Genomic DNA, 281,102 nt, shown 5'->3' on the forward strand with positions numbered 1-281,102 from the left:
CAGGGAGTCGGGAGGCATCCCCAGGGGCATCCCCAGGCATGTGTCTGGTGGCACAAGGGATGCCACGGGCTGCGCCAACACGCTGGGCTCTTGCATGCCCACCACGTTGGCAGGGTGCCAATGCCTCCACAGATCCAGCTGACTTTCCAGGCCAAATCAGACCCCATTTTGACAGAGCCTGCTTCTGAGAGGCCTGCCGAGAAATGGCCTGCCCTGGCCCGAGCTCTGCTCTGAGCAGTATTTCTGACCATTGGCATGGCTGCATCTACCAGCACACCTGCAGTTAACTACAAAGCCTCACCTTTCGGAAGATCTCCTGTAAGTCGCTGTTACAGGCATGGTTTCGAAACTGCTCTATCAGGCGCTGGATGAAAATGGAACCCGTTACTGGGCTTCTCCAGGAGACAGTATCTGGGGAGACAGAAGATGCCAACTGTGATTTCACTGGTGTCCCTCACTGCAACAGTGATTAACACTGGGTGCTGGAGCAGGAGACTGGGGCACCTTCTCTGAGATCATTCTATTTGGCCCATCCAACCCACAGCATGGGGAAAGGACATGGCATCCCAGGGAAGACAGAAGTGACATGAATATTTTCTTCAAGCCTCCCTGCTCTCCCATGCTCCCAGCCATGCCAGCTCCCAGGCTGGCACAGCCTGGAGCCATCTGTGACCCAGCAGGAGAAGACAGTTTCCCCCAGCCAGCCACTGTGGTGAGATAAATCGGCTGGGGAAGGAGTGCAGGCAGAGCCGGTGGGGAGGGCTGGAGCCGGGGCAAGGGAAGGCAGCCAGGCAGGGGCACAAAGCTCTGGCCCTGGTGCCGCTAAGAGGGATCTGTGGGTGTTCTGGAGCAGCCTTGTACCCTGGCACTGGGGGACACTGCCTTCTCCAGAGGCTGTTGGAGCAATGCCCAAGCGGTCACCGGATGGAGGGGACCCCCGGTGACCCACCCCGAGGAGGAGACCCATGGCATCAGGAATGGGAGTCCTGTCTCCCTCACCTGCCCTCAGGCAGGGCAACTGTCTCCAGGAACTGCTTACCAGGCGTAGAGGAATGTAAAGTGCCAAAATCACTCTCCAGGTGGACTTCACAGATTGCGTCATCTTCCAGCCCTGCAGGGATCGTGTGAGCGGAGCTGGGCGTGGGCACGGCAGGGTCTGTGGAGTCACTCACCATCACGGACCCTATCTTGCCTAGGAAGGCAAGGCCAGCCATCAGCGATGATGGGGTGTCCCGTCCCCACCTCGTGCTCTGGGCTCATGTGCCCTGGGAGAGCCTGGCCGGCTCGCTCGCCCCATAGGCACCTTGTAGCGGGGACTTACCTCCACGGCAGGACTGGATAATGACTACTTTGGGTTTGCGCAGCAGTGCGTGGCAGCGCTTGTTGTTGAATTTCTCGTAGATGGTGTCGAGGGAAAGGATGTCTGTGATCTCGCCTCTGCTCTTGGTCCCACAGAGCCCAGCCCTGACCCCATGGGACATGAAGACCAGGAAGGTGCTGTCAGAGGTCCAGTGCTCTTTGCGATCTGCAAAATTCTTCATGACCGTAGCCATCCCCTACGAACCAGCACAAGGAAGGAACATCAGCCACCTGTGACCAGCTGTGTGGAGACCCAGCCACAAGCTGTGGGCAGGACCCACTGCCATTGGGGACAAAGGTGTCCCTCTGGTGCCCGAGCCCCCCATCACCAACGCACACAAGGAGGGTCTCCACGCCACTCCCGGGGCCAGTGGCAGCTGCTTTGTGCAGTCCTTTACCTCAGAAGTTAAGTTGCAATGGATGTCCACCATGTAGCCCAGCCCTTCCAGCAGCTTCGTCATCCCCTCCACATCCACTTCAGCCCCATCCCGCCGGCTCAAGTGCTCAAACTCAATGTTGCAGATGAGCAGGGCCCTGCGGGTCCGTGTCTCCCGTGGTAGATGGATGGGATAGATCTGTGAGGACGGAGGGGGGCAGCACTCAGTGGTGGGTGGGTGCAGGGGGCTTTTCTTGGGAGGCAGCTAATAGCAGAGAAGGCCCACGGGTGCAGCAACCACATCTCCCTGTGGGCATCTTCCCACATCTCCTGCCCTGCTCGTGGGTCAGCAAAGCCCCTGCCTACTCCAGCAGGGCGGCCGGGCCACGCTGCAGCCCTCCTCTCATCTCCTCTGCCCGCAGCACCTGGTCTCCCTCTGTGTCCCTGATGCGCTGGTACTCGCTCAGGGAGCACTGCCGGATCCACTGGTGGCCCTGGATGCCGACGGGGGAGCCAGGCGGGGCCTCAGTCCTGGGGGAGGCCAGCTGCACACCAGGGGACCCTGCAAGCAGAAAGCTCCACAGTTACACTGGGAAGCACCTGAAGCAAGAGGGGACTGTTGCAGGGCATGGATGGATGAGCAGAGCTGGGCTCTGCCCCTTTGGGGGGTCCCTGTTCAGCCCCACGGGGAACGGCCACCCCTGAGAGCCCTGTCGTTGCTGCATGGCAAGGGGGACTCAGTGCCACAGAGCAGTGACACCGGGGATGCCCACTGCCTCTTGTCTTCACGCCTTGGACACTCGCCAGGGCCAGGCCCCGCTCCAGCATCCCACCAGAGGCGCCGGGAACCCCAGCATGGGCAGGGGCAGACCACAGCCCCGCATCTCTCACCCGACTCAGTGGCCAGACCCAGCTGCTCCGCCAAGGTGCCATCGCGCTTCCTGAGGCTGCTGATGAAGATCTGGCTGGCCCTGGGGCCCTTCAGGCGCACGCTGTCGATGAGGCAGCGGGCCTTGTCGGCACGCACCGTGTATCTATCGTGCACCTCGTCCACCTCCTCAAGGCTCAGCACCCCTTGGGCCAGCAGCTCGTCCAGCAGTCCAGAGATCACCGGCTTGTTCACACGCTCCACAAAGGCTGTCCGCACATTCAGGAGCAGCTTGTCTGCAGGGCGGCCCCGTCAGCACCCAGAGCCCCAACACCATGGCTCCTGATGCTCTGGGTGCTTCCTCTTCCCCATTGCCTTCCCTGGGTGCTGATCACTTCCCCATCACCCCTCTAGCTGCTCCCCCTTCCCCATCGCCTCCCCTGGGTGCTGCCCCCTTCCCTATTGCCACCCCCAGCTGCTGATCCCTCCCCCACCACCCACCCTAGGTGCTCCCCCTCCCCCATTCCCCACTCAGGGTGCTGTTCCCTCCTTCATTGCCCACCCCGGGGGCTTCCCCTGCCATCACCCACCTTCTCCTTTTCCCACACACCCACAGAAAGTGCCCCAGGGGACACATTTGCAAGGAGCAGGGCCCCAGCTACTCAGGGATGTAGTGTCCCGGGCCCCAGCCTGCATGCTGCGCTGTGTCCCTGTGCGTCGGGCCGGCCACGGCGAGCAGGGCCCAAGCAGGCCCCGGGCAGGACCCCGTCCCACCACTGAGCCCTAGCACCGCTAGTCGTACTCACCTGCCATCGCCCCTCAGTCCCCGGCCTGCCAAAGGAGGCACAAAGTCTATTTCTGCTGCGGGGGGGAAACGAAAGTAAATGTTCACAAAAAAAAAGTCATCACAGCTTCACTTCCTGTCTCCCTGCTCGGGCCCTACGCCTGCGCTGTTGCCGTGCCCCACTCAAGCTCCCACGGTCACCTACAGCCCCGCACACACCTGCGAGCCCACCAGGTGTAGGACCAGAGCCCCTGCGCCCTTTGCAGCCACGCTCGGATTTCCTCCTGGGGGTGCTCAGCACATCCCCGTGACACTGGGGCATCATGAACGCATGTAACCGGCCCCAGCGCTGCAACACCCAGCACCCGTGGGGCGAGGAGGAGGCTCCCAGCCCTCCTGCACCTCGCAGAGCCAGGCATGGGGCAGCTCTGCAGAGGTGGCTGTGCTCTACCAAGGACCAACCTCCCCTTTGTCCCCACACCCCCAAACCCTCCAAACCTGTCTGGGGCTGAGATTGGCTCATCCCTTCCTCGCGCTGCCCTGTCCAGGTGCTGGCAGGGAGACACCACCTTGGGCAGCAGCATCCTCATCCACCCAAGGGTTCACCAGCCCCGTCTCCATCCCGCCAGCGCTGGGGGAAAGGGGAGCCTGCCTGAAATGTAAAATCTGGACTGTAAGAAAGCCTGAGGTTGCCCCATAAGTGTATTAGCAGGGCTGTTTGAGTGTAGGGTGAGACCTGTGTGGGAACGGCAGAAGTAACGCCAGCAGTGGGGAAACCCAGGGATGAGCCGTGGGGAAGAGGGACATCCAGCCCTTTGGGAGACAGAGGCAAGCAGCGGCTGGCTGTGGGGCGCAGCTGACTTGCGGAAAACAGACTTCACAATCTGTGAGATTGTAAAGTAGGTATGTTTATTCAGCGCTGGGCAGCACGGGGGGTAACCCCACCAAAGTCGTGCGCGCCTCAACACGGTACTTGCCAGAAATATATACAGCGAAATGTTGCATATACATAATACACCTATATATATGCATGACCTATCCCCGCTTTGTATTAAAATAAGCTTCAAGACGTTATTTCCATGAGCCCCTCCTATCTACGCTTGCGCATTGCCTCCTGGTGGTGGTCGTCGGGGGTCGTGGGGATGAAGGTTAGTGGTTCCTCTTCGTCACCGCTAATAACCCTCGTCTTTGCGCAGACTCAGTTGTTCTTTGGCCTTTACCTAAATCACAGGGTTGGTTTCAACTGGCTTCGAACAAACTCCTGGTTCTTATCAGGAACTGTTGTTGCGATTCCTCCGCTGAGCTTTACAAAAATGTTGCAACTAATGTACTAAGTCATTTCGCCCATAGTTTCAATTCTTTAATCACTCATCCCTTCTCATTCACCCTTTCATTCCCCCCTTTTCTGAAGAGTTAGTAAATTCTTTTACTCTGTTCGGTTTAACATAATGTTTCTTTATCTAGTGTCTTTTCGAAATATTTATTGGACTCAAGTCTACGTCGTAGTTGATTTTTTTTCCATTCACTGTAAGAGTCTCCTGTGTTTTTGAAACACCATAGACTACATCGAACTGTAATACAGAGAGCTATAAACATAACAATAATAATTATTATTATAATAAACAGTTGTCTAAGCCATGTTAAATTCGGTAACCAAGAGGTAAGTTTCTCCCATAGTTCCTGAAGGCCCCAAGATGTATCATCTCTAGTTACTTCATGGAAAAGTTTAGTTTGCTTCCAAATTTGAGATAGGTCCTTTTCCACTTGTTGCTCATGATTGATATATGTACAACATCGCTTTTCTATAACCGTACACAACCTTCTTTGCTGAGCGAACAACATATCCAAACCCAACCTATTTTGGAGAGTTACCTTACTCAGGGAGGAAACCTCTTTTTGGAGGGCTTTGATAGTTTCAGCAGTGCTATTACTTAAAATTTCTAGAGCGGCCGATATATTTACTAAAGCCTTCTCTAATTCACTTACTCCTAACTAGGGGAGAAACCACCTAGCAAAACTATGGAATCCAGTATTTCTTTCTATTAATGGATTAGCATTCCGTTTTCCTCTAAATTGTTTCATATAGGTTCGTAACAGTCCATTTGATCCCACCCAATCTGTAAGGTTTCGTTTAGTTTCAATATCTGGTATTATAGTTCCCATAGCACATTTACCTGCCCATCCCAGAGGCAATACTTTATATCCCTTGGATCCACAAATCCAGTACCACCCTCGTTCAACTGGGGTGGGCCAGCCTTTGGGAGTAGTATTACTTTTTCGTCTAGTTTGTTTGCTAGCCCACATATTTGCACTTCCATAACTAATATACGAGGTGCAATTGGGATAATCTCCTACAAATTTCAAATTTTCACACCCTTTACTCGTGCGATTTCCCCCTATATTGCTCTCCATTCCTGTAATATTCTTTATTCGGCACCTCTGAACACAAGGCACTCCTTGGGTATCGTTCCACAATGAGCTTAAATCAATCATCCAATTTAGATTCTTTTGTCCAACGTCTATGTATTCTTTAAGGGACATGTTCTGAAATGCCTTGGTTATTCTAGAATCATTTGAGAAAATTGTGGCGATTACTGGATGACCACTACCTAGACTCTTTGGCAGGTGTGAACACATCCAGCAATTAGTCCAATTCATAACTCCAGCGATTTTATTATGGAGCTGTAAAAAGGTATTACTTTTCTACGTATAAACTGTTCTTGCCCATAGTCCTATTATATCTACGATGAATACCCATGAATACCCATTTTTCGTTGAAAGCGTAATTTTAGGGGCCCAGCTGGTGTTGATTTCCATAGTGACCGAGGGGCCTTTTTCACTCTGGTATGATGGATCCAGGCGCTCTGTTCTTCAATCTTGATTGCCGTGAAGGAGGTAAGGAGTACCTGGAATGGTCCTTCCCACTGTGGCTCCAAAGTCTTTTCTGTAAGAGACTTTATATACACATAGTCCCCAGGTTGTATGTTATGTACAGGCTCATCCAAACCCCTACTTCGAGTTCCAACCACATGCTTCTCAATTTTACTGAGTTGTTTGCCTAATGCCACCATATAGGAGGTCATGATTTCATCCCTAACTTGTGTAGACATCCCTTTCTGTATTCTATAGGGTCGTCCATACAAGATTTCAAAAGGGCTCAGTCTTTCTCTTGCTCTTGGCCTAGTTCGTATGCGCAAAAGAGCCAAAGGAAGAGACTGAGGCCAGGCCAAGTTAGTTTCCTGTCCCAATTTTACGATCTGCTGTTTGATTAAGTGGTTCATTTTTTCTACTTGGCCACTTGACTGAGGGCAATATGGGGTATGAAGATGCCAATCTATGCCCAAATGGCGGCTAATTTGTTGTACTACTTTTGAGATGAAATGTGGTCCTCTGTCAGAAGATATGGTTGCTGGAACCCCAAAACGTGGTATTATTTCTTGTATTAATGTTTTAGTTACCTCCCGAGCCTTGGCTGTTCTGGTAGGGAATGCCTCTGACCAACCTGAAAAGGTATCAGTCAACACCAATAAATATCGATACCCCCCTTTTCTTGGGAGTTCTGAAAAGTCGATCTGCCATTGTTGTCCAGGCCCGTTGCCTTTCCCAATTTGGCCCATTTCTGGTTTGGGGGTATTCTTGGGATTAATCTGGAGGCAAAGATCGCACTGTTGAGTTACTTGTCTCACAGTGGTGTATAGATTTTTGGCTACGATCTCTCTAATTAGATGTTTATATAAGGCTTCTGCTTTCCAATGTTTCTTCTTATGTTCCTCCCTTATCAGAGACCATGTTAGATAGGAGGGAATGATTAGTTTCTCTTGTGGGGTGAGAGCTCACCCCTCTTTATTATATGTCCTTTCTAAATCTGTAATAAGCTTTTGATCTTCTTTTGTATATTCTGGCTTACCTTCTAGGGAGATTCGCTCGTCAGGGACTAAAGATCCTTCTGTTTTTACCTTTGCTTTGGCTGCCTGTTTTGCCTCTCTGTCCGCCAGCTCATTCCAACTCTGAATTCACTTTCTGGTGCGCTTTAATGTGCATGATCGCCACTTTCTCAGGGAGTTGGACTGCTTCCAACAGTTTCAGGATCTCCTCTGCATGTTTGATGTTTTTACCCTGTGTGTTCAGTAATCCTCTCTCCTTCCAGATTGCTCCATGCGCATGTACAACTCCAAAGGCATACTTCGAGTCTGTATAGATATTCACAGCTTTGCCTCGGGCCAATTCCAAGGCGCGAGTTAGAGCAATTATTTCTGCCTTCTGTGCAGAGGTATTCATGGGCAAAGGCCTTGACTCTATTACTTCCTGACTGGTGGTAATGGCATATCCGGCATGCCTTTTACCACTTAGGACATAGCTGCTTCCATCCGTGAACCAATTTTCCGTGTTTTCCATAGGACTGTCTCTCAGGTCCGAACGGCTCGAATATGTTGCTTCTATGGTTTCCAGACAGTCATGATGCACTGGTTCTCCTGTGTTTTTACTGAGGAAAGAGGCTGGATTGACAATGTTAGTGACTACAATCTCCACATCATCTTGTTCTACCATTATAGCCTGGTATTTCAAGAATCTTTGTGGGGAAAGCCAGTGTCCACCTTTCGCTTCTAGTACTGCAGATACTGTATGGGACACCAACACAGTCATTTTCTGGCCCAGGGTGAATTTTCGGCCTTCCTGGATGTTTAGTACTACGGCCGCGATCGCTCGCAAGCATCCTGGTCAACCCTTTGCAGTTGCATCCAATTGTTTGGAAAGGTAGGCAACTGCTTGTCGATACGGGCCCAGATTTTGAGCTAATATGCCTAGGGCAATCCCCTACTTCTCATGGGAAAAAAGGAAAAACGGCTTACTTGCATCTGGGAGTCCCAAGGCTGGGGCTGACATCAGGGCCTTTTTTAGCAGCTCAAAGGCCCGTATGGTCTCTTTGTTCCATTTAAGGGGTTTCTGCTCAGTGGTCGTTAGTGCATACAGGGGTTTAACAAGCAGTCCATAGTTGTAGATCTACAGTCGGCACCACCCAGTCATCCTCAGGAAAGTTCGTAACTCCTTCACCGTTTGCGGTCTCGGAGTTTGGCATATTATTTCTTTTCGGGCCTGTCTCAAAGTCCTTTGTCCAGCACTGATTTCATAGCCAAAATAAACCACCTTGCGCTGTATTACTTGGGCTTTCTTCTTAGACACCCGGTACCCTTGGAGCCCCAAGAAATTTAATAGACTCACCGTCCAGGTGATGCAATCATTCTCTGTTTCGGTGGCAATCAGGATATCATCCACGTATTGTAGCAGTTTTCCCTTTTCAGACGGGATTTCCCATGATTCCAAGTCTTTTGCAAGCTGATTGCCAAAAATGGTAGGGCTATTTTTGAATCCTTGTGGCAACACCGTCCAGGTGAGTTGAGTCTTGTGACCGGTTTTGGGGTTTTCCCATTCGAATGCAAATATTTTCTGGCTGGCTTTATGGAGAGGGAGGCAAAAGAAGGCATCCTTCAGGTCTAAAACAGTAAACCAAGTTAGCTCAGGCGTTAATACAGTTAACAGAGTATATGGATTAGCCACTACCGGGTAGAGATCCTCAGTTATCTTATTTATAGCCCGTAGGTCCTGGACCACCCGATATGACCCGTCGGGTTTACGGACAGGTAGTATGGGAGTGTTAAAGTCAGATTCGCATTCTTTTAATAATCCCAGTTGCAAAAATTTTTCTATTATTGGCTGAATTCCCTCCCTGTCCTCCTTCCTTAGGGGATATTGTTTGATTCTTACCGGCTGTCGTCCGTCTTTGAGCTTAACCTCAACAGGTGAAGCATTCTTTGCTTTCCCGGGCACATCGGTGGCCCATACCCCGGGATATACCTGGTTCATGATTTCTTCGCTGATTTTTCCTTCTGTAGGAACACTAGTTAGGGATAAACTTATTATTTGGATATACTGCTGGTCATTTACCTCCAGAGTAATTTTTCCCTTTTCAAATTTAATTATTGCACCCAATTGTTCCAATAAATCCCTCCCCAAAAGTGCTTTTGGGGAGTTAGGCATGTACAGAAATTTGTGGATGCCCCATTGTTTTCCCAGTTTGTAACTCAGAGGTTCACAAAAATATGCCTTTTCACTTTGGCCAGTTGCCCCTTTTACCATGATATAGTCACTTCCCAGGGGCATCAAGGCTTGATTCAAAACCGAATACGTTGTCCCTGTGTCAACCGGAAATTCTACTTTCTTTTGCTCCTTCCCTAGCTGCATTATAACCAGTGGATCCGCTAGGGTAGATTCTCCCGGTTCCCATCAGTCCTTTTTCACATGAGCTACTATCTTTCTCTTCTGATTATTCCACTCCTTTTCCTTCCTTTTCCATTTCTCCGGACATTCATTCTTCCAATGACCAATTCTTTTGCAAAATGCACACTGATCTTTGCCTAGCCGCCTAGGTATCCTTTCTTCCTTTTCCCTAACAGCCGCTATTATTCTCTTCTGCCCTTGCCTATAATCTTCCTCTCTATTGCTAAACACTCTCCACGCTTCATCCAACAATACTTCCAAACTCCTGCTTTCTGTAGTGCGTAACTTCTGGAGCTTACGTCTAATGTCCCCGGTGGACTGACCTAGAAACAAAGAAACTAGCTGTTGTATCCCTACTTCAGACCCAGGGTCCAGTGGCGTATAACGGCGCATTGCATCTCTCAATCGATCCAGGAATTCGGATGGGGACTCAGAGGGACCCTGTTTCACTGCATACAAAACTGACCAATTTATAGTTTTGGGGATGGCCCTTTCCATTCCTCTTGAGATCCACTCTTGATAGCCTTGTAGTTTTCCTATATCTGCTGATCTATTTGGGTCTCATTTTGGATCCTGGAGAGGGAAAAATTTCTTTACATCCTCTCTTGTGATTTTGTAGTGATCCTCAGTCAAATCTCCTGCTGTTTTTAAAATCAACTGCTTTTCTGTTTCTGTCATATATTCTAATAGCAGTTGTATGTCCCTCTAATCAGGGTTGTGCTGTTTTATTATAAACTGAAAATGCTTGGTTACCCCTATCGGATCACTCCTATAATCCTTTGCAACTTTTTTCCATTCCCCTAAGTCAGTAGTGGAAAAAGGTACCTTGATTAGCATTGTCCCACCCTCGGGTCCTACTGCTTCTCGCAGGGGTGCCTGCAAGGCTGTCGGGACAGATTTCTTTCTGGTGCGGGAAGATACTGGGCTATATGGGGGAGTGGAAGTTTCGTCCGAGTCCGCACCCCGTTCCTGTGGTCGAGGGGGAGGCTTAAACAGGTCAGTTAAGTCTGGCTCCGGTGCCTGATGGATTTTATTTACTTTAATACACCGATGCCCAATACTGCACGCCGAACAGCATCGTCTCAATTTACTTTCAGATTTTTTGTAATTTTCTCGCTCAAGTGCAAGTACCATAGGGTCCTGCGGCAGCACCATCCCGCAGTCCCTTTGCCACTCCGGATGATTTCGGAGGGTGAAAAACATATCTGCGTATGAAACTTCATCCCACTTTCCTTCCCTTCTTAAAAACAGCATCAATTGTAAGAGAGTATTGTAATCTATAGATCTATTGAATGGCCATTTAGCCTCACTTTCCAATTTATACAACGGCCACCATTGGTTACAATACTTAATGAGAGTCTTTTTACTTTCTGTCCCTCCAGTTCCAACAATATCCTTCCAATGGGCAAGCACACAGCCTAAGGGGCTTTTCTTCAAGATTTCCCTTTGAGTGTTACCCATTTCGTAACTTCCTCTTTATCCAATTCCCTCCTTCGTTTAAATATTCCCAGGGTTTGAGTCCAAACCACCGAAGAAGCGATCCCCTCTGCCTTGCTCCTTCATTAACATATAGAGACATTTACAATTTTTCAATCTTTCCATACATTACGCACACATAAAGACAAAGACATAATTGCCAGCCGCTCTCCTCGTGAAGGTCACAAAACAAAACTCTGCACTCACTCCGCAGCTGCGCTGCGTCCCAAACACACAAATGGTTCTAACATAAAATACCCGGGCGTTTCATAGATAAAGTATACAATTCATATTCTGGCTGTTATCCCTCCAGCAGCTGCAAATATAAAAATAGCCCAACCGCAATTGCGGGGAGGTTCGCTTACCCTTCTCCTGCTTCTTTTATACCAGTCATTAGCAGGTCCGTCCTGGTTCCCAACACTGGGATGCAGCGAAAACCTCGGATCCACTCGATCTACTCCCAAGATCGCTAGCGGCCGCTCTATCGGTCAGCGGATCCCCCTATTACCGTGCAGGGTACCCTCCTACCATACGGGGACTATGCTGCACGCCAGACATCTCTGCGCGATTTACCAGCAGCCCCGGCCACGCGTACGACTTACAGGCCCCTCTCCTAAAACATACCTTTTCCTTTCCGCGGGCTCAGGAGGTTCTTGTCTACTCCCAGGGTGAGCGGCTGGTAGTGGAGTCCCCTCTGAGGAAATGCTCGGGGCACGCCCAGGGGCGTCCGCTTCTCAGCCGATCCCGCAGTGAAGCAAAGAAATCTCCTGCCTGGCTTGCCAAAACTGACTTGCGGAAAACAGACTCCACAATCTGTGAGATTATAAAGTAGGTATGTTTATTCAGCGCTGGGCAGCACGGGGGGTAACCCCACCAAAGTCGTGCGCGCCTCAACACGGTACTTGCCAGAAATATATACAGCGAAATGTTGCATATACATAATACGCCTATACATATGCATGACCTATCCCCGCTTTGTATTAAAATAAGCTTCAAGACGTTATTTCCATGAGCCCCTCCTATCTACGCTTGCGCATTGCCTCCTGGTGGTGGTCGTCGGGGGTCGTGGGGATGAAGGTTAGTGGTTCCTCTTCGTCACCGCTAATAACCCTCGTCTTTGCGCAGACTCAGTTGTTCTTTGGCCTTTACCTAAATCACAGGGTTGGTTTCAACTGGCTTCGAACAAACTCCTGGTTCTTATCAGGAACTGTTGTTGCGATTCCTCCGCTGAGCTTTACAAAAATGTTGCAACTAATGTACTAAGTCATTTCGCCCATAGTTTCAATTCTTTAATCACTCATCCCTTCTCGTTCACCCTTTCACAGCGGCTGCTGAAGGCTGAGCAGGGCGATACAACAGGGAGGCCTTAAGATCTTTTTACCGTCCCAAAGGCTTCCGCAGGCCCGTTGGGGAGGCCTGCCACACCGCAGCTCCGAGGTGCCCCAACCCTGTGACAAGACCCCAGCGCCATCCTGCCCTGGCCCGGGGACCGCTCGTGGGAAGCGGCGCTGCCTGTGGAGGGCCCGGGCTCCCCTGGTGCCTGCCCCACCGCGGCCCTCGGCGGGTGGCTGCTGCCTGCCGCGGAGGGCGGTGCGCGGCACGTCCCCCGGGGGGCTGTTGGGAGGGCGGGGGGAGTGCCTCTGCCCCCCGGCCGCCCCCTCGGGCCGCCTCGCTCCCACGGGCCCCAGCGCGGCCGGTTCCCTGCTGCCGGCGGGCGCAGGAGCGGCGGGCGGGGGGGTGAGGGAGGCCCGGTTACCGGGCGGTCACGTGAGGGAGGACGCCCCCCCGCGTTTTTGCCCCCCCGGTTATTTTCGCCCCCCCCCGCGACGCCCCGGTGACCGCCCGCCCTTTTCTGAGGGGAAGGGTTGACTGGCCGCAGATTGGCTGCAATGGGACGCGCTGTGATTTCTCATTGGGCGCCAGGTGCCGAGTCCCGCCCAGCGCCGTGCGCCGCGCCGGGTCACGGGATAGGCTTGCGGGCGAGGAGAAGGGCGTGCTCTGGCGGCCGGTGGCGCTGGGCGGGGACGCGTTCACTCTGTTCATTGGTCGGCGGTGCCGGCGGCGCCGGGCGCTGATTGGCTGCGCCGCACGGGTCGGTGGGGGGCGCAGGGCGGGGAGCTGCACGCGGCAGAGGCGGGAGCGGCGCGGACGGAGCCAGGTGAGACCCCGCCGGTTCCCCCCTCCCCTCCCGCCGCCGCCGCCGCCCCCCGGACCCCGAGCGCGGCCCCTGCCCCCGGCCTGGCCCTGCCCGGGCCTCCGCGGCGCTCCTCAGGCTTCTTCCCGACGCCCGGCCGGGCCCCGCTCCTCCTCCTCGCCGCCCGGTGAACGTGGCCTCCCCGGGGCCTTCTGTGAGGGGCGGCTGCCGGCCCGGTGGCGGCAGCGCTGAGACGGCCGTGGCTGGCCCGCGGGCCGCTCCCAGTGGAGCGGGCGGCCGTGACGGCGGGCCCGGGCCGGCCTGCGCTGCTGCCCGCTGGGGCGCGGGGTGGCTGGTGGCCGCGGGGGCGGCCCCGAGGTGCTGCCGGGGGGTAAAGGCTGGTTCACGTTAAGAAGAAGGAAGGAGACGCGGGGCTTCCGCGGGTCAGACCCGGGGCGGAGGCAGCCTGCCCGCTGCCGGCCCTGCCGCTCGGTCCGGCGGCTCTGCGGGGCCTCCGCCCCGCCGTACCGGGAGCGGTAGCCCTTCCCCAGCCCCGCAGCGGCAGCGGGCGGCCCCCGGGCTCGGTGAGCCGTGCCCGCCGGCGGGGACCTCGGCTGCGGAGCGGAAGCTGCGGCCCCGGCTGGACCCCCCCGGCCCTGGGAGGGGAGCGCATTCGCTGCCCTCCTGCCAAGGGCCGTCCCTGCCTTCCACGCGGGCAGGGGCTGTGGAGATCCCACCTGGAAGCACCTCGCGGATGGGAGATCCTTGTGCCACACCGACCATGGTCACGGCACGGAGTGGGTTATTCTGCCAGAGACTCCTCTCGCCTGTATCCCGCCTGGTGGGGTTTGCCCGGTGCCCCCCGTGTGAGGTCTCACATTGCTGGTTTTTGGAGAAGGTGCATCCCCTCCTTGTTGGGTAGAAGCCGGTGAAGCTTTCTGTGCTGGTTTGAAACTGCTGGTGGCTGAAGTTTGGTGGTTTGGTGTGGAGACACTGTTGTTGCAGGTTTGACATTTATTTAAAAAAAAAACCTCAAACAACTATGTGTTGTAAACATAGGTTTCCTTAAAGCATTTGATATGATGTCTTTGGGTTTTCCTGCTGAATTAACTGAAGGGGGATGAACTCAAAATAACCCATGTTAAATTGGTGGCTCCCAGAATGTTACTGGGGACATTATGTTAACGGTCTCGTGAGGATCCTATTGCAGGTTTTGTTTGCAGCTAAAAGCTGATGGAGCGCATAAGCAACTTGGGAGTGCTGAGCGGAAAATAAGAGATTAGGATCCGATACAGTGGTCTGGTTAGTTTGGCACTGTACTTTTGGCGAGGCCACGCATCTATTACCAGAGAAAGCAAACTGCTCCGGAGTAGTCTGTTACACCAACAGAGAAGCAAGGGAGGAAGGAGCGAGGCCTGTCCTAGGGAGCAGGAGTTTTGCACGGGTTCGTGACTGTGTTGAACACGGAGTGGGGCTGGAGCCAGGCAGGCGGAGGTGGTCTTTGACACCTCGCTGCAGCTGTGGAGAAGGAGGAGAGGGTGCGTTAGCTCAGCTCTTACCAGTGCAAACGCTTCTGCGCTGCTGTGCCCAGGTTTGGTGCCCGTGTGTGATACGAGGGCTGGTGGAAAGCTGGGCAGAGTTCAGAGATGATGTATGAGGGTGGGATTAAAGGTGAAAAAAGCTGCCATGCAGTGATGAGAACTCAGTCTGCTTCATTCAACGAGAAGATTTGGTCAGTCTGTGTGTACTTGCGGAGGACGTTGGGCTGTGGGAATTCAGCATGGGCGGGATATGAGTGTGTGCATAGAAACCAAAGCATATATTTTCAAGTGATAGAGAATCAAGCATGAGAACAAACTTCCGAAAGTCAGTGATGACTTCGTATTGCTGGCAACTTTTACATCAAGCCTCAATACTTTTCTTTTTTTAGTAAAAGCAATGGCAAGTATTGCAGCTCGGCTAACAGCCTGGGAAGTTCTGTGGTCTGCTCTGCTCAGGAGTTTGTAAGGCGGCTGTAATGTCTTTCAGGGTATTCGCTGGAAGATGAATATCTAAGTAAACAAACTGAGATGAAGACTGGGAAATAAATGTAAAAGTTTAACTTATTAATTTCTAGGAACATCTGGTTTCCCCTTTCCTTTGCTGTGTTCGCAGAAATCTGTTTACGCTGGCAGTGACAGTTATTTGATTTTTCTGAGAGAGCCTGACAGGGAAATTTCCTCACATGTATCATTGCTGTTAGCTTTGTGGCAATGTCCTTCCAGCCCTTCTGTCTTGCTGACAGTGTCACTTAGCTGTCAGATTTGTCTGTAGCAAGCTAAAAGGAAAAAAAAAAAAATCAAAATCAAGGGAAGCTTTAGGGCTAGATCCTGCCATGATACGGAGGCTTTGGAGAATGCCGCTGTGCCAGCTTTTGTTGTTATCTCGATCTGCCAAAATACGCACTGGCATGCTTTTGTTTTTTGTTCACGTGGGGCTTTTCAAAAGTTGCCCTTGTCCCAGCTCTAGTGGGAGCGAAGGGGATGATGCGTGCAGCGATTCCCTCTCCTGGTGCCAGCGTCTCACTGAGGTTTGCTCACCTGAAGGCAGGCACCAGACCTGGATGGCTCTTGTCTGCCGCGTTTGTGAGGATGGCTCTGGGAGCTGGGCCTTCTCCCCCAAGAGATACTGCTTTAATCTGTGCTTTTTGAGACAGAGCTATTTCCACTCCTATTCTGTATCGTCAGCTTGTCTTTAGAGGCTGCTGTCATCTGAGGGAGAGAGTTGTTCTCAGTAATAATCTGGGAAGTGAAAAAAATAAAGAGTTTAGAGAGAAAATGAGATTGTTTCTCAGGTGCGTGTGTGGTTGCATTGAAAGAGTGCATGCAGTTGCGTTGGAAATGACTGAGCATTGTTTTACAAGAAAATCAAGCAGTATAATCTAACACAGATTATTTTTATCAGGGAAAAAGGTGAACAGGAGAAAAAAAAAATCAGTGCTGTATACTTGCACATCACGCTCAACTTCCCAGGACAGGAATGTTCCCCCAGGAATTAATAACTAGCAAGTAATTATGAAAGTTCATACCTTTCTCTTCCATCCTTGCTTGCCCGCCCTCCAAGGTAGCTCGGTTCAGCCACAGTTTTCTGCTTATGGGCGTTTCTAGATTTCGGTGCAGGCTCTTATCATGAGACTCCCCTATCGCTGCTTGCAGGAAGATGTCAACATTTGCAGAGCTAGATCAGAGCCCTTTTTAGATAACGATGAATGGAGAAGAGAGCCATTTAAAAAATTACTTTGCTCTTAGCAAATTAGCGTAACAGATTAATCCCTGCTCGTAATCCCTGGCTTGCTCTCCAGGAGGATGCCTGCGCTGTTACGGAGCAGGGAGGAATTTTGTCCGGGCACTTTGAGTGCGCTCCTCGCTGATATAATTGCTTCCCTTCTGTTCCTCCCTAGCAGTCCTGCAGAGACTGTGCAGTTACGCGCGCTCTCAACAGCCCAAAAGGATAGGATTTCCCTTAGGAGGGATCAGATGATTAGCTTATAAATAGTAAATGCCTGTCCAGGCCTACTTTTGAGCGCGTGTTGTTTGGTTGCTGTCTAGCTCTCTGCCTTTGCGACAAGTACAACCGCATCTGCGCCTTGCGGCATCAGAACCAAATCCAAGGAAACCAGGCATGCTTTCCGTCGGAGATGATGAATTTTTGCGAGGAAGGAAACTGCCTTGGTGCGGCGTGCTTCAGCTTTGCAGCCAGAGCTTTAGACGTTGTGATTGATTTGAAAGGCTCGGGCAGCAGTAATGCACTGTGCCGCTGTGTACGCCGGGGTGGTGACTGGTTCCTTGCCTGCATAGGAAAATCAGCTCTTTTAACTGGGAACCTGAGCTGAAATGAAACTAAAACATATTCAGTTGTTGAATCCCAGTTGAAATGACCCTGTTTTCCTGCCAGAGAGCATGTGGGGGTACCGGGGAGCCCTTCTCTCTAAGCCTGAGCTCTTAGAGTCCTTTTTGGGACACAAAGCACCCTTACCTGCCATCTATTTCCCTCCAGTCTTGCTTCATTTATCTCTGGTATGGTCAGTCTTACGGCTGCTGAGAGAGTTTGATGCACGTGGAGGTTTAGGGTCTGTAGAGACTCCTTCCGACACAGCTCCCCGACAGCTCTCCTGCTGTGTTTATGCTCAGCCTTCCTCGCGCCGAGGTTTTGGCGTGGAGCCTCCATTCACTCTGATGTGTCTGGGTTTGCCTCTGAGCTGGAGGAGCTCCTTCCCCTTCTCCAGGGCGCTGCGCTTTGCAGGGATGGGCATCGAATTGTGGGAATAGTTTTGCGTGGAATTTGTTTTGCAGCATCTTTCTGCAGACCTGAGCAATCTGTGTACGGTAGATTTGAAAGCAGTGTCCTGCCTTTCCTAGGGGAGGTAATGTTAACGGGACATAGCAACAACAAAAGTAAACAGGTGGTTCCCGCTCTTAGCAGTGGTAATGACTTTGTTGTTACTTATTATTTTGACTTTGTTGTTCTTTCTCAGTTGAGAGATGCCTACAAATTTCTTCTTCAAGAGGGAGAAGCCTGCCCAGGGCCTGTCCCAAGAGAGCAGAGTTACGTGTCTGTATATTCTGTTTCAACACGTATCAAGTTACTGGCCTCAGAGGCTTGCTTTTATGTTGTGTGCATTTGTAGGTGCCTTATTCCTTTTAGTCTCTGATTTAGAGCAATACCAGTCTTCCTTCCCTCGTGGATCGTATCGCTTATCTTCTAGGTGGAGTGTTTACTCAACAGCGTGTTTGATACAGCTGATCTCATGCACTATAAACCCTGTGAAGGTCAGCTGTCCTGGGCATGCACAATAGAATTTTGCTTTTGCCAATATTTATTTTCCGGGGGGAAAGAAATATCAGGCTGTCTCTTGCAAGGGTGCGGATCTGATCGCACTGTGGAGGACAGGCATGGCATTCGCGGGAGGGATAGCAGTAAGGACTGAGATTTAGCTAAGCCTTGGGAATGGGGTTAGCTAGCAATAATGTGGATGGGACTGTTCTGATAGCGAAGTAGAGGCTATATATTGGGCACCTCTGTCTGAGACCTAGCAAGAAGCCAAATCTGGTGACTTTTGCTGAGGCTGCTAACAGCCGTCAGCTCCACCCCTCTTTGGAGGAGTCTTTCCTGGCAGCAGAGACATAGGTAGATACGGCTCACAACTTATCTGCTTGGGGGCAAAGTCTTGTATCTGAACTTAAGCCCACATTCACGGCAGGGTATTCTCTAGAGCTTAGCTTTCTTCCATTTCATGGCTCAGACAGCACTGACTGGAAAGCAGAGTCGTTGTTCCTTTTCCAACCTGACCAGTTCTTCATTGCAAAACGAAATTGTGGAATTGTTTGCTCTGGCAGAACGTGCTTGGACATGGTACTGCTTGTGAGTGACAGCTTTATGGTAAGGACCCTCAAAGCATTTCTACTTTTCAGTCAGTTCAATTGCTTAGACTCTGCCAGTCTTTCTCTGATGGCCTCTGTTGAAACTGAGGACTGCTCCGAGCGAGGGGTACAGTTTGCATTGTTCCTTCTGGAAGCTTCAGAGGGTTTTGTTGTTTTATTTTATTCTAGAAACTTGTTGAAGTAGCCAGCTTCCTCCGAGTGGATGAGTGCCTTGTGGCAATCCAGCATAAATCTATTCAGTTGCCTCTCTTATTTCAACTGTACTGCCTGGATTCACAATAATTTTTTTTAAAATCTTCCAAAGTAATCGGCGGAAGTGCACTTTATTGCTGCAGCATGACTGGCACGAAGCACTCAGTGCCACCAGTGCACAGAGCTGGCATGACAGAGGAATTCTGTTTCACTATTTTAATGTGAACGAGAGAAGCCGTTGTCCTGCTCAGTATCTCGTTTATGAGGCACCTACACCCAGTTTTGAGAACATCTCACCGGGGGTACTCAGGGAGAGCGTGGCTGCTGCCAGCCCAGGGCTCGGGTCGGTGCCTGTGCTTCCTGCAGCACGGCTTGTCTGCCGGTACCATCTGGCAGCGTCGTCACCCGATGGGCTCCTTGTCACCTGGGGTGTTCGAGTGTAGGTTTAGGAGGACGGAAGCAGCCCTGGAGTCATTGCTTCTCACCCCACTCAGCATCATTTGGGCTTGCACTTGCTTCTGCTTTCTGGCCAGACTGCAGAGCCTCCCACCAGGTCAGGGCTGCAGCTGCCCCAGTGCCAAAAGCACTTCTGCCTTCCCTAATGGTAAACTCAGTTTCCTAAAGGCTAAAATGCTCTAATCTTGCTGAAATCTTTGGAGCAAGCCCATGGTATCTGGGTGCAAACTAAAAAACCTGTGCTGCCCTGAAGGTCAGACTTGGGTAGGTGGTAGTCAGTCTGTTCAGGCACGAGGCTCGCGGAAGCTGAAGTCAGCCTGTGTGTGGTGGGGCAGAAGGCTGCGTTTGGATGGGGGAGGTACAGCTGTAACATATTTGGGGGGGGTTGGTGGGAAGATGCACAGCAAAGTATTTGGTGAGCTCCTCTGGAAGCATCAGAGGTTTTATTTTTTTTTTTTAAGATGCTTTACGTATCACTGAGGATGCTGTGTCTGCTCTATGTTGCCAGTGACCTGGGGTGTTAAATTTTCCCTCTGGCTGTCCTGAAGTACAGTTCTTGTTTTGGAGTCCTGATGTCAACTGTCCTGCGCCCTTGGGTGGGTCTGGGCCCTAGTCAGCCCCTCATTCCCTCTCCAATGCTCCTCCAGTGTGATGAGTGGTGTGACTCCAGGGTTTGTCACAGCCTGATACTTTTATGTCCTCTGTATGTGGGAGTTATTTCCTTTGATGCTATAGTTCAATGGTGCTTTTTTTTTTTTTTTAAAGCTGAGATCCTCGTGACTTGGGGAACTGCTGCTGAGTCCTGGTCTGATGAGTATCTGCCTGCCTGTGTGTCTGCCGCGCTGCTGGGCAGCCATTTCCCTACAGTCCCAATGGGTTAGACAGCGTAATGGCTGGGATCCCTGCAGGGCGATTAACTTTGTCTCCTCTTTCTGGGGTATCAGCTTTTCTTTCTGTGTATTTGAATCCTTTGTGCTTCTAGACAATGTGCCTGGTTCTTCTCAGTCCTCTGCAAACATCTCTCTCACCTGCACAAGGCTGTTCATCACCTGCCTGGCATGGAGAGGAGATCTTCTGCTTCTAGAAAGTGTCAGCGCTTAATATTTCTCTGTCAGTGGAGGTACTGGCCTGCATTTTTCATATCCTCGCTCTTTACAAGCAGCTGACAAGAGGTGTCTGCTCTAGGAAACGAAAGCTTCCAGTGCTCCCTGTTTCTGTGCACCTTTTCCAGCAACCTGGTGATGTCTGGAGGCCATGGAAATGTGTGCAAACCCAGCAAGTAGCTGTGGATATAGAGAGGGAGTCTGGGCAAAGAGAAATCTCATCTTGCTTGCAGCAAGGCCACTCCTCCGTCTGTGGACCTGGTTTCCACAAGGTGCCAGGGACTCTGCGTGCTGCCTCTTTCCTTTTGGCAGGAAGAGGGAATAACACCAAGTCCGGGGAGAGGGACAGAGCTGAGGTCAGCGGTGGCTCTTCGCATAAAAATTGTAGCCTAGCTGAGCTGATAGTCTGTTAACCAAGTGATCGTGAATTTTGATACTGATGACAGCTCTCACACTACTAGGCTCGGATTGGTACAAGAGCTTGTGCGGTAAAGTGCCTTTATAAAGTAATTTTATTACTAGATTTAGGGAGTTTTATCATCCCTAGGATAACCCAGTGCTGTGTATCCTTTCCCTTCCTGCTCCAGCTTCCACACTGTCACCCTGCTCAGGGCCTTGTTGCCTCTAACTCAGGCAGGTGAAAAGTATATTGGGCTCTGAATGTTTGTTATTGATGTACGCTGGACTTTCATGTTTGGATTTCACTGCCTATGGGAAGAGAAAGTACCTTGAGTTCAAAGAGGAAGTGCTTGTTTAAGCTGTGAAGTCCCTATTTTCTGGGGGGTTTTGAACCTGCAGTGCGTCATCCTAGCGGCAGTTGTAACTAAAGGGCACATAACAGCAAGAATACACAATCTTTTCATTAGAAGTCCTGTGGTAAGGGAAGGGGCCTTGGTGGGAGACTCCCAGGTATTAGAGATATGTGCAGAAATCCCCAAGGAGACCTAAGAGCAAGTCCCAGACTTTCCCTGTAGCTTTGCCAGATTGCACCATCTTACAGGGCAGTGTCAAGTGCTCTTCTGCCTGGAGTGCAAATGGTACCTTAAGCAAAGTTGTTGCTGGAGCAGCTTTGCTCTGATCCTTCTGCTGGTGTTGGCCCGACGGCTCTGACAGCTTCATTTCTGTTCCTCAGCCTGGCAGTTGTGATCCTTCATGTGGGCGTCTGCAGTGCCTGGTGAGAGTACTGAGTGGGAGCTTTGGGGGGGCAGTGTCTTTCAGAGAGGTGACCTGGGCAAAGTTAATCTTTGCCTTAAACATTAAGCGATGATGTTGACTCTGTGTCCCTGTATAATGTTGTGATACTGTGAGTTATCAGGGTGCCAACCCTAGAAGAGCAGATGCTTTCTTTTTGTAGCACAGCAGGTTGGTAGCATGAAGAACCGTGTTGGAGAGGAGCTTTTCTACTTGCTGAAGGTGAGGGATGAGACTTGGCGCAGGAAGCGATAATTAATGGGGTTGCCTCAGGCTGAGATTTGATGGACTTGGAGAGGAGCAGGGCCTGTGGGGAAGCCCCTGCAGTACTTTCAGACTAATAAATGATCAGAAGAAATGAATGAACGGGCGTGCTTTTGTCTGAAGAATTGGTAATGTCCTTTCTTGTGCCTGTGGCTGACTCGCACCACTGACCGTTCCCATTAGGAGAGCTGGTAGCTTCTAGCATCCAAGGTACTGTGCTCGTTGTAGGGCAGCCTGGAGACATATTGCGGGCAGCTGCCGGAGGGAAGGCCACGTTACCGGCAGGCAGCCAGCACGAACTGGATGCAGATCCACAGGGGGAGTGGATGCCAGGGCTGGTATGTGCCAGCAAGCAAATGACTCATACCCCTCCCTCCTGTCCTTTGCGATTCCTTGGACTGGCACGAGATAATTTCTTACCTACTCTCTTCTTTGCTCTTTCCCCTTTCTGTAATTTTAAAAGTTAATATATTCAGTCTGCTAGCACTGCTCTCTGGGGAGCGTCACCCCTCCTGGCATGCCAGCGGGCAGACGGATACCTTTCTACTGCCTGCTCTCTGTGTTTCCGTCGGAAGGAGGGTAGCCAAGCACCTTTGCATGCTGGATAAGATGATCCTCAACAGAGCCTGTTTTGTTCAGCAAGGAGAGTAAATGGAGATTATTTTTTAATATAAAACTGTTGAATGCAGAGGTTCTGTGCAGATCTTATAACTGCCTCATTAGGAAACAGTGTGCAGAGCTTTCATTGCCATTGCTAAATGAGGCAAAAGAGGAAGCAAAGTGTTTTCATCCTTTAAAGTGGGCTAACAGTTTTGTTTTATAATCAAACACAGACTTGATGAAAAGTGAAACCCCCTCTCTACCTCCTTCCCTTTCTCTCTCTTCTACTGCATCTTTCCTTCTTCAATAGGTGTTTCTACTAGAGGAATTTCCAGAAGTATGAGAGGAACTGTTCTGCCTGTGGGCTTGCCTTCTTTTATTGAAATATGAGAGGAAGTTACTTAGACTTCTGAGAAAAGGTTCAATAGGTCTTGTAGCAGAGGAAGTCACATTTTCAGCATGTTTTACTAATGACGAAGCAGTCAAAATCGAAGCTCGAATGAGCAGCCGGTTCATCTGTTGGTGTTCCCTGGGGAGCAGGGAGCCCAGCGGGTGGGATCCCACTGCACTTGTGCTGCAGATAGCTGTGCTGCTGCTCCTGCTTCCTCCTACCCCCCAAAAATCGCAGAGCAAAGGGTTGTTACTGGAGCGACAGAAGATGGGAAGCAGGATGCCTCTTTGAGTGCTGCGACTCCCGACTTCTTTCAAAGACACAGCTTTCTGCTCTTTCTGTTCTCTGTTACTGCCAGCACCCAGAGCTGTTGTCCTGCAGCCCTGGGTGCTGGCTTGCATTGCAGAGCGTGTGCTGAAATGAATACGCAGCGTTGGGGAAAATCTGGCTTCGGCTGAAATTGCTGATAGATCTGCTGCTGGTTTCAGCAGCCATGGGATTTCATCTGTGCGTGTCAGTGATGCGCTGATGGGAGGAAGGCGACTATCTCATATTTGAGCAAAGACCATAAAAATCCCCTGGCGTCCTGAGATTTGTCTTTGTGTTTTGATAGAGTAAGTCTGCTGCATTTCATTTTTGTCCTAAACCTTTTAGAGGCAGGAATTTGATCCTTAATGAGTTTTAATACAGTCAGTTATTAAAGGTAAGAAATCCCAGGCTCTGTTCCTAGCACTAAAAAATTTGTGTGAATTGCAGCAGATGAGTATGAATCCTCAGGCTCCTTTCAGTACTGAGCTTCTCATGTGGCCATCTTCATACCCTGTCCTGGTGGAAGCTGGCAGCGGGGAAGGGACAGTGCGTGTGAATTTGTGCAGCTCTTACTGCTAGATAAGCAGGGGACTTGATATATATATCAAATTGCCTTCTCTTTCCTTTTATTGATTGCCTGGGGATTTCCCTTTCCAAGAGTGCCTTTTGAGAGGACGTCATGGACAGCACTGTTTTTAGAAACAGTTAAGCTCATGGTAGAGGGCAGAGATGGTAGCAATTAAGCTCACCTGAACTTGCTGTCCTGCCCATGTCGTTTGAGGTGAGTTTATCAATGAAAGCCGGTCAGTGTGCAAGGCAGTCGCTTCACATGATTTTCCACTGCTAAAGTGCAAAACATTTTTGAAGGCTCCAGATACCTAGAAATTAAAGACCAGAGGCTCCAGTTTAACCTTCGTAAACCAGAGATTTTGGGGGCTGGGCATGGGAAAGGGGAATTGTTAAAAGCTAGGTTAGGTATTGCTTGGTATTGGGAGGGAGCAGTGTGATACCACCCCCAAAAAAAGCCTCATGAGGTGCAGGTTTCTGAGTTCATTGCTGTACGTGCCTGGTTGGGAAGAGCAGCGGTGACAACACGAAGCCCTGAGAGGGCTTCTCTCCACAGTGGCACAGGGAAGGAGGGTGTCCAGGCTGTCATCATAACGTACCATCCGGAGAAGCTGCCCGCAAACCCGGCGTTTCCACAGGAGCTGACAGCTTTGACTGTTGGATGACCGTGCTCAGCAAAAACCGAGAGATTTCGAGCTAAACATGTAATCGAAAGTGAGCTCTTAACTTATTAATAACAACTCTCAAGGGTTTTCCTCTCATCTTGTGGTCATCTGTCTTCCTGTAGCTTGATGGTAGAAACCTGAGCAGATGTTCGTCACTCTGTTTTAGAGCGTTCTTCCTGCAGAAGGTGGAGTTGCGTACTTAATTTGATAATGGTGTGATTATTGCAAGTTTTAGAGGGAACTGGGTTTCCACCAGGAGCAGGGAGGAGCATACAGCAGAGACGTGTGCTCCCAGCCACATTTCAAGCAGTTGGATGTCGCTGTCAGCGCTGCAGACCCTGGGACAGGATCCTCCTCTTCTCGTCAGTGCAGCTGGTTGTGGGGAGGCTCTCGGGGAAACTGGGCTTGGTTTGGGTGAGTCAAGAGAAGAAATCTCGATGCTTTGTTGTCCTCTCAGACCTGCTCTAGTTTTGGTTGTAGCTTTTTCACGTACATATTTATGCGGGTAACTAAAAAATAGTTCATTTTTCTTTCTGTGGAGGAAAATTACCCTTGGAGAAAACAGACTGTCCTGGAAATTTTGTGTGTGAATGATGGTGCATGGGTTCTGGCCTGGGCTCTGCCTCTGGACAGCAGCACGTGCAGAACAAGCCAGGCGGTTTCAGCGCTGAGGAGACACAGCTGGAGGTGGAAGTGTGGCCATCTCAGGACTGTCAAACCCAGTAGTGTTGCGGGACCATTATAGGGCATATGATCACCTGGAATAACAGCAGTATTTTTTTCTTTCAGACACTGTTTCTGTTGAATCCCAGGGGGGATTCAGGTGCTTGCAGGCAGGTACCAGTTTAGTCTAATACCAGTTTGGATGCCAAAGGTATCCTGCCTGGCCTCCAGCTGCCTTTACCAAGGAGTATGGTTCCCTTGTCAGTCCTGTCCTCTGGCTGTAGGCAGATGCCTTAGAAACCTTAGGATTTCTAAAATAATACCAGATGAGTATGTTTATGCACCTGTATAAAAGAATAATAGAGGTTATATTTGTAATAGCAACTGGGCTGAAGTTGTGTTGCTGCTGTTTAGTTGAAATTATTTTAAAGTACCCAGATGGTGAGTACGAGCATATTGCAGCTGGGTGCTCTGAAGAGCTGTGAGTGTGGCTGGGGAAAGGTGGGGTGGCGTGGAGAGGGAGAGTGGCCCACTTCAGGACTTTTATCTTTTGATTCCTGAGCCTTCTGGTGCATTTGGGTCACATATTTTAGGCTTTTTTCTGCAGTCACAAAGATTGCCTTTCAAAGAAAACTGTGTCTGTCAAAGACTCCACAAGTTGACAGGATTAAAAGGCGAATTCTCCTGATGCATAAGAAGAAATCAGTGTTTGCACAGAGACCAGTGCTTTAGACAGCGCTTCTCCAGCCTGGAGACTTGGGATGTGACCTCAGTAGTGCAGGCACCGTTTCCTTGAAGTTGTTGCTGCTTCCTTCCTGGGATTGAGTTAAACTCTGAGCACGGCGCGGTGTGGAGAGAGGTAGCGGGGCTGCCAGCGGCAGAGCGAGAGGGAGCCCAGCGCCCATGTGTCTCTCCGGGGCTACAGGCGGAGGACCGGGAGCAGGCAGAAGCCTGGATTGCAGCTGGGATGGGTCCATCTGCACTGCTTTGGGTAGGGACCAGGCAATTGTTTGTACTTGAATAAAGACTTAATTGTGACTCGAAATGTCCCAACTGCTTTTTTAAAGAAAAGCAAACAAAACTGGAGAACAACGGGCTGGAGTTACAGGGGGCTTTGGAAATGCTTGCCAAAGCTGTGCTTCCTGTCTCCGTTAGGCCAGTGGTTATTAAGTTCAGCATGGAGCCTTGGCTTCAAATCCCTTCTCTGCCAGCTTGGGATGAAAGGCCTGGAGGGTGGGGATGGCACAGGGGGCGGTGGGGGCTCTTTAGGTCTGTGGATCCTCCATATGCCACCGAAATGAATGAGGGGCCTGTCTCGCTCTCTGCTGGTGTCTCAGCTTCTCGCTGGCTGTGATGGGAAATGAATCAGCACGGCGATGGCAGTGCGTGTGGCGTTGCGCACTGCCTTTGCCAGTCCCTGTTCTCTGCCAGTTCGTTAGGAAGATGAAGGAGGAGGCAGAGGCTGACCTGGCAGGGGAGCATCCCTGGCGTGCTGCTGCCACCTGGTGCCACCGGCTGCCCCCAGCCCCTTGGCTGCTTCGCCTGCAGAGCGAGGTATTTCGCTGCCACAGCCTTGGTAAGAGAAAGGAGATGATCTTGAGTAACGCACGCTAACGGTCCTCGCTCTGCAGTATGTGGGGCTTCCTTCGCAGTTACTGGTTTCCCCTTGAAACTCTGATTTCACTGTCATTAATATAAAGAGTGGAGTCAGCAGGCAGGCAGGCTGCTGAAATTAATTATGCCTAAAATCATTGCAGCAATGGATAGCAGTGCTTGTTAGGGGTCTGGCAAAGCACTGGGCTCTTTTCTTTTCCCTCATAGTCCTGCACACCTTGATGACACCTGGGTGGCACTGCTGGACCCTTCTTGCTGGAGACGTCCTCCGAGCTGGAGCCCATCAGAGTCTGTCTGCCCGTGCACCGCCATCTTGCACATGGTGTAAACTGTTTTCTGGCTCCTCTCTCCTGACTCCTGGCTGAGCGAGACGTGGCAGAGGAAAGAATGGGACAGGCAAAATGGTGCTGAAGAAGTGGCCCTGCAGCTTAGATGCACCATAAGGATCTCCTCCTCCCCTGTTTCTTCACTCTTCCACAAAATAAGTTGTCATTAGACCACTTTGGTAGTGTCCCCAGGCTAAGCTATTCCCTGGGCCTGGTGGTATTTTCCTCCCCCGAGCTCTAGTCTTGTTTGCCCGTTTTCCCCTCCAGGTCTCTCCGCACCCTTTTCTATGTTCCTGCATCCTTCCTTCTATGGCTGCTGCTTTCACTGTCCCTTCCACCCTCAGCAGTCCTCACTGCTACACCATTCACCAGCATGAACCCCAAAACTGCCTGTGCCCCAGTGCCACTCCCGTCCCAGGGTCCTCACCCCAGCTCAGCTCGAGCAGAGACCCCTGTTGCCACCAGCGTCTCTGTCCTCGGGGTCTGTGTTGCTCTTCCCAAGCTCTGCGATCTCCAGCCCATCTCTCCTCATGTATTTACTTTTCCAAAACTTCTCACATTCATTCTCACTTTTGGCCAGCGGTGCATCCATCGCAGCACTCTGGGGCCAGGCCTGCCTGCAGCGTTGTGGGCTCGAGGCTCGTGTTGGATCTGCTCTGGTCTGTGCTAAACAAGAGCTTTGCTTTTGTCAGGCATTAAGCCCGTGGCTGCTCCGGGCACACTGCTGACTTCTCCAGTCTTCTTTCCCCTTCCTTTTCACTGCAGAGGACCTTGTTTCTTCAGAGGGAAAAAGACAAGATACTGTGTCAACATCCCCTCCTGCCTCTCTGCATTTCTCATGGCACTCTCTTCTTTCCCTGCACCAGGCACAAGTTCTCTGGTTTGTCCTCTTGCCTCTGACCCCGTGCTGTCTATTCCTGCCCGTTGCACCATTCCCCTTCCCCCTTATTCTCAGTTTCTCACCTGATTCTGAATCCTTCCCCATGCTGTGTAGTTTCTCCCTTGTTAAAGGCAAAGCTCACCTCAGCTCCTATGACTGATTTTTTTTCCCCCACTTTCGTGGTAAGTCCCTTGTACGTAGCCCGTTCAGACTGAAGTCCCTCACCTCCTCAACCTGCCTTACCTGCCTTACAAATGCTGGTGCAAAAACTTTGAGCTCGGCAAAATTATTCTTGCCCCCTTCACTGTTCGGGAGGTTTGACTCCATGGCAGTTTCGCTCCTGAAATCCCTTCCCTGAACTTGCTCTGCTCGTTTTCTCCCTCACTCTGCCGCTCCTTCAGCACTTCCTTAGGGATTTGCTCTCCCAACGTGGCTCTGGTTTCCGCCCTCCTGTTGCTCTGCGCTCTCTGTAATCTTATCCACGCGCACACGTTCAGCTACCCTCCTTTGCAGCTGGCACATGCATATACGGTTTCTCTCCTCCTCAGTGCCTCGCTGTCAGTCAAGCAGGGCTGGATGATCTGTCCCGATGTTGCCCGTGTGACGCCATGACTGATAACGGCGCTGGCTCGGGGGATGGCCTCTGACATCTTCACTGTACAGCTGTATAAACCTGGACTGAGAATGTGCACGAGGACTAGCAAAACACTAGCCAAATCTGGGTATGTTTTTGAGGGCCAAAAGGTGAATTTCTCCTTTAGGATGGTGCAGTGTAGTCAGGAGCGATTCTGGCTACAGCAGCTTTCCCCGGTCTCTCTGCAGTGCTGCAAAGAGCTGCTTTACGTGTCCTGATCTGATCTCTTGGGTGCAATTGCTGTGTTTGAAACCAGGGTGTTCCTGAGTCGAATGCAAGAGGAGCCTAATCACTTTTCAAAGAGGTCTCAATGTTTTGGGTTTTTTCAGTATGAAGGGGAGCACTTTGAGGACATTTTAATCATGAATTGACTATTAGACTGGGGAGGCTGGAAAGGTTTGCAAGCCATTACCCTTTCTCAGCTGCCGCAGTGGCTGTGGCTAAGCCGGGGTGATTCAGCTCTCGGTCAGTACATGGTTCTGTGCTGCGGGCTGAGCGAGATGATGTCTGTGTCTTGCTCCCTGTGGGTCTGAGACCGTCTCCTGGTACACGGGATGAGTAATGCGTGTGCAGTGCCGCAGTGCCATGGCAAGTACCCCCCTCCTGTGGGAGAACATCTTACCCTCCCCACATCTCGGAGGTAGGTTGAGTTTGAACGTGACATTCGGTCTGTAATCCCGAGTCGCCGATCTCCTCAGGAAGAGCAACCGGAGGTGGGGTGTGCTGAGGGCATTGCGGGCAGCTCAGCTTACTCAGAGGCCTGTGGGGATTCACGTATTCAAACCTGGACAACAAAAAGTATCTGATCTGTTTTAAGTACTCTAAGCAGTGAAAAGGCCAGCTTTTTTCATAAGCTTGATGGAATTTATCCAATTCTGAAACTTCATCTACCAGTAATTGGATTGAGTTATATCCTTGTCAGCGGAGTTGCCCAGAGCTGACTATACTTTGCATAAATACTTAAACATATTGAACAAGTCTTCTGTTTATTTTTTTTTTTTTCCCAGGCTGCGTATGCGAGCTTGTTTTGCTTTGGCTCACTAGATGGGTTTTGTCTTTCTGCTTCACACTTGCTGTCTGAGCTCTGGCCACCTGGAGGCAGTTGTAGCCATGGCCCCAGCACCGCTGGGGACAGAAATGCCATCAATTCACCTCTGCTTCTACTACTTTTATATATTATTGCAGCAGACTTTTTGCCTGCTCCTTGTCCAGCAGCTTACGCAGAGATGCTCTGAGGTTCTCTGAGGTACACGACCTGGAAAACCACAGCCCTTCATCTTGTGGGTAATTCTGGATCTTTGAATTCATACCTTGCCTCTGGTTATACCCGTATGCTGTTAAATTATGATCATTTAGCATTGCAGAGCAATCTGAATACTTTGGCAACTTGTCATCGTCATCTGGTATTACTGTGACATTCCTGAGCTCTGGTAGCCCAATCTTTTCTTTTAATAGTTATTCATTAGTAAAAGTTTTTTGTTGTTGAAGACCAGCTGGTAGCTGCCTTCATTAGAAACAGCCCTCGGACCTGTAATTTCGCTTAAAATAACAAAGACCGTCCCATACAATCTGCTTTGTATGAAACTATGTGGTCTGACAATTATATTTTTAGCCTCTAATTAGTTGAGAACCTTGAGATGGCTGTTCTATTTCATTTGGGATCAAAATAAGGCTAATAGGGCTCCTGGTTGTTTCTTCTAACATCCCGTTTAATATTGGGACTTGTTTTTCTCCATTAAGTACATCAGGACTAACTCCATCATTTTAGCTGAAATTAAAACAAAATCTCTGCCTGGGGCAGGCGCTGAGCGCAGAGAGCTTCGCTCCAACTGCAGACAATTGGCGAAGTTTTATAAGCAATTAAAAAAGAGTCTCATAGCGGGAAGCGTGGAGCTGCAGAGGGGCCACCCACCTCGCCTGGGGTGCGTACCAAAAACTGCGTCGCAGCAGCGCTAACGAGGCTGGAAGCTGTAATTGGCTCTTGCTGCCTTTTCCACCTTTCCAAAGCTCCACGTGCGTGTCTGAAATACCCCTGTGTGCCCCGACGGGCATCCTCCCTCCCTCCCAAAGGACCTCTGCTCCCCGCAGCGTGCCAACGGCAGGTGATCGCAGGGAGCGGCCATGCGGTTCCTTATTGTTCAGTGTTTCCTAAGCCTGGCTCACTGTTGTTAATCAAGCTGTGCTGGAGGCAGGGCTGTTAAGCTTTTCACAACCTTTTCTGTGAGGCTCCTGTAAATACACACTGGTGAAGCAGCGATATGCTTTCATGGCACCTCCGTGAAATGTGGAGAGGCAGAGAGAGAGTAAATGTTTCTTCTGATTTTTTGACAGCCTAATTATTTGCTTGGAGAATCGGGTTCTCCTATACACTACAGTTCATACTGCACCTTGATTTGGCTTGCAGCTGGGTAGCAACCTGGGTGTTTGAGTCCAGAGCTGCAATCCAGAAAATGGAGAATAGTCACTGATCGTCTGTGAAATGTCTGGCTCGGGTGGTGGCTGAGCATCCCAGAGGAGCACAACAGGTCCAGCTCTGCAGGCAGAGCTCGGTCCTTCTGTCCAGGCTCTTTTCTCACAGCTCCGCATCTCTTCTGGCATCTGCAGCAAACGGGGGCAGAGGTTTCAAGACGGCCGCTGCTTCGATCCCTGCTGCTCGGTTTCGCACTGGGAGAAGCAAAGTTCCCTGGAGGAAATAACGCGGTTGCATAACGAAGCGTACAATAGCACACGTGAGTCACATGGGCAAGAGGGCTATGGGGAGAGCAAATTAAGATTTTTACGAGTGTTCTCAGCTCTGATACTTCCTTATTATCTGAGGGTTTGGCTCAGAGATTTATAGTTCCAGGGTAGGATACAGGCTATAAAAATGTTCAAGTGAAGTGAGTTATTTTCTCTACTTCCCCCAGCCCAGGTGTGTCAGGCAGCATCACCCCGCCGGCCTCGCCAGCAGGACCTGCACTGCTAGCGCCGTCCTGCGCCTCCCTCCAGCCGAGCAATGGGGAGGGCAGCGGACTGCCGGCTTTGCCGGCGCCCGGCCGTGGGGTGCGAGCCCTGTGCTCTGCCCGTGATTGCACAGCAGCAGAACAGCGTGAGGCTCTGGGCTGTGGTTTTCATTCGTGCGTGAAAGGGCATCGTGCTCTTTTGTCTTCTCTCCAGCTTCATCCTATGTCTTTCTCCCTTGTTTCTGGTCCCCTTTTCATTTAATTCAGCAGTGTCAGCCTCTGCCTTGGCTAGGCATAGCAGGCAGCCGGGTCCAGCCCGTCCCCTGTGACCGAGATTTTAGGGGAGCTTCTGACCTGGATTTTGGGGGAATCCAACCCCCTGCATGGGAAACAGCTGCTTGTGTGGCTGCAAAACCGCATGCGTGACTTCCAAAGGAGAGGTGATAGGTGCCAGCCCAGAGGGGTGTTGAGCACGTTGGGCAGCTGCCATCCTCCCTCCCGAGGGCTGGAGGCCGCTTGGCGGGAAGCCACAACGGCAGAGCCAGGAACCAGTCAAGCATGGCAGCCTTTCAAAGACGGAGGACCACAGCCAGCCCTGAAACAGGGGAATGCGTCTGGGATGCCAGCAGAGGGGCACGTGGAGCTGCGCAAGTGCACGAGCAGAGTCGTCTGCAGATAGGTGGACTGGGCTAGGTGTAATTCAGGTAGTGCTGGAGGCCCAAGGCTTTCCTTGGTGGTACAAGCAGCACTTGGGTTTTTGTGGTATCTCCTGGCTTCCACCACTCCATAAATCCTCAGGAGCCCCTTCAGCTTCATCCATGCTCCGGCCAGGACGAGGAAGGCCTCGGGGGCGGAGGAGCAGCGGCATTCCTGCGGGCTGAGCTCATGCGGCTGCGGGAGTCCCGGCTGCAGTGAACTGCCTTCCTCTTGGGCAACTGGCTTTCAAGAACAGCTTGGGGGATGGGAGCAAGGAGGAACATCCTCAAACATGACGTAGCCAAAGAGAATCGCAGTTTCTAGCGATTACCGACTTCTCCTACAAGGGAGGAAGTGAGAAACTGAAGTAGCTGTTAGCAATGATTTAATAAATTGGTACAAAGCGCACTGCAGGAAAAGTACTCGTGTGTCATTCGGTGTTATCAATAATTCAGATGTCTTCAGACTAGTGAACAAAGCATACTTAACATTTTACTTCCCTTGCTAATCGTACTTTTCACCTCATTTGTAAGTCACTAGTTGGCAGCAACTCTTCCTGGTGGCATGGTAAGCTACTACTAGATTTTTTTTCTCTATATGAAGTTTGATATGTGTGGTCATTTTGCTAAATGAAAAGCAAAAAAGGGGAAAGGGAAAAAGGCTTTTGTAGTTGAAAAGAGACAGGCTGGATCCGGGTTTGAAGGGACATATTGCAATATTTGGCTTTTTCTGTTTTCCTAGGAGAAAAGTTGATTCCCATTGTGGGTTTTTTCATATTTTCCTGAAACTTGGTGATCTGCTTTTAAATGTAAGGTAATATAGTGCACAAGTTTTGAATCCTTTCTGAACTCCCATTCCTTTCTCCTGTCCTTTCTCGTCAAGCGCATGGCAGGACATGAGAAATTAACTGAGAGTACAAGGGTAATTATTCCTAGCTGACAGCACTGCTGGAGCAGGGCGGGAGCTCCCTCCCGCATCACGCAGCAGTGCTGAAGACTTGCGTGCTGCTTGCTCACGATGAAGATTACATTTCAAAAATGACTCCTTGGTGCTGGCATTCAGCTTGGCCTTCTGACGTGTGAGTGTCAAACGCCACTTAATTCTGGGCTGGGAAAGAAAACCCTGAGTGGAAGGAAAGCCTTGAGTACATATTCAGAAACTCTTCTGGAGCCGACTCGATTCCTCGATGGCGGAAGAGGGAGTAATTCTCAGCCAGGGTTGTGCGAGATGTCTAGACACTCTCCAATTCCACATTTGTTGATGTCTGTATTTCATCTAAGGAGGAAAAAACTTTACAGCAAATGGCAGTAAAACCAAAGACGTTGAGGATTCCTGGAGCTTTGGTGTGCTACGGGGTGCTGGTAACTGGCAGAAATCGGGTTTGGTTGATGAGCTCTAAGCCATCTTCAGGCTAGGCTTAAATACTAAACATTCCCACTTAAAACACTGTTATTTTAAAAAAACTGTTGGGACACATGCTTGCAGATTTCTATGCTACTTGTGTGCATAGTGAAGGGGCTGCGCAGCCGGGTGAGTGGCACCCGGGGGTCTCAACCCATTTCCCACTGCGATGTTGAATTGTGTGTAATTCAGTCCTCTGTGTGGGGCTGAAAGAACAGAACGGAGGACAGGATTTGGACAGATGAGAGAGATGGTGGTGATCAAGTGATCCCATATCCAGGTCTTTTCCTCTGTGGAAATCCCAGGATCACCTGTGGGACCATCTGGTGCCATTGGAAAGGATCTTCTCAGAGCAGGACCTTGTTCAGTTTTGCTTCTTGGCTTTTGCCCTGTGACCAGTCCTGCTGCTCACGAGGAAGCTGGCAGAAGGGCTGCTAGTTTTTGTGAGGCATTTTGAGCTCTTGCATCTTGCCCTACCTCCTAGGTAGCCAAGACTTGATTCTAGAGGCAATTTTCCCCCAAGAAAACAGCAATCTTGTCCAAGCACCCAAGTTTTGTATGAAGAAGACTCCTCCCCAGGTCCTTGAACCATAATGACCAAGTCTGTCTTCCTTCAGCTCCCTCCTGTGCTACCCTAAGATGTGTTTTTTGTACCTCTGGGGTACTGGTCAGTGGGTGCTGATCGGTAATGAGTCCTGCGTGCCGTGGCTGACCAAAAGGATTTGGTGTCTCCCCTGTGATGCTGAATCTGATTTCCAGCAGCTCTTGAAAAGGGCACTAAATAGAGGTTGGCAACGATAGGTACAGGGTGCTGGGCTCTTGGGCTTTTGTTTTTTTCCCCTCTGTGTTCATACTAAAGTATCATTACTGTTGATCTAAACTTCTGCTCTGGGCTGTCTCTTCTTTACTGCAGGTGAGACTAGTGGAAGAACAGGAAGAGACTGAGCTTGGTTGAACCAGGAGATTTTGGACGGTGTCTGAGGATGGTGAGTATATATTCTAGTCTGCCTCTGTCCTGTGTGGGTGGTTTTGTTTGTTCTTCGTGTGTCCAAATCTTGTACTGCTGATAAATAGATGAGAATAAATACAAGAATGGGAAAGAAGAGTGCTATAGTATTGAGTATTATATACACTAATATAATACAGAGAGCTTTGAAGTATTACTGTGGCCAAGATGCTGTTGGTAGGATAAGTTTACCCCTAAACTTGTTATTGGAATATACTGGAAATCAAAGTAAATAAGACCGGAATGCCCTTCTGCCTCCTTGAACTACTGACATAGTCATCCAGTTTTTGTGGCTTACTGATTTATTTTTACTTTAAAACTTAATGCTGGGGTTTCTCATTCTGTTCCTCTGTCACCTCTCAATGAAGATTTAACACCATGTTAATAACGTGCTCTGGTGCCACCGAAGTAGCAGAAATTTCACAATAATTAGTCACAGAAAAATATGGTCTAAAAGAATCTGGAGAGACTGAAACACAGCCAAACCAGCCAGATTGCTGATAAACTCGGATAAAGTGCCTCTAATGCCTCCAGCAAGAAATAACCCAAAATACGTTCAATCTGATGAGAGGAAGAAGGCTTGAGACCAGGAATGTTGAAAGATGCTGGAAGTGTCATTAGGGCGGTAGTTTGAATAGGGCTTTGAAGGCGACATGGTGATCTGCATATTCAGCTGTGGGTGGGCAGTGAGCCTGAGCGTTGCTGCAGTAACACGGTATTATCATCAGCTTTGTGCTCGCCGCTGCCAGAAGCATATTATTATGTTGGAAGGAGTGCAGAGAAGAACGGCAGAAACAGTCGAAGGGCTGGAAATTCAAATTGAGGACATGAAAATTTAGGTTAAACATGTTAAAAAAAAAAAAAAAAATCTGGCAGACTGCTCCAGGAAATAGTGATGTCTCCTATGAGATTGTCCCTCATGTGATCTGTTAACAACTGGAATAGAAAAGGAAGTGTGTTCTCTGCATTAATTGAACTGTCAGCTCTAGTAGGCATGCGCACAGCATTTTTGGTGTAGTCCCTATCCTCATGCTCCCTCGTTTAGCTTCAAGATCTCTTCTGCTTTCTGTTGGAAGAGCTTCTTGCCACACTTCAGGTTGAGGAGCTTGCTCTGGGGTGGAGAGATGAAAGTACGCCCTTGTTGTAACCTGATTAAGTGTCTTATGCTTCAAGTTGGAATTACCCTGGTGTCAGATTGGAAGTGTAAAAGACCCAACAACTTCTCTGTATGGGATTGAGATGAGACTGATAAAATGTATCCAGATGAATGAGGGGAAAAAAAAGCGAATAAACACATGAAAAATGCATCAAAAATCCCTCCAGGTAACATGGAAAAGGCCAGGCTGGGTCCATCGAAGGCCTGGCTAGTCAGATACCCCACTGATAGGGGCCACCGGTGAATGCTGCAGGGGGAGCTGGGGGGAGCATCTCTGGTGTATGCCCTCGCCTGTCAGGACCTGCAGCTCAGGGACTTGGTAATCCAGAAACAATTTATTGATGTTCTGTGAGCCCCTTGGTAGATTTTTCTTCCATGAATTAATCTAGCTGCTTTTCAAAACCAAGTAAAGATTTGCAGTTGCAACACGTTGTGGCAAAGAGCTGTGCTGCCGCGTTGTGCGGAGTAGCTCCTCTTGCTTTGTTTTTGAACCTGCCCCATGCCATTTCGGTTGATGGTCCCCAGTTCTTGTACTGGGAGTAACTGTGAAATGCAGTGCTGCCTGTGAGCATCTCCATGCCCTTTGGGGTTTTGTAGATCTCTCTTACATTCCCTGTAGACATCTAAAGAGCTCTAGTCTTTTAAATCCTTCTCGTAGAGAAGCCGTCTTTAATCCTTGTCACCCATCTCTGGACCTGTATTCTTTTTGGGGTGCGTAGACTGGAACTTTGGACTTATTAAAACATGGAAGCTTTTGCTTTCCACTGTGCTCCTTTCCTGTGTCTTGACAGATAGTTATCCTGGCCCTGGCCCACCCTTAGTTGTAACCATGGATGGTTTGGCTTTTCTAGACAGGAGGGTCTTATGTTCCTTATGAGTACCTGAAGATGACTTTACAGTTTCAAAGGACCTTCTGAAAAGGATTTATGGGATATTTTATTAAAATATCGCTTTGATTTTTTTTTTAAATTATTTTTTCCTTTTGGAAAAAACAAACAAACAAAAAAACAACCAACAAAAAAACCACACCCCCCTCACCCACTGTTTTGGGAAGAGAGTATAGGCTTTTTGTCTCCCATGTCAAGGGAGAGAAAGCAATGTATAATTGCGAGTTGTAGAAATAAGCACTTCCCTCCACCTACTTACCTAAGCTTCTGTCAGCAGTTGAAGTCGAGAGGTGATACAAACTCTTGACGACCTCCTTTGAGTCCTTTTGTGACCTCTCTGGAGGGTTGTGACTTCTGGGTTGACACAGGTCTGCAGGGAGGGATGGAGGTCAGTTGCTGGTTAATGGATGCTCCGCAGGGTTGTCTGCTAACCTGCGGGCGCTTTGGGGCTGGACTTCTTCAGCCAGCTGCTGGGAGGGTCGGTTGGAAACGCTGTTCGCTGCGGGCATGCCGAGCACTTGGTTAATTACCCGTGATCTCTGCAGTCAGAGGGCACAGCACCTGGTTAGCAAGGGCATGCCCAAAATCTTCTACCTTACTCGGCAGCACCCAAATGTGGATCACTAGCTGCTCTCCCCTTTCTGCTGCTAGGAATCCTTGGTCTAGCATCGGTTAAGAGCTTTGTTTTGATTGTAAGACTCTCCTCATTTCTGCCCCAAAGACTAGCTGCTGATGAAAATGACCTTGAAGACAGCACTTGTGGTGGTTTAATCCTTAACTCTGGCTAATGGAAGTCCTAACGAGCACCCAGTACCTTAATACATTACTTAAAACTAACCTGGCGGGTAAGTTAGTGGAAGCTGCTGTGCTGCTCTGCCGGCAGCTCAGGGCTCAGCTCTGACCACACGCCGTACAACTCCCACGGCAGCATTCTCTCTTACTGCTGGGGATACTGGGACTGTAGACATCTGGATTTCCACGATGGTTCATACCCTTTGGAGGGGACCATGACTGTTTGTCTAGGTGGGGTTTTGTAGGTTAGCCATCCCTTGTCCCCTCTTGCTGGCGTATGGAGTTGGTAGCCCTTGACTTCTGTCTTTTCCTCCCTCTTGTTAAAGGCTTCTTGCTTCATGTTTGTGTTACATGCTCACCTCTGGGCAGCTTTCTGAACAAATATTAAATGCAGTATTACAGATCTATAACCTCTTTTGTCATCCTGTAAAGACGAAAAGATGGCAGTCACCACCCCAGTCCTGATTTATGCAGTATGAAATAGTTTATGCAGTATGAAACTTCTCTTCGCACAAGTTTCAGGGTTTATTTCTGGGAGGCCACCTCAGTGGTTCAGCAGCTTTTCAGTTCACCCAAGGACCTCCTTAGGCTTTGAGGAAATGAACTATTTTTGTAGAGGGACCTGAAACAAAGATGGCCTTTGTGCAACAAAAGTAGAGAAGGCAGAACAAGAAGTCCCTTTGGCCACAGCTAGTCAGCTCTCTGCATCAGCTTATGTAGATCCCCTGCCTAGGCAGTGGAAAGAAATAGAAATATGTGTCTGAGTGCAGTTCATATCACCCTGATGTAGATATCTGCTAAGCAGAAAGAGGATAAATTTTAACTTTTAGGATGAGATAAATTATACAAGTCTCTCCCTTCCCCTCCTTACCTGTAAAAAGGTCTAGATAACCTGTTTCTATCTTGATCTTCATCGAAAATGTTCAGACCTGGACAGATATAAACTAGAGTACCCTGATAACAGATATAAACTAGAGTACCCTGATAACACCTCTGCTGCTGGGAGCATCTCAGCCCGCAGCAGCCGGTGAAGGCTCGGTGACTGCCGGAGCCCCAGGCTGTCAGGCAGAGCTGCCCCGGCTCCCGCTGATTTGCTTCTGATGTCCTGGGAGTACCTGCCCAGGACAGTCACCTCCTCCTGCCAATTTTCCTATGGTTTTTCTCCACCTGGAGGCAGATTAGGGCAGTCTGTGCCATAGATGCGCTACCAGGGACAGGGCTGCGGATTCTGATCTCTGCCGTCCACGGCCATAGCCCCTTTCCCTCCTCTCCGTCTGCGGGGTGATGCGCCATGCTGTGGTGATGAAAAGCCCACCCTCAATATGTAGAAGGGATGGAAGCGGTGCCCTCTGCCTAATGAAAGAGTATTTACAGTAATTTTATTTGTGGTGCCAGAAAGAAATGGAGAATAAAGATATGTCAGGGTTGGGAAGGGTATACCTGTACTCAGAAGTCGTGAGTCCAGTGTGCTGGCGGTGGCACCTCCCTGCAGTGGACGGGACCAGTTTCCCTCTTCTCGCCCTTTGGCTGCTTGCTTCCACCTTTCTGCGAGTGATAGACTTTGTCGGCACCTGTATTTCACAAGGGGTTTGGGCTCCTCCAGTACATCTATATGTCATTCAAGCTCTTTGAGGCACTAGCGCATCTTTGCTTGGGTGGATTGTCATTTTTGAAGGGGAGAGATTGAGCTGCAGACCCACGAAGAGGAATTGGAGGTGACCCAGCAGGGTGGGTATCAGCTGCTCTTTGAACCACCCTTTCCCTGTCTTGCAGAAAGCTGGGCTAGCCGTTGGCAAAAAGATGCAGTTCAGGGTGTTGACTGGCTCCAGGCCACGAGAGAGATTTCAGCATCTCGGTGGCTGTCCCGTGCTCCCAGTACGGATTCCCTGGGCATGTGGGACCAGATGGCAGCTCTCCCCCGTGAGCCCACGCGCTGCAGGCTGGGCTCCTGGTGCATGCAGGCATGTCTCTGTAGGGAATATCGTCTCCCTCGGAGGCTGCAGGATGGCTCCGTGAGCGCCATTCCTGTCTCTGCCAAGCACTGTGCTGTCTCAGAGCCTCCAAATCCCTTTTGAGGACCTTAAAGAGAGGTTGCAAGCTGTTTACCTGCATCGTGCAAGCAGAGGTGTATGGAGGGGTGGGAGGAGCAGCACAGGAGAGAGCCACTCGCAGCATGAACAGAGTGCATTGCTAGTGTGAGGAAAAAGGGTTAATTACTGCCAACTGGCCTTAAGAACATGCTGCCTGTGTCATATTCAGCTTCTCTCTTCCTCAGAGTATATGAAACCTTCAGGATTGTTGTGGTTGGGAGAAAATGAGGGAGGTTTCTCTCTCCCCCTGCATGAATGTGCATATGCACGACACTCGGAGGAGCCCAGTTATATGAAAATAACCTTGCCTTCCGTGTTCGGTCTGGTGGTGGTTAGTGATAAAGGAGCGAATACCAGCTGTTCAGCCAGGGAGGCATCTGAGGTGGCATTTAGGAAATCCCTCTAGCTAAGCCAGCTAAACAAGGCTGCGAGCGCTCGGTGTTCCTGCGCCTGGCCACCCAGGCTGCCTGGCACCAGGCGGTCTCACTGCCACCGCTCCTGTCCTCGTCTGGTTGATTGCATGGAAATGAGAGCAGGTATTTTGTGAACTGTTGGAGGAAGAGGGGAAAGCAGTGGAGTCTGAATCCAGTTCCTTCTGAAACTCTCTGAGCCTCTGAGGCACTGCTGAACTTCAGGGCAAGGTCTACTTCTGCTGTGCACCAGGCTTAGCTCTTGGGCAGAAGTTTCTAAGCCATGTGTGAGTCTCTTTCTAATGCTAAAAGCAGGAGAAGATCTATTTGTGGATGTTCAGGTCAGCTTAGGTTGGAAATTCAAAGTAATGATCTGATAAGCAACTTTTTAACTCTGCGCAGCTGCAGCTTAGGGTTACAAAGGTCCTTCTGCAACTTGAGCTGGAAACAGTCCCTGTGCCAGGCCCTGAACTGAGCGCTGGTCCTAAAAATCTCGCCGTGGGTCGGAGCAGACCTCTCACCTGCCTTGTCCTTGGTTTTGTGCGTTATAAACACTGGTCATGTGTTGTATGCACTTAATACATTAAATAGCGATGTATGCTCTGACTCTCCTAAGAGACCTCTGTGCTTCAGCTGTTATCAACAGACGTGCTTTGTTGCTTTTCTCCTGATACATATCAGGAAAAAAAAATATTGGTTTCACAGTTTTTATAGCTACACTTTCTTTCCAGTATAAAAGGTTCCTTCTACCTTTTGCTGCTCCGGTTTCTCAGCAGACCTCTGGCATTCACCCCAGAGGAGAACCTGTGAGGAGCGGGGCACCTCACCTGCCGCTCAGATTTGGGCAAGACAAATTCGCAGCCTTGTCCATAACCCTCTCTCTCGTTATGCATTGATTTTGTGTGTAACGCAAATGCGTTTTGGTTTGTGGGTGCCAGCTGGAGTCGGGTGCCCCCGAGGCTCAGCAATGCCTGACGCTCACCCACCACGCACCACGTAAATGGTGGAGCCGGACGGAGCCGAGGTGGTAATGGGATTTCATGGCTTATCTCCAGGCGTGGTCGCATTTTCTTCTAGGGCTTTTATCCTGAATAGTGAAGTCCGTGTGACCGTGGCCTGTGGGGTAGTCTGTGTGTTTGGTTTCTCAGCCAGGGAGTTTCATGGAACGGCTTTTTGCCTGCGCACTGCTGCCCTGCAGTGACAAAGGGCAACAGTTCTGGGCGTTGCAAAGCTGTCCCTTGGTCGAAGGAGCTCAGAATAATCTAACTCTTAGCGATTTTGCAGAGAAATTCCCAAATCTTTTATCTGACCTGAGAAAAACCTTTTGAGATGCTGTTGGTATTGCTAGGTAGAGCTGTCTGTGGTGGCTTTGGGGCAACCATATCTAAGAGGAGCTTAATGGCTGCAGGCTGTGCTCTGTTTTGATGGTCCAGGAACAAAAAAGCTCCTGGATGATTTGAGCAAAATAGTTGAGCCTGGGCCTTGGAGGATTAATGAAGGGCCGGGTTTTAATTTTGCATTTTAAGAAAGAGATTCTTACTTTGGCTCAGTGGTGGGAGGTGGAGGGGCCGAGTGGCAAGTGGTGATAGAAATGGAGATGGCGTTGCCCAGGCGGCTGCTGTCCTGTGGCTTCTGGGATGGGCTGTGACCTGGGCAGCTTGCTGTTTGCTCGTGGACTTGGTAGAAAAGGTAGTAAAAGTGAGCTGCGGGGCAGGGAGCTGGGTGTTCAACCCACAGCGTTCCCTGCACCCAAGGCATTTCCCCGATGTCTGCAACCATTGCTAAACCAGAGCTGGTGAAACTTCCCGTGGAGCTAACTGTCCAGGCGGTCAGCGAGGGGACCAGTGGCCCGGGAGAGCCTTGTCCACACCAGGGACCAAGCTCCGGCACACGGGTGCTGGTGGGAGCCACAGGGACATCCAGCTACTCCCTGCACGCACAGGAGCTCCTGGGGAGGAGGTCTTAAAGGGAGTATTCAGCAGTAAGGAAGCAGCAGGGCAGCCCCTTTGTCCTCCCCTTCCTGACCAGGCAGAGAGGACCGCGGGCAGCTGCCGGGCCGGCGGGACGATCGCAGGCAAAGGTTTGCAGCAGGAGGCTCCTGGACAAGCATCCGAAAGCATCAGCCGGGACGGAGGGCTCGGTGCCGGGGCGCAAAGCCTCCTCGCCGCTATTGTTCCCGGCGCTCCCGCACGCGCCATCAGTGCGGCACGAGGCAGGTGCCAGCGGGAGGAGTGCCGCGGGCCGGGGCTGCATCTCCCGGCCAGCCGCTCCACTGGGCCGGCGGCTCGGCGAGGAAGGGGATGCGTCGCCGGCATCTGCCTGTCGGCAGGGTGCCGGCTCTGCGTATGGGGACGGGAGGGGGAGAGGAGGGGTGATCCCTCCGTCGGTCTCTCCATTTTCTGTCTCGCCTGTCAGGGAGACACTTAGATGGCAGAGCCGTGCTCAGCGGCCTTTGGAGGTAGGTGGAGTCTGGCCGTCCTCCGCCCTCCCTCCCTCCATTGTCAGCGGCAGCGAGCAGCGGCGGCGGCGGGCACCTGCTCCGGCCGCCGGCGGCAGGGATGCTCCTGCCCTTCGCGGCGGAGCAGGGAGGCTGCGGCAATCCCGGCGGCGCGACAGTTTCGGAGCCGCTGCCGGCAGCAGCAGAGGGCCGGAGGAAGGAGATGCTGCTTGCGCGTGCCCGGCCCAGCTGCCGCCTCGGGAAATGAACATGAGTCTGCCAGGCCGCGTCTCCTGCTCCATGCTCAACTGCTTTGTAAGTGCTGCTTTTTTTCCCCCCTCCTCTCCTCCATGCAAGCGGGGCTGTAAGCCAGCTTCTCTCTCCAGCTCCCATGCTGAGTCGGCTGCCCTAGATCAGGCCTGTCCTTGAGGCCGGGTTGCGCGCGGAGCCTCCTGCCCTGGATCTGCCCAGCCTGGCATGCCACCCCCCTGCAAAGGGGGATCCCCTTCTCCTCCCTCCCACGTGCCGCTGGAGGACGCCGTGGCCCCTGTCGCTGCTGTGCTGCTGCCCTGCCCGGGCCCAAGGGCACAGCAGTGCCCGGCACCACGGGTTGAGCCGGCCGGAAGGCCCCGGCGAGCGTGCCGTGCCACGCAGGCTCCGGCCGGTCCTTGCCTGGAGCTGGAAAATTACCATGTGAGAGCAGCCGACCCCAGGGGAGCTCTGCGCTCCCGCCATGGCTGCGGCATGCAAGGCAGGGGTGTGCGAGACCCCCTCCTGTGCTGATGCTGCCAGGATGGTGGTGTAGTGGGAGGGGGTCCTGAGCTCTGCATCTTTTATACCTTCGGGGAAAGGAGTTTTCTTGGTCAGAGGAGATCTGAAAGCCCCCGCCAGAAGGACTTGTGGCCAAATGGGCTCTGAGGGCTTCAGGAGATGGCTGGCTTGTGAAGAGAGCGGGGTCCTGAGCCCCCCGCCCTGCTGATACCCCGGGATGGGGCTGTGGCAGGAAGAGATGCTCAGCCTCCCGCCCGTCCTGTGCTGCAGGCGAGGAGGGATTCAAGGACACCCAGGCTGGTGGTGAGCTCGGGCTGCCCTGTTCCAGTTCCTGCTGCTCACTGGGATTTCTTTGCGAGCTGCAAAGTGGTGATGGGAGAGGATCTGTGCTCCCCGGCTGCCGCACCGGCACGCAGGCATGCACCTTTCCTTTGTGCTCTCCTGGGCTAGCGCCTCAGCATCAGAGCGAGCCGCTGGCAGGAGAGGCCCCCGAGCCCCCCGTGGTCTCCAGTAACCGGCAGCTGCTGGAGCAGGAGGGGCAGCACCTTTGCCTCCAGCTGGGGTTGATGCCGAGTTTTATGCCAGCTACGAGCAGCGTGTGTGCAGGTACCTCTGGACCCGGGGCGGAGGCGGGTCTGTGGGGTCTGGCTGTCCCAGTCTGACGTCCAGGGAGCGCTTCAGGCCGGGCTGTACTGGTGGGTGCTGAGGCTTGAGCGGCTGTCAGCAACATAAGGGGATTCAGCATCGTTTTAAATATAACTGAGCCAAAAGGGTTGGGTTCTCATTTCTTCAGATTGAAATTTGGGGTTCTGGCTTGGGTGACTTACCCAAAAAGATATTTCATTTTAAAACATTATTTAATGCTTACAGATCAGAGTATTTCCTAATAAATGCTGGAGCCTAGAGGAGCTATAGTTAGAGAGCAGGAGGCATTCTGAAGAAAACATTCCCACACCAAACATATGTGGAATTAACAACGTCCTGGGCTCCCAGCAGCGAGTATCCTCAGCTGAGTGTCTGAGTGCTGCTCATTCAGCAAGCCGGTGGTTTGACAGAGTGCGGGCTGAGGGTTGGTGAAAATTGGGACCGAGATTTCATGATTGACTGAAGATTCACAGGTCCTGAACTGAGACACTCTCTCCACTTTCCCAAGGATGGCATGTCCAGGCTCCGTGTGTCCTCTCAGACCACTTCTCTGAGGCCTCCGTGGGCTTCCCAGGGTGTCTGAGCAGGTTACACGTTCAGCTGCCCTGAGGATGAATGCCCCACTGGGTGCTGTCACCAGTCAGTAAGGTGTGTTGTCAATTGGGTGCACTTAGATGCAGGTGTTACAGGGTTACGTTTCATACTGCGTATTCTCCTCACAGCTTCAGGCTCTTCCCAGATTTCTTTGGGCTAAGGGTGAAAATGAAAACTCCCAGAAGAAATCAGTCCTTAGGAACGTAAGAGGAGGAAGAGTAGGTCGAAGCTGGACTGTAGATGGAAACCCTCTGTGTTACGGTGTTTCTGCTGTGGTGCCATAGTGAAGGTAATGGGGTAACATTTGATGTGACAAATTATTATCACATCAGTTCAAGATCCTGTGCGTGGTCAAGGTGTATCTGTTTGGCTTTCCAAATACCACACGGTTGGAAGAGATGGGACTTGGAGACCTGCTTCAGTTTTTCACTGTGCTGTGGGTATTCTGCAACAGCCAGAGGAACTGCTGGGGTCCTGCAATGCAGAGAGTATGGTCCGGAGGCAGAACAGGCGCTTCCATGCACAGGTCCAGGAGATCCCCAAGGTATTGGGGTGCCAAGAGTATCCAGCAGCTTTGATTTTTGGCTTTTCATAACGTGAGCTGGGGCCTGTCTCAATATGTGTTTTGTTTGCAATGCAGGGTGAGGAAGGCCCTCCCAGTTTGGAGTATATCCAGGCCAAGGACTTGTTCCCCCCGAAAGAGCTTGTAAAGGAGGAAGAGTCATTGCAGGTAAGGAAGTAAGAAAAGCGAAACAGCTTTGGGATGCGGCAGGCTCGACTCTGGTAGTGTGAAACCTGAGAGCAGTTCCCCAGCCCAGGACGTGTTCCGGAGGCCGCGGGCTGGCTGGTGCTGTAGGTCACATTCGGACCGGCGGGTCCTTCCGCGTGCGTGGAGGCTGCTGACGGCAGTTCTGTACACCCTGGCCCTGCCTTCCCAGCCCTGCCAAGACGTTGTGATCTGTACAGCATCGCATCTGCTGCTTGGAAATACGGCTGGAGCATGATGCAATACAGAGCCGTCCTGGGTATTCCCTGTCCTCCGTCTGTGCTGACAGTGAGAAATTGTGACACTGCCTGCGTAGCTCTCTGCAGCAGGTAGACACTTTCTGGGACAGGTCGAATATCAGGGCTAGGCTGTGCTCTGCGTAGCCATAGCGTGCACTTGCAATGGCAGATCTGGCCCTAATACACGTTGCTCCTGGCATTTTCCTGCTGCAGAGCTGTTGGAAAGAGAAACCTCCGTATGGTGCCAGCCTCCTGCTGCAAAAGGCCCTTGAAAGAGACCCGGGTACTGCTGCTGCTGTGCAGCAAGGGCGGTATTCTGAACGGTGGGAGCCAAAGCCTCCTGGTGTTTGTTGCTTCCTTTAACATAGTCCGCTGCCACCTTGTCCCGGTGCTCATCATCTTCCTCCTATGGCTGGAGCCAGGCTCACATTGTATGTTCTCACTGCTGCTGCGGTATTTGAGTTTGCTCTGTGATTGGCATCATCTTGGTAAACGGTGCCGATAAAAGCAAGGGCTGAAATGTGGCAGCGGGAGGATTGACTGGAAGGAGCAAAGGTGGGCTAGGAGGTGCACGGGGTCAAGGCTGCAGGTCTGCGGCCTTTGGGAGGTGAAGCCACGGGACAACTCTAAGCTGAGACTACCTGGAGAAGAGCAGAATCTGCTTTGGTCTTCTGCATGGAGGACTGTAAAGTTCACCCCTCCCAAAGGGTAATTTGGGAGTAAATTGTTATTCTTTTAATGTAAAGTGAAGTCTGAAAGGACGCCATCAGCTTGATAACAGGCTGTATTCAGGCACCTGTCGGTTTATTCCAGGATTTCCCTCTGTCAGTTCTTGCAGTTTTACCATCCCGTTTTCTGTCTCCCTTCTGTTGCTGTGTGAAAGAGCCACGTAAGCAGAAGAAACACATGCCAACTAAAAACAGCTCTGGCAAGTGTGCCTAAATAAACTGCAGAAATAAAGAGAGTATATTCTCTTAATGTCAAATAATTAACATTTTTAAAGAGTTTTCAGACAGGTGCCAGTCTAAGGTTGTTATTTTTGTACAAGTAACTTAAGAAGGAAGAAGTTGTTAGTACAATTGTCACTTGCACATGAGGTCTGAAATCCAGGAAATTCAATTTTTAGGCAGCATATACCCAAGCCATAGGAACAGCTTAGAAATAAAGACAAGGTGGTCTGACTTGTACTAATTACAGTGTAATGAATTGTTTCATCAGATGCCCTGTCTGGCAAGTAAAGGGCTCTGCCTGAAATGATAAATCTTCATGACATTTTTGCATAATTAGTTACCAACATGACCTGGTGTAGGTGCCATTCAGGGAACAATGAGGAGGCTACTTGAATTTTACACTGGCCTACCTTTTTTTTTTTTTTTTAAATGCAAGAAAAGAAAAGTCAAACTTGGCCATCTGCCAGGATTCCCTGTTTTAAAAATAGCTATGGCATGTCCAGGCTGATAGGCAAAACCAGAAAAACTCTTGATCGTCTGGATTTTTTAAAAAAAATTTCTAATACTGGTAACTTCATCAGTTTCCTCAGTTGTACAAATAACTGTACATAGAGATTCCCTCGCAGCCTTGTCAGCAGAAATTGGGCAGAACTTTGATTCATCTACTTACCTGGATTGGTACCAGTGAGTCTGCTCTGCTGCTAAGAGCCCCCTTCATTTAAATGATGCAGCAGGATCACGTATGTGACACTGTGCCTTGGGGCAGAGGACTCCGATTGTATCGGGCTCTGCCTGGAGCCGTGCAGAGCACTCCCCAACTCATGTCTCAGCTGTGCCTGAGGTTGTGTCCTTTGTCATGCCACTTGCGCCAGGGCTGCATTTACCCTCTCCGAAAAGCAAGGACCGTAAAGCCTTCTGCCCCCGTGCAACATCCTCGCTGCCAGATGCCCACAGTTGGTTTACGTAGCGATTGTGGCCCCACCTCTCCTCTGCAAGTAATTATCCATCAGGAGGCACTCAGCGGCTCCTGAGGCATCCTCAGAAGAAGATCCATCACGTGGGGCTGGGTGGGTACCAGTGCTGTTTCGTGCTGTTGCCTGCTCTCCGTGCATGAAGAGCGCGTTGCTGTGAATGATTTCCCGCAGGAGATGCACTGCGGAGGCAGTAGGAAGAGTGGCTCTTGGCATTTATGTGCGCAAAGTACTCTGCATGTGTCTTGAATTAGTGATGTCTCCCTTCCAGGTCCCATTCACTGTGTTGCAGGGCGAGGGAGTGGAGTATCTTGGCCATGCCAACGATGCTGTGATTGCCATCTCCAACTACCGGCTTCATATCAAATTCAAGGATTCTGTGATCAATGTAAGTCTGGATCTCCCTGTTCCTGCTGCCTGAACCACAATCTCTCGCAGTATTTCGGGGGGCATAAGCCGTTTTTGTGGTCTGTGGCACGGGAGCTGTGCCTCTTGAAGTGTGCCAAGCCTGATGCTGTCTCTTGTTAATACTGGTCGCGCAGTTGCTCTTTTGCTGATGCATTTTGGTGTGTAGATGGATAATAATTAGGTCTTTCCCTCACTGTTCTTTTTAAATTCAAGCATTAAATTTGACGGTTTTAAGACTGTTAAGGTCTCTTGCAGGCCAGTTTTAATGAGACTTCTCCTACCTGGAGACCAGCAACCGAGAGTCAGACAGCGGGAGCCTGAGGCTTTCTCTCGCTGTCTTGACTTGCCACCTTTTATTGCAGCTTTTGTTTGGCTCAGTTACCTGTGCTTGTCTGGATGCGATTTAGTCAGTAACTGGCCCCAGGTGGGAGACTGCCCAGGGACAGAATAGAAACTGGAATAGTAATTGTTGAAGGAGGCTCTACGCTGGGTCATGAAGCTTCATAAACCTCGGAGTGGGTTTGTAGTTTGAACTAGAAGCTCATGATTTTTGATAGAGCCATGATGTGATGGGCCTACAGGCAAGGCTGCTATGTCTGCTATGTTACATGATGTGTCTTGTCATGCCCTACATCTGTCCCTCGCAGGTGCCTTTGAGGATGATGGAAAGTGTGGAGTGTCGGGATATGTTCCAGCTTCACATCGTCTGCAAGGACTCCAAAGTGATCAGGTAACCGTTTTATTGCTGTATTGTAGGTGGCACTGCAGGCCAGTTGCTGTGATCAGCTCTGGTGTGAACGTGAATTGGAATCGAACTGCTGATGGCCAAGGTTACTTGGTTTTTCTAAGACTTGGGGCTTTATTCCTTTTCCTGGTTAAGTGGAGCAGAGCTCTCTGTCTGTGCGTCTCAGCTGGATGAACATACCCACTGAGGATGATTTGCATTTGGGTTCGCAGGTGCCATTTTTCCACCTTTAAGCAGTGCCAGGAGTGGCTAAAGAGGCTAACTCGAGCCATTGCCCGCCCTGCTAAGCCTGAGGATCTCTTTGCGTTTGCCTACCATGCGTGGTGCTTAGGAGTCTGTGTTGATGAGGAGGATCAACATGCACATCTCTGCCGTCCAGGTAAGCTCCTGGCCTGTCCCCTTCCTGCTCTTCTGTCCAGAAGCACAGCAATGCAATTTGAACATTCATGGTTCATAAACTGATGTCTGGCTGTGTCTTATGTTCTGCTGTAGCCACAGCCCAAGTTCATCTTGCTTCCCATACCTGGCCTATAGATCCAGCTGATGTCCAGATGCAGCTGGATAACAAGCACAGTAAAAGGAATAACAGTAATAAGCACAAAAAGGAGCATTCAGAGCCAGCAACACATAAGCTGCCTCTCCCTTTCTCCTTGTGAATGAAGAAAACATCCCAAACTTCAGTACTCTCATCATGATGATAGAGAGCTCAAGCAATCTTGTCCCTGGATGGTAAACATCATCAGCTTTGAGGCAGCATAATTAACATGAGTCCATCTGCATCTCTTCTCCAACACCTAGAAATGCCACGACATTCCGGTGATCAGGTCTGTGGAGATGTCTGGCTCATTCTTACACAGGCACAGATAAAATGTTTGAATCCGTAAAGAGAAAAGCAGAGCTGTGATGGTGCCCTCGTGTGGATCCAGAGTTTCCCTTCTGTGGGAACACAAAGTTCACTTGCAGTTGCTTTGTCTTTAAACAGCTTCAGTATGAGTAAAAGGGGATTAAAATGAGTGACAAACCTGGCTTTAGACTTAAAAATGTGCTGGTATTAGAGGAGAGAAGCAGTAGCCTGAATGAAATGTCCATACACAGGGATGGAGGGATGGGGTTGAATAGTATAGCTGAAAGAGATACCAAAAAGAAGCCGGTAGAGAAAAGGTAAACTACGTGTTCTTACCCTGTCCCGAACACCAGCAATTAGGAGATATTTGCTGTCTCTCCTTTGGAGAGACTATCCTCTAGTATAAATAAACTTACCTGTGGAGGTTGTTGCTGCAGGATATGAATGAAGTGAAGAGCTTTGCAGTATTTATTTATTAACAACATTTGCCACTCGAGCAACAAAGACATCCAGGATTTGTAAGGCGAGGCTAAAACATAAGAGAGCAAACCTTGAGTCAGCCTCTGAGAGAGCAGTCTGGAAGAAGGAACTGCCACGGGTGGGTGCTCAGTACTCCTCTGCCATGGGGTTCCTGACATCCACTTTGGAAGACATCTCTGTCAGAAGGGCAAAAGTGGATTAAATTAACCCCCCACGCTCCACGTTGATGTGGGAAGGCTATTTCCATGCCGCTCTGTGCCCTGAGACTGAGAGGTGATCTGACTTGACAAAATAAGCAGAGGAACCCTAGTGAGGGACAAAGCTTTTTGGCTTCTGAAGCAAGATCCCTGCCATCCAGTTGTCCAAGAGTTTCTCTCCAGCCTATGATAGCTGCTATGGAGCTGCCACTGACATGTTTAGATTTCATCAGTTCTGCTTAGCTGTCAGTAAATACCCTGTGTGCTGCTTTTCCAGGAGACCATGTGAGATACCGATTTGAGATGGAGCTGGTAAGGATGGGCTTTGACTTGCAGAACGTCTGGCGCGTCTCTGACATCAACAACAATTACAAGTGAGTGTTTCACCACCAGGCTCTCCCCACTCTCCTCTTTCCTTACCTTCTTCCCTTTGCAATCCCCGTGCAGAGCAGTGGATGAGTCAGACTCCACCTAATCCTCCTTCCTGGCCTTGATAACCCTCAGGCAGATCATCATATGAGCCAGATCCCCTTTCTTTCTGCCTTTCACATCGTGGAATTGAAGAAGGAATACAGCCCAAACATAAGAGCTAGCAGTAATTGTAGATGCTAACTCAGGTAGTTTATAATGTGGTGGCAATAATTTATCCTTGAAGATATTCTGGAGTCTTGGAGGAACTTGGAGTCAAGTCGAAGGGTTGCCTTTCTGGTCAGTCGTTCTCTCTAAAATGCTCACACTGTCTGAAATGAAAAATACAAAGTTTTCATAAAGTCGGGCAGCTGTTCAGCTCTGTTGAGAAACTGGGGGCAAGCCAGTGGAGGGCTTTCAGGATGCTCGGAAGTCTGGGGAATGAGCGAGGCTTGCTCAGTCTGGTGCAGAAGAGGCTAAAGGGTGATCTGCTGGCAGCCTACAGCTGCTGGAAGTGCAGTTACAAAGGTGATGGAGTGAAATTCTTCTGACAGTGGCAGATAACTGAACAAGAGGCAACGGCCACAAGGTGCAGCTTGGGAGGTTCAGACTGGACATGGGAGGAAAAAAAATCATTCGCCAGGAATGTGGTGCTGTGCTGGGGCAGATCCCCAGGGAGGTGGGGGTTCTCCATCATTAGAGCGTTTCAAGTCTCAGATGATCTAGTGTTGGAGGTGGTCCCCTGTGAGTGGGCGGTTGGAGTGGAGATCTCTAGGAGATCTTTCCCACCTGCACGTCAGTGATTCCAGCCCATCTTCTTCTGGAGAAGAGCACAGGAGCTCTTGGAGAAGCGCTTCTGCATTCTTTGCAGCAGGTGGCATTAAGCCAACAGGATTTTATTAAGTTTTGATAGATGTATTCATTTCTGCATTCCTTATAATCCTTTTCTTGAAAAAACTGGTATCCTTCAGTCTCTTCTCTGTCTCAGCCAGTAAAGGCCTCTCCATCACCTGTATATCGGACAGTCCAGGTCACCGGTTTCTTGTGGAGACCATGAGAAGCGACAGGCACGCTGGCCTGGGGAAATCCCGGTGGAGTTTTGCAGTTTGCTGCCTGTTCTCTCTTCCTCAGGAATCCAGGCAGCAAGCACTAGTTTTGGGGTTTGATTTACAGTTTCTACTTGGCCATACTGACCGCATCGTTGCTTTTGGACTGTTAACATTACTTTGATGGCATTTACACAGTTTCTCCAAGGATGTAAAATAAAAAATATTTTGCCTGAACTGCTCAGTTTTGGAGTGCGCAATCTGTAGGTCCCTGCCCTAGGTAGAGTCTCTGTGTGTCTGTGGGAGCAGTCAGGCTTTCTCCTGCTGCTAGATTTTGGGATGTGGTTCCCTCTGACTATTTCAGGAAGTTCAACTTACATTGACCATCTGTGCTTCACTTCCTGGCCAGTAATACAAAGCAATTAGCCAACTTCTCTGAAGACAGATGTTTTATTTTCAACCAAACCAGCGAAGAAAAAACTTGAAACAAACCTCAGCAAGCTGGATGCAGGCCTGGTTTTGCCTTCCTCCATCTGCTGAGTTCTTACCTGGGGATCCTGGCAGGTCGCAGCTTCCTGCAGACATCCTGAGATCTTAAAGGTGGTGTAATTTGCTTGTGCAACTCAGAAACCAGTTCTCTCTTGCTGCTTCGGGGAGTGTGTCTTTAAATCCTGCCTTGGCTTTTGATCATTACCACCTGCCTCTATTCACAGGAATCGGGTTACTTTTTAACCGTTTATAGTCCTTTTATCTTTTATTTCCCAGCATTGGCAAAACAGTGTTGTTAGAGACAGGATACTCCAAGGTAATGGCTTTGTTCGTTGTCTTTCAAGTCTTTCTGAGATGTCCTTATCTGGAAACTATTATCTTCTTCCTGGCGACAGCCATCATAAAATTAGAGCAATACAAGCATATAATAACCACTCCTTCAGTCCTGATAAAAGTATACTATTTCAGCGTGCAATGATGATAAAATTATTACATGATCTCTCTGTGGCTCTCACATCTTCAGTGATCTGTATACCCAGAGAAATGGACACATTCTGGCATTCCCCATCTGGTGCACCCATGCTGTCCGAGATAGGAGTTGTTTCATATCAGCCTTAATGCTGCTGGGTTCGGTTCTTTCAAAAAGGAAAAAAACATTCACCTTTCCTTCAGTGCTGATGCTTGTTTCCAGCTTTGATCCTTCCACAATTGTGCTTTTATTTATTTTTGACTTTATGAGGAAAAAGCCGTCTGGAGTTCTGTGTTACTGGTTCAGACAGCTGATGTTTCCTACTTGTTTCTGTGAGTGCTCTTAATTCATATTTTGTCTTATTTTGTTACAGTTCTCTACAAATTCTAATACTATCCTTCGCTTTTATTAGAAAAGTGATAATTAGTGTTCTTGCTTGTATTTGTCATATGAACGTATAGACAATAAGTCTACAAGGACCGTTAGCAATAAAGCGTATGTTCTTGCATTCTGCGAAGGAAGATCCCTCTCACTGGACTGGCTGTTACCTTTGTGGCAAGAAGATGCTTCGTTGGTCCTTATCTCTAGGTGTGGCTTGTGCCGATTTATGCATTTGTGGTGTTACAGCCACCTTTTTCTGGGATCAAACCTCACGGTTTCAAAAATGTCTCATCCTGTGTTCTGGCTCAGCGTGGTCCCGGGGATGTTTCGGGCCACTCCTCCGTGACCCACGCTGCTTTGCTGTTGGTCTCTCTTCCACGTGAGACGTGAGCATATTGCACAACGCAGGGACAAGCACGGTTCCCCTTAGGACTCCCTTTGCTGTGAAAAATGACCATTGAAGTTCTGTACTACTTCATATCTTTTCAAGAGTTACTGTTTCATAAGAGGAGCTCCCTTCAAGTCTTTGGTGAGTCACCTGTTGAAAAAAACCACATGCAAATTTAAAAAAAAAATTCTGAAAATGCAAATCAACCATCAGCCACAGGAGCTGTATCTGCTTGTTCAGTGATGTTTCCAGCAAGCTCTACATACGACCTCCCTCCACAAAAGCCGTGTTGACTCTTCCCAAGTGCACCGTATTTACCCTTGCACCAACTGTGACAGTCAGTTGCTTTGTACAGAAGTCAGACTCCAGCGGTTTCCCACGTTCGCCCCAGAGACCTTTTTACAAAATTGATATCGTGTTTGCCACCTTTCATTCCTCTGGCACCCAAGCCAATGTAAGCAATAGCTTACACATCTTGGTTAATCATTCACCTGGCGCGCATCTGGGTTGCTGGAGAAATGTTGAGCATTATCTGGTCCTGGTGATTAGTTACTCCTCGTTCCTAGCAGATCGTTCTAAAACTTCCCCTGCAGAAGTTTCTGCATTAATCTCTTCTTGTGCGTTGTCCCTTGTAAAGCAGGGTTAGGTCTGGCAACATCTCTGTGGGCTCTTCTGCTGAACACCAACGCAAATAGTTTTGATTTTCTGGTGTGATCTTGCTGATCTATCAGACCTTCAACTTCGGTAGCAGGCTGATACCTCCGAGATGTTTGAAAAAGGTCTTCAGAGTTTTAATCTTAACAGGTCATTTCTCAAAAACTGCATGACGAGTCTCATTGTTACTGTTTTTTAATTCAGGTGCACACTTTCCTCCTCTCACGTCCTTTGGAAACATCTCCCCTCTTTGAAAAATGTCCTTTTATTTCTAAAATCCTTCTTTTGTTCTCTTTAACTCTGCCAGCTCTTTCTGATCTTTTTGATGCACTTTATATTACCATTGAATAGCATGTTTAAATAACCATCACATCATCTGCAAAGCTCCCATCCGCCCCTTTCTGAAACTGGTTGTTACTGTTGTGGGAGGTTTGTCCCCTCTAAAGTATTGTTGAATTCTACTGCATGATGAATATTGTAACAAAGTGATTTTTTTAGTTATTCTATTTTGGAGCAGCTTAGGACCAAAGGAAGAGTTACATACTTTTGTATTATTTGGCTGGTAGCACCAAGAAGCAGGTGATCCCAACTAAAAATGTCGCCTTTGTCTCATGCATTATCGTGATGCTTATGCATTTTATGTGGAAGCAACACAAGTCTCCCATGGCAATTTCTGCCCTCGCAGCCTTTATGAATCTCTTCCAGCCTCTTGTGGATGTCGTTACTGTCGGTCCAGTCATTGGTAGTGTAGCCTCAACGCTATCCTGTTTCTCTTTAGGCTTGGGATTTGAGTCCATGCACATTCTGCATTGCTTGTTGATGCTGGTAACTGTTAGCCTCACACTTCTACCCTCACATTTTCCTGGAACATACCACGCTTTGTTCACTAGCTCTGGTCTTCCTACAAAGCTTGTACTCTGAAATTTAGGGTACCACTAATAATCTTCCTTGTATCAAGTTTATAAGATACTGTTAAGCCAACATACTCATTTATCCTGGATTTTCAGTTCCTCTACTGTATTTTTTGGAATTCTAGCCTAGAAGCACAGGTCTGTTTGTCTTGACCTCATAACCTGTTTTTATGCACCTGCTTAAATTTGGCTTAACTTCTTGAGGCTGTCCTGTTTCCTACCTGAATTTTATTGAATTCTGTTTTATTGTTTTCCTAAGGCTATAGAGTTTTAGTGACTTAACTGTTAGAAGATATGCTCCTGAACCTCTCCTGTAGTGACTCTCCCCAATTTTTAGTTTAAGACATCTCCTGTAACGTTTCATCTTGAAGTGCCAGGGAACCAATTCTGTTTTCATTTCGATGAAGCCCATTCTTGTACAGACTCAGCTATTCCAAAAGTTCCTCCAGATCTTAATAGGTGCTAACCCTCTTCCGCATACCTTTATTCTCAGTCACACTTCAATGCTTCTCTGATTTCCTGACCAACGTTATACGTAGAATCTGAGGCATTTCAGAGATGTCCAAGCCTAGACATCCTACCACAGACATCCTGGTCTTCAGCTTCGTACCTGTCAGCTTTAATTTTGCTTCCTGGATTCCTCTTCCTCACCCTGTTGTTTTATCCCATAGACCAACCTTGCTTTCTGCCTGGGGCTTTCTGAGAAGCTGTCTAGACACCGTGTGAAGTGCCATCTTCTAACGTGACAGGCAGTTCCTCGCTAGCATCACAAACTAAATAACACTATATTGTGCCTGTATTGTGCCCTTTGCCATCAGCTGGGGTAGCCTGGACTCAAGGGAACACCAGGCCACCCTCTGGGGCTTACCAGCTGTATAGTTTCACCCCCCTCAGTTTGCTTCCCATCTGCCCTGAAACATTCCTCCTAAATGATGTGGGTTATAGCCTAGAGCTAGAGCTGCTCTTTGATGTTCCTTGCCATGTACGGCTTTGTCTGCCTGGGCTGCTGGAGCTCAGCTGGTCCAGCATCCAGGCAGTGCTTTGTCTCTGAAGCCTGCGACCTGACCTGCCTGCCCTGTGTGCAGCCGTATGCTGGGAGCGGCAGGGGCAGGACAGTAGCTGCAGTAACCAGGAAGCCCCGCACTCCTGGATTTTCACGTGTGCTTCATTCTACTTGTATTGCTCTCTCCCCTTCTGCCCAGCACTCTGTTTGGCTGTCCCCCTCTTTCCCTTGACTGCCCTCTTGCCCTGCTGATAATGTACTCGCAGTTGGGTTTTTAACATTTTTCTTGGGACTTTAGCATTTGCAGTCCTGTTGCCTCTTCTCATCTCCTCCACCCTTCCCAACTGAATTTCCATTTCAGCCGAACTGCTTCGCACTTGAGGCTCGTTCAGACGTGGGGCTCCTCTGGTACTGCAGCTCTGCTCGCTGAAGAGTTGGGTGCCCCCTGCTATTAGCTGTGCACGCTGTGAGTTTCTTCCCCAGGGGACCAGATTGGTAGGGGCTTGCCCATCACATTCCTCTCACTGCTGGCATGTGTTCAGATGTGTGTGAGGAATCTGATTTCTGGCACCCCACCAAACAAGATATTCTTGTAGATCTCCTTCATGTCATTTTATTATAGCATACACCAAATCACCATTGCCATCTTTCTGGGCAGAGTTACGTCTTCCTTGCAGAGAAATGCGTAAAACTTACCAGCGGTGACCTGTCTTCTGCAAGGCAGAAAGTGGCAGATCATCATTTACCAGAAGCTGTGTGTGTTTCTGGGTTTGCAAGTACTGCAAGAAAACCAAAACCCCATATAAATTAGTGACTGTTCCCCTAAACCCTCATGAATTCTTAAATCCAGAGGATGTTCCAAAGGCATCCTTGGGAATACTGGGGTACTTAGTATGGGCCTGGAGGTGAGGCCTGAGGTGAAAGGAGGTTGTCTTCTCTCAGCTCATTCCTAACAGCATTTTTTGGGTCACTTTTCCCACGTTGAGACTGTACCAAGACAGATATGAAGAGGAAGAGCCAAAGTCCTGCATGCTGAATGTGGGGAGATGTGAGCTGCTCCTGACCTCTCTCTGCACAGCTTCTCTGGTGCAGATTTTTGATTGCTGAGTCCTCATCTTGCCTTCGTGCTTTCTTTTTCCAGGCTTTGTTCCAGTTATCCCCAGAAGCTGCTGGTCCCTGTCTGGATCACTGATAAGGAGCTAGAGAACGTGGCTTCGTTTAGGTCATGGAAAAGGATTCCTGTGGTGGTGTACAGGTAAACACAAAACCAAAGCAGTGCCCTCCCCCAACCCACGACAGCTGCCCTTTTCCTCGTAGCCTTGTGCAGGGTGCTGTGAAGCCGGGCTAGCAGAGCATGCGTACGGGGCTGTGGAGCAAGGCATGGCAGCAATAGCTGCATCTTGGTCCTCACGCTGCGTATTCCTTTTGCGTCCCACCTGAAAACATGCCGCTCTCAGGACTCCTCCTCCTCCCAGCGCGCACACCAGCTTCTCTGGGCACTCAGTCTGCGAGGGTAACGCTTGGTGTTCTTCAGAAGGGAGAAACAACCTTCAGTAACTGTTGCTGCTTCCCTGCTTTCGGTTAGATCTGAAGATGTGGGTGACTTTCCTCCTATGGGAGATGCAGCAAGAACGCTGTGTTGAATTAAGGTTCTCCTTCTTTGAGTTTCAAAACTTTTTCACAGATTGGTACTTGCCTGACTGCTACTTTGAAAAGAAGTCTTGGCCAGAATAAGCCTGCTGTATGGCCCTGCTCTCAGCTAGGTGTTCAGGCCTGGATGTACCTTTTAATAGCCAAGTGCAAATCACTTCTGTTTTGACTGAGTTCTGAGAGTTTGACAATATTTAGATAACAGAATGAAATCTTTGCATGTGGCTGAGGTTTGTTGATTCAATAGCTGGTAAACATACAAAGTACCTGTATTCCCTGGTCAGCCTTCCAAAGATAATCTATACAGGGGGATGCAGGAGGCTAGGCAGCAAATAAAGCAGAGCTGTTCAGGGCAGGGGGGTGGTTTCTCATCAAAAATGTCTGCTAAGAGACTGACATGTTTGAAACTAACAGGAGACTGGTTGAATAGGTGCACCCAGTCTGTGTGCATGTTTTAACGTACATTATGGTTTCTAGCCTTAGACTCTGTGTTAGCAATTACTAAATCCAAATATAAAAAGCTTTGAAAATATCAGAGCTGCACAACAAAGGACAACCCTGGGAAGTACAAAAGCCAGGAAACAAAACCAGTGAATTTACGCGTCCCTTAATTCTACATCTTCATGTTACAGGGTTTTGCTGTTAGATGGTGACAAAACACAGTGTATTACTTCTAGAAGAACTAAATTCTACAGCAGAGTGATAATGAGTGCTCCTTATCATATGGAGCCTTTCCCCCTTTGTAGCCAACTCAGCTAAGAAGTTAATTGTATTTGTGATTACTTTTGCTAAAAATGGCCTGGCGCGGGAGACTGTCCCAGTGTGCCTCCCCACCCGAGGGCAAAGCCGTGTCTTTTTGCTACTCTAACAATTATTTTGTTCCTTGCTTTGTAATATTGCTGTAATGGTACCCAGTAATTTACAAGCTGAGCTGCAACCCTTTGCAGCTTGGGATCAGATTAGAAGATGCTGACAAGTGATGTTACAAGATGGGACAAGTGCTTGCCCATATGTATTTCATTTTCATGCACTCTTTCGCCTTTGCCCTCAAGATTGAAGTCCTTTGGCCAGGGGGGTCCGTGAGGGCCACGGCTGTTTCTGGAGTGCCTTGTGCTGTATGGAAGGGGAAGGGAAGAAATGAAAAGCCTCACACTTGGCTCCTCCTCATCGCTCGTAGTTCAGGAGAGAGTGGGCTCAGGTGTGTGCATCCCAGGGGCTTGGTAACCATAGGACTGTTTGGTAGGCTTCAGAGCTTTTGGAGAACAAGGCTGAATTCATTGGGTCACAGTCAGATCTGTAAAACATAACACCGAAGGTACCACATTATCAGTTTTCTTTAAAAAAGTGTAATTTAGCTGTTAAGCTAAGCAGAAATTCAGGTCTCCATCTCCGAGTTCTCAGTGGAGATACACAGTAGAGATGCAGGAGCCTCCAGGCACAATTCACTTCTAAAACAACGCAAAGGATGCAATTAATTATTTAGCTGACTACAGAGGTAGACGGGCATTGTATGCCAGCCGCTCCTTGTTATTACGCTCTGTCTACAGAGCCACCTTCAGAAGACCTTGGGACTACGTTAGCAAGAGAGCTCCTCACAGACGCCCAGCATCACCCTTGCCCATGTTCATGCTGCAGTCAGGGAAGCTGTGGGCAAACAGTGGACATTGCTCCAGCCCCATGGCTGAGCACCTAGCCTCAGGCTTTCAGACCACGCTGGAGTGAGCCAGGAGTTTAACCCACCCAGAGACTCAGGAAATAAAAGCGCTCGCATGCATGCATCTCAGTTGGGAACCTTTAGGTGACAGCTTTGTAAACCCTCTCTCAGCTCTTCCTTGTGTTTTAAGCTAAGCTGCTTGACTTTGCATGGTGGATGAGCGCTCTTATGGCCAGAAAATAACAGAGAGGGGACTTGAGAGATATTACTTGATGCTTTCTGGATGATTGTATGGGTTAAATGGCATATACTAACAGTATCAGACATGCTCTAGCCTCAACTGATAAACTATGAAGGCACCTCATACTCCAGCTTTGGATTCTGAAAGGGTCTCGAGTCATTAAAACTAAACTGAGGATCCCTAAAGAATAATTTTGTCCACATAAGTCAAAACACTATGACACCTTCTGCCATTCCAGTTTCAGGAAAGGAGCTTTTTTCTTTGAGGAAAACCTCCATAAAAATCCCCAGTAAGAAAAGACCTGAAATGCTACATACGCTCGTGCTGAGGAGACTTGCAGGAGGACGCAGAGTCAAGCTACGGGTGCTCCCCTGACCTGGGAAGCTCATTGCAAGCTCAGTTGTGGTTTTTGTTCGTCTGCTGGCACCTACTGCACTTTCTGCTTGCTGATGACTTCATACTCACCGATGCTGGCCATATTTCCTTGTGTTTATTGGCGTGTCACTATGTCTCTTGAAACTGGCTACCTCAGGGCCAACCTCTGCCCAGCATTTGTTGCAGTGCTGAGTTTTCTAAATTTAATATGACTCTTTGGCAATGTTTGTAGTATTGCATTAAGCAGGCTATCTCTGTCTTCAAGTGGCCTACACAGCTAAACTTTTTTTCTACCCTCTGCATCCCAAAACAGTGCCATCGCATCCAAACAGCCTCTTGGGAGCAGTCCCTGGCACAGCACCTGCATTTCCCAAAAACGTGCTCAGGCGCTGTCTGGGAAAGTGCTGATTGGCACAGGCCAAAAACTGTGGGTGTGCTAACAAACAAGCTTGGATGATCACAGGCTGGCGCTGAAGTCCACACCTTGGCTCTGTTTCATTTACTAGTATAAACAAAGCCTTTGCTGCTGTCTGTATTAACCATCCTTGAGTGATCCTGAAGACAGGAATAGACCTCCTGGGAGTGACTGCTCTGTAAGTCACCTTGCAAAACAGAACAGCAGCAAGGAGGGCACTGAAAGAAAAAGGACCTTGCAGTATTTTGACTTAGCTGAACTCGTGGAAGTCTTCGGTTTAAATCTTCATCAGTATTATTTGAGATGTCATTAACGATAATACATTTTCTGCATTTATTGGTAAGTTGCCTCAGGAGAATAAGGGGACTTGTCTTTGAGAAGAAAAACCATTCCTGCAAACTGCAGTAGCTACTGGTGAGATACTGTGCACCACTGTCAGAGGGAGTTCAAAGCCTCGACACGTTTTCTTGGTGTGCTGCCTTACAGCAAATAACATTGAACAGGCACTGTCATCCTCTGTGGAACAGCAGAGCCCCTCACAGGGAGCACGAGAAAAAGAGATACCTTCAAGAGTGCTTCTAATAGCCCTCACTGGCAGCTAAACAGCCTTTGGGTGATGGGTTGAGGCTCGTGCTAGCGCGCTTTAGGATCTAGAGCGTTATGTCCCCTACTTTGCCACCAATGCAACTTTTTCAGAGGTGTTGACCTACAAAAAAAAAATACTTGGATGTGGGTTGTCAAGTGCTTTATCTACATCTTTGTTCTTACTCCAGCTCATCTTCAGAGAGGTGCTGCATGAGGGGTGGTGGGATAGGGAGGGGCAAGCACTGTTGTTGTGGAGAACTGAGGTGTGGGGCTGTCCGGTTTATTATCCTGTCTCCAGGAAGGGCCAGGCACCGGGAGCAGCGTCTCAGGGAAGTGTAACAAGTGGGACAGGTATGCAGGTGTTCTGCCCTGGTGCATCTGTGGAGCAGCCAGTTAGATTTCCTACAATGGATATTCAGGAGAATATGTGACTTTGCTTCTCGGTCACTTGGTAGGCCCACCTTCCATGAATTTAATGTATTTTGGAACCAATTTATACTTCCACATTGCACTGTGCCAGTGAGTCCACCGTCTGTTATGTTTGCTGTCCAAAAAATACTTGTTTTTCTTAAACTTATGGTATGACCATTCCAGTGCTCATTTGTATTTGTATTGGGGGAAATAAGACTAATCTTCCAAACTCACTTTTTTATATCATTCGTGAGCTTTTATGCTCTCATCCATTCTTGTTGTTCTGCCATGGTAGGGAGTTATTTCCTACTTAAGTTGTCCCTATAGCAAAGCTCTTCTATACCACTGATTGTCCTTGCCACCCTTCTCTGGAAGTCTGAGTACTACATTAGTGAGAAATTTGTGTCATTTTGAAGATGTGTAAGATGTGACGCCATAATATTTTCTGTCTTACTCTTTTCCGAATAACTGCTAGCACATTCTTAACCTTGTTGCTTCTCTTGAGCGTTGAGCTGAGGCTTTTTGAGAGCTCCACAGTGACTTCAAACTCTTTGAGATTTGGCTGCTGATTTGTACCAAACTGCTCCATGTCAATAGCTGGAGTTATGTTTTGATCATCTGTAAATACTTTTCATTTATTAATACTAAATTTCATACTCTATTTTTATCACCCAGTATCACGAGAACCTTTGTAAACTTTTCCAGACAGCCATAGACTCTCCTGCATAATTCTGTATCACCAGCAACTCGGTCACCTAATGGTCCATTCCCTTTCTAGGCCATTTGTGAATGACTTGACTACTTCTTCCTACTTCAGGCCTTCTGCTAGGCATCAATAAGCAACAGCCAGGGTAGGGTTCACATTTTAGGGGTTGTTAATAAACATCAGCTCAGGCCTCCACCCAGAAACTAACCAGTCTGATGCTGAGTGAGCTAATCTTTCTAACTTACAAGTGGTAAATGAAATGGTTTAACAATCGGTATGTACTTTAAGGGAGGAAAAAAAAGAAAGAGAATGGGAGAACAGAACAGTATTAAAATAAATAACTATTACTTTCCCAAAGTACAACCATAATTATTTAAAGTTCTCCTCTCTGGTTTAATATATAAATATTTACATATCTATATACAATAATTTATATATTATGTATTTATAGATAATAATATAGATATTATTGTAAATAAAAATATAAAGATAGTTTAGTAGAGGAACGGCTAGAACAACTGGCAGTTTCCCCCTTGCTGCAGAAACCTCCATTCGTTTCTGTGGTAGTCGAGTCCCAGGGCACAGACCTCGATCCTCGAGGTGAGGCCCTGTGAGCTGCAGCTGACCCCGGAGCTGCCACCGTCCACTGGCACCGGCTGCTCCCGGTCACTGCAAGCACTGCAGCAACCTGCTCGTCTGCAATCTTGTTTTGCCAGCTGTTCCAGCTCCAACAGCCGCTCCTGTGCTCCTCACAGCCATCTTCTGTTCCTCACCGCTGCGATGCGAGTGACAGCCTCCGTGTCACTGATTTTGTTATGAATAATGGTTATTTGAAATGCCCTGCCCTGTTTCACTGCTTGAATGCAAGAGTAAATGCCGTAGATAAAGCAGCGAGGAGGGTTGCACAGGTGCAGTTTGCTGGGGTTGTTCCTCACCTTTCCAGGGGGCTTCATTAGGCTCTCGCTTCCTTTGCAGACATGTGCGCAATGGGGCGGTGATTGCACGCTGCAGCCAGCCTGAAATCAGCTGGTGGGGCTGGCGAAATGCTGACGACGAGTATCTTGTGACATCTATTGCCAAAGCCTGTGCCTTGAACCCTGGAGTAAAGGTATCTGGTGGCATGCCGCACAACGGGAGCAGCGACGGCAGCGAAGCCTGCGATGCCGACTTCGGTGAGACAGCTCGCTCCCTTTTGCTCTCTCCTAGACGCGTGAATTATTTAGTTCTTCCTACACTTAAACATTGCTGTTGCTACTAACGGGGCTGTTACAATGCACAGTTTAAACCTGATGTCCAGGTGGATAATCTGGGCCCTGTCATGCCTTGACTGCGGTGTGTGGGACGGGTCTCTGGGCTCGTTCACGGCCAGTGTTGGGTGGCACTGGAGGCCTGTCGTAGGAGAGAGGGAGGTGCCGGGAACTCAGTCCATGCTGTCTCTGCAGACTCGTCCCTGACCGCGTGTTCAGGCGTGGAGAACGCAGGAACTCCTCAGAAGCTCCTGATTCTTGATGCCAGGTCCTACACTGCGGCTGTAGCCAACAGAGCGAAGGGAGGTGGCTGCGAATGTGAAGGTACAGAGGGCGAAGCACATCCCAGAACTTGGGCCTTCCTCTTGGACCTGCTTTGTTGAGTGGGTCCTAGAGCGCAGTTGCGGGTCGGGTCAGCATTTTGGTACTCAGCCTGTGGGAGCACGTTCCCCTTCTCGCTCGTGCAGAGTCCATTATTCCAGATACCTCGCTGCTGTCCCGCAGGGCTTTTGTAGAAAAACTGCCTACCTGGAGACCAGAAAAGGTGCTGTGAGGGGACAGCTAAACTGAATGTACGGAGGCAGTTGCTGCAGTGGCAGCAGCTCTCTCTGAATGTTTCTGTCTCTGTTGCGTTCAGAGTATTACCCAAACTGTGAAGTCGTGTTCATGGGCATGGCCAACATCCACTCCATCCGGAACAGCTTCCAGTATCTGCGTGCTGTCTGCAGTCAGGTGCCAGACCCCAGCAAGTAAGTGACTGCTCTGTAGCTGCGTTTGACGCCATATCTGTCAATGTCGTGGGGTTTTTTCCTTCTCTTTTCCTTTTTCCTATCCCAGGTTTCTACCTCAGAAAATGGAGGGATAGGAGAGTGCTCACAGTGCTTGAATGCTGCTTATTTTGATCCCTGGTAATCCAGAAGGGATTGCAGCACTGCCTCAGTGTCACTTGATTGTCTGTGTCCCCTGAGGGTTTCTAAAACGTAGCTCTATCTGGGAAACATTGAAATTAAGGGTTGGATTCTTTGCACTTATTCCCAGGCTGGCTGGCTCCACTCCTCCTGAACATGTTTTAGAAAAGGCTGATTTTCATTGAGGACTCCAAAAAGACTTAGCTTAAAATATATCTTCTTTTTTTTTTTTTTTCCCCCTTCCCTTCACTGGAGAGCTAAGCAACCCTTTTCTTGCTTTTTGCACACTTTCTAGCTGGCTTTCAGCCCTGGAGAGTACCAAGTGGCTGCAGCACCTTTCCGTCATGCTGAAGGCAGCAGTGCTGGTCTCCAGTGCGGTTGACAGAGAAGGGCGTCCAGTGCTGGTTCATTGCTCAGACGGCTGGGACAGGACTCCGCAGATTGTAGCACTGGCAAAAATTCTTCTGGACCCTTACTACAGGACGATGGAGGTACGAGTTGTGCTATGCTGCTGTTTCATGTCTGTTAAAAGGCAGCAGTCTCTAGTCTCCGGAGAGAGGACCAGGATCAAATTTGGCAATAAGCTTAATGGCATTTCAGAGCTACTATTGTGGGTGTTGGGTTTTTCCATGTTCTCTGCCTGCCTGTTTTTGGTGAACTGTACCTCGCTCCTCTGCCCAGCTCGGTGAAGTACTGTGGTAAATAACCTCTTGTGTTCAAGGTTCAGCTGCTTCCCTACTCTTAGTTGTGCATATTCTCCAAGCTGTTTATTGTATAGAAGTAACAGCTATTAGTTTGTGTTTGGAAACCTTGCTTTGCTCCCAAACCAAGCACTGGTGCAGCCTCCTTTCCAGCCCTTCAGAAGTCCTGAGTTTGCCTGGCACTGCTGGCAGATGGGGCTTGCCTTGTCCTGCTACGTGCCTACCGCAAAGTGTCTGCAGTTAGTTTGTTTTTTCCTTTTATTCGCAGGGCTTCCAGGTGCTTGTTGAATCAGATTGGCTAGATTTTGGTCACAAGTTTGGTGATCGCTGTGGTCACCAGGAGAAGGTGGAAGATCAGAACGAGCAGTGCCCAGTTTTTCTCCAGTGGCTGGATGCTGTTCATCAGCTTCTGAAGCAATTTCCTTGCCTCTTTGAATTTAACGAAGCTTTTTTGGTAAGAAGTATGCATGCAAACATCTCTATATCCCTTGCCAGATGTGAGCAGAGGCAGAGGGAAGACCATGATATTTTACAGTGTTGTAGTTGAAAGAAAACAAACACTGAATTCTTTAAAAATGGCAAAGTGTCTGGGTAGTGCTTGGGCTCTCTGCTGGCATTCCTGACATACCTTTGCTGTGTGGGTCCAGCCCTGCCCTTCAGTTTCGGTATTTTGACCTGGTTCTGTGTGTGTGGTGCTTCTGCCGGCCTCTTTTTAGCTGCTTGCAATTTCCTTCTCCTCCCAGTGGGTACTGCAGGCTCGGAGTACCTAGCAGATTGCACAGTGATGAAGGGTTTATATTCTCTGGTTTCTTTGAATCACTTCTTCTCCAGGTCCCTTTCTAGCCCGGTGAATTCAGATACCATCAGCAGCACTGGTTTGATTAAAAGTCTGATTTCCATATCTCAGAGCAATATGAGCCTGAAACATTTAAAAAAAAAAAATCAGGGAAATGATAGCTATTAATCTCTATCTTATCAAATAATACAGGTTAGGGTTATAGAGGGATGGGTATGGTATCAGTTGACTGTTGCTCTCCCCTCTCTGTCCTGCCCTGTGTGGCAGACAGGACAGCAGTAGGGTCACCGGCTGGAGGAAGTGCGTGAGCCATCCCAGAGGAGTGGAAGGTGTTTCCCCTGTAGACAGGAGACACCGTTTCCCAAAGGCCCTGACAATGGTTCCCCTTCTGACGCTGCAGGTGAAGCTGGTGCAGCACACGTATTCCTGCCTCTATGGGACCTTCCTTGGGAATAGCCCCTGCGAGCGAGAGATGCACAACATCTACAAGCGTACCTGCTCCGTGTGGTCCCTCCTGCGGGCTGGCAATAAGAACTTCCACAATCTTCTCTATATGCCAGGGTCCGAGCAGGTCAGTAGAGCTCCTGGCCCAGCTTTCCAGGCTCTCCGCCTGCCGGGCACTAGGGACTGTGTGGGGAGAGGTTGGAGGGGTTTCCTCTTGCATTCATCTCTGATCGTAAGTGGTTGTTGCAGGTGCTGCATCCAGTGTGCCACGTGCGAGCGCTGCACGTCTGGACAGCAGTGTATCTCCCAGCTTCCTCACCGCATCCTCTGGGACAGGATGATATGGACATTTACCTGCCCCCTGGATCTCAGAGCCAGGAGTTCAGTGGCAGATGTTTGGACAGGTAAGAGCCTAGATCCTCAGTTCCAGGTTGCCTCCTGCCCACCAGGCCTTCTTTCTCTCCTTGCTCATTGTAGTTCCTCTGTTTTACCTGCTCTTCTCATCTTTCCTGTGGAGAGCAAGAGCTCTGTAGCATTGTCCCAGCCACTTGGAGAAAAATGCGTACAGCTCCCTGCTGCACCTGAAAAGGCAGACTGCAGAGGCCACGCTATAGTGTTGTTCATTTCAGCTCATGCTGCTGCACCGCCCCTCCCCACCCACGCCAGGATCTGTAATTAGGAACATTTCCCTTCCCTCATCTCAGTTTTGACTGAAATAAGCGAAGTTTCAGGAGTTTTGTTGTGAAATTTGCTTTGCTTTTGGGTTCTAGATTACCAAAGACAAGATCTATGGATGATCTGCTCTCAGCCTGCGACTCCAGCAGCCCGCTGACCCGCACGTCTAGTGATCCAAACCTGAATAACCACTGTCAGGAAGTCCGGGTGGGCCTGGAAGCCCGGCATGCCGCCGCCGAGGGAGCCGAGCTGCACTTGGGCGAAGACAGCGTGGTGGCTGCAGGAGAGACACGGCAGGTGGAGGAGCAAGAGGAGACTGCTCCGCTGCAAGCCAACAGTGCTTGTAGCAGCCATGCTGAGCACGAAGGGCATGGCAAGCAACTGGGCAGCTGTGCTTCTGTGCCAGCAAGCAGTGTCTCTCTGAAGGAAGAAAAGGAAAACAGAACACACACGGAGGAACTGGATGGCACGTGTCCAGCTCCAAATCCTTCCGGACAGGAAAATGTTGACCGGGTTTCCACCAGTTCCGGAAAGCAGTTAGAAACCGGTCCCCAGGAACCTTTGAAGGCTACTGGCATGGTGTCCAATGGAGGAGGCTGCCCCAAGAGAAACACCACCTGCCAAGACATTCCCAGCCAGGAGTCCCTGGCACCGAGCACCCCTTGTCAGGACATCCCAGGCCCTGCCCCGGGTATGCCCTGCCCAGCTGAAGACAATGGCAAAGGCGATGCTGGAAGGAGTGTGCCCTGCGAGGAGCCTGGCCGGCTGGGGAGAGTCCCGCTAGAGCAATGGCGCAAGCCCATTTCCCAGAGCCAAAGCAGCGAGTTCTCCTTCCTGGGCTCCAACTGGGACAGTTTTCAAGGAATGGTGACATCGCTCCCCAATGGGGAGCCTGCACCCAGACACCTCCTCCCCTATGGCTGCTGCAGCAAGAGGTTGAGCAGCAAACCTCTGCGGGCACCAGGCCTGTGCCTCAGTGGCCAGTGGTCTGCCAGAGAAGGTGCAAAACCCTCAGTCTGCTCTGGCCACACACATTTTGTAGGCGCTGCAGGGAAGCCCAGCCGTTCGTGGCTACCCTGCCATCTGAAACAAGCGTCTGGTCCCAAGCACGTGCCGCCAAAATGTCCTTCTCCTGTGCCTCCTCTCTACCTGGACGACGACGGGCTCCCCTTCCCCACGGATGTGATTCAGCACAGGCTACGGCAGATCGAGGCCAGCTACAAGCAGGAGGTGGAGCAGCTGCGCAGGCAGGTGCGAGAGCTGCAGCTGCGCCTGGACATCCGCCACTTCTGCGCCCCTCCGGCCGAGCCTCCGATGGACTACGAGGATGACTTTGTAAGTAACTGCCTCTGACACCCCAACTCCGGCAGTGCGGCTCCTGGCCAGCGGTGGTCCCTGCACCCCCTGTCACACTGCCCTCTCCAACCCACAGTTCTCACTCTCCTACTTTTGGAGTGGATGGTTAAGATTGTTCCTATGTTTCCTCAGCCCTTTTCCCCTCCTGTCCACGTGCTGTGTCCTCATGCCACCCAGAGGTCTCTCTGCTTCCTGAGGGTCAAGCAATGGCTCCTACACAGTCTTGAATGCTTTACCCCCTCGTATGGGGAGCTGTGGAGCCACCCACGTGCCCTTCACAAGCACTGAGTGCGGCCGAGCAGGGAATGCCCTTGAGTCTGCGACTGAGGCAGCTGAGGGGATTTGTGACTTCGTCTCTTTTTGCAGACATGTCTGAAGGAATCGGACGGCAGCGACACTGAGGATTTCTGTTCCGATCATAGTGAAGACTGTTTGTCAGAAGCGAGCTGGGAGCCTGTGGATAAGAAGGAGACTGAGGTATGTGTCCTGTTACAGCAGCAGGAGAGAATGTTTCTTTCCTGGCAGCTAACTTTGGTGGTTACGGCAGCAGAGAGCGGGCTGGAAGCAAGGCAGAGAGCAGCCACCCTTGTCCTCTGACGCATCCTCTGCATCCTGTGCTGCTGCAGTGCCGGGTGGAAGGGGACCTGTAGGATGGGCTCACTCTGGGCTAGCCTGTTGTGGCCCAAAGCCTGCGCTGGGGTCCTGAGGCCTGGTCTGTGTGGTGTTACAAACTGAAAGCTGATGAGGACTGGTATTTGCCCTAGGTCACACGGTGGGTTCCAGACCACATGGCCTCGCATTGTTTTAACTGCGATTGTGAATTCTGGCTGGCCAAACGGAGGCATCACTGCAGGTAAACAATATTATTGCTGTAGTTCCACTCTTCTTCTCAGCCTGTTTCTCATGAACCTCACAAAATGCTTGTCTGCAATGTTCGTTTGTTCCCTCCAGCTCCCAGGAGAAAGTTTTAGGTCCTTCTTTTATTTGCCAGGCCTCATAAATTCCTTGCAGATTTCCATTCTACATTGTTCTTGTTTCTATTTTTCCAAGGCCTTTGATCCTTCTCCTGGGTAGTAATGCCCACTAGTCCCTTTTTAGTGCTAGCCAGTTAGCTTGCCCTGGAGACCACAGTATCCACTTTAAGAAACACGTTGACAAGTCATAAGTGAGGCTGGTACTTCGCCCCTGAACTGGATCCTTTGCGCTTGCCAAAGTTTTTCTGCGGTGTTCCCAGCTCTCTTTTCACTGGTTTTCTTGCTCCTTGACAGGAACTGCGGGAACGTGTTTTGTGCTGGTTGCTGCCATCTGAAGTTGCCCATCCCTGATCAGCAATTGTACGATCCTGTCCTCGTTTGTAACTCCTGTTATGACCACATCCAAGTGTCTCGTGCCAGGGAGCTCATGAGCCAACATCTGAAGAAACCCATCGCCACAGCTTCCAGCTGAATGCCAGACAAGGGACCTGTCTAAGCCCAGCCTTTTCTCTCACGGGTTTGAAGGGTGACTCTGCCTCCACTGTAATTGTGAAGGCCGTTGGTGCAACACTTGAACACCAAGCTTGAATGCACTGTCTTCAGCAGTCTTACTATCAGTCTGGAGCAGAGGAGCTCAGATTAGAGAGTATGGTGTGTGTCCCCACTCTGGTACCAGTGGGCCCGTACATTGTAGTCTGACGACCTAGGGCTAAAGAGGGGATTGCAACCTTTTTCTTTTGTGGGCTGGAAAGCAATGTTTTCACAGATATTGCCTGTGCAAAGTACCCCCAAAGCAATAGAAAGGCATGTTTAGAACCAACCCCCCCTACAAAGGCAGGCTGCTGTACAAGAAGGAGGAGGGCAGGCTCCAGGTGGTACCGTGTGCTTTGGAAGGGCCTCAGCCTGGAGCAGTTCCGTAGATTCTCTTTCCATGAGTGTGATTTGCGATCAGCTTGGTGGACAAGACTCATTAGCCATCACTAATTGATTTTCTCTTGTGTGTTGAAGAGAAATTCATTCTGGCTGAAAATGGGCCGAGCAGATTTTGCCCATTTTCACGCTCCGCTGGGATTGGTGAACGCAATTGACTTTGCCCCTGCCCCCCAACACTGCGGGGAGATGGGAGATTGGCTTTTTCACTTCTGCTCTGCCCGTCTGCTTTGTCTGCGGTCGTGTCACAGCCTGGTGCTAACACAGGAATGGCACCCTGATCCTCTCCTGGCATGGAAACAGAACTCGTGTTCCTGTGTTGCTCCTCCTCCCCTTTCCTGCCCTCAGCTCTCCACTTCCTACTGCTCTTTATCCTGAAAACTTGATACCTTGAGGGTATAGGCCATAACGTGTTGTTTTACCTCCTGGAATGTGCTGTCTGGTGTATGTGAGGGTTTCAGTCCAAATGCTGCTATATATTTCTGTGCACTTAATGTAACCCGAAGGAGGGAGAATGAAGCATCGATACCAAAACGGGGGCGGGGAAGGACACTGGCTGACATAGACACTACGGTCTGTGCTTTTCACTTTAGGATGTACAGCCAAGCTACAGTGATAAACATGACGTGTGGCATCTGTTCAGTGGTGGAAACAATCTCTCTGACTTGCCCCAGCGCTACCTAAAATGCCTCTTGAATTTGACTTCTTTTTTTGTCTCCTGTACAGTGGTCAAAGTTCAGAGTTGCCAACTTGTAATTGCCTCTCCACTTCTTCTTTAAACTAGAGAGCAGGTATCCCAACTCATTCTAAGGAAAAGGAACTGGGTTTGGAAGGAAAGAAAGGTATAGAAAGAAAGTGGGCTTCAGGTGGGCTTTTAATCCCTAGATCCCTCGGGGAGTATCCATCTTGCCTCCTTTCTAAGAAATCTGAGGATATTAATGAGGAAGAAGAGCTTGAAAGCGGGGCATTTCTTCGCAGAAATGCAGGTTTTCTTTCCAGCTAAATGAAAATGTCTGATATATTCTGCACCTCATGAGCTGAGACTTCATGTGGGGGTGGGGGGGCGGACCTGTGAGGACATTTGGTCTGCTGACAAGGCAAAGTACTTGACACTGTTGTGATCTCCCGGATTTTTTGCTAATAGTTTGTCATCTCCGTTGGAGGGAATGGAATAACGACCCTTTCCTGCACTTTGATATGTCAGCCTCTGGTTTTGTAAATCCCAATAGTGCAAGCAAAGCTAGCATCATCTGAAGACCCTGTACTTACTTGGACTCTGCTTCTTTTCCATACTGGGAACAACCAATATGGCTTTGGGAAAGAGAAGGCACCTTGCTTCAAATTCTCCCCTGCCTTGTACCTTGCAGTCATGGCCAGACATGGAAGAGTGACCGTTGGGCTGGCAGAAGAAACTGGATTTGCTCCTGTTCTGCACATGTTGGAATGACTGCAAGCAATAAGGAAGCCAGAAACTAGGTACTCCTGGCCCTTCTGTTCAGGCCATTAGTCCAAACTGCTTTTAGCTCTTGTGAGTTTCACTGTCACAATGTGCTGGCCAAAAACTCTAAAATCAGTTCGATAGCATTGTGACAAACAAAATGTGCTGTACAACTCAATACAGTCGAAATAAAATCTCTATATTAGTGCTGCTGTGTTTCGACCCATTCTTTAGTTTGTGGTGAATTCTTCTTGTACAGTGTTTCCCAGGCTGCTGTTACTTGCTACCTTTTCCCTTGATTTAAGGTACGTTAGGAATTTAATATCCCTTCTCACAAATAAGAATCAAGGGTAGGACACAGAGCACCCTACTCTGAGGCCCTCTGCTCTCTTCCAAACAAACCTGCAGCTGCCCAGGATACCAGCCTCTTCCAGCCTCTCCCATAATGACTTGGTGAGGAGTTTTCTTCTTTCCTGAGGAAGAGCTGTGGGGCAGGATTCGCTAGCTTTTCACCAACATGTTTATACCACTTCTTGCCTGCTAGGCTGTATGGATGTGTTCCTCTGTGCAGGATGATGGTGGGGACTGGCGTGCCAAGGGTGATGCAGGTAAGTTACAGTTTGTGGTGGAGCTGGAGAGAATCTTTCAGAAAGCCTGTCCTCAATTTAAAGCATCCAGGGATCTTAAAATTGAGCAGATCCCTGGTAAACTGCTCCCATAGTTCAGGTCAGTGTTCATGTCAGACAGGTAGTACCTACATGCTTTGTTGTATTAAAATGTTAGGAGCAAGATAGCTTGTCGCATTTAAAAATTAACCATTGCTCCTGAAACAGTCACACAAAAGGGGGTCATCTTTGGAGGAAATGTTGCTGAATATTCATCACGAACGATGTTTTTACCAGAAAGGACGCTCTACTGATTAACTTCCAGGCTCTGGTCTTAACAGTTCCAGTGTCATCTCGATAGGCAGGTGGAAGGCTGCCTGCTGGGACTCTTGTATGACCCTTTGGCTTCTCATCACCAGCTGGGACAATGCTTCAGAACTTCCCCCTGCGCATTCAGAGCTGAATATAGGCGTTTTGCTGGAGACGCTCATGACTTGCAATGCCAGGCTGGCCACACCAGCAAAGGGCACTTAATGCTCATGATTATTGAGCACAGAACAAAGCATTATCACTTAAAGAATATAAAGCCATAGTTTGCCAACACGTTCACCCTGAGGTAATCTGTATGTGAGCTGAAATGTGTCTAAACCTAGCACGAACAGTAAGATCAAAGCCTTCTCCTATCTGTGCACTAACTGCCATGAATTCTTAGCAAATTAACAACCGGAACTGCTTATGATGTACTACACTATCTCATCAGCCACTGAACAAAATAAACACAGATTTAGGCGTAGTGAGAAGCCAGGTCAAGCTTGCGATGGTTGGTATTACTCAGCTGCTAAGCCATTAATAGATAATGCTAAAACTGCAGGGGATGTGAAGAGACATGATAAGCCTTGGTTATGAAAGACGAAAAGAGGAATGTGATGCGTGGCCTTCTTGTGAACCCTGCGAGTGCCGAGCAGGGAGCAGGTTAAGGGGAGAGACACAGACAAGAAGGATGCAGGCTTTCTGAGTGTGCGTTTGGTGTGTTTCATCCATTCAGTTTTCAGTGTAAGAGATAAATAGTAGTACTCCCAAAATGTTAGGCTTCTGTGAAAGTGAACTTTGGGCACTGACATTTATTTATGGTACCTTGAGTATCTCTATATCTCATAAGTCAAAACTAATATGCCAAATTGTCCTTAGATAAAAGATGCTGCACGCAGTCTCCACTATGTTTAAAATAATAATTAAAAAAACCAAAAGCAGTTGCCCAAAGCAGCACACAATTTCAGTCTCAAAAAATTTAGGCCAGTCATGCAATTTTACTCTCCCACGCAAGCATAGTTTTTACTGACACGTTTCTTACTGAAGGCCCAGTGTCTCAGTTCCGAGTCCCTGTGTCAACCTCTGCGTGGAAAAGCCAGGTGCTGCGTGACCCTGCTGGCCTGGCCCAGGCTAAGGGGAGTGCTCGGGCGAGATGACAGTGGCCTAAGGGTGAGCTTTGGCGGGGGGTATTTACAAGCTTTGTATGTCCTGGGACAAAGCATCCATCGCTGCAACTGCCACTGTGCTTTTGTGACTGTAGACTGTAACGTGCTTTCTGCCAGCTTCTAATGAAGTAGTCATATTGTTCAGAAACAAGCTAGAAAATTTGATAGAGTGGCAAAGAACAATGTATCTTCACCTGTGGTCAGAGAAAAATGCAGATTTCATTTAGATTTGCAGAAAGACAAAATTTTTGGTGTGGGGGTGTTTGCTTTGGTTTTTTTTAATGGCTGCAAAGGCACTTGCCAAAGGAAAGCATTCGGCACAGCTGTGTCAGAAATACTGACTGTCATGTGGCTTAACAGATTCAGGATATACGCTGTGCAGAGCATCTTCCTTTTGAAAGCACGGTGTGGTATTGAAAGAAGAGAGGTATGCAGCATCACAAACTTGTAACAGGTGAGCATTTAAAGAGGAACAGATTTAATAGCATCTACAAAGCCAGAATTCCTGTGTAGAACTGCAGTTCCCAATTACTGATTGAATTGTGGAGGCAGCAGTAATGCTAGCAGACCCACAGCTGTGCATGAAGGAAACTCGCGCCACGGGGAGGAGAGAACCGTGCTGCTGGGTGGATTGTGCTCCTTACCTCTCTTCAGAGCCAGAGCATTGTAGTTTGGGGAAGAAAGAGTGAATATTGTAGGTCAGTGTGGGGCTGGAAGGGTGACAAGGCAGGTGTTGAGTGACGGCTGGAGGGGGAGATAAAAGCGTGCATGAAAAGAGCTGTAGAGCAGCAGTAAGGCTGGCTGAAAAGGCCCGGGCACTGTTGTCAGCTGACAATGTCACCTGTAAACCCTGTGCAGTCCAACAGCTTTTGACAGAGCTACACCATTTCTTGCTAAAAAGCATTCCATTATTGATCCATTCCAAGCAAGAGGAAACTTCCAGTGTTCCCCAGAATAAGTGGTTCTGGGGAGCCCCTGCATTCAGTCTAAGGCAGGGGCAGTGCAGAGGCCAATCTACCAAGAGACCTAAGGGGACCACTGCCTCTCTTCTCATCATCAGGCTGGCTTGGCAAGTCAAGCGCGCTCGCTGCCAGAGCGCCATGAAGCTGTTCCCTTCACGCTGTACCGCCTGCCGCACCTGCTGTAAGATCGCATCTGGTGTCACCCGGCATGAGTAGCGAGGCGCTGAAAGGGGCAAGCCGTGGCTTTGCCGGGAGTATGCAGCGCTCTGGATGCTGATGAAAAACATCACTCTGTCTTTAAAAAGTCATCTGTTTTGCAGCTATGGGCTCAGCTTCAAAATACTGAAGGAAACACTTAGCAGGGACCTACGTTTCTGGGTTTCAGTTTTAGAGACTTCTTGGTTTTAGGGACTCATTCAGTTATGGACTACATATTGCTGGCTCTGACCTGAGTTATGGATGATACAATAACAAACTCACCTATCCCACCGTCATGTAGTCGTAGTCTTCTTGCACTCCTGCTGCACAGGGAGAGAGGAAAAGCCTTAAATTAGTTCATTGAAGTAATGCAAAAGTCTCAGGAATGCTGAGAAAATGTTTCTGTGAAGTGGACTTTTTTCCTTGATTTTTCAGGTTTGTGTTCAGTATGCTTTACTTAAGTTTTGGCTGTTTACACTGAGCAACCATTACATAATTCTTAAGAGAATAAATTATTACTAAGGAAATAAAAATGCAAAGCCTCTTGGGAAGACAGCGGCAGGAGTTCACTAGAATTGCAGGCCATTAATTCCTTGGGTAAAGCACCATCCTTCCATAATGCAGGATTTTAGCTTTGATGACAACACTGACAAAATTTCTGCTCCTTCCTGCTCTTGCTACTGACTCTGAATAATGATAAATGTGCTAAATCTGCCAAAGACAGGCAGAGACTGAGAGAAATAATCAGCCAGTCTGCTGAAAAAGAGGCAAAAATAATATCTTCTAATCTCTCCTTATCATCATTTTTCCTTGTCCTATTTCCTGTTTTACCTGTCTGCTTTAATTTGAAGTGGGGAACTCTGTTAGCAACCCCACCCAAAATATTTAAGCTAGTTAGTCTAACATCTTTTTCCTCACTTCAGCTATGTGGAAGAGCAGAGTGATTTTGCTTTCAGTTTACAAATAGGAACAGTTTCCCATCAGTTTATTCAATTTTGTCCCTTTTCCGAAACTTACTGCACTTTCACTTGCCTTGGTGGTTTGAGGCTGTGCTGTAAACCAAAGCAGTAAGGATGATTTTGGTTAAAGAAGGGTTTGGTTTTGTACCTTCTTGCTAAGAAATCTTATGACAACTCTAAGATAATGTATTTAAGGCCATGAAATACGCAGGTGCTCAATCTTCTCACTGCTTTCTTGCTCTGAGGGCAGCCAAAACAGAGGAATATAATTTTCTTCTTCTGTCACGGCTGGTCACCCAGGGATAGGATGCAAGCAGAGAGAGATTACTACTCTCTTCCTTTCCCAGCTCCTTGCTGCTCTTCCCCTTTTGGTTCATAGCAGATTCTTGTTCTAAGGAATGGTTATGCTAGGCTAGGGAAAAAAAGTCCCCATAGGCTGCCTCCAGCCATAGCTAACACCAGAACCCTGAGAAGAGTTTAAGAGGGCAGGCGTGTACTGGTACATCTCAGGTATGAACTCGGAGCTTCCACCAGTGCACAGTTCGAGCAGCGACAAAGGTGCCACCTTTAAGAGCTACATTCTTTGTGAATATAGCTAATCTTTTTTTTTTTTCTCTAGCCAAGTAACATTTTGGTACCCAAAACATCCCGTGGCAATTAGTTCCCCATTTCCCTGTGATTAAGTACCTGATTTGATTTCTTCTATTTGACATCCTCCATTAGTCACGCTCACCTCCTTTATACTACCTACCTCTTTATATAATAAAACCCCCGCTGAAGATTTCTTCTTCAGTATTTCCTTCTGTTGAAGCTAGTTCATATCCTTGATGATGATTTTCTCTATCCCATTTTAACTCTACCCAATCTGTTCTGGAGCAGGGGAGATCAGAACTGCACACGTTTGGGTTTTTTTAGGGCAAATGTGACACTTACAATTCCTGGTTTGTTCTGTCTTCCTCTTCCAATCCCTTCTAAACTCGTTTTCTTTTCCCTTTTGTGAACTGCCAGTAAACTTCAAGCTGACACTCTCAAACATCTGCTTTAACTTCATCGTTTCTTTCATGAGTGGTAATCATTGGTTCAAAGATCATCACCGTGTACATCCAGTTAGGATTATGTATCATACGTTTATCAGCACTGCGTTTCCCCATGTCCGGTGTTTTCCCCGATCAGTAAGCACCAGGAGGTAGACCTGCCGTCCTTCACGGTGCCGTTCTCCTGAAGAAATTAGGATGATCAGCAGAAACCATCACCTCATTTACCACCCTCTTCTCAAGATTATTACTTTGTGGGATTTAATTTAATTCCTTCTGTGAAACCCGGCCCTGCAGCCCCGCTCTTCATTTCCTATCACTCGGCCCCCGACCCAGGACCGGCCCCGGCCGCAGCCCTCCTCCAGCCGCCGCTGTGTGAGCCGGGGTCCTCGTGAGGACGCACTTTCCCCACCCTACCGCGTTTTTAACCTCTTTCTGCGGGTCCGGGCTGGTGACAGGGCGTCCACCCACCTTTGGTTCGGGGACCTCCAGCCTCCCCGGGGACGCCTCCGGGCTGGCGGCGGGGCCGTTCCGAGCAGCAGGTTTCACCCCCGGGCCTCAGCCGCCGGCTCCCTCACGGGACCGATGTGAGCTGCCGGTGGCACCGGCTGAGGGGGCCGGCGGGGCTGAAGGGACCGGGGAGCCGCTGCAAGGACGGCGGGGCTGAGGGGGACTGGCGGCCGCTGAGGGGACGGCGGGGCTGAGGGGACCGGCAGGCCTGAAGGGACGGCGGCGCTGAGGCGATGGCGGCGCTGAGGGAGCGGTGGGGAGGAGGGGGGCTGAGAGCAGACGGCGGCGCTGAAGGGATGGGGAGGCTGAGGGGGATGGCGGGGCTGAAGGGACAGTGCGGGCTGAGGAGGGATGGCGGGGCTGAGGCGATGGCGGCGCTGAGGGGACGTCGGGGCTGAGGAGGCGGCGGGGCTGTGGCGGCTGAGAGGAGGCGGCGGGGCTGAGGGGACTTGGGGGGCTGAGGAGGATGGCGCGGGCTGAAGGGACAGTGGGGGGCTGAGGAGGGACGGCGGGGTTGAGGGGACAGCGGGGCTGTGGGGGCTGAGAGGAGGCGGCGGGGCTGGGGGGACTGGGGGAGCTGAGGGAGATAGCGGGGGCTGAGGGGACTGGGGGGGCTGAGGGGGATGGCGGGACTGAGGGGACTGGGGGAGCTGAGGGGACTGGCAAGGCTGAGGGGGATGGCGGGACTGAGGGGACTGGGGGAGCTGAGGGGACTGGCAAGGCTGAGGGGGATGGCGGGGCTGAGGGGACTGGGGGAGCTGAGGGGACTGGCAAGGCTGAGGGGGATGGCGGGGCTGAGGGGGATGGCGGGGCTGAGGTGGATGGCGGGGCTGAGGGGACTGGGGGAGCTGAGGGGACTGGCAAGGCTGAGGGGGATGGCGGGGCTGAGGGGACTGGGGGAGCTGAGGGGACCGGCAAGGCTGAGGGGGATGGCGGGGCTGAGGGGGATGGCGGGGCTGAGGGGACTGGGGGGGGTGAGGGGACTGGGGGGGGGGGTGAGGGGACTGCGGGAGCTGGGGGGGCTGAGGGGGATGCCGGGGCTTGGGGGACACCGGCGCCGAGGGGACGATGAGGCTGAGGGGATGGGGGAGCCGGCGCCGGCGCGGCGGGGCCGAGCGGGGCGGCGGCGGGCAGCGCGTCGTGAGCGGGGCACGTGCCGCGCAGCGCGCGAGCCGGCCCCGGCGCTGGGGGGAGGGGAGGCGGGCCTCGCGCGGCGGCCGTTGGAGCGCGAGCGGCCGCCGCGTCCGTGCCCCCCCTGCCGCCATGGAGGAGCCGCGGCTGCCCGCCCCCATCAACCCCAACAACTTTCCGGCCAAGCTGTGGCTGCTGGTGAACAGCCCGCGCTTCCGCTCCATCCGCTGGGACGCCCGCGGCGAGGGGCTGCTCGTCGACCAGCCGCTCTTCGAGTGCGAGCTGCTGGGCGCAGGGCCGGGCCGCGCCGCGGGGCCGGCCGGCGATGGAGCGGCGGGAGCCGCCGACCTCTTCAAGACCAAGAACTTCACCAGCTTCATCCGACAGCTCAACCTCTACGGCTTCCGCAAGGTGGTGATGGAGCCGCCGGGCAGCGTGGCGGGCCCCGGGCCTGGGCTGGGCCCAGGGGGTGGCGATGGGGATGGCAGCAGCTCCGCCAGGCCTCTGCACCACTTCCACAGCCCCCACTTTCGCCGCGACCGCCCTGACCTCCTCGTCCACCTGAAGCGCCTGACGAGCGCCAACAAGGCAAAGCTGGCAGCTGGCCTGGAGGTGACCAGCCGCCCACCCAACCGCTTCCAGCGGCTGCTCGGCGCGTCGCTGCACGGGGACCCACTGCTGCCGCCCTCAACGCTCGGCGAGGCCAACAGGCCCGGTGAGGCAGGGTGGGCCATGCGGGTCCGCAGTGGGTTTGAGAAGCACTGGGTGGCGAGGGGTTTGAAAATCGGCACTCCCTTGAGGGAGGAGGGTTACCTGTCCTTGCTGGTGGCAGCTGCATTCACCTGGTGTAGGAAAACGGTTGTTCTTCATGCGGGTAGATCTGCTCCAAGTAAGTGTGGATAGCGTGGTTCACATGTGTTTCAGTATGCCTGTCCTGGTGGACTACGCTAAGAACACCCTTGCCTGATCTCTGTGGAGCTAGCACAGCTCTACCAGATGAACGTTAGTCCTCCTTGCCTGTCAGTAGGGATGCTTAATAAGCTCTTATTAAATCTGTGTGAAATGTTGGGTCATGGGAAGTGACAACTAGAGCATCCTGTCAGTTTTGTGCAAAGGAAAAGAGACTTGATAGTAAGATTGCTGTCAGTTGTCTCCTGAAAAAGAATTACAAGCTAGATAGTTTTTAAAGAGGATTGAATGAGTAGGTGAGAGCTAAATAGAAAATAATACTGTTGAAAAGCCCTGGAACGTGTTTTCTTTCATTCTAACCCTCCTTGAGAGGATCTGAGTTTTCCAAGACAAGTCTGAGCTCTCAGAAGATTATTCCACAAATTCCATATAAGCTTGAGAGCATTGTAGTTGATGCTGCGCAAGGAAGATGTGAATATCTTGTTTTGCAATGCTTTTAGTCTGGTCGAACGGTGGGCTGCTACCAGAAGAGCAGCCCTACTTCCCATTCCCTTGGTCGTGTGTTAACCATCATCTTCCTTGCAACCGATACAGCAGCTGTGTTGGTTCAGCACAATGATCCCAGGAAGAGACTTGAGCAGCCTTTCTGCATCTGGCTCTCGGGCCAGAGTGCTGCACCACGCGAGTGCAGAGCTGTCAGGCTCAGTGCGGGAGAAGCGGCAGGACTGTGCGACCAGGAGAAGGGCAGGAGCAGTTGGTGGTACTGCTTCCTGCAGCACCAGCCTGCATTTAGAACAGAGTAGGATATCGTGATAGTTACTGTTGGTTGCTGTTTCAGAGTAGGAATTGTTGTCTAATTCATGTGGTGTTTTCTGTGATGTGTGTGGAACTACACCTGTAACACCAGGAAAATAAAATGTAGCGTTTGAAAAGGGAAAGAACTTATTTCAATACTGAGGCTAGGAAGCATTTAAATTAAAGATTTGGTGTTAACATTGTTAAGACTAAGATGAGTTATTACAGACTTCTTCAATGAACTCTGGTCTGACTGATGTAATGCAAGCCATTAGTAGAGTAAATGCTAAGAAACATACAGCCTTTTAATTTTTTGGCCTCTGTTTTTATGGGTGCAGCTTTTGCTCTAGGAGTCTCAGTTTCTAGAAAGACAGAAAGAACAAGGAAAACATCAGCTTTTTATGCAGTCGAGTTCTGACAGGCTGACAATTTACTGTGCGCTCTGTACTGACTATTTAGGGGCATGTCTGCTGTAAATGTGAGGTAATTTGATAGATAAAAGATATTTTTGTTTGCAAAGCATCAGTCTGTTCCAAATATCTTGCAACATGTAACTCTGTGTTGAACATCCAGGAACGATTCCTGTAAAGCAACTGGTGCTTCATAACTTGGCATCCCGTGGTGTCCTGTTTATGTGTTAAAACTAGATAATCTTAATTTCCCTATCCAAGATAAAATATAAACAAAGGAATTCTTATACCTCTCTTCATTCTCTGTTTATATATGGTAAAAATACTCAACAGGAAAGAAACAGTCCTATACATTAAGTCTTAATAAATTTTCAGGGCTAAGTCGTATTTATTTAGTGATTCTTAATGATTTAATACGAAGTTGCAGAATGATGACTCTATGTTACCCATTTCTTGAATTAGTTCCCATCAGAGGAGTGAAAGAGGTAAATGTGGGGCTATTTTTTGAAAAAGTCCTTTAGAGTGAGAATTAGGAATAAAGGTCTGAGAAAGCCTGGCTTCTAGATAAACTCTATTGACATAAACTATCCTGAAACTTTTAATTAGCTATATACAACACTGCAGAAAAGTCACAAATGCAAGTAGTTCTTTCAGGAATTCGATGAGCACAGGCTTTCTCAGTGTTTCAACAAAGTCACCAAAACCTCTAATAGAAATCGAGCTGTTACAGTATAAGAGCAAATACCATTTCATGAAATAACAACTGACTAAGAGAGGAAACTAAGAGAAGAATAAAAGGAATATCCAGGAAATAACCAAGTGGCAAAGTTTGGGATATTTTAGTCTAAACTGAACTAGTTGAGCTGACCGGAAAAAAGTTGGCTTTGAATTTTTTTTCTTGACAAATTAAATGACTTGTCATAAAGTACTTTCAAAGTCACTTGGGGGATTTTGACCTTTGCCCTTCCCTTAGCTGTCTGTGAGCTGTCAGCATTGGAGTTTGGTAAAGTCTTGCTTTATGATTTCCCCCTTTTTTTTTTTCCTAATGTATTATCTGTTTTAACACATAGTACTTTCAAAATTACTTTTGTTTGGTTTAGTAAGTTACTACACATTTTGATTTATAGCACATTTCTAAATACTGATAACTTGTTACTGCAAGTTTGAGGAAGTTGAATGCTACATAGACAGCTGTGTGTTGGCACTGCACTAATATGCCACTGCAGCAGTTACTGTATGTTCAGGTGTAAGAATACAGTCTGTTTCTGGATTAAGTATATTGGAGCAAAGGTAGCCTTCCCAAATAATGTTGTAGAGCCTTGGCTCCTCATATTGCCTTTCATTGCCTGTGAAAACTCCTTTCCTTAACACTTTTTCCACTTTATTTTGTACCCATTGCAGGACTGCTGACTGTAGGACAGTTTCACCAACCTTATAATCGAGACAGTTTCTTTCCTTACTCCTACATATCGACCTCATCCCAGAACCATGGCACTTTACCAACAAAAAGTTTAGATCGGACTCCAGTTCCTTCCAGAACGTGGCAGGGTTCTCCTGGGTTGCTTCCAGGGCATGAGGCTTCCTCAACTTTTCCAGATAAAGGGGTTGCCTTTCCAGTACTCCAAAGGTTTCCAACAGAGGTCACGTACACACTCCAGCCTGTTGCCTCTCCTCTGCCGCTTCAGCAAGGGTCTCAAACCATTGCCACTTCCCTTCCAAAATACAGCAGCTACGCATCTTCAATGCAGTACTCACAAGCCTACTATCCAACAGGTATGAAAAAAATTTCTGCACTTGCTTTTCAAAAAGACACTTAAAAGTGATACAGTGCTCTGTCATGTGTATATCTCAAGTGAGAATTAGATAGAAAGTGTAAAGTCTAAAAGGAAGAGAGACCTTTAAAGCAAAAAGATTTTCTGTTTGGTATTCCTGTCCTTCCTCCAGATTTTGAGCGTCCCTTGGTGATTTTCCAGATAGCCTCTCTGTTGAGGTTAAAGGGTGAGGAGAAAAACATTTGTCCACAACTAGTCAGTGTTAGGCTGACTTTCATATTTTTTTTTAATTAAGCAAAACTAGGATGATGATACTAAAGCACTGAGAACTTGTTGAAAAGTACTATACTAGTCCTTGGTCTCATGTTTTCCCAGATTAAGTTTCTGAAGTCAAAGATCAGTCAAAAGTATTGTGTAGAATATTTCATTCTGATCATACTGTTTTCATATCTTAATTTTTTTTCTTGCTTAGCTTCTTTATGTTGTATTTTTTTTTGCACTGAAGACTAGAAAGTACGTGAGTTTTGACTCCTTTCTTTTGTCTAAGATGTTTCTGCTAAAATTTTCAGTCTCACTTAAGTGTTTTTATTCTTCAGAAGAGAAGTTGAAGCAAATTATTGTTCTTTTCCTTGCCCTTACCTTGAATTGGAAAAATCACGTGATAGGTTATTTTTGGGGGGGAGTGGTGTGTTTGTTTTTTTTTTAAATTTCCCTAAAACTTCTGAAACTCAGAACATAGTGACTCTTTCCTTGAACAAACTAAAGCTCAGTTGTTATTCTTTCCTTCTGCCTGTTCCTCCCCTGGCAGCAGCACCTTCACTAAGATAGAAATCCTGTTTAGAAATCCTACTTGTGGTGGCTGCTGTCTTTCTCCAAGTACACAGTGAAATCTTCATGTCTTTTGTGCATGTCTTCTGGGACCTCTGCTGAGAACGTTTCAGACAATAATCACTAGTTTCCATAACATCGTTTTTGTCAAGGAAGGATTCTGAGGAGCTAGGCATTTCTTCTGGACACTCTTAAATGTTGAAGAGACAGGCAACTTTTGCCATAAGCTTCTTGCCCTGTGCTACTTACAAAGGCTAGCACCTGCATTACCAGCTTCAAACTATTAAGTCTCCTCCCAGGAGCAGGGTGTCCTGGGAATCATAGAATGGTTTGGGTTGGAAGGGACCTTAAAGATCATCTTGTTCCAACCCCCCTGCCATGGGCAGGGACACCTTCCGCTAGATCAGATTGCTCAAAGCCTCATCCAGAATACCTGCCTGAGGTGGGAGATGGTCCCCACTTCATGTTTCTATCAGTTACAGAGAATAGGCTGAAATTCATCATACTGAATTTTAGATGTCTCTATCCCAACTACTCCCCCAGATCACTTCTATAGTCAAGGGAAGGAAACGGGCATCTCTAGGATGTGATTCCTTGGTTTAGAGTTTGTCTTGGGGTGAGCTTACTCGTGTCCTGGAAGTGCCTGTTTTGCTGTACTGACTGTAGAGGAGTTGAGGGAGACTAGCGTAGATTTAGGCATGAATATGTAGCTCTCTATAACTGGATGGTGCTAGTCTCTCTTGCTGGAGTTATAAAAATTTAAAGAATAAATTGGCTATGTTGTACAGGTAAAATCTTCCAGGGCGGGAGGTAGGGGGGAGAGCATTATGAAAGCATGCCAAATTTTGCAAGGTACAATTCAAACTAAAATGGAGAAACTTGTGGAATCTGAGGCTTTTGAAACTCCAATGAGATGGTAAGTTTGACATTTCACTAGAGAGTATTATAAATCTTTTAAATTTCACTGTCACTTAGGACTGTCTCAGTGTTTTTACTTCTGTTCCTGTGTATCTCTTAATCTCTCCACTGTCCTTTCTTCTGTATATTATAACATACGGAATGCTGAAAGCTTATTTCTTCATATGTCTGCATGAAAAAGTCTGCTTTCCTTCATCTTGAGACCACAGCACCAAGATTAGCTTATTTGGAAAATGATAGTTAATCTTAAAATATGTATTTCATAAGTGAGGGCACTAAAGAATATATGTTCAATCTTATTCTTGACTCTTTTCATTTCACTTTTGAAGTTCCATTAAATTAAATCAAAGTAGAACTTTGTCAAAAGATTTCTTTTTATGTATATTCAAACTTGTTTGTTAACTTCAGTGACAAAAATATTTCCCTGCTTTTTCATTATGATTCTTACTGAAAGGGCAGTAAAATAAAAGATGCTCATCTGGATCTTTTTTCCCCGCTAGCATTAGACCATAATTATTTTAAGGATTTAGTTCTGTTTGGTTTCAACTATCTGCAAAACCTTTGATAGTAGTAGGATTGCATCAAAGACATGCAGGGAAGCTTTAGTATCAGAGAGTATCCTAATAACAAAAAATCAGTCAAGGAGACTATGTGAGAAATGTTACTTATTGGTGCCACCTGACATTGCAAGTCCAGTCATGCCTTTTAAATACATCTGTGGCTGTAGGGTTCACTTACATATGATAACCTTTCCGGTGAGTGGTAGCTTAGGAGTAGTCACGTTATTCTGAATGATACACCCTCTGTTAAGATAAATAATTTTCTTTATGTAAGGCTTAAAATTCACATGGTCAAAAAGGGATTCTTGAAATAAATAAGCAGCTGAAAACATCTGTTTTAACATAGTGTGAATAGCGCCTTATTTTCCCTTGAGAAAAGCAGACTAGATGCATTAGTAATGCACTTGTAAAACTAGTTGTAGGATTCATCTTGCCTAAGATTCATCTGAATGTATAATAGTTAGTTGTATATGCCTGGGCTTGTCATCTAGATTACATATATAGTCAGTAGAAAGAAACAGGCACCTCCCAGAGGTTGAGTCATTCCGACTTTCTTAGACATATGCCTCTGGAAGACAATTCATTTCTTTCTGATGAGCCTATTTTTTCATTGACCGTGCAGGGAGTCGACAACTGCTAGACATCTGAGTCTATGTAGCAGTAAGGCAGGTAATCCCACCTGAATGTCTAAGTTCAAACAACTTTGTCTTTCCAATTTTCCCTTATTGGAGAGACCTTGGGTATCATCTTCGTTTTCATCAGTCTTTTGGTTGGTAAAGGATCGGAGCTTGCATAGTTTTGTATTCAGTCCCGTTCCAATGTGTTCATTGATCTGGCAGGAACAGACCCAGCTATATTCCGTAATTTCCTGCACAGCTTTGAGTACTGTTGACCCAGTTGTCTGATGGGTAACTAGCTTCTCTTAGGCATAACGTTTGGGCCTGACATGGTAAGTTCACACTGAAAGGATGGTCTTAAGGTTCTTCCTCGGTATTTCCTATGTGGTGCGTGCTCAAGTGGAATGGAAGATGCTGGAGAGTGTCAGTCTCACGCCCTTTGGCCCAACTGAGCTGATAATAACGCTTATTAACATCTGTTGCTGTCTTGAATGCATAGAGGTGATACATGCGTTCCTTCAGTTTCCAACAGATCTTTGTAGAAATGATGGTGGTTGTTCAAGCTTGGAAAACATCTGCTGCTGATCGTACTGGGTTTGCATTTATTTTTGGGCTTTCAGCTTTCCTGAGCTTGCATGTAGTATTGGAACCTGTAAAAAGCATGCAGTACAAATGTGTACACATCAAACTGTAAGCATGGAGCTTTTTTGATGTTCTTGGATTTTATTTACATTTAAGTTCTAACTTCCAGATACATTTGGCAAAATACATCTTTGTTAAAACCATGGCTGAGCTCAAGCATAGTTCTTCATGTCTTCAGCAAAGATTATGATTGATTCATTCTTCTCTATTGAAACATTGAGAGCCCACAAAATAATATTGTCTCAAGAGGAGGAAGATGTATATAAGAATGTGATGTTAATATTGTCATCCCTCCAGCTAAATTTCACGTGCTTATTTTTGTACAATTCATCCAATTTTTCCAGTGTTGAGAAAACAGGATTTCGTGAATGCCTCAATAATTCTCTAATGAATAGTTCTCTGCTTTGGAGATGAGAATACAAGCCTTGATCAGACCGAATGTCCAGATGGCTCATCATTGCCTCTGACAGTAATGCCCAAGGAGGAGTGCAGGAGTAGAGCAAGCATGGACTGATGCTTTTTCAAAATGCTCCAGCAGTTTGGGCTCAGGGAATTAATAAACCATAACACGAGTTGTATTTAATAGCCCTTGGTGGATTTCACTTCCATGAACTTGTCTGTTTCTCCCAACCAATGTAGACTTGTGGCCCATACAACATCTGTGACAAGGACTTCATTTCACAGCTTACCTGCATTTTGTGCAAAGAGCCACCTTTTCTTGTCTCTTTTGACCCTACTGCATATTCATTAAATCTCCATTTGGGTTTTATGTGTCTATATCCATATCCCTCTCACTGCACCGTTCATGATTTTAAATACTTCTCTCTTAGTTCCTTCAGTTGCATTTTCTCTAGAATGGAGTCCTGCCCCACTTAGCTGTTCCTTCAGGAAAGCATTCTGTACATCATCCATGTTGCCTTCCATGTAACCTGTTCTGTTATTTTCTTACTGAGACGTAGAGTCCAAAAATATACCCGGTGGTCAAGGTACGAATCATGAATTTATACAGTGGAGTAATAATGTTCCTATTTATTTCATTCTCTGTTCTCTTTTGTATTATTTCCTAACAATCTGATTGTTTCATTTGTGACTTTGGAGGTCTTTTTGACAGCTACTCAGTGTCAAGCTGATGTCGTCCTGAAACTATCTACTTGAATACCAAGATCTAGTTCCTGATTATTGATTGACAACTAAGAACCCATCACTTTCTGTGTGCAGAGTTGTATCTGATGGGTGGTGGCTTTGGGAAACTCGTAAGTTTTTTTTTCACATCTTCATAGCTGACTGCTCTTTTCAGACATGAATAACCTGGTGTTATCAGCAACCATCATCTCACTGCTCACTCACTCAATGTTTAAAGTACTTTATTAAAACGATGAGCAGCATGAGTTCCAGCGCAGGTCCTTGGGGACCTCCACTGGTGACCTCACTTACCTGTAAAAAGTGACTATTTATTCCTATCTTCTGTGTTGTATCTTTAAAACAGATTATTTTTTAAATGTACAGCCTTCCCTCTCGTGCTGTTGTTGCTCAGTTTTTGTAAAAGTTTCTGATGATGACTTTGTTAAAAGCTTTTTGGAAGTCTAAATATCATATCAGCAAGATCACAGTTATCCATATTTGTTTACCTGCTGGGGGTCTTTCAAGAGGGCAATGAAGGGTGACTTCTCTTAAACAAAAAGAAGTCTTGTTGACTCCTCCCCATTATATATTATCCAATGTCAACTAATTCTCTATTCCATTGTATTTTCTTCTATTTTTTCTTATTCAACTGTCAGATTTATAACTTGTATTTGCTTTATAATTTTTTTGTTAACATACTTCTAAATAACTTCCTTTAAAAGTATTGATTTCTTTGCCTTATTTCTTTGCAACCTCTTTGGATATCCAAAGATATTTTCGGTATGTTTGAAATATGATCATTCGACTTCTGTGCAAGAATATTTGTGATGCGGAGTGTCCAGTCCTTTCCTTGTTCTGTAAACTGTGCTCTTCGTTGATCTCCGCTTGTTCTCAGGGGTCCGTTGCTGGGTTGGTTATAGCCCCGCTGACAGCCATTCCATTTTCATACATCAGTGTTCATATTCCGCATACTGTGTCCTAAAGAGTGTGTGAAATTTCCCATCCATAGCTTGTATGGGCAGAAGCGCGTCTCTTTTTCGGCAGAAACCAAATCTATTTTGAGGCTGATCCATTTTGTTTGATAGAAGCGGCTGTATCTTTTTCTTAATTTATTCAGTAAATATTCATTTATTCCGCAAGATGCCATCCATCCCTGTCTCCTTAGTATTCAAATGACATCCGTGTTCACTGCCAGTTATTTCGTAACAGCCAGTGACAGAATGTGCTTTAGCTGGTAATTTCTTCTGGATATGACTAGATTAACTATATCTTAGACAAAAGAGCTTAGAAATTTCTTCTCTCCAATTAACAGGGTAGGATAAAAGCATGTGAGTGAAGCAGGTAGGTTTGTTGAATCTTGATTCAATTCGAAGACTTGAAGTATTATAAATGAATCGACACCTTTGCCTTTGATAACACTGCCTGTCAGTAAATGCTTTCTTCAGCGTTATTTAAAAAGTTGTTTGGATATATGGTGACTCTCCTTTTGTGGCTATGGGTGATAAGTGGTACTTATCTAAAACTGACCTCCATCTTACGGTGGATTTGCTTCTTAACTGACTACCATTAAGACTACATTCGTGTCTCCCATGATATTTCCACAGATGCAGTTATTCTTGCTATTAGATCAGTCATTGCCATAGCCTATAAACTGGCAAAAAAAAAGTTCTTGTGAGTGCAAACCATTCTTTTTATGCAACATTGTGCATTTCAGAACCTTTCAGAATTGGTCATCAGTCTAGTCTTCTACACAGTTGTTTTTGTTCTCCTCACTTTGATTTACAAACATAACAATTTGATTAATGAGTTGCTTTTGCTATAAGCTCTACTAACTGTAAGAATACTGTCATTTATATTTTACTTGTGGCTTTTTATAGCATATGATCTGGACTTAATGCTTTACACTTACCTACTATTTCACAGGCACTTTTTCCCTTCAGGTGCTTCCTTTTCTTTTCTTAGAAAATAGGTTTTTTGTAATATGTGTTTGTTTTTCCTTGGAATCACTCTAGCAGGTTACAAGAAATTTGTCCTTTGTCATTGCTCTCTTGCGTTGTTTCTACAATAGCCCTTCAAAAGTTTTTTTCGGTGGTTTTCTCGGGTTTGTAAACATACTTTGGAGTTTCCAGTGAGCGAAACCCAGGTATCATTTAGGTTTTTGGCAATATCCAGAATTGTAATATGTTTACAGGTCACGGAATGCTCTTCTGAAAGATGTCCAGATTTCATCATAAAGTTGCTCAAAATTAGCTTTTGAAGTAACATGAGTCATACACATATCTCATGCTTCTTTTAAAGGATGTCCACTAGCTCTTTCTGTGTTGTTTAGCTCCTGTGTTTGTTGCTCAAAACTGCGCAAAAATTCAGCAACATCATATTAGAAAGGGCAATAGGTATAGATGTTAAACAAACATACTTGTTATCGTAGCAACTGTCTCATGTGAAATCCCATGTAAGTGTCAAGCATTGCAAATAAATTGATCTGATCTGTTTGCCACCTCAAGTTATACTTATTACATTTACTTATTATGAACATTGGACTAAATTTGATTTCATCAAGGATTTCTCTCTCCCTCGGAATGATTGCAGATTTTAAAGATTATCTGTCCAAATAATGCCTTTACTTTTAAGTTATCTTTGTGTGTTACCAAAAAATAATACCTGCAGAATACTGCCTCATCTACAAAGTCGCTTTTTAGAATAAAATTACTCTTTAGTTTCTGTGTGTGTGTATGTGTATGAACATCTAGGCTCTTCCTATGTGAATCCACTTTCTGCGGTATGTTGTGATAAGAAAGTCAAGCAGCCAAATCAAAAAGGTGATATTAAGATACAAAAGACTGTGATTATGAAGTTTCTATGTGTGTGTATATCAATTTTACAATATATATTCTTAATATATGTACACAAATATTAGAATAAATATTTTTTAAGATGAAGAAATCAGTCTTAAAGTCAGTTGGGAGGTAATTATACATCTCTGGAATTTAGTTTACTGTGTGATTATTGAAGTGTTTAATCAAAGTAAGCAATAGAACTCTGCATACCAAACACAAACTCTGGAAGTCTGATAACTGTGTTTGAATTCTTGCAGCTGCACTGCAGTGTTGTTCACCACCTGCCCACATAGATCCTCTGACTGGCTGTGCTAGTCCTACAGCTTCGACGTACACCCACTGCAGCTTTTTCCAGGTGAGTGTAGCATACTGAAATCAGGTGAAAGCGGAGGAGACTGTATGATGAAGTGTAGGTTTATAGACTTCTGAAGTGAAGGATATAAATTTGAAAATTGATCTGCTTGAGAAAATTAAAGTAATGTGGTTTACAAGTATCTATTTCAAAGAACCACTGGACCAAAGAACCACTACAAAACGGGTAGTTTTGTAATTCAAGTTAGTTTCAGGGTAGCAGCATAGTGGGTGTCCTCATCAGTGGAGTGTTTTTTTCTGATAAGTTTTTTGCTTGACTTCACCAGAACTCGTTTTAGTTGACAAGTCTACGTTTATCATTGAAGAATGTCCTTGCCTGGACAAAAAGAGATTCTTTAGTATTATGAAAATACTGGGAAACAGCTCCACTTTTTTGTCCCAGACAGCTTTCTGCAGTCCTGAGTTTCATTTGATGAATGAGAAAAACTAAGGTGACTTTTGGAATTGGCCCCACCTCGGAGATGTCTTATTAAAGATAACTACAGTACTTACTGTAAATGCTTTATATAATTCTGGTGGAAACTGCACCTTCTTTGGAGGGCCTGGCTTATCAAATATCAAAAGGTCTGAAGTAAAAATGCAAGGGCTTCCTTTTCTATTACACCATAATGCATATACTTTTTTTTCCTCACAGAAGACAAGCAAAGCAAGTTATGCTTATGTATGTTGAAAAAGGGTTGACGTACCCAAGCTTGATCATCCAGTTTCCTGTCTTGCAAATATCAACCTTTGTCTTTTATTCATGATTTTTTTTTTATATAAGCTTATCCAAGATGGCCAGGTTATGGCCAGGATAACATGTTGGTGTAAGGATATAAATAGCCAGTGGCCAGTCATGCCACAGATACTCTAGTATTTATTTTTCACACAGTACATCTTTGCCCTCTCACTTTCATTATGAGCTTCTTTTTCATCCAGGACATGAGGATCAGTCTGAGTGATGGGAAGTCACAATCAAATAATGTCTTATCTCATAAGGCTGATATCAATGTTTGGGATAGCAAATCATTCCAAAGGAATCGTCAAGGGTGGTGGTGTGGCTAGATTGAAAGATAATATAAATACACTATCCAAAGGTCTAGTAAAAATCAGTTGTTTGGAGAAGCAAGTCCATGGGCAGTGTGTGGAGTCAAAAGAGATGTAGGCCACTTACTAGTGGATGCTTTGATAATGCAGCTCTAACCAGGGAACTCCCAGTCAAAAGCTGCTGGTGCATCTGGGCAGAGATTGCTGGAAGGTAATCCTCTGTGTGAGCAGCCCAAAGGCAAGCAGTGCCGTAAATCAGTTCTGCCGGGTCAACTACTGGCTGTGTCTGAGCAGGATAACACAAACATCATACAGAATGGATCAACAGGACTTCATGAGATTTCTGAGTCTTGGTGTAGCATAGATCACTTCTCCTGGAACATGGTGACAGGGGCTGTGCAGATGGTACAGCAGACAGCGGTTTGCCTGTGGTTCTCACTGAGCTGTGGGGAATAATCAGTTTACCTTTTGCGTGCTCTGGGGTAGATACTTCCCCAAACTTCTGCTGAGGGATGCAGCCAGCTACAGTATTGATCATCCTGCCCTACCTGTGTATTGATCATCAGTAACTACTTGCACAAGCCCTCAAAAGCAGCAAAATTAACCAACCCTAGCTGACTAAGCATTTTTATCGTTCTTCACAAAAACCAGAACTATTGCATTGTATCGTTCCACTCAATATTTTCCACCAGTTGCAGGATTTCAGTGAAATGCTGTTGAAGGGTGGTTTGCAGGGCATTTTAGGCTGTTTGATCACACTAGATACTGCTGGCGAAGTCTATACAAAACTGCTGGACCAGTCCAGAAGACAGTGAGCCATACCAGCACACTGGCAGTCAGCAAGCTGATTATCAGCCCTGTTTCTCTTGGATCCAGACAGTGCTTTGTGGTCTCAGAATGAAAAACAGGCATTGTTGGACAAGAAAGCCTAAACCTTGTGCTAGTCCTTACTAGGAGGATCACTTTAAGTTTAGGAGAGTTTAAGACAGGTACAGTTTCTTGGGGCTTGGAGGCCAGCTGCTGCGCTTGTACAGTACACACATGACCTGCTGAAACTGTTAGGTGACCCTGTCTGGAACATGGGCAGACAAGACCAGTGAGGTGAGTTAATGTCTGTCTGTGGGTTTGCTCTCCAGAAAAAGCTACAGAGAATTACCACATGGAACAGCAAGGGGATATATATGCTTATACCCAGACATGGTGGCTGATTAGGGTGTATCTCTTGTCAGGTTTCTGAAATCAAAGTTTCAGAGATTTGTATTACACACTCATCGCAATTGGTTACAAAACTGGGAGCTCAGGTACAGCTTCATACGCTTTTTCATCTGCATTCTTCTGAAGTGGGGTGTGGATCAGTGTGATGAATCGGTATCCTTGTGTAGGAATGAGTCTTGTGAGAGAAAACTCCTGCTGTCTTCTGCAACAGCAGTTCTGGCAACTCACAACCATTAGTGCAGTATTTCCCTGCTGCTTTATCATCAGTGTGAACCGAGGCTACATAATGGATCTTAGTGATTTTTTTTGTTTGTTTTTTCCTTTTTTTTTTTTTTTTTTAAACTAGCAGCCCTGATATTTGATTGTTGCCATTAGCATTGTTATTAAGCTGTCAGTATTTCTGTGTGGAACTGAAGCAAGAGGTAACTGGAAATGGAAGAAATAAATGTGGGAGGAAAAAGAGGAAGAAAAACTTTCCTGATCTTAAAAGCAGTCTTAAGCAGTTTGCTTTTATTTGTGGTAAGAATGATAATCAGCCATGTTATTTCAAAATGAAATTGAATCTGAACTACTTCTGAATGATTGCCCAAGCACGCAAGCCAGATTGTTTTAGTCCTAGCAGTCCTTGAAAAGGTGTGGTTGTGCTTTACTTCTGTGTGCACTATGCTAATCTTACAAGTGAAATGCCCATCTTTCCTTTCACCGCTTTTGCTAAATTAGACCATTTTCCTCTTGAGCTCCAATGACCAGCAAACTATTAGTCGTTTGAGTCCTGACTTCTCAATCTTTTATCACTTTTCATTGTTTTCGTTGCTGCCTCCCTCCCATGCTTGTCTGTCGTATCTTCCCCAGATAAACTAAAAGGATTTAAATTGTATCTTTGTGCGGGCACTTTCTCCTATTGGAAATGCGTACAAGATCCTACAGTGCATCCAAGAAGATGGTAGGTATTACAACAGCTTCAGGCTGAGGTCCCCTAAGAAGCAGCAGAAGAAATTGCAGTGTGGGTTTGTTTGTTGATTGATTTGTTTGTTTGTTTGTTTTTGGCAGGGATGATTTCATCCCTGGACAGTTGACTTGGTAACCCAGATCTTACTTAAAACCCTAGCTACTTAAGACAATAAACAAGCAATGCAACAGAAGTGAAACACCTTGTTAATATTTTAAAAAATACAACTGAAAAAAATATTAGATGAAAGGAACTATGTTTAAACCTGTATCATAAAAATATAAAGGTGGCTTGCCTTTAATGAAAATACTTTGCTTAACTTAACCTAAATTTCTCAAATTCCAGGTTTTATCTTCCCCTCCTCCCCCCCCCCCACCTCCAGAGTTCATGGCTATCTGCAGAGTGGCACATCTACATGAATCCACAACAGGACTTGACTTCATACACCCAGAGGAAGGGATCTCATCTCTTGGTGGTATTTCCTTCAGGGACTTCACTGGCATTTGATCTAATATGGCTTTCCTAGTAGGTGATCCTGTGGCTTCCTGTTCTCTAATTTGCTCATCTATGGAAGTAGCTTTTTATTAACCAAGGACTAATCCTTCATACTAGATCTCTTCCAAAATAAGATTGTATTTTAAATATACCTGAGTTTCTGTTCAACATGTTCTGTTCAAATATGACTCATATTTGTCAGAAGAAATTACCCTTCCAGTGTCCTTTAACTCTGCGTCATCTCCAGAAGAAACAGCAGTACAGACACTGGCTGTTAAAATATGATTTATCATTTCACTTAGGTAGGACTTGCTGCTTTTGAAAAACTCTTCATTGTCTTCTGCTTTAAACATTCTTTGATTTATATGAATTCTTCTGAAAAAAAAATCATTGGATTGCTGACTGTGTCCTGTCATCTTGTGATGTCATTACAGTGAAATATTTTATTTCAAAGCAGCGCTGAGACCTGCTTTGTCATGGCAAAGGCAGCCTCTACAGGTTCTCCAAGAGGTGTTTCTGACCTGAAGATCTATAGGGGTTTTATACAGCTTTATGTAGACTTCGAGTCATGCATTTGTGGGACACTGTGTCATGACAGGAGCATCCAGATGTGAGGCTGTGACAGACAGGGCAGTTCTACAGTATTTGTTTTCATAGGTATCTGAACTCCCGTTCATTTTGGGACTGGAGCATCCCTGGGAATCACCCTTTGTGTGGATGCGTATATGGACAATCACTTGAAGAGGAAAAGATGTTATTGGTAAGTAACTGTGAGTTCCTCAAGTTGTGTTGTCCATATGCACATTTACAGCATACATACCTTTTTCTCTTGCTTAAAAATCTTGTGGTTTGTGCTGGTTTTATACACAACAGGAATGCTCAAGTTTAGAAGAACTGAAGGCAGGTAGATTTGCTCTATCGTTTTCTATCACATATGTGGCATGTGAAGGGGGTGGTTCTAATGTACCCCCACAGGTCCTACTAAGACTAGAAGTCTGTGGTTTGAATGCTTGGGTGTACTTATACCTGCAATGCAAAGGGTATGCAGACAATGCATCTGAAGGTGTTCAGAGCTGCTGGTAAGTAACCTTCCTTCTCTCCAGGATAGACAGTGAATAGAAGAAAGCAAGCGTGCCAAGAGTAAGGTGGTTAATGAAAAACAAGACAAAGTAGTAGCCTTTCTTTTTTTTAATTAAACCTGCTGTTTTAACTGAAAATAACAGACAATCTTTCAAGCTTTTGGATAAACGAACACTTCAGTTGATTGCTCAGGTTCATTTACTGAACCGATACACATCCTGTCACTGTAATTTTTTTATATAAAAGTTCACTGATTTTGTTTCTTCCAGAGTCCTCCAATGCAGTCACCTTATGCAGCTGAATTTCTGCCCTCTGACTGGCCTTGTAATACATCTGATGAAAACAAGAAGACAGAAGTAAATCTTGAAGCTGTGTTTCAGATTGTTGATGAGATGCGTTCATCACCCAAAGCTGAAATGGTGAAAGTGGAACCTGTGGAGAGCCAGTGTTCAACTCTTCAGTCGAACAGAGGTCAACCACTGCTGGTTAACAGTGACAATAGTGATACACCTTCTTCAACCGAGGAAAGCCAACTGGAATGTCTTACTCCTGTAGCTTCACACACATCATTTGTGATGGGAGCAGATCAAGCAGTGACTTGTTCTCCATCACAGCCTTCTGAATTTCTTTGTGCTACCCATACCACTGTGTCTGCAGAAAGTGCTGCTGCTGAAATAGTGCAAGAATCTGTGACCGCACAGGGAGCACGTGAACAACTGAGAGAACAACCAGATCACTGCCCAACTCAATCCTCCATAATGTTTGTTCAGGAAGGACCATTCAGCCCAGAGCAGGTGAGGGGTAAAGGGAGATAAAAAACCATATTTTTTGAGAGAACTATATTTGATGATAATGCTGGGTCTGTTAGCATATTCTTGCCTGCTTAAGAACTGAAGGCTTCTTTAATTAAGCTTTTAATGGACAGTGAAGGGTTTGCTTGATAAAGCAAGATTTAAAAAAGAAGAGGGAATGAAAAAGTATCACACGCTAATGAGCATGAGATGTGTTAGCCTGCGTTGGCCAAGTTAGGGTGCTCATTTGCATGGAAAAATATGTTGTGCAGGTGTATTCATGATGATGAAGTGGAAGTTTTTTTAGGTTATAACATACTATCTTTAATCTTAAATAAAAAAGAGTATTTTGAGAATTGCTACTGAAAGCAGAGATTTTTGTTTAAAATTTGATAAGTAGTTAGGTTGTTTCTGATAAACAGTTATTAAGTTTCTGTTTTCTGTGAAAAGTATAATTTATTGACATTTGAATGATACAAAGCATCTTCATTTGTTTATACTTTGTGGTGTCCCACAAGTTGTAATTGTACTTTGGTTTGCCTGTGCCTGGTCTTCCCTGTATACAAAATTGTAAGTCTCATGTGCAGTGAGGGGCATTCTACATGTTACTCTGTTAAGGCAGCAAATGCATGCTCTACTTTTTTTGTTTTGAAAACAAAGTAAAAGCAAGAGATTGACTGCATCTGTTTCTGCTGCGTGAGACCTGCCTTGCATGTAGGCACTCAAAATTTCATTTTTGTGTGTGTGTTGAAGCTACTGTTCTATTGTGCTATCAGTATCTTGATGCCTTCAGTAAAGTTTATAGCTTGGAAATCCTCAGCTGGTACACACTTAATTGTTCTTAGGTATTGTTCTTGGGTATTTTTATAGAAAGAGATGTATATTCTGATCAAGTCTCTGCAGAGCTCAAGCCTAGACTAGACTGTTCTGCTCAGTACTGTGTAGAGAAGAGCATGTCCTTGTGTGAATTGGCAGTACTCCTCAATGAGTGTCCACTCATTATCTTAAGTGTTGACCGCACTTTAAACATTGCCAGTTTTGACAACTTCTGAAGTGCGTTTTTAGCAGTATATTTTTCCATTGTTGAAGGCCTTTGGAGTTTGAGGTGCAAACTCCCTTGTTAAGAACTGAGGGACTAAGTGTGTGAACCATGGAGTTGTTTGGGGGGAAGGTGTTTTGGTTTTGAGGCCCCATTACTTCTGTAATTGGTGAGAATCCCAATGTTGGTCCTGGTCTGTTTATCTGGATGTTAACTGGTTAAATAACTGGGGCTTATTCTGTGTTGAAGAGGAATTCAGGGACTATTAGGCCTTTTTTTTGACAGATTCCCTCTTTTTGTTAGAAATATTTTCTCTTCCTAGTCTCCTCTTTCCAAACTCAAGAGAGGCAAGGTTAAGTTAACCCCCCAGCTGCCTCTTGTCTAGTGGTGTTTCCAGAGCCTGGGATCATGGCAGGTGCAGAACTCTCCAGAGAAGGCTTCTGTGCCCGTACTCCTGTCAGGCTCCTACATAGTTTGCTATCTTCCTTATCCCTGAATCTGGAAGCCGCCTGAGGCTTTCAGTAGCTGTCAGTGCCATGTAATTCAGAGCAAGCTCGCAAGAATAGTGGCCGTGCACAGAAGGCAGTTTTATTACTCAGTGTAGCAGCCCAGGAGGAGCAAATTCCTCCAGTGTTAATACAAGAACATCAAAACAGCTCTGCTGGGTCAGATCAAAGGTCCGTCTTGCCCAGGGTCAAGTCTCAGGACAATAGCTGTAATCTGATACATAGGGAAGAGCAAGAACGAGGCATGCAAATAGAACAAGGCATTCCTCCTCATACTTTCTAACTACTCTCAGCTTGAGGACTTGGAATGATACCGTATACTTAATCTTAGGTTTCTCTTCTGTGGACTGAAGTCAGCCCTTGAAACTGTGTCAGTTTTAGCATAGAGTACCCTTCGACCAAACACATACTTTGCTCACGATCTGTTGCACAAAGAGCTTCCTTTTGTTCCTTTTGAGCGTGGCTGTTACTAGCTTCATGTGATGCTTCCTGGTTTCTGTCTCGGAAGAGACATCCAGCTGTCATCCCTGGCCACTTACTGCATGTCAGTTGTGATTTTACAGATCTCTTATCACAGTAGTCTTTCCCCGACTGTACAGTCCTGCTGTAGTTTCCTCTGCGTGGCAGCTGCTCCTCGCGTCTGGTTAGCTTTGGGTTTGTTCTCAACTTTTTCCATTTCTACTACATCCTTTTTTGAAATGAAGAGAGCATTGAAGTTGTGGGAAAACTATCCATTTTCACAGTGGCACAAGATGGTTGCTGTTTTCTTCTCTATTTCTTTCACAGTATTTCCTAGCATTTACTTGCTCTTGTGACAGCTATTGAGCCTTGAACTGTCCTCCTCATAGAACTAACAGCTTAGTAGAAACCTGCTTGATTCTGCTTTCCTGATTTCCTAAATGATAGCAAATTAAAGAGCAATTCTTTACATGAAAAGAGTTAGGACATTCAATAGTTCAGATCCAGCATTGCCCTCTTAGCCTCAGTGAATTCCTGTCCTAGACTTACAGGGTTTGGCCTTTAATGGGCATATTTTTTTTCCACTCCTACTCATAAGAAATATTTTATTTTCTTCTTAAAGTGGAAATAAAACATTTCTGTAATGCTTGATCAAGAGGAATTTGCCTCCTATTTTGTTCAGTCTCCTTGGCAGTATACCTATCTGAAGGTTGAAACTCTTTCTTTCTTTGGTGAACGTTAATCCAGCAAACCCCATTCATGTGAGTTGTTAATTTTAGTACCTTAGCTTCTCATCATGGTTCCAGCTGGCTATAGGTATAGTCCAGTCGCTGTCTCATAAGTCACGTAACCAGTGAGATGCAGCAGATTTGGCATTTTTTAATAATTGAAGTGAAAAGGCAAAACCTTCACATCCATCAGCTTTGGTAGCTTTGTTTGATTCTCCACCAAACAACATTTGGGACTCTGAAATTGCAGAAGTAGTAGGCCTGAGTGAAGAGTCTGTCCACAGGTGTGGTAAATCCGTGGTCAGAAGCGTGTTCACTTAAAAAACAAACAATAAAAAAAAGAGATAACTTGGGAACCAGATTTATGTGGGCTAGGCTGGTGCTATTAGGATGGAAATCTTACTATTGCTTTTTTTATATTAGATTACTAAAGAGTTGGTGTGTAAGATCCTATAAACACAGTGATAAAAAGGAATCTGAAAGGGGTATTGGGCAGTATCATCGCTCTTCAGTTTCCACACACACAACTGTAAGGCTTAAAATTGGACACAGCAGCGTTGCAACTACAGGCTCACCAGTGAGGGGGAAATGAAATTCCCTCAGTTTGCTGGCCACGCTCGTCCCCGTGCAGCCGGAGGTGTCGTTAGCCTTACTGGGCAGTGCAGCATCCCCAGGTCATTTGTAGGAGAACTGCTCGTCGGAGTTTCTAGACTGCTTTCGGCATGTAGGCCCGTAATAATTTCTTAATAATGGTTATCCCAATATGCGTTTGGTTTTTGTTTATCCAACAATGCAGTTTGATTTCTACATCCTTGTCTGAAATTGCTCTTCAGTTCATAGTGTATCTATTTTTCTCCTTTTTTTTAAATAATGACATTTGTTGAATTGTTTCTACAACAATTTTCCTGTGGAGTATCCAAATTAGGATGCTTACGTGAGAAATCTTTCCTTCTCTCACTGGTTGGTTAAGGCTGCTAACTCATTTTTCTAGAAATTATTATTATGTAAGTGTCACCAGGAATGGAGAGTTTTAGATCATCACTCATGAGTTTTGGATTCTAGCTGCGAAGGTAGTGAACTACATTCCTCCTTCCTTCTCTTTGTTTTTATGTCTAGGGAGGGGTTGTGGTTCAGATGTTAGACAAAAGGCATTGCTGCCAAACGGTTTTCACATGGCCTTGTTAATAGTACTGATGCAATACATACAGACAACACATTTCAAAGAACAAATACTACAGTAAAGTGGGTATCTAGCAAGTGCAGGAGGCGTGTTGGGGGGAACTAGCTCTCCCTGGAGTATTCAGTTACTGTATTTGCACAGGCCTTTTTGAATATTATTATACAACTTTGTCAAAGAATGTATATGTGTTTCTTTTAATATGCATACACATTGCCTTTTATATATTTAACATTGAGTAATGGCAGACTCAAGGTGGAGGGTGTGATTTTTGGAATTACTAGTATCTTATTACCGAGTGTGATGACCTCTGTCTTCTGTAAACTCACACAGTTTTCAAAAGCTTTTTTTTCCTTAATAGAAGGAAACGTTGCAGGTTCTGAACAATCATTCATCTTTAGGATATTGATTGATAGGATATTTGCAGAAGAGGTGAATATTCTAGAACAGGTGATAGTGAGAACATCTTTCTGTCTAAAGGTAAACTCCAAGTGCTTAACTTTGGGCCGGTACTTCCTCAGTGGAATAGAAACATAACTTGGTTGTTTGGCTTTTTTTTTTTTTTAAACCTAGAGATTTTTGCCACATGAGCATGGAAATATACCAGTTCAGTAAATGGTTGCCTACAAAATACATATGGAGCAGCAGCAGAGGGCTCCAAAAAGCAAGCAACACATTATAATTTAATGTCTTAACAATTGGTTGGGGTGGGGTGAGATTTCCAACCAGAAATGTGTGGCTCGCATGTGTAGTTTTGCATCACACAGCTCTGTCAAGTTGTTTGAGCTAGATCTGTCATTACTAATACATGTGTTGGTAACAATGAGTGCACCTGGATTTCTCTAGCTTATTTCTTACAGCTCGTTTGATAACCGAGGGCAAAGCTCAGACTGTGCAGACATGTACCCTAACTTTGTATATTCTAGTTTTCTGATTTCATGTTTTGCTTAATACGACATTTTGTAAGAGCTTGAGTTTCAATTTGGCCACCTTAATTCTGAGTTAAAAACACTTATTATGTAAACCATCTGGGCAATGTTCGACACTTGTTAGATGTCCTTCTGGAGTGGAGAAGAATAGTTATTATTTTGTCCCTAAACTGACTACAAGAAAATACTGAGTGATCTTTGGGTTTATTTCTTTTTTTGTTTGTTTTTTTTTAAGGAGAATACTAGCGTTAAATGTGAATCCAGTATGTCAGAGACAGAAGAGAGACAACTCACTTCAGGAACTGAGCCTGTAGACAAATCTGTAGAAGAGACAGACTCATCTGTAAAACCTAGGTGCAGGAAAAGAAGACACAGTTCACACAAGGGCAAGTCTCCTGGTAAGAAGAGATTCTACATTTTTTTAGAGATTACCGAGACAGCTACTCTAGAACTAGCTATTATAGAAAGGGGAGATCAGAATAGTTTAGTTATTGTCTGCAGTGTAAGTACTTCACTGTGCCTTCAGTTAAAATATTATACTTGTACAACCTCTTAGTGTACTTACCAAGATGCTTCTACAGATACATGCTTACGCTAATTACTCATATGTGGAAAAGGGTACAAATTATATCAGTAAATAAAACCTGAAGTTCTGGGAGTTGTGTCAGAAACCTGGATGTCATAATATTGAGATGAAGTCCATAGATATGTTTGCTGGAGGGTGACAGTGCTACGAAGGAAACACCGAGTAATGAGGTGATTATTGAAGTAACAGGGGAAAAAACCACCAAACTGATGAAGTTAGTGTAGAAGTCCAAACCTTTTGTCTTAATCACTAATTAAATTTTGTACCAGTCTGCTGAAATACATGAGAAAAACAAGCAGCAGGACATTTGAGGCCAAACAATTCATAAATCTAGTAACTAAAGGAAAAACGTAAATGCCCACAGACTAGAGAGACATAAGAGGACAGAAAGAGTGCTTTGGATCCATTCTAGAGGAAAAGTTGGTACAACCTGCAAGTCTTGCAAGAAGCTATTTCCCTCACAGATGTTCATCAAAGAGCTGATTGTAGAGTTTGAAGACCTGTTGCTCACTTCAAAGGGTAGATTCTAGATTCCAGATAATGATGCCAGTTAATAATTCAGCTCATAACGCCCATCAGTTTCAAACATTTAAGTAAGGAATAAAGTCTTTTTGTCAGGAAGCTGAGAAAAAAGGTTGGATGCCATCTTGAAAGAAGACAGGCTTTTGTTTAAAACACAGAATTGAGAGTTCTTGTTCAATTACTTCCTGGTATCATGGATAATTAGCAAACTTCTCAGCTTTCGTATCTAAAGCAAAACATTTGCTTAATATGCCAGTTGTAAAGTTATGTACAAGAATGTTTTGGAAAGCATTTCCATGGAATTGTTCCACAGAGATGAAACACTGTTACGTTAATGCTAATTAGCAACAATTAGCATAGTGTCTACTCTCTGGGAAATGTGATAGTCATCCAGGTGTACGTTTCCACTGTTGCACCTTTTAGGCTTGGTGTACATGTAAAGAGTAGAGACAGACAGCACACCTGAGCCAAACATGGTCAAGCTCAAGATGGCCCAAAATAAATTGGGCACAGGATACAAGCCTTGAAGCTGGCATAGCCCATCTCCTCCATTTCAACTGTAAGCCTGACGCAGACAGGTTTAAATATAAGCAGACTTCCATTGCTCTGACTACATGTTTTTCTGTCAGCGCCTCCTTTTGTCTGTGAGTCTGTGGAAACAACTTTTTCCTCAATCTTTCTGTGCTGAAATCATAGAATCATAGAATCATACGGGTTGGAAAAGACCTCTAAGATCATCGAGTCCAACCGTCAACCCAACACACCATGCCCACTAAACCGTGTCCCTAAGGGCCTCATCTACATGTCTTTTAAATACCTCCAGGGATGGTGACTCCACCACTTCCCTGGGCAGCCTGTTCCAAGGCCTGACCACTCTTTCAGTGAAGAAATTTCTCCTAATGTCCAATCTAAACCTCCCTTGGTGCAACTTGAGGCCATTTCCTCTCGTCCTATCGCTGTTACTTGGGAGAAGAGACCAACCCCCACCTCGCTACAACCTCCTTTCAGGTAGTTGTAGAGCGCGATGAGGTCTCCCCTCAGCCTCCTCTTCTCCAGACTAAACACCCCCAGTTCCCTCAGCCGCTCCCCATCAGACTTGTGCTCCAGGCCCTTCACCAGCTTCGTTGCCCTTCTCTGGACACGCTCCAGCACCTCCATGTCCTTCTTGTGGTGAGGGGCCCAAAACTGAACACAGTATTCGAGGTGCGGCCTCAATATCGCATCATGAAAATTTCCAGGTATTTCTTCACAACTTATCCTCTGAAAGTGGTTGAGTCCTGTCCATCTTCCTCTTGTCCTTTGGGTGCTCATTTGCAAGTTTTCTGAGCCCGCACTTTGATACATATCCTGCTATAGAGAAGGCTTTTGTTCCATCTATTTCAGTATGCTGCTGACATGATTCACTTTTCATTGTTATGTAGTGACACCAAATTCTAGGTATCACACAGTGAGAGCCAACATAATGTGGTACCAAAGGCCACTGCAATGAAGATGGAAGAAAAAGTCACTTCTGTGACCGGGAGTGGCTCTGGGCCAAAACCAAGGTGACAATCTGTACAAATGAGCCAAGAATCAAACCCTCTCCTGTGGAGAAGGCGTTACATTCCTTTGAAGAATTAGACCAGATTTCTTTGCCTTTTTGCAGCTATCCTGTAGCAAGAGAGACAGCTGTTGTCTTACTAAAATGCAGTCCCCAAGATTTCCCTTCATAGCTGCCAGCCCATCTCTGCAGCACCATAAATCACTGAAATAGGTTATCTGTTTTCTGGAAATGAAAAACAATATAATTATCCAACTTTCTCAGCTAATTTCTAGTTTACCAGTTTTAAGAACATCCTGCCAACCAGGGTCAAGATGAAAGGTCTCTCTAGTCCGTTGTGCTGTCTCCAACAGTATCTTTAGCATTTTTGTACTACTAGGTAGAAAAGGCCTCAGTAAACTTTTCTTCAGTTAATTTTTCTAGTCACTTTTTTGAAGCCATGCAAACATTTAGCATCCACTGTGTTTTTTGTAAGTTAATGTCATTAACATAGGTTAATTACACAGTGGGTGGAGAACCCTCCTCTTTCTTTGTTTTGAATGCAAGTGTTTGCTTTAACCGTATCTTTACTCCTCATGCACTAATTGTCTTTGTACCTGACAATTTGGCAAAGGGACCCCATTTTCTTTGGTAGCAACAGGAGAAGAAGAACTATTTGCGAGTCCTCCTGGGAGTCAGATGCTGGAACAGAGGGTGCAGAACTTAATTCAGCACTAAGATCCATCATTGCAAATGAGTATAGGCTGTGTCATCTGTTCCCTTCCCACTCTTTTTCTTGAGAGACAGTGGGTATGGCTCTCTGGTTCCTGGCGTGTTTATCACATTGAGGTGTGAGGGATAGTTCACCTTTCAGGAACTGCTTTTTTCAGCCCCAGGCTCTTAGGACATAGATTTGAAGGTGCTGATGATACATCTTCTTTCTCCGCTACTTTCTAGTGGAGCTTATCTATAAAATGGGATTTTTGGAATAAATCTGTCTGCTTATGTTGGCAGCATCCACACTTGCAACAGGAGTCCTTTTGGACTTCACGAATGATTGATAGGAACTCTGTAAATTCTTCACGTATCCTTCCCCATCTTCACTGCATTATACTCCACAGGTACACTCAGCTAGTGAATATAGCTGTACTGGACCTAATGTCTGTGGTTTGTGCTTCCTCTTCTGAAAGAGCACATAAGAAGGACCAGATTCTGATTGGAGAAATTTGTGTTTGCAGCCCTTATTTCTGAAAATAGGGATCTCGAAGTGGAGCAGGTGGAATTTGTTACTTCTGGATTTAAGCATTTAAGCTGATACTGATACATTAAAGAAAAAGCTTTCTTTCTCAATGGCTAGCCATATGTTTTTTGTGAGTCGCCTAGTCCTTCAAATAATCTGGCAACTTCCTCTAATCTTTTTTGCTACAAGAACACAGACACAATACTGAGATGCTACTGACTCATATGAATCCATCATTATCACGCTGCAAGGCGCCCTAGACGTTTACCACACACTCCCATGCCACTACAGTTGTGTCACTATGCATTCCCTCTCATTCACTGCAAGGTAAATAAGTTTATAGGTGCGATTGCTAAGGGCAAATCCTCATTCAGGCAGGGCCTCCCATGCTATCATATGTTCACTTGAACTATTTCCTACATCTTCCAGACAAAAATAATTTCATTTAGTTCATTAGCGTTCCTAATAGGTCACAGTGAGATCTCCTACAAAGGTGTTAAGAGTTAATGTGGGGACAGGCCTGGCCCTGAACTCTTCAACATCTCCTGTCTGAAGCCCAAAGTGAGGTTGCTCTCAGGAGTTTGAACTGCAGCTTCTTGCTCCAGCTCAGTTGCCATTACCTTTACTTCATTATACATTCAGTGAACAACTGTCAAATTACTTGTCCTCTGCTGTTTTGGATGGGTGGATGCTAGATGCTGTCTCCTAACTTTATATAATTCAGAGTTGCGTTGTTACTAGCCCCCTCATTTCTCTATCCCTGTGCATTCCCAAGATTTGTTCCCAACAGAGTCTGCTTTGGCAGGAGGCAAATGTCAGAAAGTGCAGAACTGGTGCCTATTGGGCAGGAACTTTATAGTATAGAAAAAGAACAAGGGCTGGAGTACTTTTCCTAAGATGTGAATGTGTCTGTTTAGAGATTAAAGTTCACACAGGTGACATTTGCAGTGGTACCGCTGTTGTGACTTTATCAGGGTACTTGTTCACTTTCTCGACCTGCAAGATCTGGCCATACATTGGAAGTATCTCCATCTTGCTGTGGATCAAGGCAATTTTCAAAAAAGGAGTCTCTTGTTTGTCCTGTCTGTGACACCACGAGTTTTCTCTAGGATCTTGGCACCCGCTATGGCATACTTTGAGGCAATAGTGCCTTTTATGGATAAAAGGTGTATGTCACAAGCAGAATGGGCATTTTTGTAGATCCTGCCAGGGTTGTAGTAATTAATGTTTGGCAGTTGGTATCCAGTAGTCAGTGCACACATAAAAAATATATCTTGAAGAATGGGAGCACTTTTCCTATAATTTGCTTTGTTGTTGTTTTATATTTAAAGTTTTGCAAAGTTAGAATAATTCCTGTTCTGTAAACAGTAGGCCTCAAATTCTCAAGTTACAGTCTGCCTGTCAGGCCATATTTCATAGTACCTGATAGAAGTACAATTGCTATGTGTGCTGCCAAGTGAAACCTATACAAGGACTGATATTTACTCAGTATTCCCTTTTCTTCCTAGATCTCCATCTGCTGGTAGATGTAGCTTGCAAGCAGGGGTACTTTCCGCAGGAAGAAACAAGAGAGTGAGAAGTGGGTGACAAGTATGTGAAAATGTGCAGCAGCTGCCAGCTGGGTTCCCTTGTCAGACTCCAGCGGCAGTGCTTTGCAGACAACAGCACTTTGGATCATTTCAACTGTGTTTTAAAAAAACCCAAACTCTATTTTTTTGCTTTCATTTTAACTTCGTAGGGTATTAGTCGCTCCATTTTTTACACCTCTTCCATTACATTTTCTACCTGTCAAGTTATAAAGCATCTAGTGGTCAGAGTATTTAATATGAAGTAATTACTTAGCTGCTTGTACTCTTTAGATATGGAAAGTCTGAACTTTTTGTAAACAGGAAGCCTTAAAAACTTTCTCAAATCTTTCGTATTGGGAAACAAATTGTTTTTAGTGCTGTATTTGCAATCTTTTTATTTAACATTGTTGGAAGCTGCAGTATACTCGGCGTAGATGGTGTTTGGTGCTCTCACTGTCTGTGCTTGAAGTCATACTGTGGCCCTTTACTGGGAATTGTGTATGAAACAAAAGCGTAGGAAAGTCACAAGATTCTAGGCCAGAATGGGTCAGGGATTTCAGGAGAGCAGCTATAGGAAAGATGAGCTAATTTTCTGAGTGATTAACCAGGAAATGCTCTTCCTTCCTAAACCAATGCTCTGTTTCAGCAGCAAGTGTATCCTTTCTGGTGGGTATCCATTACATATGACAGCTGCTGATCTTTTACATTAATGGGGATTTCTTCTCTTTTAATAATTTTCTTTTGATTCTAATGGTATCTGTAACGATAAGTTATTTATTGTTTTAGTACTTTGTTTTAAATAGGTCTTCAAAATAAATGTTCAACTTTTAAAATATGATTGTATTTACATTGATAGTAGGTCTTAAGTTTTTAATAGCTATGCATTGGATTTATGTTAAAATACTGTTTGAAGAATAAAGGGGGCACATTCTATATTTGTGGTGTTAGGGAAATACATGTGGAAGAGCACTTAAACGTAAGTTTAATTGCTTCATGCATGTTCGTACTTCTTTTATAATTAATTAGAGCCAGCCCTGAGCAAAATGCACAAGAAAGGAGCAGAGAGAATTTGTCAGGACCACTTCAGTTATGCCCTCCAGAGCTTTGTGTAGCTTCCAGCTACAGTCAGGATGTCCTAAGCGAACACTGAGCGGTAGGATGAACTGAGGCGAAACCTATAATTATTCATCAACAGTCCAAACTAGACAAATGCAATCTGAGGATGCTTTTAGGTAGGCCGAGTGAGAGCGTTACCATATACTGATTGTCCTCAGATTTGTTATTCTTTATCGTATATTACATATGTGCAGTGCAATTCCAGTTGACGTGAGTAGTGAAAGGCTGGGTGCTACGTTCAAATCCTCCTCCTCAAATGAAATGGTGTGGAAAGCATTTCTAAATGAATGAGAGTATTCAGGTAGTTAAAAGGAAAAGATGCTTGATAACATTGCTGCTGCTTTGTCACCTGAGTTTGGTTTTGCGCTCCCCAGCTGACGTGGCTGGGGACCGTTGGATAATGTGGAAACAGCAGACGGTCTGTACGTCCTGTGGTAGTTTGTGCCATGAACAGTAACAGGGTTTGAGAGCATCGGTCTAGCCTTCCTGGCTTCAAGGTGTAAGGAGATGGAGGAATTCAGCCTTATCAAACTGGAGTTGCTACCTCTTTAATTCAAACAAAATACAAAGGGAACTTCTTAGCTTACCTTTCTTGCTCCTGTGTACCACCAAAAGATTTGATACTTTCGGAGATTTAAGTTAGGGGAGCCTCAGTGTCTTAATGCACTATGATTCTAAAGACAAATGATGAAATCTTAGTATTAGAATTTTTTAATATGCTAATTTTAAAAGGTTATGGAGCTGGATCTCCTGCAGTACTGCACTTTCAGAATACACATGCATGTAAACTCTATTTATCCGTAACCAACTCACCGACGTGCTGTGAGAGAGCACAGGAGAAGGGGCACTCGCTGCTTTAGGAAATCAGTATAATATTGCACAAGGCCTCACAAGTCTCAGGTAATTCTAGATTGAATGTCTAGCATTTCAGCACCTTAACGTGGATGTAGTTCAGTCAGTAAACAGTAAGAAGTAACTTCTGTAACAAGACTTTTTAACTATATTCTTCTTAATGGGAGCAGAGTGGGATTTGGTTTACCTCGAGGATGTTCTTTTATACCCCTGCTTAGGCAGCATGGTTGCAGCAATCTGCAATAAATTAAACTTTTAAACTGAAATGGGTGTTGCATTTGTATTTTCTCTGTGTTTTAAATCACAAATGATAGAGTATCATAGTGGAAGAAAATGCTTCATGTTTCAGTAGTTCTTGCTGACACTTTTATCAACAAATAACCATTACCACATGGACAAGTTTAAGAAGAAGCGGACCAATTCTTCGTTTGCGTAATTTATTAATTTATGTGGAGTGACTCCAGGGATTAGTTGGTTGCATGTGTAACAAAAAAACGCTCATTAATCTGTTCGCTTTCCCGCATGCGCTTTTCCAGGAGCAGCGGGAGCGACAGCGAGCGACTCCCAGAACAGCTGGATGGATCCTCCGCTTTCTGTGCGCGGCGCGTTGTTTTTGCGTTAAGTTCTGAGTGCCCTGGCGAAGCACCGCTCCATCACATGCCGACGTACAGATTTCCAGTTGCAACCTTTCTTTGAGGTTATAGGTCTGACCTATAGTATTCTTCACCTCTCAGTGATGTCAGAGGAGAATAACAGTTGAATTCCAGACCTCTGACATCAGCCTGACCTGAAACCTCCTCGCAGTAGCGACTCGAAAAGGGCGACTGAATCTAAATTAGCGAGAGCCGAAGAAAGGCGGCGCGGGAGACGGCCGGAGCCCTTCCCGGGCCGGCGGCACCCGGCTGCCATGAACCGGGCGGCTGCGGCGCGGGGAGCGGCCGCCCGCCCGCCGCGGGCCGGCGCTGGGCCGTTGCCGCTCGGCGCTCGCCGCCGTGCCCCTCCGCCCTCGCCAGGCCCGGGCACCCGCTGCAGGCGGGCGGCGGGGCGGGAGGGGGAGCCCGCGGTCCCGGCCCCGCGGGGGGGCGGCGGCTCCGGCTGCTCCACCCTCACTTTGTGTCAGCAGGTAGGAGAGCGCCGGCCGTCCCGGGGGAGGACACGGCCAGCCGCAGCCTGCCTTCTCCGGGGGTCCGGCTGAAGTATTTATTGCGAGTTTCAGCTTCTCTTCGGGAGGAAAGGCTTTTCCGCAGGAGCTCTCGGGGCTGTCCGGCGGCTGGCAGCCCCTGCGCCGGCTGGAGTGATTCGCCTGCCCGATAATGGTCAGGCAGCCTGCCGGGCTTCGCTGCCGGGTCGCTGCTGATGTTCCAGGTTTTATTTTCCTTCGTGCTCCCCGCGCTTAGAGCCGACAGTTGCCTTTGCTGCGGCGAGAGGAGAGACTTTGGTGTTTTAAAGGAGTTTTTCCGAAGTGTTTTCGGGTTCTTTCTCAGGTCTGTCGATTACATGCGGACACTTCACTTTCAGCCATGCCTGCCCCAGGAGCTTTCTGTCTGCAGTAATTTTCTCCCTTTGATCTTGCTGGATTCTCTTTCGGGCTGTGGAGCTCCGCTCGCACCTACCTGCCTGCTGCATGTGTGGGAGAAAGATTTCTTTTCTTTTTTAATATTTTTTTTAATTATCAATACCAAATTTTTAATTTTTTTTTTTAAAAAGACCAAAACCAAACATCACCAGACCCACACATTTTTCTTAAGCTACTGGAAATAACTTTTGCCTAGGATTTACAGCAACATTTCCATCCATCCCGGCCCTGCAGACTCCAGCAGGCAGACTGCCTAACAGGTTTGCAGATCTTTTTTTCTTTTTTTTTAAAAAACACTTTTTCTCTTCATAGCTGTGTGATCACTCTAACTTTGGTTTTAATTGAAAATATCCTCTGCCTAAATTCTCCCAGTTATGAAGACTCTTCGATACGTTTCATGTGACCTTTGGGCAGACCATGGAACTTTATATTTTATTTTGTGGGGCCTTTAGTTGGGGTTTTCTTAATGTGTGCTTGGAAGTGGTCATACCGGAACTCAGGCGTGCACAGAAATAGTGCGAGAGAAACCAGATATGCTGTAACTTTTTGCTTGATACCTGTTTGGCTTGGTGTCTAAACTTCTAAAGTGTTTTGGGGCCTTTTTATTTCCTGGGAACTTGAAACTATGAAGACAAGCTCCGTGCTTTATTAATTACCCTCGAGAACTGCACCCACAGCTCTGAACATGGATTGCTAGGAGAAAAGTAAAGTTGATCTCCAAACTTGAATGAAGCACTTCTGGCACGAGAAGGATGGAAGGGATCAACTCAATTTGGAAGAGAACAGTACAGAAGCAAACTTTCTTTTCACCATAGATTCAAGAAATACCTCCTGCATAATTTCTCAGAAGGATACCGATAATTGCAGATAACATTCAAGGTGAAGAACTTGAGCTTATGTTGTGGGAAATGCTGGCAAGAAGGTGAGGGGTCTCTGAAGGGTGTTTGAGATGGATGTTCTGAACCTGTGGATCTTCCTGACTCTTGGGCAGGAGACACGAGGACACCACGTCCGTGGGGAGATCTCCCCGTGCCTCGTCTCTGTGGGACTGACGAGTTCCTCATGCTCCCTGGTGTTCCTGTATATCTGAACTGATTTCTTGCTTGCAACCTGTTTCGCTGATCTTTCCGGATTTATCTGCTGGAGGAAGGACTCATAACTTAGGATTTTTTTTTTTTAGTTTGTTTGTTTAAAATATGCCTTTGAGCTCCCAGCGGCCTTTGAGCACGTGGCACCGAGGAAGAGAGGCGGTGATGGCAAGAACCGGAGAAGTTGTCCGGTAAGCAGCGCTGGCGGTGACTGAGCCCCTCTCTCCTCTTCCTCCCGCCTCCCCGTCGCTGGGACCGCGCGCTCGGAAACCCGACGAGCTTTGCCGACGGCTGGAGCCCGCCGCAGGGTGAGGACGCGTTCCTGAGCGGTATGTGTGGCCGGAGCCCGCTGCTGCAGCTGGTAGCATGAGTGCTGGCCCCCAGCTGCAGCTGGCTGTCCTCTGGCCTTGGCTGCTCATGGCGACCCTGCAGGCAGGACTGGGCCACACAGGGCTGGCGCTGGCGGCGGCGGTCGAGTCGGAGAGGTCGGCGGCGCAGAAAGCCATCATTCGGGTGATCCCCCTGAAAGTGGAGCCAATCATACTGGAAGGGGAGTTTGCAAACGTTGCTGAGGTGACTCCAGCCGAAGGAAAACTGCTCCAGGTAAGAGCAGCTTTATTTTATCCAACTCCATCTGCCGTACCTTCCCACTCCCATGCTTCCCCCCTGTTTCTCCCCTTGCTGCTTCAGCTCCCAGCGCAATGCATTTGGTCTTATTTCCCGACTGCAGATTTATAACCGAAGCAACGAGGCATTTTTTATGTGAGCTGTCCACCTGTGTGTTTTGTTCCTTTGTGTTCTGCTCCCCAGCCCTGCACGCTGTTTTGAGGCAGCAGGGATTGTGCAAATGGTTGATCCTTCATTCGGTCACAATCTGTAGCTGAGCTTGTATTAATGTTGAATTTTGGATGTGGTCGGCTGATCCCATGAAGATTACTACGTATCTGAATTGATGTTACAAAGCTGAGTGTGTCGGGTCACATGTTGGGACACTAAACATCTGACAGAAAACATGATTTTTTTGTGTGTGTGTGAAATCCGTAAGGTTTTCTACACACCTCTGCTGATAGCTGGGGTTCTGTTACAGGTAAAATACACATCCAGACTTTGCCCACCAGAATTACTGACCCTGCTCGTTGTTGTCTTGTGTATTGCCTGTACCCGAAAGTTGAATTTTACCCATACAGTGGTTCCTGTGGTGTCACCACCATGTATTTTTATAAATGAAATTAAGGCTGGTTTCTGACCTTTACTAAGGAGAGAGCATCTGAACATCTCGCCGTGAGGTGCAGATGCTGCTAAGAGGCAGAGCTGAGCTATTCGGTGAACAGACCGATCTCCTGCATATGCAAAGTTTTGAGCTCAGTTTCTTCAGACCTGGTGTGTACTCACTCATTTCTGTTGGTAATTTGCTTGGCAGTCATGTGCTTTATTCCTGAAAACAAAAAATGACAAAATAGCCTGCCTTAATATTAAATCTTAATTTTTGCATGCCTTTTTCCAGTCTTGACTTTCCAAATGTGGTATGTTGTAATCTTAATTAAATTTGTAGCTTGGAAATTTAAATTAAAGCAATAAATTTTCTATAGTCTTATAAGAAAAGAAATACAGCTGAGCCAGCTTTAGAACACGGTCACCTGTCTGAAAATGAAAGTGGGCAATTTGTGACATTTATAAAGCCTGGTTTTCCATACCTTTTGGACTACTCAGAATGAAAGCTATAAAATTATATTACCAGGCTAAAAAAAAAATCTTAGACAAATGTACTCAAGGTCCTGTTCTGTCATGAGGCAATGTCCAGAAAAGTCAATATTTATTCCTTACAAAAACTACAGTGGTGTTGCAACTGAGCACAAAGTATAGAGCGTGGACCTTTTCAAAATGAGACGATGATAACCTCTATTGTGTGATGTGTGGACGTTTTTAACCAAATGCAGTGATGCAAAGTGGGATTTCTGTAATGCCTGCCGTCACAGCAGCACAAACGAGATGTTTTGAACACTAAGCTGTGAATAGTGTCAGGTTTACAAATGGACTTCATCCTTTAAAAATCATCCTCAAAGTGGAGAGGGTTGGGGAAACACTAATCTAATCTGCTGAGTTTGTGTACACAGATACTGACCTGCGCTGTAGATGTTTTTAGGCCTTGATTCCGCCACATGTGTGCGCAGGTTATCGTTCCTATTCCGCATCCCACTGAACCCACTGCGGAAAATCATCCGGGTCTGGTTTCAGACGGCAGCGTCGGGATGGGGGGGTCAGGCTGTGCCTTCTGCAGCAGGATGTTTGCCCGGTGCCAGGCACTGTGCTCTGGGAAAGCTTAGTCAAGTGTACCTATGACCTCTCTCGTGTATATCTTACGGTGCAGTTTCTAATTCTGCCACTACATATCGAAACTTGGAATATAAAATGCCATTTAAAATTGTTTGGGTCCTGATCCTGCAGTGGTTTCCTGCCTCTGGAAAGAGAAGGGAATCAGAGCCGTAACTGTTAAGATGCAAAATAAGGAAGAAATTAATGTGAGGAACTATTTTTAGCTCGCATTTAGATAGTCGGATATTAAGTACACCTGAATTAGGCTTTATTGGGACATCTCATTTTACATGTAGTTGTCAACATCCCAGTCTTGCAAAAATGTTAGGTCACATGCTTAACTTTGATGTCATTGGAACTCTTATTTAAATAAACTTAAGCCTGTTCACACATACCTGCACAATTGGTTCTTTATGTGTAATTTAGGTACATAACAGTTTTGTTTACAGTTGGTGAGTTGAGAACTCTAGTTTTTACACCATTTTTGGATAGGTCGTCTTGGTTATGTCAGACGCTGTAAGACGCAGTCAGCCCTCATGCCTGTCGCAGGAGAACACAAACTGCAGAGCTTAGCTTGGAAAAGAGTGGATGGCCCAGTCCTGTTTTCAAAGCAAAGCTCTCTTAGTTCAGTGGTAGAATAAGATTGCTTAAGGATAAGTGGTACAGAGTTAGCCCTATATTCAAGTAAAGGTCTCTTTAACTTATAATTATCTTCACAGTGTTCTGGCCAATATATTTTTAGAAATACATTCTTAATTTAATATAGAAAATCCTGCACGTAAGTGATGGAGCCTCACCAAATGTAATTCTACCAGAACATTTTCTTGGTTTCATTTCTCCCTGCCGTATTCTCTAGGTTCATCTACAGAAACGGACTTTGATCACAGTGTGTTAAGTTCTTAGAAGCTAACTTTAAAAATATCTTCTTTACCTATAATAAAATAACCCGACTGTCGAATTCTTCCTCACACCCCTTGCCCCTGTGACCGGTTCTTCTGGGATTTTCAGTTTTGCAGGTCACTGAGCAGCGGTGGGCGAGCAGGTGGGTGCCGGGCAGCTGCCCGGGATGTGCCTGCCATCCACCCCTTTCAGTTTAACCCAGGCAGCGTTACCTCCGGCACTCCGCACGACCCAGTATGATGCAAAGGGAGAGGAATTTCTCAAGTAGGCAGAGCCACTTAAGACTTTATAGGTCAAAAAACCAACACCTTAGACTTCTTACAGAAATCGTCTTCAAGCTTGTTCAGAGCTCAAGCTTGTTCCAATAGCACATGCTCTAAGCATTAACTATTGCTTAACGCAGGAGAGGTAGTGTTGTGAACTAGTCTGCAGTTTCCAAATGGCTGGAAGTTTACATCTCTGTTGAGCTTACTGCAGTAGCCTGGACTTCTGAAAAGTCCCAAACCATGGTATTTAAAAAGAGATAGATAAACTCAAACTACTGTATTTACTATAGAGAAGGCAAAGCAATCATCAATCACTAATCACCTTATATGCCTACACGTAGAAACAACATGTAGATATGTAGAACAGTGGAACAGTCTTCTTATTTAGCAGGCAAAAGTATATAATCAGTTTTCCAAATATGCATTATTTTTTCGCAAGTCTCACAATACTTTGTTTCATTTCCGTATAATCTTAGCAGTTACATAGTTAGGTGATTGTAGGAGAAAGTCAATTTTCATTTGTCCACTGAGCACATTGTTTTAACTTACGACTGCAGGAAAAAACCTTGAGAACAAGCTCCCTAAAGGCTCTGAACCCCAAAAGCAAGGATTATCCTCTTTCATCTCCCCCCAAAGAAATAAATTCTTCAAAAAGCATTATTTTTAAAGTCAATCTTCAATTTAGGGTGGAATGAGTGAGAATTAGAGGAGGTTCCTGAATCATCATTTTTTAGGTGTTGTGTACAATTCAGAAGCTGAAAATCAAACACAGGTATATTCAGAAAAGAAGCGTGGTGCGTGTTCATAACAGCAATGATAATTAACCCTTGAAATTGCTACAATGAACCCAACATGATCATCCTAGAAATGGAGAGTGTTTCCAATGTTGTAATGCATAGTGCTATTGGAGAATTATAATCGCCTACTTAACTGCTTATAGAGGGTTACGCTCCCAACCCATAAGTAAGTAAATATATTAGTAGTCTTCTATACTACTAGCTCCTGGATCAACAAGAGGATGTTGAGTGCATAATGTTGACAGAGATCAAAGAAGTGGGAAAGTCTAACCAAATGATAATGGGGACTTAAATTACCGTGAATAAACTGGTCAGATAGCACAATAAGAGTAAGTTCAAAGAAGCAATTTCTGCCTCTTGGAACAGCTAGTACTAGAGTACACAGAAAGATATTCTTGACTTAGTGTTAAGTAATGCGCAAGAACTGGCTCAAAAGCTAGCAATAATTGAGCCACTTGTATTGACTGCAGCATAATAAAATTCATTGCCTAAGTACCAAAAAGTGGAACTCTGACACTAACCTTTAGAATGGGAAATGGCACTAAAGTGAAACAGTGAGACAAATGGCTCTTACAGCTTAAAAAAAAAATCTTTAGATGTGACACAGATACTACTCAGGAAAGTAAAAGCAGTCTTGGGAAACATACAAAGCATTGAATCAAAAAGGCAGTAGTAACCCAATACAAATACATTGGTAGTGTTCAAGAAACCTTTTGGGCCAAACAGATCTTTTAAAAATTGCACGTATAGTATTAGTATAGGATTGGCATAGTATGTAGTACAACCTGCAGTGCAGATTAGTATGGTATTAGTATAGGATTTAAGTGTATCTGAAAGGTGAGCCATTAAAATCCAGATGCAGAGTAGGGAGTCTCAGCTAGACTTAGCTGCTAGAAAAAGCTGAGCTTAGAGGCTGTTTCTGAACTTCCATCCCTCTCTTGAGCATATGCAGAGGCTGAGCTGGAGCTTTGCATGGTGTGTCTTCTCCTTTCCTGATCCAGAAAACGTGGTGGGAAACTGTTCTCTGCTTAAGAAGGAGTTTGAAGGACTTTAAACCTAAATATTCCATCTCCCCAGTCCACCATCTGGTGCTGGTCGTTGTCCCAGTAGAATTATTTATGACACATCCTGAACTGAAGATTTTCAGTACTAAAAAGGTCACGGATGTGGAGGCCCAAGAAATTACATGGGGCAGGCATAAATAGGAGAAACAAACCCAACTGCAGCAGGGCAAAGATACATAGTCAGAAGGCTAAATCAACAGGGTTGGAGTGAGTGACAGTCAACAGAGGACTTCTGGCCATGCACACCCGTCCTGGAATATATCCAAGGAGCAAGTGGACATTTCCCAAAGATAAGCTGGCAGAGGAGTGAGATTACAGGAGAAGGGAAATGGGCCTCAGTCATTGCTCTTGGCTGTAGCCAGGCTGAATTTTTGGGCTGAACGGTTCTGAACCATTAGAGAAATTACTTCTTGTTCTGTGCCTCCATAAAAGTAAAGGTTTGGTAGGCATTTTGTGCAGATTATGGAAGGCTGTTTTGAATTGCATACGAATTCATTATTTTTAAATGAAAACTTCCAGAATTATCAAAATAATACAAATGTCACAAACTTTGTATGATTGTTTTATTAGACTTTATCTTGAACAAAAATTGGCATGCATTTTTACGTATTATATCTCTGTATTTTTCCATGCATAGAGCTCTCAAACATGCCTAAAAGCTTTCTGTGGACTTCCCCCAAAAGTCTTAGTCTGAAAACAAGCAAGTTTTGACCTAAAAGGAAAAAAAGTAACAAATAAGTGCAATGGAAAATGTGTAGTGTAGTTTGATCTTCAGGTCTGTCTGTCTTCAGTATCATAAAAATCTGTGTTACAGGGGTTGCCAAGAGTCAAATATATGAAATTTTCGTTTGCAAACAAAGCAGAGTTGTAAGCCGAACCTCAGTGCAGGGGTATATATCACACTTGAGCAATGCACATTCATATTTTATCACCCTTTTGGGCTTCCCTCCATTCTAGGTCTTGAGATTAGATATAGACAGGAGGAGAGGGTATAAAGTAGGCATAAGTGGCATGGATGGTCATGGTGGTCTCTTCTGTCTTTGAGTTCTGTGATTTATTTTTTTAAATATTTGTTTCTTTTTCCCTTATTTCAGTGGCTGTAAAGAACAGGAAGCGTTGTACTGCCTTTCATTTGCCCATAACATTTTCAGTCTGCGTTAAGGAATCGTAATCACATCTCATGCTTCGGAGCTTTGGGCTTGCTGCCAGCACGGGTCAGGCGGGAGTTGGCCAAGAGTCATCTTGGGACCTTTTCACCTTTTTTTTAGGCGCATCAGGGATTGGCCTTACCTCGAAACAAGGTGCTAAAACATATGGGTCAGTGTTCAAGGGTAGTAGAGAGAATATTGTTTCACAAGTGCTTAGGTTGTATGGGTTACTCCCGTGCACAAGATGGAACAGATCGCCAGATTTAAGTGGAAGACTCTCTTCCCCCCTGCAGCCACCCTGTTCAAATTATCAGACATTTTGGGTGTGTATCCTCTTCCTCTGCAGCTTGAGACATGAATCATCTGCCTAGATCAACGGATGTATTCTCACCTCATCACTTCCCTAACCCTAAAGGGGTTAGTTAAGGGCATTAGTGGCCCTTTGATCTCTCTTTTGTTCTCCATCTCAGTAATTTGGTCTCCAGTGATCAAATGGGTTAATCTAATGCGTATTACTGTGCTCACTATCAGGATAGTGGCAGAAATGTAATGGTTTGTCATACACAGAAATTGTGACGTCATTGAGTTAATTCCTCTGGCCATAAACTCTATGAAACAGATTAAAAGTTTTTGTACCAAACTCATTTATGATATGTGTTCATTTCAAATGTAAGTAAAGCAGTTTGGGGATTAAATTTGCTATTGTTTTGGCAAATGGTATGTGAATTCCAGTTGAAAATTACATGAAAGAATAGAATGTCAACTCCTACTTCTAAAGCACTTCATGGGGTCTTTGTTCAGCTAGGTGGATTTGCTCAAGACTGCTGGTGCGTCGCTGTAGAAGGGATACATCCACTGCAGAAACTCTGAGAGAAAGACATCGGCATTGAATTGGATCCAGATATGAAAAATGAATAGCACTGCAGTCTATTACAGACGTGAAGAGGTTTTTCTTACAAAGGCCAAAAAGCCCAATATTAGGGCACAGCAGGTGTAGTGAAGACAGTAGCTGAAAAAGGATTTGGGGAGGTTGCCACATGGTAGATCAGAAGAGACAACTTGAGATATTCTGGGTAGTGAATGGGGAATGTTGGTTCTTTCATTAGTTGAATTTTGTGCAGGATCTTGGGTGAAATGTTAATATTGCTTTTGGATTGTTTAAATATAGGAAACATCTTTAAGGATATGAAAGTCAAATAACAGAGTGCATGGTGGCAATTCCTGGGACTTTGAATTAGAAGTTAATGCTTAGCGAGTTAGTCTCTTTAGACCACCATCCAGCGTAGAAATAGAGCTTCACAAACCCTATGTTGACTATGTTTTAAAGCAGTAAGAGAGCTGACATATGTGTATGTGTTGCTTCAGTCTTGAATCATGTTACCTGCAAAATTATCTTAATAATTTTTATTTACTAAGACAGTTTTATTCCAAAATAAGCGGAACCTCACAAAGATCCTGAAGAGATAAGAGTTCCCCCTCTGTCCACTTGTCGTGCTGTACTTCAGTTACTCTTTCGTTCCATAGATGTCTTATTTGAACGGTAGTCCTCATTTGCAGCCATGCTGTGGGTGCACATATGTCCCTGAATGTCCATGCCGGAGACTTTTGTCTAAACATTTCCCTAGGGCCACAAAACTCCTGTCTCTGTCCTCCCCATTACCCTCTATTTCGTCTGGTCTCATTCATATAAGCATAAAGACATCCCAGGTCATATAGTACCCCTCAGCTATTTTTTTCTACTCATCTACTCTCTGAAGTTTCTTTCTTTTATCTTTGCCCCTTACATTTTCGTCTTACTTTTTCTCACAACAATGTTTATTCTCGTTATTTTTCTGTATGTGGTCTTCTTGGTCACTGATGCACAAAATGGTTTAAGCTGTTGCCTGGCATCATTTGCCTCTAACACTTTGCCCTCCTCCACTCTTCTCTGTGATCATCTGGTCTTTCTGTTACCTCCTTCAGAGTACCTCTGACATCTGTTTCGTCTCTAAAGAGGAAGGCGGCTGTTGTTTGTAAACTTTGTAGAAGTACATACCGCCATGAGAGATGCAGATATCTGATTTGTTTGGGTGATGGACGAATCCCATGTACTTGTACAACGTGCAGGTCCTGTAAGCCCCATGTTTGAAAAGTTCATCAAAACAATTTGTGTAGGTTCTTGGTTGAGAAATCACCGTCTGCCATTTCTGACAGGAGCACCTGGTTGTGGCCTGAGTTGGTGCCAGCCCGTGTCTTCGTGCTCCATCGCTGTCTGCCTCTTTCACGGTTGCTTTCTCCATAAAACAGAGACTTTTCTTCCCTGAGAAAACCAGCCATCACTTTCTCTTGCTGAAGACACCTGAGTGGAACACCTTGGGTCTACATGACATTGCAGAGCCTTCAACGGGCCGGTAACTTCTGTGGGAGATCAAGGGGCAGGAAACGCAGCGGTTGTGGGAAGCTTCGGCTGCATCCATGACACTTCAGGGAGCTGCTGGACAGGGCACCAAGAAGGGGAGAAGCAATGCTGGCCTCGGCCTGTTCCAGGACCTCATTCAAAACCTTACTTTTGAAAAGCTGCTCTGTAACAGTGACAATAATGTACTTTGTTCCTGTAAAGATGTTGAGAGAGAGGCCAAAAAGTCGTCCACAGTTGTGTTTTAATTCAGAAAGGGGAGTTACATGAAATCAAATACGCTTGTTAAAAAGAAGTTGAGAGGGCAACTAAGGGTTACATCCTTGCAGTTGGCGTGAAGGTATTTAAGGACACTACAGTAGGAATTAAGATCAAATGTACCTCTCAAGAAATACTTGAAAATGATAAAAGGATATCAGCATACCTAAACATAAGGGTAAGAAAGTAGGTGAAAGCACCCTGAAAAAGCAAAAATTTTGGTAAAATGAGAAAAAGAGGAACAAGCTAAAACACAGTGAGAAGAGGAAACCAGAAATAGCTTGCAAATGATAAAATAACTAATAATAGATTCTTTTCAGTCACATCAGAAGCAGAAAGCTTGCCTGACAATTTGTAGGACCTGTACAAAATTTAAATATAAAAGATGCACTTAGAGCAGCTAAACCAATAGCAGAAAAATGAATGTGATTCTTTTTGTGCTTTCATCTGTCTCAAGCTGAAATGTCTGTAGGTGAGATGGTGATGTAGATGATAGACAGAATTAACATTATCAGTCGCTGGGATCAGGTGGTATTCACCCAAGAGTTGTGGAGGATGAAATCGCTGAACTATTAACTATGCATGTGAACTCTTGTTTAAAATCACTGGAAGGTGGCTGATGTGATACCAGTTTTTCTATGGGCTCCAAGTCACCCGCGAAAGCCCAGACCAGCATGCTGTAAGTTGGTAGAAACTATGATGCAGAGTGTAATAAGTGGATTGAAGGAGTCAACAAATCTATCAGTTGGGTAGGTCCAGCTGAATTTCCAAAATGCCAGAAGTCCCTCAGCAAAGGCTTTTAAGGAAGCTAAGACATGGAATAAGAAGGAGGCTCCTGGATAAATAATTATTAGAAGATAAGAAGCAGATGGTAGGAATAACTGGCAGATTTTCACAGTGGGAGAAGCTGATGACTGTAGCTCTGCAGGCACGTGTGCTGGTAGCCATGCTGTCCTGTACGTCTAAGAAGCACATGGAAACTGAGTGCTTGGTAACATTTCAGAGCTTCCAATACGTTAACTAATTTGAATTAATGAAGACAAGGATCAGCTAAGAAGCATTGCAGGAGAACCTTATGAGATTAAATACTGTAAGGAGATGCACGTGAAAAATCAGTCATTTCTTTACATGAAGGTGCTGGGCTCTGATCTGTCCATTACCACTTAGAAACTGTATCTTGTGATTATAATAGATTGTTCCATGCAAGCGTCAGCTTAGTACTTGGTGGTTGTCATGAAGACAAAGAGAACATTAGGAATGAAAAAAAGAGAGAATAAAACAGAGAATATCTTTAAGCTCCTGTAGAAATCCGGGATACATCCACATGTTGAATACTGTGTGAAGTTCCATTCCCCATACCTCTAAAAAAGATGTAGCAGTATTGGAAGAGGCTTGGAGAAGAACATGGGGATAAGAAAAAGTATAAGATGTGTTTCATACGAGGAACAACCAACTGGACTAATACTCCTCTGGCTGGAAAAGAGGCAGCCAAAGGGCGAAATGAAAAAGATCTAGAGAGTCGTGAATAGGGATTGACTGATAGTCTCTTTCAATATGAAAACAACGGGACATCGCATGAAGCAACTAGTAGCAGCCAGGTTCAAAAGGACCAAAAGAAGTGCTCTTCATACACTGTACAATTAACCTGAACAGTTCCTTGCTGCAGGAACTGCTCTGGATGCTAAAAGTTTACAGAGGTTCAAAAAACAGCTGGAACTAATGAATGGGAGAAGACTCCATCAATAGCTATTAAATAACAAATTAGTACCACTTTGCTTCAGGAAGTTGCAGTGAAATGCAGCTTGTTGGAGGCTTGGAGAGTGTCCTGGGGAGAAGCCCTACATGCTTGTCCTGTTCTTACTTCTTCGAAAATCCATTGTTGGCAACTGTCAAAGCAAAGATCATGGGATAGATGGACCTTTGGTCCGAATCCACACTGCTGTTCTTGTGTTCTCATCTTCTACAGAACACCTTTTCAGCTGTTAGGCCCACCACCTTCAGCACCAGCCCTTCCAGTCCACCTCTGCTCTGTTTGGGCAAGTCTCTGAGGAAAACCTGCGGTAAGTACATCCTTCACCATCCGTTACTGACTTGGAGCTCAGCTATTCACTCACTTAGAAGGCACCATGCAGTTCCTTGGGATCCATTGTCGCAAATCTCCTCAACATGTAGCTCTCAACGGGTGCTGTTAACCAGCGTTCGATGCCCTTGACCCTTCGGCCTTCATATCTTCTTGGGTGTACCATTTTTATCCCTCGTCACCCTCAATCTGCGTGTGCTCTGTTGATGGGATAGTAACCATTGTAATTTAGTCATGTATGCCCCTGCCTTCGTCTGTTCTTTAATGCAGTATTACTCACCTAATGAAATATCAACCCAAATGTTGCTATAGGTTCTTATTTTTCAGAGCAATGCCTGCTTCTCAGAATGGCTCGAGTGACTCTGTTTGTTCTGACTCTTACTTGTCCATCTTTGTATCCAGCCATGCCCTGCTCACTTACAGCCTGAAACGCATAAGTGATGGAGAGGAAAATCCTGTATTCCTTGAGAAATAGCATAGTAACTTCAACCCCAATGGCAACAAGGCAGACAGTCCCATATGTGATAGGGGCAGGCTGGCCGTATCTCGTGAACATAGGACGAGATGTGGAAGTTCTTGGTTGTAAGCCTTCACTACTAATTCTCATCTTTAATAGCCTCATAGCTACATTTGGACTCTTCATGATGGTCATCCCCCATAAATTTGTTGTGCCCCTTTGGAATAAAGCCTATCTTCCTGTCTGGCAAGTGTACCAAAATGACTTTAGGATTTCTCAAGATCTTGTTAAAAACCAAACAAATAAAGAAACAAACAGAAAACCTCTCAATTTTTGTGAGCATTTTGCCCTTTTCATTGCAGAATGGACAACCTTCCTTGGAATGGACAATTTCTTCTGAATTATGCTACCCCAGCTTGGATATCCTGTTTTGGCAAAGTTCAGAGTTTGGGCAACCAAATTCTAGCAGGGTGGTTAAGTAATATTTATAGAATTATTTTACTGAATTTTATTTGTTTGCTGCATGCTCTCCATCTGTGATTAGATTAGGTGCTCAGTTGAGTATATTTCTCTTACTATTGCGATGACATCGTCCCCAACTCTAAATCGTTTTCAGGAATAGCAAGAATGGTCCCGTAGGCAACACTAGGTGTGTCTCTTGTGACTCCTGACTTGGTACATCCAGCGTGCCTTTAGAAGTCTAGTCTTCCTAAAGAGGTAAATGTCTTTATGGAAGACGTTCTTCAAGGGTGAGGACCTCAAGGGTGTAGACTCGTAGGATGCACCATGTCTTTAACTCACAGAAGAATTCACGTGCTGCTTATATTCTTTAGGAATCCTGTCTTTGGTACTGGCAGAAAGACCCCGATAGCGGGTGCATTCATCAGGAATATCATTCCTCTCCAACAGCATTAGCCAACGCTGAATTCTAGAACCTGTGACAAAACTATTAGCAATTCTGTACATCTAAACCTTCGAGTGCACCTTGCAACATCCTGCTCCTGTGCACCAGATCTCAGGATATAACCAAGAGATCTTACTCCTTCCACCTGTTTCTGCCATTTCTGTCCTCCCTCTTCCCCCATTTTGGGCACAGACTAGGCGCCCACCTGGGGCCAACGCCCCAGCACCCAGTCAGTGCTAGGGAGCAAGAATCAGATGTATGCTGTTCAATTTTGGAGCTTGGTGACCTTTTCAAGGACCTCTGTCACAAGATAGACTGCTTACTAGCACTGAATGTATTCATCCCTCCTCACGTTCCCAATGTGTATTGTACATTGTAGGCGACAGAGCCTGCATCTTTGACACCTACCAGAGTGTTTGGGTAGAGCACATGCTCTTGGGATTTAGCTTCTCTTTATAATAACCCTATCTCAATAACAGTCAGATATTCCTGTGGTTGAAGTAAGAGCCTCTCTACACATTAGAGAATATATTTTTTTTACAGGTCTGTTGGCATATATACCTCTCTTCTTGCCTAGGGAGTGAATCACAGTAACCTTAGGACATCAGGTATTTGGTCACCAAGAAGACCAGTTGGTGTGTTAAGTTAGAAATAGTTTCAAGCCGTTGCCAACCATACCTTTTGCATCTTAACAGCTTCATGTTCAGGTAATATCAAAGAAGATATTGTGACGTCCCGTCCTTTCTGTCGGAAGCCATGCAGCCAGGGAATCTAGTGTGCCTGGTGGGAACCCAGCAACGGGAATGCTGAATATATCAGTGGTAAAAAGCTGTTTTAGCTGACAGCTAAACAAATAGCTGACAGACTACAAAGGAGAAATGTGGGATAACGTCTGAGGGGACAGTCTGCAGAAGATAGGGCTTGTGCAAAACTGACTTCTTTTCCTCAGGTGCCAACAAGTACTGGCTCCATTGCCTATAGCCCAGCCTGTTTCTTGGGTTCCTGGTAAACACATTCTTGGTTCTGTAGTCGGAAGGATTAATTGATATCTGTCTAATCCTTCTTCCCCTGAAAGCCTACTGCAAGATAAGGCAAGATGCATTAGTGGCAATCCTGCAGACTTCTGGCTGGCTGGGACAGGATGAGGAAACACTGAAGCCAGGGTTATCAGAGGAGCTTGCCTGTCCTCCTAGACTGACTCGCACAGAAGTCAAGACATTTGCTCCAGTCCGTCCTCTGAACTCCTACCTCTAGATTTTGATGCTAGATAATGGTTATTAGAAGACGTCTGTCTGATCTTAGACCTCTTGTCCCTACATAGACCTGTGTTTCACTGATTGTGGATTGTTCTCTGGGACTAATGAGCAGTAATGTATAGATTACATCAGTGCAGATATCCGAGCAAGTATTTCTGTCCATCTGAGGGATTTACCATTTTCTTTGACCCCATGGTCCTAGAATTCTGTATGGAGCTTTGGTAAAAGAGCGTTGACCTCTATCCCAGCATGGGATGTTAAAGCAGGGTCTCACCATCCAGACAGCGCAACAACATGAGCCTGTGGCAGCTTGTTTATTATTTTAACCATGTTCTTAAATGTGACTTCCCTGGTAGCAAGAAGTTCTGCCAGAGGGTGAGAAAGACCCACTGCTACATATCTAACATCCAGTGTCTTTATTCCCCCTTCCCAGATAAGGTTTCTCATATGCTTTCCTGAGGTCATATCTAAGTTTCACTGGAGCCAGAAAATAGCCCTTCTTTTCCCCGCAGCGAACCCCAGACCTTCATGGACAAAGTGGTATGTCTCCTCAGACATTTGATGTCAAGCAGACCATCTCCTTCCTGTCTGCACAGAACCAAACCCGTCAGGTGGCCTCTGTTCATTTGTATCATGAACTGGGAGATAAAGAGGTGCAGTGATACTGGTAATTGCATAACATATTGTATCAGGAGATGTTATGATACCGCCTAAGTGTTTGGTGCCTCTGGCCATCAGTGAATTCCATCAAAGGTCAAGTTGTACAGTAGCCTCTCCAGAGGATGTCTCCATTCGTGACACCTGCAGAGCTGGCATGTGGAGTTCCATTAAACTCTATACCATCGCAGATGCTTCCAGGAATGATGCCAAATTAGGCAGATTGTGGTTTGCAGACAACTCTCAAATGCTTGAGACGCCCCTCCCCACTCACCTGTGGGGAGAGACAGAGAGGGAGTTATTGCTTGGAGTTACTCACCTTCTGAATATGTATGTGGATTGTCATTTGAAGAAGAAAAGAAGATAACGTGATAGTAATTGGGCTGTTTTGAGGTGTATAGTACAAATCCACATTAACTGCTCTCTCCACTTCCACCGAAGTCTTGTGGTTGGGATGAGCTGCAGGCCCACACAGAAGAGTGTATCCATGCTTACTGTACTGAATACATACATATTGACAACGTGCATCTCAAAGCAGATTGCTTAATGATGGGAAACTTTTTTTCGTCGTCCACAGCAGTAATCTGACCCTTGTGCCATGATTTATGAAGTGAGGGAAAAAAAGGTGAAATGAAACCAGTGATGTTTATGGGTGGACGTACTGCTTTGAGTAAACAAGATGAATGCCGGTATTGAGAAGCCTGATGTTTCCATGAAGGCAAACTTCCTTATGTTTATTTAATTCTGTTGACCATGTTAAGAACTTTGGGAGATTTTTAATAGCTTATAAACTCTGGTTAAGCCTCTGTATGTACATGGATTTAAGTAGGTGGGCTGAAGAACTGTAGATGTTTTGTGAATATTCCTGTGCTTCTCTAAAGTTTATGTAGGACTTGAGAAGTCCTGTAGAACCTCGGTGAAAGCTGCTAACTGACACTTAAGACCTTTTGGGATTTTTTCGGGATGTGTTTGTGTTAGCACAGGTTTGAAGGAGATTTAGGAGGATTTTATGTTGAATTGTAGGTTGTCTGTGTCCTGGTGGAGAGATCACGTTGTCTGGACAACAGTCTGGCTGCCTCTTGGCCGTGCAAACCAGTCCGTAGTTTGGGCGTATGTTAAGGATTTCCTTTGATCCAGTATGGCGATCGCTGTGATCTTCCGTCTCCTCAGTCTGAATTGTACTCGGAGGATCACATTTGACCTTTTGACCGTGATATCACACTGGCAGCGTATTTAGTTTGTTATTTTGTCATGATACTGTCCTTTCATCGACCCTTGGTTGTTTTCAGAGTTGGTGCTTTCAAGGGTACAAGTCCCTCATCCTTTGAGTATTTCCTGAGCTCTTCGTTCCTGTATTATATTAGTGTCTGTGACGATATCTGGACGTACTAAAATGTCCATTGTTCCCATGTGGCCAAGACATCAGAGCCGGTGGCAAGCCTGTGTTTTGATGTTATTTATGATGGTGCAGGACTTGTGTTGTCTACAGCAAGATTGCCAGAAAGAAGTAATCTAAGTTTCACCATTTGATTGACTTTTCCAGTTAAATAGGGAGTTCTTAAATTACGTCATTTCGGTACAATTTAGATGATTAAACTTAAGTGATTAGAGCAGAGTGAAGAAACCAGAACGATGTATGTGCATCCTGAATGCCATTCTGATTTATGCCTCACCTGTGGATACTCAAGTGTGTAGAGTCTTGTCCATCTAAGTGTTTGAAGGCTGGCTGTTACGCGTACCTGAATTGTCCATTAAGAAAGTGCATCGCTACCAAATTTCCTTTTCTCTCTTCAGTTGAGAAACGGGAAATACTAGTGTACAGAACTAACTGAAATATTGTGTTTATTAAATGTTTTTGTAGAAGTTATTCTTTTTGTTATGCTCAGTTGAAACAAAGCCCAGCTGAGTGATGTGTTCACCCAGCTTTGAAGGACTCTGTGTCATTGTGTCTGTAACTTCTACAATGATGAAGACTTGCAATATAGAAATCATACAGTTTTTAAAACAAAAATGTCATCTAATAGGAAAAAAGATAGCTTGTTTGAATTGGTCAAGTCCAGTGCTGATTTCTGCACAGAAGACTCCCGTGAGCACTGGCAGAGTTTGACTTTCAAAGTAATTTCTCTTTCATCTTTAAATTTTGATATTCAGTTGTGTTTTGCCAGAGCTCAGAGTAAATTCAGGAATTCAACTGTCTTTCAGATATATTTACAGGGAAAATATATCTGTCATTTCCACTCAGGCTGCACCTGTAAGCTGATATCCTTGGGTTTCTCTTCGTTTCACTGTTTTGTTTTGCTTTGTTTTCCACCATGTTTTAACAAGATAAGCATCTCTTAGTGTATTTCCCCTTCATTTCAGTAATTGCCTTCTCTAGTGACCGATTTCCTGTGCTCTTCTGTTCATTTATTACAAGATCTCGGTGTACAGCCCACATACACCAGTGCATAGAGCCCTCACTTAATCATATTATCATCTCAGGTGATTCATTAAAAGCTCCTCAGAGCATCAAATGGAAAAAAAAGCACTAATTTCTCTGAACTCACTCCCCGAAGACACAACCTGTGTAAACAGAGATGCTTAGCAGATGCCTGGAAATTTGACATCATCAAACACTGAAGTGGGAATTGAATTTCTTTCAGGTTTTCAAAGTTCTTTCACTGAAAACATTTAGCCCCCCGAAAATTTAATCCAGGTGTTATAAACTCAGTGTTTGCCACTGTTCTGACTTGCTGCAGAGCAACATAGAAAAAGAAATAGGTTTCAGTGTATATAAGATTCAAACCATCAAGGAATTTATGACTAAAATGCAATAATTAAAGTTCTACATTAAATAAACTGGGAAAAAATTTTGTCTCTTGAAGCCAGATGTGATACGCTTTTTTAAATGAGCTAAGCAAGTATTCAGCTTTATTCTGCATCCTCAGAGTTCACTGTAGTGATCTTGCCTGATAAGAAAATACCTAGATCGCTGCGATGCAATCTCATCAAGGAGCGAGGAGATGGCTACCTTGTAGCAGCGTAAGAATGCAATGTACTTTTGCCCGTTATTGACTGGAAGTTCAGGATCAAATGAGAAGCCAAGGTTGTAAATTCGGATAACTGAACAAAAGTCAAGTTGATAATGCCTTTTCTCTTTCTTCTTACTGCCTGGTAATACCATTTCAGCCTGACTTGGACAGTGTTCAGTCAACGTTTATATAGGCGTAATTCTGTCTGGAGCCAACCAAATACAGATTATTGTATTGCATCTTCACTCTTCCAAGGTGTCCAGTGACCTTGCAAGCGTGCTGAAAAGGGAGGTTAACGAGAATGAGCCAAACCAGTCTGAGGGCAGCAGGAGAGCGACTGCTGCACCTCTGCTGGGGCCTCCCGCAGGGATACCAGTGATAACCCCAGCCTTGCTGAACTGCGCGATCGGTTTAATTATTTGACATCAAAGCCTGGAGCCAGATTTAAAGGAAGTATGAAAGCCTGAGTCAAGAGTTTAATTCTGTGTAGGCTCTTCTACGTTGTTTATTAGTGTGTGAGATAGTGTTGAACCTCTCCCATCAGCACACTGAGCAGCACGGGTACCTACCTTCATAAATTGCTTGTTTTGTCATCATCTCCTTAGGGTAAAAAATTTTGTGTAGAAGAGGGACTTGCTTTGCTGGTTTTAAACGAATAGTTTTCTTACATTTATTGGAGAACATGAAGTCAAATGAAAAATAAGATCTGCGATGATGCTTATTTCTGCAGGGAATCCAGTCCATACTGTTGGACTTGGTCCCTCCAAAAGGTTGTCTTGTGTGCAGACGAGTTTTACCCCTTTTGTGGAAAGTCACTGGAAAGGACTGGGACTTCTTGGGGTCAACTGATCTAATACAGGGTAGGTGCCTATCACAGGGCAAACAAACCATGTATTATGGTGTTTTTTGGATTTGTCTCCAAAGCGGGTGAGGCAACTAGCTCAGCGGTACCTGGCTACATATGTAGGTATACGTGGTAGATGCCTGAAGTTAGGAGGAAAAGCCCAGTAGGAGAAAAAGATCAAGGTGGCTATGTCCTCCCAAATCCCAGCAGTCAGTGGCTTTGGGGGCACCCGGGCTGGCAATGACAGACAGGACACTTGGGTTGTTAGCCGGGATGGATCTTGCCCACATGGCTTTCTGGATCTTTTACACCTCCACATCATCTTTCATCAAGGAGTGTAACTCTGGGCCTGTGGAAAGAATTATTTTTGTTTACTTTAAACCTTTTACTTGGCAGTGGTTTGAGATGCCCTCTTCATCCTTGCATTATAAAGAATAGTGAGTAATTATTCTATATTTGTATTATGTACAATATTCACAGTCTTACAAGACTCTGTCCTCTTCTGGGGGGAGCATCCTAGGCTCTTCTTACACACGAGCCATTCCACACCTTGTTGCTACCTGTCTACTTTTGCTACCTGTGTACTTTTTTGTATTTTTCCATTTTGAGATAGGGTGACCATTACTGAATGGGCAGTTTGGCTGTAAGCGTACCACAGACGGTATTTCCCGGTCCTCTTTTCCCATACATTCCTATTGGATCGTGCAGAAATATATATAGGAAAAAAAATATACACAGTGTCCACAAATAGTCTGATGTTTTCAGAAAATGTTCCAGAATGATTCCAGGATCTTCTCCGAGTTTAATTAGCTATTTTAAAGCCTATCATTTTGTCCTTACAATTAGAATGACTGTTTCCCAGGCACATCCCTTTGCACTCACTGATCCTGAATTTCACCTGTCATTTTATCGCATAGCCATTCAAGCTGCAGTTACATGTACAGCTGATCCCAGCTGATGGCTCCTTGCTGCTGAAAGGAAGACGACTTGCTCTTCTCTCTTTTTTCCCTAATTACTGCTTTCCCCCACCTCTACTTTCCATGTCATAACTCACCCCTCACTTGCTGTGGCCCCAGTCCTTGTGAGAGCCTTTCCCAAACCTGTCCAACTCATTAAAACTGCAGAAAATGCTCCACTTTGTTTGCTAGGTTCATTTTCTGATGATTTCATAAGCTAAATGAGCTCATGGAGAAGTCAAGGATGGGGTAAGCAGCGGGGAACGTGTGGCCAGGAGCATGGGAGGAGGTGGGAGCTATTAGCATCCTGTCGCTCATTAAACCATACGCCGAGTAGCCTGAGATCCTTCATGCAAGTCTTCACAATCAGCCTGAGATTGGATAATTCAAAAAAATATTATTTCATCTGCAAATGTTGTCACCTCGTTAATTTACCCTTTCCCAAGTAATTCATGAACATGCTGAAACACTCTGCATGGGAACTTCCTGACTTCCTCTGTAGTGACCCATGATGCAAACAATTCATTTAGCTTTTTTTGCAAATATTTTTTGAGTGCATCTTTCAGTCCCTGTGTTATTTGTTAGCCACAGAAACTCACTAATAGGCTTCCTGCTTCTGATGTGTTGAAAAATGCTTTATTGTTTGTATGTAAGCCCCTAGCATGTTGTTCTCTTTTGACCACTCTCCTTAACTTGCCAGGATTACAGTCTTTTCGGCTCTCATCATTCGGATGCAAGTTCCACTTTTCAAAGGTTGCCTTTTCCTTCTGGTATTCTCCTTTCCTTTATTGTTCACTGTTGGGCTTTTGGGGTCCAGCTAGGGTCCTTTGCTCGATGGCGTAGGTTTACTCTGAGCCTCTAAACAATTCCTGTATCACCCAGAAACATTTTACCTTCTAATTTGTTTTCTAAAATGTTTTTCTAACTACTTTCCTTATTCTTAGAATTTTTTATGGTTTGAGGGTTTTGTTTTAGTTATTTATTTATTTTTATTTTCCTTTCCTACGAGTAGGAGAATTTGAATATATAATGGTCACTACTACAGAAATAATCTGTCTTCAACTAAAAACCCTGTGTACTATGCAGGATTGCATCTACCTTAGAGGTTTGTCCAAATTGCTCCATAAAGAAGTCGATAAAGATACCTAAAGCTGTCTTTTGGTCAGACCTCAATACAACATTTGCCCTGCCTGTACGGCAATGATTGAAGTCACCCATTAACACTTTTGTAACCTTCCTAACTTCCCTTCGCCTCTCCTGGTCTCTGGCATCACCACGGATAGGTGGTCAGTTGGTAGCTTTAATGCTTTTTTTTTCCCTACAGGCATGGAATTTCAACCTACAGATCTCTGGAACTGTTTCATACAGTTAAATATATATTAGTACAGTCTACTGCATTATTCCTGTATCTCTATTATTACAGCATCCTCTGGATTATCTTCCTTACCTTGAATTTCCCAGATGCATATGAAATTAATATTCTAATTTAAAAGTAGGCATTTTGTTTTACCCATCGTAACTTCAGGCTTGGATTTTGTGTTTGCAAGATAGATAGATATTTATATATATATACACACAGATGTATATATCTGTATATGTATCTATATAGAGATGCACACACACACACACATACATATATATACACACACATGTAAGATATACATTTATTGATACACATAGCATTCTTGCGTGGTGAATATTAGTGCAATATCCCATTCTTTAGGTGCAGGAATTAGGAGACAAGTTTTATATACAGATTCCAGCTACAAATGCATAAAGCCTGACACACAAAATTACTTTTGGAATCCAAAAGAGCGGTGTGGTGTGGTGGGTGCTGCTCGGGAGGGGAGCGCCGAGTGCTCTGCATTGCCTTCAGAAAGTGCAGTGAATTGGAAAACGCTCGCCGAAGTCGCTAGCCCAGAGCGAGGCAGAGGCAGAGCTTGAATCGGGTACAGACGAAGGCACCGATCGAACGTCTGCAGTACTTAATCTCTGCAAATGTTAATAAAAGTATTAGGCAGGCAACATGTTTCCTCTTGTTTTGTTATGGTTGAATTTCGTATGCAGACAGCATGCCATGAACCTCATTTTCCCTTGCCATCCCTTCACACCAGCAGCAGCTTTCCCGAGCCTCAGGCACCACAAGCTCTGACTCATTTACTTAATATTCCTCTAATGAAACTGCCCAGAGCTCTGGACCTATTCTCCTCCAAAACACTCTTTCTCCTCCCTATTTTTCCACACCCTACGCTTTCTTCTTGGCTCCCGTCACATTCCTGATCAGACTTTAGCTGAGCTTCCTGGAGCAGACCTTCCCCTGCTGCCCGTCCATTCCCTGCCCCGTCCCCGCCGCCTGCCGTCCCACCTGCGGCAGACGGGCCGTGAGGAGCAGCCCGCGAGCCAAGGCTGGTGGTGTGAGGTGGCAGTGGAGGTACAGGCGGCCTTTGTAGTGAAGCCAGGAGGGTGAGAGACAAGCAGGAGCGTTTCTTCAGCCATGGTGCAACGGGGAGAGGGGGACGGCCATCGCGGCCCCCTCCCCACCTTGGCTTTCTAGCAGGACCCAGGGTAGCTTGAAGCTGCGCTGATTTATAGGGCATCCTTGGCCAGAGGACCGCAAAGGGGGGCTGTGGCAGGGGAGCTGGAACGAGCACAGAGTGTTCCTTGCAGAAAGGATGGGAATGGCAGAAAAGGCTGTAACTGGCCAGTGGGGAAGTCCAGGGCTGTCTGCAGTGCCTTGGTGGGCTGGAGGGTACTGGGACGAGCAGAGCCCCAGCCCAGGGGCTGCCACCAGAAATACCCAGAGAGCAGCTGTGGTAACTCTTGCCCACGTTGCCACCTGAAATCCACCGGTGACGAGGGGGTAAAGGGAACTGCAGACGTTCAGCACACGTTCGGTTGCAATGCAGGGGTCCAGAAATGGGGAGTTTCAGCACCTTCCCCCTGCCCCAGGTCCGTTGGCTTTGCTTTCGCCCTGCTCAGAGGCTGGAATTGAACATTGTGAGCAGCAGAACAGCTGGGATGCAGCTATTAGTTCATATATTTTTTATATATATTATTATTATATTAGCTAGTAGCACTGCATGAGACACTGCGAAACCCGATAGTGAAGCTGTGTGGTGGGAGTAGAGGGAGAAAGGAAACACATTTAGGGGCAACCAGCACACCCGTGGGTTTTCGTGGATGTGGGACACAAATGGTGCTGGAATGGGTCTGACCCTAACTGGACTGCTCGGGACGGCGTGCCTGCGTCAAGAGATGCTGGTGGGCCGGTGGCGTTACCATTACTCACGACGTAGAGATCTTCAGGGGAAATTACAAACCCATTCTTAAAGATTTCTGCATTGTTGATGTTTTTTTGTCTGTATTTGTTATTTTACTGAAATGTATAGCCCCACTTTGAAGGACTTTGGTCCTCACGGGATGAGGATGGGGCTGGTCCAGAGCAGGGCTGGCTGCCCAAGTCTGCGAATCGCAGCAGCCTTTACGAAAAGTACAGGAACGATGCTTCTTCATAGGGCTGAAAAACACGAAACCTGTGAAGCTTGGCTTCTCAAGCTCAGTGCTGATTAACAAATTACTTGCTCCTAAGGAACATGTTCTGCCCAACTGGCAAAACAGTGGTGCTTTATGATCCTCAGGATTTCTTTTTATAAGCGTTGGTTTAGACAGCCACGGATTATTCGGGGGCATCTGCAGGATCACTGCATCCAGTGCTTGCTGCAAGCGGCAGCGTGATTTGGTGGGGTATTGATATTTAATAGGCGGGTGGCCGTCCCTGAGAAGGTTTTGTGGTCAGCGGATGGCGGATTTCTCCCTCCTGAGCAGCTCCGGGAGGGTGCACGGGTAGGTTTTGAGCAGCGAGAGAGAAGGATTTATTTTTGGGTGGATGATCCGGCTGGCGAAGGGCGCGTGGGGGCGGGGAGGGAGGCGGGGGGGCTGCGCGGGGCAGGTGGGTTGGGAGGTGCTGGGGAGGAGGTTTGCCTCTGCGGAAGGGGATTAACAGGGTGAGGAGGACGAGGTCTGTCCAGGGGTGCAAACGGGAGGAACGAAGCCATTTTACGTGCACGGTGCAGAAACTGCAGGCTGTTAATGAACCTCGCGCGTTGCGCTGGCAAGGAGAGGGCTGGCGTGTGTTATTGTCGGCGTTGCACACACAAAGCTCTCCTGGGCCGGCTGCTCCTGCAGCCTGTACAGACAGGCCTGCGCTCCTCAAAGACGAGGGATCGGATTCTTGCCCTCCGGGGGTTTCCAGCCAGCTCGCAGTTCAGAGGAGTCCTTTCTTTCTTCTGCTGTTCACGCCCTGCAAAGAATTTTCTATCAACAAAAGAAATTGTTTTATAATCAACTTGATGTTCATCCCCAGTCCTGGGGTATGAAAGGGGTTTTGAAGGACCAGGGAAGTGGAGCCTGGATGTCGTGGAAGCAGGGGACGGCCCAGGACTGCCGGGAGAGGGCGGATGAACTTTGGGGCACTCCAGAGTCAGTGAAGCTCTCGGGTGCAGCTCTAGGAGTGGGAGTAATCGGACAAAATGCCAAAAGAGGAACAGTCCCTAGAAAGAAAGGGTTGGGGGATCCCTGGTACGTGCTCTGGTGGGCTGAGAAGACTGTTACTCCTGCAGCTTCTGTGACCGGACTCTAATGTCTGCTGGGTGCTCCATCACATGAAGGTCCTTGAAATGTTGATTGTAGCTCAGGCTGTACCTCAGAGTCAATAGGACTGTGTCAAACTCAGGATTTTCTTTGAACATTGTTGGTCATCATTCCAGGGAAAAGCCAGTCTAGTTGAACCCTACTTAATGGCAGCCCTGTCATGAATCTTCTCTTCTGTGCAGAGGTGCAGAAGTGGGATGTCATGAGAGCCTGGGGAGGTCTCATCAACGTCAAGTTCAAGAGCTGCGGGACAATCTAGGGAAAGAAGGAAGTTTTCTCCTTGAAGCAAACACATACTGTGGGTTTTGCAGTGCACGGTTTTCAGAACTGCAGCACATAGACGTGGGTGACCAACAGATTTGTCCCTGCCACTGGCGGGACTGGAGAGTGCTCATGGCACACAGCTGGGAAGGACAGACGTCATTCCTGTCCTCAGGAGCGTGAAACACGCGTGGTCAGCGTGCAGGCTCTACCAGCTCTGAAACACAGCTGCCACCAGCACCTCCTGGAGCAGTTACCCATTTGCCATCACAGTTACAAATGGTTTATAGTGGGAGATAGAGAACTTGCCATTTGTAACACAGAGAGATGTCCTGCAGTCTCCTCCTAAGTGATGGAAATATTTAAATGCTTTCAAATCCTGTTTCCACTATTTCTGTGCATATTACAGCCTCATTTGTAGCCCAGGTCTTTTGTAGTCCTACCATGAAGCCAGTAACTGTTGTTCATTTCTTTGCCCTTTCAGGCTGCGATTACACGTATGTTTTCAGCCTCTTAAAGCAAAAATTTCTCAAAGCTCAGAAGAAGCTGGGGCGTGGACAGCCCAACTGTGGTTTCAGGATGAAGACGGGGCAGGGTGGTGGGCAGGTTGCTGAGGAACGTCATCAGAAGGAAGGGCCTCCAGGTGGGGGCACAGCCTCCACTCTCAGGACACATGGAGCGGGGGGGGCTGGCAACCTCAGGCTGGGCAGAAAAACTGTTTTGAGTTATCTGACCGTAGTTCAGGCTTTTGTTGCTTCCCTTTGCAGTACAAATGTCCCTGCCTGGGTCTGTGGTGGTGGAGTCACTATTTTTTAGAGAAAGATGGAAGCGTGGGCTCAGGAGCTGGACTCGGTTACCTGACTGGTTTTCTTGGCTTCCATGAATGTGTCCAGAAGCTGGTGAGTTTGGAAAGGAATTTTTTTGTGCTTATGAAAGGCGGTTTTTAAATGTCAAAGTTGAAAGTACTTTTCCTTAGCAAAAAAATCACGACCAAGCCATCCAGAGCTGGCTGGGCACACAACCGTCTGAGCTGCTGGGCTGACTCCATGGCATTTTGTAGGAGAGTTTTAGTGCTTTAAAGTCAGCCCCATCTTGATGTTGTATCTCCTAGCCAGGAGCACACACTGAACAACACACAACAGCCTTTGAGCTGTTTGTGTCAGAATTGTTTGCTTACTTAATTTTAAAACGACCACATCCACATAATCGGAGGGATTGCCACATCATGATGCTCTGAAAGTGTCCTTTGGCACTTGATTTACAACAGCTAAATAGCAATGGGGTCAGTGGCCAGCTGGCCACCGCAGCAGGAAGCTGAATGACAACGAGAATAAATAGTGTTCCATGGAGCTGGAGTGTCTGACGGTGCTAGAAGCTGTGAGGACGGATCAGCCTCAGGGGTATTAACCATGGAAGGGCTCTCGATGGTTGCTCAGCCGCCTGCCAGCAGGGATGGCCATGGGAGCAAACGGCCGACGGATTCATACCCCCTCCCCGCACACGCATGTGCCCCTGCAGGAGCAGGAGCATTGTATTGCCCACGAAGGTGATGATTTTTGCTGGGAATGGAAGGAATGATTGATACAGTTGTACAGAAGCGGTGTCTCTGCAGGTTTCCAGAGAATGAGAAACAGCCATCCTTGGACAAATCTACAGGAGAAGCAGCAGTGTTTGGGAGTTCCCCAACCCTCGGTAGCAGGAGTGATTGATGCGAGCTGTGAGATTATAGGATTGGTAAATGAGAAGTACTGTTTGGGCTGTCAGCCTGCCCACGCTGTGAGGGGTGCTCGTGATTAACAGCAGTGTCATTTCGTGTGTGCCAGAAGAATGGCAGGCGCTTTGCAGACATAAGGACTTGATCACAGACACGGGAAGAAAGCTCAGGCCAAGAGGAGCGGGAAGGAGGGGCTGTGGCACTCTTCACGTTGATTAGATTCAGCAAGGAAGGTCACTTCCAGACTGTTTTTTGGTATTAGAGGAGGATTTGAATGCTTCTCCAGGAAAAGTGCCACCCCCACTACTCCACAGCAGTTTGTCCAAGCTGACCTCAGTGGTTTCCTGCCAAAAATACCTGTGAACAATAATGACTTGTTAATGATTTATCCCTGTGTTCTCAAGTGCTGCACTGATTCCTAATACAACAGAAACCATCGAAGCAGTGCTCTGCAGGCTTTAAGGTTTTGGCTACAATGGCTTTTTGTCCTTACACAGTGACAGTGATACAGATTGCATGAGGAAACCAAGGGCTTGGTGTTACCGGGCAGTGTAAATGCATGTTGTTCAGTGTAACGTTAGGGAGTATTGGTGGGGAAAACCAACTGAATTGTACCATGGGAGAAATCAACTGAGCTGTAACGAAGGATTGTCCCTCCCAGAGTTTGCAGACAGTTGTGAACAGACAATTCAGCAGTTTCCACATGGTAACGTCAATGCCAGCGAGGCACAGCTGTATGGAGAGTTTGCTTTCTGCAAAGAGAGCTGCAAATTCACGTTGTGTGGACCAGGCATGGCTCTGGTGATGGGAGCTGTGGGAAGAAGCTCTCTCCTTCCCTGGGAGACGGGCACCTGCCATTTTCGCAGGCCATCAGGGCAGAATTATGGACTCTTATGGCACAGAGACATCAGATACAACATTAAAAACCTGTTCTCTGTGCTTCCAGCATGGCTGTGTAATAAACCCTTGGTCAGACATCTTGCCTCAGTGAGGGGGAGCTCAGCAAGATGAAAAGCAGCAGATAGAGAGGGAGAATCTGTGATTGCAACAACCACCTCCACCCTTCAGAACCAGGAGAAAAGGCAATCAAGCCTAGGAACCGGAGTCTGCATGAGTCAACTCAAGGTGTAGATGACTGATTCTACACAACGTCGTGTAATTTTAACGCTGAACAGCCGTATCAGGAGCTCTAGACAGTGCTAGACCCTCTTTTCCAGTGGTCTTTCTCTGGCAGGGACCAGCGTCATTGTTAAGAAAAAAGCAGAAAAAAGCAGAATTGGCGGGTGTCAGGCTGGCAGCGCTGTCCATCATGTCTCCTAATCTGCAACATCCAGAGATGAGAGAGAGAGACTTCCCTCCTGTAAGCAGGGGAGCTTTTCTCCTTTCTGAACTTCTTTTGGTCCTAACTACTGTGACTCCAGATGTCCTTGTTATCCCGGCACTCACCCTCCTTTTGGATCTCCGATCCCTCTCGAGGAGACGCGGGTTGAGGAGAGCTGGATCCTCCAGTGATGTCGCAACTAACCTACTTTCACTGCCTCCAACAAATGGTCCGTGAATGGCTCCCTTCCCGTTTTGCAGAGTGAAAAAAGCTGTTAGAGCTGTTACAGCTCGGTCAGCCTGTTCCATTTTAAAGTAACGTTTGGTCAAATTATTGGGTGGTCTCGAGTAAAGACAGCAGGTAGGTAATCTTCTACTGGATCACATTCTGTTGAGCAGGGGAGTTGTTTCACGTTCTGCCCTATTTGTCCTTCATCCTGCGTATTTGCAGCTCTGTGCTGCTCTGAAGACTGCAGCAGAGGTGGCTGAAAACGGAAATTTCTTCACCTTTTTGGCCTCAGCCTCTTGAGTACTGGGCCAAGAGCTGTGTCATCCTCGTCCCTAAGAACCTCCGCATGGAGACATGCCCTTTGGTGATGAATGCTGGAGTCTTCAGAGGCTCCCAACAGGCTGAAAATAAGGGGGAGAATTTTATGCTTACCTGCTTCAAGCTCCTTTCAGCGTGCCAGCCCAGCTCTTTGAAGAGCTTTGTCTGTGGTATCTTCAGTGGATTGGACTCCCCACGCTCGGTTACACGCGGCAAGGATGGTAATAGTCAAAGGTGCATCTGAGAGCTAACAGAGATCGCTCTTGGAAGTCTCCTGTGAGAATATCTTCAGTCAAGGAAAACAGTCATTGACTTAGCTGAAATCGTTTGTGGAGTTCATTTGCAGAGGATGTTGTGGAAGAAAGTATAAACGGGCGAAAAGGGAAAGAGGCGTGTTTGTGAAATCCTTCAGGCTGTTAACCGCCGTGCTCTGGGTAGCTCCTCCAGATCAGTAACTCCAGTAATGCTGGAAAGGTATAAAAAGTGGAAGACCACTCTTTGAGTGGTCTCTGCCGGCTTGTGAGAGCGGGGTCACAGGGTTACGTCAATTTTGGGCCTGACCCCCTGTGCCTGTGCTGAAATTCTCGTTTCTGCTCAGCATCTGAAGGCACTGGTGAAATAAATTTTCAAATGCCAACTTTGCCGTTTAAACTGGTGCAACTGCATGTGGCCATGTGTTGTGTGGCCGTAAAAAGAGCACGTGCGTGTACACTGGAAGGGGAAGGCTGTAAAGGAGCCAGGACTGCGACCCAGACACCCCATCTTTCGTGCCTCCCGTAGCGGCCGATGAGCTCAGCATCCCCAGGAGCCCGGAGCTGCATTCTCGGCATTCCTGCAGCTCCTTAGATGTCAGTGATGTCATCGATAGCAGCCAGGGAATTGCGGATCCCAGAGGGCCTGAACTCATGTCTTAGCAAGTAAGCGTAGGAGGAACCAATTTTTGTAGTGTACTGCACTGTGCTAGCAAGTTTTATTGAATCAAATCACAGCAAATGTATTTGCATCTACATTTCTGTCTCCTGGCAATACTACAACATCCAACAAGAGAGATGCTTGTGTCCTTCACCAGCCACTCTCTCATCCCTATTTAAAAAAACTACATCTGAGCAATAAAACAATGGGAAGCCGGTATGGTATGTGATTAAAAAGCAAGTAATTTATTCCTTTAGCTATTCAGTCTTTGCCCTTATGCCTGGGACCTGCTGACATACATCGTATTTCAAGCACACAATTGGCACCATGTGAAGGCATCAGCCCTTCTCTGGAAAGCATCCCTTGGAAACTCCATCTCTTGTCAGCCTGCAAGAGAGACGCTTTTGCATTTTTTCTGCAGGACGAAATGCCTCGTTTTGGGAACACAGGAGCAAAATTTTAATATAAATTTTCATACTTTTAGTATCTGGCCTTTTCTACAAAGAGCTGTTGGGTGATGGCGTAGCAGCACTGCTGCAGCCTCCTGGTGGGCATGGGATGCCTCAGTTCATGCTGCTGGTGTAGCTGGGAGTTTTAAACCTCAGGCTGGACTGAAGCAGAGGTTTTTTAACAATGGTCTGTGGATAGCTTGAAGCCATGGTAGCTCAGTCTGCAGATGGTCTAGTGAACAGTATTAAATAGCATTTTACAGCCTAAAGTTCGGTAGTAAGTGGGACTGATGGTCCATGAGGCGTGTTTCTATCTGAAATGGAGATTTTAATTTTTTTTCCTCTAGTTGTATTTAGGAAGTTGGCTCTGACAGAAACTTCCAGGAGCAATGCACGGCGCAGAGATTAGCTTCTGCTCTCGCTGAACCTCCCCAGGTTTCCGCGGGTGCAGGACCGTCGGTAGGACGGAGCCGTCCTCCGCAGCTGCGGTATTTCCTGCCTCGGAAGCAGTTTGCTCCGTAGCCTCAGTGCTGCTTGAATGTGGCTCTGTGTTACTCAGCTGTAATTAGAGCAGCTTGCCAGTTCTTGATTTCATCCCTTCGTTTCAACGGGATTTCCAGACGTGGTGCAGTTTGCCCCAGAGAGCTGGGGCTTGTTTTCTAACCCAAATCTAGCCAGACCTTATACCTACACCTGCATTTTTCCAGCTACAAATAACAATGGAAGTGATTTTATCTAATCTCCTACCACCTGGTTTGTTCTTGTCCACACTCTTAGGCATGAGGGTGTTGAAAACGCTTTTGGCAAGAGTAGCTTTAAGCTGTGTAACCACCAGCATTAACACAACCACCCAGGCTACGTGTAAAGAATGAGGTATGGACAGCAGCGACCTCGTGCAGGGAGGGAAACCTGGACAGCCAGAGCTCGTGGGCTGTGTGGTGTCCTCTAATAAAGTCTGGAAGCCAGCAGAGGCAAAGCCCTAGGTGATGTCCTGCAGGGAAGGGCCCACCCCGCGTGGACCCATGGGGCACGAGGGGCTTTAGGAACCTCTCGGCTGTTCCCATGTCTCCACGTCACTCGGCGGCCGGTCCCCAGGACACCTCGCCAGAGCAGATCTGTGACTTTCTAGCTTGGGTTTCATGATCGAGCACCGAAGGCCCCTCCTCTACGCCGGCATTTTGGCGCTGTGCTTTGGAAGGACTCCAGGCCAGCAGTGAAGGGCTCTTTGATAATATCTGACGGGCGGGTAAGAATTTTGGGCAGCAGCCAAGGTACACATTGCCTGTAATCGTTAACTCGGTCTGTAAACAGTTCAAACGGCACTGAAGAGGCCGTCAGTTATTACATTAGAAGAAAGCCTTTCATCTCCCCGCTCAGAAGCCAGCCGTACAGTACCGGCCCCTGCTGCGCCGGCTGTAGCTGCAGGTCTGCAGGCAGGGCAGGCAGCGCAGGCAGCGCTTGGTCATACAATGAGCGCCGCGCTGAATGGCTGACCTTCAAACCTTCGGCGCTGAAGCAATAACTAAATCATTAGTTTCCTTTTGTTCTGCACCTGGCTGAGGCGGTGGAGCCCAGGGATACTCAAGGGGGAGGGGATCAGGCACTGCTCCCCCCAGGGCGCAGCGCCAGCCGGGAAGGCTCAGCAGGGGTGAGTCCTCCGCCCCATGCCCATCTCCTGCCTGCAGCTTTTCCCTGGTGAGCACAGGTTCATGTGCAATCGTGAGAAATGCCCATGTTTCACTCATGACCGGGTAAGGCTTCCCTGGACCATTGCTGCTTTCTCCAGAAGTGGTGGTTCAGGTCCACGTCAGGGCCCGGCAATCTCCAAGCAATGGTGGAGGTGACATTGCTGCTGAGCTTCATTTTCGGAAGAGTCCTAGAGGATTCCCGAGTGCACGTCAACCTCGGGAGAGCCCTATGGTCTCCTTCCAGGAGCAGTTCAGCCCTCCTGGAGATGTGTGACGCTTCAGAAGAAATTATGGCATAATCTGCCCCAAGGAGAATTTCCTTGTCAGTCTTTGCTCTTCTAGATCTCTTATCTCCTGTCTAGAAGAGCAAGAATGCTCTTTCTGGCATCCACTTTCAAGGCTTTAACTTTGAAACCCACTGTTGAAACTTGCTGGTTGAGGAAACGATACTCCACTCTCTGCGGTAAGGTGATCTGGGTTTGGGTGAGTCTTTGTATCTGGCCCATCACTGCAGAGTTGCTTTTAGGGTCAGAGCTGTCTCCTATAAAGGTGCTAGAGTTGTGGAAGACCTCATGTGTCTGTGCCACCCCTAAGTTGGTCCCAAGCGACAATACAGCTTTGTGCTTTGAGGGCTAGGAAGGATGCCACCGGGCTGCCGTGCTGTCTGCACAGCTTGGGTTTTGCCAGTGCTTTGAGCTGTTGCTGAGGGACAAGACTTGCGTGAGTTTTGTGGAATAGTTTTAACCTCCAAACCACCATCAGCACAGTGCAGAAGGTCACTGTGTAAGAGGACCTTGAAGTATGGAGATTGCCAGTGGCATTGTCCCTCAGAGTGGGGACAAGTTGAGCCCTCTAAGGTATATGAGGAGCAGGTCAACATGGGTTGGATGCTGTTCATGGGGTTTTGAATCCAGACTGCTTGCAGTGTGCTTGGAGGCAGCAGGAGCGTGAGCTGTTCTCCCGTGACTTGGGCCAGCTTGCCTTTACTTTCATTTAGTGGTGTGAGTCAGGGCTGACCAGAGAACCTCCCTTTGCCTTTGATATTCCAAAATGGATGTATGGACCAGAGAGAGAGAGCTTCACCAGTCATCATGAAGAAACTTTGCCAAAAATTTCCGTGTTGGCCCATAGGGCCATCATCATGGTGGCTGTGCTAGAAGAAGTGACACTTGCTTCCCCGGTGTTGGACCTCTCTGTCCGTAGGAGAGCAAACTTCAGCACAGCTGTCAGTAGGACAGCGAGGTGAGTAGCGAGAGTTTTCTCCAACACCATGGCCATGCTTGTGCAATTAGACAGAAAAGATCCAGACTTAGTGACTCACCTAAACCACCTAATCCTGCACATGTGGTAATCAAATAAACATCCCTCTTGGGGTTCAGCACTTCTCTTTGTTGCTAAACAGCTTTGTAATGAAAAGGAGAAGGAGATGCAGTTATTGATTAGGGACTGATTTGTGGTATCAAACCCTCGAGCACTGCTGACCCTTGAGACGGGCCGAAGATAGTGAAGCTCATGAGCACGCGTAAGGGGACAAGCATAGGAGTATTGCGCTGGCAGCTTGTAGATCCTTTGTCTCCTCTCCCACCTCTTGCCACTCCTTCAGGGGACGTGGATGGTTGTCTGAGCTATTCGCATGTTGAGGTAGGACCTGAGTGTCTCTAAGAATAATGTGTTTGTTATCAGTGAACGTGTTTGTCTGTGACTCACATGTGGGTAAGGTGTGTTTGCTGTTATAACAGCTCTTGAAACTTTATGCAGGTAAATTAAAAAGCCCCACATCCTGATGGCTAAGCTTCATGCCCAGGAGTCATGGAAGCTGCAATTTTTCCTCGGGCCCCTTGAAACACTCTGCCATTCTCTTCCTTTTCCAACCAGCCATTTCCATTTTCTTCACGGTTAGCATCCACTTCATCTCCCTGCCTCACCCCCCCTCCTTCTCCTATGTCCTTCCAGCAGCATCCCACAGCACTTTCCAGCTCCGCTGTAGCTGCATGCTGGCCTCCTGGCAGCATCTCCTGTACCTTTGGCAGCATCCCCTCGTTCCTGCTGCTGTGTCTGTGAGTAGAGAGACAGCATAGGGGAGTGATCTTGGTGTAAGAGGGGCTTCTGCTGAGCTGATAGAGCTGAGGGGTTAAGATAAACTGGGAAGAGCCTCTCTGATACAGGAATAAAGGCGTTCACGCAGCCTGAGCGCTGGGGGAGACCGGGAGGAGGATGTGATGACTGGGTGTCCCGGCAGGCAGCGTAGCTGGCAGGAGCATTCCTCGGGCTTGCCCCGTGCCACGGGAGCACAGCACTGCCCCGCGTCGCAGACTGAGCCTGCGAAGGGCCGTCCGTGCTTCGGTGACGCGGCGCGTAGCTGAGGAGACCAGGGAAGCGCACGTGCCCTCTTCCACCCCGGCCGCGCAGAGGTCCCGGGGGTTTCCCTGGTGCCAGCAGTGGTGACAGCGTCTGTGCTCTGACACTTCTGGGAGGTGCAGTGTGCAGGTGCACATCTGGCTTTCAGAGCAATCCTATCGCTGTACATCTGCCCTGCTCCTTCCTGCGGCAATCCTATCGCACGTTCCCCATCTCCATCTTCAGATAGACCCCAGCAGAGGATCTTGCCCGATAATTCTCACAGCAAGATCAGTCTTAGCAGCAAAGACAGGGAGGAGGGTAGCAGAGCACTTCCACTTGTGCTTTTGAAGCCTATGAAGGAATATAATTTATTTAGCTCTCAGCCTCACTGACAGACTTCCAGCAGGGAGGAGGGTGTATTGAGCCAGACATTGATATCCACAAACACAGTCTGTATTCTGCCCTCACGAGCTCACGCTCTGTGACAGTGACACGGCACAACTGGGTGAAGCAAGCAGGTCAGTGGGGAGTGAGCATCTCCGAACGACAAGCAGACGTGGCATGGCGATGCCTGAGATGCTGCGTACCCTCACAAGGCCGCCGTTCGCCGTGACTTAGGCTCCTTGCTTATCTCCTCGCTGCTGCCAGGCTCCTTTCTGTCTTGTCGTGTAGCTCACCTGCGAAGGAGCTTTTCCAACGTGGCATTTCCATCCACTGCAGACTGCGGCACCAGTGGCACATGCAGAGTGGTCCCGGCATGAGCTGCAGCGGTGGGAGGGCTTGCTGTCCTGAACAAAATCATTGCATGCTTCTCCTGGCCCTGCACGCTTGAGTATTCCCTTGTGTGGGATTCAAGCTGCTGGCATGCCTGCGAGGGGGAGGGCAGGAGAGCTGCTGCTGGCGCACAGTCGGAAGTCACACAGGCGTCCCCCGTAGGTGAGGCAGCGGCTGGCTCTGCTCGTGTTCTGCAGGCGCCCGCGGCGTGGAAGAAGCTCTCCTGGCTCTCTGGCACCGACCACGAATCTCAGCTTTATTCTAATATTTGGTTTCTAGCCCAAATATTTGTGGCAGAAGTCTTCCAGCGGGGAGGTGAGCATGCAGCCCGTGGTGCTGCCTGGCAACTGCCCACGCGGGTGCACCAGACCCCCCGTGTCTGCAGTTTCCCTGTGCAGCCCCAAAACGTGCAGGGAACAGGCAAATACCAAGGCATGCTCCTCTGCAGCTCCCCGCTGCCGGCGGGCTGTGCTCAGAGATGGCCTGAGCCGGGGCTGGTGTCCACATCTTTGCATTTAACAGCTCTTCCTGGTCTTTTGTTCCATGAATTCTCCATATTTTTAATGATTTTGTGTAGCTCCAACATATCCCATCTGTACTAAACTGAAGAATTCTTGTTCACTTAATCTCTTCTTGTACAGAAATAGTGCCCTCTGTTTAAGATGGAGTGAACAGGACTTCTTGTAATATTGAAGAAGTTGACACACTGCACCTTTATCTAGTAGATTTTCTTTTTTTACTTTATTTTTTACAGTAATGCCTAACAGTTTATTTGCCTTTTGACTGCTTTGGGTGATTCAACAATGGTTTTCATAAAACTCCCCGCAACGACTCCAAGATCTTTCCTGTCCATTAACAGCTAACCTAGAGCTCATCCCTGTGTAAAATAGCCAGATATATTTTTTCATATTTACATTTTTTAACATCTTTTATCATCAGTCCCATCACTCAGTATCATGAGATCCCTTTGCATCCAGTTTTAATATTTACCAACTTGAATATTTATTGAAAAAAATTTCAGTTTTACTGAAAACTCGGCCACTTCACCATTCCTCTCATTTTCCAAGTCCTTTGTGAATATTTGGACCACACAGTTTACTTCTGGGACTGTCCTGGTAAGTTCACTCCATTGTAAAGGCTGACCTGCTTTTTTATCTTTAGCTCTGGAGATGACCCTGGGTAGTACTGCACGATGTTCTGCCTTCTTCCACAGCCCTGTCCTTGTAGGAGAAGGGAAGAGGAGATGCCGGTGTACGGCATTAACTGAACTACCTTTATTCCCACACTTGCTGACTGCTTCAAGGACCCCCGTGGGTCTGTGAAGCATCATTCTCCTTTTCCAAAGTGCTGTTAGTTCTTCCCTTCTCTTCATTATGCTGGTTTTTTTACCAGTTTTTTTGGCAGGGAAGTCAGGATTATCGATCTGCCATTCCCTGCATCACTCTCAACTTCTTCAAATTCAGCTTGATATTCACTACCTGCGATTTTTCTGGTATTGTGGTCAGTTTAGTGATGAGTTACATGTTGGTGTTAGCAGTTCACCAGTTTAGTCCATGATTTTTCTAGAGCCCTTTGGTGGGCACTCTCTTGTCCTGTTCTTTTCCTCTCTTTTCCATGCCAACCAGGTTGGTTATAAAATTTTTACTGCCACTTCAAGTCAAATCACTCCTTTTGACTCCTCCCCCATGAAGGAAGGGTGTGAAGTACTCTGAGCTCCCTTACAGAGAAAACTGAGGCTGTCAGGGACTTTGCTTCTCTGAGTCCTTTTTCAGCCCTTGTCCCTAAAGGCTCTCTTGTGAACAGAAAGGGGAACAGAAATGTTTAAATGGTTCTTGGGGAAAAAAAAAGGCAAATAATCTCCTTTCTGTGGGCATTAATAGGCTTAGACTGCAGGAAAACCGATTCAGATGAGGCATTAGAAAATACTTTCCGGTGTCGAGGAGAAGGCAGCCCTGGAGTGGGTGAGGAGTCTCCCTTTTTGGAGGTCTCGAAAACAGGTTGAGCGAGTGTCTCTGAGGAATGTTTTAGGTCTGGCTGATCCTGCCTTCGGGCAGCAAAGTGGGCTAGATGACCTCTCAGGGTCATCTTTTTTTTCCACTGTTTTATAAATGAAGCCCCCAAGTGAGAATCGAGCACCTCTCTATGCCTGGCTGTCCCCGGGACCCGTCCATGTCTCCCGCGTTTCGGCAGGGGAGCTCCTGGCTGCTCGGTACAACCCGTGTGTGAGTGGTGCTGGCGGGGTGGGAGGGACAGGCTGGTGTGAAGATAGTGGGTCTAGTGGGAATAAAGTGGGAAAGACGGCAAGGCTAAGTTAGAAAAGAGAAATTCAGTATTTTAGGAGAGGTGGTGTGGACGGAAAAGGTAGAAAAGAAGGAGATGCCATAGGGTAAGGAAACAGGAAAAAAAGAAGTGGTAGCAAGCACATAGGGATGCAGAGGAGCTCTGCGTCCTGTTGAAGGGGTGACAGGAGGGATGTGGTGACAGGGAGAGATGGAGTGACAACCAGGGGTTCACAGGTCTGGTTGACAGTGTCTTACAAGCAGTGCCAGGGCCGGGGTATGGGCAGAGCTGGCAGGGCTGAATCGCCCAATACCGGGTCCAAACCCTGTCAGGGAACTAGCTAATCCCAGCCCCACCTCTGGGATCCCAGCAGCACAGAGCCGGGCAGGGATCGTCCTGGGAGAAGGGTCTGGCAGAGCATCGTTGCGACTTCGAAGCTGGAGCAGCACTGGGGGATCCAGCGTAACGCCCGTGGAGGTCCTTCTGCTGACCGGGAGCCCCTGGGACCGGGGAGTACTCGTTCAGGACCGTGTTGGGATTTCGGCAACGTGCACGAGACATCTTTAATGTTGGGTATGAACATACCTCCTCTCTCCAGTGACTGGATTTTGCCTGTACTTTGTCTACTAGATCAGAGAGGCTTTCTGTAAGAAGAAATGGCTTCTTGGTTGTGGCAGTCGGTGCTACAGAGGTGCCCAGCCCGGCAGAGAGGGGGATGCTCTGCCTGCAGAAACCCTTCGCTCCTGCCGTCAGTGAGCCCGTCTGCAGCCACGTATGCACGGGTCTGGTTTCAGAGGGATCCTGACTCTGCAGCCAGGGCCACCTCTCGGGGCATGAGTCCTCTGCATTGAGGAATCTCATAATATTTGGTTTTCCGCATCATCCTTAGATTATTTTTCGAGTCTACTCTTGTCCTGTGAGCACGACTGCAGCCACGATCGCTCACTCATAATGCAAGGATCAGGGGCAGTGGAAGTGCCAAGAAATGCAGTTGTAGGATGTAGACAGTAAGAGCCAGGTTTGCTGCTTTGCTGCTGCTTGAGGAGTTGCCTGTATAGCACCAAACAGGGGGAGAAGACGGTAGGAAGGGAGGGAAGAGGTGGTCCGGAGCAGAGACAAGTGGAGCATGTTGCTTGGGTGGATGACGCGTGTGTCCCTTGCACAAAGAAGAATCATAGAATCATAGAATCATAGAATCATACAGGTTGGAAAAGCCCTCTAAGATCATCGAGTCCAACCGTCAACCCAACACCACCATGCCCACTACACCATGTCCCTAAGCACCACATCTACACGTCTTTTAAATACCTCCAGGGATGGTGACTCCACCACTTCCCTGGGCAGCCCATTCCAAACCTCCCAGGCTGCCCCCGGTCGTCTTGTACAGGGTGCTGAGGAAGGCGCCTGGACTCTCAGCCTCGAGAGGTGATCAGTGTCTGGTGAGGGACTCATCACAGAATGACGAGGGGGCCACTACTCTGCCTCAGCCCCGTGGGCAGCTGCCCACGTCAGGAAGCGGCTCGGCTGGCAGGGATCCTGCCTGGCTGTTGCTGGCCCGGCGCTGTCTGGGTTGCCTGCCGTGCCCTCTGCGTCGTGCCCCGCAGGGATGCCCAAGGCAAAGGACCAGGGCTTGGCCAGGGAGGGTGGGTGTCCCAGAGGGAAAGAGGAAAAGACCACAGCGCCCAGTCTTAATAGAAAATCAGAGGGAAGGTTTTGGTGCAGGTCTCCAAATTACCGACTGGGTCCCCCTCCAAACAGCTGTCAGCATTTTACATGTGCTCCCCACGCTCATTTGGAGCTGCAGAAGCTCAGCTCGTGCTCTGATTCCCAGTGTTTATCATTAATGCTGCGATCAGGCCCAGCAATCCTCGTCACAGAGAGGCTGCTCCGTGCTCAGCACGCAGGACTGTCCCTCGCCCCGTAGAGTCACTGCCCCAGGAACGTCACCCCATTCCCACCCAGGGTCGGACACAGCTCCAAGCAGCGCCGGGAGGTGCGACTTCTTCCCCAGCGCCGGCGGCCTGGGCTCCTCCAGGCTCCGGGAGCAACCCAGTGAAGGCTCGATAACACCGGCAGGAGGATTATCTCTGAATTATTAGAGGTATCACAAGACACGCTCTTTGCATTTCCTTTTTTTGTGTTTTTCTGCGATTATTAAAACGATATATTAACCAAAAACCGGAGAACTCCCAGTCAAGCAAACAGAGTATAAAAGTAATGACATCGCTTGGTAAAGCCAGCGGGATCACGGGCACGGTGTTGGTCTTGGTGGGGGCAGCGCCTGCCGTTGCGTGAGTGAAGCCGGGGTTGTTTGGGAGCCTTCCCTGAGCGCTCATAACAGGGTCATAACAGTCATAACAGATTGGATTGCTTCCCCAGAAACCTGAATTGCTAGGGTTTATGGTGTTTGGCTTGGTACAATTGCACTCTCTCTAGTGTCTGTAAGTCTGAAGTCTAAATTATATAGCATTTTGACATTTTTCTTCTAATAGCTCTACGGATTAAAGAGGAAGACCTCAAGAGAAAGGTGGATGAGGGACTGCCAGTCAAAGGCACGCAGCAGTTCATCAGTGCCGAGCTACCCCGTGCAATATTTTGAAGTGTAGCAGGTTATAGAATCATAGAATCATAGAATCATACAGGTTGGAAAAGACCTCTAAGATCATCGTGTCCAACCGTCAACCCAACACCACCATGCCCACTACACCATGTCCATAAGCGCCTCATCTACACGGCTTTTAAATACCTCCAGGGATGGTGACTCCACCACTTCCCTGGGCAGCCTGGTCCAAGGCCTGACCACTCTTTCAGTAAAGAAATTTTTCCTAATGTCCAATCTAAACCTCCCCTGGCGCAACTTGAGGCCATTTCCTCTCGTCCTATCGCTGTTACTTGGGAGAAGAGACCAACCCCCACCTCGCTACAACCTCCTTTCAGGGAGTTGTAGAGCGCGATGAGGTCTCCCCTCAGCCTCCTCCAGGCTAAACAACCCCAGTTCCCTCAGCCGCTCCTCATAAGACTTGTGCTCCAGGCCCTTCACCAGCTTCGTTGCCCTCCTCTGGACATGCTCCAGCACCTCCATGTCCTTCTTGTAGTGAGGGGCCCAAAACTGAACACAGTATTCGAGGTGCGGCCTCACCAGTGCCGAGTACAGGGGCACCATCACCTCCCTATTCCTGCTGGCCACACTATTTCTGATACAGGCCAGGATGCCGTTGGCCTTCTTGGCCACCTGAGCACACTGCCGGCTCATGTTCAGCCGGCTGTCAACCAGCACCCCCAGGTCCTTTTCCTCTGGGCAGCTTTCCAGCCACTCTTCCCCAAGCCTGCAGCGTTGCCTGGGGTTGTTGTGGCCCAAGTGCAGGACCCGGCACTTGGCCTTGTTGAACCTCATACAGTTGGCCTCGGCCCATCGATCCAGCCTGTCCTGTTATGTCTTAGCTCATGCTCGTGGTGCCATCTCTTACACCTCGGTCTCCCAGCTCCTGAAGGTTAGGTGAGAGTCTGGGGTTTGAATTCTTTATGTGACTGTATTGTGACTGTAGGTGTTACCTACCTCAAAATCCAGGCAATTTGCAAATGTCTGTAGTTGTGGGTTTGTTGTTTTTTGGGGGTTTTTTTGGTTTTTTTTTTTTAATCCTCACCATTTTGCCTCACTTTCATGGCTTTGTAAGACCTATTCTTGTTTTGTAGCCCAAGACTTAGTGCTACAAAAGGTAGCACTATGATTTTGCAGTGCCTCCTGATTTTGCAGTGCTGGGGCGCGTGTGCATTCGGAATCGGTGCCGGGCTGTATCACAGCGCAGGCTGCACAACCCCCCCCGTGACTGCCAGCAGCGTGCCTTGCACTTGTCTGAGGGCTATAACCATGCGATCAAAGGGGCAGCCTCTGCACATCACCCCCCGGGGAGACCCCGATGCCTGCGGGGGCCAGCGTAGGCGCAGGCGGGCAGCCAGCACGGGGGGCTGCTCGGGGATGGGGGATGAGGGAGCTGTGGTCTGCGGCAGGCGCCTCCGCCGGGCCCCGGCCGGGCTCCGGGGGGACCTCGGCGGCCGCAGCCGGGAGAGGAGCGGCCCCGGCGGGGCTCACCCGCGGGCTCGGCGGGGAGGGGCAGGATCCGGCCAAGAGCCCCACCAAGCGGTGGCAGCTCCTGCTGCAGCCCCGGGGGCTTTGCCGGAGCTGGTGGGGTGAAGCCGGCATCTCTTGGCCCCGGGGAGGCGGTGGGCTCTGAGCTGGTGGGGAGATGCAGGGCAGGATGCTCCAACCTGCACCTGCACCAGCTCCGAGCGCGCAGCCCCGGACAATTTTAGCGCCGTCCACCCCGACCTCTCCGGCCGCAGAGGCTCCGACAGGCAGAGTTCTCCTCTCCCTGTGCCCAGGAGGGCCAACGAGGACATTGTGCGTCTTCGAGTGAGCGGAGGTGCTGCTTGTCTCCTTCGGCTTTTGAAGGCTTCCACACAGATGGCTGCATCTGTGCGAATCGCCTACATTCCCTTGTTGTCGGCAGCGAGAAATGGGCATGGTGCATCTCCTCCTGAAGGACGTGACTAAAAACAGCCCGGGTGAGTCGCGCTCCCTTGAAGGACCTGATCCTGCGACCCGCTCGGACATTAAAAGGCGACATCAGCATGTCTGAAGTTAGGTGAAATGAGCCCCGTTCTCCCTCTCCCCCACAGCTGGATTTCTGCAATAAGCAGCTGGCAGGGAGGAGGAGACATCATCTGGCTGTTTCCACAGCCTGCCCAGTTCCCCAGCTCCTGCCAGCCCCGTGCCGAGGGGTGAGCCCGTGTCTCTGGGTGCCCCGTGTCCGTGCTGGATGGGAGCCTGAGGACGGGAGCAACGCTGCCTCGCAGCCCCTGGGGCAGATGGGCATGGCCAAGCGTGGATGGAGAGTGAGGGGTGTCCCTGGGCTGCTCTGACAGTTCCTCCCCGTTTTTAAATCTGCGAGACAACAGCCTTTTTTTTCACAGCACTGGGATGCTGCAGGGTAGGCAAGGGATTACCTGCAGGGTAGGCAAGGGATTACCTGCAGGGTAGGCAAGCCTTCTGGGCATGCTTCTGGATGGACACCAGGTACAAAGCCTGCCCTAATCCTCCTGGTTTATAACGTTGAGCTTTCTTGCTTGTTTCCCACACTTCCACACACCGATGCAGTAACAAAAGCTGTCCAGCAACCTTAGTATTTACAGGCTTTTCTGTACCATAACCTGTGTGCTTCGTACACCACAATGTAGTCATAGAGGAGGAAGCCAGATGGCTTTTATAGGAAGAGCTGGGGGGGGCTCATGCAAGATGATGGGACTCCCAAGAGGGAGTCAACAGCCGAATTGCAGTTTCCTTCAACCTCCTGCCATCCAGCACAAGACCACTGTCCCTCCACCGCTAGACTGGAAGATCAGAGGCAATTACACACTTTCCAGGCAGGGATCAGAGCGGTGCTCAGTGCGTGTCATCAGGACGGTGAATGCACAGGAATGAGGTGCGGCCACGGGCAGCAGGCACTGCCCATCTGAGCTCTGCGCCGGCGGCAGGACAGGCTCACCTCCAGTGGACTTGACCACCGAAACCCAAACCGAGTGCCACTGACAGGAGTGAGCCCCACAGCTTGTGTCCCTGTAACATGCTGGGGCAGGCTGAATCCCCGTCTGTAGGATGCTCTGCAGAGGTCTGTACCCAGACCCAGTGCCTCGACCCCATCCCGTCTCAGCTCCCCGCTGCCAGCGGTTTGGCTTAAGCTGATGAACATTTTTCCAGGACTCACTGGCGATGTAGTTATTCGGATCTTTTCCTCTCCCTTCTCATTCCTGGTACTTCTCTAACTGCTTTTAGTTTTTTCACTCCTTCCTTTGGCTTCCCCTCTGCAAATTTATCATAAAGTTGTTGAGTTTGGTGGCTGAGAAACAAGAAGTGCTGAATCTTTGAGGGCACCAGAAGTTTGCTTTTGTTGTGGTCCCTTCACCTTGCCCAGAGGGCTGGCAGGGAGCAAGCTGGCTGCAGGCAGAGAGTCCTGCGGCCCGAGGATGCTGGCGTCCTTGCAGCATCAGGACCTGTGCTGTTGGGATGCTCTGTCCCAGAAGTCAAGGGCTGCGGTCTCACCGGCTTCTCTGGCTTTGCATATCTGTGACTGGGACAAAGTCAGACCTGAGTGCAGCCACCAGAAAGGCAGAAACTCCACCTTTCTCTGGGATATTTTCCTGGTGAACCAAAGCTTTGACAGTGATTTGCTTCTTGTGGTGTTCAAAGCCTCACTGACACTCAGACAGGGCCATGGGCCGTAGCAGCGGTGGTGATGCCCACTGCAGGGGTGTCCCACACCCTCTGGGCAGGTCCTTACGGCACAGAGTTTGCGGTGGGCTTGAGCCACCCTTTGCTGTGCTGAGCCCCAAGATCTGAGTTTCCCTTTGCTTTTGTCCTGCAGTCCCACCCGCTGTCCCTGTGCAACACCAGCGAGGATGAACACACCGAATCGGGATTCATCACCATTGTCAAGCTTGAACAGCCGGATCGGGATCCCAACCCCTGCCTGTCGCTGGCTAACAAGGTAGGTGCAAAAATGCCCCCAATGGCACCAACCTGGGAAGCGAAACCCATGGTTCAGGAAAGAGTGAGAGCAGGAGGAGGCAGCAGGGTAGGAAGGAGCTGTTGGAAGGTGGAGAAAAGGACAAGGATAGAGCAGGGTCCTTGGCAGAAGGGGTCCTTTGGGAGAGACACTGTGCCAGCCGTCCCCAATACCCATCCTTCCTTACTTTTTGGTCTGCCTGGCTTTGTAAAAGGTGTGGAGTTTTCCCTAACCTGGCTGCTCTGGGACAGCTCAGACCTTTCCCCAGCATCCCGTACGCTTTACTGCCTGGCAGCCTCCTGCCCCTCCTGTTTTGCAGCCTCCCCTTGCTCGCTGGCCTGTTGGGGGGATTTGTGTTTCCCTGTGTCCTCTGTCCTGTGGGAAAACATAGACACAGAAAACATCTTCTGTGGTCCTGTCTTTAAAAATAATACTCTAATACTTCACTGGATGAGGCACGTGAAGAATCAGTGCTGAGCAATTCAGACAAATGCAAACCAGACAAACTAGCGGTGGGAGGTGACTCTTTAACAGCACGGGCCACCATCTGCCCTACAAAGGGGTGGGAGATCTCAGAGGTCTTCAGATCAGGTCTCCTGTGAAAGAGGTACTGTAGTGAAACAGCAGTTATTGTGTCAAAAGCTGAGGTCACTGGTACAATTCCCCGGTAATAAGGAAGTCAGGTAGGACCGAGGGTCATTTTAAGTCTAAAAATCTTTGTGTCTCTGATAAAGTTGTGTGGATAAAGGCTAACATTAGCTTTTTCTTCAGTGGTTCACTGTGTCCTTTTATTGTCTCAGTACTAAACGTCGTGTTATTTTCCACAAGCACTGTACAAACATGAAAAAACCCTTGTTTAGCTCTTCTTGGCTTTATCTGGATGGCATGCAGGTGATGCCGCCCCTGTTGTCTGCGTTCTGCTGGTAGTGACATGCTGGGGATGGGGACAGGGTCCTCTTCTGTCCTCCCTGCATCTCGGCTGAAGAAGGCAGGCACAACTTGTACCAAGCAGTTGCTCCTGCACAGCAGGTTTTTTTCGCAGAGGCTGTGGCAACAAAAGCGAGGAAAGGGATGTGATGCTGTGATAGATTTGCCACCTTGGGGCTGCTTCCCCGCAGCTGCAGGGGCAGCCAGGCAGCAATGCCTGTCCCTCTCTGGACCAGGGTGGAAGCCTACGTTTGGTTTGCTGCTGCTCTGGGGCCAGCTGTTAGCGCAAGCCAGTGTGCTGGAGTTACCGACCTCCTATTCCATGTCTGGAAAACGGCCTGGTCCCACCTGTGGGTGTTAGTGATCATAGAATCATTAAGGTTGGAAAAGACCTCTAAGATCATCGAGTCCAACCGTCAACCCAACACCACCATGCCCACTACACCATGTCCCCAAGCGCCTCATCTACACGTCTTTTAAAGTCCTCCAGGGATGGTGACTCCACCACTTCCCTGGGCAGCCTGGTCCAAGGCCTGACCACTCTTTCAGTAAAGAAATTTCCCCTAATGTTCAATCTAAACCTCCCCTGGCGCAACTTGAGGCCATTTCCTCTCGTCCTATCGCTGTTACTTGGGAGAAGAGACCAACCCCCACCTCGCTACAACCTCCTTTCAGGTAGTTGTAGAGCGCGATGAGGTCTCTCCTCAGCCTCCTCTTCTCCAGGCTGAACACCCCCAGTTCCCTCAGCCGCTCCCCATCAGACTTGTGCTCCAGGCCCTTCACCAGCTTCGTTGCCCTCCTCTGGACACGCTCCAGCACCTCCATGTCCTTCTTGTGGTGAGGGGCCCAAAACTGAACACAGGATTCGAGGTGCGGCCTCTCCAGTGCCGAGTACAGGGGCACGGTCACCTCCCTGCTCCTGCTGGCCACACCAGTTCTGATACAGGCCAGGATGCCGTTGGCCTTCTTGGCCACCTGGGCACACTGCCGGCTCATGTTCAGCCGGCTGTCAGCCAGCACCCCCAGGTCCTTTTCCTCTGGGCACTTTCCAGCCACTCTTCCCCAAGCCTGCAGCGTTGCCTGGGGCTGTTATGGCCCAAGTGCAGGACCCGGCACTTGGCCTTGTTGAACCTCATACATTGGCCTCGGCCCATCGATCCAGCCTGTCCAGGTCCCTCTCCAGAGCCTTCCTGCCCTCCAGCAGATCAACACTCCCGCCCAACTTGGTGTCATCTGCAAACTGACTGAGGGAGCACTCGATCCCCTCGTCCAGATCATTGATAAAGATATTGAACAGGACCGGCCCCAGCACTGAGCCCTGGGGAACACCGCTCGTGACCGGCCGCCAACTGGATTTAACTCCGTTGACCACAACTCTCTGGGCCCGGCCGTCCAGCCAGTTTTTTACCCAGCGAAGAGTGGACCTGTCTAGGCCGTGAGCCGCCAGCTTCTCTAGGAGAATGCTGTGGGAGACAGTGTCAAAGGCTTTACTGAAGTCCAGGTAGACCACATCCACAGCCTGTCCCTCATCCACTAGCGGGTCACCTGGTCATAGAATGCATGAGGATGGTGGGATAAAGAGTGAAGCCAAGGGCTTCCAGTGCAGCTTGTGATAGACATGAGAGCAAGGGCTCTGCAGCTGCCTTAGGGAGCACAGCTGGTTTTTCCAACTCTTCCATGTCCATCCAGACGTAACCATAGTGTTATAGCAGTCCCAGGCTGCTGCATCTCACAGGAGAGGATGCTGGGGGTGGGGGCAGCAATGGCTGGTTTGGTCAATGCAGCTACTGTGGAGGATCTTGAACAGGAGGAAGGAGCAGCTTCAAAGACTCATCTTCCACTTAAGAACCTAAAAGGTTTAAAAACTGTTTTGCTGGTTTTGTCCTTAATCTTTGAGTCTCTGATCACAGTCCTGGAAGTACCGGTGTGTTACTGAGTCCAGGGATCGGCTGAGGAAGGTCTGCACAGGGAGGACAAGACGTGGTGCATTGCTGCGCTGTGGTCATCCTCACTAGCATTGATCTCTTCTCCAGGACCACTAACGCTCCCAAGGCAAATAAATGCCTCAGTTCATTGCCGTGCTCATGACTCGATAGAGTGACAGTTCACTGGCCTTTAGTCATCATTGCTTTGTTACCAGAGCCAAATCCAACACTGGATTTTGAATCCAGCTGAAGATGACATCAGTTGCCATCCTGCCTGCAGGTAGTCCTGCTCCAGGATCTCACCCAGGGAGGCTCACAGCTCTTCTCCCCCAAAAAAGGGCCATTTTAGCCATGAAATACAGCGGATGCTCCTTAAGCTGGCCACATCCCCAGGCCCTGCTTTGTACCTTGGTTCCTCCATCGCCCTGCAGTTGCTGTCTGGCTGCTTCTCCATCCTCCTGAAGCCTCTACCAAGCTCCTTCCCTCCAACATCATAGAGATCTCTTCCTCAAAAGCCCTGGATGACGCTTCTCCTCAAGAGCAGGGATGTAGCCGAGGGATGTGGCTGGTGCTCGCTGGAACAGGAGCCTTGTTTTGCTGGCATCTGTTTCTTGCAGTAGAGCTTTGCACGTTGAATTGCAGCGCTATATCAACGATGATAAAAATAGCCATGTGCAAAGTGTTATCATAACCTCTGCTTTAGCTGTCACCCAGCCAAGCAATGCACACAGACAACCCCGTCCAGCCCAGCTTGAGAATAACCCCACCAGCCACCCGATGCACTTTTCTGCTTCTCCTCTCTTAAATTCCAGCACTGCTTCAGCATCCAAAGCTAAAACCAGTGGGGAAGGTGTTTGGTCTGCAAGGGGAGAGGAAGGCATGAAAAATACCTCTGGAATCAATTCAAAGTGATTTATTTTTCTTTCTGATGCATGATTCCTAATTTTTTGGGTGTATTTTTTTTTTGAGTGAACCATTGATTGCAAGTCTGGTTGACAGACTGCTGAAACCTCCTAAATCATCCTGTAAATACATATTTGCACCAAAAGTGTTTCAATCCTCAAAGAAGGAGGTCAGCTCTGCCACGTGGCTGAAGAGATCTGACGCAAAGCACTCAGAAAATGATTGAAGCAAGCAGGTTGTGAACAGCTTGAACAAAAGTTGTATCCTTTGCAACAGGAGTCAGAAAGATGTTGTCCAGTCTCAGTTGTTCGTTTCCCCATCATCAGTGTCTTTAGCAGGATAAAATCTTTGTAGAGCTGTTCATTGTTCATCAAAGCTTGACTGGCTCCAGCGGGTGGAAGTCACTACCTGAAAGTCCTGTTTGTTCTTCGGTGCTGGCAAACGCTGAGGCTCCTTTGATCCCAGGCAGGACCCCTGTCTCTGATCCCTGCTCTGAGCCTCTGATTCCACTTTTCCAGCTTCCCCATCTGGTATACCAAACCCAAGAGTGTCAAATCCTCTCAGCAACTCAGAGCCTTCAGCCCTGCCTCCGTGGTCTTCCCGACCATCTGCACCTCCATTTGCATCCTCGTCCCTGTCCCCAGACCCAAGCACCCACCTCTGGCACCAAGCTTCTCCCCGACAAGGTGCATGGAGGTGACCAGCACCTGCGAGCGAGGGACGGAGCTGAACCTGCTCCGCCACTGCTTGCTGCGCCGGGAATGCCCCTTCCCTTCGCTCAGCCGGCGCCCTGCGTTTGATATTGCAGCTGGGAAGCGGCAGCACTGACCTCTGGCCCCTGCGCTGGGGTTTGGCAATGCAGTGGGGAAACTGCTGCAGCAGCTCCGGCAGCTCCCTGTTTGCACAGGCGCTCGGGGACGCGCAGATCAAAGGGCTCCGCATGAGTAACAGTGGCCCAGCCCTGCACTTTGTTCACGTTCCCGTCTCCCTTTCACAAGAGGCTGCCTCTGCCTGCCTGGAGGGCTCGAAGGGCTTGGTGGGAGGAGGTGGGTGACCCCGCAAAGTCCTCCAGGCAGTGTGCTTTGACCTCACCGGGGTGGCATGTGTACTCATTTGGGTGGATCTCAAAGCTGTCCTCCTCGGACCGCAGCGATCGGTGGGCTGTGAAAAGCCATCCCACTCCTCATCCTAGACCAGACCTGCAGCCCAGGCATCGCCTGAGCTTCTCCCTGGTGAATGTGGGGGAGGGTCCCAGGGAGAGCAATGAGTATGGGAGTCATAGACAGCCCACGGCTGGTGCAGCCACGGTGGGAAGTGGGGATCTGCAGAGGTTTCTGCTGTCCTGGGACAGGAGGGTTGCATAGGGGTCAGCAGGGCTAATGGGGCTGCAGATCCCTCCCCAGCAAATGCAGCTCTGTGGCGCAGACAGCTGGGGAATTTGGTGTTTAGGTTTACGGGTTGCTGTGACTGCAAGTCCACCAACTAATTTGCCTCCACAACTATAGGGAGAAACCATCCATGAATCGCAGAGCTCTAGCAAGAGCAGGCACTGCAGCTCAACACAAGTACAGAAACCAAGATGTAAACTATTTTCTCCATCTAAGCAGCAGGTGCTTCTTTCTCCTGTGAAGAGGCAGGGAGGCAGATTCGTATCCAAATGGTAGATGTTAATACAGATGTACAATACAAAATGCCCACTGAAGCTTCTGTTCTTTTGGACAGGCAAAGCTGGCGGGAGAGCGTGGAGCCCGTGCGATCCTTTTTGACATTACTGATGATGAAAGCGCTGCTGATCAGGTACAAACCCCATTGATATTATCAGCTAAACCACAGTGCCCCCGTCCCATCCCAAAATGTGCCCAGGTCAGGACCCACCAGCCACCAACAGGCAGCGGGAGGTCCCAGGAGGATGCTGCAGGCTGGCTTTGAGCGTTAGCTCTTACCCAGCTCACCCCTGCACACAGACGGTGCCTTTCTCTTTTGCTCACTCCGTGGCACGTCCAGATCTCCGCACAGCACAAGCAGGCCAGCAGCTTGCCAACACCACCTTGCTGCTCTTAAAGGACATTGTCTGGTCAATTGAGCTTTTCAGCCGGGAGCTGGACGCTTCCTCTTGGGAAGTCACGGATTACCCGATCCCATCTACACCAGTCAGCCCCGGTGTACCTTAGGGGAAAGGTGATTTCTTGAGTTTTCAAGCCAAAGTCATGGCCACCCTGCTGTGCTGTTGGTGATACTCCTGCTGCAGGTTTAACATTGGTTTAGAGACCTCCAGAGGTGCCTTCCACCAACACTGCTGTCATCTCTGGAAAGGAACAGGCTCCCCATCAAAATAATCAAGGGATAATGGAAAGCATCCAGCATTAGATAAGAGGACAGATAGGGGAGCTGGTGCCTGAGCTTATCAAAACTCTGGGCTGACTCCTGCTCGCTGCATCCATCCCTCGTGGTTCTTTCATGCACTTACAACTTAATTTCTGATGCCAGAGAAATGCGTGAGGCGATGCTGAGGTTGCTCAGCAAGGTATGGGAAGTGGTTAGTGGGTCAGATGGCCGCCCTGATTCAGGTCAGTCTGGAGGAGAGGGCAGACTCGGGCACTTGCTGAGCCAGCCCGTGCCAGGCTGCCTGAACTGTGGTGGAAAACTGCCGGTATGATCAGAAACAGACAGACTGTCCTGCAGATCACAGAGGGAGAAGAGGGAACACTGATGGGTCTCGCAGGAAGAGAAGAGGCAGTGCTGTTGGCAGTTACCACGTGGAAGAGGAGAGACCAAGAACTTTTGCAGAGGGGCTTGAAATAGGAGCACAAGAGACACTGAGCAGTGTCCGGTTGTGCATGAGGACGCACCATCGGAGGAAATGAAGAAAGCCATGCTGAAGAGTTGCTAAAAGAGGAGGAGCTTCCATCTGATTTCATCATAGAGGGATAGTGCAAGTTTTGGGGGAGCAGTCAGTCTCTGAAGTGTGTGCAAGAAGCATCGGGAGAAACCAGACGTGCCTGGGGGGCCGGGATAGTCCTTTTTTCGGGCTGTTCTGGACCATCTCTCACTGTGCTTATTTCTTTACAGCTGAGAAAGCCCAGAGGTCTGAGTCAGCCTGTGGTTCTGATCAGGGGCCACGATGCTGAACTTCTCATGGGCGTCGTGAACAAGAACAGAGAGGCCCACGTGAAGATAGAGGTCAAGGAGCCACCAGCTTGGGTGAGAGACACACCATTCCCACTGCCTTCTGCATCCTCCCTCCCAAGCTGCTGTGCCATGGAATAGGACTTTCCCAAAGATGCTGAGCTTTCCTCCCCAGAGACGGAGACCACAGTCCTTTGCAGGAGCTGCCTGTCTGCAGCATTCAGATGAGATGCTGCAAATGAAGGCTCAAAAGTGCTTTCAGCTTATTTAGTTTCTTTTGCTTGAATGTTACGAGGGAGGCGAGGGGATTCCCTGTCTCTTCAGGTGAGACCAAGCCTTGATTTTCTCATCCTGTGCTACCTTAGACCATGGCCTCTAGAGAGCTGAGATTCTGCAAGACAGAGAAATTCCATTCCTGCTGGAATGTACAGAAAAGACTGAACCCTTTTTCTTTTACTTGTAAAGGGCAAGGAGGTAGGGCTTGGCCAAGAATCATGTATTCAAAGACTGATGGTCAGGAAGAGATTGGGATTCCCCTGCCTAGCCTCTAATTCCCACCCCTGCCACACAAGAGTAATTTCTCTCCTGTTTTGTCCAACAGCCAGACTACGATGTGTGGATTCTTCTCACGGTGGTCAGCACTGTGGTCGTCATCATTTTGATTTTTGTTGTCCGCACAAAGTGCCAGCTGAACAGGACTCAGGTAGGAATCTCACGGAGCAGATGTGGCTGAGCGAACAGAAACGCATGAAGGGCAGGAACGGACACAGCCTGTGCCTCTGTGTGAACTGAAGATGTGGCCGCATGAGGCAGGAGCGGCCCAGGGACAAGGGGAGTGGTCCTGAGATGGGCTGGCAGCATCGCTTACGCGCTGGCCTTGCTCTCCTCCTGCTGCCCCACCAGCACTGCCCACAAGCTCTTGATTTTAAGTATTGTCTGTATTGGTACAGTAGAAGATTTAGTATTTTTAATAGAAACTAACAAATTAATTGTTTTTCCAGAGTCAGATGTATTTCCAGATTTGAGAGTACCCCATTTGTCCTATAGAAAGACAATCCTTTGGGGCTCAAAAATTCAGCACTGCTGAGTGTTTTTGAATGTCCAGTGCCAGATGTCTCCTGCTGGTGACAAAGCCTACTCTGGCTAAGTCAGGTTAGACAAAAAGTCACCTCTGGAAATGAGTATCACCCCCAAATGCCTGATAATCCCATTTTGAAAACGGAAGGGCAATGAGAAGTATGGCAATGTAAGGCTGAGCCTCTCCTTAAAGCCTCCGTTCTCCCTGGCAGGACTCCTTGCAGCAGCAGACCATGCAGGCCATCGGGCAGCTGGCCACGCGCAACTACCAGGCAAGGTGCCGGCAGGCGTCGCGGTGGGACTCGGCCAGCAGCTGCAGCTCAGCCCCGGTCTGTGCGATTTGCCTGGAGGAGTTCAGCGAGGGCCAGGTAGGCTGCGGGCACCGCTGCTGGTTAGCCACGGCTCTGAGCTTCCCGGCCACAGTCAGGTGGGAGCACTTTGGCAGGGGCGGGAGGGCCTTGGGATGTTGCCTTCAGCAACTCCTGAGGGCTGGGAAAGGACCGGCATCGACGGAGGTCTGCCCGCCCTTTGGCCAAAAAAGCCCTGCCCCTGCTGAAGTCGCTTGCCTGCAGATTCAGATTCCCTGAAGACGGGTCTCCAGCTGTCGCTGCAGGGTAAAATGTCCAGATACGTCCATGTTGAAATAACGGGGCAAGAGTGGGGTTTGCTTCTCCAAAGCACTCAGCCTGAAACCCCCCTATTCCCGAGGGCTAGCACCTCTCTGGACGTTCACACCCCAGAGCTGGGCGCAGCGAGCAGAACCAGAGCTGCCAGGCTGCTGCACAGCCTCCTCCATGCAAAGCTGGGCTGCAGATTGCTCGCCGTTGGACATCTTTCCATCCTACAAGGCCCACTTCTAGCAAGAAGGACCCATCCAGGTCTTGGGACATGGTTCTCCTTAATGACACTCCTCCTCTTCTCTCCACCTCTCTCTAGGAACTGCGGATCATCTCGTGCTCCCACGAGTTTCACCGGGAGTGTGTTGACCCCTGGCTGCAGCAACACCACACGTGTCCGCTTTGCATGTTCAATATTCTTGGTAGGGCTCACACACAGCATTTCCCAGCCAGGGACGGGTGCAGGGGTTGTGCCCAGGAGGTCCGTGTACCCTTGGGCGATGCATACAGTCGGCGTGTCAGCAGGAGCATGTGTCTCTTGCACGTGGGTGTACAGGGTGGTGTGTGCATGGAGACGGGTCCCTGTGCGTGTGAGCCCCCGCAGTGGGGTGCTGGGCTTGGGCTGGGACCTGCACCAGAGGAGAGGTTTCCAGTCCTGGGACCTGCGGGGAAGAGAGTTGGGATGTGGGGGTTGGAGCAGCAGGGAGAGTGCTGAGTGTGCAGGACCATCAAGACAGTTTGGTGGTGGCAGTGAGGAGTTGCAGGGCACGGGTGGGACGTGGGGCGGTAGTGGGAGTGCAGTGGAGGCTCACCGGTGCTGGGGCTGCTGCAGCTGGGCTGTGGGACATATGCTGGATGCTCCCTTCTCTCTCCACAGCCAGAGACTCGGTGGACCAGGCCATGGCCGCTGGCTCCAGGCTGGCACCTCAGGACATGGAGCCTGGACGGCGACTCCACCTTTTCCGCCAGCACCCAGGACATGCCCTTTACCACCTCCCACACGCGTATCCTCAGAGGAACCTCAGGAGCTTTCCTCCGGAGCCAGCCCATGGCAACCCTTTCTTCCACTCTCCGGAGCTCTCCCAGCTGGATATTGGCACCATCCACTACGTGCCCTACAGGCCAGCCACTTCCCTGCTCGCCTGTGGCCACCCGTCCCCGCTGGCCCCGGGCTTGCTGGGCCAGCAGCATCCCAACCCCTCGGCGTGCGGGCAGACGCTGCCACCCCACAGGACTTGTTCTCTCCAGCCCCAGCCCCCCTGCCTGGGGCTCAAGGCAGCCGTGGCGCAGAAGCAGCACCGTGCACCCGCCCTGCGCCGGGGGGTCGGCCACGGGCACCAGCACAACAGCAGCGGCTCCGGGGAGAGCTATCTCACGGAGCACAGCGGGTACCTGGCTGACGGGCCGGGCAGCGACTCCAGCTCGGGGCCCTGCCACGGTTCCTCCAGTGACTCCATGTTGAACTGCACGGATGTCAGTCTACAGGGCATCCACGGCAGCTGCTCCACTTTCCGCAGCTCTCTCAGCAGCGACTACGACCCCTTCGTGTATTGCTCGGAGGGACCCGCCACGGACAACGGCCAGGAGCAGCCGCGGCCGCCGCGGGAGGCGCGGCCCAGGTCCTTGGACCTGATGGTGCCTGGGGGTGCTGCTCCGGCCAAGCCCCAGGTGCTCAGCCACGTCCACTACCACCACCACCAGCACCATCACTACAGAAGAGACGCAGAGTGTCCACCCGGGCGGGCCGGGCAGGGGCCCGGGCAGCGCAAATCCCGGTACTCTGGGGCCAAGGTTGGCTTCCACAGTGCTCGGACACAAAAGAGGACTGAGAAAAGCCATCACTGCCAGCAGCCTCTGGAAAGCAGCGCTGTGCTACAGGAGGCAGCTCCGGCAGGACAGCCAGCCTGTCCCCAGCAAGGCCGGGAGCCCCCTCACGTCCCCTCTGCTTCTCCAAACAGGTTGGACTTCAGTGTAGACGCCAACAGACAATCGGGAGCAGCTGGTACATCCCCTGTCCCGCTGCCCCCGAGACACAGCTTACAGAGCCGTCATCACCGAAGGAAAAGAAAGTGTCCCCTGGAGCCCGACCCCGCTCTCCTGCCCGAGGACTCAGCCTTGCCCAAAGCCTGCGATGCTCACGTTCCCCACGGCCATCCCGCTGGCTACCGCTGCTCGCCCGAAGTCCAGCCCCTGATCCCAAGCGCTCCCCTGCCCTGCGGCTCGGGCTCTCGGCCGCTCTGGAAGTGTTTAGTGCCGCAGTCTGGCTCAGAGCTGAAAAAGCAGGAGGCAGGGTTGCCAGGACGGGAGGGAAACCGCACGGTTCCTGCTGGTTTCTCAGGGACGGGCACCCCCAGACACAGCCTGAGTCTTCACCTTCGCTGCCCGTCTCAGCAGGGCAGTCAGGGTAAGTCTGGTGTTTGTCTCTTCCTGCAGCGAGCAGGTGAACGAGGGTGGTTTGCTGAAGGTACTCTGGCTGCCAGTAGACCTGGTACCTTCACGGTGGGCTTTCCTACAGGACCACTGACAACAGAAGCGTTTCAGAGCTCACCTGTTTGGACATGATGGCCTGAACGATTAGCAAGTCTGTTAATGAGTGCACCAAACCCTGCAGTCTCGTCCTAAAGTAATACAAATGAGAAATAAGGTGGCTATTTTTAACTGAACATCTCTAGCAGCTGGAATATCTCCCAAAGGAAGGGGTGGGATCACGTTTCTCAGCGCCCTTACATCAGTCTGGATGTCTTACTGGCAGAGTCATTACCTTTAAGGTTTATTGGGCTCTAGTTGTTTTAGCCAACCCTAGCTAACTGGAACCAATAAGGAAGGAAGTGTGCGTGGCCGGTGGTAGTAGGAGAACAGACTAAATGAGTTTATGGATTTGCACATCCCTCATTTCTCACCTGCCTCTGTTGCGTGGGAGTCATTTTTAGTGTCTTTTGGAAATCAGACGTAATTAAAGTTTGGCCCTTTGCCTAACTGCTGTACATCTCTCACTGAGAAAGAGAAAATGCGTTTGAGACGAGGCTGTTTGAAAGAACCTGACTGAGTTTAGCGCCCAGGTCTTGCTCTCTCAGGCTCCTCTGAATCGAGCAACCTGCCAGTCAGCATGGTGCTGGTTCCGAGCAGAGCCTGGCTCCCTTCCTCGCCCTGCCACTGACTCATGGCAGGTCCTCGGGCAAATCGTTTTGATTTAGGTACCAAATACAGATCTAGCTGCCTAATTTCTGTTAAAATGCTGGCCTTAAACTCGTGACTCACCGTGCCCATTGTGCCGCGGAGGTAATAACTTCCTCCCCATGCTCGTCTATCCAGCCCTACACCACACCCAGGCTCCTGGTGGTGGAGCGGCTGCTGAGGAGGCAGCAGGGAAGGAGAGAGGCTGGATGGAGCACGGTGCTGGCTGCCTGCGGCGCTCCGGGCTCCCAGACTCCCAGGAACAGATTTTTTTCCCAGGCGCCGAAGAGCCTGACGCTGCAGATAGGTGATACGGGAGGTTCTTCAAAGGGCCCGGAGGGATGCTGCCGTTTCGAGAGATAAGGAGGCAGCAGTGCAGAGATGTCTCTGGTTTGCAGGTAGCTCTGGGTGCTGATGTCCCCTGAGCTGGAGGCGGTGGGCAGCGATGTCGCCAGGACACAGCCCTCTCAGGGTCACGGCAGGGGACCTCCACGTGGAGAGAGCCCTCCCGGCGTGAGGGTAGGCTGCTAGGAGTTGCTTTGAGCTCCCATTTCAAAATGAAACTGGGAGGAGTCCCCAGGCCACCAGAGCAGGAGTCTGCGCACCTCACGTGGGGTGCTGGGTGCTGCGGTGTCCGGGCATTGCAAGGGTCCGTGCTGTGATGCCTCTGTCTCTTTGTAGATGGTCCCAGTGGGCCAGATCTGTGCCCACCTCCTGATGGCGTGATGGGGGAAGGCTCTCTGACACCCACCCAGAGACAGTGCCAGCGCGCTTTGCCGAGCACACACAGCCGTCGTTCCCTCCCTTTAACAGGAACTAGAAGGACCAATGTGTTTGAAAGCAGTGTGACTGTGTCTATTTGACTGCAGTAGCTTCTGTGGATGCTTTCAGGACCAGCCAGAGAGTCAGAATCTCCTTGTAAGATTGAGAAAATACATAGAAAGGAAGGATTTAACTTTATTAGGAACTGAGGACAGTTGAAGAGAGCAGGAGCTCATGCAGGGCTTATGTAGAAAAGACATCAAGCTGAAAACGTTGGTTGACATAACACCACCTCTGAGTTATCACATCGGTTCTTTATCTTAGAAAGGGACTGGACATAAATCAATAGAGAACAAGTAAAAAGAGCAAAGAACAATCTCAGTAGACAGTCCCATGTAAGCAGGACACAAAAAATAGACAAGGAGACCAAGGAGAAATGCGTACATGCCTCTAGATAAATGTTGTAAGGGCTAAAAATATAAGCGGATGAATTAGAAAGCCTGGCTTTAAATTAAAGTTTTGACATAAACTTTTCAGAAACCCAGTTTAAAAAAAACCAAACAGTGGGACCCTGTAATTCCCAGGTGAAATTACAGAGAGGAGAAGAGTGTGTCTCTTCTGGTAGCATGGGAGGGACACTGCGTTAAGGAGAGTGTAAAGTCCAGTGACAAGTAATACAAAAATCCCCAATTGCGCCAAAGTAGGAGGAGCATGGTATTAGGGTTATAATACACTGCATTAGCACAGGCTGCAAAAGAGGAGCCTACGTATACATGAGAATCTTTTTCAAATAATACTAAAGGAAGCAGTCAAAAGAATAAGATGCTTTTGGGCACAGGGATCATTTAAAGCCCCAGAAAAGGGCTGGCCAAGCATCAGGGCAGAGAGGGCAATTAGAAGCAAGAAGCCGTTCTTCCAAAGCGAAGGTGTGGCTAGACAAAGAAATCAGAAAAGAGTTGGATGCAAAGCTAAGTGCAGAGCCACGTGAGGCAGGCCAGGAAAGACTTCTATGAACAACTTGTGAAAAAGAGAGAGAGTATTAATGCAAACGTTTTCAACTCCATCAGAAGGAAGAAGGCTGCCAGAGGCTCTGCAGGTCCAGGGAGTAACGCAGGTCTAAGAGGGATGTTCAAGGGCTGTAACTGCATAGCAGAAGAGCAAACTGAATTCATTGCATTAGCGATCAGCGTGGAAGTGCTTGAGGAGGTTCTCACCCTGGCACATCTCCGTTCAGGGCATGGGGTAGAGGATCCCTCATAAATCAAATCATCAATTTTAGTGTTTCTGAAACGCATCAATGAAGTGGATATAACAAATTGCCAGGGCTACAGATCACTCACCTGGGCATCGTGCAGGGGCTCAAGCACAAAACTGCTAGATCACGAACGTGGACGGCAATCTGTTACCCATGCCCAGAGCCAGGAGGAAGAGCTGAGGGCAATATCAGCTTGAAATAGCTGAAGCCACAGAATGATGAGCCTGACTTTCCTGCCAAGCAAATTGTTAAAAATTCAAATACAGGGTCTGACTTGTAGGCACATGGCTAAATCTGAAAACCAGGGGAGGAGGCAACACAACTTTTGTAGAGAGAGATAACGCCTCGCAGATCTTTTAGGGCAATGAAGCTCTCAAAGGATAAAAGGAAAGGTGCTCTCATAGGTAAATAACTCGCTAAAAAATAGGAGACAAAGTGCAGATCAGTCTTAATGGAGGAAAGTTACTCAGAGAAGGAGGAAAGTGGAGTTCTCCAACTGTCTGCACCTTTCAACAAGCTCATAAATATTCTGGACAGGAGAGGAGATAGCAAAGTTATAAAAGACAAAATCTTTCAGGATTGTCAGCTTTAAAACTGGTTACAAAGCATTACGGAAGGATCTCCCATTGCTGAGTTATCAGGCAATAGAGTGGTGGATGAAATCCCATGTAAGTAGCACAAAATGCCACACACAAGCAGAACCGCTTCTAAGTAAAAATCAAATTATTATTAGGAGCTAGCTGGGAACAAATGTGGGACAAGCAGAAAGTGCCATTATGCAGCTGCGTAAGTCTGTGGTGCTTTCACAGCTAGCATCTGCCACTGATCACCGCTTCTCAGAAAAGGATATAGCAGACTTGGGAGAAGTGCAGAAAGGTATTGAGTACAATCACAATGATGAGGTTTTTCTAGAAAACAGAAAGAATATAGAGACTTTTGTGTCGGAAGAAGATGATTAGCAGAGCATATGAAAGAGAGGATATGAAATCAGGAGAGCAGGGGAGAAGGCAGATAAGAGAGACTCACTGGTGCTTATAACAAAATAAGTGGTGGCATCAAATGGGAACCAGAAGCTTTAAAACACCCAATAAGGTAACGCACGGTGTGTAGTGAAACTGGTGCTCATTGCCCAGAGGACGTAGGTGCCAGAAGTAAAATGGGTTCGAGAGCCTAGATCAAGAGCTATCAAATGCAGAGATGCAAATACACTCTCTGGCTCAGGAAGTCCCTAAACCAGGGTTTCCAGAAGCTGACAGTGCTCCTGTGGGATGCAGCACCCTCCAGGTGCGTGCTTACCTCGCCCAGCTGCAAGGTGAGGCTGAACCTTGGTCCACAGCCCCTGGAGAAACTCCACTTGTGCAGGCAGTGCCATGCACTGGCATCGCAGGGAATAATGCTGCCAGCAGCCATCGCCAGGATGCCACAGATGATCCCAAGGATGCTTGCATGGTCTCGGAGTTTATGCTGCTTCCTTGAACACCTCCACCAGCTTTTCTTGGTGGGGTTCGCATAGAGATACATCCCTGCCTCTCTTGCCTGGGAGACTATACCTGGGAGTTGTTTCACTGAAGAATCAATGCTCAAGCAATGCTGAATGGATCCTTTTTAAGAGAAGTCAGACAACTAGCAGTGAATTAAAGCTAGATGGCTTCCTAAACCACCCCAGCACACACAGATCTCGTCCCAGAACAGCCAGATTACTCCCAGCACAGGCTGATGAAATGTCTTGGTTTCTCTCTCTGGGAAATCTCACCTCCTGCAGCATGCTGTCAGCATCCTCCCCCTCTCCTCCATCTCCTGCTCATCCTCTTAGCGATTCCCTTTCATGTAATGTCTTTGATCTTTACTAGAGAGGGAGAAAGGGATTAGAGGGCAGAAAAAGACCTCCGTTAAAACCTAATACCCAAGAACAAGATTTCTATTGTATCGCCAAGGTGTGCTCCTTCAAGTCATTGCCCTGTGTGGGTCTTGATGGCCAGTTCAGCAGCTCCAACTGAGGAACTCCCCTCCCCTCTCCCAATTCAAGAGCACTACCTCTCCCAATTCAAGACCTTCCTTTCTGTTTGTATAACAGGGGACACTCACACAGGCACAGTTTTTAGAAAATATTTTAATAATGCTGTTTGAGACTCAGGGCATCTGACCACAGAGTGATCGAAGCTGTGCAGTCTCTTTTGCGTTGCACATAAGCTGGTGTACACGAGAAGCAGTTGGCAATGGCTTATTCCGTGTACCCGTGACACAAATCACAAATGCCAGATACGCTCAAACTCTGTCTTCTGGTACTTCAGCCATGCATGCATACATATGTATATGTATAACACTGTGTCTGTGCATTAATTTCCCCACATCGATTAGCTACATTTTCAAAGCAGACTCGTGTTTGTTTGTTTTCTTCCTATATATTTAATTTCCAGAGGTCGTGTTCCTACAGCTGGTGATTATAACAAACAAGAATTTGCTGTGACTGTTTTGAAAAGTTGTTTTGAATTGCTCTCTATGAATATCTATATGGGCATTTGTTTCCTTTTCATCGCAGGAACATTTAGGAGAAGGGAAATGTGAAAAATAATGCATGTATGCCTTTACTGGCTATGCTGACCCTGCGTGAGAGCTGTGGGCAGACTTGAGAGGCATCTGGGAAAGGGACCGTGGTGCGTGCGTCAATACTCAGTCACTTAGAAAGAAAGGGACTACCTGAAGCAGTAACTCAGGGTGCACCGTTTCTAGGCAGCCCTTATGTTGAATGTTTCAAAGTAAATTACTCAGCACTTGCCTGTCAATAATTCACCAGGCGGAAGGGGCTGGTGAAGAGCATGAGCTGCAGTTCTTGCTGGCTGGGCATGAGGGACTGGCATTTGTGGCCAGCCACCACTCGTTGGGTATGGCTTCTTTGGGACTCAGAAGCAATCTGTGCAACGTCTTGAACACCATGAAACGCATGTGCCATCCCTTTCTTGCATGCACACATCACTTGCAGTCTGCTTTTGTTGTCTGGAGTTTCTGTTGTTGTTGTCCCCTGTCCCTGGAAGGTGCTGCCATGCCACTGTGTGAATATGAATTGGTGTTATTTTCTGTTGCTAATAATGTCTAAAACGGCTGTACAGATTTTCCTCAAAAAGCAAGCATCAAAAAGCCTCAAAAGCAAACATCTAGTTGGCGATGTGAATCCTGGGGTGCACCATGCCCTTAGCCTGTATCTTCTGAAATATTTAAAGAGTAGCTTGATGTCTTATCTTTACGTTTTATTGTGCTTTAACTTAGAGGGATAAACTGATTGCGGATGTGGCCAAAAAAGTCCCTCCAAAATACTGGGAGAAACTTAGTGGCTTTCACCGCAGCATCTGTTCTCTGTATTGCGGGGTCAAGGCCCCAGCAGCTGCACAGTCCGGGAATGTTCAGCTAGTTGTAGCTGACGCTTTTCTTTTTCCTTTTCTTTGAATGCAGGATCTGAAGAGGAGGTCCAGGATGTCCATGAACACTCAGTTTAATAAAACACTGGCCTGTTTGCTTACTGGAGAGCTGGAGTGGACAGAGATGTTCAGCGTACCAGCCGCAGAGGAGCTCGCATCTTGCTCTCTGCACGGGCAATGCGTAATAACCAGCCCTGACCTGCATGGCCCACACCAAGATACAGACTGCAAATAAGCAATGTGACACTTGTGGTCTCCTCACATGTTCCCACGTTGCGACAGGCACACAAACACAGAGCCGTGTTCTCCAGGTGCCCTTCTCCTTTGAAGGCACAGGCAGGCCATCTTCATCCTGTGGCATCTATCTGCGTGGGCTGGCTCGCTCAGAGACCGTCTTGGGAGTCACCAGCTGGAGAGCTCGCGGAGTGAGTGCAAGCTGCTATTTTGGCATGTTCATGCCACAGAAGGTTTTGCTAAATACTTCAAAAATAAACAAGCCTTCAAGACCAAAAGCTGCAGAAATTACTTTCTGTGGCCTGGTAGCTCCTGACTTCATTTCCTCACTTAGGTCAAAAGCCAGACTTCTTCATTTAGCTTTTCCACTCTTATTTCAGACACAGGAACAAGTTATTCTCCATCTCACCACTCACAGGTCTGCCCTGCAAGGTGCGTCTTCTGACTTCGTTGGAAACCAACAGCTCTCACCACTTTTGATCACTTCATTGTCCCTCAGCTGACGCCATCTCGGCCATTTGCTGCGTTTTGCCAGCAGCAGGAGAAGTGAAGACACAGGGACAATGTCAGCATTTCTGGGAAGGAGCTGGGTCAGACTTTCCATTGCAAAGAATCCACCCTCTCATCTGGCAATGTGAACAAGTCTCTCGCTCATCCTCTAACTCCTCCACCTACCCTCAAGATAGGTGTGATGGCCAGCCCCGTTAAGAGCAACTCATTTGTTGAGCATATTCCAAACCTGATATGCCCCCGTCACAGGAGTCATGGAAAATCCTTGAGTTCACGTGCTTCCTGCTTCTCTCCTTCCTCCCTCATTGCCCCAAGACACAGCAAAAATTCCCAGAAAAAGCATCCATAATAAATGCAGAGCAGAGCCCCATCCAGCCTTACCTTCATATTTCTGAGACACCTGAAATGACCCTGCAAAGGAATTTTTCAAAATACCCTTCTGCCTTTTCTAACATTTTGATGATGGAGAGAGAAAACTTGAGAAATTGCTAGGCTCTCCGTTTATTACTTTTTTTTTCCTCCCATTTGTGGGGTTTTTTTTGGAATGTCACTAGTTCTTATTTCCTGCATCTCATAATTTGGGGACATTCAGGTAAAATAAAACCTGCCAAATTCAAAACATATAGAACCCAAACAGTTTTCATACAGCAGGGAATTAGATTGTCGAGTTCATTGCCCTAAATGATCATTCAGTCCGAAGAATTAGCCAGATTCCCACATGAAGTGCACATTTATATGGCACCAAGTGTCTCCAGAGTTAATGAAAGAGTTGTGAGGATAGAACACTGGAGCTGAAGGTAACTCCTGACAATTTGAAACCCAGCGTAGGGACAGACTTCCCCCATCTGCTCAGTGCTCAGTAAGCTTTCTGTGTCTTCCTTTGAAGCAGCAGCTGCTTCTCCAGTTCAAGAGAGCGCACTGGTTATGTTGTCCCAGTTCAGGATAATCTTGCCTCTGCCTTCCTTCGTTGGTGAGGAAAGCTTTTTATGGGGTTTGCTGCCCTTAATCTTTGAAAAAGGCATCTTTGTCCCAGCTGCTAATCAGTCGCTGAATACCATTCAAAGTGATGATATTAAAAGTCACCCAATAGCACTGTTTTAAACAAAACATTATTCCATTGCTAGTGTTCATTTCTTGACCGCTGTGACCGAGCCACTGCAGGACCTTTCAGTCTAGGGAAGAGCTGAATTTCTTTCATCAAAGAACCCAGCAGAATTGTATTTTAACCTTTCCAGGCTCTTCTTGCTTGTCCTACAGAGCAAGCAGAAGACACAAGCTCAGATGCTTTCTCCCTTGCAGGGAAGTCAGTCTTAAACTAGAGGAAGAAAACCCAGGAGCGGGTCTAGTTTACCCCTGTTCAACTTCTTGTGCACATGGTCCATGGCTTGTCTCAACCAGCTCCCTACGTCCTTGACCATCCTGGAGGGCTCAGATGTCTTTACAGAGGGAAGGGTCATGAAGTCCAGGTGCTCCCACTGGTTTCTTTAGGAGTCGAGAAGGCTGAGAGCCTCCAGGGATGCATTTCACTGCCTCAAAGGAACGAGCGTCTAGTTTGCAGTCTAAAAGTCCTCCTCTCTTTCCCTCCTTATGCTTAAAAAAAAGGAGGGCTCTGAATCTGCGGCAAGCCCCAAGCTTCTTGGAGAAAGTGGTCAGCACTAACACATCCTTTCCACTCCCTACTGCAGTATTACCAGGCTGCGCAGGGCAATGCCTGCTTTAAAGTGTTTTCCTTCCCTGATGTTATGCTGCTGCTCCTTTTCATTTAGAAAACGGCCATCCCAGATGCTGGCCCCCCTCCCGGGGGCTTACTGAGCTGAATAAGAGTGTGCAGGTCTGCCTCGGCGGGTTCTCAGGTGGGAGGAGAGGGAGGAACTCTCCGGGAAGGTGGTTTTTGAGATCCTCTTCAGTAGATGGACTACCATCCTTGGCTGCCTGGAAGGGAAGAAGCAATATCTGAGAAAATGGGGAACAGCTCCTCTCAGTTCCCGCACCTCTCACTTCTGGGCGATGCTTTTGAGTGCTCAGTACCCTTGGGCTCCGTCACCGAATTTCTTCAGCATCACTGCAATGAAGCGGAGTTCATTTTCCTTCGTTGCATCCAAAGTCCCAGGTGAAAACTGATGGAAGCCAGAGCATCCCGAACTCCCGCTCTCCGAAACCGAAGCCCCAGCCCTTCCCCAGGGACTGCCGTCTTCCCGGGACTCCCACCCCACCGAGATGGGTACCGCGGGCCGGGCGGGCTGGACCCCCTCCCTTCCTGCACAGAGCCTCTGCCCCCCCTTTTACAATGTTCAGATCCTTTTGAAATGTGAATATAGGTTTGTATTTTTGTTGTTGGTTTTTGTTTTGTTTTTTTTTTTTTGTGGAGTCTGTCCTGGCTCTCGGGGCTTGGGAATAAATTATGACCCAAAAAAAAGGAAGAATACGTTTTATATATATGCCAAACTGTGTATTTATGTCTGATAGAAACAAAGATGTGTGAATATGCTGATGTGCTCAGAAATATATTTATTTACTAATATATTTATCCATGTACCCGGTCTGCTCGCCTGGTTTTGTTCATCGTACCGAGCCATCGGGGCTGCGCTGCCGACGGCGCCTCCGCCCCACGGCACCGAAATAAACCGCTGGGGTGGCGGCCCCGGCCCGGCCCGGCGCGGCGAGGCGGCCGCGGCCTGGGCCCGGGCCCGCTCTGACGGCAGGCTGCGGCCGGGCCCGCGGGCCGCCTCTGCCCGTGACGGAGCCCGCGCGGTGCTGCCCGCCCCGCGCCTCCCCTCGGCGGCTCTCTGCCGCCCTCCCCGGGCACGGCCCCCGCGGGGCGGCGGGCAGAGCCCAGCCGCCGCTGCCAGGCCCGGCCCGGCCCCGCTCTGCGCCTGCGCGGCGGAAGCGCGGGCGGCGGCGGCGGGATGGCGCTGGAGACCGTCCCCAAGGACCTGCGGCACCTCCGCGCCTGCCTGCTCTGCTCCCTCGTCAAGGTGCGACCGGCTCCGGGACCGCTCCCCGTCCGGCCCGGGCCTTCCCCCGCCCGGCCCCGGGGCCCCTGCCCCGGCCCGGGCCTTCCCCCGCCCGGCCCCGGGCCCCCTGCCCCGGCTTGGGCCCGTCGGCCCCCGCCTACCGCCCGGCTCGGGCCTGCCTCGGCCTCTGGGCACTTCCCCGCCCGGACGGGCCTTCCCCCGCTTCCCGGGGCTCCCTCTCTTCCCCCCGCGCAGGCCTCCGCGGCTCCCGCCGGCCATGCCCGCCTCTCCCGTCCCTCCCCCGGCCCCTGCGGCCGCCCCTGTCCCGGCTGGGCCCCTTCCCGCCTCCCCCGGCCCCGCGCTGACGCCCCTGTCCCCCTCAGACCATCGACCAGTTCGAGTACGACGGCTGCGACAACTGCGATGCCTACCTGCAGATGAAGGGCAACCGGGAGATGGTCTACGACTGCACCAGCTCCTCCTTCGACGGGTGAGTGGGGCCGGGGACGCCGTGGTGGCACTGCCGTGTCGCCGGGCTGGGAAACGTCCCCTCACTCCCATCCCTCCCGCAGGATCATCGCGATGATGAGCCCTGAGGACAGCTGGGTCTCCAAGTGGCAGCGAATCAGTGAGTGGTTTTTCCCAGCTGGTTTGGGAGCCGGAGGTCCCTTTTCTCCAGCAAACCCTTCTCTGGGGCTGTGGGAGTTGCTCTTCGGGCTGCGGAGGGGGTTTCTGCCCCTGATGAGGGGGCATCTGCGCAGGCGGAGGCGGGCAGGGATGCTTGCCCACCCGGCTGCTGCCGCGCGGGGTAACTCGGTGTTTCCTTTCCCCCAGGTAACTTCAAGCCGGGTGTCTACGCAGTGTCTGTGACCGGCCGCCTGCCCCAAGGTAACGCTGCCGGCTTGTCTGAGGGGAGGCTCCTGCGCGGATGGCGGCTGAGGGATTGTTCTGTACATTAGGTGTTGGGGCTGTAGGTGACAAACTGGGCGGTGCATTGCGCTGTACCTGTGAGATGAAATCAGGATTTGGGGGGTTGGTGAACGCTGCGTGTTGTGAACAGAGCACACGCCGTGTGGGTGAAGGGATGAGCAAGGTGACTGCAAGAAGGAGGTGCTGATCGGGGGGGTGGTTTCAGGGTTCTGCGGACAGGTTTTCTACCTGCAGTCATTCAGTGCTACACCTGCCAGAAGTTGATATTGAAGATGCTGCTGACTAAAACCTGTGATACCAGGCAGGCTACGAGAGGGATAAACTGTGATTAAAGGGTGACTCCAGAAAGTGGGCGCATTTCAAACTGTTCAGGTACAGGGAAACACGAAGGTTTGTCCATAGAAAAGAGTTTTGCAGGACAGGGTGCTGTTGTGACAGTCTCGGTGAGCAGATACCCCTTTCCATCATCGTACTGCACTGAGAGCTTACGTTAAGGTGGGTTTTGTGCGCTTATAGGTGGAGTGGAGGGTGCAGAGGGTTGGCCTTATCTCTGTAATGCAGAAACTGCATCATCCGTCTAGCTGAGAGCCCCTGCCCTGTACGTAGCCGCAGAGCAGACCTAACCTGTGCCCCTTCCTAGGAGTGCTGCAGTCCCGTATCCCCAGGGTGAAAGCTGTGCTTGTGTCTGGAATCCCAGGCTCCTTATTTCTGACCCGAGCTCCGCCACCCGCGTTGGGAAGGAGCTGGAACATCACGAGGCTTGAAGCCAAGGCCTGCTGGCGCAGCTTTGGGCACATCCGAAATAACCGGAGTGCAGCGGATGATGGCGTGAGCTCGGTGCAGCTGCAGGCAGGGAGCACGGGGCAGCAGGCGGAGGGAGTACAGGTGGGAGATGCTGCCTTTGGCCTCGCTCAGCCCATCCTCGCGTCACGGGGAGGAGCGAGAGGACGGGGGAGCGCGGTAACCAGCAGGCTGCACTCGTGGGCCTTGCAGGCTGTCGTTTGGCTGTCCCTTGGTGCGTGGCGCTGGCGAGAACCGTGCTGAACCCCATGGTGCTCTTCTGCTATCCCTGTTGTTAAGGGGTTACTGAGAAGGTGGGACATGCAGGCAGGTCACAGAAGTGACTGAAAGATTTAAGTACCCTTAAGAGCTTGACCTGTTCAGTACAGTCATAACATTCAAACATTTCAGGTAGGAAATAATGTAAATAAAATCTCTATCTGGTTCTTTCCCAAGGCAAAATAAAAATTGGTGTTTGGGAGCTCTATCTAGGCATTTAAACTAGAAGAGGGAACACTCTTAACTGTTCTATTAGAAGAAATGAAGAAGAAGATTGTCCAGTTCTTGATCTCTGCAGTGACGGCTACGTGACAGAGCAACCAGATTTTTTCAGGGCTCCTCATCCCTAGGGAATACTGAAATATGTTTGTCTCCTTGCTGCAGGGATCGTCCGAGAGCTGAAGAGCCGTGGCGTGGCTTACAAGTCCCGAGATACAGCTATAAAAACCTAAGGGGTTCTTGTGCTGCCTGGAGGATTCCCTGGTGCTGCTTTCGGAGAGGCAGCGGGCACACGGGGCACTGCTCCGAAACCTTTTAGCTTTAGCATGTGGGAAAGCGAGCCTGGACTCAGAGTGATCTTGTTGGCTTGGCTCATCTCGCTCAATACCTCTGGACTCTGCCATACCACGGTCTGCCCACACATTTTTTTGAGTCTTGACAGGGGGGAGGGCTGGGAAAGTGGTGTTTAATGGTGATGCATAAGCTTTTTTACAGTTGGTGTGGAAAAGAGGAGAGCTGAGATGATAGCTGTGTAAATATTTCAATAAAACATACTGCCTGGTCGGAGTTGAGTCCGTCTGTATACTCAGTCACTAGTTTCACCCGCTGCAGGGAGCGGTTTCGCACTCGGCCCCCAGACTGTTTGGAGCCTACAGTTGTCGTCAGTTCTTATGTCGTGGACCACGTTCCTGCCTCGAGAGGGAGATCCTGCCTCGGCTGAATTGGGGTGTCCTTTGCTGTAGGAACAAGCAGACTAGCGATTTGTGCCTTTACAGTTCACGCCTGGTTGGAATAGGTAAGACGATGTTAAGTGTTTCATGTTTCACAGGTAAGATGATGTCAAGTGTTTCAGTTCCAGTTACCTGGAGGTCACGGTGCCCTGGGCCTGCAGAGTCCTGAACAAGAGACGTGGAAGCAGGCTTGAAGGACCTTCAGCTGGCCGTTGCTGGCCTCCAGGGCAGGCAGAGTGAGATGAGCCTGTTGCTGGTGCGGTTGGGAGGCAGCACCTTGCGGAGGGGAGGGATGGACAAGCAGGGGTGGAAACACCCGACCAGCCTCGTATTTGTTGAGGTCTGGCTGTTTTGAGTGTCAGCTTGGATAGTGGCTGCGTTGCATGGCTCCTGAGAGATTTGGTCTCCTTAGCTGATGGCTCTTGCTTAATTTGTTTTGTTCCAGTTCAGCAGCAGCCACCGATCACAAAGGTGGCTTGTCCAAGGGCAGAGTCCTAGATCAGTAGCTCTGTGAAATAAGCCTTTTTTTTTTTTTTTCTGAGATAATCCTGTAGCTGGAAAGCTCAATTTTTGTTTTTTTGTAGACAAATAGTGGAAAACCAATACAGCCTGAAAACTGCATTTGATCTGGGATGAAAGTGGCTGCAGCGAAGGGAATGTGTCGCTGTTGGGGAGTGAATCTGTCAGGAGCACAGAGATGACGTGCTGTCTGTCCTGCTCTGGTTTGTAGAGCGGGCCCCGAAAAAGAGTCCCAAGTGCTACAGGTCAGCCAGAGCATGGCTCCCTGCGGGGTGTCGGAGCAGATGTGTGGCTGAGAAGACTGCCGGGAGCACAGGGGGGCTGCGTGGGGGCCGCAGTGTTAGTCGAGACGAAACACTGCAGAGAAAGGCATCTTAAACACGTTTCTCTTGGGGACTTGCAGACGTGATGCTGAAGTCAAGACTATTTGCTGGTTGGAGACCAGGACCAAGTCAAGTTGGTGGTGGGCTCTGGGCTCCAGCAGACGCCTCCAGGTGCAGATTGCCTTTTGTGGGAAGAGCTGAGTGCTTCAGCCCCTGGCCTGGGGGTTAGAGCCTCCTCTTGGGAAGATGGAGCAGCGGGTTCATGTCCTTGGGCAGAGGAGGGAGTTGACTGTGATTTTCACACATCCCTGGTGAACGTCCAAAGCGCTTGAGTCACCTGATAATTATCCTCCAGGCTTGCTTGGTTGCAGAGGCTGGGCAGGAGATGTACCTTGGAAATGCCTGGTAGGTCAGGTCTGTGGGAGAGAGGTGCGGCTGTCCTGGCGGCCCAGGGCATGACTCTGCAGGATGCTCAGGTTTAGACATTTTGGGCATGGACCTCTGGGCCCTGAAGGGCAATTTCGGACTGGCTGTGCCGTGAGAGGCACGGGGTGAGCTGGGATCCCCCCGGGTGAGTATATCCCCTGCAGAATGGTCCAGGAAAGCTGCAGCCAGCACTGTCTGGGCAGCCGTATGAGGTTGATGGGAGCTGACAAGGCTCCTTCTCAAGGAGATCCTTGAGATCTCAAGAGGGTCTCAAGGACCCTTGTCAAGGAGGATGAGACGGGCGGCTCTTTCTCCAGCTGGAGGGAGATGGGGCTGGGGAGTGAGGTTTTGGCTCCAGCCAGGTTGGAGGGATGTTGGGGATGATAAGAGATCAACCACCTTGGCCATGCCCAGCCCTCGAGGCCTCACCCTTCAAATGCCACGGGGTGGCAGCACGGCTTTGTGGAGCGGGGCTGGAGCCTGGTGATGGGCTGGGGTGAAGCTGCTGGAGGTGGACCCGAGCAAGAGAGACCTGAGGCACATCTCTCTTTTCCCCTGTATTTCACAGCGCCTTTCGCTCCCTACTGGCTTCCCAGGTTGTGTCCCCCTTCCCTGGCTCCAGGGATGGGGACGGCCATGCTGGAGCTGCTCCAATGCTAGAGGCACATCAGGACCCCTTCCCCAGTCCCAGGCCACCTTGTCCCCTGGCCGCACGCTGCAGAGGAGGTGACAAGAGGGCCCTGCACAGGACCTGGGGCAGGGTGGGCTTGTTTGGCTGGGCTCCGGGTGTGGGTCTGCAGGCGCGGTGGTTCACCTCTCCCTTCCTGGGAAGCTGCAGTCTTGCAATAACACAGTCATTGCCCAGGGCTGGGAACTTTGCTTAGAAAATTGTCCCCAGGGAGCAGTGTGCGTTGTCACTGTGCCTCTTGGGGAAGGTGAGGGGGCTTGTAACCCCACGGGGACCTCACCCCTTGCTAGGAAGCGCAACCGCTCCAGGTTATATAGAGTTAAGACTGGCAGGGGCTGCAGTGCAAATGCAATAGAGCCAGAACAGCGAGGCAGACGGGCTGAACGACGGTGGTCTTTCAGAGAGAGCTGCACCTCCTCTGCCTGCAGCAGCTCGCAGCGCTTCCAAGAACCTGGTGCCTCTAATTGGGCTGGCTCGGTGAGCCTCCTCCCTGCAAGCTTGCTTGCTCGCTCGCCCACGCATGCACCACATCTCCCAGCCCACGCCACCCAAGTGATTCATTGCTCCCAGGCTGCCGGAGCTGAGCGTTGGACCTCTGCAAAGCACCTGAAATAAGCATTTCAGTCAGACTCCAGCCCCGGAGCTGCCAGGGTTTTGTAGCAGCAAAAAGCAAACGGATATGGAGCTTTATTTGCTGAGAAAAGTAGGGCAGGGAGCTCTCACGTTGAAGAAATTGGAGGAACAATGTGCGGTGGCAGCCCGGGTTGTAATCAGGAGAGAAAGCGTCAACCGGGCAGGGAGCTGTAGATCTGAGTCAATTTAAGACGGCTCCTCCCCCTGCACCAAATGACGCTAAAATATTTCAGCCAGGCCTGAAAATCCTGCAGGTTTGGCATCCGAAGCTGCCTGGCAGCTCTCGGGCAGTGGGGGGGCCGGGGCAGCCCCTGGCAGCGCGGGCAGGAAGCACGAGCCAGTGGATTTCTTCGTGCGGGTTTTGAGAACCGATACCCCGGCTCTCCCTCCGGGCGAGAAAAGTGACTTTCCAAAACCGCAGAGCACACGGTGTTTCTACGTGCAGCAGCTGCCGGCGGTGCTGGGAAATGCCCGGCCGAGCCGTCCCCACCTGCGCGGGGGCCCCTCCGCGCACCGCCCCGGGGACGGGGACCTGCCCATGCACGCTGCTCCCCGCCGCCCGGGGATGAAAGCGGCTCGCGTTGGCCTTTGTCTTGTAGCTTGGGCAAGCTGGGCTACCGATGAAGGGGGAGGTGCGCGAGAGCGCATTGTGCTCCGGCCAAGGGGGACTGTGGCTGAGGCGCGGTGAGCCCCCCCAGTTTTGCTCCGGTGGATGCTCTGCACACGCCGTGGCATCCGCCCCCGTTGTCACCTCTGTGCTGGCAGAGGGGCTGCCCGGGCCCGGCTGCAGCAGCACCAGGCCCGCTTCGCCCTAAATCCGCTTTCACTTGCTGCCTCGCCGCCTTCCAGCGCACGGACTCGGACTTTCCCGGGTGCCTCTCAGCCATCCCTGTGTGCCTGGGGGGGCTGGTTACCGCAGGGGTGCGGAGCCCTTTGTGGTAGGTGCTGGGGGGGGAAAAAACCCAAAACAAACCCCAGCGTAAAACTGTTTTCCTTGGAAACTGGCTGAGGAGACCTTGGCATGGATGGAGGTGCAGGGGAAGATGACCTGGGCTGTCCTCCCGGTACCCGTGCTGCCTGCCCAGGGCCGGGGTGAAACACTGCTGGAGCGAGGATGGCAAAGCCACGGTGCATGCCGTTAACGGGTGGCCCATCCTGCCCATGACCTCCGCGTCAGGGCCCGTGGGCAGAGGCCACCGAGGCACCTGAGCGTGTCTGATGTGGTGGGGAGAGGAGGGGGCCCACGGCCAGCTTTCGGCAGCAGCCTTTTGGCCGGGCTGCAGAGGGGATGGGTGCGGGTTTCAGAGGTGCAGGCAGCTACGAAAGCTTTTGAAGCGTGGCAGGAATGAGGCACGGCTGCCACATGCGCCATCCCGAGGGGTTATTGGGGATGGAGGCGGGTGGGTGAGGAACTGGGACGTGTTCGCTGCTGGGGGGATCTGCAGGGAAAACAGGGAGCTCTGACGTATGATGGGCCCCCTGGGTGTTTGCCCCTCGGGAATCGCAGTGGAAGGAGGAGGCTCTGCTTTGTGAAGGAGAGACAGGCTGGTGGGCCGTTGGTTCCTGAGGGGGCCTGCAAAGGGCACGTGAAGACGGTACTGCCACCCCTTGCAAGTGCTGCCTGCAAAGAGGCCCTAAGCTGCTTCACGGTGGACACCTCTAAACCCACTGGTCTGTCAACAGAGTTGGGGTTTTGGTGGCTGGGGGGACACAAGAAGCTGGAGGAGGGTCCCAAACCTCCTCTTGGCTGAGTCCTCTCATCTCCCTGGTCTGCTCCTGCAGCTCTGCATCGTGGCAAGGGGAGACGCTGAGGGTTGGTGGGGCAGTGGGGTCTCACCCTGATGGTGGAGGTCGCTGGGGGTGCTAGGGACACGTTTCCTTAGGGCAAATGGCAAAGCAAGACCACAGCTGAAGTCACAGGAGGGATTTGAGAACCTGATGGTATTTACCCCATCCCCAGCTCTCCTGGACCTCCTGCTGCATCCTGGGTGGCACTTGTCCTTCCTCCTCCTGGCCAGATGTGCATCACCCAGGCTCTGCCCAAAGCAGGCGCTGGGCTGGAAGGGGCTTTCCCCCGTCAAGGGAATGGTCCTCTTGCACGGGCAGTTGCAGAAGAGCCAGTGAGTGCTCGAACAGAGCCCTGGGGCAGGTGCTGGGTGAGGACGTTGCACCTCCTCCGGTGGGTCCCCAAACAGCCCAGGCACATGGCACAGGGCAGAGTGTCAGCACGCCCCGGTGGCTGCAGGATCCGGCCCCTCGGCCAGGCTGGGGGCTTTGATACCACCTCCCCGCATCGCCTGGCCCGGCCGGTCTGGAAAGGTGCCTTCAATGCCAGGTTTGGGGAGATGCTTCCTGGCAGCCCTGGGTGCCTGTCCCCCCTCCTCGGGGACCTCGGAGATGCTCAACTCTTCCCGCGCCTTGTCCTGCAGGGGCCATGGACGGCTGGGAAAGGAGGGACTGTCACCACAGAGCTCAGCCCCCCATCTCCTGAGCCCGTCCTGCCCCAGGAGGTCACAGCCCAGTGGGGCAGCTCTCACCCCTCCTTCCCCGTATCGCTGCTGGGCTCTGTCCCGGAGCATCCTCCATCCCAAACGGGCCCTCCCTGGCGCAGAGCACCCCGGGAGGTTGTGCAACCTTTGGATTAAGGAGGGAAAGGGGAAAACAGGAGTCGCCCATCTGTGCCTCCGCAGTGCAGAGCCGGGTGCCGTGGGGGGCCTTTCCGGGGGGGCTGGGGCCCCCCGACCCGTGGCCTCCCCTTCCCCCACCTGCGAGGCCGGTTGCAGCAGGTGACATGGAAAATGACGGGGCACTTTGTGCCCCGCCGGCGCCAGCCCAACGGTCCCGCGCCCGTCATTGGCGCAGACGGGCCACGATTTGTCTATATATGGGCAAAGCGAGGCGCCCGTGTTAACCCGTGTGTCCCCCCGCGCCCGCCCCGGCGCGTCACTTCGGCTTTTTGAGGTTTCCCTTCGCGCTCTCATTTGCCTCCCGCTTGCCGCCTGTTTCACCCGGCAGTTTCTAGTTGACTCACTTTTAACGGCCTCGCTTCAAACCTGGCCCCGCCGGCCGCGGCGCTTCCCAGGGGGACAGGCAGGGTGCAGGCAGCAGGGTCAGGCTGGGAGCAGACGGGGGCCCATCCCGGCACCCCGCCCGGTGCCAGCATCCTGGTGCCCGCTGGTGAAGCGTGGCTCAGCCCGATGGGTCTCAGCCCGATGGGTCTCAGCCCGATGGGTCTCAGCCCGAGCACAGCCCCGCAGGCACGGCAGCCCCTCTCTTTTGGGTGCACAGGTGGGCGCTCAGCCATGCCACAGATGCTGCAGTTCTTCCTTGTGCCCCGTTGTGCCTGGCAGGACGGTGGCAAACAATGTTCTGCTCATCTGAAAAGCTCTCAGGAGCTGGTTTTGGCACCCCCGATTTTTCTGGTGCAGCAGCAGCAGTCCCTGCACTCTCCAGGAGCACCGCCAGGTCGTAGCCCTCTGTCCCAGGGATCTTTTTTGAGGCCAACTGTGTGCTGCAAAGCAGAGCGAGCTGTGCCCATCCCAACACCTCTGTCCCCTGTTCTCAGAGAGGATATGGTGGCTTCTGTTGGGAACGCAGTCATTAGGCTTCAGTGTTAACAGTGACAGACTGAAGCACTGTGGCTATGTTGGGGTCTGGCAGAATGATGGCCAGGAGATGCTACTGGCTCTCTGTGCCACTGGGGCTGTGGACCCAGTGGCTAGCAGCCCCCCTTTTCCACTGGCCCCAGGGTAGTGGAGGGGGCTCAGGGAGGCTTTGGGTGAGACCACCTCCTTCCTCCTCCTCCTCCAGCACAGCCCACGAGGTGCGGGATGGATGGGAGCCACGTGGGCATGGTTGGGCAGCAGGCAGCTGCCTGTGCCTGGCACAGAGCTGGATCCAGAGGCCAGGGCGCCGGCAGGAGTTCGTCTCCTTTAAACACGGCGCGGGGCCGAAGGCAGCCGGCCTGGCCGCCACTTCCCCTGCATGCAGCGAGTGCCGTGACCGCAGGCGAGGAGGGGAAGTTGCTGCAAGGCGCGATAAGAAATATCAGCGCTTTCGCAGCGCCCAGGCTGCGCCGCCCAACGAGGGCCCCTCCCCCTGCCTGTGGGCCGGGGCCGGCGGCGCTGCTGTCCCCCCGAGCCCCCCGCTCCTGCTCCCCTGCGCTTGCTGATACTGGGAGAGTTACTGGAAAAGCAACAGCAGGGGCAGCTGTGTCCCGTGGGGCAGCGGGAGCCTGGGTCCTGGGGGGTGGCAGCGGCGATGCACCCTTGGTGCTCAATACAGAGCAAAATCTGGGTGGCACCCCTGGGTGCACGGGGATGCTGTGGGTGTCCGACCCACATCTGGGTGCCCTGAGACAAGGGCAGGGGAGGGCAGAGCCGGGGGAGCGGTGCCACGGTGGGAGATGGTTTGGGTTAGGGAGCCACGGCGGGTCAGGGAGCTGCACCCCGGGGAGCAGCAGCACCCAGCACCCTGGGGGTCCATCGGCAAGTCCCCAGGTGATGCCGAGCAGGTGGGCAGGGTGCAGAGAGTGGCCTCGGGAGCGCTGGGGACCGGACGCTCTCACAAGGTCCCCAGGGGAGGAGACGCAGCCGTTTCAGCCTCCCGCAGCCCCAAAAAGCCTCTGTGCTCTCAGCCCTTTGGGAGCTATTTTAGCCGGGCATGCCGAGCGGAGCAGGACCAGCGATCCGGGGCCAAGGGCTGGGGTAGAAATTCCTGCAGCCTTGTTTGCAGGTCAGTAAAATTAACCAATGGCCGAGGGATGTGGTAAGTTCATCATCAGTTGGAGACTTTCAGACCTCCTCGTCTGAGCCCGAGGAACCAGATCTGCTGATTTCCTCCTTTCCAAGAGGCAGCGCAGGCGACGGGTGGCTGCTGCTGGCAGAAGGAAACCAGCTCAGGACACCCAAAATGTCATGTCCCCCGGTCTGTGCTCAGCCGGGGAAAGAGGAAGCGTCGCCTCCCCCCACTTCCCTGCCGGGAAGGTGCCCGCAGCCCTCCCGCATGGCTCCCCGGCACACGGGCACCCGGCTGGGTGCAGGCAGCAGCACGGGCAGGCGCTGGGCAGTGCTCTGCCGGAGAGCCCCATTTTGGGAAGGCACAGCTCCGTCCCCGCAGCGTCCCCCGGCACCGGCCACGTGCTTCACCCTCCCCCTGACATCTTGCTCTCCAGCGCGGTCTCTCCCAGCTGCCTCCTTTAGGAAACACATCTTCATCTTGCTTTGCAGCATGGTTAGCCTTAAATGGACCCTTTCTCGCGGGGGCCTGGCTTCTCACCTTCACCCCCTGCCTCCCAGCCCTCTGTATTTCGCAGAGGCTGGCTTGTCGTCTGAGCAAGGCACGCTGCAAGAAACCTGGCCTCGACCCCGGCGCACCGGGGCAGGTTCCTCAGCAGCACCTCTGGGACCAAAGCTCCCTCTGGCTGTCCCGAAACAGGCTCCTTGGCTCTGCTGTAAGAGCGTGGTTGCTGAACCCTGTACAACTTTGACCCCCCCTGTGATGGCACCCACCACCGCTGGGGACCGTCCCATGGCAGCGAGGTGGCTGACGGCGCTGGGTGCTGTCTTCAAGGGGGTCTCTGGGTCGGGAACAACCTGCTCGCACACCCAAAATGATGTTCACACATTTCAGGTGTCCCCAGGAGCACTAATTCAGGGAGCTCAGGAAGCACCTAGCCCAGCTCCACGTGGGACCAGCCGTGCACGTGGTGGCCTCCGCTGCCGGCGAGGAGCCGCTCGCCACAGGCCTCTGGCGAGGCAGAGGGATGCTCTCCCGGGTCGGAGCTGCGTCGGCTGCCAAACGGACCCTGTGGAGACATCACCAACGGCTGCTTAGATTTCCCTGTTGAATTTCTCACCGGCACGGGGAGCACGATGTCCCCAGCCCAGTGACCATAAGGGATGGACACGGGCACAGGGCCAGCGAAGGGTGGGAGACAGGGCAGCCTTCTGGGGGCCAGAGGCGCAGGGACAGGGCTGGCTGGGCAGGCGGACGGGCTCGCTCCAGCCATTTCTGTTTTTTTTTTTTCTCCAGGGAAACTCTTCGAGCAGTTCAGCCTCTGTTTGGAGAGTTTGCTGACCAATTCCCTCTCCACCAAAGCCCCTTCTACCTGCTGTTGTCAGTGCACGGGCTGCTCAAGTCGAATCACTTCTGACTGTGCCGCTGCTCGGTTATTTTTGACTTTGCTCTTCCCCTGCCTTCTGCAAACCTCACGAGTAGGTTTTTTTTTTTTTTTTTTTACATTTCTATCCAGATTATCAATGTAGAGGGTGAATAGCGTTGGCCTGAAAAAAAGCCTTTTGCAGAGCCACATGAAAACCATTGCACGGACCGATGTGGCCCCATTTACAGTCACTTTTGGGGATTTCACTCGTAGTTTTTAATCTAGTTTAATGGGCAGCTTCACCCAGCACTGGGGCAGGGCGTGCTTCCGGCATGCAGCGCGGTGCTGGCCGTGCAAACTCCCCCTGCTCCGCGTCCCGCGGCTGCTCCGGCCATCAGGCAGTGACGGCCATTGCAACCCGGGCGTGCAAACCCTGCAAACCCGGCTTTTGGTTTTCTTCCCAGGGGCCTCACGTCCCCGTCGGCCGTTACAGCTGCCCGGGGCCGGGGGAAGTCTGGTGTTGCAGAGCACCGAGCGGGTGAGAGGCTCCAGGAGGTCTCTTGGGCAACACGTTTCCTAAAGAGCAGGTTTAGGGCTCGTAGCCCACTGGCACCCACGTCCCCGCCTGCTTCACCCCTACCACTGGGCAGCACCCGGAATCCTGCAGACCCCCGCCACGGGCTGCCGGCCCTTCCCTAAGCTCTCTCCGTGGCCAGGAACATCTCACTCCTGTGTAGGTCCCACCACCAGGATGGGGCAAGGGGACACGTTGGAGCTGCGCAGCCATCCCGGCCCCCATGCAGCTGTGGGGGGGTGGATTCGGTTACTGTCACCCTGTGCAAACAGCCTTTTTTTTTTCTTTCTTTCTTTTTTTTTTTTGCACAAACATGTTTGTCGCTCTCAGCAGCAAAGCCCAGGAGAGCGTAACCGGCTGCTCTGCAACAGCCCCCGGTGCTTCCGGCGCTCGGCGGCGGCCGCCCCTCGCCCCGCGGCTGGGCCGGCTGTGGTCGGGCTGCGGGGTGGTGCTGGGTGGGACCATGCACCGTTATCTCCTCAGCAGCTACGGCTCTTCCTGTGGTCGGGGCCACGTGGGCAGGATGGGGTTAAAAGCGGCCCCGCTCCCCGCAGGGGCCCATTGCTCCCCAGCCGCCACCATCACCCCATGCAGCACCCCACCACACCGGCACCTGGCACGCGCCGCCGGCACCCGGCGTCGGTCACCAGCACCCGGCATGGGCCACGGGCACCCGGCGTGGGTCACCAGCACCCGGCATGGGCCACCGGCACCCGGCGTGGGTCACCAGCACCCGGCATGGGCCACCGGCACCCGGCGTGGGTCACCAGCACCTGGCATGGGCCATCGGCACCCAGCGTGGGTCACCAGCACCTGGCATGGGCCATCGGCACCCAGCGTGGGCCACCCGCACACCAACCCGGTAATGGGGGGACCCATCCGAGGCACCCACGTGGTGCTTGAGGAGCAGCATGGGGTCTCCCGGGGTGCTGGCGGCCGCAGCCCCATCCCGCCACGAGGCGGGCGATGGGTGCTGGGGGCCGATGGCAGGTAAGGGGGTGCCCCCCCATCCCAGGGAGCGGGGTGCAGCGAGGCGGCGCAGGGGAGGAGGTGCCGCGCTGGCGGGCGGGCGGAGGCGGGAAGCGCCTGAAGCAGAAGTGCCACCCAGGAGGTTTTTGGTGGCAGTGGGGACGGGACCGGGTGGACGCGGAGGTTGGTGGAACTGGTGAGGTGAGGCTGTCGGGGTTGGGGTCTGCGTGGCCTCGGGCGCAGGGACCTCCGGGTGATCCCCACCACATGGCCTGAAAGGCAATGGGGGCATCGAAAGGGTCTCCATGTGGCTGGCAGATGGGGCAAGGTAGGGTCCCATGGGGAGCCCCAGGCCATGGAGCTCCCGTGGCCTCAGGGGCAGGGGGATGGGGCAAGGGGGTCTTCGGTAAAGGATGGGGGATGTGGTGGGGTCCCCCATGGGGACATTGCAAGGGTGACAGGGATGGGGTTTGCCATAGGATCCCCACCATGGGGACAAAGCAAGAGAGTCTTTTGTGACCAGAGTGGCATTTAGGTGAGGTCTCCACCATGGGGACTTGGCAATGCAAGGGGTCCCTGTCACCCGAATGGAGTTTGCCATGGGCTCCCCACCACGGGGACAGGGCAAAGGAGTCCTCTGTGACCAGGGTGCCGTTTAGGTGGGATCCCCTCATGGGGACATGGCAAGGGGGGCCTCTGTGACGCAGATGGGACTTGAGGGACAATGATGAATTTTGAGGTGGGATCTCACCCTTCGGATCCAGGCGAGGGGGTCCTCTGAGACCGGGATGGGGTTTGAAGGGCAACAATGGAGTTCAAGGTGGGATGTCCCCTGTGGGGACAAGGCAAGGGGGTCCTCTGTGAATGGGATGGGGTATGAGGTGGAGGTCTCCCCATGGGGGAAAGCAAACACACCCTCTGTGCCCAGGATGAGGTCTGAGAGGGGATGATGGGGTTTGAGGTGGGGTCCCCACCAGCAGGGACAAGGCAATTGGGTTCTCTGTGACCAGCATGGGGTCGCCTGCTTTGGGGACGAGTCAAAGTGGTCTCCTGTGACCAGGATGGAGTATTAGGTGGAGTCCCCCCTTGGGGGACAAGAGAAAGCTTACTCCTATGACCAGGATGGGGTCTGAGGTGGGGTCCTTCCTTTGGGGACAAGTGAAGGCTGTCCCCTATGACCAGAATGGGGTATTAGGTGGCTTCCCTGCTTTGGGGACAAGGTGAGGATGTCCCTTGTGCCCAGGATAGGGCTCAAAGTGGGACAATGGGGTATGAGGTAGGGTCGCACCCATGGGGACAAGGTGAGGATGTCCCCTGTGCCCAGGATGGGGTTTTAGGGGAGATGAGGGAGCACAAGGCAGGATGTCCCCTGTGGGGACGAGGATGTCCCCCATGCCCGGCACAGCTCCCCGAGGCAGGAGGTGATGCTGGCAGAGGCTCTCAGTCCCCAGGGCAAGACCAGCCCTGCAATTTGCGTCCTGGCCATGCTGACGCCGAAGGTGGCCCCATGGCCGGGCCACAAGGGGTGCAGGAGGTGGCCCCGCGCGGGCGGAACTGAGCACTTCGCCGGAGGAGAGCAACCGCCGGACACCGACTGAGAGACAGTGCAGTCACCCATAAAGTAGAAAGCACTACTAAACAGCACTGCAGGGTGTAGTGTTTCCTACTTTATGGATGAGTGTACTGTGGGCTACGGAGAAGAGAGCGCCGCCGCGACCCGCGTGCCCATCACGAGTTGCAAGCAGTCTGGGAGCGGAGGACAGGCTGTGCCCGGCTCACGGGAGGGTGCCTGCGCTCGGCTGCCCGCCCCGTGGGCACCGCCACCCTCCCCGGGCTGCAGATGCTCTGCTCGTCCCCGATGTCCCTCTGGCACCTGGGGACCGGCCACGTGGGGAAGAGGGGCCGCATGGCCCGGTGCCCCACGTGCGCGGCGGAGGGGCCCATCGGGTCAGAGCGAGCACCACGTTGGGAGGCCAGGTAGGTACCAAAGCCTCCAATTCCCATTTCCCCATCTTCATTTTCCACGTGGCGAAGCCCTGGGAAGAGCTGGGTGGTGGCAGCCACGTGCAATGGGGAGAGGCATGGGAGGTGGACGGGGGCTCCTGGATGGCTTTGCGCTGCCGAATGATTGCTGGGTGCAGTGGGGCGAGGCGCTGCTAAATAAAACTCTTTCGGCATTGACTTGTGGACTTTTTTATTCTATTCCTGGGAAATACAAAACCGGGGAAGAGGCACTTGCAGTGCCCAGGGCCACGGGGTTATCCCGCAGCGGGCAGCACTGCGAGCTTGCACGCTGCCGGAGACCATGCTCAAAGCCCTGGGGGAGCCGTGGTGGGACCATGGGTGGGGGTGGTGGAAACAGCTCGAGAGGAGCCGGCAAATCTCAGCCCGTCGACACAGGGCCCTCACCTTCAGACCCCCAAGGCTCACCAGCAAAGCTGCCGTGTCCTGCGGCAGCCCCGGCCATGGTCGCAAGGCCACGTGGAGTGAAGAGACCCTCTATGGTCCCTGTCTCCCTCCAGCCACACACCCCTGGCCCATCCTTCCTCCAGGGGTCTAAAACCAACCCAGCTTCCAGGGACGCAGGGTCCCTGTTCCCCAAACATCAGCTCCTGAACCCCCCCAAGGCATCCTCACCCTTGGCTTTGACTCCCCATCTCCTGTCCATGGGAGAGGGCATCTAAAAATAGTAGAAAAAAATATATTGAAAATAGATATTTTTTTCCTTTTTTGAGCCCAAAGGTTAATGGAAAGTTTCCACATTTTGTAAAACTTCTTGTGCTGGTCTCGGGAGCATTTGTGGGTGTTTTTATTGAGTTTGGGGCATTTTTCTTTCACTTTGATCCCTTCCTGGTCTGGCCAGAAAGGACCGGGGTGTTTTGCTTCTCTTCGCTGTCCCAGCTTTCCCACGTTCCATGGCTTTGTGACCGTTCGAAGGGGATGTGGAAGGAAAAAAAATCAAATCAAAACTGTCGTCATGGTCACAAGGAGGCAAGTTTTTAAACAGTAAAACCGAAAAAGGGCTAAAAAAAAACCCCAAGCAGCCAGTGCAGACCGCCCTGACCAGTTTTTGTTTTGCTGCGCGCTGGAAAGGAAAAGCAAGTCCAAGTTTTTAACATGCAAAAGTTTTGAAAGTTTACCTCCTAATAATGAATATTCAAGTATTAGGAAGGATAAATACTGAATGTTTTTGATCGAGGTCTATTGTGGTTACGAATATTACAGCCACTCAGCGTTCACTGCTGGGAGAGATGTTTGGAAACATGTTTCTTGCTGAGAGCAGCAAAACAGAAACTGCTACTTTTTTCTTCTTTTTAAAAAAAAAACAACTCCATTTTTAGTGCCCTCCCTCCACACTGAATGCATTTTGGCAGGTTCCCGCAAGGAAACGTGTCCTCTCCCTATTGGGGTGAGCTCCTGGTCCCCAAAGGACCTCAGCTCGTACATCCTTGCCCCTGTCTGATGCCGCAGAGGCAGGGGTCCCCGGTCCCTGCTGCTTTGCAAGCCCAGAAATGCCCCGAGCAGGGCAGGGGCTGGGGCTGAGACCCCTCCGGGTGCTGCGGAGGGTGCGGGTGCCCGCTGTCGGGGCGGCTCTGGGGAGGGCTATAGGCACCGACAGCCGCCTGGCCGGGCTCTGCCGGCGCCCAGGGTAAGAGCCAGTCTCCCCTGCACCAGCCCCAGTGCATGTAATGGTGTTTCCACACCGCGCTGTGCCGGGCCAGCATGTCTGGGGCTGCGCACCAGGACCCCCGGCAGGGTCAGCCCATCACATCCCCTTTTCTGCTAGGTTATTTTTAACCGGGGTTCGGTCCCCGCGCTGCTCCATGGCACGGTCCTGCCAGCGGCCGTGTGCTGCTGGGGGGGGGCAGGATCAGGGGGAAGAGCAGATGTGCACATCACGGCCATCTCCTCCTTGGAGCTGCGCCAGGACATGTCAGAGCAACCCCCTGGCCGCAGGGTGGGTGCACGGAGGTGGGAAGTGGGAGCTGAAGGACTCCGCTGGGAGAGCAGGCGCCCACTCGTGTCACTGCAGGTTGCTGCAGTCACCGGCGTGAGCTCATGCACAGAGGCAGGAGGGGCCGTCTCGCTGGGGCCACCCCCAGGGATCTGCCAGAAAGAAGGTGGAAGTGGGTTGGCACCCACCGGTCACCTCAGTCTGGAGGTGCCCGTGAGTGCTGACACATGTCACCGTCCCCGCACCCATGTGCAGGTCCCCCAGAGCTGGCACGGCCCTGGCTGCTCGTCCTCGTGCTTCCTTCCTCAGCTGAGACCGCAGTGGAGATCCCATGAACCCCCACTGGTCCCTGCCAAATGCCATCCCCAGAGCCAGAGGAGGAGCTCAACAGGACCCAGCAGGCACTAATTGGTCTTAATTGCCCTGAGCAGCCTCACCTGGGGCCCCACCTGTGGACCTGCTGCCCCTGGGCCAGAAGCATTATTTAAGCTCAGCCCTGGGTCTTCAGTCCTCGTTTGAGCTTTGATGTAGATAAAGCTCTGTTTGGTCTTGTCTCCTTAGATGGCACCTGGATCTATATTGTAAGAAGCTTGTCTCCAGCCACGTCTTCTGGATAGACCCTAGATGCATGTTGCAGGAAGCTTGTCTCTGGCCCTGCACCCCGAATGGACCCCACACCTATGCTGTAGCCTTGTCTGTAGGCTCTGTCTCCTCTTGCTTCTGGCTGGGGTCCCTTGTCCTGCTTCATCTTGTCTTGTTTGGGGCTGCCAAGGGACCCTCTTATCAGCTCTGATCAAAAGCTGTGGGATGGCTCCCTGTTTTTTTGAGGACCCTGTGTGTGCTGGGGTCACACTTGGCTTCTCATTTGTTGCGCACTGTGGAGCAGCCCAATCCTTGCTGCTCCCTGTCAGAAGAGGGCAGGAGGCCTTGGGGGACCATGCACTGTACCCCTGCACCACCAGGCACAGGCCTGGTTCCTTGGAGGCCTTTGGAGAGAGGAGCGGGTGCTGCTGGAGGGCTCTGCTGGGATCCCTTTCATCTCCCCAGACTTGAGCTGTTGATCTCGAGTTCTCCAACATCACCCAGTTTTCATTGGTTGCTGTATATCATCACCTCTTTTCCCTGAGCCTGTGGTTTCCCCTGTCCTGGGAGAGCTTTAAGGATCTTTCTAGGAAGTGTTTTGGCCCATCTCCTCTACAGGGAGCACAGCCCCCCAGCAGATCCTTGGGTGATTTGGAGGACCAGGGGTGCCCGTAGCACCCCATCCCCATAGCTCTCATGAAGACTTCATTGACTTGCAGCTCAGGGAGCTCCTGAGCCACTGAGTCTTTGTTTAACAGCCCCGATGAATTTCTCTTCCCTCCTTCCTAAGGATAGTCTGTAGCCATGACTTATCCAGCTGGCTAAATAGCCGTAGGCTGGCTAAGGTGTGAAAGATCATCTCCAGCTTCCCAAGCGCAGGGCCCCAGGAGACATCATCTCCCCAGGGTTGATGGTGGGGGGTGTGTGCAGACATTCCATCCAGGGCCTTCACCTCACCTAACCGAGGCCTTTAGTGAAGGCTGTGGGAGATCCAAAATTGAGCCTGGGTTGGCACGGGGGGTTGTCCCTGGCCCCCTTCTCCAGGGTAGCAGGTCCTGGGAGTGCCATGGAGCCACGTCGGTCTGGCACCAGTGAGTGGGAGAAGCAGAAATCTGGCCAGGGGGCCGTGGTGGCAGCACATCCCAGATGAGACGAGCAGACTGTGAGCAGCACGTGGCAGTGGAAGTGCAAAACAAGACGTGTCGGAGCAGGGTTTCCAAGGAGGCTGCGCTGTGAGCGGCGTGCGCGCTGCTCGCAACCACGCGATCTTATCAGCGGTGCATTTCCCTTCCCACTGCTGGCTCTCGCCTCCTGCTAATTAAACGCGCTTGTTCTGTCTTGTCAGCGAGCTGTACAGCGCCTGGGCCTTGTTCCACACTTGTGCAGCACCCGGAGAGCCTGCCTGGCGTCTCCCTGGGGGGAAACAGTCATGGGCAGGGACCCGGGGGGATCCCAGCAGTGGGAGGTGGTGGGACTCATCCTGAGCTGTTCCTGGAGGGGGGAGGGGTCACTTAAGCTGGTATTTTGAAGGTACACAAGTACCAGAAAATGCAGGAAGGTGGGATCGGTTGTCTGGAATCTTCCCTCTGGTCTGTTGGCTGCATTCGCTGCTCATCGCCGGCTTGGTGCTTCCCTCCATCACACACATGCACTCCTTAAAAACGGACGGCTCCAAGATCTGGGATTTGGGTGGGATGACAGGCTCCTGCATGCTGTGAGATGTGAGACTGTTAGACCTGGTGGTAACTCCCCACAGCGCAGGACTCCATCTAAGTGGGTCATCTACACCCTTTGCAGTCAGTGGTAAGAAATAACTGTCTTAGTGGTGATTTGCCTGCCCTGCCTCTGCTCAGGCAGACATGACGCATAGCCAATGGCATCTGTTTCAAGAGCTGACACATCTGCACAGTGCACATCTGGATGTGCTGATGAAGCTCTCAAAAGAGGTGCTCACAAAGTGGTGTCTGAAAGGGCCACCAAAGACCCTCCCCCGGAGCGGGGGGCCCAGAGCAGGCTCTCCTGGTGCAGGAGCCATGACTACAGAGGGAGCAACACGATGTGAAATGCCAAATGCTGTCCCCACCCCACAGTGGGGAGGCACCAGCGGGACTGGGAGTTGTTGCCACACACAAGGACATGGGGAGGCAGGACCTGTCCCCAGTTGCTCAGCAGTGGTATGAGGTCTGTGCCACCCCTCTTGGTTTTGGGATCATCAAACCTCGCTCGGCAGTGGGTCAAGCTTTGAACAGGGCTGGGGAGCAAGGACAGACAGATGTCCCCAAAGGTGGCCCGGTGGCTTTCCCCTGAGCATCGCTAACACTGTGCAGCCTGATGAATGAGGTGATCTTCACCGAAGGCGCAGCAAGGCGGGCAGTAGGCAGAGAGAGACGGCGCACACGTCTGCCTTCTCTGTGTGTGCGCTCAGAGGCGGCAGTGCCCCGCTTTGCTATCGCAGTGTGCTGCTAACTCCTGTCTCCCCGGATCATATCAACCCCCCCCCACACCTCCCGCCCTGCTCACCACCCTCTGCCTCCTGCCCAGCGCAGCCCCTACCCTGGGCACGCTGCAGGCAGGGCCCAGCCTGTGTTTTCAGCAGCGGGTTGTTTCCAGCAGCCGTGGGCCGTGTCGGTGGGGGGCTGGGGTTTTGCTCGCCCAGAGCGAAGGTGTGCGAGAATCCCCCGGGCAGAGCCGCGCTGCCCTTTTTTGTGCCCAGCGGTCATCAGAGCGGGAGGGAAGGGGGAAAACCCGCTGGCTTCCCCAGGAGCAGACTTGCTCGCCCTGCGCAGGGTGCTGCGGGCCGGTGCTGCCCCCAACACCCCCACCCCGCCGGGGCGCGGGGCTCTGAGGGACCCCGGCCCCGGAGCGCGGAGGGGTGATGCGGTGCGGGGGGCCGTGGGGGGCAGCCTGGCCGCTCCCCCCCCGCGCTGCCGCATCACCCCCGCTGCCTCATCAATAGGCAGCAAACCCCATTCCCGCACCGTTGCCATGGAAACCGGCGGAGCCGCCGCTATTGGCGGCCCGGGGCGCGGCGCGGCCCCCCCGGGGGGCACGGCCCGGCTTAATATTGATGACTCGGCAGCGTCTGCGCCGGGGGCTGCCCGAAGCCACGGTGAGGGGCTGGCAGCTCCCCCGGCCCCTCCGCTACGTCATCCCGGTCCGGGCGGGCGGCGGGCATGGGGCCGGGGGCGGCGGGGGGCTGAGGGCAGCGGGCAGCAGCCTTTGTACGGTGTGTAGGGGGGGCGGCAGCCGCCCGCCCGCCGAGCCGGCGGATCCAGGCGGGGATGGAGCCTCCCCCGGCGCAGGGATGCTGCTGCTGCCGCCGCCTCCGTCCTCGCCGGGAGGGAGCGCGGCCCGGACTGCTCCCGCCGCCGCGGCTCTGATGCCTTCGGGTTTTCCGTGCCGGCTCCCGGAGCCACGGGGAGCCCTCGCCGGCAGCGGGTGAGCCCAGCGCCCTGCCCCAGCCATGCAGGAGCCGGAGCGGGGGGTGCCCGGCGCGGACTCGCCGCAGCCGGCAGCGGGGCAGAGCGGTGCCCCGGCAGCGGGCGATGCCGTCCCCGCGGCCTCCGCCTGCCCAGACCTGGACACGCGTAAAGGCGTGGGGGGTGACAGTGACAGGGCGACCTGCCAGCTGTCCCCGGGGCTGGAGGGGGCCGGAGCACCCCAGCCCCAGGAAGAGTCCCCGGGGACCCCCGGCGGCCCCCCTCCAGACCCCCAGCGGGTTCGCTCTGCACCGGAGCTCATTAGGCCTCTGCGAGCGATGGATGGGCTCGGACACGACCGGGCAGACAGACCCCCCCAGGTAAGGCGGCTGCCGGGGTGCATTTGCTGAACTGGGGTTCAGCAGTGCGCGTTTTGGGGGTAGAGGCGTTGGGGCATCGGGGGGATGTTACCTTGGTACGAGACGGGCATGGGAAATAGCTGCGCTTGGCTGTGGCTGAGCCACCCACAAAACCTTCCCTGTGGGGCTGGGAGCTGCCAGAGCCGCTGCCATGCACCGGCATGCGAGAGAAGGAGCTGCTGCCTTCACTGCCCTTCTGCAGGGATTTCCAGCTGCCTCTCCCCTGACTGGTGCTGGAGCTCCTGTGGGGTCTTGCCAGAGCCCTGATGGGGCCAGCACTGGGCAGAGCCCACCTGGTGCAGACACAGCCCCTGCACCAGAAAAGGCTGAGCCATCCCTACGGTGTCTCCTTGCTCCGGCAGCATCAATGGCTCTGCAGGTAGTGGCAGGGACACGATTCACCGCCACCCCCTTCCAGAGCATCCCCTCCCCGCTCAGGGTAGCCCAGGAGGGCTTGGGGCACCTGCACTGCAGGGGTAATCTGTCCCTGCAGACAGCACTGGGGCACCTCGGGGCAATGCAATGCCCGGCCCCTTGCAGCTTTTCTCTAAAAACAGCCCGAAAGGCTCCCTCAGAGTCTCACCTCCTCGATCCAGGCCACAAAAGTTCATCAGCTCGTCCTGCTTAGGACAGCTTGCCCTCCTTCTTTCCTATGGGTAAAATCAGCTGTCTTCCTGGGATCCCCTGGGGTCTGGGGTAGCTCCGCAGTGCTTTTAAAATAGGTGAGAAATCAGGTCTTGGCCTGTTCTTCTTGGGCACGGGGGAGAAGAGCTGAGCAGAGCTGATTGGGGTTTAGCAGGAGGTTTTTGAGCCAAGCCTGTGCTGTGCTGCTGAGCCCGGCTGGAGAGCAGGCTGGACCGGCCCGCAGGAGAAAACCTGTGCTGCTGAAAACCCACCAAGAGAGAAAATGGTTTCACTCAAGCACAGTTTCTTATGTGTCTTCTTCGAAGGGCTGTTTATTGTGATGCTTCGGGAAAGGCCACATTGAAGCATGCAGTCCTTGGTCTGCCTCGGACCACAGCCCCTGGCCGTTCCAGAAGCACCCCAGCCAAAAAATGGGGCAGCAGAATGGGAAGGATTTCTGCTCCCACCCCTCTTTTCCATCCACCCTGAGAGTCAAATGGGTTGTGCCAAACTTACTGTCTTCTCTCCCTGTGGGAGAGCCGGCTGGCAAGGGAGGGCATGGGCACTGTGCCTTGTGGGGGAGCCTGGGTGGGAAGGCTGGGAGTGGCAGGGGGGCAGGTGGCTGGTTCAAAGGGGTGTTTGTGGATGCCCCAGCAGCCGAACAGCATCCTGTGGCCGTGCACCCAGCTCTAGCTGATCCCTGCAGTGGGTCCCCCATGCACCAGCTGTGCACATGGGTGGTGGTGGAGGGGGGGAGGACCCTGCTTGGTTTCTATGGTGGTGACTGTGGAGCACCTGCCATCCAGTTTCCCTTGGTCCTTGGGCTGCTTTGAGTGTTTCCCTGTGATCCTGGAGGCTCCTGGCTTGGTGGGTGACTAATATTTCCCTTTCCACTCCCATGGGGTTGTGGCAGCACCATGGTAGTATCAACATAGTACCAGTCTACCGGGGCAGTACCATGGTGGTACTTGATGGTACTGATGGTGCCGTGATGGTATCAGAGCAATGGTACTGTGGTACCTGGTGGTACTCTGCTGTATTGTGGCAGTGCCACAGTAGTACCGTGATGTTACTGTGGTGGTACCATGGCGGTACCATCCTTAACATTGATGTTGATCCCCAGGAAGGTTAACTTGTCTTTTCCTGGGGAAAAAAAAATCCAGTATTTCCTCCTGAAGTCAAGTGGCTTTAGTGATGTGAAAGGCTTCCAGTTCAGACCCAGGAGGGAGCTCAGTGCTGCTGTCCCCGGCAGAGCAAGTGCTGGTGCTGCTGGGCTGTGGAAGCCACATCCTCAAACCCACTTCCTAGGGGCAAGGTGCTGTGTTACAGCTGGGGACGAGGGGACGCTTCCATAGCTCCCCTCCAAAAGCATGGCTCTTCTTGGCCAGGCTGGGACAAGCGCTGTGGATGCCGTGTGTCCTGCTGCCAGAGCTGGGCTTCCTTTAGGACATTTGTCCTTGGGATGTCAGAGCTGCATTATGCAAACAGGACAGCTGCCTCAGGGAGTAATCTCCTAGTGCGGGGAAGAGCCTCCTGAGGGCTCATCGCTGACAGAGTTGATTAAAGATGTTGATTTTATGATGAAGCTCTTGCCGTATGTCCCAGCCTCCACCACTATTGCTCTGCCGTTCCCTCTGGGACAGTCTACGGGCAGATGTTAAGACTATCCATAGGTCAAGTTAATCTCAACTTTCTTGCTCAGGTCCCTCCTGAGTGCTGAGGGTGGAGAGCTATTGCTCTTCTCCCATTTGGGAACTGGCAAGGGATCTCTGGAGCTAGGGAGGTGGGTTGGGGGACACACCTGGAACTTCCCATCCAGCGCCTGCCCCGAGCAGGGCTGGCTCCAGAGCTGGAAGAGGTTGCTCAGCACCTGTCCAGGCGAGTGTTGAATATCTCCAAGGGCTGGCATCCCACCACCTCTCTAACCCTGTCCCGAAGCTGCAGCACTCTTGTGGAGAAGAACGTTCTCCATAGGTCTGGTGGGAATTTCCCTTGTTGCAACTCATGCCCATGTCTTCCCATCCGTTTGCTGTGTGTCTTTGCATCCTGCAATGCACCGCAGGGTTTCCTGGCTCCTCTGCAGAGTAATGGCACAGACGTGCGTCCCACCGTGCTACTAATGCTACTTGGGGGCTTGCTCTCACGATCGTATTCTTGGTCCTGGGCCTTTGAAATCGCTCTGGTCTTGCTTTCCAAAATTTCTGTGTGGACACAGGAGGTAAGAAATGACTTTCCTGCTGAGAATCTCCAGGCACTGCAAGTGTAGGATCCCAATCAGAAGAATGAATATCAGAGAAGGAGAAAAACGATTTCTGTGTAGGAAGAATGGGGTCACAGTGGCACAGATACAGTCTGGCTGGAAATTGGAAAGTTCCCATAATGCAGTCAGACGGATTTTAGAGCACTTCCCACAAGAGCTCAGTTGTCTGCATCTCTTATGAGATGCTGCTCCAGTGGGATCTGCTTTGGCCCTGAAAACTCGGGATGGTTTGGGAGCAGGTTGCTGAAGTGAAGGCTCTCTCCTGGTGCCCTAACTTGGAGGAGGGGAGAGGAGCAAGGTCATTCACTTTCTGCATATTCCCTGCATCCTTCCCTTCCAGGATTACTCGTCCCCCCAACCTCCCCTGCTACAGAAGGGATGAGCTCAGTGGCTGACCATGTCCCTGTTCTGACAGCCCATGAACCGCACAAGCAAGGAGCACGGCTAGGGTGCTTGGAGTTGGCTATCGTGACTACTTCTCAATCTCCAGAGATTGCATTGGATCTCAATTTCTTTAAAGCCAAGCTTCAGCTTTCCTAGAGGTCATATGAAGCTGAGAATAGTCAATAAATCCGTAAAACCCAACTGAAAATGCTTAAACCAAGGAGCCGCCCAGTCAGTAGGAATTTAAATATCCACAAAAGAATCTGTTGCTCCCAGTGGGGCTTAATAATACAAAGCACAGATACAGTAAGAATTATAAAATGCTGGTAAAGATCCTCCATGTCAAGTGTTCAGGCCAAGCTGCATTTAACAATAAGCTCAGTGCCTTTTGCAGGAATTTGTGGCATTTCAAGATCCATGGGCAAAGATGGAAAACTATTCATTTAATGTCTTAGGGTGCATAGAGCGGTAGCCTTGACTAGAAAGGGTAGGTCATCAGAATAAAAGATGGCAGTAGGGCGAGAAGTTCTTCCTGGGCAATGAGGGCAGTTCTTGCTGTTACAGACACCATTTCCTGCAATCCCAATTAGAAGAAGATTGTATTCCATCTTGCTCAAAATCTGAGTAAATTAATTTTTCTTGTCTTGGCAATGCTCAGCCTCATGCAAATGACTTAGTGCTGTTTTCTGCAAGCACTATGAAGGTACGGCCAACCTCAGACAGCTGCCTGCCGTGAAGACCCAGTGTGACTTTATTTGTAGGAATGAATGGAAGAAAAGGCAAAGCGAGACTGTATGAAGGGGAAGGTAATTTTCATTTTAACTATCTTTCTAAGTAATCTTATACTCTCTGTACAAAGATACGTCCAAATGGTTTGTGACGTCACTTGTGTGGGACGTGGAGAACGAGGGACACCAGCCATTGCTTCCTCACTGTGTCCTTGGCTCCTCTGGACTGGTGATGACAAACAGATTTTGGGACAGGGCTGTCACACCGTGTTGGTGTCGGCCATTACTGCACCGTGATCTTTCGCCTCAACATCTTTCTTATTTCACCTTCTGTAAATTTTTGGCGAGGGCACTCGCCAATGTCTTTGCTTCCTTGTTTTAGGTGTCCTCTGGCTGTAGCCTTCCTTCCTGCTGGAACAACATGAAGAGAAATGGCATGTGCAATGCTGGCTGCCTTGCTGCCCTCCTCCTGCTGCGGGTGCAGGCTTTCTGCATCCCAGCCATCTGCTTAGCAGTTCTGGGAAAATACCCTTTTGGGCATCGGTTTGTAAGTCTTCTGCTGCTCTTGCCGTTCGCATTTCCATATTGACCACTGAACAGCACCTCTGGCTCTTGTGAGTGGTGCAAGGGGATGATTTTTTCCCTCCATCTCTTAGCTACTTGTTAAAGCCATTGGAGATTTGGGGCTTCTCAGGCCAGGACAAAATCCTGTAATTGCCCCAAATGAGTTCTTGCTTTACGGCAAGGAATGCCGTTCCTGACATGCCAGAGCCTGGGCAACTAGAACAGGTTTTAAGCCAATGTGACCCAAGCAGAAAAGGTGCTCTTGGCCCCTGGGAAACTGCAAGTAATTTGGAAAACAGGAACAGGTGGGGAGAACTGTGGAGCAGGTATCTAGGCAAAAACCGAGCTGTGCACACAAAATCTGCCACTCTAGCTCCCGGATGTATCTTCCAAGGTGGAGCCTCTTCAGAGCTGAGCATGGTAGGTAATCCAGTCTCTCCACTCAATAAAAGCAAACTTGTGAGACCACGAATACTGTTGGTGAGGCTCTGAGGCGGGAAGGAGACCTGGTATTAACTTTTCAAGCTATGATCCTGTTAGAGGGCAGAGGCACGTCTGTATGGGAAGGGGATTTACTGAACTGCAGCTCAGTGGCTTTCCAGGGTGAAGCACTGACACAGCCCGGGGCCACTGTGGACAGGCACTCTGTTCCCAAGTGCATTCATCAGTACCAAAGTCTCACGCCTTTCTAGGGAGTGTTTCTTTGGATTAGAGTTTCTGTTACAAGAAAGATGAGATATCAGAGAACAATCGTCCCTGCTCCAGCCATCAAAATACCAAACCTGGAAAGAGCTACATTTTATCATTCTTCCCCAGGTTTTTTTTTTCTTTTTTGCATGCTTACAAAATAGAATTATCTGACACGTGGCATCCAAAAAGAGTCCAGATGCTCCACAAAGACCTTGGGGTTGTCTGGGCCTGAGCCTGCAGTGCTGGGAGCAGCAGGCTGACCTTTGCTCACAGCTAAACAACAAAAAGCCCCCAAAATTTCTATAGGGAGCCAATACCCATGTTTTAGCTCAAATGATTGGCAACGCGCATGAGCACGCAAGAAGCAGAGGTTGCGAAGTCTTTCTGTGCTTGCAGTGAAGATGTTAACACATTTACTTCCCACTACTTCTACGTTTTGCTTTTTTCTAGTGGAAATAATGTTGCTTGAGCCTACTTCTCTGCAGATTCAATGACTCGCTCAGCAGCAACCAGAAAAATCTGCAATGGGGGAAAAAGGTAGCTTGGCTGTCTTGGCTCCTGATCGGGCACCTGAATTTTACAACCGAACTAGGTTTTATGATATATAGCCTGGCTTTCATACGTTTCCAAGCTGCGCAATGAAACAGTGATGCCGTTGGTGTCCCCTGACTGCGGTGGGGATGGAGCACAGTCCTGCTTTACCAGAGTGGAGCTAGGCCAAATCCTTCTGAAAGCTGATAAGGGACGAGGGAGAAGCTTGTACATCAGTGTTAAAATGGTAGTTGGTAGCACAGGCTTTCTTTTGTTTCTCATCCTACGAAATACAGTCATCTTTCTCACAAGGTGTGTAGTGGGAAAAGACCCTACAAGGGACACAGGGGTCCCCAGGGGTCACAGGGTGACCCAAGGGCAGGAAGGTGATGTTGTTGTCGTACTTGAGGAGCTTGCTTTGCACAACCCCCTGCTGCAGGCTATCTGGTAACCAGGATGGATCATATCCCAGCAATCATCAGCTGCAGTTTCTGGCTGCACACATCCTGGGTTTGCAAAACGATTTGTGTTTAATGTGGAGAGAGGTTGGGTCACAGCTGGGGAAAGCCTGTCCGGGGCCACACACACCTTGTCATGCTTCTGCTTTAGGCAGGTAACGGCCAGCTGGAAGGAGTATGGGTTACAGGTCTCTGTACCACACTGGAGAGCAGGGCGAGGAGCAAATTGAGGACTGATGATACCAGCAGTTGTTCAGCCAGCGGAGCACCTGTACCCTGAGCAGGACCCTTCCCCTGCGAGAGTCCCCGCTGGGTCCATCCCTGGGAGGACTGCTTGCTGCGGGTCTCTGTGCTGGGCTCTGCCGCGTAGGGACGGGCTGTCCTTGGGGGAAAGGAAAGGGTTTCTCCAAATCCTCCGTCCCTCTCAACTGACTGCCCTGTTTTATGTCTGATTGTGAAAGATGAAGAAGCGCACATGCAGTACGTCAAGAGCGGTTCAGAGCTGCCTTTCCAGCAGCCGTGCGGTATTTCGGTGTCATTTTCTCTCGTCTGCTTGCAAAAACTCTTGTATTTTGGATTTGCTGTTAAACGTGAAAAACCGTGCCTCATTGCACGCTGGACCCGGTTGCAGCCTTGGATTTTGGAGTGCTGACACTCTGCCTCTGCCCTGAGAGTTTATTTTCCACTCACATTCCGCCTTGTCTCAGTTTTGCAGAACCATTAATTTCTCCCTGGTTGGGGAGACTGGAGAAGTTGAGCTCATCAAAGGACAGCCGAGCCAGGGCGGTCAGGGCGACTGAGCTGATTTTTCTCCTCCTGGAGTAGCTGGGTTTGTTTTCCTGGGACCGATGATGGTGGCTTTAAAGATAGAGAGGACCCGAATTTGTGAGAATCCAATTTCAGCTGCATATCTCATTTTAAACAGACTGTGAGGAGCATATGAAGTGGTCAGAGGGTGTGCAGGAGAGGATGCCTGGGGAAGTGTAAGAAAGAGCAAATGTATAGTGAATGTTCCCTTGAATCTTAATATCTTGCAATTTGTGGCTCCAGCACTTCCCATGCTGGAGGCAGTATCTTTGAAGTTAATAGCCTCGGATGGATTTTTTCTTCCGTGAATTTGTTACACGGGGTGATAACAATCAGATAAATGAGGAAATCGCATAAATAAGGGCAAGTAGGCTGGAAGAGGGACGGGCAGAGGGAGAAAATGCTGACTCATGGAAAGAGGGAGTTGGCAATGCACAGGGCGAGGAGCTGGTGGGGAAGTGCCATGAAGTCAACGGAAGAACAGAGATGTTTGTGTCTGAAACCAGGAACCCAGCGCAAAATGAAGGAAGCGGAGCAAGTGCTGTGGGACACAGACTGCCTATGAAAGGAGTGGCAGAATAACCACGACTGCATCCCAGGCATGTCTCTTACTTCACCCATACCTTTAACAAAAATATCCCTTTCACCCCCGCTGGGATGATGCTCGCCGCGGCGCGAGGCGTGCTCGCTGTGCCGGCAGCGGATGGGTTTTGCTCTCGCTCACTGACCGAACAGGAGATGATGCTATTTTTGTCTTGCTTTTGACATGCAGCGAGGGCACTGCAGAAGAGCAGTCTTTGGAAAATAACTTTGTTCTGTGAGGGAGCCGATTCCCTTGGAACTGGATGGAAGAGGAGAAAATGGATTGGCAATGACAGGTTTCATTTCCAAGTGGCGAGGATTGAGAAGTTAAGGCAACTAATTACCAAAGTCAGCTGGAACGAACAGCTAAAGGGCTTTGACACGGTGGAGGCTTGGTGACAATGATTTCAAATGAAGGAGAAGTGGTGGGTTTAATATATCCAAGATAGCAGGAGAGCTGGTGTAGTTTCACCTAGGAAATAGATCTGCAAAGGGGGGTTGGTTTTCAGAGATGGCTTTTGCGAAGCAAATCTGGCAGCTGGACCCATATCTGCTGGAGATGGGGAAGTCACCGCAGGGACATCTTGAAATTTTATATAAAATCAGTCATGAGATTGCCTGTTTCCAAAGGCCACCTAAGACCTCCCGCTCGTGGGGCCACCTGGTAAATTCTTCCTCCCTGTCTGGCTCTCCTCAGGGATTTTAAAACAAGGCTGGGCTTAGTCTTTGGCAGATTCCCCGGGGCTGGCGCGGGGGAAGCCCTCCTGGCCGGTCTGTGCCAGGCCGTGCTGCGAGGCACCGGCAGCCCCAGCCGCATTGCAGAGCAGCCGCTGCAGGCAGCGTCTGTCGTCCTCGCTCTGGTTTGATTTACTGTTACCCAAATGGCTTTCTGCAAGTTTTCCGCAGGACTTTAAAGACTGTGCTGGATGCTGGGTACTCCAGGGGGATTTTGACTGCGTGACCCATTTAGCAGCCTGGCTGGGCACCTCTCCCTGCAAAAGCTGCTGCAGCGCTCTCTTGCTTTTTGAAGTTTTTAGGTGAAAAAACAGCATTCCTGCAGCTGCCCTGCTGAGGCTTTTCTTTGTTTGCTCGTTCTCAATGCATCCTGAAGAAACTGTATTTTGGGCTCTACCTGCCAAAAGAGGTGACAGATGATGACGATTTTCTTGTAACGGGAGGCTTCAAAGCCGTGTGCCTGCTGCACAGGGGAGGCACGGTCTGCTCTCCTCCCTCAGCATCCCTGCTGCTCTTCTCTTACCTTGTTCCCGTTTTAGAAAATTTCCCCCATGGCCGAAGAACATGTCACGTGGGTTAATTTTTTAGTGGCCGAGGATGCTCCTGATCTGGGGGACGTGACTTCCCGGAGACCCTCCCTGCCGCCCCGCGGTGTCAGCTCTGCCTCAGCTCCTGCCGACTCCAGCTCACTGAAAACTTCCCTGACGGAGGGATGCTTTTGGATTTCAGCTCCTGCTGGCACTTCTGCTTGTCTTTATGGAGAAGAGTTGCTTCGGGGGCAGCCTCTGTGCGTCTTCTCCCGAACGATTTCCTCAGCTCCCTTTGAAAAACACCATCCATGGGGCCATGAGCGTGGCCTGCAGCAAGGCTGCACCACGCAGCGCGGGAACCTTGAGGAACAGCGGAGCGGTTAATAAATTAAAAGCTATTTCATTATAGGAAATGAATGTTTAATGAGCATGGGATGACGTCTAGACAGTCCTTCGGTTCCAGGCTCTATGCGGTCTTGGAGGAGGGTTCAGCCGACGCAGCCGGCGCCAGCTCAGCGCCGGGGGGAAGATTTGGCAAAATTTTCCTGGGCAGTGAGGTCCCTACGTGGGACAGACATCCTGGCATGGCAAGGATCTCCTGCCTCCATGTCTTCTTGCTGCAGATGCCCCTTGTGCCTCTCTGGGCAAAGCCCCAAGTAGCTGCGGCCGCAGTGGGACGTGCTGGCAGGCGGGAGGCTTGGCTGCGTGCCTGGCCCCATCCTGGAGGACACAGCCGCGCTCTCCTGCTCCATGGCCCCTTGCCCGGGGGTCCTGCAACACCCAGGGAACTGGCAGGGTCTCTGCGTGGTCTAGGACATCCCAACCTTTGCCACATCATGGGCTCTGCAGTCGTGGCAAGAAACCTGGGCTGAACTGGGGACAGCCCAGTAGGATGAGGGTGAGCGGTTGTGAGTCTTTGCATCCTGCCCCAAGGATGTTGTTTTATAGCTACAGCAAAGGGGTTTCAAATACAGAAATTGGGATGTAAGTCCCCAAAAGATCCCGCTGCCGTGCTGGAAGTGCTAATTGTCCCCTGCAGAAACCCAGTGCTGACGGCGTCAGGTCCTAGCTGCCTGACGGGGAGAGGCAGGAGCACGTCAGCTCCTCCGCAAAAGCTCTCCAGCTCCTACCCACGTGCAGAGGTTGCTGGCTGAGTTTGCTCAGCCTGTCTCAGTGCAAGCAAGCACAGACAAGAAGCCCGAGGCCTCTCAGCAGTGGCAAGAAGGTGGAAATAATGTGTTTTGACTCCATCCCAGGGGCTGCCTGCTTGGCTCTGGGGATGGCGGCAGTGAACCAGCCCAAGGCGCTGCCATGCACGGCACAGGAGGTGCTCGTAGGACCCCCCCGTGCACCCACCCTGCTCTGTCCCCCCATCAGCACCCACAACATCCCCTGCATGGCTGCCCAGCCCAAGGAAGTGCTTTGCTGTTCCTGGAGCCAGCGATAGGGAAATATTCTCGGGGGCACCTCACTGTCCCTGTAAAGCAGCAGGGATGGGACCGATGCCACAGGATCTGGTACTGGGTCTCTGGGCCCAGAGCACTGCACCAGGCAGGGTGCTTGGCTCCCAGGGGAGCTTCTTGGCTCCCCCAGGCCGCTGAGTTTGGGGAGCTCCTTGGTTCCTGGGCCTGCCCTGACCACCCTTGGGAGCAGCCCTGAGTCGTTGGAGAGCGGGAGAGGCCACCCAGGTGCCCGGGGGCTGCTGTGGAGCGATGTCCCCAGGGACTGCGGCAGTAACTGCGCCTTTGTGCCTGGGGGAGAAAAAAAAAAGAATAGAGGAAAATAAATATATTTTTGGAAAACGGTACAATCTCTTCCCATGGTGCATTTCACTCCAGCTTTCTCAAACCCTGGGATTTCTGCAGGGTGGACACCTGCAAACCTCTCTGCCCAAGGCCGTCAACTCGTGGCACCTACCATCCCTTCTTGGTGGCTCAGAGGGCTGGTGGGACCTGGGGACACTGCATGAGGCCAGTAGGGAGGGCTGGGTGTTATTTTCTGAGGGTGGTTTTTTTTGGTTTTCAATCTCTTTCAGTTGTATTTTCCCTCCCGGCTCTGCCAAGGTGTTTCCATAAGGCATGAGAGGTCGGGAGAGCCGAGGCATGGGCATGGCAGCCACACCGTGGGATTCGATGGGGTGGACTTTGTGGCACTGGTCTCCTGCCTTTTTTCTTCAATGGCTGTGACTGAGAAGTCAAAATACAGTATTGGTCAAAAGCGTAGTGAGTTTTAGCCCTTCTCAGACCTCCTAGAGCTTCGCGGCACCTGAGTGCTGTGAGCTGCCTGTCTGACTTCTTGCTACCAAAAAAGCTTGGGCAGCATTTCACTGGTAGCCGAGGGACGTTTCACTTGTAGCCTTGGCTTGCAAACTGCAGAAGCAGAGCTGTGCACCAGGAAGGTCACAGCAGCTCAGCGGCACCAGCAAAGACTTGCTGGGCACTGGGAGCGGGTCCTGCAAGACCTGCCTGGCTGCTGGGAAAACATCTGGCCAGGTCTTCCCGAAGTGCGCGGCTTGCTGCTGCCATACGGCAGCTGTGAAGCAATAGCTTGGCTACGAGCTTTGCTAACGCACAAAAATACTTTCTGGGAGCTTGCTTCGGGCGAGCCGCTCTGAGCAGGAAGCAGTAACCACAAAGCTATATATACAGCTCCCGGCAGAGCTGCTGCTGCTTTTGATGTGACAAAATTAAGGTGGTGTTTTGCAAAGAAATCCGGCATGTCGCCTTCTTCCGGAGCCGAGCCTGACACAGAGAGGACAGAGCTCGGGGCCTGGCTCCTGCGCGGGCTCCTGGGCCAAACCGGGGGAGCGGGCACAGGGAGAGGGGCGAGGAGCTCTCGTCGCCTCCAAGAGGTGTGCAGTGCTGGAGGCCGCCGGGTCCCTGAGCCGTGGGGAGCAGCGCACATGTCCGGGGTGTCACGGCTTATGCTCTGCCCGCCTGGCTCTTGCTGGCTCTTGAGCTGGTTTGGATGATACTGTGGCAAAATGCAAGTGGCTGGGGACGACATGAGGGTCTGGGGAAATTGAAAGCGTCCTTAAAGCTGTGGAGATGGTAGCTGTCACCCACAGGTGATGTAGCCCAGCCCCGAAGGCCACTCGTCCCCCAAAGGACGTGCAGCCCCTCGCCTCCTCCTGAAATCAGCCTCCGCGTCCCACCCTGCCCCTTCGCTGCCTGCACCGCGATCCTGCCAGCCTCCTGCACAGCCAGGCTGAGCTCGCTGCAGGGCCAGGGTGGGCATGCAGCTGCGGTCCCTCTCCCCGGGCAGGCGAAGCCCTGCCTTGCCTCTCCCGTGCTGTTTTGCAGAGTGGGACTGACTACGGCTTCCTCGTGAGCCAGAACACGAAGCTCCTGAGCGCGCTGGAGGACCTGCGGCACCGCTGCTCCAGCCTGGCCGAGGAGAACAGCTTGCTGGTGAGCAGAGGATGCGGCCGGCTGCCGGCACGGGATGCTCCGTGGGGAGGGAGTCCCGGCCGGGGCGAGCTGCCGTCTGCTGCCAACTCCGAGAGATGCCAGCACATGGGATCAGCTGGGCAGGGCCAGGGGGGAAAGGGGGTCTGGGTGCTTTGAGTCCCCTGGGTGCCTTCACAAGCAGGACCCCTTCCTCATGATGCGGAGCGGGGCCAGGACCCTCTGCCGCCCTCTCTGCCATCTTTGTGCTGCTTGCTTGCTGGAAACCGCAAGAAGCTTTAACGCAGCTGCCTGAGAGCAGGCAGAGAGCGAGGCAGTGGCGAGCTGACAGCAGGGGAGGGGGAAGTCGCTCTTGTTTCCTCTTTAATTGGAAAAGCAGAAACACTGATTCACTCGGCCTTGGCTTTGGGCGACAGTGCAGCACTGCCCCCTGCTCCCTCGGAGCTCGGCACCCAGCTCCTCCCCAGCACCCAGAGCCAAGCCAGGCTGCCACAGCCGGGGCCGCCCATTCTGCCCCGCTCCCCCATCCCTGGGTCCCCAGGCCCATGGTGGGCAGCCAGGACCCTCAGGAAATACGAAGAGGGGGTGTTCCCCTCCTGCCTCCTCCCTGGAGAGCATCAGCCCCTTGCGCAGCCCTGTGGCGTGGGGATGCGGCCACCCCAGGCCCCTGAAAATTTGGTTGTTCAGCATTTCAGATTTATATCACCAAATTCAAAATGCATATTTTACATAATTTTCTTACACTAAAAGCATAAATCCAGTATGACCTGCATGCTGGGGGGTTACCCCTTATCAGTCACCTGGATTTTAGCAAAGCACTATCGTGTAAGCTCTCATAAAATCTTACTCTGAAAAATCAGCCTCGGTCTTCCGGCTGAAGAAAAGCAGTGAAAGCAGCAAGCGCCCATGGTGGGATCTCACAGGGGTAGGGAGGAAAATAATTGGAAGGATCAGCTGACCTGACATTTTTGCTGATGTGAAAAGACAGCACAACACATCTGGGTACGACCTTGAGAGAACCAGCCGTCGGCAAGCGGCAGCTTATCGAAACGGACAGATAACAAATAAAAGGGGATTAAGAGCGAACAGAATCAATGGGAAGAAAAAGGACATTTGCTTTGCAAACATCATAAAGTCCTTTGCCACTTTCTCCCTGTTCCCCCCAACTCATGCTTCGATGTCTTGAGAAAAAGGACAACGGCGAAGCTTGCAGTGGCAGCACAAATCTGCAGCGATGTGTTGAGTCCTGTAACCCCAGGGAAATAAACTGGGAAGACTTTGGAAGAGAAAGCCCGAACGGTGGGCGGCCAGGCCAGACTGATGCTGGAGACGCGCTGAGTCTCAGCTGGCAAAGGCAGAGCCTGCAACGAGCGTGTTGTGGACCTTGCAGGATGGCCTGGTGTGGGGTGAGGGGCATCTCATGGGGAGCAGGAGGTCACATTAACAAAAATACTGGGAAAAACACAGGTTTCGGTGACTGGAGACGTGACAAGAGCAGAAGTAGGTGTTTAATGACTGGGACAGTTATAGGAGAAGAGGCCAAGCCCCAGCTGGGAAAAGCCCTGTGGGCACAGAGCGGGTCAGGCAGGGCTGGGGACCTTGGCTTCCCCCAACACCCCCGCGCGCAGCTTCGAGCTGAGCGGGGGCTTCACCTCGAACCTCTCCTTCTGTTATCTAGCGCAGGAGCTGCTTCCCCCAGACAGAGGAGAAGGTGAAGCACCTGAAGAGGAAGAACGCGGAGCTGGCGGTGATCGCCAAGCGCCTGGAGGAGAGAGCCCGGAAACTCCAGGAGGCAAACCTCAAAGTCGTGAGTGCGGGGGCTTGCCCTGCTGGGCACGGCTGGGATGGGAAGCTGAGCTAGGAGAGCACCTCATCACCGGGACTTCTCGTTTGCTACTTCTATTGAGCTAGAAAGGCTTTTTCTTTCCCCTTTTCTTAAACCAGCAAACACGCTTTGCGCATCAGCAGCCGTGCAAGAATCACGAAACTCCGCCATCACCAGCTGCTCCTGCTCGTGTGGGGGGAGCTGGCTTTGAGCAACTTCCTCCTGCTTGGTTTCTTCTTGTAAATGTGCTGACCTACCTTAACGTGTTAGCTTAAGGTAATTAGCTCAGATTTCCCTGGGCAAGTCGTGAAAATAATTCATCTGACTTCACCGAAAAGAAACAGGAAGTATTTGAATAAGAAAAGGCGTGCGGTAAAGCAAAACAGGAAGGGGTGAGAGACTCTGCTCTGCCCCATCCACACCTCGCTTGCATTGCTGTGCAAGCCGCATGGTGTTGCTTTCTCCAACCCCATAGCAGCTTGTTGCAAACCCTGTAGTATCTGACACGGAGCAGGAGCGGTGGGAGGTGGTCGTAAGATGTGGGATCTTGGGCACAGAGCTTCCTGTAGCCCAAGAGCTTCATGTACTTGCATGAGCTTCCTAATTGCAGTGGAGTAAGGGAAAACCTTTCTTCCGTTGGAAGGAAACCAGGGATTGCGATGGGGAATTCAAGCCCTTTAGGGCAGAAAGGAGGAAGTGAAAGATTTGCTGAAGAGAAGGTAGGGGGTTTTCCTGGCACCGCCGGCCCTCTCTGTCCCCAGGCACCGTGCCGCCCGTCTGTCACGGGGTTTTGGTACTTGCAGGGCAACAGTTGCTGCCAGATGGACTTGTCAGATACTATGTTAAGAGAAATCATTTGCTATACATCCAACAGCTAAGTAGACCCTCCAGCAACTATAAAAATACTGTTTTATTTTTTTCCCCAGTGAAACCTTGGGGTGGTGACAGTTTAAGACCTGTGTGAGCCCTGGGAGAACCGACTTGCTGGGGTCCTGGGCTGGCCCTGGTCTCCCAAGAGCAGAAATTGCTTGGACGGCTGAGGCTCGTGGAGGCAGGACCAGGCAGCTGCACGCCCAGAGAAGGGGCCTTGAGGAGCTGGGGTTAATCTGGCAGAGGTTGCCTTCGGTGCCTGGTACGCAGGTCCCATGGAGACAGGGCCCGGCATGCAGCTTCTGCATGTGGGCAAGGTGCTTGGGAAGGGAGGAAAAGTTTGCACAGAGGGTGCCATGTTCCTGGTCTGGCAGGGGAGAGAGTCCCCCCTCGCCAAATTGTCAGGCTTTGTGCAGACAAAAATAGCTGGGCAGGGAGAGGCAGGGTTTGATAACCCAGGGACTGGCTGTGGCCTCACTGCCCGGAGGGCTGGGATGAGCAGGGGGACGTGAGCTGCCCCTTCCTCCAGCTCGGCAGTGCTGGTACCCAGTGGGAGAGCTGGCCCCAGGGACGGGGGTGCACGTTGAGAGCAGGCATCTCGTGGAGACTGCAGCCGGGCAGCCTCAGCTCCTCCCGAGGCCTCTGCCCAGAGCCTGTGCCCAGCCAGCTGCCTGTCCCCGCCTGCCCTGCTCCCCCGTAGCACACTGCCATCCCCACCCCTGCTCTTCCCTCCTCATAGGGAGCATGTGAAGCTGAACTGCTTCTCCTGCCGAATATCTCCCAGTTGTCCGCTGGCCACGCTGGCCCTTGCTAGGCTCTCTCTTGCCTCCCCCTTTGCTTGTATCTTCCACCCCTCTGTGCTGAAGCCCTCTTTCCCGCTGCCTAGAGACCCACAGAAGCTCCATGTCTCTTCCTCGTTTGTCCACCTCCGTCCTTGCTCCCATACTCACCTTTCCTGCCATCCTCCCCTCGTCCTCTCTGCTGCCTTCTCCTGTCTTTCTGCCTTTGTTGTGCTTTTCTCTCCTCTCCCCACCTGCTGTTGCCCTGCCTGCAGCCCCCTGTGCTGACTGTACCCATCGACCTCATCTGCTGAGCACCTTCTCCTTCTCTCCTCTTCTCTGACCCACTTCTCCATCCAGCCCTTCCTTTTTCCTCCCACTTTTTTGTACGTCTGTCATGCTCCTCTGTCTGCTTGTCTGTCCTTTGGGGCTAGGCTGCATCTCTTGACAGTGCTCCCTGACCGATGGCTGTTGGGGTGATGGTTAATGAACACCAGCACATGTGGCCTTCTCCCTTGCTGCTCTCTCCGGCGTAGGTAACTGCTCCAGTGCCTCTGAAGGGCTCCAGCCTGGAGCTGTGTAAAAAAGCATTTGCCCGCCAGCGTGCCAAGGACCTGACAGAGCAAGCCAGTGCTCTCCTGGCGAAAGACAAGCAGATTGAAGCTCTGCAGCAGGAGTGCCGGGAGCTGCAGGCTAAACTCATCGCAGGGAAGGTGAGACACTTTCTGGGACATCACTCAGTGGCTGGGGACAAGCAGTGCAACAACAGTGACGGGATCCAGGCTCCAGGAAGCAGTGTGAGGGCAATTAGTCCCAAGTGCAGACTGAAAACAGAGGGCATTTAATGTGTGATTTGGATGGGGGACATGGGGTGAGTGTGTGGCAGAGACGGTGTCCGGACCCCTCCAGAACAGTGTGTTGGGGGACACCCCGGTTGTGCCTCCATGAATTCATGGGTCTGAGCTGCCATTTTCAGCAGCGACTAAAACTCTCCCCCGGAAAACCCCAAGAAGCCACGGGATGACTCTTCACAGTGTTGAGCTTCAAGCAAGATGTAGAAGCAGGACCTCCTTTTAAAGTGTTTCTTTAAAAAGTTAATCAGCTAAGCATGTTCCCAAGAACCAGTCTAAATCCCATGTCTTCAGCTGCAGCTTTCTGAGTGCTCACAGCCACCACGAGACTGGTGATAACTAGGTGCATCCTTGTATGACTATGACTAAGGGTACAAATCATTAGACAGGGGACAGGGGTCAGGGGTGGGTGTTCATGAAACCATCTACAACGCTGATGCCTGTACCTGGGCTGGTCACCTACGTTCCCCTCAGCAGCAGCACAGAACTTGCCGATATAAATGATGGGATAAAAGGCCCTGGTCTCATCCCAAGACAGATGTCTAAAACCGGTTGGATGTGTTGCTCCCTCAAAGCACTGCTTCTCTGCGATGACTCTGAGAGGAGCCTCTGCAGACAACTGAAGCTAGGTGAAATGATTCCCACTCAAGGTGACTAAAGCAACTTGTTCTGGGCCTATCAGATAAGTCTTTTGTTCACGAGCTGAACGTTTCCAGTTTAGGTCAGTTAATAAACTCTCATGAGAAGCTCAGTAACGCTAGGGCTCGCACTGGATCCCCCGTTTTGCTAATGCAGATGTGCTCAAGTGCACGTTCCTGCAGCCAGCTGCGCTGAATGAATACTTACATTTCTACCTACCCTCCTTTCAGGATATTTAGGTGACAAATACTTCCTTGCTGAAAGCAGCTTTATTTCTGTCCCTGACCTCCCCATATGTTCATTTTAACTATGGGTTTGAAGGTAGATTCTCAGTCTTTCCCTAATGCAGATCTCATCAGGACAGTAACGATCGGGTGTTTGCTGTTTGTAAGGCTGCCCCACTGATCCCTGCTGGCATTAAACCACAGGAGAAAGTTATCCAGGTCTGACTGTGCTCTACGGCGTCACCAAGAAGAAATTCCCTTCCTGTCCCCTTGATTTCTCACCACAGACCCCCCTAGAAGTAGGAACAGACCCCTTCCAGAGCAGTCTGATTTTCCTAGCAGAGCATGCGGGGCAACCTGAATCTGCCAGGGACAGGAGAGTGACAAATTGTAGAGGAATGTGACAAAGGCGGGTGAGCAAGATTCATTACTGGCCAAGGAAATACACATGGGTGCAATCCTCAGGGTTTTGATGAATTCAGCTACCTTGCTAGGGCATGGGTGACCACCCTGGCTCAGCAGGTGAGACCGCCTGTTTGTGTAACTGCCGAGGCAGTAACGGGGGGAATCTGCAGAGGAGAGAGCAAGACAGGAGATCATTCTCTCTGATCTTGTTTTTCCCATTTCTCTTCCAAGCAAGCCACTCATTAAATTTAATTTTCAGCTAGTTAAAATTCAAAATTCACGTAATCTGTCTGCAGCATGCAAAATGCATTATGCCAATGAAGGGGTTTATATGCAGAGATATTATGTGCACGCTTAGAGTTTGTAACCAAATCAATTTTAATCTAGGGTATTTAAATCAGCACAAATGTTTCAGTAGCTATGAAATGGATCTACTCAGTTCCTTTCCAGTGGCAGGACGGACACCCTGCACGCCGGGCTGCAAAAGCATTGGCCTTGTTTTGCAAAGTCAGGGCTCTTAGGGTAAGATAAAATTATTTCCTGAGATCGTGCTCCAGTGATGGGCTTCCAACCAAACCCCAGCTCCAGCTAAAACCAGGCTGCAACTTCTTGCAGCGTGGATTCTTGGAAGCGGGGGATTACGGGGAACAGCAAGGCAGCTGCAGGGGACGTGTATAATAGAAACTGTGAGTGGAAGACTGAGCTTTTTTTCTACTCCCTTGTTCCCCCAGGCTTCAGAGGCTGTCTGTTGGGAATAGCTGCCTTTTTTTGGTGGGGGAAGGGAGATTTTATACAGAGCCACAGCCAATTTTGCTTAAAGAACTACTACCCTGATAGCCTGAACATGGGTCTGGCACAGAGGAGGCCCAGCTGCTCACTTCTTGAATCTGTAATCAGTTCCCATTAATGCTGCCTCAGTTTCCCCCTTGTAGCGTGAGAGTAACCATGGTTTTCTACACAGTTTGTATTTATAAAGCACATGCTATTTTTATGGTGAATAAGAAGTGAACGGGGAAGCAGATTAAATTTGTCCTGGATACCAATTATGCGTTGAATTCACTGGCTTAGGAGCTTTCCAGGGGAATGAGCAATGTCTCCTCCAGCAGCATATTTGTAAAGACAGGTTTTCATAACCAGCTTTTGTACGTATGTATGGACATGCAGGTACATGTTTCTTCAGCTCCTTGAAATCTGAAAACCTTTGAAGAATTAAACAAGCTGGTGACATATTCTCACTGTTTTTATGAGAGTAAGATTGCACTGGTTTCCTTGAAAAGCTGCTGGTTTTGAGTCCGGAGCGGATGGGAGTGACCCCTTGTGCTAAAGATAGGGGCCCATGCACACACACTGTCTCTGAAGAGGTTAGCAATCAAGAACGTTTGAAAACCAAACATTATCCTGAGCGAGAACTAAACAAATCCCAGACGCTCTTCATTCTTTCCAGCATTTAAAGCCCTAATCACCGTTAGGGCTGCAGAGAATGCCAGCACCCACATCAAGGAGGTAAACCAGCTAAGGCTCTCGTTTGGCTGGGAAATGAAATTATATTATCCCGACACGCTCTCTGCTGGCAAGCACTGAGAAAGCACACACTTAGAAAAGCCCTTTTGCTTTGTGCTGGGATAGCTGCAGAAGCATTACAGGCTAGTTTTTATCTGCGGGAAGAATAATGTATTTGCATAAGGGATGCAAAGTGACCGCTTTTGAGGCTTTGGAGACCCAGGAAACAGAAATCTTTGTGTGCCACATTACCTGGTTTTTGCCAGGATCTTCTCAGTAAGGCTTCTGGAGTTTGCATGTTAAATCACCACCCCAACCCATTCCACCTTTTAGAGCTTGTCAGCGACACAATGTCACGTTTGCGTTTCCCGCAGGATGACCCTCGCTGCCTGAACGTCATCGAGTTTGATCGCCTGTTGCGGGAATCCCAGAGAGAGGTGTTACGGTTGCAGAGACAGATCGCGCTGAAGAATTTCAAGGAGTGTCTACGTTCCTCTCAAATCAGTTCAGGCAGTGCTTTGCCAAGCGCTGCCGCACGCTTGGGACCGCCCGTACCAACGCTAAATACCTGCGTCAAAGGTTCACCTCTACCGAAGGAGGCACGCTTGGGAGACCCAGCGCTTGGAGGGGAAGCACACAGGGAGGTGAGACAAGTGGGTCAGCAATCTAAAAGTTCTGCTGTTTAATTACTCAATTAATTACTGTTCTTAGGAAACTTCTTAAAAGAAACACGTGAGCACTGTGGTTCGCATCCGCTGCGCGCAGGTGCTGTGCTGGTTTCTAAAATGACCGATTCAAGCGCCAGGTCTCGCCGGGGGAGGGGGACCGTGGGTGCTGCTGGCAGCCCACTCCAGCGCCGGGGCTCGGCCCTGCTCATCTTCCCCTGCACGGGTCTCCCACGCTGCGTTTTCCAGCCCAGGATACCAGGCAGCCCCTCTTTTTACCCTCATTTGCTGAAAACAGACGTTTCGATGTTTGCGGAGGTTCGGACGTTGGCTCACGGTGGGTGAGCGATGGGCACCCACGGCCGCGGTGGCGGTGGCAGGGAGGCCTGCCGCTCCGTGACCGCCGTCCCTACCCCTGCAGGGACGGCCCCGTCCCCCGCACGGCCCCTGCTCCGGCCCCCAGCCCCCGGCGCAATGGCTCCAGCCAGGGCGAACCCCCGGGGCGGCCCGGGCCTCACGCCCAGCCCGCGCTGTGGAGCAGGGCGGCGGCCTGCGCTCCTCCCGCGCCCCGGCCCCGCGGCCCCGGCCCGGCCCCGGCCGCCCCTCCGCGGCCGCAGTGGTACGGCCCGGCAAATCCGGGCCGCCGCAGGGCGCCGCCTCCCCGCTGGCGGGCCGCGCAGCCGGCAGGTAAGGCCGGGCCCTCCCGCGCCGCCCCTCGCCGGGCCGGGCCGGGCCGGGGGCGGCTGCGGCGCCGCCTCCGCCGGGGGCCGGGGCGGGCGGGCCCGAGGCACCGCCGGGGAGCGCCTCTCCCGCGGCGGGGCCGAGCCGCTCCCGGGCCGCGGGGACAGGCCCGCCGGGGCCTCCGCTGCCTGCGGGGTAGAGCAGCGGGGCTCTTCCTCAGCGCTCGGGGCGAAATCCTCCACAAAGGGGGTCGATGTCGCGGTGGGAGGGCCGGGGCCGGCCGAGGGGCTCAGCCCGCCGCGGTGCCGAGGTCTGGGCCAGTCCTGGTGGGCGCCTCCGGCAAGAGGCGCGCCGCCCCCGGGAGCCGGGGTGAGGGGCCGGCAGAGGCCTCCGGGCTGCCGGGCTGGCCGGCGGGTGGTGCGTGAGGCCGGGCCTCGGGTGCCAGGTGCAGCCCGGTGCCCCCCAGCTCCGGCGGTTTGCGGGTTTCCTCAGCCCGGGGCGGCACTGCGGGGTCTGCTGGCTGCTGGTGCGTTTGCCTTGTGCGGGCTCACCCGGCTTCTTTCCGAAGTTGTCGGCACCCGCCGTGTCCCGAGGCAGAATTTCGCATCCCTAGGCTGCGTGGGGACGGGCTACTCGTCCTCCCTCTCAGCTCCCACCAGCTGCTCTCATTTACGGCTCCCCAGCTCTTGTAGAAGATGTATTGAATATTCATTCCTTGTTCGTCTTTTCCAAGTCACTCGTGAGTTTATAGGCCCCTCTCCTTCAGCCGTTCTGTTTGTTTCTTTCCAGCCTCTGCCATTACTCAGTGTTAATCATCTTTGTCTCCATTTTTTGTATATTTTCTCTGTCGTTTTTGTGTTGGGGGAAGCAGCGCTGCATGCAGCATCCCAGACGCTGTGTCATTGATTTATATGGTGGCATAATGAAGTTTTCTCTCCCTTCCCCAATAGATCTCTTTGCCTTTTTGTCTAAGCACTGGGTTCTATTAAAACATCATTTGTCTGTCAGCCCTCTGTAATCTCTCAGTGTCATGGGCCCCTCTTCACCATTTGTCTCTTTGCTACATCAGTACTTGGAGAGCACAGTTCCTGCTGCCTCTGTTTCAGTCCTCTCATTTTCACTGGATATTTACCCGAGAGGAAACCTTCCCCCTCCTCCCGTGGTGGATCAGTGTCTGCAGAATTCTTTCAAAGCGCTGTGGCTGAATGTGTTCAGAGCACCCAAGCAGATTGTACCTACTGGATCTCCCTCACCCGTTTGCTTGCTGACACCTTAGAAAAACTCTTTATAGATGTGTGAATGTGTTTTTTTTTCCCCAATATACATTTGTTTGGGGTTTTTTTAAGTATTTGCCTCATCTTTGGTGCAATTTCTATAAGTTTGCCCGGAACAGGCGTCTCAGGTACTGGTCTGTGTTTCCACAGATCTCCACTGGAATACTCTTAAAACTTGACATTTGCCACCTTCCAGTTATTTCGTATTAAGGTGGTGTTGGAGAAGTGAGACACTGCATGTCTTGATTAAGTTACTGCTGAAGTGAGAGATTCAGTTCATGCCAAAGGGGGTTTTTGAACCCTTGGGTGAATATTGTCTAATCTTGGTGATTTGTTACTGTTTATTTGGTTGGCTTCCACAGTTCTTCTTACAGACAGTTCAGTTTGAGAGAGGTCCTCAGCTCTGTTCTTCATAGTCTGAGATTCTGCCCTGGTGACCCCTCAGCCCCCCAGATTCCTCCATGATGAAGAGAGATGCACAGACGACTTTTTTTACCTCTGCTCTGCCCTTGTCTTCCTTGAACGGCCCTTCCATACCTTGGTTTTCAACTGACCCTGCAGATTCTGTCAGACAAGAACATGTATTACGGTCTTTCTCATGGATGCTCTTTTTTTCTCTGATTCAGGAGAGTCTCTCCTCGTTGTCAAAAGATTTTCCGGCTGATAAATAGCAGCAGGGCTAAGCCCGACAGCAGTAGTGAAGGGGGAGCAAGGAGGCTGTTGCCAGTCTCTTAGCTGAAACCTGTAGCGCAGAACACCCCAGGCTCAACGGGCCGTACTCATGCGGGCGCAGTGGTGCCCGATAAATAGCAGCAGGGCTAAGCCGACAGCAGTAGTGAAGGGGGAGCAAGGAGGCTGTTGCCAGTCTCTTAGCTGAAACCTGTAGCGCAGAACACCCCAGGCTCAACGGGCCGTACTCATGCGGGCGCAGTGGTGCCATGCTGAGGATGAAGTCAGCTCTTGGGGCAGTAACCACAGTTATCGTAATTAAAAGAAATTACTTTGCTCTCCAGCACAGTGCGTCAGGGCAGTATTCCCCAGCTTTCAGAGAACTTCCTCAGAGTATAAAGAGCAAGCTTCTCCTCTAAGTGTCCTTGGAAAATCCCATTTCTCTGTTCTCCTTCTGACTTTTCTACTTCCTTATTTAGGGTTTTGGGGTGATGCTTATCTCTGTAATGACAAATCATAACTTAGCAGGGATTCTTCCAGTGGTGATGCTGGCTTAAACAACCTCCTGTTCACCACTGCTTGTTCCCACTGCCCCTTCGGTTGTGTCGGTGCAACTCATGTTGAGCAGTGGGATGTGATGGATCTGAGTTAAAACCAACCTAGCGAACCCAGCCTTCCTCCCACCTTGTCCTGAAACCTGCATCAGTTTTCTGGTCCAGCTTTGCCTGACGCTGCGCAGAGCTGCCCTGGCACAGCTGAGGGAATGGGCCATGTTTAGGTGGAAAACGCTGTAGCGATTCTTTTGGGGCAGGATTGCGGTGATGCTCTCTGGGTGCCAAGGGCAGAGCTTTCTAGAAAGTCTACAACATTTTTAATTTACTCTGTTGCATGCTTTAAACTTCCTGGTCATTTGCCAAAGTACAGGTACTTCTGTGCCTGTTGTGTATTCGGCTTTAGCTGGTACAGCCTGGGGATGCTGATCGGTTGTACGGCCCCATCCCGCTCTCTCAGCCAACGTCAGGGCACCCCGGGTGGATGGCGCGGGGGGTGGGAAGCAGCTGTTCTGCAGTGGTTTTTAACTGTATGGTTGAACAGATTCCTTGCACCTGGCTCATTTATTGAGCATCTTCCAGTCCCTGCTGTGAGTGAGGTGGCACGACTCCAGGTCACAGCTCTCTTCGTGATGTGTGCCAGTCTCGTTTATCAGTTATTTAATACGGAGATGAGTCTGGGTTCTGCGTGAAAATAACAGTATATGAGCATGTGGCTGGGGGCACGTCTTTGTTCTTGGATGGAAATTAGGTCCATGTGGGCAAATTTATAATTTTGTAATTTTTGTAAGTTGTCTGTAATTAGGAATGTCCTAATTTTGTTTAGCATTTTGCTGGGAAATGATCACAAACAAGCAAATTTGTCTTGCGTATCTATTTGCAAAAGAGCATGACTTGTGAAGCATAGTGCATGGTACTTGTGCAGTGAGTATATAACCTTAGCTGGCATCCACTACCATTCCTTGGGACCTAATTTCATTAAAATTGACCAAAATGCAACATTTTCAGTTTGCGAGGAAGCATAATTTTGGAGGGGGACCTGTGAAATATGTATTTGAAACTTAGTATGTGCCAGGTAGTTTAAAAAAAAAGTCTCAGAAACATTTACGCATGGATATTCCAGAGTTAAATCTGGTTTCACAGCATGTCTGAAACCTCCCGAGGGCTGAGGCTCGTCAGGTACCGTGGCTTGGGTGGATGATCTCAAGACGTCCAGCTGCTGGTTGGTGCTTAGACTGCCGGACTCCAAGTGAACTCCATGGGTGATAGGGAATAAGGTTCACATGGGAGGTGGTTTCAGAATTGTCCTTGTAGCAGAAAATGTGAAAACCTTGATGGCCTGGGTTTGAGTGTAGTCTCTTAGAGTTTTCTGTCTTTCAGCAGTGGAGCCACGAATATAGACGTATATATAAAACCTATGGCTTTCAAGCCTAAAATAGGTAAAAGAAATCACATTTTTGGTATAATGCTTAGACACTGTCCTAATGACTGACTGTAAAGGGAGCTCAGACTCGGTAACGTAGGTCCCTCAGCACTGTCGATGCTCAAAGTGAAATGAGAAATTCCACTTCTGACGAGAGGTCAACCGAAGGTTAAAGGCTGAGATGGAGTCACAAAATCCTGCTGCTTGCTTACTGTACAGGTTGGCTTTGATGATCCTAAAGGTCTCCTGTCCCTAAAATCTATTTATCAAAAAAACCTTTAAAATCAATGTTTAAAACATTATCAAAGCCCTCTTTCTTCTGTTTACCTCAGGCCTTGCCTTGCTGTCAGGGATTACTCTAGGCAGACAATGTCAAGTCAAATTTGAGAGTGAAAATTCAGAGGATTAAAGGTGTGTTTGTCTGTAGCCCAAATTAAAAGGCATTTTGTTAGAAACTTGTGTACAAACGTGTACAGAAAAGTGTTTCCTTTCATGTGGTTTGGTGGTGGCACATAAGCCATAGCACGTCTGCTGCCATTTCAGTCCTCCTCAGCTACCAAGTGGGATGCTCCATTTCTTGATATTTTTTGTCTGCTCTTCCCTGCCGTTAGATTCTGACATCTTCACTGATTTCTGCTTTCTGCTGCTTATGAGGGGTTGTGCTCTCCCTTCTGATCATCTTGCATCTTCTTTTTGTTGCTTTGGAGAGGGCTGTGAAAGGTGTTGCTGATGCCTCTCGTTGAAACCTTAGATGAGGCACAAATGGGAACTCAGATCTGAGAGCTTTCTGGAGCCCACTGTTGCGTGTGGGTGGTTTAGTCAAGCTGGATTGATTGACGCTGTGCTCCAGAAGACTCCCAGCACAGGTCTCTGGTGGCGTGGTGTTCATCTTTCTCCATGTCCAGTGGTGCAGTTCAGAGGTCGGGGGTTTTCACGTGGAGCGTTGCTCTCCCAGGCGGTACTGCCAGGAGAACCTCTTCTTCCTCAGTGTGCATGGCATGCTCTATGGCCCTGGCTGTCCCTGAGCTCTCTGGCATCTCGCTTGCTTTCCAGGTGGAACCAGGTGTGCAACCACTGGGACCTGCCTCTGAAGAGTATGAAAATTTCCCTCCCAAAAATGCACTAACAGACCAAGAGAGCAGCCAACAGATACAGCAGCTGGTGAGTTGTGAACCTGGTTTTGGGTGAAGGAGTGCTATGCTTTTTCTTGGGGTTTTCACCTGTCCAGGCAGAGATTTTGGGGACTGAAGTCTTTTTGGGTGCGGCTGCTCTGCAAAAGTGGGAAACTCGGAGAATCGGTGGGAAAACACAGGCCGCCTGCATGGAGAGTGTTGCTTGGTGGCAGCTCCAGGTATTGGGCTGGCGGGGAATATGTCACACTAAAATGAGAGGGAAACACACCAGTAGATTCTATGCTGTATCTGGTTTAGTCTTATTTGAACTGGGAACAGATATGACTGACGTGGGACAGATGTCGTGTGAGGAATATAAAATCACAGAATCATAGAATAGTTTGGGTTGGAAGGGACCTTTAAACGTCACCTAGTCCAACCCCCCTGCAATGAGCAGGGACATCTTCAACTAGAGCAGGTTGCTCAGAGCCCCGTCCAACCTGACCTTGAATGTTCCCAGGGATGGGGCATCTACCACCTCTCTGGGCAACCTGTGCCAGTGTTTCACCACCCTCACTGTAAAAAATTTCTTCCTCATATCTAGTCTAAATCTACCCTCTTTTAGTTTAAAACCATCCCCCCAGGCCCTGCTAAGAAGTTTGTCCCCATCTTTCTTATAAGCCCCCTTTAGGTACTGAAAGGCTGCAATCAGGTGTCCCTGAAGCCTTCTTTTCTCCAGGCTGAACAACCCCAACTCTCTCAGCCTTTCTTCATAGCAGAGGCGTTCCACCCCCCTGATCATTTTGGTGCCTCCTCCATGTCTGTCTTGTGCTGAGGACCCCCGAGCTGGACGCAGCACTGCAGTGGGGGTCTCACCAGAGCAGAGCAGAGGGGCAGAATCCCCTCCCTCGACCTGCTGGCCACGCTGCTTTGGATGCAGCCCGGGATACGGTTGGCCTTCTGGGCTGCGAGCGCACATTGCTGGCTCAGCTTTTCATCCACTAGTACCCCCAAGTCCTTTCTGGCAATATGTCCTTTCCAGTATGTCCCTTGTGAATTATTCCAGCAAACTAGGACAGTTCACAGTGAGGTTTAGCGGTTCTTATCTATCTGAGGAACCAAGAGTGGTGGCGATTAACTGCAGATAAAGGTACATAACCAGAGGATGTCTGCTCTCTGTTAGATGTCATTTGGATTAAAATAGGAGCTAAGATAGCACAGCTAGTGTTTCGAGCTGAATATTTTGCACAGCTCTGTCTTTTTGTTCCCCACATCCCATCCTCCCTACTGTTCTATACAAATAGGAACAATCTGTGCAAATGGGAAACAGAACTGTTTCCAGAAGATGAAAGGCTTGGGGAAGAGAGGAATAGCTGTTTCCCTTGAAAAGTTTTTTCTTTTTACTACCTTTTAAAAAAATCTCCCATGGTTTCTATATTGTTTATGTTTGTCACAAAAAGATTTTCTTAAGAAAATAAAAATAGCTAATACAGCATTGAGTCTGAGAAGCTGGGCTTGAATTTCTTATGCATTGTAAGAATGTGGACTTGCTGATCTACTTATGCTTGTTTCGTGCAGGAATTTGAACTCAAGAAAAAGCGCAAAAAATGTGAAAACCTTGAGCATGAAGTGAGGAAAAAGCATAAAAGATGCAAAGAACTCGTAAGTGTTCTTGTTGCCTACTGTTGTAAGCATAATGGTAGAAGAGGAGCTAAGTTGTTGCGTGCCTCTCTTGGATTCTCTTCGGTTTATCTTAATAAGGAATCACCATTCTTTCTCTTAATTTGAACAGTGTCACAAATTTTGGGCTCCAGCCCTTGAGGCTGGAATTGTTTATTTAGTCTTTCAGCTAGCTGTGGGTTCAATATAGCTACATAAATCACTGGATGAAACTCCGTGGCTTTTGCTAGTTTGAGGAGACACCTACCATTTTCACACGCACTCCAGACAAGTATCGAAAGATTTCTCCATCTTGAGATGGTAATTACACAAACCCACGGTCATTTTCTTGTCCTTATTTGTTGGATGAAATCTTGCCTCTGTTTAATTTCATCGAGATTTTGCAGGTCATATCACAGTATCTGGATTTCCCCCTTCTGTTTCTACTTTGCTGAGCAGCACCGGTGGCATTAGTGACTATGACAATGTATAGTTTCACCCAAGAGTGCTTACCTCTGAATAGATGTTTTACGTCTTGCTCAAATCTCCGTTCAGGTCAGTTCTAATGCATAGCTCAGGCTCATATGCAGTTCACAGTGCATAGCTCAGCCTCATTGTCTGGGTTAGAACGGGACGTTTAAGGAATAAGTTGGTCATTTTATGTTGTTAGACGGTAGCTTTTCAAGGTCAAGAAGGGACCAACTCACTTTGAAGTACTGGGACTTAGACTGTGCGCACAGGGAATTAGCTCTTGGGATAGCCAGAAAATATTTGATGATCCATAAAACATTGGGTTGGGGAAATGTGCATGTGTGGAGTCATGTGATTATGCAACTGTTAAATTCCTCTAATGCTGTACAAAGTTGCTGCAGATGGACTGGACGTGACAAATTCGGTCAGTGTCTCTCCCTACGTCCATGGTCTCCTGCCTGCTCAGAGACAGTATTCTCTGAGGCAGAGTGATAGCTGGCTCATGTTGCTTTCTTAACTCCAGACTGAATCCTGGTTTCAGAATCAGCCATCTAAAACTCTTGAATTTGCAGTCTAGAACTCTCTTTAGCATCATTCTTCCAAATATTTTTTCTTCCTTAACTGTAATTTGTCAAGAAGACTCTGATCTTGAACCAACGGTGAAACTCGATGAATTGTTGTAGGTAGAAATGGAGTTCTAGACAGCAATATGTAAATAATGTGACATTGGAGCTGTGAAGTAGACAAGGAAATGTCTTTCTCATTCTGGACTTCGAGGCTACGTAAATGGGAGAAGAAACTTAAGACATCATCTGGCACAGGGCTGGTAACTGCCTGAGCAGTGCTGCACGCTGTGGCCTTCCATCCTTCCATGTGGCAGCATCCTGTGGAGCTGCTCTGCAGAATAATTTGCGGGAGGTAGTCTGAGGGCCTTGGTATAGTAATGCTGCTCTTTCTGGACAGGAGATCCAGCTGCAGGAGGTACAAAGTGAAAATGCACGACTGGCCGAAGAGAACTTGCAGCTGAATGAGAAGGCTGGATGGGCAGGACAGGTAAAAAGCAGTATCTTTATCAGATGAAGCATTAGCTTCTGTAAAATTTTGCTGAGAAGAACTTGCTAGCATGCTAGATTTTCAAGTTGCCAGCTGAGTAATGGTCGCATGCCCATCTGTGTACCTCTCTGTCCTGCGTACTCCATGGTAACTGCAAGCAGAGCAGTTAACGGCCTTGTTTTTGTTACAGAGTTTCTTTCCCAAGACTTGAGTGAGATGCTTTGTCCTTACTTAAGTTCACACTTGGTTTACCTGTGGTAACTTGTTCATGAGTTCATAACCAAAGACGGACAGTGGTTGGTGGGGAGCAGTGTGCACTGGTCAGAGCGGTAGTAGGACAGAACCCATCACTGCAAGTGGTGCAAGCATGTGGTGTATTTGAAAGTCTTCAGTCACCTCTGACTTTTTTTTTATCATCCTTGAAGAGAGGTTTTGGTGGCTGATGATGGGGCAGGAGAGAAAGCCACACCTGCAATTCAGAGCTGCCCTTGCCAGATGGAAACCCAAAAGCTTCAGGTCTTGGGGTAAAGGCAGGATACTTGCATTGTTCAGTTTGCAGAGCGGATTTCAGGGGAGGGTGGCCGCACCTTGGAGGGTTGTGTTCTAGGAACATGTTGTTGCGTGTGAGAGTGGTGGAGGATTTAGTACTCCAGTGAAGATCCTCCATGGTTTCTGTTCGCAGCTCCTTCTCTGGACAAATGTAATGCACAAGAGTTAGAAAGTCACTTGTCTGTCCCATATGTCAATGTTGCCACCATGCGTAAGGCTTCCCACATATTTAATAACTGTTCTAAGTGGAAATGTTTGTCTTTGCTTGATAATCTGCATTGCTAATAGTTATCGAGTCATAGTGCGCTCTAGAACCAAAATATGTTGCTGGAATTTCCTGTAGGAAGTGGAGAAGGTAAACATGATTTCAGCAGGCTACTGAACTTTCTGTACTGTCTCTGTGTTTAATCCTACCATCTAGGGTTAAAAAAGCTTGTAGACCTTTCTGCTTTTTTTGTATCTCTTCAGTATGTAGCCTGATCATATCTGAGTCCCTTCCTCCTTGCAAATGGAGAGGGGCGATGAGTCTAGTGAGAGAAGCGGTATGTGCAAACAAAGTGTTCATCACATTGCGGACTGATACAAACGCTCGTGTATTTGTTTTGAGTGAAAGCCAGAGGGAGACGAGGTTCATGATTTTGGTATCATTACAAGTAGAAATATGTCTGCAAAACAACCTACTGAGATACAGAAATAAATTGTCCTCCGTTATTTATACAAGGAATACCTATGGCTACTTTTGCTAATTGAAAATCCTTTCTCTTCAGGTTGAATCTGAGAATGCTGACCTGAAATTGCAGGTTGTTTTGGTTACTAAGGAACGGGATTCAGTAATTCAGACGAATCAAGGACTCCAAACCAAGCTGGAGAATCTAGAGCAGGTGCTGAAGGTCAGTAGGATCCACATGGCTGGAAGGACCGTCCAGACACTTCGTGCTGCTTTTGGATGGCACATGTTGTCTCTTTTTGCTTTTTTTGTCCATTCTTTTGTCTGTGTGCTTCCATTGGGAATTCTGCTTCTGCGGGATACTGAACATGGCCTTCCGAAGTGGGCAGAGGTGCTTTAGAAAGGCTGCTTCAGGGATTTGGGTGGGAGGGGAAGTAAGGTGGCCATCGCTGATTTAAGGATTTTCTTTGATTGTCTTGCTCTGGCTTGTGGTAAGAGTTTCTAACTTTCTCCTCTGTTTAATGACGACATGAAATACAGGCCATGTTTTGACTTCACGGCCGGTGACAGGACACAGGACAGTATTTCAGTAATGTTGCTCTTCATCTCTCTGTGAATTGTTCTGCAGCACATGAGAAATGTGGCTGAGCGAAGGCAGCAGCTGGAAGTCGAGCACAAGGAAGCGCTGCTAGTCCTGCAGGAGAAGCAAGAGGAAGTCAAACGGTTGCAGCAGGTATGCAGCATGTGAGAGAATGGGCATTTTACCCTCTGAATCCCTGGAAAGTGATGGGGCTCCTGCACCTTGTTTCCTTGGAAGTGGGGTGTATGGAAGAGGTATATGTGAGTTTACGGGATAAAGTAAACCAGGGAAGAGTGTCTGCGTCTAGGGGAACTCTGGTACCTGAGCAAAGTGAAGGGCTTTTCTCATGAATGGCAGTTCTGATCTCTCACTGCTGTTTGTCCAAAGACCAAAGATGCTTTCAGTCTGTACAGTGTTTTAAACCTATAATGGTCTATCAAAGTGGTGATGATAGTAGAAGTGAATTTAGACAGGCTGCTTTCTTATTTACTCAATTTCTTATTTCTTCTTAGGCGCAGGCAGAGGCAAAAAGAGAACATGAAGGAGCAGTACAGCTTCTAGAGGTAAGACAGAAGAAAACGAGATGAATTAGTGGCTGCAGATTTGGTATCTTTTGTTCTTAATGTCAGCTTTCTTGATGCCCTGGGTTTTGTTCGTTCTTGAGCAAAATGCTTTAACGTCTGAGCAAGTATTGGTTGTGCTGGCAGAGTAGTCTCTGGGGTCAAAGTTTTCGGGGATTAAATCCTGGCCTGCTCAGTCCTCAGATAGGTTACTTCATTCAGATTGTACCCAACAACTCTTTCAGGGATGCGTTAAGTAACTAACCTCAGATCTGCCTGCTCCATTTTCCAGGATCATCTGTAGGGAGGAAGAATACTTGAGTCCATGTGATTTGAAATTTCTTTTGTGTATATGTGCTTTATGCTTTTTATTAGGGAGAAAAAAGGAGAAATGTGACCTTTGCCTGAGCATAACGAGTGATGAAGTTTGAGGCAGCTCCCTTGTCCCATTTGCTAGGCCAGGATCAGCTCTGACATCCACACAGAACACGCTTTGCTGTGGTGGCAGACAGCTTAACAGCGCAGCCTGGCAGATGTGATGAGCACTGTTTTGGTTTCGATTTGCATTATCTCAGTGTTTATTAGGATGACTTTGGAGAAAACCTTGGCTGTGGATTCCTGGACCTGCAAAGGCACAGCACCAAACCCTGGAACTTGATGTGGTTTAGTGGCTGCCAAAGAGTTGGGTTAGGTGTGATGGCAAGTGGGGCAGCTTCTGCTCCCTCAGTCCACTGAGGTTTTCTGAGTACTAACACATCTGAGACCGAGCGGAATGCCTTGCTGAACACCACCTGGACAGTGAGATCTCACGCTAATGAGGCCGTGTCCGTGTCCGTAGTGGTGACGTACAGTCAGAGATGGCAGGCTGAATTGCCTGTGTCCGCTGCTGTGCAGCAGCGCTGTGGCTGTTAGGAGCGCAGGAGAGTTGAGCGAGATGGTAAGCGTCCTTGATGGAGGAGATTGCGCCATGGCTGCAAATAGCATCTCCTTTGAAGGGGGCCTGACCTGTATCTGAACTGTACAGCCCGAGAGTGCTGGGCTCCTACTGAATGGGATTGAAATTGTGCAGGCTGGGTGAATATCGTGGGGAAGTGACCTTGTGTATTGCCCCATTGCCACGTCCTTTCTGGGACATCTGCTTTCGGCTGCAGAGACAGGATCAGAGCTTTACGGGTGCTGCTCTTACGTCAGCTGGTGTTTATCTGGCTTCTTAGCAGCCTTTAAGGGAAGGGAGGTTTGGTGCTTGCCAAATGTTTTCTGAACTAATTCATTGAAGGATTGGAGAAGCTACTTTGGTTTAAACTAGACATCTACCTGTGCAAAGGAAGAAAGGGACAGTCATTTTGTTCTGTGTTTGAGAGGCCGGTTGTATTCTTCTGCAAGGGCCTCATCAGTTAAATATTCTTGCTTTCATGTTACTGGTACAGAGATGCTTTATAAGTCAGTGACACCAGGTGGACCAAAGAAAGAGAAATTGTCATTAAAAGCCAGTTTAATGTGGAGTAACAGCCATTTAAAAGACTTAACTATAATCATAGTCATTCCTGAACATCAGTGTAGGGCAAAATTAGGAGGCTTAGGGTGCCTACACTGCGTATTGTCATTTTTACATGTGTTTGGATTGCTTTTTGACGTAGTATTAATGAAGAATGAGTGTGGTCTGTTTCCCTGGTGGAAGAGTTGAATCACATGATTGTCATAAGTGGAGTCTCCCTCCTTGGAGATGTTCAAAACTAGACAAAGCTCTCGGCAACCTGCTCTAGCTGGCCCTGCTTTGAGCTGAGGGAGTTGGACTAGGTGATGGGGTTGGACTAGATGACCTTTAAAGGTCCCTTCCAATGCAAACTATTCTATGATTCTATAATTCTGTGACCTCCAGAGCTGCCTTCCAGCCTCAGCTATTCTGTAGTTCTGTGATAAGGCAGTGATGGGGGTGAGTAGAGTTATGGGATGGATTCTGTGTGCAGAAATGCCATGGATAGAAGGACTGTCTCAGCTTAGAAAGAAAACCTTGAGGGTTATTGTCATGGGAATGAAGGAGTTCAGTAGTGGTTCCAAAGTACATGAGACAAGATTCGCAACTGCCTTCTGCACTGCATAGATGGAAAAGGCAACAGCCTGATTTCAGGAATCCAGTGTAGAATTTTTTGGGGAAATATGGTGAACAGAGCTCAACTTTGCTTGTTTTCCCTGACCTAGGAGCAGGGTGCATGACTGAGCAGGCTGTTAGCTGCTTGAACTCATGTCAAAGCCAGGTTCTGAGCTGTGCCTTGATTCCCAGCACTCCTTGTGTCTCAGAGGTCTGGACACAAAGCGTCGATTCCGTTGATTTTATGGGTGGTTGCAATGTGCTAGGAAAAGAAGGCTTGAAATTTAGCACTGATACTCAAAGCATATTGTGATTTGGCTCAAAGCATATTGTGATTTGGAGGCCCTCAAAAAGTGCCCTCAGAATGGTTATCTTATTCGTGCATTTGGTATGTGGGATTTGGCTTTTGTTTAGTAAGCAGATGCTTCTGGGAATGAGGTGGGAATCTCAGTGTGGAGCAAGGCAGATACTGTAAGTCAGTAAGAAAACAATTTCATTCAAACTGAGGGTTGGGTTATCTTTGGCAGGTTGTTGATTTTTGGCTAGTGTAACTGCTGATGTGGTTTCATATCTCTTACTGCTTTTCTTCTTGCTACCAGAGTACTTTGGATTGCATGCAGGTACTGCTATAATCCTGTCAAACAGGACGTTTTTCTCCTCTGTCCTGACTTTGACAGTTGCTTGATATTCTTGTTTTAATTATACTCTGGAAAAGATTGCAAGAGTGTCACCTCCAAGAAATAAATGTAATGAAAGGAGCTACCACTATGAGTTTGATGGAGCAGCTGCTTTTCTGTTTAAATGCTTTGCTTTCTCGACCAATTAGAATTAGGAGCTTTATTTTTTTGGCATTTCCAGTTTTTTAGAATTGTCCAACTGCACACCTTCTCCACTTGTCACATACATTTAAAGGTCTTTTGGGAACTACCTGCAGTCCAAGAGTGAAATCCAAAAGCAATGGCGATATCATCGCAAATGAAAGTGTCGTGGAGAAAAAGACAGGTCCTTTGTAACTGGTTGGAAGATGGGAAGCAGAGATTGTGAATAACAGCGTTCACAGAAGAGGTAGTCACTAATGAAGTTATAGTCTGGGAGCTGTTCTAGCCAGCCTATTCACAAATGATTTGGGAGGGCTTATATGGAAGTGATGGTGTTTGTAGCTGATAGAAAACTGCTTTCAACAGTCACGTTCAGATCTGATTGCAAATTGCTGTGAGATGATCTCATGAGTAACGGGGAAGTTAAATGACAGGTGAACTGGCTGTGCAAAGGCGTGCACATGCAGGAGAAGCAGCCGTGACTAAACATGCACGGTGGTGGGCTCTCAATTACCTGTTGTGGCAGGAAATTCAGTGTTTGAGGTAGGGTGATTTTTTTAAAAACGTCAGCCTAATTCACAAGTCTGGTCAAAAAGGCAAGTACAGTGTTGGGAACTTTTAGGAAAGAAATTGGGAACAGCCCAAGGACATTATTAGGGTATGCCCACATCCTGTAGAAGTAGCACCCGCATCTGTGTGGAGTTATGGATGTTCCTTTAATCCCTTTGGGCGTTAGCCCTGCTTTGAGCAGGAGTTTGGACTGCAGACCTGTAGAGTTCACTTCTAGCAAAATTGTGATTCTCTGATCTCAAAAACATATAGCAGAAGATACGGAGAAAGGTAACAAAGGACATCTGGATGGGGAACGTCATCTGTAGGAGAAGTGTAATAGAGCAGCCAAAAAGGAGAGTGTCTAAGAGGACAGGGCTGAGCTGGTGATGGTTGGGTCTAGCTTGGTGTGGAAAATCAGAGTAAGTTCCTGAATTGCTGATTAAACTGACCCCACCAAGCTCTGCTCCCTGCTCTTGCAGCCTCTTCTGGTAGGCATGCTACTCAATCTCAGTTGGTGTGAGGCTCCTCTTTCTCTCCCCCTTGGGTTGGGCATAGACACAAAAGTCTCCTGTCTCTTCTGTGTCTGGGGCTTGATTCCTGCTGGTTCCCTGAAGCTCCCGGTCGTGTCCTTAGGCTTCTCTTCCTTATCCCGCTGCCTCCTAGCACTGCCCTGGAAACTTGCTGCTTGCCCAGCTGTGTGTGAACCTCTGCGAGTAGACGGCTAGAAGTACGCGTTGTGTGTGGTGCGGCAGTAATACTTAAGGGATGTTTGTATGTTGTTTTGAATAACACAAGATCTAAAAGACACCTGACTAATTAGGTATTTCAGAATTAAACTGTGGATTATCCAGGCTATTGGCTTGGCCACCAGTATAAATGGATTTAAACTGTGATTAATAAATTTACAGAACCAAGGTACTATTGTGATGCTATTAAACACAATATCCAGATGTATCTGCTGGCTCAGGTCTCCAGACAAGACAGGAAAACCCTCTCTGGTTCTGCAGTCGTTCTGTACCTGTCTCTTGTCGTAGGCTGCGTCCCAAGGGGGGACTGGGGACAGATGTTGGTCTAGAGGAAGCCCTACTTTGATCCAGTGCAACTGTTCTTACTGTTCATGGTTTCTTTTCTCTATTAAGCTGTAATGCATAGGGGAGAAGCATTTATGTGAAAAATCTTAACTGTAAGTAAATTCAAACACTCGTGATTGCAGAGGAATCCTGTGCAACATGACTTAGTGAACAAGGAGTTGACTCTGAGCAAGTGGAGAATGCAGACACTTCTGGAAGTTGCTCATGGCATCCGATATTCTCTTTCAGTTCAGAGACAATTACTTCTTGCCAGACTTCATAGGCTTTGCCAGGCTTCCCTTAAAGACTGAGAGCGCCTAGCTAGTTATGAAAGAAACAAGTGATAAATTGACATGTTTAAAACAGATATGACACAATAAAATAAAAATGCATGCACCCTCGTAAGTTGGTAGGGAGTGGGCTAGAAAGATTTTGTGGTACTCTGAGACCATAAAGAAAGCTTTTTCCAGGTCAGATGTGTTATTTTTAGAGCTGCCTAAAAACCAGACTTTCTGTCTCACATAATATTTCAAGGCATAATTTATTTTTTGAGTTGGAAGGAGAAGACGACACTTCAAAAACATTTTGTAGAATGGAAAATTTTTAAGAGCACTATGCAGTCATCTGTTTTGATGCATCTTACCTACTCAAAATGATGAGATGAGTGACTACAAAGCCTGGTGTGATCTCAGCCCAAAGAGAAAAAAGGGAACAAATGTCATCTCTTGCAAGGCAGAGCCTGCACCTCAGCCAGATGCACTGATGCCAAATTAAATATTGACTGCATTAACTCAGTTGAAGAACTGCTGATTAGATGATATATTCCCATCCAGCACTAATGCTTTTTGTTTACTTATTACCTGAAGTGCATGAGCAGGGTCTGCACAGGATATCTCTAGGAAGCCAGAGTAAGCTGTTGCATGGTGGAAGAGTGAGAAGAGGGAAAGGAGCAGTTGCATTCTCCGGGGATTGATATGCCGACAACTAGGGAGTATGTGGGGATGTGTAAGAACAGCCAGGACTCAGCAATATTTTGGAAGGGGAAGATCTGTAGATGGTAGAAAGAGAATACTAGAAAATACAAATGGTTCTCTAGTAGGAATGTGTCCTTCCCTCTCCATAATATTTCCCCAAGGCTCCCCTGCATCTCATCTTGCTGAGATGTAGCTTTCTTGTACTCAGCATGCATTTTCCTGGGACAAGTCATCACCTGGTGGCAAAGTGTGTGGGCTGCCCACATCAAAAAAATGTTCTGCAGCTCAGGCCAGGGTGCTGATGCTCTCTGCCCTCCCTAGTGCCTGGTGGAGCCAAGATCTGGAGGGACAATCAGGAGTCCTGCCCAGAATGGTAGGGAGGCCAGGGTAAGGTTTTGGGAGCTTTCTGGAGCCTCTGGAGTGATGGACGAGATAGAGCATTGGGAGAGCAATTCCTTTTGGAGACATCATTTTAATGCTTCAATAAACATGCAAAGCCTTTGCAATCTTTTTCTTTTCAAGACTTATTTAGCTTTGACTTATCTCATCTGGTCTTGTGCAGGGCTTGGGTAGGATATTGAAGTTCAAACCCAGCATTCCAGGGATAATTCCTAACTGAGCTTGCAGTCAGTCTCCTCATAGATGATGAGCCTCAGGTTTTCAAAGATACTATAGGTGTGGAGCTGCCAGCTCCTAATGACCATTCCTGGGCAGGGCACACCTTTAGGTTCTTGGAGTCTGAGAACCACTGAAAAGATGCAGCAAAGGCAAATGCTGTTTGGGGCCTCACTGGTGGTTTTGATATGGGTTTGTGCCTCATCTTGTGTCTCTCCTGTCAGGCCCGGGTGAAAGATCTAGAAGACCAGTGTCGCAGTCAAACAGAGCAGTTCAGCCTCCTGTCTCAGGAACTCAAACAATTCCGGCTTCAAACAGGAAAAATCGACCTTCTCACCTCTACGCTGGTGACTTCTGAGCTTCCTCTTGCTCTGTGCAGCTCTACCCCACAGCCCCACTGGGAGAAGGGTAATTGCTGGAGATGCCTGCGAGTGTTTTGACAAATCAGTTGTTATTTGTGTAAATAGAAAGGTGTAAAGGAAATAATGCAAATATATAGTTAACTTTTGGGATCTCTGTCTCTCTCTCTCTCTCTCGTAAATACCTTTGGTTCATTTTGTAGTCATAAAGAGAACTTGGCATTTCTCTGACCAAAGAGAGCCCAGGGTGTCCAGTCTGTTGCACTGTTAAATGAGTCACGTTTTTAGAGACTTGAGCTGCTCTAAAGGGTGTTTGCTCATTGTGATGCTCACTGCTGATCTTGTATTCTGCCTGTGGCTAAAAGTAATGGACAGATTATTTTGTTGCAGAATCGACTGTTCCTGGATTGTTCACTCACCAGAGCGCAAAGAGGGTTCACAATGAAGAGGCTGATGAGTTGGAGTCGTCACAGCGGGCACCTGATGCCACTGTTGGCTGCCCAGTTGCTGCTACCAGTTCTCAGAAACAAGCCAAGAAAGTGGAATCTCAGTCAAACTCTTCAAAATCAGAATCCATGCAGAACAGTCCAAAATCCTGCCCAACTCCAGAGGTCGGTATGGGAGTCCCCTCTGCGGCCTGTGCTTTCTAGCCACGAGGGAATAAATGCATTGCTGAGAGCACCAGTAACATTGCATACATTCCCTCCTGGCTGCCTGAAGAAAAAAGAGAGAAGCTGTAGGGAAAAATTGAAAAGGCCTTGGGTGCCCATGTCTGTAATAATGCTCATTTGAACATATTGCTGTGCTCCAGGAAGGAAACAACTGGCTAGACAGAGTGCGGGGAGCTTGGAGAAGGAGTGGGGTGGGGAGGTCCACTGGTGGGAAGTGTAGAAAGCTCTTGCTAAGCTTCCTTGTCACATCTCAGCTACCATTAAAACACACAAAGGCTACAAACTGTTATTTTTAGCATGCTGAGGAACTGTGTCCTGACTATTTTTGGCCTTGAGCTGTGGATGAGGGGCTCGAACTTCTTTGCTGGTGCTTTTAGGTATTAGAATTCTACTTGGTGAAAGAAACCATGAAAAGATGCTGAGTTTGTGCTAACAGAGGGATGAAATTAATAGGCTTTGCTTGTTTGTGTCACCAAGATCTCATAGACAGTTGTTGCTTCTCCTCCCCAGGAGCTCTTACATAGTATTGTAGGGTTCACTTAAGCAGTCTTTCATACTCCCTGCTGTGCATCGCTTGATGTGACAATTTAGGGTAAAGTCGTGCTGTGAGTGGGGCTGGGTGTGATGGCATGGGAGGTGGCTTTTGCTCTTTTGGTCCACTGGTGTTTCCTGAGTGCTAAGACCTTCGAGGCCACATGCAGTGTCTCATTGTACACGTGGAGGACACTGAAGTCTTGAGCTGCCGAGGCCAGGGCACTAACAAAGGGATGCTGCTGTGGCAGGCAGTGCCTACCACTGTGCAAGAGCTCCGAGAAGCTGTCATGTTCAGAGACAAAGTGAAGGTCACCCCTGGGGAGGAACAGGTATGTGACTGCTATCAATTCTGTAGTGGGAAAAATTACTATTTTTTAGTTCAAGAGAACACTTGAAAGCCACCATGCCTGTCTCTCCACCATGGAGAGATAAGGCCAGTAGTGCCTACAGAGATCAGTGTGGGATGGAAAAGAGCCAGTGTGTAGAGCATTTGGCTTCAGCAACACATGGTTGTGGGAACACTCCAGAGTGTTAGCCAGGCTACTAAAAGCTACTCCATTTGGGTCCACCTTTGGGTGTTACAGGGTGCAGGTGTTTGCTATCCTAGGACAGGATGCAAGATTGCATTGCAAGAGTACGCTGCCTTGAAAAGGTGCTCTGAACTCTTTCAAAGATTAAGTTTGGCAGTTCATATACTAGAAAAAATACCTACTTTGTATTCTGGTGCCTACAATGGGTGTTCATCAAAAATACGTTTGCCTTGAGGTGTGCTTTAAAAAGGCAGCTTGAATTGGTTCATTGGCACCATTTCAAACAAACACACGGGAAGTACGTTTCCTCAAGAAGTATGACTGCATTACATAACTCATTGCCACTGGATGTAAAATTCCAAAATGTCACTGGGATCAAAAAGGCTGAGCCAAATTTCTCAAAGGTGCTTCTGCCAGTAGCCACCAAATGCATTCCGGGTGCAGCCTCCAGCTTAGGAAGTCCATAAGTAGCTAATTGCTATAAAGCGAGAGGCTATACCAGGAAGATGAGTTTCAGGCTTGCCCTGTCTCTTGTACACTTTCCTTCAGCCTGTGCTACTGGCTGTTATCAGAGCCAGCTGTTTGGACTAGATGGCCCTACCAGTTCCAACCAAAGCCCTATCTAATGTTCTGAACGTACATAAACATTATATTGAAGTGTTTACAAGTGCTGGAGGGGAACTGCCTGAACAAAAGCGCTTAGAGACTTAGACATCTAATAGGGCTATAAGGTCTCCTTTGTTCAGATTATGTTGCACACAGGGACGACTACCATTTAGAGGTAGCAAGAAATGAATATACTGAATTATGGATATGTAAGGTGGAAGGGGCCTCCAGAGTCTCTAGTCCAGTGGGACTGTCACCAACACCAGATCAGTGTGGCCATGGCTTTGCCTAGCTGAGGCTCTAAGTTCTTCAAGAGTGGAGATCCTTCACCTCAGTGGGAACCTATCCCGAGGCTGCATCACCCACCTGGGCAAGGAGTTTTTCCTAATGTCTAACTGGAACCCCTGAAGCTGCAACTTGGAGCTGTTGCCTCTTATTACTACTTCTTCACCTTAAAAGTCTTCCAGATGGTCCTTAGCCCAGTGGCCAGACTGGCACCATACATGAGCTTAGAGGACTTGTTCACTGGTGTTCGAACCCTTTGAGTGTTCCTTTACTCTGATTTGGGACATATCATATCCTTCATCTTTAATGTTTTTAGGTGGACACTGCAAGTGAAATGGAAGAACTGGATGTCGACAGCATCTCTCTAATGCCAGAGCCAGGCAGCCAAGGCCCCGCAAAGCTCCAGGTGTTCTTAGCTCGGTACAGGTACTGGGTCATTTCTTGTGGTCTGTGAGGTTAGACAGGTTATCTCGTAGTTGCCTACTTCACACTCTGCTCTAGGATTCACCACTGTTAGTGGTGGGTATTAGGTTAGACCATGTATCTTATTCCTCCATGGGATTTTTTGAGACCTGTTATTTCCTGCACAATCAAATCCAATGTGCTTAGCTTAACAAAAACACAGTAAGCTCATTAGTTATTCAGTGAACAGCACTGTGTGAAACTTTTTTTTTAATATGATATTGGATGGAAAATTGAGTTTGAATTGACACATTCCTTAAAATGTCTGATTTCTCCAGAATAGTCCAAGCAATTTTCTCCAAGAAATCTTATTCCAACAATTAAGAACATTTCAGCCCTGAATTCCTGAAGTTTTTGGCCAAAATCTTTCTGGCTGTAATTTTAAAAGGACAAAAAATGCACAGAATAAACCCAGATTTTTCTGATAACCTTTGCTGTCTACTGAGCCATCACAGTCAAACCCAAATCGCTATTTACAGTTCAAAGAGTATTGACATATCCTTCAGCTTTTACACTGTGGATTGGGAGGAAGAGAACTGGGATGATTCTGTGCTTGTGAGGAGCAGATCAAATGTGATCTGTGTCTTCATGTCAGAGTCTTGGGCCCATAAGGTCTCACTCAGCTCATAGAGAGGATAACATTGCTTTGGCATGTTGAAATCCCTTCTAAAGACTAAAAAGCAGGAATTGGCAGTAGGTGCTTGCAAAGATAAAGGTTTTTCATGAGCCGTTTTCCTGTGATAGGCCCTCTGATTAGCTCAAGGATCCCTGGGTAGGCAGGTTAGAACTACCTACCAATGTATTTATCATTTTCATGCTAGTGAAGCTTTTGGACTGCTGTTTAAAACGTGGAGTTACAGCACTGAGAGTTTTGTAACTTGGATCCTGAAGACTGGATAATTATGAAAAAAAAGGCTAGAAATCTTTTTTTCACTCATGTAATGTTCTTCTTGCACAGATCAGCTCATTCTTAGGGTTTTAAACATGGGAATCTTGAGATTCTGTGCTGTGATTGTCCATGACAGTCGTATGGCAAGTAAAGTGTACCTTACAAATTTTGGGCATTTTCGATACTTGTTTTGTCAAAACTATTAAATGCATGAAACGTAGAGGGCTATCTACATAAAATAGTTAAGGGTGCAGGTGAATTTAAGGATATCAATTTTAGAAATGCAGAGTTCTACTATCTACTAGGTACTGGGTACTAGTATCTACTAGGTACTAGTATCCTATCCTATCTACTTGGTACACTCAGAAACACAACAGGCACTCAGGTAACTCAAACCTTTTCTTAAACACTTTCTTGGGTCACTCTGATCTGTTCTTTCAGACATCACAAGACATCTGTTTCGCTACTCAGAAAACTATTCCTAGCTGCTGTTTGAACATGGAGCAATACGTTATTAGTTATATATAAAACCATAAACTAGAGTCTTGACCTTTTTCTGTGGAATTTGCTGCTTGCAAAAAGTGGGTGCAGTCCCAGTGAATTGTAAGCTGATCTAATATCACAGCTTGAATGTGTTGCTATACAAAGTAAGTCTTCGTATTGTAAATATTTCAGCTACAATCCTTTTGATGGACCTAATGAAAATCCAGAGGCGGAGCTTCCGCTGACTGCTGGAGAATATATTTACATCTATGGAGACATGGATGAAGATGGTTTCTTTGAAGGTGTGTTTTAGTAGAATGAAATGTGACCGAACTGATGTGGAGAGTTGATCTCTATTAAAAACACAAGAGAGGAATTTAGTGAATCTTGAAACCTCGAGATAAAGGTTTTCTGCCCAAAGTTAATTTGTTAGAGGGAAGAGCAGATTCTGTTGGAAAAGGTTTATTTATGTCATGATTAAATTAAGACTAAAACATGAGATGCTGGTCTAGTGATTTCAGTGGGAATTTTGCCACTGAAATCCAGGTTTCATCCCCATATGGTTCCTCCCTAGCCATGGAGAGAAACATGTTCAGCCCTGGGCACCTTCTGCAGATGGTCTGTTTCCCTCTTTCCAATGACCGCATAGTGAGCCAGAGGCTGTAGGCGGTTGATGGTTTGATTACCTCTTGCTCTTTTGGCAGGGTAACGTATAAGATAAGCAGTCCAAATCACAGTTGTTATCCTATTTGGTGTCATACAGCGTGTTTCTCTTTTGGCACCTTTGAAAACATGATCCTGGTTGACTAATAGTCAGATGGAATTGAAACCAAGAATTGTGGACTGTAAATTCGTAATGAAGTTTCTTTGTGAAGCTGGTTTACTTAATGGGATGAAGGATCCTAATTTACTGAGGTGCTTTGCAAGAGCTGAGGCAAATGCATGCCATGTTGCACTGCTTGCTCTTTGACTGTTCTGGCTCTTTCTTTCTTTCTATTTCCAAGCTTCTCATGTATTTATTTGTTTGTTTGTTTATTGTTTAAAGAATAAAAAGGTTATTCTTTACTAATGTTTTCTGCTTTCCCTGCTTTCAGTTGATTTGCTGTAGGTAGAGTTTGAAAGGGGAAAGTAAGTGCAATCCCTACGCACTGCTCATTTGACTGTGATTTGATGGTTCTTGCATGTACCAAGAGTGCTGTGGTATCAGTCATATTTGGGACATATTTATTACAGAAGCTAGCATAACAAAGGAGGGAACTGAAAAGAAGGCCAGAGCTGGAAAAATGGACTTTCTTGAGGAAGTACTACAAAACCCAAATCTGTATGGCTGGGAGAAGACATAAAATCATCAATCTGCATAATTTGGAAAAGCTAGAAAAAAACACTTAAGTTAGTGAAAGAGCTGTGATGAGGAGCAATAGGGTAATGAAGAAGGAAAATCCCTTAAGCTAATTACACAAAACAACTTTCTAGTTAGTTGGCTCTGGAATGCGCGGAGCAGTGAGTCTTCTCACTGTGGCCATTAGGATCTAACTGGGAAACGCAAGAAACTTTGCCAGGAATAACCTCCCAGAGCTTTTTCTGCATTCCTGACTGCAGTGCAGTTATGACCTAGCATAGATGTTGTCACGTTGTCTTCACAGATGGGTTGGAAGGCTGAACGGTAGGTGCAGTGGTAACAGGTTTCCTGTTTTTTGTTTAGGGGAGCTGATGGATGGCCGGCGAGGGCTGGTCCCCTCCAATTTTGTTGAGCGAGTTTCAGATGATGACCTCATGACGTTTCTGCCTTCGGAGCTGAATGATCTCACCCATAGTTCGTACCAGGAGAAAAGTTTTGTCAGTGCAAGCACCAGCAGTGGAGATAAGAGTGATTTCTCCATTGAAGAGAGTAGCATCAGCCCATTGGCCAGTAGAGCAGAAGGAGACCAGGAGGAACCTGTTAGTCATACAGCAGTGCCTTACCCAAGAAAATTGACTTTGATCAAGCAGCTTGCCAGAAGCATAGTTGTAGGCTGGGAACCACCACTATTGCCAGCTGGCTGCCCAGACATACAAAGCTACAACATCTATGTGGATGAAGAGCTACGTCAAAACGTGAAGAGTGGCTTTCAGACCAAAGCAGTGATTGAAAAGCTGGATTTAAAGACAAAGGCTTACCGTGTATCTGTGCAGACTGTGACAGAGCAAGGCAGTTCTGATAAACTGCGATGCACTTTCTTTGTGGGGCAAGATTTTTCTGTGGCACCAACTTTGCTGAAAGTCAGAAGCGTCACTGCCACATCAGCAGAGGTCGTGTGGCTTCCCTGCAACAGCAATTACAACCATGCGGTGTACCTCAATGGGGAGGAATGTGACATAACAAAACCTGGGGTCTACTGGTACACCTTCCGCAACCTGCAGCCGAGCACTCAGTATATTGCCAAGCTGGAGGCCCGGCCCTTGAAAACACCTTGGGAAGAGGTCCCAGAGGGGCAGGAGCAGAACTCGGCTGTGATATGCTTCACTACCCCAATAGCAGGTATAAGAGCAGTCGTGCCCATTGCCACTGTGCATGGAGCGCTTGGAGCAGTGCGCTCTGTCAATACTTTGCTATGAAGCCTTGGGGCAAAGGGAAGCAAGGTTTATTAGGTCCCAAAGCCTCAGATGCTGTACTGTTTTGTCTTAGTGTTTTTCTTCCTTTATTTTAAAAATTTATTATCTCTTTTGTTTTCGTTTGCTCTGGGAAGACATCCCCTTTGCTGATTTGAGCAGCATGCCTCTCAGGGCCTGAAAGATCTGGTTTGCCATGACCCTTGCTCTAAGGGTTGCTGCATCTTGGCCTCAGCTACTTTTGCAAAGTTCTGTTTTCTGTGCATTAAAGCTTTGACAGAACAAGAGCACCTTACTTTCTCTGGTTCTGTCTATCATTTCCTAAGACTAGCCAGGCTATTGTAGTACAGTTCTGCAGTGGCAAGTCTGGTGTGGGAGTTTTCTCTTTGATTCTAACCAGGGTTTAATTTAGCTTTACGCTGTAGTCAGGTAAGCAAGAGGAAAATCTGTTTGGTCTCTTGCAGGCACACCTGATGCTCCTTTGGATGTCCAGGTAGAAGCTGGTCCCTCGCCAGGTATCCTTGTTATCAGCTGGTTACCTGTCACCATTGATGCCGAAGGATCTTCCAACGGAGTTCGGGTCACCGGTTATGCTGTGTATGCAGACGGACAGAAGGTATTGTGCTGACGCTGTGCAAGGCTGGCGTTTGTGCGGTGGGCTGGAGGCTGGTGCAGTGGTAGTGGGCAGTTGCAGAGCCTCAAAACCTGGAAAGCTTGATCCAGAAAGCATGCCATGAGGAGGCAATGACAGTCCTTGGCCTGGAAAGGAATGATATCAGAGAAGAGACAGCGCTTGGGCTGTTTGTTTTGCCTGATGCACACCAAAAAAGACATCTGTCCAGATTTTTGATGTGTTCTTGGTATAACTAAGCTAGGAAAGTTCCTGTGGCAGGACCCTTCACTAGCAAAACAGGACAATTAGTGTCAGCCTCCTCTGTCTCACCCTAGGCGCTAGTTTGATCCTTGCGGAAGCAATGAGCTCAACGAGCAATGAGTCCGTGGGGCGTGGACAGAGTACAAGCACACAACCTTGTCACCAGTTGGGGCTTGTCTCTGGACTATGAGGAGTGAGGTGTAGTTCTCTAGCCCTTTCTTAAACTAGGGACAGGCGAAGGGAGAGGTGTACAAATACCAGGGTCCAGTACGAATACTGGCAAAGAACCTCCAAGGATATCCTGTATTAAAAGTGGCCTGAGGTTTTCGGCCCACATGATGTTGTGCCATTGGCCATGGGAGAGGCAAGCCACAGCTGTTTAAAGGAGCAGAGTGCAAAACAGAGTGGTGCTGTGTTGGATGATTGCTCTTTTATCATGGAAATGCTTTTTCCTCTACACAGGTCAAAAAAGGAGGAGTCTGGGAAGGTAGGCAAAAGGGAGGCCAAAAAAAGGGATAGCGTTTTAAAGCGTAGGGAACAAGGAAAGTTAAAACCTGGAGTAGGAGGGAATATAGTCATATTTTATTTTATAGAACATCCAGTTTCTTAAATGGTTATGGTAACAATTTCTCTTTACTTTTCATTCTTCCCTGATATTGTGCAGAAGGGTGAGAATTCTGCACTCCTGCTCTCAAGCACTTCAGGGTCTGTCATTAACTTTGGGTTCAGGAATTGTCATTCTCAGAAGGGCTGAGCTGTGCACACTAAGTAATTGCTCCCTGTTTTTTTGCTTGCAGGCGATAGAAGTTACTTCTCCAACAGCTGGGAGTGTCCTGGTAGACTTGTCCCAGCTTCAGATGTTCCAGGTGTGCCGGGAGGTTTCTGTGAGAACAATGTCTCTGTACGGGGAGTCGGTGGATTCAGTTCCAGCCCAGATTTCCTCAGTCTTGCTGCGAGCCTCTCACCACTCTTCCCCTTCAGATTCTGCTGTTTCTACCACTTTTACCTCTAGACTGCCCCGTGGAGAACCCAGGGGCTCTCTGCCTGCATGCAGCCCACCCACGCACCAGACGGCTGCCCTCCTGCTTCGACAAAAAGTTCCCACTGACAGCTCAGATGCCAAATTGACTGATCTCTCCTCCAGCCACGACGGCTCCGCGCGATCTCTGCCAGAGAAAGCCTCTTCGCCACCGCACCTCTCCTCTCCCAGTGCTTCCTTGGTGCAGGTTTTAGGCACTTCTCCACAGGGACGGGACGCTGCACGAGACAAGAAATGCCTGACTGTGCCTCCTCAGCAAGCTGGCAGCGCAGCGCTCCCTGCTGAGGGCAAGGAGCCTGTCCCTTCAAGGGAAGCAGAATTGCAAGGCCTGGGCGAAGGGACGAAGCTGCAGGTAAGTGCTTACATCTCCTGCCCAGGACCGTGTGTGCTGGGAAGGAGAATGGATCATTTTGGGGAATGGAGCGAAATGCCACTGAGCATCTTTCTCTTCCTGTGACACACTCTTGCCTTTGGGCCACCATCCAGTGGTTGGCAAACCGGCAGGGAGCATGGGCTGCTGTTGTGTACCTGGAAAAGCAGATGAAGCTTGCCGCTTGATCACATCTGTGCAAGCAGATCAGGAATAGAGTCAGGAAAGCAAGAATTCGTCAGAGATAGAAGGTGAAAAGGATGCTCCTGCTGATGATGATGTCAGTGTTAGTCTGGCACTGCTGTGCTCTCTGACTTGAAGGGGTCTTCTCCAGTCTAGCGGGTTTGCACAAGGCAGAGTAGGCACTCTGGCACGGTGGAGCACCTTAGTGGACTGCACAGTGAGGCAGCCGTGTCTGGAGAAGAAGTGGCAAGCTGTCATGACATTGGGTATTTGGTGGGTGAGTGCTTTCAGGGCTTTTTTAGGACAGCGGTGAGGATGTCTGAGAGCCCCAAAAGAAAGCAGGTAAATGGCCTATAAGGTGCTCACTCTTGACAAGAGGGAAGTGGGTCCTGTTGGTGTGTGATGTATTACATCAGGAAAAAGGATCTTTTCCCCATTCTGACCTTTGACATAGGGGACTCAGGGCAGTGCTTCAAACTGTTCAATTCAGCATGACTTTATTAATCATGGCAGCGTGAGCTTGCAAAGGCTCAGAGGTAGTCAAAAGCGGGGAAGACTTCTGATAATTGCTGGAGCATCAGCAGCTGTGTGGGCCAGAGACCAAAGGCCGGGTATATACACAGAAGAATTGAAATGTTGAGTACAAAATTTCAATCATCATTCTTCAACCCTTGGCCATTTGCTGCTCACAGTACCTCAGGTCAATTGTTGTGATTTATTTGCCCACATTTAGATGTCTAGTGTAGATGGCTACACATGGGTGGGTCGCTTTGCCTCCTTTGTAGTCAGTGGAGTGAAATGGGTGCTTCCAGGATGCAGATTGTCCTTCCTGCTCGAGATGTGTGTCTTCACTTGGCTGTCAACAAAGAGAAAGCGCAGAAGGATCCTAGCTGTCAGATTAAACATGAGATCTAGACCTGTCTGGCTTTTGCCTGAGCCCAGGGGACATGTAGAAACTAGGCACTGCAGTGTCTGAATCTCTCTAGGGGTCTGATCCTGTAAATATTTTCAAAGTGTGCCTAGTACGTAAGGACAAGGTTGTGCTCCATTGCAAAATACAGTGGAGGCTGCCTTATTTTAGAGCGAGGGTCAGAGAAAGGTATGGTTGATGAAGGCCCACCTGCCTCACCCTCCTCGTTCCTGGGGTTCCACTCCTCCATCTCCCAGAGGTTTTCTTAAACACCAGACTGAAGTGACTGGAAAACAGACGAAAATTTAAAATTTCTGTAATCCAACTAGGTGACCCAACCACGAGTCTGTGCAGTTGTACTCTCTGTGTATATTCTTCTTCATTAATTCCCCTTTTCTTCACAGCCCTTACCAGCTCCAAGAAGTGCTGGGGTAGTGTCCTCACCTCCAGCTGAAGCTAATCTGCAGGCTGGTGTGTAGGACATTCCTCTGGCAGATGAGAGTGGGAAATGACCTTGTATAGCCTGGGCTCTTCTTCTTCCTGCTGCTCTAAAACTAGTTATCGTCAATACACTTCTGTGGCTTACATGAGCCAGGTGTGGTGGCCAGGGCTACAGCAGTGGAAAGACCGTGTGTCTGCTTGCAGCTAATGGCAGGGAGGGATTAGTTCCACGACTGGCCAACCTTCCCAGCTGCAAATTACCTGCCAAAATACTCACGTGCCAACAGCGCAGAACGCATAGTGTTTGTGTCAGAGAGTTTGGGGTGGCAAGGGTCCCCTTTTGGCACACAAGTATTGCGTGATATCTCCCCCAGGTTTCGTTGTTTATGATGACCTTCTTTTGGTTTGTTTCCCAGATGGAGCAATCTGTAACCAAAGCGCCAGAGCTGGAAAGCCCGTCTAACAGTAGTCTGAAGACACGTATGGAGACCTGCCATGCATGCTCCATGGAAGAGTCACCACAATGTCCTAATGCTGAAAGAGAGAAAGAGGCAAAGGAGAAGCACTTGAGCCCAGAGCCTCTGCCCTCCCCCAGCCAGGCTGAGGGGACAGAGGGCACCTTCCGAGATGCCAGCGCGGGTGGGAGCAGCTGCCAGGAGTTCCTGAGGTTGTCCCCTGGCAAGGAGGTGATGAAAGAAATGTCCAGAGTGAAAAGAGAGGTTTGTTTAACCTTGGTTGAATGTCTCTGCCCCTGGAGGGATGTGGATTGTATTTGACACCGCTAGGTTTTACAATCTTACGCAGTACTGTTCTTCGGGGGAGCACCGACGTGCTATAAAACGTGTCTGCCAGTTTTGTGTGTCCGTGTGTGTGTATACACGTGCCAATCGCTGCATTGGGTGCTGCCCAGTTTATTTCCTCCCACACTTCAGTTGTATGTGTGCTAGAGAAAGATAAAATGCTACTTTATTGCTGAAATAGAGTGCCTGAGAGGACTGAGGAAATCTGTTTTGCTTTTCAATAGCAAGAAGAAAAAATGTCTGAAATGGGAAGACGACAGCTGACCCTTTTTGCTGAGCACAACCGTAGTTCTGACCTTTCAGATATTTTGGAAGAGGAGGAAGAAGATGAACTGTCTTCAGAAGCTCTGGAAGAGAAGAAATGGGACCAGAGAGAGCCGTGTTACCGGGAGAATGGGGAAAAGGTAACTTGTAGCAGAGTAACGCTTCTGGGGAGCGCCAGTGCAGCCATCCCATGTCATCAGCTCACGGGAGGAGGTCTGAGCCCAGCGCTCTCAACAGTGCTTGGCTAAGTTCCTACCTGCTCTGCTTTTACTCCCGGTGTTGCCTTAAGCTAGTAAAAATGCAAGTTCTTTGTGAGAGGGAAGGGTGCTTATATGTGACGAATGTACCCAAGGGTTTAGTTAGTTGGAAAACCACACAATGTAACGTGAACTTTAGAACCCAGGGTTAAAAATCAATCCTATTGATCAAGTTCTTAATATAGATATCAACAGTGAACACACAGGAATCTGTAAAGTCCACCCATCTGTATATCCTGTACCAACCCACCTGCCTTCCTCCTAAAGCAAAACAGGCATGTAATAATTTTGGCCTCGGTCCTGCAAGCACTCCTGAATGTGAATAACTTAGCGCAGATTATTTTGCTTAAACCTTGGTGCTCCCTGTAGGAATGGATGGCTTGTAGGAGCCGTGCCTTTGCAGCTCAGATGTTGCAAGTGAGGAAATACTGATGGAGCTGAACTGTGAGTGATCCTGTTAATTCATGCTACAAGTTCAAACAGTTAAAGCTAGTTAGTGTGTTATAATGCATCTGTGACAGGTAATGTGCTTAAAACTGCATGACTGGAAGGTGGTATGTAATCCTACAAATTACGGCAGTTGAGATGAATGCGCATGAGGGAAAGTATTGAGGTTGAATGACTGAGAAATTAGAAAAATTTGCAGGAAATGTGCTATGCCTGTATAGCTAGACAGCACCCGCATTTTTTTTCACGTGACCGAAGAACATCTGTAGTTGTTGAAGTTGACCTGTGTGGCTGCCAGCCTGCAGCACGGATGGGATGGGTCTGGTGAGCATTAAATGATCAGTAGCAGACAGTGTAATGATTCTGGAGTAAATTTGCTCCACTCCTTTTCTCCCTCTGAAGGGGCTTCTTCTTCCCGGGTGGGAAGGTTGGACCTGCAGTACAGCGTGTCAGGAGCCCCAGGAGAGCCTGGTGGCTGGAGATGCTGGGGCTGCCTGGGAAGGAGTTGTTCAAAGGGCTTCCAGTTGTTGGGATTGCACGGGAAAAAAATGGAAGAAAAACAGTTTCCCTGGAAGGAGAGAAGAGGAAATAAGAACAGTTAAGAACACCGTTCTTTGTCCCTTTTTCCTGAATGTTTTATTGGCCTGAATGTTTTTGTTGGGTTTTTTTGTTTGGGTTTTTTTTTTTCTGAAAAAGAAACACCGAAACCCCACGTATATCCCGTTGAGTTGAGCAAACTGGTGCTTCTTGACCTGATAAAGTGATTGTTTTCTGTTCTGGCAGTGACAAGTTGAGGGTGTGAGCATGACAAGATGCTGAATAGGGAGAGGGCATCAGGGGCTTTAGGGCACAGAGCTCCCAACACTGCCTTATAGAGTGAAGGAAGATGGTGACTGAAGTGGGCCAGATCTCAGCAGCGCTGTTTTCTAGGATTCTGCATATTTAGTAACTTTTTGGGTCATCTCAAGATTCCTCAAGCCAACTCCTTCAGGATTTGGGGGATGAAAGAATGGAAGGGTGCTGCTTTTAAAATGTTTAACCTCAAATAAGTTGTTTAATTTCTGAAACCATTTATTATATTAAAACTCAAAAGCAAAAACCACGACTTTGTAAACAGCTAAAATAAGTCTTACTGGACTTACTTATGGTTGCATTTATAAGTTCTGCATATTCCTAATTGGTGCTAACAAGGTAGGAGCCTAGAGCGCATGTCCTGTAAAGAGAGTCTGAGGAAGCTGAGCTTGTTTGGTCTGGCAAAGAGGAGGCTAGCGGGAGATCTTGTAGCTGCCTACAACTATTTGAAGGGTGGTTAAAAGAATGAGAGAGCCAAAGTCGTCTTGTTCATGGCACATGATATAAAAAGAGGCAGCAGTCATGACTGGCTGTTTGGGAGGTTCATGTTGGCCATGGGTACAAACTTCTTTTCCAGGAGGGTGGTGCAGCCCTGGGACAGGTCCCCAGGGAGGTGGGGATCTCCATTCTTTGGTGTTTTCAAGCCTCAGCTAAGTGAAGACACTGATTTACTGTTGGCAACAGTCCTGCTGCAATTAGGAGGTTGAACTGGAGACCTCTGGAGGCCCCTTCAACCAATTCTAAATATAATTCAAGACTACCTTTTGCTTTGAAAAAGTTATGGAGGTTGGAATAATCAACAGGCAGCTTACGACTGCCTTTTTTATCCCTGCTGTGGTTCAGTTTTTAATTATCTCTGAACAGACCAGCTCATGCCTGTAGCTTGACACATCAGTAGCTACATACGCTTTGTAGTAAATGTATTTAGAACATGTCATGGTATAAATTGTCAGGAGAGTTGAACAAGAGACCTCCAGAGGTATCTTCCAACTTAAATTATGCTATGCATCTAGGATTCTACCTTTTTATTTTAGTACAAATGTAGTAAGAGACAAAACACAAATTCTACAGTTGGTCCTAGACAAATTTTAAAATTTAGCAGTGTTTTCCCAAAAGTTTTATGTAACCTGGTAGACTCTTGTCCAGCTGCAAGTGAAATACAAGTCTGTGTGACCCCTTTTGAGATAAAGCGTTTTCACGTGTATTTGTGGCACCTCTGTTCACCTGGATTTGCGGGCAGTAAGCCATTGTAGAGCTGGACCTTGAGAGACGATGGGAAGGGCCTAGGGATGGTCCTGGCAGAGCAGCAACATCTCCAGGGGGTGTTTTGCTGCGCAGGGTCCCTTGCTTCTGTTCCCGTGCGAGGACAGAGCGGCGAGGGAGGACTGTGTGTCCGCCTGTGAGCGCAGGCTGTGACACGCATCCCTGCGGAGGGAGGAACCCAGCCAGCTCTCACGTGCAGTGAACAGCTCTGAAGGGACCGTGCCCCTCCTGCCCCGTCACCCCAGACTGGGGATGCTGAAGCTGTGGGAGATCGGGCAGGCAGAAAGAAGGGTGCTGCAGACAGTCGTGTGTGTAGAGGCAGAGGCTGGGAGGGAGCTCTTCCATGCATTGGCCTTTCTCGCTTTCCGCTGCATTGCTAGTTCATCTGATTGTCTTTTGCCAGAAGACCCATTGCTCTCTTTTGCTTCCTACCCTTGCTTCGCTGCAGACCACAGTCGCCGCTCCATACTGCTGTGCTGGGAGGGAATCAGCTGTAACTTTGACTCTCTTTTTAATGTTTATTTCCTCTCTTTTTCCCTTTGCTTGTCCTGGCTGTGGCTTTTCTCGGGGGCTGGGTACAGATGGATCTTTGTGATACTGACAGCGATGAGGAGATTCTGGAGAGGATACTAGAGCTCCCGCTTCAGAAGAACCACAGCAAGAAATTGTTTAGCATCCCTGAAGTGACTGAGGACGAGGATGAAGATGAAGATGAGAAGTGTGTTATGGAGGAAAAGGCAGACCCTCAAGGCTCCTTGGAAAAGCTTACCTACCGTTCAGGAAGGACGGAGAACCCGCTCAACATCAAGGAGCCTTTTCTAAAGGCAGATGGGAGTAATACCTCCCCGGATCTCTCCGCTCAGACTCCACGGGAGGAGCGTGGTGTTAAGGAGAGCAGAGGGGATGCTGACCGTGCAAATCCTGCCTTTGTGCAGCTGGCCTGGAGTCAGAAAAAGGCAAACTGGAACTGGGGCTACCAGGAGAACGATCCGAAGTCTGGGACTGGGGCAAGTCCCGCTTGGAGCAAGAAGAAGGGAAATAATTATCGAGAGAAGATCCGGAGTCGGCCTGAGATGGGTAGGAAGAGACAGAATGATTTAACAGAGCACTGCAGTCGTCTGCTGGGCAACTGCAGCCAGATGGGAGGCGGGTTATACAGAGCTCCTAGCCTCAGGGAAGAGCTGAACGTTGTGAGCAGTGCTGGTGGTAAGGAGGGGTTTGATATGTACAGTCGTGCCAGACAAGGCACCTTAAGAAAAAGCCACAGGAAAGCAGTGGTTTCAGGGTTTGCAGAACCTGCTGTGATGGCAACACACTGCTCCAGCCCCAGGAGCCTGGAAATAGACATTGAATATGACTCCGAAGATGATCAGGATTCGACCTGTGCATCCCCCCCTGAGAGCAGGCTGTGGCCAGAAAGGTCCCAGAGCTGCCAGGGGGGCTGGAGTGATTGCTCCAGTCCATCTGAGGTTGCCCACACGGATGGCAGAAGGGACCTGACCACACTGGAGATGGTGGAAGAGGGTATGGAGTGGGCTGGGTCTCCGAGCCGGCGCCTGCAATTCTTCTGCCGGGAGAAGGAAGCACTGAGGTGTGAGAGCAGTTCTGAGGAGCAGGGCTGGGAGCTGGACTGTAAGTCACCTGGCTGGAGAAGGAGGCTCGAACATCCTTCGAAGGGAATACGTAGCACCTCCTTGCACAAAAGGGTTGGGTGACTTTTCCTATTCTGGCTTTGAAGCAGTTTGCAGTGGCATTAGCTTCCCTCTGCTTCCCTGACCTGCCTGTGTCTTGCTTTGTTCAGTGTTGTCCAGAGAAAGGACCCTCCTCTAGGATTGTCTGGAAGAATATCTGAGAGATTCGGTAGTTCTGTGCTGCTCCGTGGCTTTTCTTGTATTAGCTGCTTCTGCTTTTCCTGCTAAATGACTGAGTGTCATCGATGCAGTATTCCTTTTCGCACCAGGTTTTCCTCCCCACGGCAGGAGGCTGTGGGACCTAAATGAAAATCCCTGGTGAAATAAGCTGATTTGTGAAAGCTTTGTGTAGATGATGACGGCAATGTCATTGCCTCCCCTCGAAATGCCCTTTCCTGCATCCTCATGCTCACCAAGGGGATCGTCACTGGTGCCTGGCGGGGTGCCTGCCTGTACTGAGTCCTGTTTTCCAACTCCCTTGGTATTTTCAGCTCTAGAGTGTCCCTGAAGAGGAATGTTGCATTTGGATGCGCTGCTCTTTGTGGCGTGCATTTGGGCTGAGCGCTGTTCTCGTGAGTTGGAAGGCAGAGGCTGCTACTAACTCTCTGCTGGTTCCCGTTGCAGGCGCCCAGTAATAAAGACCCTAGGGGCCAGGAGCTGCCTGGCACAGCCGCCTGGCAGGCTCCCAGCAGAAGAGGGAACAAGAGCGTAAGAGGCAGCCAAATGCAGAAACCTTTGCTCTCTAGTCCAGGTGAGTGGGCAAGGGGGAGAGAGCTGGGCAGCAGGAGAGAGGGAGGCTGTTGGAAGTGGCAGGGGAGAGGCTGGTAGGCAGCATTTGAGCCGTGCAGCCCTATGGCAGGGGAATGGTGCTGACGTTCTCTCTGGTGTGTCCTCTCTCTGCGCACAGGTCCTCCAAGGAGCGCTGCTTCAGAAACCTCTGTTAAAGATGATGACATTAGAATATTTGTGGCTCTTTTTGACTACGATCCTGTTTCTATGTCTCCTAACCCTGATGCAGCAGAAGAGGAGCTCCCATTTAAGGAGGGACAGATCCTGAAAGTAAGGGCGCACCTTAGTGTATGGATCCATCTGAGGGACAGCATAAACCTTGGGAGGCAGAGCTTCCTTCATCTTGGGAGTTTCCTTAGCTTCCTTTTCCTTTAGCATCTCAGTCCCTGTAGCATAAATCGTCTCTGGCCTGTCTTTTCCCTTGCAGGTGTGTGGAGACAAGGACGCTGATGGCTTTTACAGGGGTGAATGTGCAGGCAGGGAGGGGTACATTCCCTGCAACATGGTATCAGAAGTCCAGGTGGAGAATAATGAAATCAAGAAGCAGCTCCTAAAGCAAGGGTTCCTGCCGGCCGATGCGCCGATGGAGAGCGTAGGTACTGTATCCCTTTACATGTCTGCTGTGCTATTGTCAGCGTGTTTCTTCGCTGAAATGTGGAAAGCTCAGTCATGCTGTCAAGCTGTGTGGCCAGTGCAGCCCACCAAAACGATCTCTAGGGCTGGTCCCCAGGACCTGGAGGCTTGTTCAGTGGCTGTTGCAGTAGCAAGCAGGGAGGTCTCGATGGATGGGGGAGGCAGGTGTTCTGTTCGTACGTGACTCTGCTGCAGCACGGCGCTGCCCAAGCCTGCATTGGCAGCTTCTGGAGCTGCTCCTGTGCTTGAGGTGTCGTGTCTGTGAACTCGGCACGGAGTGAGAGTGAGGCTGATGCTCGCTAGAGAAGGGGAAACAAAAAAGTTTGAAGAGCAGCTGAAGGGTGTGAACAAGAGTTTTCACTTCTGTGTTCTCTCCTTTGTTTTGCGAGTCTGTAATTGAACCCATAAGGTCACCCTGCTCTCGGGTGACAGAATCTGTGACTTGGGAATGGAGGAAGATGGGGAGACGGTCGTGGGGAAGGGGAAGGAAGGGTGTGAGACAGCAAGGTAGGCAGTAAGGAGTGTACAAGGAGCAGACCTGGTCCTTGGGCTCCTCCTTCCTCACTCCCTGAAGGACGTGGTTCAGTGCTTTATGCACTGCAGAGACTTTCCTGTTTCTTCCCACTTGTGTACTCAGAGAGAGGAGAGGAACCTTTCCTGGGATGTGCAGCCATCACAGCTCGGGCTCAGTTAGGCTGCAGTTCAGTGGCTGTAAGCCCTGAGACTGCTGTCAACATATTGGTGTCCCAATGCCTGTCCCTTATCCCTCCCATCTCTCATCCTGCACCTCTCTGTGTACTCTCTGCTACCAGTGGCAATTGTTTGACCTGCTCCACTTGTCAAAACAAGAGGAAATTCTTGTTTTGGCTGGCCACTGTCCCCCTACCAGTTCAGCAGGGTAAAACAGCACAATTGTGGGTCTGATGGCAAAGGAAGCCCTGACATTGACTGAGCTGTTCCACTGCCTCTCACAGGCAGTGGAGGAAAAAAAACCAACCATCCCCCGACCCCCTAAAAAAACAAGAAAAAAAGAAGCAATCCAACTTGTTTCCATTTCCCTGCAGTGAGACCCAATATCCAGCCCTAGAGGCTAAGCGGCTGACAGTGCCCAGCTCTTAAATGTGGGTCTCTGGAATGTTGATCCTGAGGAGCACAGGGGTCGGAGGAGCCTCTTGCTTTCACGTTGTGGCTATGGGATTTTTTTGGTAGGTTTGTGTCCTTTGGGCTCTCATGTCTAGGGAGAGGAGAGATTTGAGTACAGCTTTTTTCACACTTGGGACATTCATAATGTTTCTCCTGCATGTATTCTGTGGTGCCCAGAGATGGCTAGATGCCTGTGGTGGCCTTTGTCCCTATGTGGATGTACAAGGCTCTCTGTCCCCTACCCCGCTGGGTACTCTTAGAAGAATAATAGCTCTGAGACTGCATGAAATGTAGTGGGTTTGAAAGTTTTCAGGAGGGCAGTGGTAGTGAAAAGGACATGCCTTCTGCGTGCGTGGAGAGAATCTTGTTTCCCTAGGCAGCTGGGCTGTATGTAGTCCTGTTGTTTTTCTACTGCCATAAACCCATATTACAGCCTCCTAACTAAGAAGGGCTTGGTCTGGGAACTTGTTCTGCAGGCTCGTCTAGTAGTGACCCTGTTCGCTGCAGAAGCTTTAGCTAGAGACCTTGCAAGGTCCCTTTGCACCTGAGTGAGTTGATGGGGTTCACCTCACCTGGCATTTTTCAGGTGCTAATGGTACAAAGTTTTATTTTATCCTTATGATGCTGCTTCTGAAAGATAAAATAGAGCAAAGTGGTGAAGTTTGTCTGATGTGTGCTGTGGTATGGCTAACATGCATAAATATAATGTGGATTTCTGTGTGTATCTGGGATGTGGATCATGCCTCATCTGAGTCCACATATGACAACTGGAGATTTGGGCTTTGCCCATAGACATCACGCTGTCCGCTTCCCAGGGGAAGCGTGTCGTGCTACTGTGTTGCTTGTTCACTCTTCGAGATGCTTTTCACTTTCCATTCACTGTCTGTTTCTCTTGTCTATTTATTTGCTTTTTTGGATTTTTATTAAGGAAATGGCACATTTTCTCCACCTCCACGCCGCCAAACCGTCCCTCCTCCAAAACCCAGACGCTCCAAGAAAGGTCTGTGTCACCCACTGCTTCCTCTTTGATTTTTGCAATAGGATTACAGACTGCATTGAATTTTTACTACTTGCTTACAGGACCCTCAGATGTTTGTCTCTGTACGACTGCTAGGAAGTGGAAAGAGAGCCCATCCCTGTGCTGGTGTTAAGTTTTTAACAACAGTGATGTCTTTTATAGTTTTGGAGCTTGACCTCTGCTTCCTGTTACGCCCTGAGTCATGGTTACTGGTGTAGACTTTGAATTGCATGAAGAGTTTGCTTCTGTTGTTTGCTGCCTTGGTCTTTGTTCTTTTTATTGTTGTTTGTCAGTTGTGTTGTGTGGTCACTGTTGAAAGATGAATTCTCACTGATGAGACATTTTGTTCCCTCAGCAGGGCTGGATAAACAGGAGAAGTACAAGTCTCATCCAGGTGAGAATTTCTCTTTCTTGCTATGAGAAGAGGGTTGGTACATTTGCATGATGGTAATACAGACGCGTTTTGCGGTCAAGGGCCAATGCAAGACCCTGTGGTGCTCCTTCAGAGTGCTGTAAGAAAATGGTCATTCTCAGGAAAGAAGAGTTTTAGTTCTTTTATTTAGTAGTGGGTGCAGTGGTCTTTGACTAAACAGAGGGTGTTTGAAGGTGGAGGGCACGCGTGGTTGTGCTTTGGAGGAGCAGGGAAATCTCTTACTCATCTGATGCTGCAGTCCTTAAAATCCAAGGTTCCTGGAGGGGGTGCTGACTCTGCTTAGGTGCACAGTCATCTGTTGATGTCCAGAGAGGCCAAGCCCGCAAACCCCTTGTCAGCCCACACAGTCTTGACCTGAAGCAGCGACTAAATCCGTAAGATGAAGGACTGGACAATGTGTGTTTTCTGTAACACCAGACTTTGCTTTTGTAGACTCAGAGCAGGTCTGTAAGTAATGGGGCTGAGCAGGCAGGTGGTTGTGAAAATGCAGCGTGTTCCCTGGATGATGGGGCCAGTGCTGCTGAGCTCTGTGCTGCTGTGGCCGGGCTGCCGGCTGATGCAGTCCAGGGCTCTTGCTGTTCCCCTGGCACTTGAGGATAAATTTTGTAGCTCGGTAGCAGAGCATTGCATGGAAGGAGGACAAATGTGCATTCAAGACACCGTGTGCTGTCCTCTGTGTGTGTACATATATATGTGTGTGTGTGTATAAATAGAAAACATAAAATAAAACATTCCTGTATGTATAGACAGGACACCAGGATGCTGGAATGGGGAGATGTCCCCAGTTCTGTGCTTGTGAGGTGATTCAGGAGATCAGAAAATTGCTTTACCTGGGGCCCCTGAGATCTCTCTCCCATTCAATTTCCATTCAGTTTTCCCCTAGGGTTCTTTTTGCTCAGTCCATTCCAAGAACAGTGAAGGAGTTGCTGTGATTTGGGATTTTGTCTTAGAACTTCCAGCTTAGGATATTTTGCTTTATTTTTGTTCTGCAGGCCAGAAGCATCAGGGCTTTGAAGCTGAACTGCTGACTCCTCGAAGTATGGTGGCTGTCTTCGACTATAACCCTAAGGAGAGCTCTCCAAATGCAGACGTAGAGGTAACAACCACCTGCTCACTCATCTTACAGGCTTCTTTTTCCTCTCTCTTTTTTATTCTATCCCAAGACACTTAGCACTTCGGTCAAAACCAAGCTTGGCAATATGACTGCAAAAAGGGGTTGGCTGGAGTCATAAAATGTGGAGTTTGCTGTATGTTCTCTCATGCATTCTCTGATAACAGTGTTCAGTTGTCTGTGAAGAATATGAAGCAACATAGCCCTGATGATTTTCAGTATGTGTCTCAGTGAAACTATGTGAGCATCTCATGGCCTCATAGCATCCTCGAGTGCTTAGACAGGGTTTAGCAGTTCTGGGGCAGGAGGAAGCAGCCCCTGCTGTTAGCAACTGATCCAGGGCACCCACCTGCTTAAGAGTTTGAATGGACTTCTGATACTTTTGGTGAGCATGTCTTGTGTGTTAACTACCTGTGTAAGTCTCTGTTCAAGCAAGAAGACTTAGTTCCCATTTAATGGACCGGTCCTCTTTTCAAGCAGTCCCTATATATAATCCAAACAGTATTTTTGTGGATAAGTCTGTTTCAGGTGGAAAGAAAGCAATGCAGAATCCTTTCTGCAAAAAATCTTTCTAAATTAGAATGTGCTCTGTTCTCTGTTCCTCCGTAGCAGTGTTAGTCTACTCTGAGCAAACATAAACGTGGGTTTTGGATTCAGGTTCTTTCCATGCATCCAGAAAGAAGTGTGTGGCCAAGAGGTGGCACAGTTCAGGTAATGCTAGCCTCGCAAACTGAGTGTCTCATGAGCAAGACAGCCTGCTTCTGAGGACAGAGTGTTTTAGGGATGGTGGATTATCTTGGGAGAGATACAATGAGAGCATGTATCCACCAGCATCCGTATAGGTATTCATACATCTGGCCGAAGAACACTTTTGAGCCCTTGTCAACAAGATGACTGTATTTCTTGCAGTGATTTGGTCTTCCTAGAACCTTCCCTGTGAACAGAGCTCAAATTACTGAAACAAGCTGGTGCAGTTCTGTTGCGTTGTTGGAGATGCTCCCCGTTCACACTCCCAGAAAATTTGGTCACCTGGTTTGCTAGAAGGCTGCAGCTGCTGTTTGTGAACTTGCACCAAGGCATAGTAGGATCAGCTCTGCTGTTCTGTGTGTCTGTGAGTGAAGTTCCCTACAAGTGTCTTTCTGCTAGAATAAAGTAATTCACAGCCAACAGTAGGAACCTGCAGCCTCCAGAGATAAATTGAGTACTAGGGATATAATAAGGTAAATGTATTAGAGGTAGGTCCCTTCCAGCTAACACCTCTGTGTATATAAAGCCAATGTGTCTTGAGTGGGACACAGCCTCCACCTTTTCTATCTTAGAGCAGCTTTTTTGCTGTAACTGGGCAGTTTCTTCCATTAGAAGAGACTGCTTAAACCTTTGTCTTTGGTCCTGTGCTCCATGGAGTGCATGCTGGGGTGGCTGACAGGACAGACGGATCTGATGGTGAAGGGTCATGTGTTGTGTGGTAATGGTCTGTTTCCAGGTCAAATCTTCCTCTTTTTTTTTTTTTTTTTTTTTTTTTATGCATTCCTGCTAGTGACTAATCCCTGAGCATTGCATATAGAACAGGCTCATCCAAGGGAGTGGAGTTTAGCACTTATATTTAAAGAAATGAAAGGTATTTCTGGCGCTTGTTCAGCTTGTTCTCAACACACCTTTCCAGAACAGGTGGTAGGTACTATTTTGAAGCCTTAGTAAAAATGGTTTAAGAAACAGGCTTTGCTCTTGTCTTAATTTGTGAAATGCTTCCTTAGCACTGAATTCCACAGTTACCCACTTCGGTTGCTCTTCTGCATCCTGGTCCTGCAAGTCTTAACACAGTGGCCTCCCTCCCTCCCTCTCTCCCCGTGAGATTGTGCAAGAAGCCCAGGGTGACCTTGTGTTTCTGGTGAGAAGCTCCAGGCAGTGCATCTCCTGTGACCGTTGTTCTCTTGCTCTTTGCAGGCTGAACTGACTTTCAGTGCAGGGGACATTATCACCGTGTTTGGGTCCATGGATGATGATGGATTCTATTATGTAAGTACAGGGGTTGGGAAAGTTCTGTGGCTACATCTGAAATCGTTGGAGTCCATCTAGTGGCAGAAGAGCAGAAATCAGGAAATACTCTGCTTTTGGAAAAAAAAAAAACCCGTATCTGCTTAGTGCAGGGCAGATTGTTTCTGGCAGTCCATGCTCCTCCTGTAAACCCAATATCCAAATGGTTCTCAGTTTATGTCTTGGCATAACGTGACTGCAGGTTTCCCAAAGCCTAGGATGCATTTTTCTGTACATACATCAGCTGAATCAGCATCTGCTATAAGCTGATTTGTCACCAAGCACTCAGACACATGGTCTCGTCCAGGGCAGGAGGCTAAAATGGTTAACATGAGAATAAAAATGTACGATGACCCCCATCCAGCCACACTTCAACGTATCAACTTCAGCAAGCACTGGTTTCTGTTTAATTTACTGTGCATACCTGGGGACTGTGCCTGCCAGCGTGCTGTGTGCTAGACACAATCCTTGGCCCTTGGATCATCCACCTTTTCCTGCACAGAAAGCAGTGTGTCTTCACACATCAAAGTTGAGGTTCAGCTCCGGGTAACATCTGGAGGGGATCATGGTGAATGTTTTGTTTGACTACTTTTATAGTGTTGGCCAAACAACATTGCTGGGGTTGTTTTTCTCTCACCCAACCACCTGCTGTTGAACTGGAGACAATTTTCTAGCAATACAGCCAAGCTTGGTTTGCAGCTCTGGACCTCAGTGAGCATTGAGGCAATGCCTACAGGACATTGTACCAGTAGTACCTCATTCTTTAAAATAAATAAATACCAGAGCAAATCAAAGGCCTTTAGAAAGCTTGTGGTATAGTCATAGTCCAGTTGCTTCCAGGATAGCAGTGGAAACTTTTTGAGTTTGTAGAAGTGACCGTGTTGCTGGAATACATTTGTTATGGCTTGCTGCCATCTTTTCTTCCTTTACTCTCTTCTGTGTTTTTGTGCTCTGAATTGTTCCACAACTAAGCAAGAATGTGAGTGAAATTTGCTGAGGATCCTTCCAACGTGAGTGTGTTCCTGGGCTTCTCTCAGGCCATAGCCTAGCCTTCTCTGCGTGGGACTGTTCCTCTATTTATTATTTCTGCATCAGCTAGGAAACCTGATGTGAGAACTGAATGTTGGTCTTGCAGGGAGAGCTGAACCAACAAAGAGGGCTTGTCCCGTCTAATTTCTTGGAAGCTGTGACTTCGGATGGAGACATGGTCAAGGAACTTCATTCAAAAGATAAAGAAGCTTTTCCACCGAGTGCTGAGAGCCAGGTAAGATTGTGTGACTCTGCATAATACAGACGTCCAAACTGTGATGTGGCTGGAGATCAGGCATTGTGCAGCATGCAGCATCTGATGGAATCATTTAAATTATTGCGTGCAGCTCAGTTCATCCCATGGGAGACGCTCAAAAGTTTAGAAGGGAGTGCTAGGAGCTCTTCTTGAAGACTTACCTATACTGCAAAAAGAGGCACAAAGCAACAACATCCACTGGGCCTCAGTCTCATTTATGGTCAGGTGAGCAAAGAGCATCCCAGGACCCACCAGCAAATTCTTTAGATCCTCAAAAGGGTCAGTGGTGAAATCCTGCTGCAAGCAAAGCAGTTCAGCCAGCTCCCCAGACACACGAAATTCTTCAGATATGCTCATATCCATGCCACAGAATTCTGGAGTTATCGACACCAAAACACCAATGCTCTTCCACCCATCCTGAGTTAGATATATCTTAATCCAGTCCGAGGTGCTTCCAGATAAATTCAAAACACACTGGGGAGTTTCCCAAACAGGTCTGTGGGGTGGACCCTAAGGCTTTGAAAGCATCCCACAGATGCAGGGAATTCAAAGGTTGAGCTAGCCCCTTGCCTTATGTTGCTGATACTCTTGAAACAAATGCTTAATTGGGAGATTTGGGTCATCTGCCAGATTCAGTCAGTCCTCCGTGGGTGAGGCCAAAAGCGTAACACCTCCCTGGTCACTCCTGGACCTCATATGCTGTGTCATTCTAGAGAGTGGGAGGAAGGGAGGGACACAGCTTGGTCCCAGCTCACATGTACTCAACCTTCAGTTCTTCTTGGGAGGTTATTGGCACCATCAAGTGGTGCCAGACCCATAAAAGCGTGTAAGAGCAGGCCCAGGTTGGCTCTGAGCGAGTCCTTAAGAAAGTACGTGGCCCTCTGTTGAACTCCTCACTGATGCCACCATAGCCATCCTGCTCTGCAGCATTCCTTGTCCTATTTTTCATGCTCAGCTTTTCCTTTTCTCTGTACCCACTTCCCATTTCTATCTTCAAATGCTACCTGATCTCCCTTAGGCTTCACCTGCAGCCAGCACCTCTTGCTTCCAGGCATTTCATGTTCTGTGTGTACAGGGTCTGCACTACAGCCTCGATGCCTTCTGAGGAAGAGCAGGTGGCCTGACTCAGAAATAAAGTTTGTGGGTAGCCTGTTGGATCATCTTCTAAACTCAGAAGTTGTCTGGGTCCTTTGTTCTTACCTGTTTAGGATACTCAGTCCCTTTCCTCCCAGTCCATAAGTGCTGGCCCATGCTGGGGAATCACAGGTTAATAAGCTGTTACTACCAGGGTTTAAGAGCCCTGAGGTTACACAGGTCTAACTTTCCAGGGGGGAAACAAGCATTCAGAGTGGGTTCCCTTCTTCAGTTTCCCTCCCAAAATGATTTACTCTTCACAAATTACTCATCTATTGGAATAGAGGGTGCCAAAGAGGCACTTGAGGTTTTACCTGAACCAGTAAAATTAAAACAAGGTTGAATTCATAGTGTAGCTTATTACAGATCGAACCTTGCTTTCTGGCATCAACCAGCAGCAACAAGGGCCTATTTCAGGTGCCAGCCCCAGCCTGGGTCCTCCCAGAAACCATGGGGAGGTTCAGGTAACCTTCGGGGCTCGGAGAGCTGCTCTGCCACTTGCAGATGTGAAGGGTTTGACTTAGCTAATGGTGTTTTATTAAGGGCGAGTAAGGGAGAGGAACTTGGCTGATAAACAGGATAACATATACAACAAATCTGCCCTAATTTCAAGGGTTCCTATTTGCATCCCTCTCTTCTGTTTTACTGGTGAGGAAACCGTGACACCAGTTTGACCTGCCGTGTCCCAGGCTTTGTCACGGGCCTCACAGGGTAACAAGGTCCTGTCTGCTCGGCTGCTGGGCGGGCAGCACGAGCTGCTCCTGCTTGCTGTCCTGCAGCTTGCTGCCGCTCCGCGTTCCTCTCCGCTTTCCACTGCTGCTGGGTTTAGCGGCGGGTGGCTGTTCCCCTGGACACAGCGGTTTGGCCCAGATATCCCTGCATGCTCAAGGCTATAAGCTTTTTTCCTATTGTTCATGACACCTTTTTTTTAACAGACACGCCTTTCAAACGTGATAAAAACAACCCATATAAAATAGACATGTTTCAGGCTTGCCTGCCCTTCAGACCTTTCCATGTGTCTCCAATTCTCTCTGCCAGGGATCCAGCAGAGCTTTCCCTTGCATTGGCTCTGACTTTGGGTCTGCAGAGCAGGAAGCTGTTGCCTTAGGTCAGGATTGACTTGGTAGTTTTGGTAGTCGGCTGATCCATGAGCTGCTGTTCTTGATAGTCTGAAGTCTGGGGACTTGGAAAATTCAGCTGATGATGATTAAGCCGTTTTTATTCAGTGGGAATCCACATTAACTATCCAGGCATGACGTTGTGTTGGCTGCTTCTGTGTAGTGACAGACGGCCTCCTGTCCTGCTGCCTCCCTGCTTCACCAGGAGACCTGTCCTGCCTCCTGCTTGTGCTTTGTGATCCAGATCTGCCTAAACAGCTTCCAAATATGACGCGCATGTTTGCCCCCTTTTAAAAGCGGTACCTTTACCCTGCTCTTAACCAAACTTGTATGAGTTAATTACATTTAAGTGTGTTTGGTGATTACTGAGGAGAGACAGAACCTGACCCCACTGAGTTTTTGGCTCTGTCACAGCAATCACAGCACCCCTACCTATGGGCGGAACACCTGATGGGTAAGGCAGAAGCAATACCTCCTCCTGTAAAACATACATATTCTAAGGACCATCCCGAGCTGGAATGAACTCTCACAGTGATACAGCCATGCCTGGGGCTTTCCAAACTCCAGCGACATATTCACTCTGTGGAGTTAAGGAACTCGCTTGTTGAAGTGTTGTTGGCACATACAACACAAACAGAAGCACCTTTGCTGCTGCTGTTTGCGATGGGGGGAGTAGGGGATATGCAAAAAATCCCCAAAGGCAAAAGATGCATGGCAGCCTCTGGAGAAGTATTGTTTGAATCCTCCGAAAGACAGCATGGCAAAACAGACTCCCATCAAATTTACCAGTCCCAGCTTGAGACCTAACACATCAGGGGGTATGTGTATGCGCCACGGTATCACAGCAGAGCTTTGGACTTGTATTAAAGCTAGTTCCAACTTAACAGAAGTTTCTCCAGCATGATCGTGACTGATTTTTAAATCGCTTGTAACTTCTTGGATTTGCTGTTTTCATCCTGTCTGTTCTTCACACTTCCCTTCTCCCTGCTGCTGTGCCAAAGGCCTGAGAATAAGGACAATTTACTTTCCAAATTGAACTGGGGAAGGTGGATCATTTTGAATTATTTCTGAGTAAATCTTAAAATGCTGGCAACTGAAAAAGGTGAAGCAGTTTAACTTTAAACTGGCAACATTTGGGGTTAGATTAAGCAATAAAAAGTACAGCACAAAGAGGAATATCCAGGAAGTTATGGTCACAAACTCGGGCCCTGAAACACTCATGCTCACCGACTTAGAGCAGTTGCTTTAATGCTGCGGCTGTCGAATGAATATTTTTGCATCAGTAATATGCAGTTTCTGTCAAAGACTGATTGTAAAGCAACTTCAGAAAGTGTTTGATTCTAATTGATTTCATGTATTTATTTCTGCCTGTATTATGCACCCGTGATGGTTCTTTTCTTCAGAGAATGAGGAAGAGAAGAGTCCAGTGATAGATATGAATGATACATAGAGAGAGAGAGCAACCATGTAAGTTTGTTGAGAAGACCTCTTCAATCTCCCACCCAGCCTAGCGTATTAAAGGGTTCTGTAGTTTACTCCTTTTCTTGCTTGTAGTTTGACAGGCTGGTTTGGGGCTTTGCTAGCAAGTCCACCTTCAAATCCTCTGGCGGCAGACCTTTACCTGCCAGATTGGTTCTATGTTAAAGACAAGCCGTGATCTCTTCAGCACATGAAGTGCAATTGTTTGGAACAATTATCTGGTGGTTTTGGGGACCGTGATGGGACTGTGCTGGATATTCAGGTTTAGAAAAGACCTGCTTTGTAATTCAGCCTGGCCCTTCTACCACTGTTCAAGCATGTCAACAGCCAAAACTTCGTTTAGCCTTTGCAAGATCCTGCTCAGGCTGAGCACACCCCATATTCAGTCTGTGGTTTTTTTTCTTCTTGATTTTACTCCTTCCTGCGGTATAGTCCTGAAAAAACCCTGCACACCATCAACTTAAGCAAGTAGTAACATTTAGTCCCTAAAACCAACCTTGTGTGGATAATTGTTCTGTCTGATAACACTTAAAGAAACAATTTTGGGGCCGGGGGGGGGGGGGTGAGACCCCTCGTTTTGGGGGGCAGTGGGAGCAGATCTGTGTTTTTCTTAGTTTCAAACATTGTTTTCCTGAAATCGTGCAAATCAGTAATACCTGAGACATCACTGAAAACGGCCTGAAAACTAACACGACTCTTCTGCTTATCCACCCTAGTAGCTTTTACCAGGATCTTGACAGAGCAATTTTTCCTTCATGTTTCTCTTAGAGAAGAAACCCTAATTTTAGTATCATTTGTCTCTTACCAGATGAATCTGTGAACTGGTTCTGTTGCTTTTCTGCCATATAGAGACCTCTGAGACTATCTGCACGTGCTTGCGTGTGAGAGTGCCTCTGTGTGTGGAAATCTGCCTGGGCATCGTATACCGCAGCTGGGAATCAGCAGGACTTTCAGCCACAAAGACAGGAAACTGCTAGTCGCTTCCTTTTAACTGTTCGATATTTGATAATGACATTGATACTGCAGTATCCTTATTACAGTAAATAATTGTGACATTTGTGAGTTGGTCTGGGTACCTGCCTCTCATTTTCCATGCAGTCTTTCATGCATAACTCTACAGGAGAAATTGTATAAGGTTTGTTGGGCCGCTTCAGATCTGCCCTAAAACTGTCCCACCTTTACAGAAAAATGGTTTCCAGTGGTGCATGGGCACCAAGCCTCCACCGCCCTGGCTGCACAGGGGCCTTTACATCGCTCCCACATCCTTTGGGGCTGCTGAGCCACAGAGCCCAAGGCCTGAGCTTCGTAGGGGAGATCACTCACTGCATTTTGGTGAGACGCCTTCTGATGTTAGCCCAATTCTTTTGTGCGTTTTATCCAAGGATTCTTTGTTGCACAACGCGTAAATAGTTTCTGGAGCAGAACCCAGGGATTCTTACTTTTGCACAGAGCTAACCCAGCAGGCTACCAAGTTAGCCCTCATCTGGCTTACTTTTTCTCTTTGCCTCCGTAAGTCTTGCATTACTGGCTGAAAATGCTTCATCTAGATTCATTCAGATTTATTTCCAGATTTCTCAGACTTGACTAGCACTTGGGCCATCAACACCAGGCGTTGCACCTTGCACGTGCGTGCTGCCAGGAGATGCAAAGATTGCAGGTGATGCTGCAGCATTAGTTGGAGGCGTGGACCTTGCAGGCAGAGTGCTGCTTTCACAAGGGCCAGGCTGTGCCATCAAGCCCTCTGCAGCATGTCCTTGGCAGTAGCTGGCCTTTCAACACAGTGCTGCTATCTGGAGAGTCGCAGAAGTGCCTCTGAAAGTGTGTGGAACAAGATTTCCAGGTGAAAATAGAGTGCGAGTTCAGGAAAAATGAGTTCAGGAAAAATCAGGCACTGCAGTGTTTACTGTAACGAAGAGAGGTGGAGAGGAGTTACATCTCTGTCCCTGTAGCCAGAGACCTTCGTTCAGGTAAGAGTGAGTCTGATGGCACTGTCACTTGGGACAGTTTGAAGTGATTGGTGCAAGACAGGAGGTGACTCTCAACTTCCTGGAGCTGGGAGGGGTCACATATTCGCACCGAGATAGAGCTCTCTGAAAGTCCTGTACTCCTGTCTGCTCAGGGCTGACTTGTTAGGTATTGCACGTACTGAGTCTGGCTCTAGGGACGAGGTTTATGCTCATCTTGTGCCAGAAGTGCTTTCTTCCTGCAGCAGAGTGAAGCGACTGGAATACAGAAGCATAACAACAACTTGGGAGGGGAAGAGAGGTCACAGCCACTTTTTGTGCTCTTCGTCACACAGGAGGTGGGGTGCTGAACCAGCAGTAGGGTGATAGAGCAGTGCTGCTTTTGCTTTTGACCCCAGGGAACTTTAAATAAACTAACCCGCAGGTGTGGCTGTGCTATAGCTGTGGCAGTCTGTGCATCTGCTTGATTCAGCAGCTTTCCCCAGGCGCGGTGTGGGACCAGGACCAAAGCACGTCCAATCCTGCCAGCGAACAGCAAGCAGCTGCTGTGATCCTCACACATTTCCTGTGCAGGGCTAATGTCTTTGCTCTTCAGTAATGCTTCCACCCCAGGCAGAGCATCCTGCTGCCGGTGTCACTAACTCATCTTCCCTGTTGGAGCTGTGGCTTCTTACAGGCCCTTAAGGGACATGCACTCAACTCTGCCTGACTTGGTGGGACCCAAGCAGAGAGATGATGAGGGCATGGTGTCCTCTTCCTTGGCACAGCTCCAGCCACTGTCATGTTGTGTTTTGGGTAACGCCAAGATAGGATGTACAGCTGGGAGCTTGGAAGATGCTGGTTTGTGAAAGCTGAGTGGAAGAGAAGGCGGTGGGACAAGTGCTCTCCTAAGCCTCAGAAACCCAGAGCCTCTTCCCTGGTGAACTTTGCAGCTTCTTGGGAAAGCTTGCCCTGCCAGATCAGAAATGGTCACTGTGCGGGCACCTAAAGCCAGTGAGAGGAGGTCGTGGAAAAAAGGCTGCTGCTGGGAACTGACCTGCCATTAGTATTTTGTGAAGAGGAAACTGAGCCCAGGACTAGGGCACTTTCTGATTTCTAAAAGCCCTTTCCAAAAGGGGCAGCATGTACAGTGCATCATTTGGGACTGTGGATCCCGTTAACGTTCTCAAGTGCTCAGGTGACTTAGGAACACGTCAGTTGCTGTGTGCCACTTGATCCAAGACTTCTGCGTGTCCTGCTCCATCATGAACTTTTTCTCCATTATTGGTGCCTCTGCAGAGCATCAGACTTTGCTTTCTGCCCGTCCTGCGACTAGATCTGATGGGTGCTGAGCAGCCTTGCAAGACTGAATTTCTCTTCTTACCATGACAGACCATGGCCACTGTTGAAGAAGCCTCCCAGCTTAGCCAGCCTCCTTGAACTTCTGAAGGTCTTGCACAGCCCTTGTTCTTACTAGGTTGTCTTTTTCTTACTGTCCTGCCTTCTGTCCCAGAGTATGCTGGGAGCCCACCAGGCTCCCCCAGCCCAGGCAGCCGGCCGGCATAGGTGGATGCATCAGCGTCTGTCCATCCGCGCTCTCAGGAGGTGCCTCGCTTACAGCGGCGTCAGCTGTGAAGCAGCATCTTTCACCAAGTCCTCAGTGGGCCTTTTCTGCTGTCCTGTTCTTAGCCCAAAGTTACGGAATTTCAGAATGTCCGAGCTCAGGCAGGGTCTGGGTAGTGGGTATAAAAAAGTTGAAATCCGCTGGAAACTTCCTAACTGGATCTGCAACTGCATAGAGGAGCTGAGCCTTGCAGGGTGAGGGATAGACTGGTGGGGAGGAGGCAGGGTTCTCTGGCTGAGGTTTATGTGGGTGTAATGTCCTTCATGAGCTCTAACTTCTGCTTTTTTCTTTTGTTTTCTCTTTTTCCCACTCAGTTAAATCCAGATGGGTCTGTTGATCAGAGCGACTCCTCACCAACTCCTCCTACTCTACCATCTTCCTGCCTTGCCATGGGCGAGCAGTGTCCAGAGCAGGCATCGCTGGCCGCTCTCAAATGCAGTGATGTACCTGGTCAGAGTAAAAAGAAGAGAGGCTTCTTCTTCAAAGGAAAAAAGCTCTTCAAAAAACTTGGGTCCAGTAAGAAAAATTAACAGGGGATTTATTGTTCTGTAAAGACTGCCTGCGCAGTCCACACAGGGACTGAAAATTCGAGAGAAGCCCTCTGCAATAAGCTGATTAGAGTATTTTCATAGGGAAAAAGTGTATGTTGAGTAGAGAAAACTCTTCAGTGAGTCTGTGAGCTGTGGGCTCCGCTGAGAGCCCAGCCGTGGGTGCCCACTCAGCGTGGGCAGTGGCTCTGAACACAGTGTCATGGCACGGGGGTGTGTGAGGCCTCAGCTCCAGGATACAGCTACCTCCACAGTACTGTGTCCTGCTCCATGCAGCCCTCAATGCACCGGTTCCCTGTAAATATTTTAATTTAAAAATTACATTCTGGCTGTAAGTTAGCTAAATGGCTTTTCCCAGCAAAGCCCCGGCCCCTTAGGAAGAGATCCCTTGTACTACACGCCCTGGTATTTCTCTGGTCCAAAGGAGGTTGTGTCAACTCCTTCACTTCCTGCAAAGAAGATTTGCACTTTTCTGTTCCCGTGAATCCCCTTTGCTGTCTCTGGGCTGACGAGTGAATTATTTGTACTGTAAACCTGTAAATATGCAGCTGTGCCTAGGAGCACCCCACACTGCCTCAGTCATGTTTCAGCACGAGGATTCCCGTGGAGGAAGCAGCGATACCCTGAAGGGGGTCGATACTTCTGCCTATAGGGTGGGCTGCTGTAAGCTGCTCTTGGCTGGTTCACCTTGACCACACGCTGGCTGGGGACTCCGCCTTATTTATTTGTTTATCTATTTATTTATTTATTTATTTATCGTCTGCCTCTTTCGCAGTTTTATTTGGCTGTTTCAGTGGGCTGCTCCTGAGTTGGAGCATTTGGAGAGCGGAGCTGGGGATGGAGAGTTTGCAGCTATTTTCATATGAGATGATGTGTTCCTTGAGTTAAGACACATCCCTTTCTAAGCCACGGAGAGTTTTGTACTACATGGTTTCTATCCTTTTCAGTGTTTCTTTCTTTGCATGTTTCAGTGGGGTACTTGTTTTGAGAAGGACAGTTATGTGAGGTACGTGAATGATGCCAGCACAGTGTCCACGAGTGTTGATGATACGGTATGTTTTTATTTAATATCAAATTTTATTATAATAAAGTCTATTTTCACAAAAATACATTTTCCTTAAAAAAGCAAAAGATTCAGTGATGCTTCTTGTGGAAGGAGGGGGCAGAGGGGAAAATGATACCAATCACTTGCACCTTGAGGATGCTCCCCAGCACTTCATGTAGGAGCCCACCTTTCCTGTGATCCCGGTGCGAGCTACCTTCTCCGGGAGTGAAAAGTCTTTGCCTCTCCTGTTTCAGAGACCTAATCCTGGAGGAGAAAGCACCGAGGTGCGGTTATACGGTGTTAATACTGTGCCTGAGCGCAGTTGTACCATGTCCAGGCCTCAGCTGGACATGCACGTAGCCCTGCTGCACTGCCTGGGTGGCTTCGTGCAGCGTTAGTCCCTGGATCTGGGCACTGGACCCCTTCACTGTGGGTGCCACCGGGCCCGGGGGGGACCTGCACAGCCAGATTTCTTCCCGCAGTTCTGTTCTCTGCTCTTTGGTGTTACCTGTACGTGGGTGCTCCTGGATATGAAGGGCACGGGGCTGAAGCGGCTGTCCTGATACTAACGCCCGGGCCGTACAGCCACACTCGCGCTTCCCTGTTGTGTCGATGTAGCAGAGCAATGAAAACAGCATCAGGTATGGTGGCTACCTCCAGACCACAGTGTTTCATTCCCTGATGATTTCGTTTTTAGAATAGAGCAAAAATTAAGAGGTCAATGATGGGTTTTGTTAGAAGTACAGCTTTTACTTTTAAAGTTTCAGATGCTTTGGCATTTTCCATTTTTTAATTGACTCCTCCACAGCGAGCCACCTTCAAGCCAGGCTGGGAGCACATACCTGTGGAGAAGATCTGCGTATCCCTTGCAGATGTTGGCTTCTTTTCATGACGGGGCAGTTTGGCTGGGATAGACGAACTCTCTGCAGTTACTGTGTCTTCTGACGCACCCACTGCTGTGCTCGGGTGATAGACCGAGACGATAATCTGCTTTGTCAGAACAAATGGCCCCGGTAGAGACCAGCCCCACCACAACAATCTTGTAGGTGGAATCCACAGTCCACTTGCAGCCTCCTAAACATCTGATGTAACTTCCAGAGAGTCCAGGTGCATCTTGTGCCAGCAGTGACTGGTCCTGTCCAGCCAGCAGGACCTGTCCAAGCACCGCCAGCAGCCACTCGGAGGTTGTTGCAAGGGTCTTCTCCCATGTTTCTTACCCAAGAGATTAACAGCCTACTGCTAGGAGCCCTGAATCAGTGCTGTGCCTAGAGAAGCAGCTTTGCTGCCTCTGCGTGTCCCAGTTTGGGGTTGTTGTGGAGACTGCTGCCCTATGCAAAAGTCTAAATGTGCATTGTCAAAAATGCCATTATTATTGGTGTTGATTTTTGTAGTGCCACCACGGCAGACACACATGTCTTGGGCTACTCGATGTCCAATCCTCCTGTGCGGACCTGCTCTAGCTGCTCGGTTCTGCAGGGCCTTAACCCTGTGTGGTCTCTCTGATCTGAAGAGAGGGGTGGAGATGCTGGAGACAGACTGAGCTTTCCTCCAGTCTTGCTAGGAGTTGCACTTTTTCTGCTTGTTGGCCTAGAAGATGTCTGGAACTGAGCAAAGCTGCTGTCTGTGGCATCTGACCCCAAGAAAGGAGAAGAAAAAAGGTGGGTTTTCCCCTCTCATCCGGCTGGAAGAGTTCAGCTAGATGATATTCTTTATATGCTTCGATATACTTTGGCTAAAAGAGGGAAAAATAAGGAAACCCCGAAAGCTCTGAGGTCAGACCACAGGTCTTCGTCTTGGCTCTGTACCTTGCTTTTACGCGTCATTGAGTAGTTGATGCTTCATGGTCCCGTCAGTGGACACGTGGGCACTGCGATCTGTGGTGTTAGGTGGGGCTCTGCGAAGGCCACTGGTCCGTAAATGCCTGTCAGCTGTGTGGAGTGGCAGTTCTGCACCTTGGTCCTCTGGGAATTCAGCCAAGGTGGCAAGAGTCACTGTGGGCTTCTCTGGGGATCTTGCAGGATTCCCCTGACAGGAGGGACTCGGTTGGGAAGCTGCTGCACCTTAGAGAGAAATTTTTCAGGAGGATCTCGGTGCTGCAGTGAACCACTGTCTCCTGTGGAGGACAGGAGCCAGGGCAAGGACAGACTGAAAGTTTTGAAGTAATAAAGTTGCTGCAGCTATGATGCTGGAAGGAGTTTCCGTGACTTCTGAAGCAGACTTGAGTGATGAAAGTCATCAGCGACCCAGTAATTTATCTTCAGCTTGCCCTGTCACGGGGGAAGTTGGTTGCCGTTCCAACTGAACTTACCAGCTGGAGTTTCCTAAGCGAGCTGTTTAAGGTCTTTCGAAAGAAACTGCCTGTCGTTGCTTTTATCAGTTCATCAGGGGATGAACTGAAGAACAAAACCCTTAGGAAGAAAAGCAGTGGCTGTAACGTTTTGGGGCCTGCCCAGAGGTGGAGGCCGTGTCTGCAGCCGGTGCCTGCAGGATGGCTCCCTCGTTCCTGGTGCTCCCGTCCTCCCTCCTCAGCTGAGCCCTTGTGACCAGAAGGTGCACGTTGTCTCTCTGCTCCCCCGGCATGTGCTGGGCTGCCTCCCAGCAAATTTTGCTGGGATAGACACAGACTCTCATCATTTAGCAAAGTCACCCTAATTCAGTTGGTTCCCCAACACCATCAGGCTTTACAGCAAAGCTGAGAGAAGTCTTTCTGAGAAAGGCTTAAGACCTTCAGGATTTGGTAGCTAAATGCAAAAGGCTACAAGAAACAAAAAAATAAGGTAAAATGCAAATATAATCTAGATGTTCTGCTTTGCACCCTCTGCTTTTAATTGCTGTGCTTGTGCTTTATCCCAAGTGTTGATGGCACATCTGTGCTCTGAGGCGCCATTGCTTGCATCAACATATTCTTGTTTCCTTACTCTAGAGGAGCAGCACATGGTATCTTCTTTGCTGCTGAAGGAGGTGAGCACGAGGGCTTGGGGCTTGGGTTGGTGCTCTGAGAAGGCTCACGGAGATACGTGGCCGTTCGCATACACACTTATCTGGGAGCAGGGTCACGGTCTCCAGGGAAAGTGAACATTCAAGAGACAAAGCACCTCTCAGAACTTCCCACTTTCATGGTTTCTGAAGCAGTTTTGAGAGCAATTAAGTAAGTTCCTAATTGTGAAATGCACTTATCAGCACAGATATGCACTGTCTCACTAGCCTTTGAAAAATCCTTATCCTCTTCTAACCGGTGAGCTGCGTGGTACAGCAGAGGAAGCGCGCAGATAATGGCTTTGAAAATTTGCCAGCTCTGCCCCTTTGCACAAGAGCAGCGCTGCGCTCGCTGTTGTGCAAGCAGCGGGTGGTGGCGGCAGCTCAGGCAGATGCTCTGCTTCTGTCTCAAACACGCCGAGCTCACAGGATCACAGGGCACCTCCTGAGTCTCTGGTCCCCCCCTGCCCACAGCAGAGCTACCTCGAAGGCCGGGGGAGGTTGCTCAGGGACTTGTTCAATTGAGCGCTATCTCCAAGGATGCAGATCCCATGCCTTTTCTGGGCCCATCCCAGCACTGCACCGCTCTCATGGGTGTTTTTCGTACGTCTAATGGGAATTTTCTTTGCAGCACCACGTGCCCATCGCCTCTCGTCCTTTCGCTGTGCACTTCGGAAAAGACTCCGACTCTCTCTGCTCTATAGCCCTGCCATGAGACAGTTGGGCCAATAGTGAGACCCCCCTGAGCCTTCTCCCCGCCAGGCTGACCAAACCCAGCTGCAAGTAGCCCAGCTTCAGGTTCGGGGCCACCGGCAGAGTCGCTGCTAGTGGCACTGTACAACCACTGCGGTTCCTGGAGTGCCCCATGCAGGGTAGACATTCATTTAACCAGCCCCGGGGGAACACCGGCAGAGACTTGGGCGCTCTCGGTCTGTGCTGCTAAACCAAGGAGTTTCTGTTACAGAAGGAAAAACACGATTGCAATGTGCAATTAGTTAGGAGAGAGCTGAGGAGCAGCGCTGGTGAGCAGCTCCTTTGCTTCTCTGCACACCAGCTTGTTCAAGCACATCCTGTGCCCGATCCAGCAGTATCCCGCTGCCCTGCCTCATCGGCACAGTAGCACAGCAAGGATTTGTCCATCAGCTAGATCTGCGCTCAGCCAGGGAGGGGGCTTTGGCCAGGGGAAGATGTGGGGCTTTGCCAGACGAGCTCCCAGTGCCACGGCAGTTTGGGCAAGGGCGAGACCCTACCTGAGCTGCCTTGTGCTCGAGATCAGCAGCCGGAGGTTGGTGAAGCCTGTTCAAACCATCACCCAGGTGCCTCCGCCTGCTATTCCGGTCTACGCAGGGAAGTGCACAAGGTGCAGCATTTGTGGGTCCTTCCAGACCACAACAGGGACACGGGGCAGGGCGGGTTAGGGAGGTGAGATGGGGAGTGCTGAGCAGAGCAGACGCTGTTTAGAGCTGGTGCCTCCATAGGTGGATATGAAGACATCTTTTTTGACCTTTAAGAGCAGCAGAGGGTGAAGAGCACCATGGGGGAAGGAACCCTGTCCCTGTAAGACATCCCCAGAGACACTCAAACCATGACAAAGTGCTGCCTTACATTTCGCCCCCCAAAAAACTGGGGAAGCTCTGCTTGAGCATCAGGCTGTGTACCCAGGTGGGTGCACAGGAGCCTCCCTGCTAGGGAGCTGGGGTGGGAGGCGAGTGCTGCGCTGCCTTGGCCTCCTGCACGCGGGGAGGAGTTTCCAAGCCCCGTGGGTCAGCCCCGCTGGGGCGCCCGCTGCAGATAACGCCCTGCTGCAGATAAAAGCGCAGGCGCAGAGGGGGCCGTGGTGAGGACAGCAGAAGATCGCAGGTGGGTGCCCGGCCCATTGCATGCTTTCGTGGAGCACTTGTTTCTGTACCGTGGGTGGGGGACTGGGGGGCTGGAGCTGTGTTTGGAGCATCTAGCTGAGGTCTGCTCTTCCCGCTGCTTGTGTGATGGCTTCCCCCACCCTGCCGCAGGGCTGGCAGAGCGGCTCTCCGCCTGGCACCAAGCACAGCTGGAGCACAGCGAGGATGTGGCTGGACCACCTCGCTGCTGTCGCCGGGGGATCCTCCACAGGGAATGGGTTTAACTCGGCATTTTAGGGTAGACTCTGGGCTACCTTTGCCAGCAGCTCCATGGTGGGTGCTGAGCACTGTGCAGTAGGCACAGCCCACAGCTCTGGGCTCATTCTGATAGAGCTGATTGCTTTGGAGCAGCCTTGGGAGGTGAGTGGGTCAGCTTTGGGCAAAAACATGCCATGTCTATGTGTAGAGGACCTCCCATGCTGCCCCCTCCAGCTCTTCCAGCCCCACGCGCCAACTATCCCTGCACACTCCGTGTTGCTGCCCGGGCTCGCCGGCGAGCTGCCTGCCTGCAGCGCTGGCTGTGTGTTCTGCCCACTGTCTTCTGCTTCCTTTTGTGTTGCCCCATAGTCCCAAAGCAGTGTGCTCCCTCCAGTGCCCGAGGTCCCCGGGACAGGACCTTTCCGTGTGCCACTGCAAGGACCTCCCAGGCAGCACACTCGCTCTTGGGGAGCATTGCATTGGGAAGGGGACACCTCGTGAGCTCCCTTAACGCCTGCCGTCAGCAGGGTCGGCACTGACCTTTCCACAGATTCTTGGTTTTCTTCACTTCTTGCATTTCTTTGCAGGGATGAAGGCAGAAATCTTCCTGGGGTCGCTGGTGATCCTAAGCCTGTTCCAGGCATCTGTATCTTCTTCCTATGGTATTGCCCTTTTCTCAGGTTTTGCAGATCAGGGGCTTTTCTGGGTAGGAAAGATAAAGTTAAGTCTGTAAGAGCCTGAATTATTCTTCTGAAGTCCTGAAGAAGTGTCAGAAGGAGCATAGTCAGTGTGTATCTACTGTGGCAGCAATCCTAGCTGTTTCATGATTTTATCAGTTAACGTCCTGATTTCTTAAACTCACGTTAAATTTCTCAGAACCGCTCCATCCCCACGGTACAACGGTCTCCCTCCCTGCACACTGGGAAGTGGGCAGCTCCCTTAGTGCATTCATGCTATTTTTTAAGGAGGCTGAAAACTGAACTCCCCTCTTCTTGGGGGGGCTGATTCCTGCTCTCAAAGTGAGGAATGAATTATTGTCTCTGAAGTGAACTCGCTTCAGCTGCTGCAGCGTTTGGTGAATTGGAGCTATCGGGGCTGTGGAGTTTGGGGATGGGGCAGTCACTCGGCTCTCTTCCAGCCCTGAGTCACTGCTCCAACGTGTATAGAGACCTCTGCCTGTTAATCTACAATGTAAAATCCTTACGGAAAGCACATGCCTGACCTTTCATTTGTCTTAAATGGTGGTTCAAGCAATAATTTTTCTCACCAAGATTGTCAAAGAGGTAAACTCTGGGTTGATCACGGAAGATATTTTAAAGAATCTGGGGAGAATTTGGAGATATTTATCCCCTTTGTGCTGATTTCTGAAGTTTTCTTCTTCCCTAGAAGCTGTAGGAAAATGCTCTCACGCAGAGAAGCCCACCAGGGGCTGTCCCCTCCTGTTCTGTGCCCTGCAGCCAGCAGATGATGGGGACACATTTCATTTTTGGGAGCTCCCCTGAGCAGGAGGGGGAGCAGTGAGGATGGCAGGAGGTTGCAGGACGGACTGGGGAAAGCAGTGGGGAAATCAGGCCGTGTATCCTTCTGCCTTGAGGTATAGGGGGATATATATGAGCTTTGGCCAGTTGGTGCCACGGGGAAGGACCCAAACCCACCATAGGTGTATTGGCAATGTGGCTATAACCAACCTAGGATAAAAAGTGGGGGAGTAAAGACAGTGATCAGAAAAAACAGCAGATGAGAGCTCTTAATGCTGGGCTCTTAATGCTCGTCATGGCAGCCAGCGGTATCTGTGCAGGCTCCTTGAAGGCAGCTATGGCTGGAGGCGTAGAAACAAGATGAATCACATTAATTGGGGTTGCAAAATATCTTGAAGAAATAGCAACTGCTCTCCTGTGAAACTGCAGGAGGGATGATGCCTACATCTCTCACCGTGGCTATTCGAAGCCTCCACTGGTGGAAATACCCTTTTCATGCCCGGGAGTGACTCTCTCAGACTCCCCTGAGGAATATATGTATATACAGTTATCTCTCTCTCCAGAGGGCGAGCAGCAGCAATTACTTCCAGCACTGCAGTGCTGATACCCCTGGGTGCTGGAGGCATGAAGAGAACCCCACTGCAGCACAGGGATGCTCCTGGGTGGGAGACTCGCTCTCACCTCTGCTCTTTCCTTCCCCTTACCGAGATCTGCCAGAGGAGCTGTTGGACGCGTCCCTCCTGAGCAGCGTGGACGAGGCCAAGCAGCTGGTGGATGCAGCCTACAAGCACACACGCGACCGGTGAGAGCTGGGGCTGGGCTCGGCTGCTGGCATACGCTGTGTGCCCTGCCTGCACTGCAGCATCACCGGCTTCTTCTCCTTGCGCCGGCAGAGCGGGCAAGGGTGCGAGGTCCTCTGGGAGCACAGTGGGCTGTAATCCAGCATTTTGCCTGTCTTCACCCTGTTTTTACGCCACATCTCCAGTCTATTGGGTCACTAAGAGCTGTAACTGTGTCCTCCTCCATGCACGCCATTCATCCCAGCTCAGTGTTGCTCAGCTCTGTTTCATCCCTCAGGGATACTCCGAGGAGGACTGGAGCCAGCACAGGCTCCTGCTGATTTCTAGTGGTTCCCTCCCATGGAGGGAGCAAAACACTGTAGGCTGCAGTGAGGACATTTTGTGGGATCTGACAGGACAGCTCAGCTTTTGCCACCAAGGCTTGGGAGTGTACGGCTTCCTACCAGCCCATACACACCCTCCTTCAGTAGCCATCCTCTGAAACCCCTCGCTGGCTCAGGGACCCCTCCACCTGAGAGGAGGCTCCAGCAGCATTAAGATAGGGTCACTTGGAGACGTTTGGGACCTCTGGATGGAGACTGGCACCTGCAGACATTGATGAGCTGGATAACGGTTGGGTGAGGTTTGGTTGCCTCAAGGATGTAAAGACCTAAAATTTGTCTTCTGGCAGGTGGAGCTGGGCAATTTAAGAGATTCCCTCCCTGCAACTCACTCTGCTCCTTTTCCAGGGAGCAGCCCTGGTCTCTTCCAGCTACCGTGCAGGGAGGTAGATGACTCTGCCTTTGTTTGCAATTCAGACTAGTAACGCGCCAGGAGAGCTGGGGTGCCCGAAGCTCAGGTGTGTAACCTGCAGGACTCTTGGCTTTGCCCCATTTTGTTTTATTCTCCCTTGCAGCATAAAGGAGCACCTGCAGAACGATGCCTTGACCCCAATAGAGCTTCTGGGATATTTCAAACAGCCGGTGGCGGGGACTCGGGCTGCCGTTCGGGCTGCAGATTACATGGAAACCACCCTGACCCTCCTCAAGGAGAAGCTGCGATGGGCTGTGAGGGGGGACTTCAATGTCACAGGTAGGGATCTCACTTTGCTGGGAGGAAGCAGAGGAGGAAGATACAGGGCTTGGTCACCGGCGCTTTGTGGGGCTTGGGAGTAGGGAATGAAAGGGGGTTATGACGGGCCGCTACTCAAATCCCTCCCATGCGACTGCAGTGAGGCAAAGCTGAGTTATTTTTCTGTGCTCTCTTTCCATCTTAAAAAATTATTTGGGGGATTATCTGTTAATAGAAGTGCTTTGTGCACTTTCCTGGTTCTTTCTGCAATATAGCGGTTAATGTACCGGTGGGTCAAAGCTTGTAAGGCTTTGCTAGATAATATTCTTTTGCTTGAGTAGGGAATGAGCAAACACAGAGGTTGTGACTTAGAATAGCTCAACCCCAAGGTAAGCAGATTTTCTGCCAGACTTCAGCTAGCCATGGTCGAAGTCACTGCCAGGCTGTTCTGCATCGGGAACAGGATGCTGTGAGAAAGGCACAAATAGAGAACGAGAACAGAGCAATGTGAAAGGACGTTTCAGCGTGTGTCGAAGGAGCAGTGTCCTCCATGAGGCGGCAGTCCTGGCCTCCCGGCAAGGCCAGTTTGCTGAGAGCAGAAGGCAAATTAGGGGCAGTAAGAGAAAGAGTTCAGGGAGGCACAGGGAGGGCTCCTGCCGTATAGAGATGAACTCATGGGGATCCCCAGCATTACAGCAAAGCGCTGGCAGGCCAAGACACACGTCACGGGGTGCTCAGCATCGCTCCAGCATGGGGTGGGTGGGAAGAGGGGGGCAGGGCTGCCTGTGCTCGGCTCCAGCCCCTCCATCCAGGAGTGATGCTCCGGCATCTCTCCAGACCAGCCGGCTGCCACCTCTCATCGCCTGCCCAGGAGGCAGCAGCGGCTTCTTAAACCATGCTGTGACCCAAACTGTTGGTGGCAGCAGCGACTAGGAAACCTCCGCGGGACTCGGGATGTGATGTGCTAGCAGCAATAGCCAAGAAGGCTTTGCTGGTTGAACTCGGCCACTTATCCCCCATGCACGGGGAAATCTGCACGGTGGAAATGCAAAGCCAGCGTCCCCTTGTGCTGCCCAGCCACCTGATGGTTTCTTCTCCAGGCAGCTCTGAACAGTGGTGATGCACACTGGTGGCTGCTTCACAGGGGGAAAAAACTTGTAACACACCACTAGGATGACTGTAGCTGTTAGCAATTTATGGTGGAGATAAAAAAGGAGGGGAGAGGAAGGAAAAAGGATTGCTAATGCTAGAAAATCATTCTGCTGCTGCAGGCAGCAATCTTATTTATAAGATTTGACCACAACTTTGTTGGGTTTAATGCTTTCCAAACCAGAAAAAGCAATCTGCTGCTCTAGAGAGCATCCTCAGCACATCTTTGAGCAGGAAGACCTTAAATGACAGCCCCTTGTGCTCTTCCGGATGATACCGTGATAAGAAACCATTTCAAGGGTACAAGAAGGAAAACTTTTTATGGAGCCTGGGAGGCACCGCAAACCCAGCATGTTCCTGCATGTTTACTCTCTGTTGTTACCTGGCAGACTTGCTGACACCGGCTCAGCTGGGGATGATTTTCAAGGCAAGTGGATGTGACCAGCAGGATAAGAAAATTGATTGTGATGCTTCTCGCCACTACCGAACAATCACTGGCGAGTGCAACAACAGGTGAGGGGGCTGCGTCAACAGGAGGATGGATGGATGGGTCCTCCATCAGTAGAACTAGAGCCATGTTCCCAAGGATGATCCATGTAGTATGCCTTCTTTACGGTTTTACACCTCACAGTGTTGTTTCCTAGATGTGCGGAGCTTTTAATTACAGTCCTGCTTGGTGTTTTACCTGAACTAGATCTTTGACCAAAATGTGAATAGCTCTGTGTTGGGGACTGACTCTCCAGCCCAGGGTCTCTGTCATCAGGCTGCATCTTTCCTCTTCCTCCTGGGCTTTGTCTGGCTCTGCCTCTTTGCAGAGTCTCAAAGGGCTTCCTGACCCAAACCCATACTGGAGCATGATCTGGCCATCTCCCTGCCCCACACTGTGTGTAGGAGGAGCTCTGGCACACGGGCTGGGAGAGAGCACCTTCTGCATGTCCCGTTCTTGGACAAATGCAGGGGCATGACTGTAATGTGGGAGACAAGGGAAGCTGTGCTAAAGAGTGGAGTGTTTTAAAAGGGACAGTATAGGAGCATTCCCCATCCCTCCCCTGTTACCAAGAACCTGCTAGGCAGAGCATCTCCTGGGAGCGCCTCAGGCAGAGGAAGGCGTTCAGACAGCTCTGCCTGCCCAGGGGATGCTTTAGCCTTCAGGTATCTGCATAAGAAGCAGAGAGAGAGTTACCTGCCTCCTTCCATTTTCGGACAGCGGTGTCTTCATTCAGGAGAGAGATCTGGGCTCTGGGATAAGGACAGGTCCGTCACACCTGAACCAGACCCTGAACCCTGGAGAAGGTGGGCTCAGCTGTGCTCTGTGCGCTGTGTCCCAGCGTTGCTTGGCCCTAGGCAGTGTTACACCCACGGTGTACGACAGGCAACCAGAGAACACATCTTATGCATGCACTCCAAAATTAAATATAATATTAGTCTAATTAAGGCTTTAATGGTCTAATCAGACTATAATAACCACTTAGTCCAATTACAGCATAGGAACACTCACAATCCAAATCACCCCATTTATATTAAAGATCACTGGTAATACCATTAAATGAACAAGCGTAAGTCTCTGCCCCTTTTCTCTGACGCTAAGCTTTTGCCTTTGTTTTCCACCCGTGGTCTGAGGCCGAGGGCCCTTTTTCAGGCTGGATGACACAAGGAGTCACCAGCAACCTGAGTTTTTGCCTGGGAGAAGCTGAGGCTTGGTGTGTATTATTATTATTGTAATTATTATTATTAAACCTGAGGCTTATTGATAGCACCGACCCCATACGGCTGCAGCAGCTCCCCGACCATTGTGCATCGCTGTGTGGTCCCATTCCAAGGTTCCTGTCTCTCTCCACATCCATGAGCTCTTGGCCCTGCCATGATCCTGATGACACTAATAGATTGCTGTTCTTCCATTCGCTCTGCCAGGAGAAACCCATCACTAGGAGCTTCAAACAGGGCCCTGGTCAGATGGTTGCCAGCAGAATATGAGGATGGCGTGTCAGTCCCCCATGGGTGGACAGAAGGAAAGCGTGTCTTTGGATTCCCCTTTCCACTGGTAATGTTTGTAACAGTCATTGGAAAATGCAGTATCAGGGCTTAGGGATTGCCAGTGCTTGGATAGATCACAGGCGTCAAGGTGCACGTCCACCAGCGGGCGCGGTGGCCCCCAGGAGGAGGAAGTTAAATTCACCAACTTCAGGTTGATGATATGAGAATCTCCAGGGTGATCTAACAGAAATGCTTTCTAACTCCCACACTTTCAGGAAAAGCAAAGGAAAATTAATCTGATTACTGCAGAAGCACGGGATAAAGAAAGAATTACACAATGTGTTCTTTTAAATTAAGTGCATTTAAGCTGAAGTAATTTACTCACCTTTTTTGATTTTTGGTTTGTGGAAGCTGGTTGTCTCCTGAAAAGCAGTATGCCGCAGGGTAAAATGAACAAGTGAAATAAAAAATATCCAGCTAGAAATTCTGTGTGTGGGTCCGTGGGTGGAGTGATCTGTGGGGGTGCATGTGGCTCTCGTGGCGCCTGGTTGGGAGCAGGGACACTGTGATGTGGTTTCTGGTCACTTGGGCTTCGTGCAACAACAGCGCTAATGAGGAGCTCTGCGATCTTCTGGGTGTGTGCCTTACGCTTGTGCTTTCATTGTACTTCCTAACTCTGCTCTACAGCACAGTGTCAGGGCTTGAGCGGAGTTTTGACCACTTTTTCTGTAGTAATACATGAAGGAAGAACTAGTGGGGGAATTGTGATGGATGAGGAAGGGATGAGAAGGGAAGAGGGCTTTGGGAGAGTGTCCTGCTGGAAGGAGTTTACTGAGATAACTTTCAGAAATTCCCAAAGACTATTTTTTTCCACACTTCTATTTCAAAGCGGTCTTTTAAAATCTTTTGCTTCCTTTTCCCAGACTATTCAGTATGGCTCTTGCTTAGCTGCTTCCATATGTCCATCAAGGGATACTCTTGGCCTAGAGGCTCAGAAACCTGGCTAGAGCCAGAACAATGCAATGCTCAGCAAAGGGGGCACTCAGTAACGTCTTCCAACTCAGAGATTTGGGTTTTTTTCTGGGAAGTACAAAGAATGCCTTGTGAATTTTTGCTGATGACCCTACGAACTGATGCACCCATTCATACAAGTCATTTCCTAACACACGTGTTCTGCCTTCATCCCCTGCAGGTTCGAAAAGTGTCAAACGAGATTGTCCGCTTTCCCCCTGGGCAGCTCAGGATGGACCAGCAGAGATCACTCATGTTCATGCAATGGGGCCAGTTTATTGACCATGACCTGGATTTCAGTCCGGATACCCCAGCCAGAGTCACCTTCAGTGGCAAGGTGGACTGTGAAACCAGCTGTGCCAAGCAGCCCCCTTGCTTTCCCATCAAGGTACAGCCAGCATTCTTCTTGCAGGGAAGAGGGGGAGAGGGTATCTACCTTCCAACCAGGAGATGCTGATGGCTCTCCCAGTCCTTGGCCATGGAGGGAAATCCTCCCAGAGCAGGCCACACTAGACTCCAACATGAGATAGGAACCTGAGCTTTACAGATTCAATCTGATATGTATAAATTCAGTGGAAAAAGTTTAGGTATCCATAGGACTTTATGGAAATTTAGGCTTCTCCAGGCTTTCATGCATATTTGGCACTTGGACTCCTAAAATAGCATCTCTGCTGTCAATCTGACCCTTCATATCTGGGATTTATGACTGATCTCCATGCTATCTAGCATGGGCACTGACTTTGAAATGGCTTGTGCCTGGCTTTTCTTACGGCCGTATTATCACAGTGCAGTTGCTGCACCCCTGAACTGGTGATGAATTATTCTTTTATCTTTCTGCAGATCCCACCCAATGACCCACGAATTAAAAACACGAGAGATTGCCTCCCTTTCATCCGCTCAGCTCCCGCTTTTACCAGCGGCAGAGCAATTCGAGATCAGATCAACGCGCTCACCTCCTTTCTTGATGGCAGCGTGGTGTACGGCAGTGAAGTGCCTTTGGCCAACAAACTGAGGGATCAGACCAGCCAGCTGGGCTTGCTGGCTGTTAACCGGAATTTCACTGATAGGGGGAAGGCATATATGCCCTTTGACAGCATGCAGAAGGACCCCTGCCTTATAGTCAGCAGGGGAGCTAAAATCCCTTGCTTTCTTGCCGGTAAGTTGGGTACTGGCACCCCTAACCCTGAAATCCAGAGCAAAGAATTCCACCAGCTCCGGTTAATTTCTTTAATTATTTGGGTTTTCTATTTAAGTAGAATATTTTTTAATTTTAAGTAGAAAATGGAGCATAGCAAAACATCATGAAAGACTGAGACAGGCTGTGCTAGGTAGGAGAAAGGTCTTCACCGTCTCCAAGTCCTCTTTGTGACTACATGCCTGGAGTGAAGCTGTCCCACCTGTGCTCAGCAGCTCTGGTGTAGGGCCCAGAGAGC

At 49.3% G+C, this 281,102-nt stretch overlaps 7 protein-coding genes across 14 annotated transcripts in view; 6 read left to right on the top strand and 1 right to left on the bottom strand.

Moving 5' to 3' along the window:
- Positions 1-4,238, bottom strand: part of LOC142090710 (caspase-1-like) — a 4,927-nt gene extending 689 nt beyond the window's left edge. Inside the window, exons 1-9 of one of the 3 annotated variants that reach the window (XM_075169042.1) lie at positions 4,124-4,238; positions 3,886-4,039; positions 3,410-3,464; positions 2,627-2,899; positions 2,161-2,297; positions 1,758-1,934; positions 1,322-1,556; positions 1,040-1,192; positions 302-411 (exon numbers count right to left, since the gene is read on the bottom strand). In XM_075169042.1, the coding sequence (XP_075025143.1) occupies positions 302-411; positions 1,040-1,192; positions 1,322-1,556; positions 1,758-1,934; positions 2,161-2,297; positions 2,627-2,899; positions 3,410-3,416 (1,092 nt within the window). In that variant the 5' untranslated portion in view covers positions 3,417-3,464; positions 3,886-4,039; positions 4,124-4,238. Of the gene's footprint in view, positions 1-301; positions 412-1,039; positions 1,193-1,321; positions 1,557-1,757; positions 1,935-2,160; positions 2,298-2,626; positions 2,900-3,409; positions 3,856-3,885; positions 4,040-4,123 lie in introns of those variants that run through there. The other 2 variants (XM_075169044.1, XM_075169043.1) reach the window with 2 other exon arrangements.
- Positions 4,239-13,228: 8,990 nt separating this feature from the next.
- On the top strand, positions 13,229-70,215 carry MTMR4 (myotubularin related protein 4). Of its 5 annotated transcripts, none has more exons than XM_075169048.1 (19): positions 13,229-13,297; positions 34,501-34,573; positions 45,016-45,105; positions 47,573-47,689; positions 48,357-48,439; positions 48,667-48,833; positions 50,253-50,349; positions 56,866-56,979; positions 62,737-62,933; positions 63,204-63,332; positions 63,646-63,757; positions 64,212-64,407; positions 64,886-65,071; positions 65,814-65,984; positions 66,107-66,261; positions 66,628-67,867; positions 68,255-68,365; positions 68,653-68,741; positions 69,157-70,215. In XM_075169048.1, exons 2-19 carry the CDS (start codon positions 34,571-34,573, stop codon positions 69,332-69,334), a joined length of 3,435 nt encoding a protein of 1,144 aa, XP_075025149.1. In that variant the 5' UTR covers positions 13,229-13,297; positions 34,501-34,570; the 3' UTR covers positions 69,335-70,215. The 5 variants fall into 5 exon arrangements, with proteins under 5 accessions (XP_075025149.1, XP_075025151.1, XP_075025150.1 ...); XM_075169049.1 differs by lacking the exon at positions 13,229-13,297 and adding an exon at positions 24,163-24,845; XM_075169050.1 differs by lacking the exon at positions 45,016-45,105.
- Positions 70,216-78,236: 8,021 nt separating this feature from the next.
- On the top strand, positions 78,237-105,807 carry HSF5 (heat shock transcription factor 5). Its single transcript, XM_075169153.1, has 6 exons — positions 78,237-78,819; positions 81,620-81,991; positions 89,772-89,869; positions 94,921-95,445; positions 100,516-100,678; positions 105,656-105,807. The coding sequence occupies exons 1-6, from the start codon at positions 78,237-78,239 to the stop codon at positions 105,721-105,723; spliced, it is 1,809 nt and encodes a 602-aa protein (XP_075025254.1). The 3' UTR covers positions 105,724-105,807.
- A 3,060-nt stretch (positions 105,808-108,867) lies between these two features.
- On the top strand, positions 108,868-170,405 carry RNF43 (ring finger protein 43). Its single transcript, XM_075169053.1, has 9 exons — positions 108,868-110,950; positions 153,008-153,130; positions 158,626-158,700; positions 159,973-160,104; positions 160,631-160,732; positions 161,319-161,474; positions 162,043-162,145; positions 162,601-164,127; positions 170,362-170,405. The coding sequence occupies exons 1-9, from the start codon at positions 110,714-110,716 to the stop codon at positions 170,403-170,405; spliced, it is 2,499 nt and encodes an 832-aa protein (XP_075025154.1). The 5' UTR covers positions 108,868-110,713.
- Positions 170,406-173,933: 3,528 nt separating this feature from the next.
- Positions 173,934-176,805, top strand: SUPT4H1 (SPT4 homolog, DSIF elongation factor subunit). The gene is made up of 5 exons (XM_075169054.1): positions 173,934-174,046; positions 174,409-174,515; positions 174,598-174,653; positions 174,860-174,913; positions 176,399-176,805. Exons 1-5 carry the CDS (start codon positions 173,978-173,980, stop codon positions 176,464-176,466), a joined length of 354 nt encoding a protein of 117 aa, XP_075025155.1. The 5' UTR covers positions 173,934-173,977; the 3' UTR covers positions 176,467-176,805.
- Positions 176,806-195,199: 18,394 nt separating this feature from the next.
- On the top strand, positions 195,200-267,203 carry TSPOAP1 (TSPO associated protein 1). The gene is made up of 30 exons (XM_075169055.1): positions 195,200-195,535; positions 207,770-207,877; positions 209,553-209,681; positions 211,885-212,061; positions 215,342-215,611; positions 221,284-221,391; positions 222,921-223,004; positions 224,436-224,525; positions 225,842-225,964; positions 226,370-226,474; positions 226,834-226,884; positions 233,224-233,407; positions 233,749-233,969; positions 236,301-236,410; positions 238,011-238,120; positions 239,521-240,336; positions 240,872-241,023; positions 242,079-242,672; positions 244,641-244,943; positions 245,249-245,428; positions 248,689-249,813; positions 250,423-250,549; positions 250,706-250,857; positions 251,015-251,183; positions 253,292-253,363; positions 253,740-253,775; positions 254,807-254,910; positions 256,870-256,941; positions 258,095-258,223; positions 265,857-267,203. The coding sequence occupies exons 1-30, from the start codon at positions 195,200-195,202 to the stop codon at positions 266,070-266,072; spliced, it is 6,453 nt and encodes a 2,150-aa protein (XP_075025156.1). The 3' UTR covers positions 266,073-267,203.
- Positions 267,204-271,952: 4,749 nt separating this feature from the next.
- LOC142090717 (eosinophil peroxidase-like) overlaps positions 271,953-281,102 on the top strand; it is a 31,986-nt gene continuing 22,836 nt past the window's right edge. For both annotated transcript variants that reach the window (XM_075169056.1, XM_075169057.1), the window contains exons 1-8: positions 271,953-271,971; positions 272,795-272,869; positions 274,394-274,487; positions 275,381-275,556; positions 277,074-277,197; positions 278,596-278,725; positions 279,851-280,057; positions 280,510-280,825. In XM_075169056.1, coding sequence (XP_075025157.1) covers positions 272,797-272,869; positions 274,394-274,487; positions 275,381-275,556; positions 277,074-277,197; positions 278,596-278,725; positions 279,851-280,057; positions 280,510-280,825 — 1,120 coding nt within the window. In that variant the 5' untranslated portion in view covers positions 271,953-271,971; positions 272,795-272,796. The remainder of the gene's footprint in view (positions 271,972-272,794; positions 272,870-274,393; positions 274,488-275,380; positions 275,557-277,073; positions 277,198-278,595; positions 278,726-279,850; positions 280,058-280,509; positions 280,826-281,102) is intronic.

This window comes from Calonectris borealis, chromosome 19 (genome assembly GCF_964195595.1).
Source record: "Calonectris borealis chromosome 19, bCalBor7.hap1.2, whole genome shotgun sequence".
In the NCBI taxonomy this organism is placed as follows: Eukaryota; Metazoa; Chordata; class Aves; order Procellariiformes; family Procellariidae; genus Calonectris; species Calonectris borealis.

Excerpts from the sequence above, each read along its gene's own strand:
- MTMR4 (XM_075169052.1), top strand. The coding sequence starts at position 42,630 with ATGAACATGAGTCTGCCAGGCCGCGTCTCCTGCTCCATGCTCAACTGC. Across the intron at positions 48,440-48,666 it reads AAGGACTCCAAAGTGATCAG|GTGCCATTTTTCCACCTTTA; the intron begins GTAACCGTTTTA and ends TTGGGTTCGCAG. Across the intron at positions 68,366-68,652 it reads TGGATAAGAAGGAGACTGAG|GTCACACGGTGGGTTCCAGA; the intron begins GTATGTGTCCTG and ends TATTTGCCCTAG.
- HSF5 (XM_075169153.1), top strand. The coding sequence starts at position 78,237 with ATGGAGGAGCCGCGGCTGCCCGCCCCCATCAACCCCAACAACTTTCCG. Across the intron at positions 78,820-81,619 it reads CGGCGAGGCCAACAGGCCCG|GACTGCTGACTGTAGGACAG; the intron begins GTGAGGCAGGGT and ends TACCCATTGCAG. Across the intron at positions 95,446-100,515 it reads GACCATTCAGCCCAGAGCAG|GAGAATACTAGCGTTAAATG; the intron begins GTGAGGGGTAAA and ends TTTTTTTTTAAG.
- RNF43 (XM_075169053.1), top strand. The coding sequence starts at position 110,714 with ATGAGTGCTGGCCCCCAGCTGCAGCTGGCTGTCCTCTGGCCTTGGCTG. Across the intron at positions 153,131-158,625 it reads GCCTGTCGCTGGCTAACAAG|GCAAAGCTGGCGGGAGAGCG; the intron begins GTAGGTGCAAAA and ends TCTTTTGGACAG. Across the intron at positions 162,146-162,600 it reads TTGCATGTTCAATATTCTTG|CCAGAGACTCGGTGGACCAG; the intron begins GTAGGGCTCACA and ends CTCTCTCCACAG.
- SUPT4H1 (XM_075169054.1), top strand. The coding sequence starts at position 173,978 with ATGGCGCTGGAGACCGTCCCCAAGGACCTGCGGCACCTCCGCGCCTGC. Across the intron at positions 174,654-174,859 it reads CTCCAAGTGGCAGCGAATCA|GTAACTTCAAGCCGGGTGTC; the intron begins GTGAGTGGTTTT and ends CCTTTCCCCCAG. Across the intron at positions 174,914-176,398 it reads GACCGGCCGCCTGCCCCAAG|GGATCGTCCGAGAGCTGAAG; the intron begins GTAACGCTGCCG and ends TCCTTGCTGCAG.
- TSPOAP1 (XM_075169055.1), top strand. The coding sequence starts at position 195,200 with ATGCAGGAGCCGGAGCGGGGGGTGCCCGGCGCGGACTCGCCGCAGCCG. Across the intron at positions 236,411-238,010 it reads GTGTTCTTAGCTCGGTACAG|CTACAATCCTTTTGATGGAC; the intron begins GTACTGGGTCAT and ends TAAATATTTCAG. Across the intron at positions 258,224-265,856 it reads CACCGAGTGCTGAGAGCCAG|TTAAATCCAGATGGGTCTGT; the intron begins GTAAGATTGTGT and ends TTTCCCACTCAG.